This window comes from Aythya marila (assembly GCF_965140915.1).
Source record: "Aythya marila genome assembly, chromosome: 5".
NCBI lineage: Eukaryota > Metazoa > Chordata > Aves > Anseriformes > Anatidae > Aythya > Aythya marila.
The window spans coordinates 61,008,539-61,296,896 of record NC_139046.1 but is presented as its reverse complement, the minus strand read 5'-3'; the positions used below and the strand labels follow the sequence as shown (position 1 = coordinate 61,296,896).

General features: G+C 37.8%; 3 protein-coding genes across 5 annotated transcripts in view; 2 read left to right on the top strand and 1 right to left on the bottom strand.

The window, feature by feature from the left end:
• Nucleotides 1-9,177, bottom strand: part of CYP2R1 (cytochrome P450 family 2 subfamily R member 1) — a 9,734-nt gene extending 557 nt beyond the window's left edge. Inside the window, exons 1-5 of one of the 2 annotated variants that reach the window (XM_082762506.1) lie at nucleotides 8,928-9,177; nucleotides 6,930-7,071; nucleotides 4,733-5,365; nucleotides 1,466-1,795; nucleotides 1-482 (exon numbers count right to left, since the gene is read on the bottom strand). The exon at nucleotides 1-482 is cut by the window's left edge and continues 557 nt beyond it. In XM_082762506.1, the coding sequence (XP_082618632.1) occupies nucleotides 307-482; nucleotides 1,466-1,795; nucleotides 4,733-5,365; nucleotides 6,930-7,071; nucleotides 8,928-9,176 (1,530 nt within the window). In that variant the 5' untranslated portion in view covers nucleotide 9,177 and the 3' untranslated portion in view covers nucleotides 1-306. The remainder of the gene's footprint in view (nucleotides 483-1,465; nucleotides 1,796-4,732; nucleotides 5,366-6,929; nucleotides 7,072-8,927) is intronic. The other variant, XM_082762507.1, reaches the window with a different exon arrangement.
• A 943-nt stretch (nucleotides 9,178-10,120) lies between these two features.
• On the top strand, nucleotides 10,121-23,418 carry LOC309878561 (calcitonin; the record flags this gene model as incomplete). Of its 2 annotated transcripts, none has more annotated exons than XM_082761219.1 (4): nucleotides 10,121-10,163; nucleotides 21,850-21,945; nucleotides 22,253-22,384; nucleotides 23,220-23,418. In XM_082761219.1, the coding sequence occupies exons 2-4, from the start codon at nucleotides 21,860-21,862 to the stop codon at nucleotides 23,416-23,418; spliced, it is 417 nt and encodes a 138-aa protein (XP_082617345.1). In that variant the 5' UTR covers nucleotides 10,121-10,163; nucleotides 21,850-21,859. The 2 variants fall into 2 exon arrangements, with proteins under 2 accessions (XP_082617345.1, XP_082617344.1); XM_082761218.1 differs by lacking the exon at nucleotides 10,121-10,163 and adding an exon at nucleotides 20,849-20,923.
• A 34,777-nt stretch (nucleotides 23,419-58,195) lies between these two features.
• Nucleotides 58,196-178,675, top strand: INSC (INSC spindle orientation adaptor protein; the record flags this gene model as incomplete). The annotated part of the gene is made up of 13 exons (XM_082762505.1): nucleotides 58,196-58,235; nucleotides 84,326-84,416; nucleotides 115,497-115,842; nucleotides 116,322-116,374; nucleotides 117,887-118,010; nucleotides 120,573-120,686; nucleotides 126,698-126,823; nucleotides 158,474-158,645; nucleotides 160,640-160,818; nucleotides 172,608-172,674; nucleotides 175,652-175,807; nucleotides 176,476-176,552; nucleotides 178,547-178,675. 13 exons carry the CDS (start codon nucleotides 58,196-58,198, stop codon nucleotides 178,673-178,675), a joined length of 1,674 nt encoding a protein of 557 aa, XP_082618631.1.
• Between the last annotated feature and the right edge of the window lie 109,683 nt (nucleotides 178,676-288,358).

Below are 288,358 nucleotides of genomic sequence, written 5' to 3'. Positions count from 1 at the left end.
ATGTTTATAAAAATATCCTCTCAAGTAAAATAGCTTGCAAAGAAATATTTTTTAAAAAATATGGAGTGAAAATATCAACTTTAGACACAGGATGTGCTGTATGTTTTTGCTTTTTTACATATATATGAAAACAAAGTAGAAAAAAAAAACAACACATAAACTTGTGTACAAATACATGTAGCCACAGTTTAAGTTCTTAAATTTTTTTGTTCTTCCAACATGAATACATTTAGACATAGAAGGCAAGTGGTTCCTCAGCTGTAACTTGGAGCATTTTATTCCACCTGACAGTCTAGATACTTCTCTTCATCGTCGTTCTGCACAAATGAGGTATGGCTGTGGTTGTAATGTCATGCCTAACCTCGGTTTGAGATCTGGAATCACACCATGAGGAAAACACAGATGAAATCGTTGTAGTAATGAAGTGAAAAACAAAAACATTTCCATTCGAGCTAGCTGTTCTCCAAGACAATGTCTTCTTCCTGGATTGGAAAAAAAGTGTTTGAAAAAAAACACTTTAAACAATTAATTAATTAATGTTTAAACACAAACTGAATAAGAATGGTCATTTCTATTCTAAGGGAAATAGTGGTTTTGTAAGACAGATGAATGGATAACAAAACATAGACGTAATAAGGTAGAATAACCAAAACAAAACAACAAAAAAAATACCACACCATAACCATAATAAAATATGTAATAAAGATAGAATTCATTACATCTAACTTTAGCCATGTAGAAGTTGTGCATCTAGTCCAAGAAAATTGTCTTGGCTCCATTTATTTCTTGGAGAAAGTGTATCTCAGATTGTAAAGTAAGTAATCCTCTACACAGGGTACGTCTTTTTATGGACTGCAGCTAGTCAGTAAGCTTATGCTAAACAAGTAATTTTTAGGTTGCTAATTATATGAGAGGTAAATGGTCCCCCTTTAGAAGCATCATATGATGCCTATAAAGATAACTTAGGACTCCAAGAATATTTCCTTGGGGGCAGAAAGCAGTGTTATAATCTGACCCCCAAGGTAATTTGGAATAATACCTGCAATTTCTGGTGCTGACCGAAGTGCTGAAATTTGAAAACTGGGTGTGCAAATCACCTGTATGTAACGAATTCAACAGCAAGTGACTATCTCCATTAATCATGTAACAACGAGCATTTAGGTACTACAATGATATATATATATATATATATATATAGAGAGAGAGAGAGAGAGAGAGAGAGAGAGAGACTCCCCAGTTAAGGATACTATGCAGTCTCTTTTGTTAGTTTATATAATAATAAGGGTATTATTCAAAAATCTGCTATGTCCAGAATGCATTATATTTAATATAGCTTTAAAATAGCTGTTTCATCAGAACTGTGGACATTTTATATCATGCTGTCCATTCCTGATTAATTGCTATCAATTCCTTGCTGTACATTCCTAGATTTATGAAAAGGAATAGTTGAAGCAATGGCTCATACCTAGTGAAAAAGGAACAAATGCATCTTTTTTGACAAACTGCCCACTGCTGTCCAAAAACCTCTCGGGAGAAAATACTTCTGGGTTGCTCCAGTATTTTTCATCAAAATGTACAGAGTAGAGGTTTGTAATGACTGTAGTGCCTTCAGGAATAGAGTAACCACGCACGACAGTATCTTTAGAAGTTGCGTGAAAAATACCTAGCGGAACTATGTTACAGAATCGCAGAACTTCATGTAGAACAGCCTCAGTGTATGGCATTTTACATTTCTCTTCTAAAGAAGGCATTTTGTTTGGGCCAATGACCAAATCGATTTCTTTTTGAACTTGCCCTGTTAGGAAAAGGAATAAAAGCAAGTTGTTTATTGAATAATATTCTGCGTATTTTCTAGCTTAAAAACATACTTTTAAAAGAATACTGAAATATTAAATACCTTATACAAAATATAGTAGCTTATAAGCATTTAGACTCTTGTTTTCTTCCTCTAGCTAGTAGGAATTCTTAGCATATATACCAGTAATCTTAATTTAAAGAGCAACTATTAAAAAGTGAAAATATGCTTTGACATACTCTTTTTCACTTGGGATACCTTTATTTCTGGAGCTCTTCAAAATGAAGGAAACAAGCATGACACTGCAAAGATAATGTACTTGAGTAATGTACTAGAGTACCTGAGTGGACATAAATAACACTGAAATTACCTACTTAAGATTTCATTTGTATAATTCTGCTGATTCTTTGAAATTGTCATAGTGTAAAGTCATTTACTCTTGAAATGAAAATAACTCTCATTGTAGCGTATCAGGTAAGAGGGACAGCTATAGCTAGATTCTGAATTTAACTGAAAAGGAACAAATTCAATCAGTCTCTGTTTTTAAGTTATTTGAAAAATTAACTTAACAGGCATAAGGTCATTATTTAAATAATCTCAAAGGCATCCAGACCTCTTTTCTTCCCTCCCCCCCCCCCCAATACACCTTTTTTGTTGAAACTGTCAAAAAGCTCCAAACTAAAACAAAATTGATTTTTTTTTTTTTTTTTTTTTTTACAGTTCATGTGGGATTGATAGTAAAAATCTGGGAAATGACAGAAAAATTCTACCAGAATGACCAGGTTCTTCAACCTGAAGTGACAACATTTCACATAAAAATACAAAGATGAGAAGCAGCTTAGTGAAAATACATTCTGTAATGCCGTGATGTATTGGTGTACATTGTAATAAGGTAATAGCAATCTTTATTTTTATGCAGGTGAACTGAATTTGAATTCTGAATCAGTAACTTTATATCATAAGATCTGCAATCAGAAAATTATTTTAGATAAATGGATCTCTACAAAACTCTAATGTTATATAGAGATAAAACTACGTTTTCCTGATCTCTATTGAATGAGTATCTTGGTCAGCTCTTAACAGAGGAGTAAGGATGTTCTTAGTTAACCTTATCCTATCGATTACTTATGGCACTCGATATACTGTTTTTTCAGCAAAATATAGAGAATTTATATATGCAACCTAAACCTTAAGTATCCTTAATCAGATAATATATTTTTAAATTTTATTGAATGTTTTTTCTTTTTTTTTTTGGTAGACTTTCTAGTTGTACTATGTCGAGCATAAAGATGAATCAGTGGAACTTAGAAGCATATAAGCAATATTTATTTTTTTAGACCCTTCTGTTTTAAAACCTCTGAAGTATGCTTCTTGTTTAAAAATAGCAATCTTAGTTTTAAGCTCCCACAAAATAATATTAGTTGTACTCAGTGAACTGAAAGTAGGTATTTCTCCTTAGAATGTCTATCAAAGTTTTTACAAAAAACATTTCAAGTCCTGCTACAGCTTACTTTTAATCCTAAACTAGAAGATGAAAATTGCCTGATTTTTAATCTTTAACCAGTTACCTCATGTTCAATGAATTAATCAGCTAACTAAAATCATTGAACAAATGAAAATAAGAAAATATGTAAGAAATTATGGCTGTAAGAAGACACTGAGAAAACTTTAGTCCTACTTAGCCAAATATTTTACCCAGCTCAATGAATATGAAACCAAAAACAATTATTGTAACAGCAATAAAAAAAAACTTTGGCATCAATTTTCTATATTTAATCTGAATGCTTTTTACTGTTTATTGAAAGTCAGGTATTGACATGTTTTCATTGTTACATATTTTAATGTTCAGTGTGTTTTTTAAATAGAGCTGTATTTGCCTTAAATATAAAAGTTTATCAAATTTAAAAAGAATAATTATGTTTTGTCCACTTTATTTAAATTTAAAATATATATATATTATATAGCTGAGAAAATGAGAAGGTGCAGTTATATACCCACCACCATGAGAAGAAAACATAATCTTTCATTTACAATGATATCTGGTTCCTATGCAGAACTTAACATCCTTATAGACATGGGTAGTGTTTCATCCCTAATCTAAAATAATGGTGTTCAAATTGATGTTAGAGCAATATTATTTGGTCAAAGCATAAATAGTAACTTTCCAAGTTTGAGTCATCTAGGCTGCTTTTTCTCAAAATACTGAAAGTCCCTAGTTGAACTTAGCACTTCTAAGATTTTGATAGGAAAAGCAAAACTGTAAGCAGTGAAACAAGAAGTGTTACTACTCACTTCTAATATCCAAACTTCTACACAAAGTGGCTGGGCTGATACTCAAACATCTAGTGCTGCCTTACTTCAGAATGTCTGTAACATATCTTATATTTTTGAAATGCTTTTTTTCTTCTAGAAGTATAAATATACACATCTGTGACACCTACATCTATTTTGAGTGGAGGCACTTAAGGATAAATGAAATTGTACCTAAGCAGTTATCCAAAACATTTTTGCTGATGTTTTTACATTTTATTTAGTTTATTATTTTTATACATATTTGCATTTCTTTATTATTTTACTACATAGACCTAGTGCACCTGCCAACCAATATTAAGCACCATAATGCTAAATTTAAATATATTAGAAATAATTTATGGAAAAAAAATCAAAGCTCCATAAAAAGTTTTAAAACAAAATTTAATAATAGAATCTAAGATACTATCATCAATGCTATCAATGCTTCAATTTTGATATCTTCATCTGCAAATAAACTCAGGTTTGCACATCTGTCCATAGTATATTTGGAAAATGATGAAGTACAGTAATATATACAAACCTTCATTTTTAGTTACAAGTATGGATAACTTCACTATTTTGAAAAAGCATTTTAAATCAGCAATTGGAAAGTGTATCAGTTCCTCAAAATATCAGCATTCTTACCTTGAATGTGTGGATAAAGAGCCATAAATAACACTGCCCATCTTAAAACATTTGTTGTGGTTTCTGTCCCAGCTATGATGAGTTCTCCAACAGAGAAAATTAAGTTTTCTCTTGAATATGTAGATTCTGGATCATTTTCATTGCAGTCCATCTCATCTAAATATGCATCTACAAAATGTCGAGGTGACTGAGGCTTCCTATTTTCAGAGACACGTTCAATAAGCTCATGAAGAAAGTCATAGACTTCAGCTGCATTTTTAAACAGCTGCTGGTGTTTCCCAAATGGCAAGATACCAATCCACGGAAAAGCATTATATAAAAATACGGAAGCGCTAGCAGCTAATTCAATATTTTCACTAAAAATCTCAATCATGTGCTGAAATTCAGTATCTTCATATGTAAAACGTTCTCCAAAAATAATCAGATTAGTGATGTTTGAAACGGCATTTGTTATCAAGTGCTTAAGATCAAATGGTCTGCCTTTGTATGTATCAATGGCATCAAGAAAAAACACAGATTCTTCAGAAATTTTGTGTTCAAAAGATCTTTGACCATATCCAAAAATTCGAAAGGTATTTACAGCTAATTTGCGATGCTCTGTCCATCCTCTGCCATATTTACTGTTCAGTAAGCCTGAAAAAATATTTTGACACAGTATTTTATGCAGTGCTTTATTTTTCCCCCATAAGATGATAGAATTATTTAACATATCAATCCACTCTAAGAGTATATTACTATCGATAGAATGAACCATTAAATGATTACTGAAACAATCTCTCTGCCTCAAAGTTGAATTAAAGTTGCCTAAGCTACTCCTGACAAACATTTGCCTAACCTATGCAAGCAGGTTAACAGACATCGTATCCTTATGTAGAGGCATATCTGATCTGTTTGGAAACATTCTGTGTTTGTGAAAATTTGGACTAAGATAGAACAGCTGCTATGGGTACTTTCACACAGCAAAATGCAACGCAACTATAATGACAACAGGTACACCAGGAGTATTTTGATACCCATCAAGACAAAAAACATTTTAGCAATCAAAACACAAGCCCTTCTGGGACATAACACATATACTAACACGTAGTAAAGCCCATATCTTCCTTTCTTCACTGAAATTCTCACTCACTTATTATTAAAGTAGCATATCCTATAAACAAAAGTTAAGAAGTGAAATTGGTAATGAAAAAATCAAAAAGATCCTTCCTATTAAACTTGAATTCAAATACTGAATATTATCAAAGCTATCTTTTATCAGAGTTCTTCTTCTGACAAACATCTTTGAAGACAACACAGCTCCTGAATGTTAATTAAGATACTCAAGTTAAACACAGTAAAGTTAATTAAGCCCTCTAAGCAAAGAAAAAAAAAGAATACTGAACTAAGGAAGGAACAGGGTACAATTTTTAATGATGTGGCTGAAATCTGTGTAAAGCAACGAAAAACAGCTATTACAAAACAGATGTTACTAAGCCAAGCATAAAAGACAGAAAACAAAAACAAACAAACAAACAAAAAACACAAAATTGAATCACCAAGGAGAAATACTGACCTATTTAACCACAGAACGTAAGTTTCTGCTGCAGCTCTTAAACTCCTCAAATTCCTTAAGTTCCTCATACAACTTTATTTGAATGTTAGAGGCCCATCTAATATAGATCTTAATAGGAAGGCCACAGAAATCATATTTGCCTACTTAAAAGGCCCAAGTCTACACAAAAGACAAGATGTAACAAAATACGTTCCTCAAATGTATTTGAAGAGTTCTAATAATGGGTAAAACATGTCCTAAACAATTTGAAGAGTTCTAATAATGGGTACTAAGTATAGCTACTTCAGAAGATTCTTTCACTACTCATAGCCAAATAATAAACTAAGAGATGCTTCAAACTCAGGATCACCGGGAACAGAGAAAATGGCTCAGAAACTGATAGTAACCGAGTGGGGAGGAGAGAGCATGGAGACAAAAAAATGAAACACATTTTGCTATGGAATTTAGTCCAAGAATGACAATCCTTTCCAGATATCTTAAGCATTAAGTGTTTCATGAAAAAAAAAAAAAAAGCGTTTCATGAGATTTAAAAAAACAAACAAAAAAGTAGAGAAAACAGCTAATGCACATGTTTATGTGATCATAAACACAAATGAAGTCTAACGGACAAAAACTGCATTTCTGTTTGAAGACACTAGCACTTACCTCCCATGTTTGTCAACTTCTTAAACAAGGGAAGAGATGGTCTATCTGCAAAAATTTCACTTTGATGAACAAGGCATTCTTTTACTGCATCATAGCCATTCAGCACAATAGCAGATATACCACCCAGATCAAGGCTGAAAATCTGTGGAGAAAAAAATAATAAATGCTATTACAAGCAAATCTTAAGAAAAATAACAAAAGCAAGCAAAACAACTAATGAAAAAGTGAAACAATGTTAAACTTCAATGGAAAATACAATCTTCATAAATATAATAATAACTTCAGTAGGGCATATAGGTAACCAGAGAGTTCTACTAGTGATACAATAGTGGCATCATAGAGTTTGTTGTGAGCTGGTTTACTCTGTCAAATGATACAGTAAATTAGCCCATGCTACACTCTGCTTTGCAATGCACCTAACGCGACGAGACCTCCACAGTAAGGGATGCTTTTATATAGTCATTACGAAAATGTGAGTCAGGTACCACAATGTATGTAATTCAGAAAAAAAAAATCTTTTCCTCTAACATTAGTAGGCATAAGGTATATCTTCTATAAAAGACCTAGAAATAAAATATTTGTATTGGCTACTTCCTTAATTTGGTGAGACTATTTCCACAGAAGGCAGGGAAGTCTCACTGTTGTTAGCTGTTTCTCCTCCCTTCCTTAGTAAAGGTAAATTCCAGTAGCTTAATTTGGTTATGGACGTTGCGACAGAAGCTACAAGTTATCGCAAAGACTTCCATCGCTCAGCAGTAGCAGATGTAGAAGTGGTGTCAGTTGTGAAAACAACCAAGCTGCACCTAGTCCTTTCTGTCTCTGAAACTGGACACCAGCTTACTTTGCACAGGCTCCCCAAGACCCATCAGATGACAGATGTGAGAGCCATGATGACAGCCAACAAATGATAGCATAGCCCAGCTAGTCCCATCACCTGTTTCCAGAAGTGGTCAGCACTAGATGCTTTGGAGAAAGGTGCAATACATCCTGCAGAAGGCACATACAGGATAAACAAAATGAAAAATTTATCCTACGGTTCAAAAAATTTAAAATGAGGCTAAACTCTGAAGACTAAAATTCTATATCCCTTTCCATACTTTTCTGAGCATTATAAATCACGTATTTTTTACTTTCACAAATCCTTATTTTTTCTTTATCTCAGCATGGTTGGACACCATTATATGAAGAATTAAGGAGCACTAGTCTAGTAATGCATTCTGTGAAGACTATTTCCTTTTAGCAAACTTGAATTTTTCACTGCTACAAATGCTCTTTTTATGTGACGAGAAGAAACTCGTTGTATACTTCTTGAGAGCATCTGTCATTTTTGCATACTGTAGTCATAGCTTATTTATTATGCTTCCTTGAATACAAAATGTCATTTTAAAAAAGATCATTTCTTTTTTTATAAAAGATCATTTTGTCGATCTTTTTCAGAGCTCCCCATATCCTGATCTGCCTCCCTCAAGCGCCCCCAGATTCTGCAGGATCTTTGGCAACAGCAGGGGCACAGAACTGCAGGCAGCATTACAGGCAAGTGGAAACCTGAGCTTATTTAATGATGTATTTTCCTTCCTATTTCTAATCCGTTCAGGTGAATGCTTTCCTTGAAACACTTTTACTTTTTCCTTTTGCCAAAACGAAAGAAAGAAACGAGGAGATGCCCCTATCCTTTTGTTTCTCCCATTGATGTCCCGCTAGGAGATCAATTTTTTTTTTTTTTTTTTTTTTTTTCCATGAAGCGTGTAAGAACAGACTGGTAGGAAACAGCTGAGAAACAACAAAGCACCCCCCTGCCTATGCACATAAACTGCAAGCAGATACCCGACTATCCCCCTAGAGGCCCTTCCCAGCAGCGCCCCCCCAGCCCGTGCCCCGCCGGGGATGCTCCCGGGGCCGCTGCCCGCCAGGGGGAGCCGCGCTCCCATCCCGCAGCGCGGCCCCGCTCCCTGCCCCCGGCCCTAACCCCGGTCCCGGTCCCGGTCCCGGTCCCGGTACCTGCCCGTGGATGTGGCTCTGCCGCCTCATGTAGACGTGCGGCTGCTCCGCGCCCAGGGCGTGGATGTTGCCGATGAGGGGCAGCCCCGCGGGGCCGGGGGGGAAGCCGGGCGGCCGCCGCTGCTTCAGCAGCTGCCGCACCACCAGCGCGGCCAGCAGCGCCAGCGGCAGCAGCAGCAGCAGCAGCGGCGGTGGCAGCAGCCGCCCTCCGCCCTCTCCCGGCCCCGCGTCCCCCGCCGCCGCCCGCATCTCGCCGCTTCCTCCTGCCGCCGCCCGGCCCCGTCCCGTCGCGTCCCGTCCCGTCGCGTCCCGTCCCGTCCCATCCCGCCGCCCCATTGGGCTGATTGGCCCTCGGCGGCGCCGCCCCACGCGTCAGCCGGCCCCGGAGCCGCGGAGCGCAACCGAGCGGAGCGGGGGCACCCGGCGGACCCGGGGGCGCGGGGGGCGGCTCGGAGGGAGGCTGCGGTCCCGCCGCGGTGCGCACCCGAGTGGGATGAAAGTGCCCTCGCTGCTCGAGGGTGCCTCCGTGCGCACACCTGCGACAGCAACAGCCGCTTATGTGGCGCCGGGGAAGCAAAATCCCACGGCTGGGGGTGTTTTCCCCCATCCCGGGGTAGCTGCGCGCTGGGGGAAGGCCCCCGGTAGCTAACGAGCCAGCGCGGTTGCTGCTCAGCGGGACCATACCTCGGGAAAGGGGGCTGGAAGAGCACGGGATCGCTTAATGCAGAGCTAAGAAAGCAAACCCGACGTGCGACGTAACAGCCTGCCCAGAGAGTTCATAGAAAACTCCCCTTTGTTTCCACTCACGCTGATTTTCCTATTCCATCAGTGCAACTTTACACTGGCAGTAAACCTTAGGCACAACAGGAGGATTACTGCCAGGTTATAATTTCTATACCGTGTGTTCCCAGCTCAATCTTTCTTCCTTTCTTTCTAATTTAGTTTCTTTTTGTAGATTTGTAAGAATTCTGCCATCTCAAATGATAAAGAATTTATACCCATGTACTTAATTACAATTCATAACATTACAGATCAAATACGTACTTGATAATCTAACTATTCAATGCTTAATTCTCAGTACGCTTCTGTGATGGGACATTCTGTTTCAAATGTGGCATTTGTGACCTGAGAGTACATGGCACGAAAGCTGAGGAGGGCCCCATATGTTGCTCAGAAGGCAGGTGGTGAAGAAATCAAACATAGCAAAGGCCACTGCTCTGCGGACACAGAGAGGAGGTAAGAACTGTGGCTGGAATGGGGAACAAGGAGGGGAGCTGGGAAGTGACCAAGTACAGTGTTTTGGCTGCAAGAAAGCAGCGAGGCTTTATGGCAGTCAGACAGGCTACCTAGGTGCTTGCTGAATAGGGCACAACACTATAAAGTCTAATAGGAGAACAAGATTTAGAGACGGTCCTTGCTCATAATTGCCTGGGATGGGCAGACTGAGAAGGAAAGATAAATGTCACTTAGGTACTACAGAACAATATGCCAGTAACTTTTATTGAAGGTAAGTGCAGCAATGCTGATCCAGTTTTCTCAGCCAGACTTGCTGATGCCTGTGTGTTGTCATGTGCTGAAGGCTGGTTGGGGGGGTTTGACCAAAGTCTGTGCTGGTTTCCATGGGTCAGTGCAGTGAAAGACTCTGATTTTTGGGTAAATCTTCATGCAATGAGAAGTCAGTTCCACAGGCCTCAGCACCTTTCTCAGCCCTAGCTGTAAAATGCCTGTAAAATGTGTATTAATTACAGCCTTCCATACCAAAATTTCATCCAGTTTCTCAGGATACAAAGAAGTGGTTTGAGCACTGTTGGAAATTTATTTTTTCATTCCACTTATTTATTTGTCCTTCCTTTCAATATGATACTGCCTGGTGTCTTGAATTATTTTGGCCATATCTGCAAAAATGTCAGCATTTCAAGGTCAGAGGCCTAAGATTTCTCACAAGAGGGCAAGAAATTCAGCCTCAGCTTGGCTCCAGCCAGAGGCAGAATGAGGAGAAATGGCCAAGGATTAAAATTCACTGTGCTTGAGCAGCTGTTCTGAAGCACGTGAACTCAAATGGATAGATTCAAACATACTTAAGTGCATACATTTAAAAAAAAAATAATAAAAATGGAGGTCTCCAAACGCTTTTGCTCGGCAAATTCAGGTGAACAGAGCTACACAGACTGGTTGATCGGAAAAACAAACTTCAAAATTGTGGGAGAAATGCTTATTCACTGCCTACAGACAATTACACAGGGCTAACTTGGAAAATGAAAATGATATTGATTTTCATGGGAGTAAAAACATTAATATGCCAAACACACCATGCAATTATACAGTGTATAATTATATGGTGTCATCACAATCTCAGTTACAAGGAGGATCATGATTTCCACAGCATCTGTGTCAGAAAAGAAAAGACAGGTGATTGATAATTTTGGCAGCAAGCATTCTGAAGAGGAAACAAAACCAACAAAACCTTAGGAAAGACCTAAGAAGAGAAGAAAAAAAAAAAAACATACTGAAGAAAAGGCTAAATGTTTGGCTGTAAATCAAGAAATAGACTTTAATTAGACTTTCCACCTGGGGGAGGGTGATGAACAAGTGGAGAGCTTGCAGATGAGGATTAAGGGGCAGGCTGGTATAGGTGACACTGTTGTGGGGGTGTAATACAGGTCACCAGATCAGGACGATGAGGTCGATGAGGCCTTCTACAAGCAGCTGGAAGTAGCCTCGCGATCCCAGGTGCTGGTTCTCATGGGGACTTCAATTATCCAGATATCTGTTGGGAAAGGCCCCGCACATGCAGTCCAAATGGTTCCTTCAATGTGTTGAAGATAATTTTGTGATGCAGGTGGTGGAGGAACCGACAAGGCAGGGGGTGCTTCTGGACCTTGTTCTTACCAACAGGGATGGGCTTATTAGGGATGTGAAGTTTGGGATGCAATGACCATGAGATAGTGGAGTTCAAGATCAAATTTGGTGGAAGAAGTAAGGCAAAAAGTAGGATTGCTACCCTGGATTTTCAGAGAGCCAGCCTTGACCTACTTGGGGGTATCTTATGGCTAGATTGCTAGAAGGCAAGGGTGCTTGTGATTGCTGGGCAACATTTAAACAGCACTTCTTCCAAGCTCAGGATCGGTGCATCCCAAAGAGTAGGAAATCTGGGGGGTGGGTCAGGAGACCTATGTGGCTGAGCAAAAGGAAGAGGAAGGTCAATGAAATGTGGAAAAAGGGCCTGTCCTCTTGAGAGGAGTATAGGAGTGTTTTCAGGGCCTGCAGGGATGCGACAAGGAAGGCTAAAGCCCACCTAGAGATGAGGCTTGCAAAAGAGATAAAAGATAATAAGAAGTTTTTTTGTTGTTGTTGTTGTTGTTGTTTTTTTTTTTTAAAGTATGTAAACTGTAAAAGTAAGACTAGGGATAATGTGGGTCCCCTGCTGAACGAGGGGGGTGTCCTGGTAGCTGGGGACGCTGAGAAGGCGGAGATACTGAATGCTTTCTTTGCTTTGGTCTTTATTTCAAAGATTTCCCCCTGGGACTCCTTGACCCTGGAGGGGGGAGAAAGAGTCTGAAAAGTGGAGATCTCCCCCTTGGTTGACAAGGGAGTGGTTCGGGAGCGTCTGAGTGGGCTCAATGCACACAAATCCATGGGCCCCGATGAGATGCATCCATGTGTGCTGAGGGAGTTAGCGGAGGTGATCACCAAACCATTCTCTATCATCTTTGAAAGATCTTGGAGAACAGGAGAGGTGCCTGAAGACTGGAGGACAGCCAATGTCACTCTGGTCTTCAAGAAGGGCAAGAAGGAGGATCCAGGAAACTACAGGAGGCCAGTTGGTCTCACCTCTGTCCCTGGAAAGGTGTTGGAGCAGCTTGTTCTGGATGCCATCTCCAAGTAATTGGAAGAGAATAAGGTTATGAGGAGTAATCAGCATGGATTCATAAAGGGGAAATCGTGCTCAACCAACCTCGTTGCCTTCTATGATGGCATCACCAGCTGGGTAGATGGGGGGAGAGCAGTGGATGTCATCTACCTTGACTTTAGCAAGGCTTTTGATACTGTCTCCCATGACATGCTGCTAGCAAAGATGAGAAAGTGTGGGATAGAGGAGTGGACAGTAAGGTGGGTTGAGAACTGGCTGACTGGCCAAGCTCAGAGGGTGGTGATCAGCGGCACAGAGTCCGGCTGGAGACCTGTGACTAGCGGTGTTCCCCAGGGATTGGTGCTGGTCTGGTCTTGTTCGACATCTTCATTGATGACCTTAATGAGGGACTAGTGTCTGCCGTCACCAACTACGCCGATGATAAGAAGCTGGGAGGAGTAGCTGACACGCCAGAAGGCTGTGTTGCTGTTCAGCGAGACCTGGACAGGCTGGAGAGATGGGCAGGAAAAAACCAAATGAGGTTTAACAAGAGCACGTGTAGAGTCCTGCACCTGGGAAGGAACAGCCGCATGGATCAGTACAGGCTGGGGGATGACCTGCTGGAGAGGAGCTCTGAGGAGAAGGACCTGGGGGTCCTGGTGGACGACAGGTTGGCCTAAGAGGGCCAATGGGATCCTGGGGTGCATTAAAAGGAGCGTGGCCAGCAGGTCAAGGGAGGTGATCCTCCTCCTCTACTCTGCCCTGGCCAGGCCTCACCTGGAGTACTGTGTCCAATTCTGGGCTCCCTGGTACAAAAAAGACAGGGATCTCCTGGAAAGACAGGGATCTCCAGGGATCTCCGGAGGGCCACAAAGTTGATATGGGGCCTGGAGCATCTTCCCTATGAGGAAAGGCTGAGAGACCTGGGGCTGTTCAGCGTGGAGAAGAGTAGACTAAGAAGGGATCTTATCAATGTTTACAAGTATCTTAAGTGTGGGAGACAGAGGGGTTTGGCCAACCTCTTTTCAAGTGACTTGTGGGGACAGGACAAGGGGCAATGGCCACAAAATGGAGCACAGGAAGTTCTGCACCAACATGCGAAAGAACTTCTTCCTGGTGAGGGTGACGGAGCACTGGGACAGGCTGCCCAGGGACATTCTCTGGAGATATTTAAGGCCTGTATGGACACCCACCTGGGTGACCTACTCTAGGGAACCTGCTTTGGCAGGGGGGTTGGACCCAGTTATCTCTGGAGGTCCCTTCCAACCCCTACAATTCTGTGATTCTGTAATTGTGTGATTTAATGTGGAGGAAAAACAAACAAACAAAAAACAGACAAGATTTGAGAGTTATCTTCAAGCAGGGGAGAGAACAATCAAAATTGACCTTACCGTAGCATTTAGCCCTGGTGATGGAGTAAACAAGGTGGTGCTATCCACTGTAAGAGAAGAGATTTGAAACCGAAGAACATCGTTGCAGAGCTGTAAAATCAGATTTGGTCAAGCCAAATGTAAAAGGTGGTCAATCAGCCAATATTAAAGACCTGAGAACCTCTAAAGGATGCGTGATTAAATGGAGGAAAAAGGAACAGCATGGATAAGTATGACTGAAAGTTGTCAGAAGTAAGTGATAAACCATTGTGGACAGATGAAATCACTTAAGAACAGAGGTTTAGGGATGTAAGACTCCACTGGGCTGTCCAAGGGCAGATTCCTTGCCAGTTCCTGACTGATTCTTTTTTCATTCTTTCATTCTTTCGAGAGCATGGGGGTAGCGTGTGCTGAATTGCTACTTTGGGAAGGTTTTACTCATCTTAATCACTGATGATCAAATGAGCAAACTCATAGGATGAGTAAAGGTTTTTTTATTTCAATTATAAAAAATGATGGCTGAGTAAAGAAACCCATTAAAGCATGTATCTTTATTAAATTCTAAAACATTCTGGTCATCAAGATTTACAATTACTTCACATCATAAATTCTGTAAGGAGACAGTAGAGTAACAGCAGATGATTACGTTTCTGTCTTCTCAAGAAAAGCAGAAAGCAATTCTTTGACAGGGAATGACTATGCATTTACATAGCTTTGACTTTTGAAGGAATTTGAAGAAACATGCCCATAGATGTGACTGTTCTTTCATTAACAATATGAAGATCCTGATTGAAACTCTGTTACACCCTTGAGAGAAAAATGAAGTCATTCCCAAGTTCCATCAAAAATTTTACAAACCTGTACTCAGCTGCAGTTTAAAGCAGACTTTGGAAAACGAAAGAAATCTATATCAGCATGTGTGAAACGTGCATGCGTCTTGGTGACAAAAATAATTTCATGAGCCCACTGACAAGTTTAGAGTCATGTGCAGACATTACCTATTACAATTACATAACTCTTTGTAGCATATCTCTATGCTATAGTTATATATACCTGTTCATCTCAGTGAATGCTGAATTACAGTACCTTCTTAGCTAAACCTGTAATAATGATGGCACTTTATGATTTGCTAAAACAGAACAACCCATCTAAAGTTTTCTCCTGTGAATTTGATGTTTGGTGGCTGAAAACCAACATCTCCTTAATCACAGTTCTACTGTGCCGAAGCATTTTATGTTGTCGGTCAGATGCAGAAAACTATGATAGTGGTGTAAAGATTGTGCCTTTAAAAATAATTTTGGCATATTTTATTTGCTGGCTCTTATGTTTTAATCTTTCAGAATATACTTAGGTCAATTTAATGCAAACAGTTAGAAGCATGTCTTTTTAATTGATGTTCTCATATGATTACTGGTTCCCAGAAACTCCGATATAAGTAGATTAGCAACTATTATGATAATAATAGCTTTTTCCTTTATGTACTATTTACCAGCACTGTAAGTAGAGAGATTTATTTTGGTACCTAGTACCTAAAGGTACAGGTAAATCTTTGCCCAAGTGGCTTTTGTTAAGAGTCAAACAATTAAACAACCAGCTCAGGGACAATTGCATTTGGTCCTCCTGATTCTGGTGCCATTACTGGTATCAACAAGGATGTATAGCTGTAGCAGCTGATATTGTTGGGGCAACTGAATGGTCCCTGAATGGGTTTATAAAACCATTAAGTTATACTGTGGCTTAATCTGACCTCAGTATTATCAGAACAAAGAATGTAATAATGAGATGAGATCTTCCAGGCTCCTTATGTCTTGTAAAGAACAAACATGGGATTAACTTGAGGATCTACAGTATAGTTTCTCACCAGATTTTTGCTGACGTACTCCGATGACATATAAGATAGTAGCGTAGCACTTTTGTAAGCAATTCAAACAAAGTTTTATGACAATGCTATTGCTTAACGAGGTTAGTTTTCAGCTCTGAGGTTGCTTTCCAGATAAGGAGTTTGTTCAACTCTTATCTCAGCAGCAGAACGTATGAAGTGGGAACAGGTGCCAATTCTGAAATAGTTTCAGAGTGAGACTCTCCGCTGCAGTCTGTCCCCCTTTTGTTGCTCTGGTCATGCTGCAGGTCTGCCCTGGCTGCATTTGGAGAGCTGAGAATTCCCCTTGAGGGATTTCCATTGTCAGAGCTTTGGAGCTGCAACCAGGGACAGAACTGGCTCTGGCTGGAGTGCAGCTGAGTTTTGCCAATTCTCGAGGATGGAGGTCTTGCCAGGTGGAATGAGCTAGGGCTGCAGCCTCTGCAAGCCTGCACAGAGGCTGAGCTGTGGTTATGCAGGACAGAAGATGGCGAAGCCATAGCCAGCTTCCTTGAAGTCTCCCACTTCTCCCTGTGCAAGGGAACTGCAGTGCAGGATGGTGTGACTCGCTTTGTTTTAAAAGATTATTCTGCACTGAATTTTGAATATATACAGGGAAACTGCTTCAAAGCCAAAGCTCATTAGGAAGGTTTCAGTGAGATTAAAACAATCCAGCATTGATCTTCTGTTTAAAATGTCTTTCATATTTCAGTCTGGGAGCTTTTCGAAGGCATTTTGAAAGAACTGAATTTGCTTCCAGACTGATTCATAGATTTCTCAGTAATTAGCTGAATAGCAGTTCCATTTTTGAGAAAGTACTTCCTGAAGCACCCTGAATTTTGATGTCTGTTAAAAAGAAAACCATTTAGTGTTGGGATATATGTCAGTGTTCTGTTTCTCACTAAAGCACTGCATTTTTCTAAAAAGAGGCTCTCATTGTTTTGGCCAAATTTAAACCAAACTGCAAGATTTGTAGGACGGTCAAATATTTTTGCGGACAAGCTTTATGTGAGCTCACACTAAACCTGAATATGGCTTTCTGGAGGCCGTTGGAGCAGAATTAAGCAAAGGATCAGATCAAAGGGAAGTAACATCTCCAAGAGCAAGCGCTAACAAAAGTTTGGATGATAGAGGTGTTACGTTTCAGAGTTTACACAAGTCTCTATCTATTAAACTTACAGAATCACAGAAACTGGAGATGGAAGAGTTGAAGAGAGCAGTTTAGTTGATCTTGTTCCATCCCCAGAGCTTATCAACTATGTATGTCACTCCTGACAGACGTTAGACTACCATGCCATACAACCTTGCAGTGAGAGAGATGCCGTAACTGCAATCCAACCTGTTATTACATGTCATTAATCTCAATGTGTCAGTCTTTCCAACGTGTGGCATCTCCCTCCCCTGTTTACTTTTAAGCACATATATTTTTGCTGTTTTGAATATAGTACCAGTGTGTAGACTCATGGCAAGTATTTATGGTTTTGGTATCACACTTTTCTGTAGTCTTTCCTTTTTTTAACTGTTTCTCCAGTCTTCGTGTCTTTTTTTTTTTTTTTTCTTTTTTCTTTTTCCTTTTTTCTTTTTTTCTTCCTCCTAAGTCATGTTATGGGCTTTCTAATGACTTATTTTATTATTTTATTATTATTTTTTTTTTTCTGGACTTCTCCACTTTACTTGAGTCTTTTTGAGCTATCTTGTGCTATCCTGAACAGAGTACATTAGCTGAGACCTTATCAGCAACAAGCAGAGTGTAAGGATTAGCTTTCAGGTCTTAAATATGATACTCTTGTTATTGTACAGCTTTCTTTTACAACAGCATGACGTGGTTAACTGTGGCTCAGCTTAGGTATTTTTTCTGCAGAATGGATTGCAATCAAACATTAGAAAGACACTTTTGTGGGAGACACTTTCCCCTGCATGGTTTGTAGTCTGCTTAAGTGGAAATGCTTTCTGGACATTCACAGAGACAGGATGCTGAATTAGACTAGGCACCCACATGAAACACAGACAAGCAGAGACACAGATAAAGACTATGTGATTTTTATAGCTGGTTTTATCATGAAATGTCCTGATCTGCAAAAGGTTTGGCTGGGTGCTATGAAAACCATGCTTAGAGAGAGCAGAGAGATGTGAATGATGCTCTCCTGCCTCAGGAATAACTTACTGCATCTGTGGGTTGTGGCATCATCCCTGGCTTCCCTTCCTTTTTGAAGAGTCCTCTCTTGTCAGGTGTGAACCATACTTGGGGATGGAAATTCTAGCTATGCAGCTCACAGCCTTGTCTATCTCGAAGAATTACTTTTTATAATTGAACAAAAATTGCAGTGTAATATATAAATGTGATATTTTTGTTTAATGGCGTGTCACCTGGCAACATTTAAGAACCTCACTGCAGTGTCTATGGTTCGTTGGTATAATGGGAACGTGTATAGTAGAAAAAAATGGTTGCACTTTAAAATGTATTGGTAAAAAACATAAAATAGTAGAATATTGTAAGAAGTTCTATCAAGTGAGAAAGTCACTTTAAAATAGGGCAGATTTTTCTTATTTCCTGAAAACTTAAATAAATTAGGAGAAGAGATTCCTTTTAGTCAGATCTGTAGGATGTACTAGATAATCTGATTTCTTAAAAAATGTATATTTTATAGCTCTTTAGTTTATTTCTTTTGAAACTGATTATTTTACCTGCTATATTATCAGGCAATGAAAAAAAGCGGAACAAGTTCCTTGTTTCCCTAATCATTTGCTTTCCTAGTGCAGTGCTCATAGGCACCCCTTTGTGCTAGTTTTTCCACGAAAACTTAACCTCTGGTTTTGGATTCATTTAGCAACAGGAGAGCTTTATCCTGTGGGAACTCTGCATCTTTTTGACAGCTCTCTAAAATAGACCAACTGATCTTTGGAGTTCTTTTTATTTTGTAAATTTTCTTCTCTGTCTTACGTATGAGAGAAGATAGGTTTGCAAGAAGAAAATAGATCTGATGAGACCAGCTGACGTATAATTGAGGAAAAAAAAAATAGAACAAGCCGGGAGTCCCTCCATTAGCTCTGGCAAGGAGCAGCCTAAGCGCTTGCCAACATCCAAGTACTATTTCATCTTTACGTGCACAAAACTATATCTATTGGCATTAATACCTGTTGCTGTAAATTTATGTTTCTTCCTGTGAAAGCCTGAAGTAGAAATGCTGGCAGCTGAAATCCTGCAGTCAGTGCATCCTGCAGGCTCCAGCCCGCGGCTGAGTTGCATTGGCAAGAGAAGCGCTTGGAGTGACTGAATCAACTGAAAGATGAAATGCAACTTGTTTTCCCCCTGAAGAACTGAAATACATTATTCCAGCAGGGTCGCCTGGATTTTTTGTAAGGTTAAAAGAGGAATGTTCTGTGCAAAGTTAATAAATCCCCAAAGCAAGTATCTGAACGATTAACTGTTAACAGAGGAAGGGGAAAGCAAGAGTGCAGTTTGAGAGGTGTCTGACTGCAAGTTCACTCATTTAAGTTCCCACACTTTACAGCTGCTGGTGGAGCTGTCCAAGTCACGCTGAAACAGCAAAGCCGACCGTTCCTTTAGGTGCTACCCGCTGTTTGCAAACGCAGCCTCGGAAAGGCTAGCTAGAAGGGATGCTCGTTGCGAGCCACAGACGTGCCATTTACAACGAAATTTCCAGCTGGGCGGGCGGGGGGCAGGAGGAGGCTTCGCCGGGGGGGCGTGCGAGGGGTGCCCGGCGAGCGAGCGCGGGGAAGCCGCAGGGGCGAAGCCCCGGGAGCGGGCTGGGCACGGGGCTCTGCGGGCCGGGGCGCCGAGAGGATGCTGCGACCGCGGGCGGCGAGGGAAAGGAGAAAGCCCCCAGCGGGTGCCCGGCGCAGCGACTCCGCGCTACTCCTTAAACTTCGAAGCCAAAAAAACCTTACAGCGCGACGGCACCTGCTCCGCGGCTCGCCAGGCGCTACCCGCGCCCCCGGCTCCTCTAACACCCCCCCGGGGGCCCGCACTCGGCTGCCAAAGCCGAGGCACGGTGCGCGGGGGCCCGGGCGGCGAGGGGCCGCGGTACGAGCCGCGAGAGGCACGGCTACCGGCCCCCCTGCTCCTCCCGGCCCCCTCGGCAAACATCCTGCCGGCAGGTGCAGCCCCGCCGCGCCCTGACAAAGGGCCCTCGGCGGGTGATGCATGGGGCGGCGGGCAGCTGCCCGGTAATCCGCTACCGCCGGCCCCCGCCCCGAGTGCCTTCCGTGCACCTGCCCGGGAGAGGCGCCCTTACTGCGGTGGCCGTGGTGATGAGGATGATGATGGTGGTGCTGAGGATGATAGTGGTGCTGAGGATGATGGTGGTGGTGAGGATGATGGTGAGGATGCTGATGGTGGTGAGGATGCTGAGGATGATGGTGGTGGTGAGGATGATGGTGAGGATGCTGATGGTGGTGAGGATGATGCTGATGGTGGTGCTGAGGATGACGGTGGTGCTGAGGATTTCCTCGAGGGGCGGCTGCCCAGGGCCCCTCGCTCCGCGGAGCAGCTCCGGGCTGCGCCCCCTCCCCGCCGGGGACCGTAGGGCTGCCGAGGGGCGCCCCTCCCGTCCTTGCCCTGCGCCCCTGCCCCGGCTTCGCGCCCCGGCCGCCCCCTCCCGCCCGAACGCAGCCGTCGGGGCGCCGGGGGAGCGGCGGGGATCGGCCCGTGAATGACCCCCCCACACACACACTCCGGCCCCGCCGCCGGCGGATTTTTGTGAATGGGACGGTCACGGAGCGGGGCATGACGTCAGCGCCGGGCCGGGCGGCGGGGGCGGCGATTGGTTGGCGGGGCCCCGCGGGCGCCCACGCAGGCTGCCGCGGCGGCGGGGATAAAGGGCGGCGGGCGGGCGGCGGGCGGCACCGCGGCTCGGCGGCGCCACCGGCCTCTGCTCCGCATCGCCCCGCACCGCCGGTAAGCACCGCGCCCTGCCCTGCCCGCTGCGCTGCAGCAGCAGCAGCATCTCCCGCAGCATCTCCCGCAGCGCCGTCCTCCGGGGGCTCCCCCGCGTCCCGTCTCCGTCTCCGCGCCGGGGTGCGGAGCTTTGCGCGGGGCCGCGACGCGCTGCTCTTCGCGGAGGTGCGGGTCCTGAGGGGTGTGTGTGTGTGTATGCAGGGGGGAGAACTTGGCCCTCGGGCTCCCTGTCGCGGGGCAGCAACCGGGAGCTAAGAGAAGCGAAGCTCCTGGGGGAGTCGCAGGGGTGCTCATCTGAGCCGAAGAAGCCGGTGCTTCGAGGAGCAGAGGTGTACCTCAGAGCAAATCGATGAAAATGTCTTCTGCGGGCTTTGTTCTTGTGACTGCTTTTCTTACAGAACTTACTCTTTTTCTGATTTCAGAATAGGAATGCTTATTGAAAGTAGCTTAGCCTGAGCTGGGATATTAGTGTGTTAACTGCCAAGTAGCAAGCAGTTTTGGAGAAACTGCTAACAGTAGTAATGCTATACGCTAAACATTTTTCTCTCTCTTTCTCTCTCTCTCTTCCCCCAACTCTTTTCCCGTGACTGCCCGTTTGTGATGGACACACTGAATGACATTGTATGCAGTAGTTAGTTAGAGGACTGTGTGTTCAGCCAGTTTAAGAGAGAGTCTGCATTAAGTTGAATGCTGCTGTACAGAACTTCAACTCCAAAAAGCTGCATTTCTATCCCCCATAATAGCGCTAAGTTATTTTAAAATTCTGAGAAAACCAAAGCAAAATGGGAATGATCAACAGCAGTGAAAAGGTAATACTGAAAAGAAATGCTGTTAGCATTTGTGCTACTTGCAGCTAGGAAATGGTGACCTTATAGGATTGAGGGGATTGGAAAACAGCCATTGCTTGATGTACCTCTTTGTTGTAGAGAGGAAATCATGGTTATGCTGAAGATTTCATCTTTCCTTGCTGTTTATGCCTTGGTCGTGTGCCAGATGGATAGCTTCCAAGCAGCTCCAGTCAGGTAAGAAGCTGGTCCTGTTGCTGAGTGCTTGATCTGAATGGTATGGAAATATTTAATCTCCTTTAGAGACCTAGGAGGAGAAAGGGCTACCAAAAGCTAGCTTCTTCTAATGCTCTTTATGATACTGTCTTTTCTTAACTATGTATATAAACCACCTAATGCTGTGCATGAGCACAATTTACGTATTCGCACCGGTGAAAGACACTGTCAATGACACAGAGCAAGGCGTGACAAACTCTGCTCCCTGTGCATGGCTCTCTGTAGCAGACTGGGCTGTATTCATCCTGTTTTGCTTGCCTCTGCGTAGACCTGGCTTGGAGTCCATAACAGACAGAGTGACGCTCAGTGACTATGAAGCCCGGAGACTATTAAATGCACTGGTGAAAGAGTTCATACAGATGACAGCAGAAGAACTGGAGCAAGCCTCTGAGGGGAACAGGTAAGGACCGTGGTCCTGGGGCAGAAGAAGGGCACTTGAGCAGTGTTAGTGTTTGATACCCAGCAAGAGCCATCTGAGCAGACCCTCCACAAGCCAAGTAACTTATTTTTTGGGGGGAGGATGGGGGGTGGGGTTATGGCTAGCTGTAGTCACCTAATTGGTAAAGGATAATGCAGAAACATCCTAACAATGGCATCAGGAGAATGGCTTCCACCTAGTTAACCTGCTTCTATCTGTCTCTTACGACTGAAAGTGGAGGGCGATTTGAGCTTGAATGAGGGGGTTATAATAAAATATGACAGCAAAAGGTACGTTTTCCTAGTGGGAATGTTAGAGGATATTCAATCACTCTTGGATTCTCTGTCGTGAAAGTGCATGCTGTTGTAAGGCATGGAAAGTCCCTGGCAGAGGGGAGGTGTTCCTCCTAATGCACGCAGCGCCACTCTCCTCCCCTAGAGCAAAGGCATGCAAGAACATTTGCGTTATCCTAACAGGATTTGTATTGCAAGCATGGTGATGTATGAGAGACTAAACAGCATGCTGAATACATGGAAACTAAAATCTTTTTGTCCCCTGACTGTGAGCATCTGAAAGGCTAATTAACTTGCTTTATCAACAAAATGAATTCATTGGAAAAAAATAGTGTTTTCTTTCTAACTGCATTTGTATGAACCTTCCTTGCATGGAATGTGATGTGGAGAGATTATTTTTTATATCTTTTTTTTTTTTTCTTTTGAGTTTCCTAACTATATATATTTATCTAGGGAAGAAATGCATGACCATGCATGTTTGAGATTATTCTTCTTTTGGGCATGTTTTTTTTTTCCCCCTGCAGCCTGGATAGACCTATTTCCAAACGCTGTGCCAGTCTGAGTACTTGTGTGCTGGGCAAACTGTCTCAAGAATTGCACAAATTGCAAACTTACCCTCGTACTGACGTCGGGGCTGGAACTCCTGGCAAGAAAAGAAATGTGCTGAGTGACCTGGAACATGAACGCTATGCAAACTATGGGGAACCCCTAGGAAACAACTAGACATGCTTATTTCTGCCCTTCTCCCTTTTTTTTTAACCTGATGCATGTGGATCTAACTCTGATTGCTAACTTTGCTATGTTCTTTTGATTCTGTTTTTGACAGAGAATGTTTGAGATGGACCTTAATGTTAGGAAGACAGAACATAACACACATAACAAGCTAGGGGAAAAATAAATAAAAATGAACAGCACTGCATTGAGATTTCAAATGATTTTCTTAGACATTGATTTAAAAAAAAAAGTCTAGACAGGGTTCTTCATTTCTGGCTACTAAATGTACGAGTAGACTCTTTCATGCCTGCCCATGCACTTGTTCAATAAACCTATTTTTCTATAAGGATTAGATCTGTTTGGTTTACTTGTTTTAGAATGTGAGACTTCTAGATAAGGCTAGAAATATTTTTACAAGTTCTATTCACATTCAAGAGAGGCAATGCAAGTAATTCTGGAATAACTTAGGAAGGTGATGAAGTGCAATGAGATAGAAGTAGAAATCATACTCCTAAAATATTGCACCTGTGTAACCAAATTATGCATACAATCCTATTGGTAAAGATCCTGAGAAACAAAGGAATCAGGAAAGGCTCATACAGAGCTGTTCAAACTAGAATTGTAATCCTGTTTTAAACTGAATACTGAACACTTCCAGGTAAGAATTTAATGTTCTTTTCTTTTTTCCATTTAACTTTATAATAGGTCTTCACACCAGTATACTTGAAACCCAAGTGTATTAAAAATATTTATATTACTTTAAGACAATATAGCGTGTATGGAATGTAAATTAAGAGACAAAGTTCTTTTTGCTTAATGTTTAGATATTGTAGCCTCTTCTAAAAAATGACTTTCTTTAGCTATTTTCTCACAGATGTCACATATCCTTCTTTCCAGTTTTCCTGTGCAGCACCACAGCTATCCTGTAATCAGAAACCTGTTCCAAAACATGGCACTGATGTTATAAAGAATATTAGTAGTTAGTGAACAATTCTGTAATGATTAAATGAGCAAAATCCCTCCTTCTCCAAGAAAAAGTCCTTGCTTTAGTAGAAGACTATTCCAAGTAAGGACCATATGAAGGGCCATGAAGTCCTTTGTTGCAAAATTTTTATTAGAAGAAATCCTGATGTCACTGTACTATTTGCATGGCAATGTGCTGTAACAGGCTGGAGTCTGATGGCAAGAAAGGTGTTTCCATATTCCAATTAGCTATGTGGAAGTAGTATGCTCGTGTGTGGTTCAGCTCTGAAAGAAGGGGTAGGAGCAAATGGTTGGCTGCTGTGCAGGTGCAGCCCTAGCAGCATCACTGGAAGGAGAAAAAAAATATCAAAAAAAACAACTCCTGTTAGCCAGTGATGCTAGAATTTCATATCTTTTCTGGGTGTTATGGTGCTGACCTGAGAAGTTAGTGATCAACTTCTGCTACCATCCTTCAGCAGCACTGTAAACAAAACACAGACTTAAATTTTTGGAGGAAAGGGGAGATTGGTTAAATGCCACAGATCTGCACCTTATCAGCAGCTTTCTGCTAGCTGTGGTGACTTGCCAGAGGTAGGAAACAGCTCAGGCTTCCCTAAAAGTCTGGAGTGGTCCAATTGCCTGAGAACGTGGCTCAGCTACCTTTTGTAAACTGAGAAAAACATAAAGGTGCATCTTTTAGAGCTTGTTAGCAAAGCTCACTGAAGCTGTAAGTGCTTGCTGCTCAGCAAGCCTGCTTGCTTTTATAGAAAAATCTTTCCTAGGCATATGGCCTGTTACTGACATTCTGTTGCATGCAGAGTAGATATGTTGGGAACTAACATTTGTTTTCCTTTCAAAAAGCAGTGTAACAGCACAGAAGAGGGCATGCAACACAGCAACCTGCGTGACCCATCGTCTGGCAGACTTCCTGAGCAGGTCAGGAGGAGTGGGCAAGAACAACTTTGTCCCAACTAACGTGGGGTCTAAGGCTTTCGGCAGGCGAAGAAGAAGCATTCAGATATGAAGAGCTGAATGGTAATGTGAATATGGTAACTACATTGCACTAAATGGTCTTCAGTGCAGGCAACCCTCAGATAACTTGAGTTATCAGAACTCTAGGGTTCCTGGGGGAGTAACAGGTTTACAGGGAAAACCTCTGGGGAAAATAGGACAAGTAACTGTATAAAAAGACATTACAAATATCAGTGTACCTTGTTTAAACTGTGAAGAAGAGCTTTTGTAAATGCTTTGCTTAGTTAATGTGTCGTGAAGCTAGTTATCTAAACACCACAGTTAGGTAGAAATGACTTATTGCCCCATTTTACCAGTAACATTTCATTATTGGCGTATCAGTAATTCTGCGTTTGTTTCTTTCAGATTGACATGAAACTGAAAATCCAACTTTAATTTCTAATGAAAGGAGCTCTTCTCCATAATTCAAGACAGCCAAAAAGAAGATTAATTTTGCATCCTAATATTGAAAATGTTTTATTTAATACAAATGAGAACACTTCTGTTATGTATAGTACAAGAGAATCTAGTTATTCAAGTTAAATTATTGTATATTCTTTTTATATGCAACTCTATTTCAAATAAAATGTGACAGCATCTATTATTTATTTATCTTCTAGTATATATGTGATTCTTGTTATTTATCCTGGCACTACTGCCGAAACTCGGGGATTATACCAAACTGCTGCCTGGCAAGGCATGTGTATAATATAGTGTGCTGTGCCTTGATGTAAAACACTGAAGTAACCTGACTGTACAGTATGTTTAAAAAACAAACAAACAAACAATCAACACTTAAATATTGTATAATTTGTGAATTTGCGCAAAATTAAAAAAAGTATTTTAGATACACTTGGATTGAGAAACTGATTTTTCATTTAAACACACTTACAGAAACATTTGGCACTAGCCCAACGTCATTGGAAATCATCTGGCCCAGTAGTTTGCTACAGACTTGTTAGCTATAAATGCTAGGTTTTGAGTCAAATGTTCAGAACAGAAAGATTAGCTGCTGTTTTATATGTATTCATAACACAGGAACTCAGGAAGCCACCACTTAATGAGACTTGTACTTTTAAAAAAAATAAATAATGAAAAGAGGCCACAGTTCCACTTAATAAAACAATAGAGACAGAACTCACCATGTGTGGGTTAAGGCAAATTTTTATTTTTTATACAGGATGTAGTTTGGCTGAAATGGCATAACATGCTTTGTAGATTTTTGTCTAAGGTTGAAAAAGTGAATTAGAAAGAAAGAGGAAAAGGTGCTATGTAAATGTACATTTCTTTTAAGCAATCCTGAGACAGAGTCTATTTAGAGATCAGGGACTAATAATTAGAGTAAGTGGAGAAGAGGGTAGCTGGAAGCAATCCATGGATTTTTATGTGGTGCTGCCAACTTCCTCCTCAAAGCTGCTGCTTTTTCAGTTTATTAGCTGAGTCAGATATTTGTTTAGATTTGTTTTGCACTTCACAGTCTGACTCTAAAACCTGCTTCATCAGTTCAGATGAAGATCACTTCACAGCGTAAAGTAGAGGTTAGGGCACTCATGATATCTCTGTCTGTCTTTGCTGCAGGTGTAATAGCAAAAAGAAGCATGACCAACCAGTTGTAGACAGAGCCAGTAAGGCTGTCCAGTGGTGGCACTTCTGTAGCATGCTCTTTAATGGCTATGCTTTTGCTCCTTGAGGGACATTTCAGCCCTGGTAAGTCAGCGTACAAAGCAGACCTTGTAGATGATATAAGCTAGTTGAAAGGGAAAAGTTTCAGTGCTTAGATGGTCAAGGAAGAAATGCAGTCTGTGGTCTCTTGGCTTGGAAATCTGTTGCCTTGAGATAGTGGTTTTTTTTTTTTTTTTTTTTTTTTTTTTTTTTTTTTTTTCCATTTTCTCCTAAAATATCTGAGATTTGCCTCGTGTGAGTGTACTACACCTGCAAGGTGAACCACTGGCCTGTGTGACCCTGCTTGGGTCACATGTGAAAGACCCAACTCTCAATTTTACAGCCCAAAACCATTTTTTAGTTAGATTTTTCCCAATTTTCTGTTGCACAAAGCATGGATCACGTGCCAAGATGACCTGGCCACATCAATATAACCTTTCCCTTTCATTGCAGAGCCACTAGACACAGGTGGCAGGTGGTCTCTTGTTTCCTGCTACAGCACACAACAGCTTAATCTGCTTCAAAATAAAATGCCTAAGAACTGTTATTGGGATGAATATATATAATTTGATAATTCACATTAAAGAAGAAGCCAGGTAATGCTCATGGTTTCCTTCTTGTCTTGAAATCTAGACACTCAAGCAGTTTGTTGTTTCTGTTCACAGCCATCCTCTGCTGAGATGTGTCTGAGTCTCCCTTATGTCAACAGCCAAAGTTTCCATCCCTTCTAAAAACTCGCAGTCCTTGCTTTCAGTTTGACAAAGTTTTATTTATTTATTTATTTATTTATTTATTTATTTATTTATTTAATATTTCCTCAGACTAATATTCTACATCAAATCACAAATCTAACATGGACAACAGATTCTAATAATGTTGGTGCTGGTTCTTACATTGTCCTGGCTGGAGAAAGATTGGATCAAACTTTTGATGCACTTGTTTTCTTTAGGAAGAAATAGTTTCGTATCTCAATGTATATTCCTGTTGTATTTTCTGTTTTCTCATTAAGATCTCTGCAAGGAGATATTTTCATATATATGAATATATATATATATTGCATTGATGAGATATCTCATCAATGCAATATTTTCAAAAAATATGTCTGTAATGGACAGAAAGTGCAAGGCAAATGGGAAAGGTGGTGAGGATCCTTATATCTTTTTTTGTGATGGGAAAAGATAGAAACCCTTCATCCCAAAACTCAGTTGCCCAGAACTTTGGGGAAAACAGATTATTACTGAAACAAGACAAAGCTAGAGGTGTAAAAACTATTTTTAATATTTATTTATTTATTTATTTATTTTACGGTAATGAGTGTGTTAGAAGGAATTGCAGAATCATTGGAAGCTTGTCATTTGCTTTGATTAACTCTGTTAACAACTGGAAGAATTTTCTTCCAGTTTTTTAGAAGTGCTGTTCTTGATAGTATTACCCAAACTTGTCAGTTTTTGTTGTTGTTGTTGTTTTAAACAAATAAACACACACAAACTTTTACCCAAATAGAAAAACTATTTTGCAAATAGCATTTAGTAAGGGAAAGTGTGCTTTCTGTTGTACTTGCCTTTCCATTTTAATTACATTGCCATTCTAGGCACAGTGAGAGCTGGTAGAAAATATAATGTTGGTGCAGTATGTACAAGTGGCATCAAATGTAACTTGCTTAGTGTTCAGTCAGCCAAACAACACAAATTAGTCACGCTCAAGTGTGTATGTTCTTGTTTATGAGGCAGTAACTTCATGGCTAGGATTTGGTTCAGATGTTCTTGGATTTTTTTCAGTGTGTCTTTTCTTTGACAAATTGGTAGGTTCTTTAGCTATGTGCAAGCAAATTCTTTGGGAAGTGTACTTTGCAAGTAAAGGCAAAAGGGGAAGACATTTCTGAAAAAGAAATATCTGAAGATAATTTCTTGTAGATGGTCTTCCTGTTGCTATAGAGTTTTAGGGCTTTTATTTTGCAGATTTTATAGCGGTTTTGTCTTCTAGTACAAATGTAGACACAAGTATCATGTGGGCCCAAGGAAGATTATGAATTTTGCCCAGTTCTTTGCTCTAAACTGATGGGAGGTAAAAAAGCACCATCTTGTGGCCAGTGAATAAAAGTGAGGGCATACAGGGAGCCCTCTTATCTGAAGTATTTATTCACTCACTTGCTCCTGCTTTTGTCTTGCTGGCAGGTGCAGCTTCCAGCTGGACATGGGGCTGGTGAGCAGAGGTGGTCACTTGGGCTGGTGCCATGAGGCAAACTACTCTGCTCACCTCCTGGTGGAAGGTGGGGGAAAGGGGATAACACCGGAGGGAGCTATGGACTCTCCATGGTGTCATGGGTCCACAGGGCCACTGTGCTGGGCCATGGCACCTCACAGGGTGTCAGGCACGTGTGAGCAAGCTTCTGCAGAGACCAGGTGATGGATGCGTGAGACACGAGCGATAACAGAGGTGCTAACACCAATATGTGTCCCTGTGGATCTTTGCAGTTCCCAAAACAGAGGCAGGAGCAATTCAGCCATGCTCTCCTTGCCAAGGGGCATGTGCTCCTGGATCCACTGAGTTATTGGTTCAGGATCATGCACCAGGACATCTTTGCATGTACTGATATAGCATCACTTTGAAATAACCCGGGTGGAATTTCACTGTGGCTCTCTCCAAATGTTTAGACCCCTTTTTTCTTCTGTTAGTAGAATTTAATTCATCTTCCTGAAAGCTTCCATCATCTGCAGTGTGAGAAAGCAGAAGAGCTAATGCTATTGCTTTTGACACAGAACACTGCCAAAAGCAACTTTTAGTAGGTAGCAGTAAATTTTGGTATCGGATAGCTAATCCAACATTGTCATGTATAATTAGCAGATTGAACTTCTCTCCAAGGTGAATAGTTTAAACTGTGCTGGAGAATTTGGGCATGTGCATTTTTCTAGATTGAACTATTTCAGAGCTATCTCAGAATACCTGTTATAGATTAATCTGGCATTTCAAGCTTCTTTTCACCCGTGCTGAGCACCGTCAACTTTAGTCCAAGCTCATTGTGCTCACTGCTTCTGACAATTGGGTGAGCCCTGCCTTTGCTGCCAAATGGGGGTCTACGTGGTACATACGTTTTCTGCCTCTTTAGTTTTTTAAAAGGCACCTCGTCCTCCCCCCATTCTGCACAGAATTGTCCTTTACTTTGGATGTTCCTTATCAAGTTCTCCTCTTTTGCAGAAAATGCCCATGGAGTGCCCTTTTTCAGAAACTAATAATTTCAATTTCTTAATTATGCCAAAGTTCACAATAGATTCTCTAGGAGCTTTCAAATACATCCTTAGAGTAATAAAAAATATTATTCTTTCATTTCTTGGCTTTATCACAATTTGTGCTTTGCACCAGTTGCTCCTTTGTCTGGGGCTGTGCTGTGATTCTAGATAACTTATTCATCTCCAGAAAAGCAAAACTTACCTTTACAAATCTGAGTGTGTACCTCTGGGCAGTTTTTTTTTCCCTCCATAACATGTGAGAAAATACTCTGAGATCCTACTCAGTACTTCATTACACATGTATTGGTTGTCTGCAAAAGAAGATCACACTCCTGTTAGTTTGGCTTTTCTATTTACTTCTGTTGTTGTGTCACAGTTCTTCTTTTAAATGGCTTTTTCTAATAGTATCTTGTCACATTAGCATATGAGGCGATTTGGCATTGCATTCATCTGTTTGGTCTTCTCTGAGATCACATGGTAAGTGCGATTTTCTGGAGGTGATGATCAAGTACGGTAGAGCCATCAGTACAACAATCTTGAGTAACCACTCCCAAAGTTGTCTTGAGTACCTGCTCCCAAGATTGCAACCATAAGTGCTTGAGAAGCCAGCAGCTATACTACAGAGCGTTGCCAAGGGATGAAGCAAATGAGAGGAAGCAATGAAGGCTTTAAACATGAAATAATTAATGTAATTGCAAAGTGTTGGCTGCAGTAAGCAGTGGTGTTTGCTGAGCTGCCTACCAGACACCCCAGGCATTTTCCTAAGTAGCCACAGAGCATGGGAAGGTGGAGAGGACAGTCAGATTAGTGTTTTCAGTGTATTACCTTGTATTTCCTGATGTGGAGTTAAGAATGTAGCTCCATTCTGCTTAGCTGCCTCTCTGTCCTCCCTGCAGCAGCTGTGGCCCAGAGTGCAAGGCATGCCAGAGGGTGCCTCCTCCTCTCCCGGGGCTGATGGAAACAGCCCCTGGTCCTGATTGTCTCCATCCCAGTCAGTCCCACTGAACTCTATTTGCTGCACAATTAACTGCCCTCCACTATAGCTGTGCTGTGGTCATAAATCATGATCATAAGCAGCCTGTTCTGGTGGCTTAGAAAACCAGATCTTTTGCTTCTTGTTTGTAATCTCAGGCTACTTCTGCTCCATAAGAGAACATTGATCCTACGGCTGTTTGGATTCTCCATAGCTTCTTCATAGCTTTGCAAACACTTTGTAAGTCTAAATGAACTATATGAGCCACTTTAATTTGCTCATTATTCTGCTGACATGCTTGAAAGGCTGTTATAGGCCTTCACTGTCTCCTGCCATGGAGGAAGCCAATTATTTTGATTAGTATGTTCCTAAAATAGTTACATAGATAGTTTGTAATTCCATTTTTAGCTCATGATATAACCATGTTTTTATACTGAACTAGCATCATGGTTATTATTATTAGTGGGTAGGAATAGCTTGCTATAATTAATTAATCCTGAAGTGAGCACATCATGGGGAAGGATGACAATGCCAGTGTAGTGACTTTCATGTGGAAATGCAAATTGTATCTATGGAAATGTCCCAGCAGCTCAGAAGTGCTTTTTAGTAAATTCTCAGCCCTCTAAGAGAGGCACAGGAAGACAGGGTTGCCTCTGACAATTTTGAGTGAGCGTACATTTTCTTAGCAATGCTTTCACTCAGATTTCACAGATCCTTTATTTTAAGGCTAGAAAATATTTCTTTATCATTCTATAATTAGAGTTACTAAGTGTAGTGTACAATTAGGTTACTAAGTGTTAAAGTAGCTATAAAATGCATATTGATCTGTGTTCTTAATGGGATGGAAGCAGAGAATCAAATGGAAAGCAAACAGATCAGAGTTCCAAATGCTGGAATTACAAAGTTTAAATGAAAACTGTCCAGTTATTCCAGTGACTTCCTGAAAGACAATGGGATACCACCTTATAAAAACAGCACCGCTACCTGCAGCACTGATAGTGAAAAGCATTAGCATTGTGCCCTGTTTCTCGGTAGCACAGGTAGCTGACGTGGCCCACTCACAAAAAGAACAGCCCAGGTAGCCTCAGGGGCCCTGAGACCTTTCTCTCACCAGCATTCCCCTTCTCCAAGAGTTTTATTGTTTGTGTTCCCTGCAACGGCCGCAGAAGCTATGTTTTACATGATGCAATTGATGTAAAGCTAATGCATGCCTCTAAGGCCCATTTACGCTGCCAGAGAAGTGTGAGGTGCCTTTAACGCAGAGGAAAATCTACACTAATATTTTCATGTCTTCTTTTCAGTCTCAGATAAAAGTTATATCTGGGAAGAAGAGATGGGAAGGCTTTTCACTTTCTGTTTTAGTAATTTTTCAGTAAGTTTTTAATAGCTGAATAGAAATTAAAACTAAATAATCTCGAGAAAGGGAGCGGTTGGTAAATTCATCTTCTAGAAGCTAGAGGGCATAGGAGACATAGAAAGTCTCCGGGTATAACAATCACCAAGTGAGCAATTTAGAGCAACTTTCTGTTATTTTCATGTAAAACAATGTTTGCTGCTGAAGTTCAAAGTGGCTTTGTTCTTTTTCTGAAGAGAATTAACTGAAAAACAGAAATACTTTTTTGTATTTTTATTAGTTTTGCAGATATTCTAAATAAAAATCAATTATTTGTTGAGATATTGGTCTAAATGAAGCTGTTAATATATGTGTCCGATTTTTAATCCAGAACAGTTTAGTAATAAGTGTATGTTCTGCAGGAGCTCCTGTCATTAATCATTAAAATAGAGAACTACTAATAATTGTTTTAATGAAGAAGGTGAAAGGTAAATTCCTCGTCATAAGAGCATTTTTATTGAGCTGAATAACCATAGACTTCAGATTTTTACTTGTCTGTCTGGTCTGGTCGAAATATTTGCTAACTTTTCTTCATCTCCACGGTGTTTCCATGCTAGTGAAAATCCTAATGTTGTTTTTGTTACCATCTGCAGGTCTACTGGTATAACACCTGTGTGAGGGACGTACTGGCAGACTGTGCAGCATGGACCAAGCCTTATTCTGTTTACATTTTGAGAATAAAGCTCATAGGGCTTACCCTAAATGTGTAAGAGGAAGAGAGCAGCTTGAATTGCTCTTTGGAATACCTCCCCAAATTTTGGGGTGTTTTGTTTTTAGTTCAAAGTAATCCAGCAAGAGAACTGAGCTTTCCAAGGTTTGCAAAGGAGATGAGATGTACGTATTTATTATTTTATGTTGGGTTTAAAATGCTGTCAGTTCATAGGACTCCAGCATCAAAGAGAAGGATTCCCCTCAGCCATTGTGAACTGCTGCATTTTCCACAGGTTTTATGCTTGAAGACAGAGAGATGCTGAACCATGGAAAGATATTGCAGTAAACAAAACAGGACAGGTGGAGTAATGAAACTCTGTTGAATTATTCATTGAGTCCTGAATGATGCAGAGAGAATTATTACAGTGAACACCTCTGAAGGCAGGAGCAGTACAAGGGACAGCCCTGCCTGTGCAGTACACCTGACATGTTTTCCCAGGTAGGCATCTGCAAAAACAAATAACTTGTATAAATGAACTGAAACAGCTGTGTTTGGTAGCTGTCCATTACTCATCTAGAAATAGTCAGTCTATTCCAGGACCAGTTTAGTTCATGCTCTGGTGCCATGGACATCAAATTAAAAGCACATTCAAGTACTTTGCCGAAAATCAATGGACTTCTACACATCTTTAATGAGAAGCACACCTTCAGGCTTGCTGGCTTAAACTTGATGATGCCTCCGAATAAATGTCATAGGTAAAGAGGAACATACATCAACACTGAGCTGACTCCAAGAACCAGTGTATACCAATACATACTTTTAACCCCTAAAGCATTTTCCCAGCTTGCCTTTGGGGGTCAAGAAACTGTATGACCTCATCACAATGGTAGGTATCTCAAGGTATTGTATTCCTAATGCTATTAAGTGTTTTTTTAATGATCAGTGGTGTGCTCTCATTTCAGATTTGTACTGGACTTGAATGTGGTGGTGAAGAATGTTGTAAGAAAATTCAAGAGCAAAATAGTGAGAGAGAGTATAGGGTTTGAGAAATACACAGTGCAGGAAGGGCTGAGGAGTTATAAAATATTGTTCATTGAGTGCCACCTCTACTGTGTACTCAATATAGCAGAGAATAGAAGTGTGTTAAGTCAGAGCAGCATTTTTAATTGTGCAATAATGAGTCAGGGAAAAGCTGGAGTATTCCAGCCTCACACTGTATTAATATAAAATGCTAGTATACAGTAGCATCCAGATTAATTTAACTAATCTGAAATTCCATTTTAGATGCCTTGTTTCCTTCTGGTGGTGGTTACTCCTGAGAGCTGTACTACTTGAAATTCCTCAAGAACAAGGTACAGATGTCACTTCACCATCAGATGCCAAGGAATATTTGATTTTTTAATCTTCTAAATCTTTTAAAAATATAATTTATAATTTATAATTTATTCCAATGTTTTCCCCGTTCTTAAAATGGGAAGTAAAACTTATTAGGATGCCCGGTAACCTTAGAGTAAAATTTAGCAAAATAATCTGATACTTTGGCGTAAGAAGCTAAAAGGTTATTTGGTTTGCAACTGGATACTAAGTATACAGCTATCGGAGAAGGTGACTCTTCACTTAAATGCATTTTTCCTCCTGATAGTCATTTCTAGAAGTCTGGTAGGTGGTTAGTCCTAAAAACGTAGGTTTTAACTTAATACTGTATTATTAACTTAATGCGGCAGAAGACTGTCATCTTTGCACTTTCTGCAGCAGATCCATACGCCACCTTTGCTAGCTCCTTTTCGTGAGACAGTGTTGCTAGGCAGAGGCATAGAAAAGGTATAATGTTGGTTCCTTGTAATGATATGTATTTATGTCTTCTGCTGCCACAGACTTCCTCCTTCCTGACTGGAGATATCTACAGGACCTAGGTTTGGTACTTTATACTCTGAGCTTGACTTCTAAGACATCATAATTTCTAGGAAGCTTTGCTGAGGGATAGCAATGGCAAACCTTTTATTCTAAGAAGTTACATACTCATGACTTCTCCTGTACAACAGGGTTGCCATTTTTGACTTGATTTTCTGTGTTATTTTTATCTATAGGGCTGAAATAGGATGATTAGTTACTGCTTCTCTGAACTTTTGACACTTGCTGGCTGTTTTCTGTGTGTATTCCCTACCCAGGCCAGATGTTTCTGCACAAGAGCAGCCCAGCCATTTAGCTTATTTTCTTTTGGATGGCAAAGCCTTAATTTTGTCTTGTGGTGGAGGACATTTGAGCATGGAGACTACCCATTTTTTTTGGAAGGACTCCAGCGACTCTGGCATTCTTGTGTGACTGGATATGGTTCCCGAGATGCATGATATTCAACTGCGGCATTAACTCTGACCTCGGCAGAGGTTATGTGATTTCTGTAGCATTTCTCCACTCTGCTTTGGGGGCACTGTTGTGTGTTCTTGGGAGACTGAGACTAAAGCTCATAGAAATCTCCCCAGAACATCTCTTGAAATTACTAGCACTCCTTAGCCTGGGCTTGACAGCCACTGCCTGCAGCCTGAGCTCTGAGCTCTGAAGGGACCTTGATGTTTTAGGCCCAAATTGAGATCTTTTCCTTTCTTTGAGACATATGTTGAGAAGGTTATACTCTGCTTAAGCCAGGCAGGTGGTATTTCCAGAGAGAAATGTTTTCAGAATGAAAAACTGTTCAGATTGAACACTTCTCAGGCCAGATTTCCAAACAAGCTCTCCACCCAGGAGGTCTCACTAGGAAGAAGGAGCCAGTCTGAACACTGCAACCATAAACAGATGACAAAATGGGAAGATTCTTCAGAAAAGCTGAATTTGGGCTGTCATGGCAAAACCCTCTTTAAAGTCCCTGTTTTGGGCCACAATGCTTGAACAGGTGGGAATAGCATGAAGAAACCTGGCCTTGTCCTCAGTGTTGATGGTAGGTGATGCTGCCTTAGGAAAGAAGTGAAGAGCTGGGTTTCCTCTAACAGCAGGGATTTTCTCCATTGCTTGTACAATAAACTTGATGTTACTAAGTTGTTGGAATAAGTACATACAGAAGGCAGAAAAGTAGAAATGAGGTTTTCTTTCTGTTTTCTTGTCAGAAGATGAGCAAACTAAAGCTGCAGTCCTGCAGGGACTCCCCTCTGTGCTTTATCTTAGGCACTACCGATAGTCCCATTGCTGCAGGAACAAAAAAGAGCAAGGCTAAACGAGGACTGGGAATATATATATATATATATATAATGAGAATGTATCAAAAGTAAAATAGGAAAAAACAAATCAGAAAGAACTAAAATCCAAACCTTAAATTAAAAGGGGGAAGATTATCCTGCTTCTTACTCCTTTCTGTTTTTTGGGAGGCCAGTTCTGACTATAAGCAGAATGAAGCAAGAAATGTGCCCTGCTTTGAGCAGAATTTGGGATGCTATTTAATTTGCGGACTTAAGGTAAGCACTGGATGAAATGAGAGAAAGAAAAAAAGGAACTCTTAAGTGCAACAGAAAGGAAAATTTTTGCTGTGAGAATGCAGTTGTGGGATGCAGCCACGTCCGGCAGACAGGAAGGAAAGCATGTTGATGGTACCATTAGGAGTGCAAAGGAGCACCAGTGCACATGCCAGTGCATACTGACCAGTCTGAGTGCTCACAATGAGAACAATTAATACTAAATTCCTGAGAAGGTGGTGGAATTTGCCAGGCATCCAAAAAACAACCAGACCATTTTCAGGTCCTGATTATTTCCTAATGAACTGCTTGACCCCAAGGGCCCCTAGCAGCCATGAAATTCTGCCTTTTGAAAGCCTCTTAGAATAGTTCCATTCAAATACAGACATAATTACACCTCTCCTCACAATATTACATTTCAAATATCCTCCCAGTAATCAGAATTACTGCAGTGTGTGAGGAGTGAAGAGCTCCTTTATCCTTAGAGGAGAAAGCATCTGAGCTGTTATGAGCTAAAGGAGGTTTATAATGGGAAAGGCTAATAGAAAAGGCTTTGAGGCATCATCACAGTCATAGAAAAGGCTTGAGCAAATTTGTGTCTGACAGAGAGTTACAATGCTGTGCCTTTACTAGGAAAAGCTCAGATGGAGAGCACGAGAGAGAGAACTAGAATCCCCTTCCTGCCCCACAGAAAATCACAGCTACAGAAGAGTTTGTGTATATTTCAGTTTGTTTCCATGGTTTTAATCTTCTAACTTGCTTTAATTATTCCTATTCAAGGCTGATTTATGTTTGGCAACTTTACATCAAAAAAAGTTCCCACTAGTAAAATTGCAAACACGTAGAAGATAGAACAACTCTCATACTTGCAGGCAGGATGGGGGAATACGATGTGTTCAGATGCAGTGTGAACCAGTCAGCTGGTGAAATTGTCCATGAAAATATCTCTGATACTGGCTGTGACTACTAATTTTTCCTTATTTGCAGTAGCCCCTCAGTTTTCTGTCTCCTCTTACTGAAGAGCAGAAATATTGACCTCATAGGGGATTTCTTGCAGTTGGTTTCCCAGTTATTTTTTTGGTGCTAATACATAGTTTGTTTACCAACTGCATGTTTTGAACTTTGGGGCAGTATGTAACACTGTGCGCCTGTAGGAAGTTTCAGTCAGCTGTATTGTTTTATGCCATGACATTCAGAGCTCTGCTCTCCAGAATGGAGTGTGAATTTTTGTCAACCATACTCTATAGCCTGTTACTAGGATGCTTACTCCACAGTTAGGAGTAAGACACATCCAACAAGCTATCTAACTAGGAAAGACTGCAAAATCACTGTATTTCATAGATGCTAAGTTCCTACAAGTTTTAACAGAATCAGGATCCAGTGTGGTGAGACGTCCTTATCTACAGGAAAATGAGCTTTCTTAGTTCTGCTGCCTGTACAATTTGCAGTTTGTAGTTTCGCTTCAGTGGGAGTGGGTGTGCATTCATGGAACAGAGGTGGGTCTTTGGGAGGTGACCATTTTTATTTATTTATTTATTTATTTATTTATTTATTTATTTATTTATTTATTTATTTTAAAAGCCGCTGGTAGTGGAGATTTGATTGTGGAACAGAAAGTGAGAGCACAGAAAAACCAAGCAGCCGAGCTACAAGAGGAGCCTGAAGTTACAGCAAACTGGCACTGCATTGTTTTGCATTAATCCTTGAACAGTCCAACCTAGTTGGAGGAAAGGTGACTGAGGTGCCTGTTGTCACCGACTCATAAGGAAAAGATACATCAGCAACGACTAAATAACATTCAAAATGGAGGAAGAATTAATGAATAGTAATGACTGAGCTATAGACTCTGAAAGTGTTACTGCAAGAAACTTCACTGAAACAGACTGCAAAGTTTGAGGTCTGTAACCATACACAGAAACAAACTGAGCTGGCTTGACAGAAATCCTGTAATTTCCTAGATTAACAGTTTGCAGAGATATGGTTTAGTACTAAGTGAGGGTTTGTGACTGAAAAAAGAAAAATGTTGTTCAATAGATATTGATTTGTCTAATTATATGCAGGATTTATTTAAAGCGGAGACTAGTCTGCTTTTAAAGAAATGGTAGTGGGTGTGTCTGTCTGAGTGCATTTGCTGTTGGAAGCACTGGATTCCCACATGTGGTATCATTTAGTTGGGTTTAAAATGAATAAGAAGGAATGTGCTTTTTGGTACTAAATCTTCTTACCTTTCATAAAGTGCAGGTGATCCCATGTTATGTCTATGGTGATATCAAAGAAGCGTTTGACATAATGAGGGACATTTTTTATACCACGAGTATCATTAGTATTTCCAGGTGAGTAATGAGAGTGGTCTGAATACCAAGGACTCTGGCTGGTGGCTGCTCTGTGGCAAGGGCTCTGGACCTGCAGGGCAAAGTGACTGAGCTGGAGCTGTCATTCCATGGAAGCCAGCCAGGGGCATTTTCCCCATCCTACTTGGTCTTTGCTGGCTGTGGGGGCTGTGGAAATTGGGATTCTTATGAACCCGCTAACAGGGAATGGCAGATAGCATGCTCCTGATGCAGTTTTTCCCCAGGTTTCATTAACCTCTGTATAGATATTATTTTAATTAAAATAATCTTGACAGCACCTATGAAAAAGCTGTGGGGGTTGCAACGGCAATTAAATGTGTTGTCAAAAGTGATAAGCAGCCTGGTATCACAGGAAGGAAATTAATACTCCAACCAATAATGGAACAGTAATCTTAATCCAGAGCTTTTTGCTGCTCAGGAACTGCTTAAAATGGATGGATTTTGGAGACCAGGCAATTTTAGAACAAGACAGTTAAGCAATATGTACCATAAAGCATCTCTGTTTTAAAAGTCAATGTCATACTGTTGTAATAGTGGCTGATAGTCAGCCAGCATGAAATGTGATACTAATTAGACATTAATTAGTATGTATGTGCAAAACCTTGACTATTCTCCTTAAATTTTGGATATCAGAAACATTGGGAGTTACATTCAATATTAGATCCTGGAAGTGGAGTTTAACAACAATCTTCATCAGTGCCTGTTGCCTCTTTTGCATTGTCCACTACAGAGAGAAGGCCTGGAAATTCACTTGAGTGGAATTAGTTTGGTCCACTCTCAGTGAATTTAATTCTGTGAGAATTAAAGCATGGAATGATAGCATGCCATGTACCTGGTTAGGGAAACCTGCACTGTAATGTGCCTGAGGCACTTCAAAGAGACAGGCCTGTCAGTGTCCAACCTCTCCTTGCCCCACTGAAGGTTTAATAGCCAGTTATCTTTTCTGGTGATACATGTAGGATTACATCGTGCACCATTATACCTGGTGATACGTGTAGGATTACATCGTGCACCAGTCTACACAAAGTTTCTTTGTCTCATTATTCCATCCCTAAAATTAAAATGAATCTCTTCATTTAGTTGCAGCTACATCTCGCAAGAGCTGTGATTTGAAGGCAAGATCTTCAAGAAATAGCTTCTTTCTTGCTTGTTTTGCAGTAATGCCCAGCAGAGTAAAAAAACCCTGTTGTATGAGGGACTACTTCAAAATGTTGTGAGAGATATTTTGTCACAAGAACATTCACACTGTAAGAAAATTTAAAATATCAGAGCAAAAAAGCAACATGTAAGTAAGGAGAACCAAGAAACGGGGACAGGGAGTGCTTCTTCTCTGTTAAAAAGGCACTCTTTGTTCCTCACAAGTCTGATTTACTGTTACAGTTGACTGATGTCATCCAGTGGATGAAGACTTTGACCTGAAGAATGATAGCAGCTAGGGCCAGCTTACTTTATGGATTAACTCAGAAAGAGCTTTCTACAAAGCAGCACTGAAGGTAGCCCAGCAGGCAGCAGTGGCTGGAGGAGCCCTAAGGCTGACAAGAGGGACAGAACACTGACTTGGTAAGCAGGAGCAGGAGACAGGGATATAGAGCTATGAAGAGGACTGAAGAGTGTTATGAGTGTATAATAGAGAAGGGCTGCAACTGAGGACATCAGAGGTTTTTTTTTTTTTTTTTTTTGGTGGGGCGGGGGGAACAGAAAAACAAGCAAAGGTGAAAGGGGTGGGGATGGGGAAGCTGAAGTTCAGAGAGGAGAAGGCAGCCAGGACAAACATCCTGGGGAATCAAACTGGATACAGCTGCTTCTCCTGTGAGAAGTCTCATATTTAAAGATCTCAAGGGGTCATTAAAGTTTTACGCTGAGTTCTGGTGTCAGCTTTCAGATTAAATGTACACAGGAAACAAACATACTTTCTTACTGATATAACAGAGAGAAAAAATCAAATGCAACAGTAGAATGGAGACATATTTCCAAGGTCTTTCCATACTTTAGAAACCAGCGGTTTATAAGGTTTGTTTTATAAGTCATCAGTAGGCAAAAAGGGAAGTACTTTTAAGGAAACACCTGTGTTGAATAAAAACAGTAACATACCAGGCATAACATGGGTGGTAAAACAAATGTTTAGCTTTCTACATAGAATCATTAATATTTAATAATAAAATTATTTAATTAAAAAAGATACACTTACATTTTTTGAAAATGTGTTGTTGTCCCATTATTTCTGACAGCAATTCTATTTAAAACAAAGTTTTTTACAACTCTCTTCCAGTAAACCACATCTGGATTTTTAACCTCACTGGAAGTTTTTATTGTGCTTCTGTATCGGACTGTAATGTAATGTAATTGTTATTTACCTCCAAATTTATCCAGTTCCTCTTTTGTGGATAGTCGTACTTTTAACAGGGTCTTTAATTACATTCCTCTACTAGCTGACCACTACAAAAATTGAAATCCTCACCACAGATCTGTAAAAATGTTTCCACTTGCAGTGGGAGACAAAAATAGAATAATTCCATGTCTTTTTGGACGGATGCCTAGCTGAAACTATGCAGGGTTTGACTGACAAGAGGATGTAGTCTTTGCTGAGAGCACTTTCTTTAAGGTCCTTTTAGTCTTCAGGAATATTTAAGTAGATGAATGAAGAGAGGATTTATGCTAGTTTCCCTTCATTTTTTGTTAACTTTGCCTGCTTTTTTGTAACTTTTGTCTTCTGCAACAAAATCTTTTCAGCTCATCGGGTTTACTGAATATATAATCACAAGCTGGTAAGTAGTAACTTCAGGAGTTTTGATTTCAAATGGCACTCTATTCTTTTGTGTACAGCTGTGCTAGAAGAATAAACCCCTTTGTGTGGCTGAGTAGAATTATTTAAATGCACAGTATTTGCCAGGGTTATGACTGTAAAATATAGTCTTTCAGTGGTGAATAAATATGGTTAACACATAGCTCAGCCTGCGAATGCAGCGGAGAGACTTTACTAGAGTTAGTTCAGAATTATTTTGCATCTGAGTGTGCTCTCCCCACAGTGCAGCACAGCACATTATCCATTTCCTGGGGAGTGTGGATGGGAGCTTACAAAGCACAGCAGGTAATTGGCTGCTTCAGCTGAAAAAGCAGAGAAAACATATTTGTCGGTGTATACAGAAGGAAAATGAGAACAAATGGTAATTATTGTTGGGTGATAGTATTTGTCCATAGTCTTCTGATTTGTCTGTGAGATTAGATCCACACTGACACTCTGCAAGAGCAGGGAGTGTGTAAATGTGGTGTTTAGGCAGCTGAGCAACTTTTTCTGTCAATGCATTTTGAAAGGGAATTTTTGTATGCTTTGAATGTGAACAAGGAGGTGAATGTGTAGTGATAACATACTTTTTCAGAATGCTTCCTTCTGCTGTTCAGGACTTGTGTTTCAGTATCTTTGCATAAATTTCTATCCCACTACTTTATTTTGAACCCTATCTTCATCTTAGCTAAGCAGTCCTATCTCTAAAGTCAGTGGAAAGTGACCATAGCTCAACCCTTCGGCACTTAGTTCTGTATTTCTAAAACTTGCTTATACTGATGCAAATATTTCCTCTTGGAAAGGGAAAGCTATTACTGAGGTAGATACTTTTTCTCAGTTGCACATGTGGCAATTTATAGAGACAGACTGAAAAAAGCTGTGAAGTTATATCTGTGCTTCTTGTTTAAAGTGGTTTACCGGCAGATGGGGTATGGAAGTATGCTGGCACTGTAAAGACAGTTGTACCAGGTTCCTCCTAAAATAGGGCCATTTTCATGAAAATATTTTGTATTTCCTGCTTTTTATTTCCCTCAGCTATTTAACTAAGTGAAGCATGTGGTTTAAAGTCAAGGCTGATAGATGCTAGAATAAGATAAAACCTATTTTAATTTTCAGAATATAAATACACTGGCTAGCAACAGCCGTATCTGGGGTTTTATAATCTGAAGATGTATGCATATGGGTGAATATGTATTATGGGTATCACTGGAATTGGCTGACACAGAAGTATAAGATTCACTCAAAAAAATCTTTGCAGTTTTATGTTGCATTACTTTAGTCCTTTGACAGTTTAGTTTTAATTTTGTTGTTGAAAATCTGACCAAAAATCCTGCACACTGTGTTGGAGCTTGAAATTATGCTGCACCTCTAGGAGGCGACAAAAATGAAGTATTTTATGAATTTGGTAGGTCTCTGTGACTGTATATAGGGAGGATACTTGGAAGGCTGAAAAACTGATCACACATTTTGAACACTTTACTATCCTCAGAAGTTTGTTTCCTCCTCTTCAGTAAAGATGAAATCAAAAGTTTTTCTTTTTTCCTTTTACACACTCTTAGAGTCTTTGGGGTGGCTTTGATTCTCCAGTGGTGTCATACAAGGTAAACTGTGTAATAAAGCATTGAAGGAAATGGAGTTAAGACATGCAATATCTAATGAAGAACTTTTATTATTAATATTTATTGGCAGTCACCTTTTGGCCAACATAAATTTTTTTTCTTTTTCCAAAGGTCACAGGCCACAGACATTGCTCTTGTTCTCTTTACAGCCATCACTCCATTGTGTGCTATTGTGTTTTTTCACTTTTCACCTTTTTGTTTAGGCTTTTGAATTCCAAATACTTCACGTGTCATTTCTGGCAGAAAGTTACAGTGATGAAAGAGGAAATACCACAGGCCTGAATAAAGTTGCTGGAGAGGCACATACAGGATGGTGCAGCCACAGAAAGATTTTTTTTTTCTTTCTTCCCCATGCGTTGCGTACCAGTCTTCGTACTGACTGAATGAACACAGAAAAAAGCATGTATTTTTCTTGGGCCCAGAAAGCAAATGTGGTCTAGGAGTGCAAGGTTCACTACCAGTACAATCAGCTAGAGTAGTGGGAGCAACCTCGTGCCAACTTTCTTTCTCCTCCTGTGTACCTGGCCCAATTAACTGAATTCTTCATTCTCCAGTCATCTCCCCACATGGCAATCTGGTCTTAATGGCCTATAAAATGGGTGGCACCGGTCCATATGGAAATACTCTGTGCTGTAGGGGGTCTTCTGTAGCCCTACACAAGGGTCCCTAACAGTGTCATAGGTGGTGGTGCTATCTAAAAAGAAACTCAGCATGTTTCTTTTGAACACAGGAAGACCTGTGCTGTCTTCCTGATTGCTGGATGAGTCTCTTTGAACTACGTAGGTCATCTAGTGAATGCTAGATTGCTTTGGGCCAGATGCACAGAGCACCCAACTGAGTGAACTTCTGATAGGTACAAAGGAAAAACTACGAAAGGAAAAACCTCAGTTGGGCTTAGATACTGCTGTCTTCATCCCTTAAGAATGTTTCTTTTCTTCTCCCTTCCTCCTTCCCACCCAAGTAGCAATTAGCCATTAACTTTTCCAGCAAGGTCCATGGGGTAGAGGGAGCAGGATGCAGGTGGTCTGGTGAAAGATGCCCACACTGCAGAAGTGAGAGCCAAAAAAAAAAAAAAAAAGAAAGGCCTGGGAAGGCCTGATCTCCTGCAGGGAGGGGAAAGCACCTCACGCAGGGTCCCAGGCATAGGGACAAGGAGATCTGCAGATTTGGGGTAGGCTAATACCTGAAACTATATTGAAAACACTTTAGTCAGCTTGTGACCTTTAAAAGGGATTAGAGCTAGAGCTAGTTATTAGTTCATTTCTATCTCAGCCTGTTTATTTGAATAGGTCCTCTGTGTTACGTGTGAATAGTATGCAAGCAGCTTTCCTCTCCAGTATTTCATAGAAATTTAGAGCCAATTCAAGTTTGATCACATATACCTGTTCCTCAGGATCTTTGATGGAGATGTGGTCAAGCTTAGGATATTATCCAGAGTGTCAGGATTGAAACTGGAATAGAAAAGATGAAAAGATCTGGGACTCTGCAAAACTTCACAACTATGCCAAGTTTCTCAGATCTCATCTTTCTGATGTGCATATTTCTGAGTGTACCTTAGACACCCAGGCAATCCAGTATTGATCTTATTAGCATAATAAAGCGATGTTGCCAAACAAAAAAGTGATAGTCTGGCAGATCACCTCAAATCTGCTAGGAATGGTTTGAAAGCTGGATTTCTGATTCTTATTTTGCTGGGGCAGTTGTGACACATGTAATATACCTGCCCTGTGTCACTCTTTGTTAACTTACCAAATTTAGAACATTTTGTTATAGCCAAAGAGCAAACATTAAAGGGAACAAAGATCGGACTGTCTCCATCTCCCCACTGGGGTTCACCACACCAAAACACTGCACCTTGCCCAAGGCAGGACCTCCTGTGCTGCCAGGGTTCAAATCCCCATTTCTTTGCAGAGCCAAACACCGGGCCTACGCCCTCTGTCTCCAACTCTGCATCTAAGTTCATGGGGATGCACACCTCCTTCCCCACCCTCTCCAGCGTTTACTGCAGGGCAGGGGGCCATGGCCTAGCCTGGGGAGACAAACACAGGAGTGCTAAGTAAACCTGGGTGAAAACTAATCGTCTCTTGGCTAAACTTTTAATTCCTCTGGGGCAGCGAAGGTCTGCCAAGTACAGCCAGAGCACACGTTCAGCTCTCTCCAGCCAGCCGTGCATGCCTTGTGGGGGAGTTAAAACTCTCTGAGAGCAAGGCTACATTTGTCTTATTATTTACTTAAAGAAATGTTAATTATCCTTCTCATATATGTAAACAGCGATGCATGATGCCTAAGCACAAATATTATAGGTGTTGCCTTTGATGCTGTGTAAGTCAGGCAGACACACGGCACCAAACCATCCACTCACGGTGTCCTTCTTGCAGGTGAGTGCTGGTGGCTGGAAAAGAGACAGGTCTAAAAAAAATAAATTCAGAAATTGGCTTGGAGGCATTTCAAGAGAAAAGAGCATTTTGCAGCTGCTGTATTTCCAACCAGGGCCCTGTAAGTAACAGCTTTTTTGTTAGCTAATTTCTGTCCTTAAGAGGAAGCCGCTTCCTTCCTCTCTTCATTTAATTCCTTTGCTGCTTTGACCTTCACCTGTGTGACTTGCTTACTGAAATCCTCTCGGGAGGATCAGTGTCAGCTCTAATAAGCTGGCTGTCACTTTACACCAAACAGAAAGTAAATGTTTCATTTGTTAAATGGGCCAGTGGAAAACATTGCCTTTTTCTACCATCTTCAGTTTCCTTCTGGGGGAAAGGGTTTTACTTTTATGTGACTGAAAGTGCATAAAATGGATTTGACACTGCAGATTTCAGTGTCTCGAATGAAGACTGTTATGTAAGGCTTTTCTCTTTTTTATTTATTGTTGTACTGAAATATGATGGGAGTTACAGCACAGGGCCTGGTCGCAATGAATTTTCTTGCATTTCTGTTAAGATATGGGATAGTCTATATAAGGAACATGTTGGAAATTTCTCTTTTTTTAGGAAGCTGTACAGAAAAGCATGGGGAATGTCAGATCATTGCACTGAGCTCTTTGGTGTTGACACAGGATATAGTACTGCTTCTTGGGAGTTTTGCCACTGACTTGATTGCAAGCAGGATAGCTTTTCTCTGCCATAGTTTCTGTTGTGTTTATTTATTGCTCCCCTTCCACTGCTGTTTGTGCTTATGAGCACAACCTGTGTTTCTCTACCACCTTGTACAGGTGGGTTAGTTTTACACTAATCTGCCTGGAACGTATTTGAAAGTGGGTTTAGAGGAAAGTGCCCTTTTTTGTGCCTTTTATGCAGAAGTTGGTACTTGGGGTTTGAATTGAACAGCTTATGGAATGGTGTTGGCTTTGGTGTATGGGAGGAAGGGTACGTCTTTTTCCTGTGAAGCTGGAGGATGTGTAAGTACAGATGCTTCTGTTGATGTGACTTTTTTTTTTTTTTTTTTTTTTTAAGCTGAAACCAACCCCATATGTGGAGTTAGAAAAGATACCAAATGTGTCTGCAAGGGCTGTGTGCTCCATCACCCTCTACCCTCTGGCTTTGCAGGGAGGCTGTGATGCCAGCCCTCTCGCACAGTAAGGCCTCTTGGGGATGTTCTTGCAGGCACTTGGTGCTTGGCTCTTGGGTCAGCTGATGCTTCTTGTTTGCTGTGGCTTGGGGGTGTCTCTGCAGCAGTACTTCTTTTTCTCCTCCCCACGCAAAATCCCCTGTGAAATCTTCAAACCTGAGTCACCGCTGTACTGTAGGAGCCTTTGCTTGCAGAGGCCCAGGGTAGGCAAGCCGCTTAGTGCACTCACAGGAGGCTGCTCTAGCTTTATGCTGGGGATCAGTCTTTCATCTTGCTGGCTGCAGCAGCGGGGCAGGCAGCTCTTTTCTTTGTTCTTCTGGGCGTTTAGTTTGTCCTTGTCTTGTAGTCTGCACGGGCTGGAGACTTAGGGCTGAAGTCCCTTTTTATTAGCTTCATAGTTTATGCGCTAAGATAGGTATTTGCAGTAACAGAAATCTCTACAATATTGATTCAAGATACTTATTTTTAAATCTAGTTAAATCTCCAGTAAACTGTCCATCAGTTTGAGCTTTGAAACCATGTGTCTATGATGGGATATGTCTCTCTTCTATGTGACTGTCTCTCAGTGGGTCAGGAAAGACCTTAAAAACCTAAAGCACAGAATCTTTCTGCATTCAGGCCTGCTCAGCACAGAAATTTACCATAATGACCAAGAAATGCTTTGTTTTTTGTTGCTTTGATATTTGCAGAACCACAAAATGGTTTGGGTTGGAAGGGACCTTAAAGCCCACCCAGTTCCATCCCCCTGCCACAGGCAGGGACACCTCCCACCAGGCCAGGCTGCCACCAGCCCCATCCAGCCTGGCCTTGAACACCTCAAGGGATGGGGCATCCACAGCTTCTCTAGCCAACCTGTTCCAGGGTCTCACAACCCTCAGAGTAAAAAAAATTTCCAGGCTTTGTGTTGGATTTTTTCTTGGCTGTATACGATGGATATCTTTCCAAGCCTCTGACTCGTGTTGATTGGTGAATCTGATACTTAGTAGTGTTTTTATTTTTTTATTTTTTTTCCAAACTTAAAATAAAAATAAATAAATAAAAATCCAGAGTTAGTGAGTAATTTAAAAACAAGCAAACACCAAATCTGGCCATGACTGAACTATACCCTACACAAAGTACTCTGTGGCCCCTAAGCTGCACAGCTTTGAATAGGTGACTTTTTCAACAACAGCTCAAGTCCATGGCTTGTCAAGAAAACAGCCCTGTAGTGCCCAGAGTAATCGTCCATTTAACCCAATGCTCAAGTGAGAGAAGTACAGCCATGGTAATGAGCCAAAACTCTACGTAACAACAGAAAAATTAATAGTTAATTTTTCAAGAAATCTAGAACTGAATTTATTTAGATAAGCATGAATATTTAAGAATCCACAAACATACAGAAAACAAAAAACAGTTAACCAGCCTGTAAAATATGTAAGCAATAACTATCTTTTAGTTTATATTACTTGCAAGTTAACCTAGGGGAAACCTAGGAGATTCTCTTATGGTTAGACCACATCATGTGAAAGCTAGTTGGTAGGCCTGGTATTATATTTGCCGTTATGTTTGCAAATAAGTAACTTGAAATTCAGAAGACAGTTTAAACTTTCATCTTTGATAAAATTCAATCTTTGTCATTTCCCATGGATGTTAACATAGGTACTATTGAGGAAAATGCAGTGTTCCCTCCTGTTGGTGCAAGGCACCTGTATGAGACATTGAAGACAGTTTATTCTCTGTGTTCCAAGAATACAAAAACTGAATGCTTGTTATCATTTCAACCAATTATGATTTACAAACTTAAACTCCTCTTTAACTTTATATTTACTTGGTGCCTTCTGTGACAGTCTGTGCTAGGGCAGGAAGCCAAAGCATCATATGGCACATATTTACCTATAGTGAGTCCATTGCAGAAGTTTGTCCTAGATATAAGGATTTAATGTCTTATAGTCTCCATATATGAAATATATATTTTTAAGCTATCATCTTTAGCACTCTGTGATCTAGATCTGGGTTTACGGCCCTATTTTGGACACGACCAATATACCTCAGAGGAGCAGATGTAAAACATCAGCAACCCCAATCTGTCTGTATCTTATTTAAAATGTTTGTAACTTTCTTGACAGAATACTACCTTATTCTCATCATTCAAACTAGGCTTTTTACGATCAGTTGTGAGAAAGCTTTCCTGGCTGGAGAAGTGCTTTTCTCTTCTCCATGTGTTGAGGATTAAGTTGTTTAGAAACTTTGACTGCATTTCCTTCCCACTGCTTTGTTCATTGGAAACAAGATGTCAGTAGGCACTCAGAGCACTCGCTGGATGTGATGCTACAAATTGCACTGTTGCATCAGTACCACCTGCACAAAGAGCTAAGACTGCTGAAGAATTAGTTGACACAAAATAAAATAAAATAAACTCTATCTGGACAGTCAACATCTGCTGATTTGGCAAAGAAATCACTGTTTACTTAATCCAAAGAATCATTTTTCTGAAACTGGAATAAATCTTAAATACATTTCTTGTTAAAATGTCCATTAAGTTTTTCTTTTTTTTGCTGTTGTTGTCTGCAAATGTAGAAGTAAAACTATGTCTGAAATGTAGATTTTGGAGAGAATTGTGCATGCCTTGAATCTGTTTAACTTTGAAAGTTAAACTGTTGATGTGTGGTTTTGCTTTGTGTGTGAATCTACATTTGCACTTGCAAGCTGCAACTGAAGCTTCATAGCAAAGATCTGGGTATGTGAATGTGTGTTAATTCATGTTTTTCTGTGCTTTGGAAGATGGAGTTAACTTTTAAGTGTTTGTTCTGCTCAACTAGGTATAGATGTATATGCTTGTTTTTTCCTTCCTCAAAAAAAAAAAAAGACATAAATGGATTCTTTAAAAAATAAATTAAAAAAGTTTGGCTCATAATTGCTATGAAAGTAGAAAACCTGTTCCCAAGTGTTTGTTGGGATTTATACAGCCAGTAGAGGTGAAAGCTTGCACTGTTTTCAGTCAAACAGCAGATCCTGTAAATTCCCCAATAAGTACTTTGGGGTTGGTACTCTTGGTATATAAATCTGTTTCCTCCCACTAAGCCTGCAAATCTGCTTTCCCTTTCTGTCCCTGCCTCTAAAATGTCCCCAAGTTCCCCCTTCCTCCTAAGAAGTGTGCAATGTTCTATTGAGATGTTTGGAATAGCTGTACACAGGGAAAATCTCTGCTTATTTAATCCAAAAACCCATCTCACATTGCATCTGTTCAACTCTAGCAAAAGTAAGGATTTGCACAATTATTGTCATAATCATAGAATAGCATCATAGAATCATCTAGGTTGGAAAATACTTTCAAGACCACCAAGTCCAACCATCAACCTGACCTACTGAATCCTGTCACTAAACAGTGTCCCTTGGTGCCACCTCCACACGTCTCTTAAACACCTCCAGGGATGGGGACTTCACCACTTCCCTTGGCAGGCAGCCTGTTCCAATTCTTGACCACCGTCTCAGTGAAGAAATTCTTCCTGGTATTCAATCTAAACCTACCCTGGTACAATTTGAGACTGTTAATAATCTGTGGGACCCAATGCACCTTGCAGGAAGGTTGACAGTGAAAAATGCCATCTGAGGCCTACGAACAGGCCTCAAATGATGTAACAGTAAATTGTAGTGCCGGTAAGTGCCTTGCTGGCACTGAGTGGTGGCGATGTGACAAAAATAGAGTCTTTGTTTTGGTTTGAAAGTTATGGTGATTGTTTTGTATGGGTGTGAAAGCAATGAGGGGATATGCTTTAAATAGTCCAGACTACTATCAGTCTCTTTGCCAGTGTATTAAGGTTGCTTGCTCATAATAAAGTGCAAAATTGGCAAAGCAGGGCTATTCAGTTGTACTTGTGAACGTGCCATTGCTACATTTATTTTTTAAACAAAAATAAGAGAAATGCAAAATAGGGAGGATGTACACGTCATTCCTCTTTGAAATTGATCCTTTAAATTTCTGGTGCTTCTGGGATTATCTGTATTACTCCATAATGATGGGTGGAAATCTTACCACCATCTTAATTTTCATACTGAACTGAACAGGATAAGGATTGGGTTCTGTGAAGTAGGACAGAAAGAAATGCTGGTTATTGCATTGGAGACAACAATTACAGCAAAATTCCTTGTCCAAACTAAGGCCAAAGATGTGAGGATGCTCTTTCTGTGCTACAGATTGTGTACTTTCATACAGTACTACTGGAGAGAAGAGAGGAGCTTGCTTTCTTTGTAAAAATGTAGCTGAATTAATTACCTTTAGGAAATTGTTTTTTAAAAACAAACAAGCAAGCTCTATTTTAACGATGGAAAAAAAATCATATCTCTTTCTAGAAATGATTTTACTTAACTTAATAAATATTAAGTATAACTTAATATATATATATATATATATATATACATTTTTTTTCAATTGTTGCTTTTATGGGAACAGCAAACACCCACCATCTAGTGATGAAGAGCAGCACCAGAGCTGAAGGCCCGGTGTTTCTTCTCTGGTTGCAAGAATGTGCAGAGAAATGACCTTGTGACAGGACGTGATCTGGATAATACTGTTCAATTTAAGAATATTTTTCTCCTCTTAGTTTCTTGGGGGTTTCCATGGATAAACACGCTGTCTAGACAAAGCGCTTATAAAACGTGTATTTTTTTAGACTGAAGTTATTTCATGAACACCTGGTGATTTTTTTGGGAGCTATTTCAATGAAGGGGCTGGCAATTCTGCCTAAAGGATGGACAGGATAATAGTTTGGGATTAATGAGGCTCTCTGTACCTTGAGCTCTCCTTCATGGTTTTTGCCTTTATGCTCCTGGTTGACAGCTTTTGTACCTACTGGTACATCATATGAGATAATTTCAGCTTTTCTCTTGAATCTTACATTTTTTGGTCACAGTTAGGGAGGTGAAATTATTCATGTCAAACTTGTTGTTTGTTTCTATTTTTAGTGGAATTTTATTTGCTATTATCAAAACCTTAACGCAAAAGCTACATCACAAAATAATAGTAAATAAAACTTACAATAAAGAAAACAAAAACTTGTTTAGCACCATGAATCCGCGTACTGTTTGCCAAAGGCAGACTGCAGTTTAATGGGCTTTGAAAATAGAAACATTAAATTAATCAGATCTATTTCTATGGAAAATAAATGAGGCAATTCTTATCGCATGAATAAATTGTTCTGTTTTGCACTATGATTGCTTCAAGTACCATTTATGTAATCTCCTAATGAAAGACCTCTGTAACAGCCTGCACACCAGGTATGGAAACCCTCAAAATTCCCAATTCCTTTCAAAAGCAAATACAGTGTGTCAGAAAGGAGAGGTGAAAGAGGGGAAACAGTAAGGAGCTAGAACTCGTTTCTTTGAGTAATAAGAACAGTGCGCTACCCAGGGAAGAAAAGTCTTATGAAAAGATAATATGTAAAGAGTTTTTCACACTGCCTCAAGTTTTCTTTATTGAGAGTATATTCAAGTAGTTAGAGGATTTATTTTTTTTTTCCAATTTTAAAACACTTCCTGTTGTTCTCTCCCTTCTCCCAGCCCCGGCACCTCCAAACTGAAATTTCAGGAATGGGCACGGAGTTAATTGACTTCAAGAAAATGAGATATGGATACTAAAGAGGGAACATTGCAGCTCATAGAAAGGAACTGACCTGTCACAGTGCTGTAAAAGTATTCTTGTAGCTTTCAGATTATATTAACTCATATGCTTTATTAGTTATTAAATATACTAAATAATAGCAACTATAACTCTAGAGATTGGAGAAATAATGAATAAAAATTTAATGTGCCAGATCAATCTGTTCATTGCTCATTACGGATTTGGTTCCTTAAACAAAGTGCCCATCAGTGCAGATGAGATCATATCTTAAATGCCAAACAAACTGTAACAGATCCAAGCCTGCAAAGCAATGCTTGCCTCCCTTTGACCAGGCTGTAGGCTCCTGCAGCTTTTGGAAATAAAATTTCAAGTTGATGCCCTTTCCCTTCTCAGAAAGTGCCAGCTATCCAGAGAAAGTACAAAGGATACAGACTGGAGTCTTGGCAGAAGGGAGACCTGTATTTTAGCTTAATCTCCGGTTCACTAGGGCTGAGCTGTTTCACAGTTTCCATTAAAAACATCAACAACAAAAAAGTACACTTGTGACCAAGATTTTTTTTTTAATTGGTTGCTGTGGAGTTTAACTGCCTCAAACTGGAGCTGGTCTTTGTTCTGTCTTGCAGTTGTTTAACCAGTGCGTATGATAGTTTGCAATCACTGTGCAAACTATCATTTTTCCAAGTATAAAGTCACTGTTTCCCAGTGCTCACTGTGTTATCTGAGATACCACAACTATGTCCACACTCAGAAAGAGGAAATAGCTGTGGTGCATCTCATACTGTGGTGTGGGGAGTGTCGGGAAATATGTTTTGGGGGTTGTGTGATATCTGCTTTTGTGGAGCCAAATAATCATAAGCATCTAAAGGAGATAACTTGGTTCATTGCACATACTGTAACGACTTTCCTAGGAGGACTTTGGATCAGCTGTTCATTTTTAAGTGACATATACATGCATGTGGGAATGTAAATATTGGGTAAATTGTTAGCAAAAATAATATTTGGGTCACATTTAGTCATAGGCATGCATGAAAACAGGATCCAGGAGTCAAGAAGGATGGATATCTTATTCTTAGTAGGCAGTATCCACAAACACTGAAGTTAAAGCAGCTGTGCAGTGAGATGTCTTCCTACGGGAAGTGCTAAACCAGCAGATTGGCGGTACCAGACCAGGAGAAACTGTGCTGTGTTGGTATTTGTTCCGGCTTGCTCTTTGGCTTTCTGGAATTTGTAGAGTAGAAACTCAAATATGTGGTACCTAAAAGCAAAGCAAGAATAAATCCCTACCTTCCCTTTTTGTCAGGGACTTGCTATTTATTCTTTCAGGCAATACGCAATCTGCATATGACACATTGCAAGTGGGAAGACAGAGGTTTCGTCATTGCCTGATCTCTGATACGCTGGGTTCCTGATGGCTTCAGTGTTGTGGAAACTGAGGGATATTTACTGATGGATTTAGATATGTAAGATCTGCAGTAAATATAGATGCAATTTTAACATAGCCTTACGCAAGAGGTTTATAAATTCTTCTGCCTTTTGACAGTGAATTACTAGGGATGTTGAAAAGTTACGGTCAATCTCTTTTGCCAAAAACTGTGGGGAAAAAACTACAATGCAACCTTTTAAGTTTGACAGCTTTCTACTCTTGCAGAGATAATCTGGTGATCTTTTTTTTTTTTTTTTTTTTTTTAATAAGAGATGAACTTTGCATAGGGATGTTGTTTAAGAGGTTGTTATGCAAATGTAGTACAAGATTACTATTCATTGCTCTATTTTTTAATGTTAACAGATGCATGAAGACATGACAATTATATGCCTACTCTGTGATAGCTTGATACACTGGGATGGCCAAAGACTTCTGCTTCCCTTTTTTTCTATCATGACAGAGCCTTTCACAGCTTTGGGACAGCTAGTAAACAATTGCTCCATTTCACATAAAGGGTGGGATCAGCTGCATTTGTTGTTAAATAAGAGTGTTGATTTGGAAAAGAAGCAACTAAAAGCAACAAGGAAATCAAGTCCTGAAGCCTGGTCATGACCACTGCATGGCAGTCAGTCTAACTCAGGTAGTCTTGTCTCCTGCTCAAAGTCCTTTGCAGTTAAGGGCATGCCTGTCTTGGGTTTAGTCTGCTTGTCCACGTCCTTGATGTTTTCATGATCTGTTTATATTTCTCCTGGTCTTCTCTGGGGCTTTGCTCATGCTTGCATCTCTCATGGTGGCGTGCAAGCTGTCGTCCCTTCCTGCAGCAGATCTGCTGCTCAGGACTTCCTCTCCCAAGGACCACACATGGTGTCTTACGTGGCTTCTGCTGTCAAACGAGGCAGCCACCCGTGCTGAACTCGTATGGGCTGATGAGGTACTTTGGCTCGGTGGCAGTGTTAATAGCGCATTAGTGCTACGTGCTCGCCTAATATTAATGAGAGAAAAACAGGGCTGTATTTAAAACTTATATTTTATAACAGCTTTTGTGCTGCTTTGAAAGATCAGGGAGATTCAAATGAATTGCTCTGCAAATTCATTTATACAGTTAATCATGTTTATATGAAAAATAGTTAAACTGGAGTGGTTTCTCAATACGTTTATAAAAAATATGGTGGATGGGCTGTTAATAGACAAGTTATTGAAAGAATAATGAAGAGGTTGCATGGTAGGAATCTGTTTACTCAAAGTGAAGGAAGATTTAGCTCTGTAGAAATGTCTGTAATCTCTTTAATTCTCTTGGATACCTAAAGCCTCTGTTAGAACTCTCTGAAAGGTTTTATGCTCCGTAAATTTATTGAGGGGTGAAAGTGCCTGGTGTATCAGTTTCACTGTAAGTTCACTCCTCTCAGAAGAGGGTTGCAGTATCAGGGAGGCCAGAAACCTCCAAGGTGTTCTTAATAAAGTTGGTTACTGCCTCCCAGTACGAGTACACTGTGCAAGGAATAAGCAAAGCCTCGCTCTGCATCTTGCTCTCTTTAATGGAGTCTGCAGAGCAAGAGGGGGAATTCCCTCTAGCCAAAGAGGTAGCTTTGCCCATTCTCATAGCCCTTTGAAAGAAGAGGCAGCTAGACAGTGAGTTGTGGCTCTATTTCAGCAGTGGCTGTGTGCCTCCCTTAGGCTCTGAGTGCTGTTTTGTAGTGTTGCCCTCAAATAATGTGCAAATGGATCAAAACCACCATATGAATAAAGTAAAATACAAGCAAACACTGAGAGAACTTTTGAGATATTTATTTTTTTTCCACACAATAAAATATTCTTCTGAAATAATAGAAGTGATGGAAAGGGCTTCAGAGAGGTTGTTCGAAGGCTGAGCAGTGCACCAAACTTAAATGCAAGTCAGCTCTGTTGACAGGAACCCTTTGTGAGAGACTTAGTGTTTTTCTTCAATTAGTCCTGATCAAAATTTGTATTGATATACTGCAGTCTGTGCTTACAGCATGGGGAAAAAAGAAGTATTGTCAAAAGAAAGATAAAGATAGTACTACAAAAACTGCTAGTCCTTTCTGTATGTACCTGAAGCTTATTATAGCTCTACTGCGGAAGAGAAAAATCTAGAGTTTAAAGTGCTGCTAGAAATCGTAAGCAATAATAAAATTAGATCAAGTGTGAAGTACGATTTTCTTATGTTGCAGTATCAAAATAATATTCTCTGGTCCTATGAACCTTTGGTGACAAAAAGAAGTGCTTGTGCTGACAAGTCAGCAGGTCACTTGATAAATAAGGCCCACAAGAGTGGACTGTTGTATCTATTCTGGAGAGTCCTTATCACTCCTTTGGGATGTGAGCGTGGGTTGAAGTTCTCTTTGAGCATTGTTATGCTGGCTGCTGCCTTCCAGTGGTATGAAAGATGTTTCTTGTTCAGTGGATAAATGAATCATAGAACATCCCAAGTTAGAAGTGACCCACAAAGATCACAGAGTCCAACTCCAAATGAGATTAGTATATGCCAGGCTGGGATCTCATGGCCATCTGCATGTACTCGTGCTGTTCCATACACGTGTAGGAAGATTTAAGCTCCTGGAGAGTACTAGGCTGCAGCATTTAAGTACTATGATCATGTCTCTGCAGTAGATGCACCTCACTTACAAAGTGCTAGCACAATTTTATGTATGGTAGAGCTAAATGTAGGATTTCAGCATTACAGCTATGTAGCACATGAGCAAAAACATTGGGATGTTTTGTGTATTAATGGGTTCACTGTGTGTTGGGAGATACCTGATCAATGGAAGGACTCCTCAAAAGTTCTGTGCATGAGATTTCAAAGTGACAGAAGAAGCATATATTCCTGCTTTACACATGGGGAATTGCCTGTGTAGGGTTTTGTATTTTTCTTGCTGGGTGAAGAGGAACAGGCATGGTAGGTTAGTACTAGAACCAGGAATTTTTGAGGTTCTCTCTCAGTATACAGTGGCAGAGTTATACTTGTGTTTTCAGGCAAGGCTGATGCAAACTGTTTTTTTAAAATTACTTAAAGGGAGGAAGACACTTAAATACTTCATATGCTTTTTCTTTGTAACATAGCTTCCTACTGATAGTGTGAGTTGTCATTTTTGATGTTCAAAATACATGTTTGTGCAAATAATTCCCGTATAGGACAATATTTCAAGGGATCAGAAGGCTGAATAATGAAATGGCAGGTGCTTGTCGGCCACTGTGCTGTCACCCTTGTGTGCTGACACCTGGTTCGTGTGTTAGAACATTATACTCCTGACAGCCGCATAGCCATTGTCACTCCTTGCTACCAGAAGGGACAGTATCTGGACAGATTCATTAGGGTATTGGTAAAGAAAAAGACAAAGTTTCATATAACCGAAACAGCTTAAATTTGCCATCCCTTGTTTTTCTTTTTACTAAATGGTAAACTAATTATCATCTGAATTTGGGTTGTAATATTATTGTCCTGTACTCAACGTCTTATTCACAAGATTGCCACTTATGCTCTTTTTTTACTGTGTGAATCTATATTGCAATTTTCAAGACCACTGTTTGCCTGTCAGCTATGTTTTTTTTGTACCATTTCTTCATTGCAACACATGTCTGAAGACTTTCTAGTATGAAAGCAGTGGAAATCTGTACAGCATATTGCAGTGTCTCATTTTATCATTTGAAATAGATTGCCAACTACAATCTGTGTGTATTTAATTAGTCTAAAAAAAGTGATTTGGCCAAATTTTCCTGTCTTAGAGTTATTCAATTTAGTCTAATAGTCTTTAACTGAGAGTTATGTTCACACAATGGAGGATAAAATAGACTGGAAGTTTTTTCACTTCTGTATAGTTTACTGATTAAATGGCAAATGAAAAGGAAGAATAGTCTTTTGCTATTTAATATTTCTTGTTTTGTAGAAGGTAACACACAAGCCTACAGTTCAACAAAGCAGAAATTTTATTTGTTTGACAAAGAACACACTCAAATCTCAATGAAATAAATAAAATGCCTTTAGCATATGCTCTATATCTTCCTGGCTTCCTGTTTTACTTAAGTTACTTACGGGGCTGTGTGGGAACCAGGGGTAGAATCAGACTGGTGCTCTAAGCAGAAGACCACATCTGTCCAGAAAAGTGCCTCACTTCCAAATGAGCCAGCAGGAGCTGCTGCTTCCCAATGGCCCTTCAGGTAGGTGTGCTGTGCAGCCATTCCTAGCAGGCATTAAGAAAAGTTTCAAGTCTAAGCAGTCACAAGAAGGGACATGTTCTTTTCAGTATTTTCTTACTGGAACTTTCTGTATGAGGTTTCTCTTTAATTTCTTCAGGAGCTATGTTGAAAGCTTAGTAACTTTTAGCTTAGTAACCCACTTTTACTCAGTGCATTTTAATAGAAAAAGAGCAGCTGTGCCAGTCAAGTCTCAGGTGGCCCATGCTCCTTACCACAGGGTGGTTGAAGAGGTTGAAGGCAAGCAGTGAAGGACAATGCAACTAATTTTAGTGAAGATTCACAAGCAGCTTAGCTGAGAAGTGCTGAGGTTGCTGGCCCTAATGTAGCAAAGCACTTAAGCAGGTGTCAGATTTTAAACATGTGAGGTTTTTCATTTTGGTTCCTATGAACATCCTTAAGTACTTAGCTGGACTGCGATCCTGGCAGGACTGAAGCCCTGGATATTTTTGCACATTAAGCAGTGTAAGTTTAAAGCAAGAATTTCTTTGGATTTACAGCCTTTTTTTCTTAGATTATATGACACAGATATGTTATTTTTGTTTGGTTGTTCTTTTCCCCTTGTTTACTGCTTATGATAGTATGTAAGATTCTACATTATATTGCTATTAGATATGCAAGCATGTTTAAAGGGTTTTGTAAAAACAACAACAACAACAAAAAAACAGAAAATAATCTCCTTCCAGAGCTTTGAGGCTTTTGAAAGAGAATTGCAATCTTGTTAAATAAGTCAGAATAGAGAAGGAATTATTTTTATTCTAGCCTGAAAAAAGAGGTGAGCTTGAGGGCTGCTCTATTTCTATATTGTCACTTAGCATGAAACCAAAGATAAAGCACATCTAGCAACAGCTGATCATCTTGCCTTTCCTTTGAAACAAAATGTGTTCAGGTAAAAACTTGCAGCTAACAGCAAACCATCATAAATGATGTATTAGTTACACTAGAAAGCGAGGGCTGTTGAGCTTGATTCTGCTTATGTTTCATGATTGTATTACATGCCCCTCTATTTTTGGTGATGATACCTTTCCATTTTGTAAAGTTTCTTCATGCATTCTTCAGGAATTGGGAGGCTGGATGGCAAATCCTGCATGCAATGAATTTTTCAAAAGGCGTATATAACAAACTAGCTGGATTAAATGTGAATGACTTTTTAGCATAGAACAGCATATGGTCCTGGCTGATGCGAAGAAAGCTGAACCAAGGCTGGGAGCTGTAATGATTCAGGCAGCAGTAGCTGGACTGTGCTTGCACACTTAGCACTGTTACAGCTTGCAGACTTCCTGTTGTGGTTCTTCTAAAGAAGATTTTTACAAGTTGATTGAGGGTCTCTTTTGGCCTCAGGAAGGGAGAATGCAGCAGTTCTTCACTGGAGAAGGTTATTTTTCAGGCAGAGGGGTTTTGTTCCAGCTTTAGGTACACTCTCTTCCCAGCTTATGAGTCTGTCTGAGATACATAGACTTCAGCAGTTTCCAGTACCAAAAACTGGGCTAAGGAAGAAACTAAGCAGGATATGATTACTGGAAGAATTTTACTTATATTTAAGAGAAAACAAAACAAAAACAAAACAAAAAAAGCAACTTAGAATGATTTTTTAGAAACTAAATGCTGATCTTTTTGCAAATGAGCACAAGTATTGCTGTTTCTCCAGCCAGACATATATAAACTTGTAATTCCAAACGCATGCCTGATAAGTCAACCCCCAGAATGTGATACTACTTGTGTTAATTGCATCATGGACCTGCCTATGATTTTGAGGTTATGCAGATTTTCAAAAGGGCTGAATTGGCCTTTTCACTTCTATTCTAAAGATTCTGTTTTGGTAACAAAACATGAGCTCAGTTTTCATTCCTTGCTTCAGCAGAAGTAAAGGGAGTTGAGTCTCCTTTCAGCATTACGTCAACTGCTGACCAAGGCTTTGGTTTAGTAGTATCTGATATTCCAGTGGTATCCAAACTAATGGGTAGGACACTGTTCACAAGAATGGCAAAATTAGTAGAGCCTTATACACTGTATGAGAGAAAACTATTTGCTTGACTGATCTGAAGTCAGTTTCTGAGTACGTAATTATTGGAGAGATGGATAGATGGCTGAGGCTGTACAGGTCCTGCAAATAGTATCCTAAAAGCAAAACTTTAGAGGACACTTACAAGCCAGCATGAAGCCTACACAGCAGCTGTTCCTTGCCTCTGGTGATGGGAAGAAACAAGAGGCAGAGAAGCTGAAGGGAAGCATGTTGCCAAAAGTGCTGCATTATTTCTCATTCTCCAAATCACTGTCTCCACACGTGCTATAAGAAAAGTGGAAGGAAGTTTGAACAGATGTGGTTATACCCTGTCAGCACTGGGGGCTAGATACACTAGCTTGAAATCATTTGCAAGGACATAGCTGATGAATATGAGGAATAATATGTGGATATGAGGCAAATGCTTTTTTACTTCTGTCCAGAAAAAGAGCCTTGTTAGTTGTCTGTTAGGATCATCAACTTTTAAATCTTGGGTAGAAATATAAAGTTACTAAACAACAACAAAACCAAAAAACTCCACCTCTCATTCTCCTCTATATCTAAATTAATTATTTGTGACTGAGTAATGGTGAATTGACACAAAATCAACTGAATTGTCACCTCACTTGGTCTGTGACAGTACATGTCTGCACTGTGTGCATGGAACTTGTGCCTAATGCATTTTCTCTGGATTAAAAAGGAGAGGGAAAAATTGGATATCATTGTTTTTTATTTATTTATTAACAAGGTGTAACAGCATTCACCCCCTTCCTGGTAAGCCTATTAATTCAATGATGCTAAATGTATCTTGGAGCAATTCTCTGACCTTACCTCTGCCAGCTTCTTTGTAGTGGTTACTGAAGAGGGAGTGTGTAGAAATGTGGCAGTTTCTCGGGTAATAGGTATAGGATTTAGTTTTTCCTTCAGAAGTATGACAGTGCTCAGTGCGGTGTACAGCTGCAATAAACCCATGCAAGGCTAGAGCATTTATTGCTCCTCTCCTGTCTACAGGCCCACAGCAGGCAGAAATGCACACAGAAGACCTTTAGTGTGAGAAAGCGGCTCATAGGGTATCTGTCTGCTTGTCTGTTAGGACAACAGACATGGATTAAAAGATATAAAAGTAAATGTCATGCCTAAGTACTAAACTGGGTTTCGATGTTGTGAAAAACAAATAGAGCATCTATATTGCATTAGTACGTTGGTTTGTCTGTTGTTTTTGATTCATAGCTTTGAAAACTACTTCTAAACACAAATGCGAGCCTTTTTATGCCATCTGATCCAACAGATCAGTTTGCTTTTAGAATGATTTCTTATTGACTTCTTGGTTGATCTGATTGCTTTTAAATTTTGCAGCTGTAAACATGGTTGTAGTTGCTGCAAAACGAGGTGAACACCAGGGCCAAGATCTCAGTCTTTGACTGGAAGTAAACATTGTCTTTCTTCATAGTGATACAGATATCTGTATTTCATTTTCTTCAAGGCAGATTATTTTAATTAGGTCAGAAATTAATGTGATGTTTTACTAATTAATTTATTTGTTGAACATTTTGTGTGATCAAAATCCTTCGTAGCACACAGCTTATAGTAACTAGTACCTAAGAATTGTCGATGAAGTAGCAAATCTTTAGGAAGGGCAACTAAATGTTTCTGCTTTTTGTGATGTGTCTCCAAAGTCTTTTGCTCTTAAAATGATTCTTCATATGCTCTAGTTAATAGTTACAACAGAAGTGAGTGTTTTCTTTACTGTCTGGTTGCTGATCATATCTGTTTAGTTGTAAATATTAAAATAAGAACTATATAATATATATATATAGAATTTGAGAATTGAAAGCTTTGGCCTGTGCTCTGATCCTGCAGAAAAGCAGCTCTCCATTTCTAATTACTAGCCCCGTGCTGCAAGATAACAGACCAGTGTATAGGGGGAACAAAAAGCACCGCATTTATGACTTGGATCAAGTTCTCTGTGTAGGGAAGTGATATCCAGAGATGGCTCTGCATCACATATACCTGTATCACATGTACCTCATATACATCACATATGGTCACTACCTAGGTCACTACCTACGTCAGGACAGGATATGAAACTTTCAGAGGAAGTACATATTAATAAACCTGGGTCATTACACAGTATTTTTGGATTGTAGCTCTCTATGGCAAGGGGAGTGAGCCGTATTTTCATCTGGTATAAACTGGCTCTGCTCCACGATTGTCATCTCTTGCTGGCATCTTTGCTGTCCTCCAGTAAAACAGAAACTGTTGCTTCACTCTAGGTTATGTTCCTAATAGATCTGTATTAAAACATTATATTTAGTTTCAGAAAAGTCATTTTCCAATTCAGATGTCAGAGATGTTCTTTGTTAGCCTGGAAGCTATATAAAATTAAGAATTAAAACTAGGTCAACTCAAAGATCAGGATCTGAGTAACTTGCAAATGTTGGCAGTATATCTCCTTTTTGTGAACAAAGTCAAGCATACACTGCTTATGGGATTTAAGCATGTCTTTCCCAAATGCAAGGGAGTTTGAATGCATTGATTGTGCCAATAGTAGATCTTTGGATTTTTTTTTTCCCTGACTCCTGTTTGTTACAGGCCAGGTGCAATGTTTCAGGATGGGTGGCTGGCTGCTTTTTGTAGGCAGTATTTATTATGTGTCAAAAAAATCATTCTGTTACAGTGTGATGGAGCAAGCAGCTGCAATGCTTGACGTCAATCCATGCAACACATCGATGGCAGACTGAAACGTGCTGTTGTTTTCTAGACTTGTCTTTACCAGTTTAATGCATTGATCTGTACACTGTTAAGGTAGGCAAAGGCCTAACTTAACTAACTGTATCTCAGTCCAGGGCAAGGCAAGGACTGGGATTGTGTCTTCTTTAAAAGCCCCACAGTATTTAATGCCAGTCTTTGTCTTGGAGCCTGAGAAGTGTACATATTTTGTAATTGCTGTTTGTAAACTTAGTACTGAGATTGCAAAAGAAAACACAAGCCTGTCCCATGCCTGTTGGAGCAGGCTTTATTTTTGCTCAGCTATTTAGAACAGAAAGAAACTGGAGGCAGAAAAATGCCCAGTCTGTGCTGCAGACTGGGTTGCCTTTGCTGCTGTTAGCTAGCCACCATGATGTAATTGTGCTAGAGACTGCACTTATGTAAATGCTTGGTGTTTTCTACTGACACAGTGATGGCTTTGTCTTATCCAAGCCAGTACAGGTGAGCAAAGCTGCTGCCATCCCCATGGCACTGTGCTCCCTGGGAAGTAGACCTAGCAGCACTCAGGCAAATGATAGTAGTGTAGTGAAGATGGTGATCTGGCTGCTTTAGTCCTTATGTGGATAAATTTTCACTGTTTACATGAAGTGTCCCCCACCCAAAAAAAAAAAAAATCTGAATAGCTTAAATGCTCATACTGAAAAAAGAAAGACAGAAGGCAAACTTGAAAAAATAATTTCCCAGTGCCTTTTTAATATTCGATTTCCTGCCTCTTAAGAAACATACTTACCTTTAATTTCTTTTGGTCCTATTTCTATCCGTTGTGGTCTCTCCTCTCCCCTCTCTGCCACTCTTATAGATACTCTGCCAAATCCAGAGTAACATTAAAAACAACAAAAAAAGAAAATATACTGTCTCTGTACTGAGGAAGTGGTTTCCTTAGAAATAGCAACCATATGAAAGCTATAAATGCTGATACCAAAACTATAGTTGAATATACTGATGTGGGCCCTGGAAAAAAGGGAAATGGGATCTGTTTGCTAGCTAAAAGGAAAATCATGTTGCTGCCTAGGATTTTTGCCAAATCACAGCTGAACTAAGATTACTTTAGGTGTGTTGTGTGGCTGTTTTTTTTTTTTCTTTTTGTCTCCTTCTTACTTTCTACTTAAGGTGCTCACAGAAACCTGGATATGGAAGAAAGTCTGATTTGATTTCCTATTTTCAAGGAGTCATTACTGGAAGGTTGGGTGTATGCCTGGTGACGGGGTTTGACAGATAGGAGAGGTCACGGGAGCAATTGCAGGCAGCAGAGAGGGGGCGAGAAGCCAGGAGATCGAGGAGTGTTGGTACACCCATCACTCCATCCAACACTCCATCCCCCTGCCTTCTGCAAGTGCCCATGCTAACCAGCAAAGCTTCCTGCTAGCCCTGGGTTACATGGCCAATTTAATAAAAATTCAGCATTGAGTCTCACCCTGACAAAATGTTCATTAGTGATCGTGAGGTCAGCACATACTTGGAACTGGATTTCTCCAAAATGTTACAGCATGGCCATACTACACAGAACTGTTGAATACTGATTTATAGCAAGTGAGATGTAGAGATTTCTGCATCTTTCAAGCAGCAGAGCCCCCCTAGTTTGTCTAAAGCACCACATTAATCAGTCTTGCATCTCAGCTTCAGAACAGCATCTGCAAAGCCATGATGACTGATATTTGGAAGATAGATTTGTTGGTGCCAGTTTGGAGCTCTCACATGCATAGCATTGTATGGCATCGTCCTGCTGCTAGATAGCTTTTGGGGTAAATATCTCTAGGTTGATTTTGAACTAGAAATAGATTTGCCTTAGTAGTGCTGATGTCTTTCTACCTTATAAAATATAAAGGTCCCAGTATTCATATGCACTTTATTTTTTCTGTTGGGACCTGCACTTGGATGCGAGTTACAAAATCAGTTAATCAATAGACTTCCTTTAAAGAAAAAAAAAAAAAGGAATGAATATGCAACAGTCATAAAAATGCTCTGGAGATTGCCCTCTAATGGGGATGAAATAGAAAGCAGAAATGATTAGAATTCCAGAAAACAGGGTATTCATTTATTTATAGGCATTTGAGTCTTTGTATGCAAGATTTTGTAACTTACTTCTCAAAATACTCTTGACTTTAAGCACTTCTGGAAAAATCATTAAATGAAGCAAAGTTAGGAGGACAAAAAGCCAAATTATCATGTTGATTTTCAAGAGAAAAATGTAGCCAACATGGATTGTCTGATTGCAGGATATATGAATAACATGTAACAGCACTGTGCCTGAAATGTGTTCTCAACATTGCTAAAGCTCCAGGGATTTACTGTCTGTGACAGACTGACATGCAAAGCTAGAAGCTTTTGCTTGTTCTTCAGACCAAATCACGGTCCCTTTCAATGCACATGCCTCTCTAGAGTAAATGCTTCTTTCATGTCTTTTTCATATCCTTTGAGACTGCTCTTGCTTTTCTCCTCCCATTTCTAGTTCCAAAGTATAAGACTGCAGAGAGCATTCATAAGACTTGTGAGGAGAAAGTGATTTCTGGTTGTTGAGGGGAAAAAAAAAAAATAAATAAATGCTAGCTTTCCACTTCTACAGATGTATTAAAAGGCTGCTGCAATTGTGGGAGACCTGGAAAGCCTCAGGGAGTGGTTCTACTTTGTGGTTGGTGCTGTAAAAAATGTTCTGTGTATAATTTATTTAAACATGTATGCATTATGAAATTAGGGAGAAGGGCCATTACAAGATAGCATACTCAATACATCATATGGAAATGTTATCTGTTCCTTTTTTTTTTTTTTTTAATCTAAGTATTACCATAGCTAGCAAAAGATGTCAAAGGTTTTCAGAAAACACCCTCAAAACAAACCAAATCTGATGTTATGGGAGCAGGGTTGGGGGCACTAATCATTCTGTCATATTCTAGATGATGAGTTCTCCTGGACCCTGATGTCTGTTAATTGCAATATGAATGCGAGTGCAGTGCACCCTCATAAGGTGGAGGAGGGAAGCTGTGCTGTGTTTTGATATAACTGCACTGTGTCCTGCCTCTCAGCAAGGCATGTCTGAGTGTTCTGGAAATACTGGCTGTGAATCAAGTCTGTCTGAAGCAGTTAATGTACTTGTTCTGGAGAAATTTCTGAATGACAGGGACAGCAGAGACTGGTTTTAAGTGAGGATGAGGGCATGGAAGCTGTAAGTCCCTGTGCCTAAACGTTCCTCCCTGTGCCATCTAAAAGGAGGTGATGTCAAGTGACTCATCCTAGGCCAAGTTCTTCCTTCCAACTGATGCTCTTATTTTCTTGGCAGCCATACTAGCTGTGTTCTCTAGCCAGCCTGGCCACACTGGTGCTGCTGGTGTGAGTGGCCTGCTGAGCTGTGCCACCAACACCTACACAGGCACCTAGCACAGCCCATCACAGCTTGGTCCCAGGGAGGAACCTCTGTGAAGAGCCAGAGAGAAAGAGGTGCAGCATTGGCTCCTCCAGCCTCCTCCACTTCAATGTCTTCTAGCTTTGGTTACTCTAAGCAGCTTGTGCTGAACAACTGTTCAGAAATATGTGTACTATTTTGTACGCACCATATTTCATTTTAAATACTGCTCAGAGAAGCTATGACAGGTAGCAGCTTTATTGGCAAGGTACCTTGAATGTCTCAGTTGCTCTGGACTTTCCTGTTTGGCTATCTGGGGGATTTCAGAACTACAGAAATACAAATGTTAATTATTTAGTGAAGAGAAGTCCACTGTAGTGAATTAAACTATTAAAAATGTGGATTCAAATTCACACTATTCTTTTTTTTTCCCATCTGAAATTATTATTATTATTATTTATTTTGGCTTGCTGGGTGATTTCAGGGGCAATGCTAAGTGTTTTCACTATCCTGAACTTCTTACTAGATAAAGACCTTAGCTTGCAATCTGGTTTAACTCAGTGCCTTTCAGGCAGGTAATTTTTCAGCCGAAAGTAACTGTGGAACTTCTCAGAGGATCATCGCATAGTTAAAGAATGCAAGTCTGAGCCACTTGCTTGTGCATCAGGGGAATGTTAGCAGATATCAGTATGTTTAGTCTGAGAGCAGGAGGGAGAACAAGGAAGACATTGTGTGAAGAGGTCGAGGTAAAGCAGAGAGCCACTACAGAGACTGAAACACTGCAGTACTCCTTGCTAAGGTCTAGCATTGTTATTAATGCAAGTAGTACTATAATATCCTCTAAAAAGGATTTCAAATAGATGGGACTTTTGAGTTTCTGCAAGTGATAATGGAGTAGCCTGTCTGGTAAGAATTGTCATGGCATCTGTCATTGAGAGCTACTGAAGATCTGGACCAATATTTGATAGATATTTGATAGGTTCTTGTGAAATGCAGACCTTCTTTAGGAATTTAGGAGCTGTGTGTTGGAGGTCTGTACAAATTGGCCAACGCTTTTGCATATGTGGGCACCAAATGTCGGTTAAGCCCACAGGGAGTCTAGTGGCAGTAAGCTGGTCTTCTCACTAAGCCCATTGCTACAAACAGCTGGCCTGGAATCCCTGCTTATGGAAGTGCATGAATACATGTGAAGAGTAGGAAAGGTTTCATTGTGCCAGCAGCTTTAGAGGAGGTGAAACAGAGGAAAGCTAATTAGTCCATTCTGTAGCCTTTCAAGTATACCCTCTGCATACAGAAGCTGGCTAGAGTTGTATTTTGTTTTGTGATGCTTGTAGTCCCTGAGGCAAAATTCACTTGCTGGCGTAGGCAAGAGCAACTTCCATTAAACTTAGCAGAAGCTGTGCCTGCTGGGCTTGGCCCTCTGCCTGTAGAAAATTAAATGCATTGGCAAGACAACCAGAGGAAAGTGTTCTTCTATAGGAGGTGCCTGGTACTTGTTCTGCAGTGCTCCAGGTTTGCAGAAGTGTCTCCAAAATCAGGGCAAGCTAAGAGGGCTCAGACATGATACTGTTCCTTCTTTCCATCTGTTAAATGCTAGGAGACCTGGAAACTGTGCAAAGCATGGTCACTGACGGGCTCAAGATGCATAGCACCTTTACCTGTGCCTTGGAATTTGTAATATTATACCCATAATAAAGAGAAATTCTCCTTTAGCTAGCTTGTCCTTTATTTGATTATTTTTCTGAATTGCCTTCCTTAATTTGTAAGGGCAGCTGAATTATCCTTTCCTTGGATTACATGAAATAAAAATATCCCTCTGCCCAAATGTCATGGGAGACTGTCCTCTCTCTGAGCTTGAGGTAGGCAATTAGTAGTATAAATCCCATTATAAATAAATGGGATTTGGGATTGCTCACTTCTAAATTTTTATTCTTTTTAAAGGGGAATTTTGTTTCCTAGATACTTTTTAGCATATATTTAAAGAAAGAAAAATTCCCTCATCTGTAAATTGAAATTATGTTTACAGCAAAGCAGTTCTATATGATGCTGGCAAGTAGCATTCCTTGCATTGTATGATGACTGACTTCTGAACTGGGTAGAATTATACTATCTGGAGCTGCAACGCTTCAGTATCTCTTAGAATGTTTACAATAAAATTCTGATGGTGATGAGTATTGTGGAGCATATTTTCTTGCTGTGGATTAAACAATTGATTCTGAAAGATTAAAATGCCCCACCTGCCTTCTTGCACACTTCTGTTTTGCCATGTCAAACAATATAAAATGAATACTGCACTTCCCTCTATCTAATTGAATAATTTACTGTAAATAGCTGTCATTTACTTTAGAGCAGTAGGGGATCATTAGCCAAATGGATGTGAGTAAGTCATGCCTTTAATGCGTTAGAGGGGCCTAAAATGGAATCATCTAAATGGGACCATCAATACAGCATGCTGAATTAAGTCAGAGGCACTTAAAGCTTTAAGTCCTCTTTCTTGTAAATTACATGCTCCCTCGGCAGAAAGGTAATCAAGAACTTGCATAAAATATGGCATCTTTGTTTCAAAGCTTTATTTTTAATGAATAAAATAGTACAATTTAGATGACATGATTGGTAGGTATAACTGTGTTTTGGATTTCCCTCATTTTAATTACCTTCCTTCCTTACCAATTGAAGCCTTCTTGCTTGCAAAGAGCTACTTGTGCTGACTAATATTGGCTCTATTCCGTAAATAAGTAAGATGAGCAGGTAATAAAATATCTTCTCTTGACTTTTATGGGTATATGACCTGATAATTATTTGCAGGAGTTTGTGTTTTGTACTTGTAATTTTAGAAAGGACCCAGTCAATTTTAACTCCTAAATGTAGCATACAGTTTGGATTTATTTCACTGCTGAAATCAGAGTTAGGCCTGTTGGGTGCTTTAATGTGTCTATGTCCTTCCCAGTGAGTCCTCCTGGCCCCAGGCTTGCCTCTAGTTCTTCTGTTCAGCCCCACGTTATCCTGGAGAAGGTTGGTGTTCAGCTAGAATCAGAAGCCAAACTTTCATTGACGTGTGAAGAAGAGTAAGCAATACAGGTAGCAACTGTCCTGAAGTGCAAGAGTTGATTATAAAAAAGAAAATAAATAAAAAAATTGATAACTTCTATTACCCATAAATGCACTCTTCTGTGAGGTTTACTGAGGTGCTTTCCAACCTCAGCCATTCTGTGATACTGCCTTCTGAGTTGTAGTGACTTCATTAGTGGCAAAATTTAATGAAAAAATATTTCCTATCTGAGTTTTGAATTTGCTCTGCTTTATTCTTCCAATCTTTTAGAGATTCTAGGAAGTTAAAATTCCCGTCCTTTTCCCCATGTTTTTAACTACTGAACTCGCCTTCAGTTATCTCTTGTCAGTGGTCAATCATCCCCCATTCTTTTATTTATTTATTTTTGTGTGTGTGAGCATGTGTACTAGGCGTGTGTTCCAGTTTCACAAGTAAAAACTCTTCAATTCTCAGAACTAGACTTGGTCAGAAAGTTCAAAATCAACTTTGAGGTTCAAGGGCTTTAAAAAAAAAAAATAATACAGAAAAACCCACTCCAAAAACATTGTACGTTTAATCAGTCATTTGGGCACTGACAAGAATAGAAGCATTGGATATGCCGTCACTTCAGGATGTGGAAAAGTTAAATAACTTGCTCTGCAGCCTGGAAGTTGGTAACAAACCTTGTTGTAGAAAGCAGGATGACTTTCTTATTTTCATTCACTAGCTGTAACCACTGTTGTATGTTTCCTGTAACTGATTTTTTTTTCCTTTTTACTGAAATGGTTTATTTAAAGGTAAATTTATCTTGTGCTTTGAAACTTTTCAGAATGTGCTTATGAACTGCTTTCACTTATATTGGATGAGTCATGAGTCGAAAGCTCCATCCTGTAGTTCCACCATGAGTAATGCTTAGCGTTTTCTTAGGTTCCCTTTTAGAAGACTATTAAATTAAAAGAAGAATCTGTTTTTTGATATCCTAATGGACAATTAGGTGGCTGGGTCTCAGAACTGATTTACATTTACCACTGCAGTAATTTAAATTTTTCCTCCAGTTCAAGAATGTCATTTCTCTCACTGCATGTACATGTTGTTGGTCACAGCTCCCCATCCTTAAATAAATAAACATTTTAGTGCTAGGGACTTGTCTATGAGCACTGATTCAGATTTTGGGAAGGGTTTTTCATGGAGGTCTGTACTGACATAAGCTATCAAAGCTGGCCAACCTATACAAGTTCCTAATTACTACCGGACATACAAGTCGTGGTAATGAATGTAAAGAGTACACAGTTTCAGGAAACATCTTTCACCTGGGTGCTGAGTAAGGCAGGTGATGGGCAGTGCCCCTGCAGCTTCTGTTTTGAGTATTGTCCAAGCAATGTGTACTTTAATGTAAACTGATATGTGCTATATCTACTGCTGGTGGGGACTGGGCTGTCTGTCTGAGTACTCAGATGACAGATCCTTCCTCCTCTTGGATGCCAAGGTGTTAGCACATGAGGAGATGCCTACTGGCAATATCCAGCAAGCTATTTTACATTATACTGGTATAATGTAAGTGTTGTAAATGTAAAGTACATTTACAGGTGATGTAAATGTTGGATTGCTGATAGCATCTCTCAGCTTAGACACCCCTAGGGGCAGGGGGCAGCCATGGTTGCAGGTGGAATATATACTCTGTCCCCATGAGGGGTCTATTTTTTTTGCTGAGACCAATTATTGGCTTTTCTATTGCTGATATTGGGAGATGACAGGTGTTTGGAAGTGAGTAGAGTTGTCTGAGGCTGATCATGAAAAATGGAGATGTAAAACAAACTCCCTGTAGAAGTGCTAAGTGCTCTCTGTAGAGGTGGTAGATAGAGTAATGTTGGTATTAGTGAAATGAGCTCTCTGTTGAGATTTTGGAGTTTGCTTGGCAACTCTTATCTGTTCTTGCAAATAGGAGATGGTCTGCATGTCCCATGTATCACAGGTAACAAATAAAATGAGACTTAAGATTGAAGATTTTAGGGCAATGGATCAGCCTCAGTTGCATCTGCACTGGAAATTGTCAACACCCCATTTCTGGGAATGGGAACTCAGGAAGAATTTTCATGCAAAGATTTTCTGGTCTTTACAAGTCTTATGTGCATGGAGGATTACTAGAGAACAGGTTTGCATTGGAAGGGGGTGAACAGGTCGTTTTGAAGATGTGATTCTAATGTGTATCTGTGTTTAATTATCAGTGTGGCATAGCAATAAATAACTATAAAACTCAAGCTAAAATTGTAGATAAAAATTCAAGCTCACAGAGATGCTTTTATTTGAGGGGGAAACATGAAGTCTGGGATTTGAACACTTTTAAGCTTAATGACTAGGAATTCATTGAATTTGGCTGCTAATAGCAAAAGCTTGGCTCTGGGACTTTAGCTAATTCTGGTCTATGTTGCTCTACCTGTGCCATCACAAACTGTTAAAACTCATGATAATAATTAGAAATTTATCAAAATATTAGTTGCCTTCTCTAGTGAGACTTGTACTATTTAAACATTAACTTGTTTTCTTTCAGTATCAGTTTTTAGAAAAATCACAAGAACAAATAATACAAATTCTTCGAACAGACTGTGGAGCATTTCATTCTGTACTCAAAACTTGGATGCCAATTTCTTTGTGTGATAGGTTACTGAATGTATCAGCTATATATATCTGAATATATCAGCTATATACCTAGATTACTGATAGGTTACTGAATATATCAGCTGAGCAATGCTGTCCATTACTGTAGTTCAGCTGATGCATGGTAAGTTGTATGACTCCAGTGACTAGCTTTGTGTTTGGGAGCTACAAATGACAAAAGATATAATTTGTACACCATCCCAGTTTGGAGCTTTGCTTCTACATAGTCACTTTTTAAATAAAAATACACCAATCCCTACTGAGCTATAATACTTATAGCACATATTACAGCCGTTACAGAGTAATGATGTATTTTACACAATATTACCATAAGCTGATGGAGGATGTTGTGTTGACTGTTCAGCATAGCTGGGCTTTAATCAGAGACAAAAACCTGAGGCCTACCACAAAATCTTCTTTTCTCTACACAAATGTTTTTATTTACTAAGAGTCTGCAGCAAACCCTGAAGTTCATTCTTCCACATTTTCACTTAATCCTTAGGGGCTCAATTTTTATTTTATTTATTAAAGATGCATTTTTGGATGAGGGCACACCCAGTTTTGTTCTATCAGGATTAGTAACATTGCAAGCTTTTAGGTGCATCAGAGTTCTTCATATGTACATCATTCAAGATCCAAACTTTACTTGATAATGAGCAATGTTTCTCTCCTTGTGTCCTTCTATTGGCTTGTTGCCTGTGCTCTGCTCTTTGGCCCCTCCATAGTAAAACTTCAGCCAGTAGACTGGAAGGGACAAGAAAAGGGTTGGGGTGGGGTGAAGTAGAACAAACAAACAAAAAACAACAGAAAAGTGCCATTACCTCAGACAATACCATCTGAGCTTTCTTTGGTTTCCTGGAGCTCAGCAGCCAGAGGCACAGGAGTGCTTTTGACACTGACTGAGTGCAGTACATTGACTTTAAGTAAGCTTTGCAGTTTCCTCTCCAAGCTGTTCCCAAGACACCACTTGATCTCTAGAGTATACCTAATCTAATGTGTACAGGCTGCAAAGTCCCCCTGAGCCTTTAGATTTGCTAGGGCTTTCCTGATGTGCTCTGGTCACACTACTCATGCTCTGGAGACGCTGAATATGGGAATGATCCTACAGAGCAGTTTGTTCTGCCTCTAGAGCTGCTGGGGATTCCCTATCTGCATTATTATTACAGCTTTCTGGTCTCTTCATATCACTTTGTGTGAAGGACAGAGGGAGAAAATGTCTTATGACTGGATACTCTTTGGCAATTATTCAAAAATATAAATGCAGAATTTTCTACTTTGATAAAAGAGGAAGGAACAAGAAAAATCCCATTGCCATTTTATCACTTTTATACAGAATTAGAAAGACTATGTAACAGAGCTCTGTTGACAGGCTGTCTGGAGGAGTTAATTGGAGTCATTAAAGGAAAAATGCAACAAGAAACAGAATACTCAAATCTTGCTCTGTACTAAAACACTTTTTTTTTTTTTTTTTTTTTTTTTTTTTTTTTATATGGATATGGACTTACTCTGATTCTTTTTCAGCTTGTAGAAAGAAAATTGTGTTATTCTACTAGATTTCTTGTCTCCTCCTAGGAAAGACATGATTTATGGCAGACACAGCAATTAGGGTGGAAGTAACATAGTGTAGAATCACTGCTAAGAGACCTTGGCTACTCAAATACATAGCTCAACCACATCTGTTTCACATGTTCCTTGGTGTGTGTTGGCTCACATGCTTGTTACTAAATTGAGTTCCCTATTCCTGTGTTGTGTTGAAATACCTTGTTAGCAGGCAATAGATCTGGCATCTATTGTTTCTGCTGTATTACCTTCTCTATAGGTTCTCCAATGTACTTTTATTTCTTTTCCCCAGTGAGGGAGGGGGAGGGACAGGGACAGACGATGACTTTATTGACAGAAATAAAGAAATAACAAGTTTATTGGTAATTCAAATAGAAGCTGTTCAATGACTAGAGAGAGGTGTTCTTAACCTTGTGTGCTTAACTTTTAGGTAAATGTGCATTTATTGGTCTGAAGATGGTTTTAAGGTTTTCAGAGTTATAACAAAGAAGAGCAATTGGATATTAACTCTGTAAAATGAAAAAAACTTAATGGCTGCTGGCAAATATTGTGAAAATACCACCACTGTTTACCATGTAATGCCTTGCAATACTTCCAATAAAGACTCTGGTAGGGTAGGCTGTGACTTGAATTAATAATATTGTTTTGCTCATCTCAGTTAAAATGTCAGATTTTTTTTTTTGTTCTTTGGAGGAATATCAATATAAGAAAAGATGGCTTTCAGGCTGCCTATCTGACTAGCTGAAATGGATGTTAAGTAAGAAGAAATCCTTTCATTACAGAAAATGGATTGTGTACAGAGATGTGCAAAGATATTGTCCTTCCTTGTAGTGAGTAACTTGCATAGGTCCTTATTCTTTTCCCTTTAATGAAGCTGTTCAATACAAGGTTATCATCTTCTCTAGGTGCTAACTTAGAGTATTGGACTGGGTGAAACTTGGTTTCAGTTTGTACTTGTCTCATGTTTAACTTTGGCTAAGTCACTTAACTTTGGATATGTCATTTAATTTGTTTCTCTATTTTCTGCCTGGAAATGGAGATGGCTTTCTTTTTGTCCCTTTTTATTTTAAGTATCGTTTTTTTTTTAATTATTTCTTATTATTTTTTTTAATTATTATTTTTTATTTTTTTATTTTTGTGTGTGTGTTTGTAGGGGAAATAGCGACCTGTAGCTGTAACTTTTCTGTATGTAGGAGCCCATGTTGAAGAAGTGAAACAGTAAAGCTGCTGTGCTCTGCAGGCATTTCTTGTGAGTAGCATAGTCCTTACAATTTTAAAGCAACTTGACAGGCATAAGGAGGGAGGGGTGAATAAATGCCTCTAACGACTTCCTTGCTTTTGAAGATCTATTGAAAAATCATGGAGATGAACAAAGCAATCCCCCATGATGCTTTTTAGAAGTTAGTGCTTGTGCAGCTCACATCTCTTCTTGGACATGGCAGCGTTACAAACTTGCCTTGGCCTGCGTCTTAGTTCTCTGCTCCCCTTGCCTTCAGCTGTTCTACAAAATGGTGCCTGTCCAGATGCTTGCCACTTGCTCAGCATGGTCTTTAGGTACAGACCCCCCATTTTGGGATCTGTTTTGGGATTTGTTGCACTGGTGACATACTGTTCTCCTTTAGCTGTTGGCTGGGCTGTAATTAAAAAAATAAAATTAAAAAATAAAATTAAAAATTTGGGGTTGGTGGGGAGGAGAAGAAGCTTTTAAGAGTAAGGTGCAAAAATTGTCCTTTCTATTTTAATTTGTGCCCTACACAATGGCTACTTGAAGTAACAGCACTTATATTTCTGACCTCTCCATGAGGAGACTAGGGAGGAGACAAGGTCCCACTTCCCATGGAGGAGAACAGATGAAATATTTTAGACCCTTATGCTGTAAGGTGTTTGCACATGTCTATTGCCAAGGGTGTCAGACCAAAACAGGGGAATTTAACTTGAATTTATCACCAACTGGCACAAACATCTGACCTCTAACACAGGTGTTGAGGAATCATAGAATGGCTTGGGCTGGAAGAGACCTTAAAGATGATCTAACTCCAGACCCCCTGCCATAGGCAGGGATGCCATCCACTAGGTCAGGTTGGCCAAGGCCCCATCCAGACTGGCCTCAAACACCTCCAGGATGGGACACCCTGCCTTGGCTGCTCTTATTTTCATCATGAGGTGGGTGTTCAAGGAGGAAGAGGCAGTGCTGGCACCCATTTCCTCACAGTCCCCCATCAGGGTGGCTGCAGGCCCCTCTACACCTCACCCCAAGGCTGCTGTCCTGGTGGCTGGGGCTGGCTTTGGTGGGCTCAGGTGTTGCCTCAGGATCGGCTGGAACCGCTTCAGAGCAGGGGGCAGCGCCTGGGGCTCTGGCGGCAGCACAGAAGCCCTTGGCACGTACCTGTGAGGTACTAAATTTACAGCTGGTGTTTCCCTGCTAATGTCTTTTTTTTTTTTTTTTTTGGGGGGGGGGGATGTGAATAGAAAAGGGAAAACTAAAGGGTTCTTGTCTGTTCCGATGGCAGCTGGACAACTCCTCAAAGAAAGCCCTCACACCTCGCAGGGGCCGTTGGTGTGGGTGCCATGGCTGAGGGCAATCCACAGTGAAGAGAGGCGGTCAACAAACCATGTGGTTAAAACCAGTCTCTACCCGTTTATTTCAGAAGAACCTTCAAAACCAAGAGGCCGTTGTCAGGAACAGGGATGTCTTTATTGTGAGGAGTTGAATTAAGGATTGTGTGATGTTAGACTAGTTGTTTTTTTTCCTTGATGAAGGCAGGATGGGGAACTTGTTTTGCTTTCTGTCAGCAAACAAGGGAACTGTAAATGCAGAGGAGTTGTACCTCTCAGCATTTTGTGGTAGCAGGCTGCATTAATACTGCTCTGAGAACCAATAAACATTTTTATATGGTGATTATTCTGCATCACATAAAAGATAAAATATAGCTTCAAATTTGCCAGCTATTATTCAGTTCCTGAACCTCAAAAGCAAATTCTTTTTGAGCCAACTGCCTCTAAAATGCTAATTGCTAGGAATGTGACCACTAATCAGTTTGCTTCCATAATACTGCTATCCATTTAAATTGGTGTGCCCCTTCCAGAAAGGGAGACTTTAAAGACTTTCACAGATAAGGTTGAAGAAAAAGAAAAGAAAAAAAAAATTAAAAAAGCCATCTAAGTGATTAGTCCAGTGTCTTTTTGCCCAATATATATATATTATATATGTTTTTGGTTTTTTTTTGGGGGGGAGGGTGGGAGTGGAATCTAGAATCAGCTATAGCTTTCTCTATCTCCTTCTTTCAAGTATTTTAGAATGCAGTTAATCCATGGTGATGTAAACTCTGTCTTTCTAGAGATTTTATATCTAAATGGGAAAACTAATGAAAGATGCATTGTAAGAAAAATCATGCCTTTGCGTAAGGACTGACTAGAGTGCTTCAGATCTCCTATTTCTGATCTCTGTAGTTATATGTATACTTTGTCATGGAGAAAGCTGGATTACCTGGGCAACGCGAGTCTCTGCTTCCCCTCCCAGTGCAATCAGCTCTTCTGGCTGTATTGCAAATATCCTTGTCAGTGATTTTTTGAATTTCCATATCATTTCACTTGCTAAAATACAGAAGTGGAATGAACAAGCCCACATTCCTTGCTTGGAAAACAGATTTTTGCCTTGTGGTGATCACAGAAGAAGAAATTAGATGTGCAAGAACATTTCATTTTGAAGGCTCTAAAACCCAAAGGTGAATGAAGAAATCAAACTCTGTGTGAAGATGAATGAGACCCAGTCTTAGGAGACTAGCTTGAGATATATTTCCTTTCCCATTGGCAGTTGGCCATGTTATACTTCTCACGCTAAGTTAAGATCTCCAAGTAATGTTTCCTATCTGTAATTTTCAGGATGCTCTTCTTGAACAGAGGTAGATTTTTATCTACCTCTCTTTGTTTTTCTTGTTCTGAATTTCTAGCTGTGTACTGTAAGGCTAAGATGAGGAAAAATCCAAAGCAGAAAAGAAGCTGCACAGACTTCAGTTTGAATTAATATCCACATATATATACATAATGAGTGTTGTCAAAGAGAAACACAGAACTGTTTAAAATGAAATCCTGTCTCTTCTGAAGATAGAGAGGAAAAGAAGGGAAGAAATATGCATTAAAAATAAAACCCTTTGTGAGTGAAAATGGATTTGTGCTTCAGTTTATACTTGAAGTATAAAGCATGGGCTACTCAGCAGTGCTTCCTGTTTGATTATCAGTTCTATAAGAGCTGCTATCACAAATGAGTGCTGCAGGTAGTGCCTGTTCCCTCCCCCCCCCCCCCCCCCCCCCCCCCCCAACACACACACACTTCTAGCTTGAATTTTGCATTCCAGGAGTATGGTACATATATCTGTGTATATGGTCCCACGCTAATACAACCCGTTTGAATGCATCGTTTGAAGGACTCTTCATTACTTCTTGCTTTTGGTTTTATGGCTTCTTGGATTTGTGACACCTAGCTTAATACTCAGTTGACTTTTACTATTGCAATTAATTCAGGCCTGTATAAATCTGTTATAATCCAAAATAACCATAGGATCCTGAGTCCTCAAATGGTTAGTACAAATAACTTCAGATGGACCAGACATGTTGCTGAAGGACATGGTGTATGTGTTTACTTTCTGACCTCTCACATAAATGCTGTCAGAATTTTGCTCTTAATTTGATTTGTGGCATTCCATTAACAGTTACTCTATCTACCAGAAGAATAATAACTAATGATTCCCAGACTCCCAGCATTGTAAAATGAGGACAGGCACTGTTTGGCAGAACAGATATTGTACTTTACTATGAACAGGAACTGTTAATATTAATCAAAGGATATCTAGTCTAAAATGACTGAAGCTAATGACTTTTTGTTCTCAGGCTAACCATGCTACTTACAGGTAACATGCTCTTCTGATTCTGATTACTAATAATCACATGCTAGATATGTGATTTTCTGTCTTTCAGAAAGAAAAATGATGCTCTTGATTGACCTTATTTTCATGTATTCTTAGTGCTGAAATTATAATGTTAGGGGTTAGAAATAGGATGGAAAAAGTTCATGGATTTGCCTTTTGATTTAAGCCTTTACAAGGCTGGACATGCAAGCAGTGAATGTGTTCAAAATGCGAATTTAATTGTGTGACTTTCAGGGCTTAATTATTCAGGGTGTCACTTTGTGATGGAGAACTTCCTTAAGACCATCAGTAATAGGAGTAAATGAGTCACACTTATTTCACCTTGAATACGTGATGTTACTGTGATGGTTTTGGACAGTGATATGTTTAACAGAAATACAGACTGCTAAAATTCTCCTAATTTTTAGCTTGATAAACATGCTGTTGTGTTGAATGATGGAGAAATAACTTAAACTGGAAGGTTTAACAAGATGCAATATCATTTTCTAGCAGAAATAACATCTTTCTTAGGATGCTAAATGTCGTGTTGTGCTTCAGAAGATTCTCTCTAATGCTACAACAGACTTGAGCAAGAAGAGGCTCCCAGCAGGGAGCTCTTTTAATGCAGGAGGAATCTGCTCTTCTGGAACCAGCAACTTGACAGCTCCCAGCTGCACTGTGCTGATGAGGCCTGGTGTAAGTTAGGATGAGACTTTTTCTTTAACTTACAGGTGGGCTAGTTTGTGAGCTCTCAAAGCTGTTTTTCATGTTCTGTATCAGTTTCTAGCACCAGTACATGGTATTTGTGTATGAGCAAGTTACTTCTTACAGGTATTTTTTTGGCCCTTTAGGTCATTACCTCCACTGTCACTGCTTTTTCTGTGAGCAGTGCTTATACACTATTACACATGTGATGTTTTGTTTTCTTATTGTGAAGTAATTCTCTGAAAGAAGATTTGGCTGTTTTTGGTGGGAATAAAATGTGATTTATGGTGTGCTTATCTTACATGTATATAGCTAAACATGAGGAAATAACAACTTAAAATCTAGTTCAGTGTTGACAGGACAAAGAGAAAGATGAAGAACACAAAGAGAGACTGCTGTCTTGAATACATCTAATTCCACATACGCTATCTACCAGAAGAATTAAATATGATCATAAGTTATTCAAAGTGATGATGCAAGTGTGTATGCAAACATTTATGTGAAATAATATATAATTTATTAAAAAAATGGATTTATAGAAGTCCAAGAATAAAGCTTGTATTATTTCAGCACAAATGTTTTACTCAGGCCTGTACAAAAATAACCAGAATTAGAGTTTACAAGGAGTGTTAATTTTTTGGTATATTTGCCTAGGCAGCATCTCTGGCCAGATCTGGGCCTGATCCAGTGTATACTGAGAGCTGGTGGGGAGACCGGCCTGGCTCAACAGAGAATTGTGGCTTGATCTTAGGAGGAAAAAGAGGGTTTATAAGCTTTGGAAAAGTGGGCAGGCCACTAAGGAGGACTTTAAAGAAGTAGCGAGGCTGTGCAGGGACAAAATTAGGAAGGCCAAAGCTCATCTGGAGCTCAATCTGGCTACTGCCGTTAAAGATAACAAAAAACGTTTCTATAAATACATCAACACAAAAAGGAGGACTAAGGAGAATCTCCATCCTTTACTGGATGCGGGGGGAAACTTAGTTACAAGAGATGAGGAAAAGGCGGAGGTGCTCAATGCCTTCTTTGCCTCAGTCTTTAGCGGCAATACCGGATGTTCTCTGGATACCCAGTACCCTGAGCTGGTGGAAGGGGATGGGGAGCAGGATGTGGCCCTCATTATCCATGAAGAACTGGTTGGTGACCTACTACGGCACTTAGATGTGCACAAGTCGATGGGGCCGGATGGGATCCACCCAAGGGTACTGAGGGAACTGGCAGAGGAGCTGGCCAAGCCACTGTCCATCATTTATCAAAGAGTCCTGGCTATCGGGGGAGGTCCCAATCGACTGGCGGCTAGCAAACGTGACGCCCATCTACAAGAAGGGCCGGAGGGCTGACCCGGGAAACTACAGGCCTGTCAGTTTGACCTCAGTGCCAGGAAAGCTCATGGAGCAGATCCTCCTGAGAGTCATCATGCAGCACTTGAAGGGGAAGCAGGCGATCAGGCCCAGTCAGCATGGCTTTATGAAAGGCAGGTCATGCCTGACGAACCTGATCTCCTTCTATGACAGAGTGACGCGCTGGGTGGATGAGGGAAAGGCTGTGGATGTGGTCTACCTTGACTTCAGCAAGGCTTTTGACACCGTCTCCCACAGCATTCTCCTCAAGAAACTGGCTGCTCTTGGCTTGGACTGGCGTACGCTTCGTTGGGTTAGAAACTGGCTGGATAGCCGGGCCCAAAGAGTCGTGGTGAATGGAGCCAAGTCCAGTTGGAGGCCAGTCACTAGTGGCGTCCCCCAGGGCTCGGTGCTGGGGCCGGTCCTCTTTAATATCTTCATCGATGATCTGGACGAGGGCATCGAGTGCACCCTCAGTAAGTTCGCAGATGACACCAAGTTAGGTGCGTGTGTCGATCTGCTCGAGGGTAGGAAAGCTCTGCAGGAGGATCTGGATAGGCTGCACCGATGGGCTGAGGTCAACTGCATGAAGTTTAACAAGGCCAAGTGCCGGGTCCTGCACCTGGGGCGCAATAACCCCAAGCAGAGCTACAGGCTGGGAGAGGAATGGTTGGAAAGCTGCCAGGCAGAGAAGGACCTGGGAGTGATGGTGGACAGTCGGCTGAATATGAGCCAGCAGTGTGCTCAGGTGGCCAAGAAGGCCAACGGCATCCTGGCTTGTATTAGGAACAGTGTGGCCAGCAGGGCTAGGGAGGTGATCGTCCCCCTGTACTCAGCTCTGGTGAGGCCACACCTCGAGTACTGTGTTCAGTTTTGGGCCCCTCGCTACAAGAAGGACATCGAGGTGCTTGAGCGGGTGCAGAGAAGGGCGACGAAGCTGGTGAGGGGCCTGGAGAACAAGTCCTACGAGGAGCGGCTGAGGGAGCTGGGCTTGTTCAGCCTGGAGAAGAGGAGGCTCAGGGGCGACCTTATCGCTCTTTTTAGGTACCTCAAGGGAGGCTGTAGCGAGGTGGGGGTTGGCCTGTTCTCCCACGTGCCTGGTGACAGGACGAGGGGGAATGGGTTTAAGTTGAGCCAGGGGAGTTTTAGGCTGGATGTTAGGAAGAACTTCTTCACTGAAAGGGTTGTGAGGCATTGGAACAGGCTGCCCAGGGAAGTGGTGGAGTCACCATCCTTGGAAGTCTTCAAAAGACGTTTAGATGTAGAGCTTAGGGATATGGTTTAGTGGAGGGCTGTTAGAGTTAGGTCAGAGGTTGGACTCGATGACCTTGAGGTCTCTTCCAACCTAGAAAATTCTGTGATTCTGTGATCTATAAAGTTGATACATTTGTGTTTTGTGTATGTGTATAATGTATGCACATATACATTTTCTTAACATGCATTTGCGTATGCTCACATCAACTTGGGCTTAAAGAAACATTCTGTTTGGTGAAAATATTGGCAACGTATTTTGTTGTTGTTCCTGGAAGATAAGTGACCTCTAAGTAGGAGTTGATCATGTTTTTAAAGGCTCTCAACCATAATGTAAATGTGTGTTTTATGGGAAGACAGCCTTTAAAAAAAAGCTGCATTTTTGTCATGTTTCTAATTTATAGAGCACAATGAGATGCAGCAACCTAATTTATGTCTGTGTACATTATGTCACTGATCACAAGTAATGGAATACATCAAATGCTCTGATTTGTATGTATAGAAATTCTGTTAGTGGGCTGAACTAATGGTGAAGCAGCTTTAGTTTGCCAAAGGGAAGCTGTTCGTTTTTGCATTGGTAGCATAGAAGATAAAACCTGTGCCTTATGCTGCACAGGAGGAGATAGACAGGGTCTGCAGAGTCTGGACTTCTGTATGCTGAGAGAAAGTTTGCCTTTCACATGACAGGAAACCTTATGCTGGGGATGAAGATTTTATGCAGACGTTCATCTTTTGATTAAAGGTTTTTCCCCAAATGAAGATAGTCAAGATCAGCCAATTACAGTAAATTGGATTCTGTGATTATTTATATTTGGTAATCTCAAATGTATTTTGAAAAGGCAGAAAATAAACAACCTGCTATTAAAAGAAAAAAAAAAAAAAAAGATTGTTTCTTCCAGTTAGTGCTGTCTATACAGCATATACTATATGATTTAAAACAAACAAACAAAAAAAAAACAACCAAAAACAAAACAAAGCAAAAAAACAATAAACAAACAAGCAAGCCTGTTGCTCAAATCAGAGTATCATGGGAGCAAAAGGATGCATGCTAATATTTTTTTTTACTTGGACAAGTGAGAATTCAGTTAGAGTCTATCAAGTATTGGATGCTGGTGATCTTCTAAAACCAAGGTTTAGCGATATTTAAATTGCCCCCCAAAAAGCAAATCAGATTCTTCTCACATGCATGTAATGAAGTATATTTCAATATTCATTAAAATTAACTTTGTTACTTTCAGGAAAACTTGAGGGGGTAGGATGGGGATAACATTGCCCAAGTTACGTGGTGCAGCAATGGGCAGAGCATGTTGAGTGTGTTAATCTGTAATATTTTTGTGTTTAGGACAAAGTTTGTGGGACTTGGGGGGCAAAAAAAAAAAAAAAAAAAGGCAAGGACATGCATTAGCAACGAGATTGGTTTGCTATGAAAGATGCTGAGGACTACTCTGTGTCAATTAAGAGCAATTTGGAGTGGCAAATTTCTTAAATGCTGGCTGACTCAGCTTGAAGAAAGTAGCCAGTAACAAAATGGCAGTTTCACAAGTGGTTGCATCAAAAGTCTTTTCCCACTGTTGGTGACAGCATTAATTTCCTGTGTATGTTCTCTGAGTAAGATTCATTGATTTTTTTATTTTTATTTTTTTTTCCACATCCAGGAAAGCATCATTTCCCCACTGTTCTTTGCCTCCTCCAGATTTGTTCATCTCCTTGTCATTCTTGAGTCATGGCTTAAACTTCTCCTTCAAACATTTTGTATTAGTTCTTCCTGTAGCCATGTGGATGAGTGGGGATTGCTTCACCATTTCTGTAGACTAACTCAGCTCTGGTTTCTGCTCAGAATATGCATTGATCTATAGTGGGTAATGCCCTAATGGAAGATGGGGCTAACTAAATGAAGAGGGCACCCTCTTACTTCTTTCTAGTACAGGGGTTTTGGATGCTTATCCTGGCCATGTTATAAGGGGGAAACATGGAGGAAAATGTATAAAGTGTTTTGAACTAATAAAAAATGAAATTGTGTATCATGGAGGAATCTAATATTTCGATAACTTAGACTTCAAGGGTCTTTCTGTAGATGTAGTGTTATATGATCCTGAAATCATACAACCATGCACTTGCTTTCTGTTGTAATCTTTTATTTACATGATAACCTGAACAATTAGTTTTACTAAACCAATTTTTCTCTGTAGTGCTAGTTAATGCAACATGACTTAGAAACGATACTAAATAATAACTGTTTACCCAATAATGCGTTCAACCCAGATGGCTCTGACCTGTGCAGTAATCCAGGAAGTTCACGAATATGCAAAACCCTATGTTTCTTATGCCATGAAATGTACTTATTGGCCTTGGTTATCTGATGGAGTTGTGTAATAACCTAAGGTAAAGAAGCTTTTTGAATTGTTTCTGATGAGAACTCCACAAATCAGCAGGAGAATGCCATGCTACCCTGGACTGAAGAGGCTTGAATTTCCCTGGGTTTACTAAATGACTGTTTTCTTTCTAGATTCCAGCCTATGGAAAAGCATACATAAGAGGATAAATATGGCTTTTAAGGGTGAGGACCACTTAGATTCCCTTCCGTTACCTGTTCAGCGGTAAGTGGTATACTCTTTCATGCTGACTTGAATGATAAAATGCCTCCAGGGCTGCATCTGCACTTTTTTTTTTTTTTTTTTGAGGATCCAAAACAGATTAAAAAGTCATCTTAAACTCAGTTTTAAATAATGTCCATACAAAATCTTGAGAATGAATGTGAAGTCCAGGCTGCGTTTATCAAGGGATTTTCAAATTTGTATACCTGCAGTGTGGTAAGTCATGACAGTGAATATGCGGTCAGCAGTTTAAATGGATGAGCACGTTTATGGTAGAGATACGACTGTAGGTACTGGCTTGGCTCTTTGTAATGATGGAACTCACTGGCACCCACTATACTCTGCAGGCTGCTGAAAACTGGAAATACCTGTATATATTTCTTGAATGTGGCTTGCTTTCTCTATTTGTAACTGTGGTAATGATATTGAAGTTATAGTATAATCTCTTCAGACCCTGAGGGTGACTGGAAACACTGGTGACTATACTGTAATAAATTGTTTTTTACAATCTGACTGCTGGCTAAGAGCTAGTATCTGTAGTATAGTTTCATGTTTAACTTAATGGAGGCTGCGTGAGACGGGAAACATGGATAATGAGTATAGTAAATTTGTGTTCTCTTTGAACTACAGTCTTGACAGGTGGCACAACTGATTTTTGTGGCTGCTGAACACAAGGATAAAATCAGAAACAAGAATGATTTTCCTTTTTTTTTTTTTTTTTTTTTTTTTTTTTTTTTTTTTTTTTGTTGTCTTTCTTCAGGCCAGGTTGTAAGTCTTTCCTGTAGTCTACTGGCTGCTGCTACGTGCTCTCGGAAGGCAGTGCTTTTCTTCATGAGGAATTTGTTATTCCTCTATTTTTCCCAATCTGAATCTTCCAGTAGATATTTTCATAATGCCATCAAGTTTATAGTCACTGAAGGACTACTTCTTCTGGAATGTCTTCTGGAAGACATTTTATGTGCAGGAATGTAGTTTGGGGACCCCATATACCAAGGAAATCAGTATTGGATTCTAGCCAAAAATTGCTTTAGAAATCAGTGAGCCCTAGGAGTCCTGGGTAGCCAGGTGTGGCATGGACTGATATAAACAGCAATGAGGTGTCCTGTCATTCATTAGTTTAATTTTTTCCATCGGATGTAAATGTGGAGTATTGTTTCAGAGGCACACAGCAGAGGAATCAGATTAATGACTTTCACTTGGAAGAGCTCAGGCTAACCTAATGATCATATAAGGTACCAGATAATCTGGAGTAATTTCCTAGTGGTAACTACTGGTTTCTGTAACCTGAATAGGAGATTAATAGCAGACCAATTGCTATGCAAGAACTCCTGTTGCAAACTGAGCTGGTGAAGTCTCATTGGAGTGGAAAACTAGCTGCAAACAGGACCAAAGGCAGTAGGTCCTGTGGGTGGCTGGTCCAGCTTGATGCTGGGAAGTTTTTGCTTGCATGTACTTAACTGAGGGTATTAGCTGCAGACTGCCTATGCTAGCAACTGGAAATGTGGAGTGGAAACAATATACATGGTGCTCAGATATAGCATCATCGCAGAACTGGAAAAATGAATTTGTAGTTTAGAATCCTCTGGAAAGGTAACCTGCCTGCAGGTCAGTTCCCCTGTGTGCAGGGAAGCAGCAGGACACCACAGTACTACACGAACAAAAATGTGCTGCTTTACATTGACTCTTCACTAAGATGTGTCTTATCACAAGAAGTTATCTGAAGAAGTCCTGTGTAGTAAGCACTACGTTTTGACAAACTGCTTAGTTCAGCAGGGCAATTTTACATAGACACATTATAAAATAAGTAAATACTCTTTTGCCCCGGGTGAATAAAAACCTATTCTTTTTCATGTTTATTCTGAAAGATAATATATTTTCTACTTGAGCAATGCATCAGAGAAAGTCCATGTAACAAGAATGATGGGTAGAGGGAAATTGTCAGTGGTCAACAAACGAAGATGTAGGGAAGGCTAGAATTGAAAATGAGAAAATGGATATTTACTGTAAGATTTTTGCGGAAAGAACACAGACTGGAGCAATAAAGTCCAGGAACTGTACAAAATGTTTTTCATTTTGAAAACCCTTAACATAATAGCTCTTCTGAAGAAATTGACTTTGTGATTAAGTTATTTATCTGGGTTAGACAAAGGAGTGGGCAGATCCTATAGGAATTTTTAAAGGATTCAACCAAGTTTCAAAATGACCAGTGAGATTCAAGGATCTGCTGTTGTTCCTGTAACCATGCCTAGGATGTATGCCTGCCTTGGCATTCCGGTTCATGCTCATGGTTTTTGTGAGAGGGGCTTGAATTAATTTATAAGAAATGTGCTGCTGTGTCCTCTCAAAGGAAAGAGGAAACTCAAATTCAACTAAGGTTAGTTAGTGCTGTGTAGCACCACGGTTGTTCCTGGCTTCATGTTTAGCTTGGAATCTTTGGAGAAGTAAAACCAAACACATCCTCAGGCAGCAGTATCTGTTTTCATAGGAAAAATGTACCATATACGTACAAGCAAATTCCCTGTGTTTCCACAGCAGCAATTAAAGTCAACAATTATCTTGTCTGTATAAGGAGCTTAGAACTGGGACCTGAGCTGATGTGCTTCATGAATTGTTGTTTACATTCCTCTCTTCTGGACTTCGTGGGAAATCACTGCTTGTATTGGAAAATCTCTAGAGTACTGACTCACTATTCTAGTAGCTTTCTAAAGTACTGTCAGACCCACCTAGATGTAATTGACATCTAGACTGTTAAAGATGCAATATTTAAAGATATATCCTGAAGAAAAACAAAATTACTGGTACAAAAACTTTGTTTCACTGAGTCAGGAAATCACAACTTGTGATGATTTTTTTCTTAGAAAACAATTGAAGATAGTTCTATTAATAAAAACAACAACAAAAAACACCTAGTTAGTCTCTAAAAGCTGTCATTAGTCCTACATGAAGCATGACCAAAAAGAATAATCTGTTGCCATTAGTAATGTCCAGCTTAATATGGCATATGAATAGTGTATATTCATTAGAGATGTATATAGCAACATTCTGTAGTGTTTTAGTATAGCTTTTGGAAAATATTCCTATTTACTTGCATCTATTGAAATTGATTTCCCACATTTCTAGTGATTTTTTCTAGATAGGAAAGCCAATGTTAAATAAATCAATTTTTCTTTTCCGTCCCTCTCCTCCCCTCCTTTGTAATGAAAGTTCATCAGCCTTTTCGTTTGCTTAAAATTAAAACTTAATGTACCATTTTTTCATGGTAATCATAGTTTCTTGTACTTTCCATGTTGCATAGTAAACCAAAATTAACCTTTGTAGTACTGAATATAAAGTGATTGAGCTAAACAAAGTACTCATAATGAAAAACAAAATAGGACACTGTTTTTGTTTTCCTGGGTTATGTTTGGTTAGCTATTGCAACTGAGACAAATTCAGTATGATCGGACATATTTGAAAATAATGCTTTTTAAATATAGGAGGATTGTTCATAAAAAATAGGTATTTAAAAACAAAACCAAAAAGAATTTATCTTGCTGAAAAAACTTTAAATTTGTTCTATATGACCATCAGTCACTCTTGAAAATGAAGTGTGGGTGGATTCTTCCTTAGGGTCCAAAATGCTGCTGTACTGCTTAATACATTGTCTAAACACTTTTACTGTTTAAAAATGGAAGATGATACTTTCAACTTACGTAAGAGCAAAGGCAATGTTGAATATTTAAAGGTTTATTTTTTGTTAAAAGTGAATACTTTGAGGACCAGAAAGATGAGCCTATTATGTATTTATATCTAGGATTTTTAAAATTGTTTTAATACTATTATTGTTTTCTTGAGGAAGTTTACATCATTATTGGTATATATGATTTTTTTTTTTTTTTTTTTCTTTTATCACTGTGCTTCAGATGAAGGAGGTGAAGCAGAGAATCTAGACAAGTCTTTCAACTCTGGGTACTTACAACTCTGGGTACTTACAGTTAAGACCTCTGAAAATCACTTCCTTTATTTGATCCCCTGAAGTTGGAAAAGTTTGCCAGAAGGGACTTCTGTGGCAGAGCCAAAAATGGAATCCAGGTTTCCTGTCTCCCAGTTCTTAACCAAAAGGCAGTCTTTCCTGCTTTTGTTACTTTTTTTTTTTTTTTTTTTTTTTTTTTTGTTGAACTAAAGATCTGAGTCCTATGAAAGAACAATATGAATGAGGTCACTCTGTGTATTTATAGCTTCACTCTGCTCTTTAAATTGTGCCATGTATCTGCAGGTGTTCTGATAACTTTCCTAAAGGATCTGCTTAGATGTCCTGTTATATAAATTAGGATTTACATGCCTTCTGCCATTAAGAATCTATTAAAGTGACGATCATCTGTTAAGAAACCTGGATTTATTACAGTAGGACTTTTGGCTTTTTTACCATATATATATACATTTTTACCATATATATATATATATACGTGTGTATATATATATATGTAATTTTTTTCCTTTTAACATTTCAAGGAATTAAAAAATTATTTTTTGTTTCTGCATGGCAGGTAGTGCTGGCTGGAGATCTGCTCACTGTGCATGCATGTTCACTCCTCTCGTGAAAGGAACTGTACAAGCTGTAGTAACTGTATCTAGTCTGTACACTGTATCAGATGTGATGGAAATTACTGAAAGAGGGTAGGTTCATAAAAGGATTTAAGAAAAATTCCTTTATAGGGATAACTTTACAGTGGAAGCAAGAACGTAGTCAATGTAACACAAATATGGCCACAGAACCCAAACCTTTTTCTCAGCAGTAGATATGAACCAGATTACCTTCTCATTACAAACTGCAGGGAATTCTCATCGGATTGTTCACATTAAATTGTGGGTTTTCATTACACAAATAGAAAACAAATGCATCTGAGCTCTAGGACCAATACATTCTACCCATGAATTGATGGGAATGATTTTGTCTTTTGCACCTCTAACTACTTTGCTGATAGCCCAATAGGGAAAGAGCTATTTATTGAATTGATGCTAGGAAAAAAAAAAAAAATCACAAAACTAGAATAAAAATAGCATTTATTTGGGCTGAATTGTTATTTTGATGGAGTGTTTGCCAAAAGTTGAAAACTGAGACTTAAAGCAAGTGAAGTCCAGAATTATGCTGTAGAAACTGCAGTGATTTGACTTGTTTTCCTCCCAGATCAAGATGAGAAACATGCAGACATTTATGGAACATATAGACATATAAAATGAAACTAATAGAAGTTTCTAATGGAGTTTTTTAAAGGAAGCTACATTCTCAACCAAAACAAACAAACAAACATAAAACAACACCAACTTGTAAAAATACTCCTAATAAGAAAGATAATGTAAGGATTTTTGGAAAGCAAGATGCATTTTTCCTGCTTATAAGCTGAATTATTTCAAGGACTACACCTTGGGTTTTACTTCTAGAATGTCACATGGCCTCTGTACAGCTGAGAAGAGGTTTTAAGAACACTGAACTTGAGGTACAAGACACAGTCTTTCAATGTCTAATGTTGCATTCACATGTTCTTTATTAACAAATGCAACACCACATAGGGCTTCGAGGCAAAGAATTTATCATCCTGTTGGTCTTCCTTCAATAGTGTTTCTTTTTATACAGCTAGCCAATGACCACTTGCCACTTGTATTCTGCAGGTGGCAGAATACAAGATCAAGATCTGTAGGTCTTGATGCCATATGATCATGAGGCCTTAAACTGAAGTTCTGGTTTGTAGTGAGTTTGGGGCAGCAACTAAATTTGATTGCATGTTAGTTCATTGAAATACTGTCTGTTTCACGTGCCTACTTTCTTAAACATGTAACCCTCAAGTGAGTGATTCTTAGGGATGTGACTTCTGTGAATTAGTCTGAATAGAAGCTATTCACTTTTATCTCAGTCTGGTCTATTTTTTAACAGTATAAATCCCTGTTAGCTGCTACAAAACACCTTTCTACTTGCTGCAAATCTGCATGGTTTCTTCACTTTATTATCATTTCTGTCAGCCCTCACAAGACTCACCTCACTTTTTCATCTTTTAATAACACCTTGACTCCTCAAGAACCAGCAATCTGTTTATAAGAATGCACAACTTTAAGACTGCTCAAGTTCATAATTATAAAATATTGTTTAAATTGAGATACTCTAAATGTTTTGTCTAATTAGTGTTTGTATATGTCCTTACACTGCTTAAGCATCTTCAGTAAGTTCTGAAATCTTTTTTTTTTCATGGCTTTCTGTAGTGCCTGCTGCTAATAATAAAGGACTTGTTCTGTATTTCTGGCTTTTCCCACCCACGTCTGCAAACTGAACTTCCTGTCAGATAAGCACTTCTTGTGAAGTGGAAAACAACATCTGTATTTCCTATTTGCATTTTTTAGGCTACTTACTGTTCGTAGATCTTGTCCTACTAATCGGAATCCTACATTCCCTATAATTGTTTTTATTTGGATGATGTCATGAACTCGTGTCATGGCTCTTTAAAGCATTTAGACAAACACTGTAAGAAACTCTAGAGAACAAGTACACATTTTTTGTGATACAAGAGCTGAGAGTTGAAGGTTTTCAAAGTTCATTGTGCTTACGTGGCTCTATGAATTGCTACTCCATAAATTAAACAAAAACAAAAAAACAAACAACAGACCAAGAATGTAATGCTTGCTATGGAACAGGAAAATGTTTAAAAAGCTTTTTTCTTAGCAAGCTGTAGGAATAGAATACTACGGAAGAGAGGATGGTGCTCTGCCAGTAATGCTATCAAGTTACCTACTGGTGACAAGGAATAAATTCAGTTAGAACACAGATCAAGGTACTGATGGTACCTCATTTAATAAACCTGTGTTCTTTTCGTTTTACTTGGTCACCCTAGAACAATTCAGTGAAGAATTGTATAGATTCAGAAAGAGAGCTTGCCTCACTATGAAGTAAGTATTTTTGTTGTTAGTGTCTTATTCTACCTGTAACAAAACTGAAAGCCAGGTTGTTCGCAAGGGCTTTGATGGCAGTAGCTAAAACAGGTATGTGTATCCGTATGCTGCTTCTGGGAAGGATTTTCAGGTGTTGGTAGTTGACTGGATTCAAGGGATGGTGTTAGTAAAGTAGTAACTATTGATTTACCATCATTTTGTGGCCCTCAGGAAAAATATGAACTCAACTGTTTTTTTCTTTGAATACATGGGTAAAATATCTCTGTTCCTATATTCAGGATGTTAAAGTGTAGGTCAGCAGTTTAGCTCACAGGCAATAAAAATAATTGGACTTCACTTGTACTTTATGCATTTTTGGGGTGTGCAAGTCTGCCAGAATGCGAGATTTTTTCCTAACCTTTTCATTCTGATGGTTTTATCACTACAGCTTTGTATTAATTGTGTATTATGCTGCAGAAACATATTATATTACTTCCCAGAGCTATGCCGTATAATATTTTATGTTGAACTGTATTAGTCACAAAAGAATTTTGGCTTTTAACCTGAAGGGAATTTGAGTTTGTCCATTATAATAATTGTGAAGTTGGGGTGACTTTAAAATGTGAACAAATTGATGAATTTTAACCATCTATTCAATTTGCCTCACTAGACCTTTTTTCATTAATGTTGGTATTTCGTATTTGTGGCTTGATGTTACTTGGGAGCATTTTTTATTTTAATTGATCAAGCATCATCTTTCATCCTTAATGATAGCTAAGAATTCAGCCTGGATCCCTCTTGTCAGGGTCAAGAGCATGTTTCATAGTATGTGATGCATACTGTGTAGATATCAAACTAGTACTGCTATAGCCTTTATCATAAGTTTGATTATTTTCAGAATGCGTATTTTGAAATGTGGAAGTCTGTAGAAGAGACCGTCTGTTTGTATATTAGAGGAGATAACAGACCCCATCTGCCTGGTGAATATCTTGTGTGTGGGAATTGATATCTTTTTCAGAGAGGACTTCATATTAATGTGTTTAAAATAATGGAAAAAGAACTTGCCTGAATGTTAGGTTATCTGCCAGTCACAGGTGGTACTTTCTAACTGTATTTTACTATATTTCATGAATTTTATTGTGACATCGGATTAGTAATCCTGTCAACTATGGACCCTAAAACTAGTTATTCTAGTCATTGTTTTATGGCTTGGACTCCGCAGTTTGTGCTTTTCAGCACTCTAAATTTTTCCTGGTCCTAACAAGGCCTTCTCAAAGTATTCATATGTTTTTTACTTGTGTTCTAATCTTCGTTATTCTTGCTTTTCTGTAGCATATTTCAGAAAAGCTACTTATCAGGTTTACCTATATACTACCACTATGTTGGATGCCTGTGCTGTTTTCACAAGACGGTCTTGCTAGTTTCTTTTATTCCTTTTTTTTTAGTTTCATTTTGCATGTAGGATTTTCTTTCTTGTTCACAAATCTGACATTGTGAATGATACATTAGTTGATTCAAAATCTTTTGATTTCTTTTACTCTATGAAATGTTTCTACATCATTTTGAGAGTTAAGGTCTTGACAGCTGTCTGCTTTGTGAAGTCTTCCAGTAATGTAGATGGATACTGGAAAGTTTGTAGTACATTACTGGTATGGTGAGAAGCTTGTGATTTTTTTTTTTATTTTTATTTTTTTTTCTTAATCATCAAATATTTTTATTTCTATTGCCGTCTTTGTTCTTTAATTCAAAATTGGATTTCAGCATTTCTTGCCTATTATAATGTTGTTTTACATTTATACCACTGTAGCGTTAACATTCTGCTCATTAGTTCACAGGAAGTGTCCCTTGCACACCCCACATTCTTATCCACCCTCAACCCTCCCCCTCATCTCTGCTCCCCCACAAAAAAAGACAAGGTAAAAATAGACTGGAAAATGTTTGGTTTTGGTACCATCTTAAGGAATACAGGCATCTTACTCATGTCATGTCTTGCCTACTTGCCACAAAGACTTTAAAAAACAAAAACTAACCCTTTCCCACTAAATACCGTAATAGTTAAATAGCTCCTTTGAGATGCTGTTGACAGTAATGTTGTGTTACGTTAGAACGTTACTGCCACAGGAAGCTGGTAAGAGCCCCATTCTTGAGTTTCTATATTGTTTGTGTCAGCTTTTTGGCAGTAAAGAATACTGAGCCTGGATTGCAAGCACGCTCCCTCTGAACCCAGTGCATTAGCTGTGGAGAAGGAACTGCTCCTAGCAATTGTGGCTAAGGAGGAGAAAGGGATGCAGAGTAACAGACACTAGAGCACTGAAGGATCCAGACCATCATGATAACTTGGTATCTTTTGACATGCAAGACAAGGAAGAGTTGGAGGAAGCAAGAGAGAGCTGCATCCCACAGCATGCAAGCCTGATGCTTGCATTTGGCCTCATGCAGTCACTGAGCAATGCTGCTGCCTGCCTGGAAGTGATGCTGTGCTTAAGGACTGAGGCTGATCTCCTGCACTGTCTCCAGGGTGTAGGAAGGAAGGAGCCAGAAGTGGTAATGCTGGCATTGGCAGGTCATACTAAAACTAACTGGATGATTGCCCCACAGCTCCACCAGAGCACAGCATGCCTCACACCCTGTGAACTGCACCAAGAGATTTTCCGCTACACTGACTGCAGTTCTTGGTGTGAATCTTGGAAAGCTTTATTTTTTGTTTGTTAGTATGTTTTATCACATATGGAAGAGTTTGCCATTAATACAAGTCTTCAGGGAGGCAAAATTAAGTAACATTAAACTTAACCCAGCTTACAGGGAAAACAGTGCAGTGTCTACTCTCTGATTTGATTACTCTCCATGTCTTTGTAAACTTTGACAAATCACAGTGAAGACTCTTTTTTCCAATTTACATTATGAGGTTGGAAGTCATCTATTTTGCAAAACTGTTTTGAGACTGACCTTCTATGCAATTTTATGCGTATCATGCATTCTGATGTTACTATTCTGCTGGCAAGAATAAAGATCCATACTATGTCTGTCATTTAAGCAGCTAGGTCATATTGTTGTCATGTATATAATGTATATACATCATAATGTTGCTGGAATTATTCTTGTTAGCTCTGGAAGGTCATTAAGGGTGAAGTCCTGGCTGTTGACTTCATTATATCCAAGACATCTTTCCTTGTAAAATACAAACTTAGGAGGATACCAAGGACATTCACCTTACTTAGCTAACCAAAAAGAGCTCAAAAAGGGTGAAGTAGTCCTCTCTTAAGGGAATTAAGGGGGGGAAAGGGAATAGTCCTCCTTTTCATGCAACTCTGAAAGAGAGATGAAACTAATGAAGGGATTCTAAAGCTCGAGAAATTCACTGAATTTGCTATTGTTTTATTGTGAGAAAAGGCAGTGTTACTATCTGTCTCCAAAAGGGCAGTAAGGTTTGTTGAAGCTTTATTTTTGAGCATTGTATGTCATTCTTCCTGATTCTACCCTGGTTGTACTGCTGATAAATTTCTTGACTTTAGGCTGAGCGTTTTGCCCTCCTGTATCTTCCTCTACTTCAGGTGGTGAAATGCAAAGGAAGCCTTTGTTAACAAATTTCCACAAGTTCACAAGTTGCTGTTCTAACGATAATTCCAAAGCAATTGATATGTTATGACCTCATATGCCTTGTTATTATGCATGCATCATCCTATTGCACTGTTGTCGGTCACTAATGTTGAATGCTATATAGCTGCTGCTTTCTGTGAATGTGCAGAATGTGCTAGTTCACAAAGACTGACTTGTTCCTTCTGTGTGCAATGTTTTGCCTTCATTTTTATAGGGTTGTTGCCTGGCACATAAGTTCACTAAACGCTTTTCAACAGTGGCTATAACAGAGGATGATGATTAATCATGTATACCTCCTCACTTCTGAGGTGTTTTCTTCCAAACTGATTTAAAAAAAAAAAAAAAAAGCTCTATTAAGGATATTTTTAAGATTTTACTATTTTACTTATTAGATTTTACTTGTCTTCTCAGCTATTCAAAATACTAGTACCAGATTGTGTTGAATACGATGTATTTGTCACTTCAGTTCACATTTCCTGGGAATTTCTTCCTTAATTAATTGCCTGGTCTGTTTCAGTCTGGTTCACTGCTGCCTAGGGATGGTGATCTTGTAATCAGTTGTTCAGTAACTTGTAATGAGCAAATTTAAGAAAGCCAGCAGAGCAATGCTACAACTTTGTAAATGGTTTCTTGCCTTTTTTCCCTTTTTGACAAATAGTAGAGCGATCTTAAGAAATATGCTAGTCTGACCCCATTTCTACTCTCATTAAATTTGCTGGTGTCTGTTAGTGGCTGGTTTTCTGAGTTCACATTAACCCTGAGGGACTTGGAGTGATGGAGTAAAATGCATACAAGAGTTTAATATTAAGCTGAAATGTTAGCAGTGCCAGTTGATTCTTTTTGCTCCTTACAGCATTTTGTATGTAATGTATATATATGTTATTTTAAGGCAATAATCCTAAAGGACTATGGATGTGCTTTTCTTTACTTTCTTAGAGGAAAATCCTTTTATGTTGCATGTATAGACTATGCACTATGCTTCAGGTATGAGATTTCTATAGCTTCCCTTTTGTGGATACTTTATTGTTGAAGTCATTCTGCAGTGCAATGGAAATAGAAAGCATTCACATCAAGAGTGTAATATTCTGCCCAATTAAAGCTGATGGAAATGTTTTTCCACTGTCTTAAATGGGAGCAGGATTCTACTCAGAATAAAGAGTAGATAGGGGTAAAACAAGGGGAAGATGAGGAAAAAAAATACTGTAAGAGAAAGAGGTGGACCAGGAAACGGTATCAAGACAGATCGAGGTTATTCAATGGATAGCAAGATGGTTGAAGGCACCATTTTAGGAAGTGCTGCAGGGCAAAACTCTTATTCAGTGATAGCTGTGCATACTCAAGTGTTCCATTTTGGAATTTAACTTAGCATTTTGAAACTAACTTTGTAGATGAAATTTAAAATGCATCATGCAGAAGTTACTTCATTGCTACAGCAATGAAAAAATAATTTTTATATTCCATATTCAAGTAGGATAAGTTCACCTGGCATACCTGTAGTTTATAAATAAGTAAGCTTAAAGGTAGAGGACATTACATGACTATGAATCCATAGTTTCTAACTAGCCAGGAAGCAAATGTTCACAGTGGAATATTACATCAAATTTTTCACTTAAAAAAAAAATAGTCTTCTGAGTTCAGAGCACAAAGCTAATCTGGAGAGCTAAATGCTAACTTGACGTACCTCATGTCTCCTAATGGCCAACCCTGCCAGTAGAGTCAGTACACTGCTGAGGAACAGGGTGGCTGCTGGTCGCTCGTGGTAGTGTACTGCCTGTCTGAGGCAGGAGAGCCTCAGATGTGCTCAACAGACTTCGACCTACTTGCTTATGGTGGCATAGCTGAGAAGCATTGAAAAAGCAGCCAAGATGCTGCACTTTCCAGTGTAACTTTGTGACTATCCTTGGAATTAGATTCGTAGATTGGACTCTATTGTATCATCTGCATTGAGGGGAGAAGTTTATATGTAAATAAGGTCTTTATTCAGTGGGTGAAATCACTGTTTGAATGACTGTTGACTAATCTGTTTTTGATTTTGGATTTGAATAAACCATAGAAGTGAGGAATAATTTAGTTTGGAAGGAATCTCTTGAAATATAGTTCCATCTCCTGCTTGCAGCAGACTTTCTACTTTTTTTTTTTTTTTTTTTTTTTTTTTTTTTTATGCTGATACTTCTCATGTATTTGTAGACTGTTTTTCAAACTTTGATCAATCCTGATTTTGTTGTAGTACGTGTTAGTCAATTCATTTATCGGATAAATATGGAAAGAAAACACAAGTGACAGAAAAATACTGGAATGGGGAAGCAGTAATTTCAATTAATGATTATCTATTCAGATTGTTTTTCCAGTTTTTCAGGACCTGAAGTATGGCAGTGGTAGTTCTCTGCAGGTTTATGCACCAGGCTTGGATTCTGGGCCAGTGGTTTCAGTGAGAGTTGCAAAGATTAGAGATTTTTTTTTTGTGCCATTGATGAAAAATGAAACTTCCACCTTTATTTTTGAGCTTATTTAAAAACAAACAAACAAAAAAAAACACTTTCAAAATTAATTCACCTAGATCCAATTAGTAAGGCTAAATTTTTCAGTCAAGTGTAATGGCCTGTCTTCAGGGCATAAAGGATGACATCGTGGCAGTGAGTTAGTGAATATTACAAATATCCAGCCTGCGGAAGTCAAGAGCTGCCCATTCACAAGTGTGTAAATTGAGTGCCCAATCTTAAGAATAACCTTGAAGTAGTCAGGCTTCCAGATTTCAAATGTCAGTATTTATATGGCACTATTTTTTACCACTTTATTATAATCCAGTGCACCTACCAGAGTGGAGAAATATGATAGAGCAGTATCTCTTCATAAACATTTTTAACATTCTTTTCGTAGAAACTTCCCACATTAGGAGTTGATAAGTACAGCTAATTTCTCCTGTTATCTTTGTGAACATTTGGCTCACTACTTTTTAATTTAATGCAACGTATGGATATGCATTATATTCCTTTGGTATGCACACTTCATTTATAGTGCTATAGCACAGAAAACTTGATTTCGGCATATTCTTCTACCAAATACTTGCAGGATCTTGTTCTAGAAAGCTTCTTAAACCTGCATGTGGAAGAAATAAAATGGCTCCATATGTTCCGACAACTTATTGCAACTCTGTTTATCCTCTGTGCTTTTATCTTTTGTGAGCATTTGAGTGATTAATTGTTTGAGGGTTATCATTTCTTTTCACATTTTCCTATCTCTTCTGGTGTCTCAGGGAAAGGTTTTACCTCACTACTGTTCTCATTTTGCACCTGATGCTTTTGCTGCTGACACTTTAGCTGATAATTTTCTCAAAATTGCTTACAAAGGTTATACAGCCAAACCCAAACTATAAGGGGAGGTTGCCTATCCATTTCTGTTAGCTTTGTATATACTTGGTGTCATGAGAACTCTTTTATTCAGTGTCTCAGCCAGACCCCTCTCAATGTATGTTTGTAGATGGATGTTTGTCTGTGTTATTACACAAACATTTTTACATCTAGGCATATATGAAGAGCACGTGAAGTCATCCTTAACATTTTTCATATACTTTGTGACTGATTACCTGTTTCATACTCCAAAGAAATGCCTTTGGCAAAAATAAATAAATATAAAATAACAAAATCACCTAGACATTAGATAAATCAGGAAAGGTTGAAGTGATAAGCTGGAACATGCATAATATTTCATAAATAAATACAGGAATTATACATACTTTCTACATGTATTAACTAGCTTGGCTTTATTTGAACCTATATATAGTCCCCAATCATTCTTATGTACTGCTTTGAGAAGCAGCACTGTTTCTCAAATTAGGTCCTTAAGTCATTTATAACCAGAAGTGAGTTTAGTTATGTTTTATATCTCTAAGGGCCTTAACAGTGAAAACAGCCCATTATCATCAGAGGCCTGTGTACATCCCTGCAGCTCGTTAGGACAAGCTTTCCTGCTTCAAGCAGATAAATGTAGTACAGATTAGCTAATTTACTGGGGTTATATAAGAGGAGACACGTTAGGATTTCAAGCATTCTTTTATGTCAGAAATAGTTTAACTTTTTGCTAATAGGCAGAAGTGTCCTGCTGATCTTTGCCATCGTGCTGTTCTTTTTTTCTGGGTGCCTGTGAAGCTGAGGTACCCAGAATGCTGCCACTCAGGCACCTGTGTGAGGAGTAGGCAGGCGGTTTGCTGACCTCAGGCAGGTGGTTGAAGAGTATCCTAGCTAATAACAGTGTGATCCAGGGGTTATTTAGCATGGCCTAGAGAACTCCTTCATGAACTTTCTGCAGTGTTTTCAAGAAATGAGAAGGTAGAAAATTGAATTAAATCTGTACACAGGAGTAAGATATCCTGCAACAGCAGGACAAGAGACTTGTACAAACATTTATCCTCAGGTATGTGAATAAAGTAAAATGAAATGAGAAGGTGCTATAAGACCATTTAACAAAGCTAGATTTGTTTTTCTCAAAGCTGAAGGTGCGTACCAAATTAACAGGACTTCTGAGTGCTGGTTGCATGAAAAAAATGCCTTCTATTGCATCTATTGTGTGAGGTTAATTTTAGAATAGTGAAAAGCTAAAGGATGGAATATGCAGTTAAAATATGTTAAAGATTCACTTTGTGATATGATATGGGAGATATTTGGCATATTATTAATGCACAGGTGGTATTCTAACTGGTGGGTTTTTCACTGGCATGGGCTGCATGTATGTATACTCAGTCACTGTGACTGGAAGTTGAGCTTGGTACCTGAAAACTGATCTGACCAAAACCAAAAACCAGCAATGAAGAAAAACCCACACACAACCAAACCACCAAACCACATAAAGACAAAACAAAAACCTGGCAAACAACAAATAAGACCATCAGAAAATGACCAGCAGGTGCTAGGTCTAATACTTCACTTAACATGAAGTATTACAATATCTGCCTTAAACTATGCTTCTGCAAGTGAACATACAATCTGGAAAAAAGTACACAAGTAAGAAGTTAATTTCATTGGTGTATGTTCTGTCATAGTTTAACTCATTTTATAACCAGCCATCTTTCCAGGCAGCTGCGAAGAATAGGAAAGACTAGTTGCAGCAAAGTTATGCTTGATGGAAAACCCAACCACACTTAACAGATCAGGAGTGCAGTGAGACCGAGGTGATATTCCCTGCATATAGGAAAAAGACTTTGTCCCATCCCTCCCCAGTCTCAGGAGAATCACTGACAAGTGTATCAGTGTTGCTCTTCTATCCCCATTCTACCACAGTTTCAATAGTGCAGCCTGGAGTATTTCACATTTTCAAAACTTCTGACTTCAGGTCAGATGCCTGGAGGGTCAGGGTAATGGGAAAAGGTGGGTATGGAAAAGAAAAGGAAATGTAAGCCCGCAACTTTTACTGTCAGTACGCATCTGGCAAAATACAGACAGAAGATACTTATTGCTGTTTTTGCTGACTCAATCATAAGAGTAAGGGGTTGCAGCACGTAACATTGATTTTTCTTTTAACTACTTTTACATAGACAATAGAATGTAATTTAAAGGTTGGGAAGTGACAGCAAGCTATTACTGTTCAGTGTGCAGCTTCTATTACGCTTTTACTAATTCCTGTTTCTTTTGACTGGTCTTAAATAAGTTCATTGACACTTGATTTCTGTTGTCCACTAGAACCAAGTTTTCTGTACATTTTGTACATAGCAATTTTGAGAAGCAGGACAGCAAGGGCCTCTGCTTGTATTGTTTCTTTTCTTTTTTTTTTTTTTTTTCTTAACGCCTGTTTTATTGGTAACAGCACACAGATACCTGTCAGTGGCTTTTGAAGGGCACATCTATTTAAATTATTAATTATTGGAAAACTTCCAAGAGAAATGTCATATCTTTTACAAAATGGGAATTGCATAATTAGTTCTTCTCTTGTGATTAGAGGATGAAGGTTCAGTTTCTTGCTTTTTATGGATAATTTTTCATTATAGCCCAGTGTAATCATGAGTTTAGTTATATGAAACTTTTGTAGGAAGGGGATGCTGGAGAGAGAAACTGCATATCTCCAGGTTAGACATGCGCACTTCTGATCCTGTTTCAGATGGTTTAAAACTTAGGATATGGAACTGAGGGTATTGAGTCCTTCTGGAAACAGGTGACAGAGGGAAAACTGGAATCTGAATTTCATAGACTTTTCCTTGCAGTTAGTGATGTGCAGAGTTAACTCTGAATTTCCATCCTGATTTGTCTCAGTTAGAAAGCACCCCCTACTTGACAGCTTTGAGAAACCACTTAGCAGGTGCTTTGAAATTTTTATGAAGTGATAGTGCTTTAATAAAACTAAATTGATATATTCTTTTTCTCTGGAAATCAGTAAAACATAGGTATTACACAGAAAATTCTAAATGTAAATCTATTTGCATTTGCTTCGTTATACAGTGAAGTCCGTTAGCTTATTTTCTTGTTGTATGCTGGCAGCACTGAAGGATTGTTAATCAGACACTTGACAAATACACAGAACTTTTTTCCCTCCTCTGAAGACTTTACTCTCATAGTAGGAACAGAGAAAGGGAAAGTAAAAGAATTTTCAATGAATAAGACATTTTTTATCAGACACTTATTTCCCATTTGAGGAAATTCTGTTACCACAGTAATTTACATGAAAAAAAATTTAGTCAAGACTGGTGACTACAGGAAACTTTGTATTATGGAGTATTTCCTTGCTTCTGCTTCTGATACATTTCCACATCCAATTTCCTTGCTCCCCTATGAGGTACCATAAAGCATTATAGTAGGACAACAACGTAGTTCCACTTATCCTTTAATTGTTTTTAATGCAGAATGCTGTACTCACATAAAATACTAATTTATTTATATTTGGTGTGAGAGGATAATTTGCTGAATCTGGGATAGATTACTGCAAAACAATAACAGCAATCCCATGTTCAAGTTCACTATTTTTTTTTTTTTTTTCCCCAGTTAGCCCTTTTCCATGTTCCTTTTGTGGCTAATAAGAGTTCATTAATACTAAATAAATAATTAAGAAGGGATAATTGACTTTTATGCAATAATATCAGAACCATGTTTTTTTTTCCCCCTCTGGAAAACATCATTGTTCTGTTTTTAATGCACTCCAGAATGTGGAGCCTCTGCATACCCTTATGAATCACGGAGAGCTCATTTGTGCCTGAGTTTCACTGTCAGTGACCCAAAGCCTGCTCTCTCTAAATGAAGAGGAATAAATAGATATGCTGCTTCATCCTACTCACTAAGAAAGGGAGAAAAATATCTTTTTTCTGTTTTCTTTGTAATCTTTTGTAATATTCTCTCCCTCCCTGTAAAAGCCACCTGTCTCTGTCCTCCATGGTACATAATTCTTTTCACCCGCTCCCTTCTGAAAATGGAGATTGACACCTGTGCAGTGGTGCTCTTGTCAGCGAGATTTGCTCCCTCGCTTACTCCTCTTCTACATCTGAGATTACCAGAGCCGCTGGGAAAAGCAGTAAGGTGAAAAGTCCTCACTAATGATTTACTTTCAAGGAATGAGCAATCTGCAAGACTCCTTACCAGCTCATCTTTACTTTCACCAGGGAACCAGGCTGTGGTTGTTTCCTCACTTCATTCAGCATTTTGAAGAACCCTTTGGAACCCCTGTCTTTTTCAGGTTTTGGAATCTGATTGCTTTGGATTTTAGATTTTAATGAGTCTGTACTAGCTCAGGCATTCTTCACTCTTCAGCTGCTGTCCTTCATTCAAAAGCCACTTTCTGGTGGTAAAAATAACTGTTCGTTTCCTTTTTCCTGTCGCCTTTTAGCCTTCAGAACTCCTCTCAGGTTTGAGAAGAGCTTAGATTTTGCCTGCCTCTCTTATGCATGTTATGGTAGCACCTGGAAGCTCCAGCCAAGATCAGAATCCTGTGCACAGCATTCAGTGCTAAAGCAAGGACATGTTACTTCAGAGGCTAAGCAAAAGAGACAGTCTGGCTGAAAAAAAAAAAAAACATCCTTGGTAGAAAGTGACAGTAGTGGTCAGAATATCATTAGAAGCAGAGTGGAGCCCAGCTTTTGTAATTGCTTTTGCAATTTCTACTCAAACAGTTTATTCACTAGATTGCTCCACTCCTCGAAGTAAATTTATTGTGGTTGGAGGGTGACATAAGCTTTAACTAAATCACAAAATATAACTCTGGCTGTGTACAGCAAATGGAGTACAAATATCTCCTACATTTGCTTGGCTCAAGAGTCTGGCAACAGGGCAGTGAATGTGTAAGCAGAAAAAATGAAGTATTAGTATCAGCAGAATGAGGGAAAGGAAAGAAATCAGAATTTTGAAGCACATTCAAAAGGCAAGAGTAAAATGGGGTCTCTTCAGATTAGATCACAACCTAAAACATAATCCGTAGTTTGGGAGGGAGGTAGCTTGCACAGAAGAGGAGTGTGCCATGCACACGTACAGTTATTGGTGTTTTATTCCAGGCTGGAGCATAAGGCTGGTCCAGGTAGGGACACTAGCACAGAAGGTCTAGCTTTGGTAAACAGTCTTTTAAGAGGTGATTTAGAGGTGATTTAATCCAGTGTATAATGCTAGTTACACTTTTTTTTTTTCAGTAAGACTTTTGTTCAGAAAAGCAATTTAATGTATTTGAATAATACCTAAATTCAATAAGCACAAATTAAAAAAGAAGAAAGTAAGAAATGCTTCCTTCATGTTGTTAATAAGGAGTAGATACTAAATGCAGAATAAAAAAAGTACTCCAGATGAACAAAAACTAAATTTTCAGTGCAGACAGGAACACTAATGATCTAGCTTTGACTGTTAAATGTGTAGGAAGAAAATTGAAATACCTGAGAGAAGCAAAACACAACTCAATCCCCATGAGGCAGGAGATGACTATTTAAGGTGCTGAACTACTAGCTAGCAAAATTTTGTTGTGCCTCCAAGTAGAAATCGGGAAAACAGTCTTGTGTCTAGGGAGCCAGGAAGGGTAGAGCAAGAGGCTGCTGGAATGGAAAAGAGAAGAAATTCAGGGGAAAAAATGCTAGCAGAGATTACCTAAAGATTTGGGATTAATAGGGAAATGGGATGCCAGAACATGAACCTGCCAAAGATAGAATGTACGGAATAACCTTTTATTATCTCATAAGGTAATCTTATTTTCTGTTTTCCCTTTTAACAAAGGCAATTCATTGGAGATTATGTACATGACAATTTACTTGTAAATACAGCAAGCAGTAGCTGTTAGGCAAAAGGTGAAATGGGAAGGAGTAACTGTAAGGTTATTTCTGAGAGGAGAGAAGTAGACTTCAAATATTGGTCTTCATACCTGTTTTTATTTGTTTCATTTCACAAGTGACACAATTTGCTGTAGCTTAAATTTTGGAGTATTGCTAGCACAGATCATCAGCCTTTTGTCTGGAAAAAGATGATCTTGAGGCCAGGGATAATAGAAAAAGGACGTGTAGTTGAGGGACTCAATAAGAAAGTCTGCAACAATTTGTAACTTATTCAATGGAGAGCTTAAAAAACAACAAACAAACAAACAAACAAAAAAACAAACAAAAAACAAACATATGCTAGTTGATAATAAGATGCCTGTGACAGCATTTGCCAGTAAGATGTAGTGAGTAGGGCAGCAAGATCAGTCCTGGGCTGTGTGAAGAGAGATTTGTGTTTGAGATAGGGGTGTATTAATGCCACTGTGCAAGTTACTATGAGACTTCATTTGATGTCAGGAATGATATCAAGCCTTGTAGTAAAAAAATAATTTTGCAGCAGCTATAGACCTACCAGGGAGTCTGGAGAAAGGGGAGCGCAAATAGACAAAAGGAACCTAAGAATCTTGCTTTTCAACTCTTGCAAAACAAGCTGAGAAGGATTTTTTTTTTTCTTTTCTAGAAATGCATTGAGAGATAAATTCTTAAAATGAAAGATGAAACCAAATGGGCATTAAATGACTATTAAGAAATTCAGATCAGAAGCAAGAAATTTCTAACCATTAGAGCAGTGAGATTCTAGTATAACCATTTAATAGAACATTTTTGAGCTCACGATAAACTATTGAGTTGATTTTTTTTTTAAACCATTTAGGGACAAATTACCAGCCAAGTGGCTATGATGACCTAAGATCTAAATTTCAAATCCTCGGTTTCTACAGAAATGTATAAGCATGAATATTAGATTTGATCAGAAAACAAACAAATAAATAAATATTATTAAGCATAAATATTGGATTTGATTAGAAACTGCTTTCTTTGACTGAGACTGCTTAAAGAATTTTTGTCATCTCTGTCCAGTATTTATGAAACTGTTGCTAGTTTTCATCTTTTTAGTTTGTCTGTTGAAGGGTTAATGTTCTAATATGACTCCTGGATACCTGGTGTTGGCTTTGCTTTTTTTCTTACTCCTTTTATTACAGTTTTAGTAGGAGCTGCTGTGCAATAGATGTGACTGAGTGTCCCCAAATTTCTGCAGTCTCCTGAGTGATACTGATCTCATAACTCCCTGTAAAATGGTTGTTGCTTCCTTCATTAAGTAATCCAGGCTTTATTTAATCAGTAGGGTTAGGACCTTAAGTGAGTAAATAGCAAAAGGTGAAAAGCTAATGGTACTGCTCATAATGCATGTCATAACTCCTTTGAAAAAAGCACAGTGAGTGGTACTGTTTGTTATTAAACTACAAATTAAGGCAGACTTGAAAAAAATAAATGTTCAGTTGTTCAGTGAGGCACCGACTCTACTTTCCTGAACTCTCATGTTAGTCTCCAAATTAGTCCTTGCTTGTGATTGAGCATTCCCATGGTCTGTGGCCCTAAATTATTTCCAGTGTTGTTTCTCTCCCCCTCTTTTATTTCTATTTCTCCATCCCTGCTAGGTGTTTACAATGACTCCTCTCTGAGCATATTGTTCTTAAAAAGCTGTGAAGAACACTGACCTCTGTGATTACAAGCGTAGCTTGAGCATCAGGAAGCAGTGAACTAGGATGAACTCACTGAGCATTTCTCTCCTGCTGGTGGCCTCGTTGACATTTCTCTCCTGTCGCACAGTGCAGGAACACCCCCTGAGCTATTTGTGGCAGTTAGAACTTTTTACTCAGACAGCAAGTAGTCTGAGTACAATAACAATGTGAATGCACTTGGAGGACAACATCCCTTTGAGATTACCAACACAGTTCAGTCACACAATCACACTTGGTGGTGTGAACACCTGCAGAAATGTTTTAGGTAGAGCTGCCTTGTGATATTCCATCAGGCTATGCTCTTCGGCATATATTGGGCTAAATACAATACAAAGTCATGGATTTAGGCATTTTATACAAAGTTAAGACCTCTCAGCTCAGGTACTTCCCCCTCCCCCTGAAAAACTATAACTGTTTTTGCAAGACCCAGGCTGTCATTTGAGAACAGAAGTGGTAGGATCTTGCTGCTTCAGCACTGCTTTTGTCTGAACAGTGGAGAATAGTTTCTTGTTTCATGACCTCACCTCAGATGGAGGGAAGGGCTACTTCATCCAGCCCTTCAGAGAACAATTTGCCTGGGCAAGAAAGGGAATCCCCTTTCTCAGGGTAGAACAAATGATCAGGTAGCAAGCTGAACAAAAGAACTAATATCTTGCACAAATCTTGGTTACCTGGTTGTTTTACTAATTTATTTATAAAGCCTGTCTCACACTGATATTCTGTGAATATTAAAAACCATTGGGAGCTGATCCAAGAATAGCATCACAAATGCAATAATTTTCATTTCAAATAGTCATGTTATGCAAATATAAATTGAACAGATGTATCAACTTAGTTGGTGATCGTGACAATATTTGTATAGTGTTTGTCCAGCTTTTGCCTGCAAGCTGTAGCCTTATAGTGTCGTTAAGCTGCTGAAAGCATGTTTTATTTAACATTTCCTTCCATTCTGTCAGGAAATCCTACCCTCATTAATTGCTGTCTTTATATTCTGCAAACTCAGTGGCTTAAGTGCTTGTTGAGACAGCTGCTGTTTTAACAATGCGATGTACCAGTCACAACGTGAAAATCCCTCAAACCAGGCTGAATTTGTCCTTTTGCCTTCTGACTATCCATTCAGTTGATGGAGGCTGGAAAAGACCTGGCCCTACCTAAGCTGTAGGAAGTGAAGAAAAGTGAAGATTTTCTTCTGTGTGAAGAAAATTAACATTTGATAAGTTTAACCTAGATTTTACATAACCTAATTAGCAAGCTGAATTAGTCTGTGATTTTATATCATGTCTTCCATATGTTCTATAGTGTGCCAGTAATTCTGGGATAGTATAAAATTTCCAGACATTTTTAGGGGGACAACTTACAGTGAGGATTTCTCAGAAAGGCATAAAGATCTGAGAGGAACATTCGTGCAGCACTTAACACTGAATGATTTATGTGGCCTTTTAATTAGGTGCGATGAAGCCATACACCATGCCTAATATATTAAAAGTATTTATAGTATTTTCACTTTCCTTATAGACATTTCTTCCATATTTGTGGATGCACAAGATTTCACAGAACGCAGCAGTCTGACCACAGTTGTTTAGTTCTAAGTTTCACAGACTGGTCTGCATTTAATTTCCCTGCAGAAATTGGATGGATGCCTATCAAGGCACAAGCTTTTTGTGGTTTTACCATGTTTTCACTATAGTAGCGCTGACTTCAAGGAGGCTGGTGGTTTCAGTAACTCCATCCCAGAGCACAGATGCTAAACTGAATTTGGTTGCATTGAAGTTTCAGTAAATGACAAGGGGACCATTGCTGGTTTCAGGTCAGGTGAAAAAGATTATGGGCATCAGTTATTAAAACAAACAAACAACAACAACAAAACAGAAGTGTTGTTGTGTCCTTGGTCAACAAAACAGTTAATTTGTTATCATTATTGTGATAAATTTGTATTTTATTTGTGATCTTTGAGTAATTCTGGTTTTGTTAGCAATATAATCCTGCTCATTGGCATCCTGCTTCCTGAACCTCCTAGTGGTAATGCCTCCATTAAATTCTGCTGCACTTCTTTGTGGTTTAAACCTACTTCTAAATTAAACAGAGGTGGAAGGGTGAGCAATGCACGCTGAGTTCTGTTTTCTAGAATACAGTTCAGGGTGTTTGGCTGACTACAACACTTAAACTCTTTTGTTTTGAGTAATGTTTTGAGGGTTATAGTTTGCATTATCAGTTAGAGACTTCATTTGGGGAAATTCTTAGACTTCCATAACTGTAATGGTTGACTAATTGTTGAAGCTAATTAAAATATGACTAATATAACCTATTAACTTTTTTTTTTTTTTTTTTTTTTTTTTTTTTTTTAAGACTAGGGATGACCTTGCTTTTTTTCTGTTTTCTGAGGGTTTAAATAATGCATACTAAAACCAACTTTTGTCCTAGTGAAGTTGGGTTGCTGATGTTTTACTAGAAAAAGTCAAATCAAGGGGAATCATTTGGCTAATTCTTTAGCTTGCCACATCAATTACAATGTCAAATATTCATAGACTTCTTTAGGTATGTTCTGCAAAGCAAGAGTTTTCACTTAAAAATCAGGAACCTGACTATAAGCTGCCCCAAAGCTATTCGATATCACTTAAGTTAGCTCTCTAGCTATATGAAATTTTGCTAAAATCAGTGCAAATATATCATGGGTCTACAAGGCTCTTTTATGCAATTAATAGCATAAAGCAACTTGAGGATAAATAAGAGCCTTCTCTAAGGCTCTTCATTAAATCCTTCCACTGATAGTTGAGTTCTGCTGTCTATTATATTAATGTAGACACTGGCCCTGGGTATATTGGGTACCTATGAATAATTTTGAACAGATGAATTAGAAAAAAATTAGAGGTGAATTATGTTCAAAGAGGGGGCTAAATCCATTCAAGAAGTTGTTTGTTGCCAATTAATTACCTACTGCTAATTAGAATAATAAATTTGAGCACAGTTGTAAGACTAGGCATTGATTCACTGTAGGCTTATCTGGAAGCTGTAGTAAATGCTATCATTAGGATTGGTAATAAATCTGTCATAACAGGTAAAAATGGATAAAAAGACTAAGAAGCCTCAAAAAAACATAATTCCACACAGCAGAAGACTTTCCTCTTTATAAATATAACAGACATGGGAATTATTCACGTGGATTGATCAGTTTAGGCTTCCACATAGTTATAAAACATGAAACTTCAGTACTTACTGAAATTCAGCATTAAAATGGAGGCATAACTCTTTTTCATTATAACATTTGCAATTTAAAAAAGAGTATGTTCTGCCAGTAGAAAGTCCCAAGCTGGAAATTTTACACAAGTGATATAGTTATTATTTCTTCACTCTTGTATTCATGTAGCACCAGCATAACATAGGGAGTATTGCCACCTATAAGGTTGCTTGGCCTATCCTAGAGATCCTGTGATTCATTAGTTAATGAACTACTTGCTAGATAAAAGAAAATGGAAAAAGAAGTGTTGGTAACAAAACTCTGAATATAACACGTCTTAAAAATGTAAGATGAATTTTTTTCAGTAAGCCTTTCTCCAGGATGTCTGCACTGTGTTACATAGTGTAGAAGTGTCTGTATGAAACAAGGTCTGAGTGTCTGTTGAAGCAACATCTTTTAACGTGCTGTTCTAAGATTATTTCAGCCTGTGATGCCAAATGGTTTTGTCAAAATAATACAATTTAAAAAAGACTTTATTTGGCAGGGACACTAGAATTCAGAGTATTCAAATTGGTAGGTACTCAAATTCAGTTGAATGGTCTTGGAAACTTCATCAACTGTTTTACAACCTCAATTAAAATAGAATGACTTTAAGAAATGCTGGAGACTCTTTTGACTTTTTATTTTGCACTGAATTATTTTTACTGCTATTTTTACATGAAATGCTGCTCCTTTAATGTAGACTCTAGATAAATTGCTTTTTTGTCAATATGCCATGGCATACTGAATCCAGAAATTCAAACTGGTGGGGAATCATCCATAAACATGAAGGTCTCTGTCAGGTAACCAGCTACTGGTGCTTAATAAAACAGAATTGGACAAAATCACACCAGTGAGGTCCCTATGCTTGAACCAATATTGTTCAACTTATTTGTTAACTACCTGGAAAACAGTAGTAGTTGTATTTTGCATTGTCGTGGTTCTGCTTGAGTGGGCAGCCGAGCTCCACCACAGCCGCTCTCTCACTCCTCCTCCTCAAAGAGGAATGGGGAGAAAATATGTGAAAAGGGCTCAAGGCTTGAGATAAGGACGAGAAAATCACGCAATAATTATTGTAACGAGCAAAACAGACTCAGCATAAGAAGACAGTAAGATTTATTGCTCATTACTAACAAGCTAGAGAAGTGAGAAACAAAGGAAAGAAACCAAAAGCACCTTCCCCCCCAATCCACCCTCTTCCACCTCCTCCCCCCGAGTGGCGCAGGGGAACGGGAGAATGGGGGTTATGGTCAGTCTACAGTGCTTCTTCTCTGCCGCTCCTTCCCTGTCACTCTCGTCCCCTGTGCTGTGGGGTCCCACCCACAGGATGCAGTCCTTGATGAAATGATCCAGCGTGGGCTTCCCACAGGCAGCAGCTCTTCCAGAACTGCTCCAGATATGGGTCTGTACCACAGGGTCCATCCCTCAGGAGAAAACTGCTCCAACCTGGCTCCCCTACGGGCAGCAGCTCCTGCCAGGTCACCTGCTCCTGCGTGGGCTCCTCTCCACGGGCTACAGGTCCGGCCCGGCATCTACTCCGGCAGGGGTCTTCCACAGGCGGCAGCCTCCATCGGTGTAGGGCCACCTGCTCCACCGTGGTACTCCATGGGCTGCAGGGGGCCATCCTGCTTCACCATGGTCCTCACCACAGGCCGCAGGGGACATCTGCTCTGGCACCTGGAGCACCTCTCCCCCTCCTTCTACACTGACCTTGGCACCTGCAAGGCTGTTCTCTCACTCCCTTCACTCTCCTGGCTGCTGTGTGTGGCACAATGTTTTTTTTTTCCCGTCTTACATATGCTCTCACAGAGGCGTAAAACAACATCGCTTATTGTCTCAGCTCTGGAGAACAATGGGGCCCTTCCCAAACATGGGGCAGCTTCTAGATCTTTCTCACAGAAACCACCCCTATGGCCCCCTGCTACCAAAACCTTGCCACATAAACCCACTACATGCATCAACACCACTTCAGCTGATGCAAAATCATTCAGGTTAATTCAAAATAACTGCAACTACAAAATCACTAAAGTGTCTGTCAATATTGAGTCACTAAAACATAAAATGCCTCACCAAATTAAATGTTAATGAACATAGTGCATGCTAAGAGAAGGGAACTCAAAAACCACCTCTTTCATCATACATACAGAAGAACTAACTTTTCCAATAGTGAGAAAAAAAAAAAAAAAAAAAGAAAAAGAAAGATTCTAAATGAAAAGTAGTAGTTTTTCTGGAAGATAAAAAATGAAACAGCTCTCTTGAAACACGTAAAAGAGAAATGTAATTTTGGGAATTCTTGGAAAACAAGAATTCACAGAAAATGTGATTCATATGTATAAATCTGATGTTCCTGAATTTTGGATATCATGTGCTGTTCTTGCCATCTCATCTTGTAAGGTCATAGGATAGCTAGCAATGCTTTTAGAAAATATGGGAAAGGGTAAACAGCTGATCAGATGTGCGAAGTCATTTCTGTATGGTGACAGACTAGATAAACTGAATTTCTCTAGCTTGAAAATGAGAACTCAGGAGATACGGTAGGGCAAACAAAATAATGAAGTACACAAAGAAAGTGAATGCGGAGCTGTCTTTCAGTATTTCTTTGCTTACAAGAACTAAAGAGCCTGTGTTAATATCCCCAGGCAGTTAGTTTAAAACAATAAGAAACACTTTTTCACACAAAACATAATCAAACACTGTGAGACGCTGCCCCTAGATGCTGTGAAGGCCAAAAGTTTAACTGAGTTCAAAAAGGGATTAATGGCTACTTTTGTTTCATGAATTGTGAAAACATCCTGCTCAGACATGTATTTTGGCTTAGGAAGTTCCTGAACCACTAATTGCCAGAAGATGGGAAGGAGGGGTTGCTCAGCTCCTGCCATGCCTCTTGTAATCTTTCCTTATGCATCTGCTAATGGCTGTGTTGGGAGCAGGATAATGGGCTAGACAGATTTTTGGTCTGACCCATTATGGCTGTTTTTATTTTTTAGGCATAATATTTTTTTCAGTAATGGGAGACGAGATAGAAACTTACTACTTGTTTTCAGCTATCAGTAAATGCAGTTTGGAATATGATTTTTGAAAGGTAATTAGGAATGATCACACATTTTGCTTTCCTTATTTTAATATATAAAAGATAATCTGCAAATTCATGTACTGAATGTTCAGGAAGATTCCTTTTGAATAAGTGGAGATGTGAGTAAAAGTAAATCATTTATATATTTCATTTGAATAAACATAATATAAATATATTTAAAGAATAACATGTCAGAAAAGTTGACATAGTGAGAAAGGGAACTTTTCTGTGGTTGTCTGAAAAAAAAAAAAAAAAGGCAAAAAATATTTTTTTTCCCTACCAGGTTAGTTTAAAGAATACTAAATTTCACGTGATAAAATATCATAAATTTCCCTACTGTATTACTGACAATTACTTTAGTAGGAAAAGAGGCAAGCAACAAGAGTTTTTTTCTAAATCTTTTTTTTTGTACAGTTTATAATCCTTTTTTTTTTTTTTTTTTTTTCTTGTTGGAGTAAAGATTTCCTTTTGAGATTAAAGAAAACATGAGCTATATTTTATGATATTCTAGATTCTATGCTTCTATTTCTTGTTTTATCTGACTAACCTATTTGAGCTTTTTTCGCCATGTAAACATAACGTAGGAGTTTCTGTGCTCGCTAAACAGATTTAATCAATTATCATAATGTACTTTACAAATGAAAAACACATTACTCTGTCAAGTGAGTTTATCCTGTACTGCGTGCAAAGAGTGCATGCCAATATAAATTATGGTTTCAAAGTTCTAAAGTTTTTTTATCTATTAGGAAACCTTACTTCACATTCAAAAAGGCAATAGGGAGACTATGCACAGCAAGAAAAAAGTGAGCCACAATTGAACATAAAATGCAATTACATAATGTTCAAAACTGAGTAAATAAACACCTTAAATAGCAGTAGTTTGGAAAGTTTAAAATTTAAAGTAGATTCATCATGTGTGGTGAAAGGCGGATTGGATCAATGCAACTGATCTCTTGTATCTTGTTTGTTGTTGATTTATTTTAAATTATACTTGAGGTGAGACTCCATATGCATATAATAAATTTTGATAATTTGTGCAGTATTACCTTATTGGTATGGAAGGGGATTTCTTGAATTCATCTGGTGTTCAGCACAGTAGTTGAAAAGGCCTTCTGCATAGTCTTCCTTAGTTTGGCTAGTGCAGTTGTTGATTTTGCCCTAACAGTAGGGCTTTATGTACCTTTGTAACAGCACACAGCATTAGTGCTGTGGGGCTGAGTGCAATAAGTCCCTGTCCAGACTAAAAGAATGGAGGCTATAATACAAACTTTCTTTTTGTTCTTTCTGATGTAGCATCTTGGAAAAACTCCAGCACATGTCAGAAGGTAGACAGTACTCCACCACAATGCCAGATTTAGCTGTATGATATCAACAGAAATTTGGACAAAATAATTGAGCCCAGTCTCTTCTGCTTGCACTTAAGTTCTTCTTCTTTACCGTTCATCTTCACTTCTTTGGAATCCTTTATTAGTAATCCATCTTTCACTTGAGGAAGAGAGAATAAAAATTTCAAGGATTTCATATTGAGAAGGGCCATCAGAAAATTAAAGCTAAATATGCAGCCGATGAAAATTGATATTTTTTTATTTGTTGTAGCTCAGAAGTCTGAAATTCTCCATTAGTAAAGTGCTCCTTTTGTGATTTTTTTTTTTTTTGTATACTAACATTACATCCACTAGTCATGATTGTTTATTAATTCTGTAGATACTATTTTAGATGTACAAAATCAATTTCCTATACCATAGAGACTTGCAGTGATTATCAAACTCTTGGCCTCCTGCTATGCTTTTATGGGTGAGTGATATAGTATTGAGAAGGTATATTTTGGGCCCACTGGGGGACAGATATTGATGAAATCAGTCTTTCCTGTTGCAAGATCAAAAAAGTTAGCATGGCCTGTGATATTGTCATGGTATCATTCATTTATCCTGATTCCAGTGACCAACATATAGAGCATCTTTTAAGCTTTTGGTTGAAGATGAGGAAAATTCAAGAAATTTGAAAATAAATTACATTTTTTTTTTTCTTAAAAACTCATCTTTTTCCCTTAGCTCTATACAATGGTGTATTTATTCAGTTTTTATATATCTACTATTTATATTAGAAATGCATTAAATGTGCATTTTCCATGTTTACACATATATATTAACTACAAGGTTAATATATACTCTCTTTTGAGGATTGGGAAGGGGAAAACAAACTGAAATAATCTGGGCCTACTATTAAACCTGGAAAAAAAAAAAAAAAAAGACTGATTTCTGGACATGGAGAGTGTTCTGTCCTAGGTTTTAAAGCAAGGGTCAGGTGGAATGCCTTGGCAGAGGTGATGCTCTTTCTTTGGGGAGCTTTCTTCCACAAAAGGAAGTGGAGTTCCAGCCTTAGGTGTGGTAGGTGAGAGTCAAAATACACAGCTGCACAAGTGCAGGCTCCCAGGCCTTCTGCAAAAGGCAGTGAGGGACCAGCCAGGCCTTTGACAGAGAAGGCAAATTGCCAGGGAGGCAAAGGGATCAGAGTGCTTGCATTGAGTCTCTGGGGAATTTGGGAACAGTCACAAAGACAAGCTCAGCACTACTGCTGCCTAGGGTACCACACTTTGCTAATTGCATCCCTGCCAGAGGGTGCAAGTGCACAAAATGCAGGCTTGTTGCCTTGCTTCAGGGTATACCTGAGTTCTTTCAGCCTCATTGTTTCCCAGCATGTTTGCTTTAGTGCAAAAATGTGCTTTGGTAGTTAAATGTGCACATTGTACAGACAGCAGTGAGAAGCGCAGGGAAAGATAAAGGACTGGTTGGGAAGTAGAGTTCAGCTGAGGTTTAAGGGATTATGTTATGGCAGAAACCAATATTGCTGACAGCATCATTAGCTCTCTTGGTTTGGCTGTGTCAGAGTGGATGTAAAGGGCTTTGAAAAGATGCTGCAAGGTAAAACTTGCCTGTTCAGTGAGAAAGTAACAGGTGAAATGTCTAGAAAATGTTAACAGTCCCATAAGGAGTAAGCAAACACACTCAGAACATTGCTACTTCATTGTATCAAACTTTGAATTTACAAGAAACTGTAGAACTGTTTTCTCCCCAAACTACAATCTAAACTTCTGCTTAGTCATCTTTATTCTCTGATCATTTTTCTCTAATAATTTTGTGGCATGGTGTGTGATGTAAAGGTGATCAGAAACACAAAGTTTTTCTTTGGAATAGAATGCAAAGCATGGTTCTGTGTTATACTACAAGCAAATTGCTCAATCTGTTGCTTTTTGTCAGTCAAATGCAACCTGATAGTTAGATGTACTAGTATTTTATTGCTGATCATTACTCTAAGGATCACTTTGTTTCACCTTATTCTTCCTTCTTTCTTTACTATCCAGCATGCATTTAATTCAGGTGGACTCCGTTCAGCGATGGATGGAAGATTTGAAGCTGATGACAGATTGTGAATGCATGTGTATTCTCCAGTCCAAACCAATCAGCGTTGAGAAGGATGAACAAAATGAACTCATCCTTTCCTCACAGTATAGCACATGCAATAACTTACAGCTGCTGTTAAAAAGAGCTTGGATCATAAGCACAGAGTTGACCAGGATTGCTCAAAAACTAGAGAAGAACAGATGGCAAAGAGTCCACAGCATGACAGTAAGAGTCAATTGTCATGTACGTTCCATGATAAATGAGTACAACACATTTACGAGAAGTTCTTCAGAAGAAATGCACCAGGTAGTAATGCCTTACTTGTCTTCTGTCTTATTTTTTTTTTAATTGTAATAACTGCAACTTTCTTTAAACAATTGATAAGAAATTCTTACACGCAACACCTCTTGCTGAAGATGTTTAAATTTCTTTTGTCTATGGAAGCATTTTTGACTCATTATGGATCTATTTTGTCATAGGCCTGATTCTGAGTGTTGATAATATTGACAAATTTTGCTGAAGAAAATTTAGTTTTCAGTGACCACCAGACTGAAATAATTAAATGCCCCATCAGTGAGTTCCTTTGCATTTAAGATTTAGAAAATGATACATTTTAACCTTCATTTTTATCTCTACTTGTTTTATTCAGAAAAGTAGGAAAATTGTGTTCATCTGAAATAATACAGTTTCGAAGGGTTTTTACCTAATTATCATGAACAAGCATTATTTATTTTTAAAAAGCAAATATGTATCATTACTTAAAATAACATTTTCTCTCTCTGCAGTTGGAAAAACTTTTAATAGACAAGTGTTCAGAATTTACAGCATTTACAGAAAGGTAATTTATTTATTTTTTTTTGTTTGAAATATTCATTTTGCTTTTTTATTATTACGTAGAATAATAATGGGAAGTACAAATCCAGCAAAATCTTCAAACATTTGAACTGCAATTCTGAAAGAGTTTGAGTGTTAGCCCCCAGTGTGTGAAGTGAACTGCTTTTATCTAAAATGTATCCTAATGAAAGATGGAATCTGCTGTTGTACTAGGAGCATGGCATAAATATAACACTGTGAGAGAGGATTTTTCAGAGCTTTTAGGCATTAAGGGAGAAAGTCTGTTTATATCAATGACAAAACTCCCATTGAGTTCTATGGAACCAAGATTTCAGCTTCCATGAAAAATTTAGTGTGAGATTATCATACAAAATGTACCTCTGTGTGAATACCCACATTAGTAAATCAAACCCACAAAATCACAAAAATATGCATTCCTTTAAGTTGCATTTATTGGTTTACTTAGCTCCATGCATGCTGGAATTCTGACACTAAAAAATGAAAGACACCATCTAATTATAAGCAAGGAATATTTATTTATTTATTTTTCTCAAACTCACACAGCTCAAACTTTGCTCTTATATTCTACACATACATTTAATGAGATCCCCAGTCCTGTAGTGTCTGTCTCCATTAACCCTTTCCCTCCTTTTCTGTTTGAAAATGTTAATATAGGTAGGTGAAAGACAGGCAACCTATAGAAGGGAACATACTGTGTAGATGGAAGCACTGATCAACCAATCCGTATCTTCCATTAGTGGCCTGCCGAGGTGTAATATATTTTGACAATTTAAAGTAATGTATTTGTGTGTGGAAACACTAGTTAATTAATTTGAATTGTGTAATGTTTTCCATCTTTATCGTGTTTCTTCAGTTGGCAAGTATCATAGGTTACAGGATAGTTACACCAACTCTGTAAACTTGCTGTGTGTCATCTTTGTTCATAGAAGGCTTAACTTTTGAATTTGTTCTTTAAATTTAAATTATCTCTAGTCATTATTCTGGACATGCATTCGTTTTGTGCCCTTATCCTGCTTTCATTATACTAGGACAAAAAAAAATAAAATTAAAAAAAAAAAAAAATATATATATAACGCACTTTTATCATCAGGAAATATGGATATGCACAGCTGCAGCTGAAATGAAAGCATTCTAGAGTGACTGTAACAAAAAGCATCAGTGGAAAACAGCAGAGTTACACTAGTATAAACACAGCATCTGCAGCAAAATTTGGCGTGCAGTCTGTGTCAGTCATTACTGTCCAACACTAATCTTTGGTGTTATTCTTACCATGTGCAGACAAAGCTTTGATATTCTGGTGTGATGCTAATGGCAAAAAGATGGTGTACTCATGTGAACAACTGAATCCTTGTTACATCCATGTTTTTAATGTGCTGTTACAACACAGAGAGCTCACCTGTGACAATCAGCTTAAAACAATTGCTTTGTTTGTAATTGTTTGTAAAACAATTGGATCTCATTTTTCTTCATTTCTTCCCTTTCCCATTCTTTTTAGGTGTATACAAACTGAGGATGAACAGATGCTGAGCTCCATGAAATCCTGTGTTAATGAAACGCTCACTACTGTTGCTCAGTATTTTGGCCAGTTGATAGAGCTGGTTTTAACACATGAGGCACAGGTTAGTCTACAGAGTTTAAAAAAAAAAAGAAAAAAAAAAGTATTATCAAATTGTTGAACCTTGAGGGAGAACATTGATAATTACAGCTCTGTTTTCAGCAAACTTCTGATTGGTAATTCAGTTATCTTGTAAAGAGATTTAGGTGCATGTTCACCTGATTTGTATTCCAAACAAAATGATCTTGTGGCTCACTATGTTAATTATCATTCCTGATAGGTGTCTCTCAGTGCAAGGGAGATAACCTCTGGACAATGCATACTTTATTAGACCTTTGGACCCATTTTTCTTTTCCCTCCCTGCAGATACTGCTTTTCTTTAGAAACCACACACACACATGCACGCACACACACAAAGTCTATCCTGCTCTTGACAGTTCTTACTAAAAGCTAAAATGTCTAGAAGATGTTCATATACATATACATATGAACATCTTCAACACCAGACATTTTAACCATATCTTAGACTCTAGGAAGTAGTGATAAGATACAATATATGACTATCAGCTTTCTTGTTGCATCAAAACAGAAAATAAGCTCTTACATGTATGTGGTAGAAAAAAAAAAAAAATCCAATTCATAACCATCCACTAGTTTTTGAATAATTCCTTCATCCATAGTGTGAGGACCAATGAGAGCAAAGTCTGTGTGTGTATGTATGTATAACCTTCCAGAAGCATTGCAGGCATGATGTGTACATTTAGTGGTGATTACATGTAGATAAACACACTGAGTAATTAAGCTGAAGTTACAGATGCTCTAAATTTTTTCCATTAGAGCATTCTTGAGGTAATAACCTGTAAGTCTAACCAATCTGTCTTGACTTAAACTAGTTTCTTGAGATCTTATTAGCTATCCCCTTGTACCAGCTTCCTCAAAACCAACAACAACCAAGAAATCCCAACTAATTATGCTCAAATCATGTGTATATGTCTTAGAGGTGATGTTATGCTGAAACTTTGAGCAGGAAAAAAAAAAAAAAAAAAGCTTGTTAAAAAGGAAATAGTTAAACAGTATTTATTACTGTGCTGAAGCAAAATCACTATATGGTATTGTTTAAATTCTAATGTACCTTGATGCTTTAAGATTGCAGAAAAATGTGTGTCTCTTTCAGAAACATCCCCTATAGTTTTAAAAGATCACTGCTAGGAATTGAAAGTCTCCAGAATATATTTGCAGAATTATAGTCAAGCTAACAAGCTATGTGCTAATGCACTTTGGTTAGGATTTATGAGAACTACATGAAATGCGTCATATGAATTTAAGTGCATAAATAACTGCATATTGCAAATTCGGTTGTTTTGATGCTTATTCCCTTTAATCTGAAGAGGAGTTGTAGACTGTGAATAGTTCTGGTTGAATACTTTGACACTTACTGACACATTAAATCCTGATCCCTAATCCCCATATATTTTAAGAGAGCAGGGTTCTGCACCATCCAATCTATATTCCTATTGTTGATGACTTGGGAGAGAGGTCATCTATAAAAACAAAACAAAACATAATAAGAGCAGTTTTCTGAACCACCTAGTCATACTCACTTCTGCTATACAACCACATTGTCTGTGGATAGTTGACCACACTGGAGCAGACTCTTTAGGTGAGAGACTATGACTATTTACTCAAGAGCTTTATGTTCCAATCAGTGTGTTGGGATTTATTCATGAAAATGATTCATATAATAATGTGAACTGGTAAGTTATGTCTTTTAAAAAAGAATTTTCCTAAAGGGAGATGTGAAGTGTGGAAGAACACAGCGTCTGAAAAGGAAGATTACTGAGCTTTATATCAATAATAGTGTAAAATCTGGGATATTTCTTTGCATTTATTTCAAAGTTGTGTTAAATATGTAAATGATTATCTTCCTCCTTCTAACAATTCTTCTTCTAATGATTATGTGCTTTCAAAGAATAAAATTAAGCTGTGTTCTACCAGCAGCTGTGTTTATCTGTGCAGTTGCAAGGGCACACACACAAAAGCAAGATAACTATTTACAAAGATAAAATATTTAACCTATTTCATATATTTGTGAAATAAACGATTGCTCTCTGAGTATTCCTGTTATTGATCAGTGACACTCTTCCGTTTTAACTAAGACTACTGATGATCATAGAGCCTTAGTAAGTTGTGTTAGAAAGAGTAAGGCAATATTGCTAATAAATAATGTGAAAATCCTCTATCACATTGTGATACATCTTCTGCACTGAGAGAGTTAGTTGCCTTCACAAGTTTTTAGTTCAATTCCAGGCCAAATCTAATAATAATTTACTGAACTGCAGAGTTCTTTATTAAAAGGTTTCAAACAAATACCTGTTTTCTTACTCTGATCATATTTATTTTGAAATATTACTATTCTTGTTTACATCTATTTAAATGTGATAGCAAATATGTTAAAATATGATTGATCTGACTCCTGCCCATGCTTTTCTTTGCTTTTGGTTTATCTGGGTGAGAAGGAAAATGGTATGGATTAAATGGACTAGACTTTCTGGTCCATCTCATCTTAAATATAATACTCACGTTTTTCATTGGAAGTAACTGTGTTTTACTGTCTTATATCACACAGAACCTACTGAGGCAAATAGATTTGTCGGATAGTGTGTACATCACTGAGTCGGCGATTAATAATTTATTCAGCCTTACCCAGGAAGGTGCTCACCTTTGCCGCATCATAGCTAAGGTAAGGGGAATGTATGGATTAATTTGGAGTAAAAAATAGTAATACAAGTGGGTTATTTTACTTAACATACTAGTGGTGGTGAGTTTTGAAATGTACAGGACAAGATGAAATTCTGTATTTCAGGAGACTGATAAAATCTACGTTAAAGAACAACAAAACTTAAATCTGAGAAACTTTATTATTATTATTATTATTATTATTATTGTTTTATAAATAAATTGAACACATAAAAGACAGAAGATAGCAGGCAAGAAGTCTGTCAGTTGATGGTTCTTGATGTAGGTATTTCTCAGCATCTATCTGGATCTTTTCTTGTTTCAATTTATGTCCATACTTGTTTTCCTCCCTCCAGGTACTGCTATAGAAGGCCTGGCTATGCAATCTTGATAATCTCTGAGGCACTGGAAAGCTGCTGTTTTTTGTTTTTTTTTTCTTGCCTCTCTCTCTCCTCTCTTGAGGTGTATGCACTCTTGCAGCTCAGGTGGCATCGTTCACTTAGTCACCAAAAAACAAGCAAAATGGAAGTTTCAAGTGCCCAACTAATGCTGATAATTCTGAATATTACAGAAGAGGGATTTAGACTAAAGTTGTGTGGGCAAGCAAAGGAACAGGAACCTTTTAATTCTTTCTGACATGTCTTTCTTAAGTCTTTTTACACAGGGCTGTCACGGCAGTGTAGGTTACTTCTGGCAGCATGTGCTCTTACTCATTCAATGGTTGATGCTTGCTGTGGGTATAAACCCATCACTCTACCAAGATCAATGATACTGTCGATCCCTGTAGAGTACCTTTGAGGACACTTGGATCTTGAAAAAGTGAGAAAGGCAAGGCATTTTATGAGGTTGAGGATAGGGTTATCCAATTCCTAGTATGTACGTATAGAAGGAAACATTTTCCCCAAGCTTCTGCTTGTGGAGTGTTATGCCAGCCCCTTGGAGATGAGGATTAATAGCACCAGCTAATTCTTTTTTTTTTTTTTTTTTTTCTGCTCTGTCTACAGATGGACATTTGCACCATAAAAACACTACTCTGTTCTTAAGGCTCTGAATGAGGTAGACTCATGTAGTGGATGATGCAAGAGCATGAGAGGTTTATTTTTTTTCTGAATTGGTATTTGAGCTCCACTCAGTGGTACCCAAAAACAATTTTAAAATGTTGAGTATTGAGGAAGTACAGAACTTACAAATTGGAGAAAATTGATTGTCTTCTTTTTGTCATTATGATAATTCTATAGACAGTTCAATTTATCAGAAATGAAGTCTGACCTTCCATAAATCACTAAATTAATTTATTACTATCATTACATGGATATGTCACAGGATGCACTAAATCGTTTCCAAGTGAGGAAATGCATGTCCTTATGCAAAGAACCTTAAGTGGTGTTTGGTTGCCAAACTATAGTGGTGATTGTGTCACCTATCCTGTGCATCTGTTTGCTCTTTGCACTGAAATAAAATTGTCTGGACTCACCATCATCCTTCGCCTTCTGTATGACATTGGTTACCTGCATCTGTGAGCAAGTTGGCAGAAGAACAATAACAGACCAAAATTTTGCATTTGATCACTTGGATTAGGTAGTTATGACAGTGAAAGTGCAGGGTGATGTATAAAATTAAGAAACAAAACAAACAGCCTGATGCTGTGCCTACCTATTAAGAGGATGGGAATGGATTCAATATTTGCAAAGATCTCAAGACCTCCCATACATACAGAAGTTTCCTAAAGAGCTATTGTTGTAAAAAATAACAAAACAAAGCAAAAAACCTAGACAGAAGCTGAATGTTTGTATAGTGAAAGCAAAACTCAACAGAGCTATTCATTCAAACTTGAAATCTTACTCTCCGTGACAATCTGTGATCTTGTTGATTGTTGTATTAGTGTGTTCTTCTGTGCCTTAAGCCATAAATTATGCTTCTATAGTACATCAAAATCTTGGACATGAAACCAAGAACCATGTTAATTTTGAAAAGCTACTTGGAACTGGTTTCTTGCTTTACATCTTGGTAAGGTTTTCAATCGTCTCTCTCCTTCCTTTCCTTCCCCCTGCTAACACTGTTACCAAAATTTAAAATGTCTCTGCTTTTTAAAACATCCTCTGCTGAAAAGCCACCTATAGTTTTACTGTACCTGGAGGCATCCTTTGACTCACTGGAAACTGTTTTGGGCTTTGCAGTCAAAGTTAAAATATAGATGTTAATTATTTTTTTCAGCATGTAACAAATCTACTGTGGAAGAGTCATGTTGTCTCACACTGTCAAGCCAGCTAGTTGTTCTCTGTGTGAAGTTAAAAGGCTAAGATGGTTTCTAACATAAATGAGTAGTAGCAAGGACAACATAAGAAATGAAGGAAGAAAGAAGAAACGTAAATAATAACGTTAATAAAAATCCTTGAATTCTGAGCTAAAAGAAAAATCAATGATGTGATGCGAGTTTTAAACAATGTCATGTGCATCTGTTGTCTATGATGGTGGCAGCATAATGGAAACTCCATCAGTTTAGATATTTTAAATGCAAAAAGAGAAAACGAAGAGAGGAAGAGCCAGTGCAACATTTGTAGCAACTACCAGTCACAAAAAAACTGTTTTAATCAAGCTTCTGCCTGTGGATCAGTTTCCTACATTTGGAAGCAAATGTTCCTAAAAATCCTCTCATGTCTCCTGACATACAAGCATAAAACGATGTGACTAACTTGGATCATTGTCTAGGGCTGCATCCATTGCAGGGGTGTATTCATAAAATCTTTATAGCATTATGTCTGTGAGACTTGATCCCAGAATCTCTCATTTTAAAACTTGCAAATTATTGTTTTGGTTAAAATTCTTACCTTCATGTTACGAGATCATAAGATCTTAAAATAAAATAAAATAAATCACATACTGGCTTGGATTGGAAGGGATCTTAAAGGCCATCCAGTTCCAACCCCCTGCCATGGGCAGGGACACCTCCCACCAGACCAGGTTGCTCAAAGCCCCATCCAGCCTGGCCTTGAGCACTTCCAGGGATGGGGCATGCACAGCTTCCATGGGCAAATTTTGCATGTACTTAAGCACCTGTAGAAAACATTAGCATTGTTTGAAGTAGACTGGTTTTAAATTGATTAATCTTCATGACAGCCAGAAGAATCCTTAAAAATGAGAGTTTCAGAGTTGAAATAAAAGGCGGGGCATAGTAATACAGAAAAAAAAAAAAGTATTCATAAATCTATTTCACTGATCGATTAGTGTAATCCTAATTTTATTGGACTAGATAGTATATTAATAGTCTCTAATGAGAGATAGGCAAAAATGCAGATAGTATTTATTTGCAGTAAAACAAATATACCATAGCTGTTTATCACACCTTTCTTTGGAGTAGCTGAGCCTAAATGTTTGAGGTCTATAGGGGTGTGCAGCAAATCATTTATATATCAGTTCCATTTCTAGCAAGTATATATTAAGAAAATTTCTTTAGAGCTAGTAACAAATGTTGTCCTCCATCCCAAGGAAAGGCTTGATGGGAATTTGCTGTATTTTGAGTCATGTAAGGCTGGACCTGCAAAATACTACTCCTTAGAGCTGGATGCCTTTTTTCTTTATTCACTCAACCCGTGCACAGTGTGACTTTTTATACTCATGACCTCCCTCACATACTTGCAATTGTATTTCAGGTGATTTTGTTATCTACTGCTAGTCCTTCTGAACTGCATCTCAGGAATGTCTCCAGGAAATTGAATTCCTACTAATCCAATATAGGAGAGAAATAGGTCATCAAACATTAAAGCAAGTTGTCCTGTCATTGAAAAAAGTATGCGAAGCCTGTTCTGAATGAAACTTGCATTACCACAAGAGCAACGTTTAATGTGTTACTTTGGCAATTCCAGTTCTTAACCAAAAGTTTGCAAAGGATAAATAAAAGCACACTTAGATATATTGGGAGCTTTTGGAAAGGTGTACTGCAAGTTAAGCTCCAAAGCAAGCAAAACTCAGTGCTGTTAGGTTTCTTTGGATGGAACTGTTTACCCATTTGACCAACTTATATTTATTCCTATCAGATGGAGTAGTTCTGTCATCCTTGCAAAAGGCACAGGTGACAAACTTAGATAAAGGTGAATAATTTCTGGAGGATGCTGAGATTCCAGTAAAGTTTAGGGCAGCTGGGTGCTTTTGACAAGCCACAGAGTCAGGCACAGTATTTCCTGCCTATTTCGCTTACAGCTCTCTAGATTCATTACCTGTGATCAACATTTTACAACTTGGTAATGGCATTCAGCACACAAAATAAGCAGTTTGGATCTCCTCCTGACAAATGCAGTGATAAATCGCTTCCTGTCCATCAGAGGAAAAAGCAAGGCACCCATTTGTCATAAAGAAAGCTTGAAGCTAATGTGCCAATCTTACTTGAGCTTTACTAGTGTCATCCACAAACTTCTGCTTATTATAACCAAACTAGAGAATCAGATCTTCTCTGATCCCACTAAACTGTGAGGACTTTCAGTCTAACAGTAAGACTCAAGAAATCCTAATTACCTCTGTTTTGGGGACAATGCTGTACTTGGTCTTTTCTATATAATTTTTAATAAATAGTTTAATTACTACATGGGTGAAATACCAATATCCTTTTGTGGATGAAAAAATGACAGTTTTTCTTGTTGGTGTACTGCCTTTTATTTGAAAAGAAATGTCTGCATGCAGCAGGTTATATATAGCAATACAAGACATAAAATAACAGATATATGTGCACTTCCTACAATTCCACAAATAATTTTACTCTTAGCAAGCCTTACTAAATTTACTATTTTCACTGATTTCATAGAAATGACACATGTATGCGAAGACATAAAATTCTATCTTGAAAATATAGAAGTGTTAATTTTGTCTAATTCTAATTTTATTTTAAATTGGTATCTATTTTTGTTAAACCGAACAGATTAGCTTAATCTATTATGCTCTACTATATTCCAGCAGAGATAGTACAAAAATATGGAAATAGTTCTGAATTGTATTCCTGAGATTTTGTCAACACAACCTGTTGAGTTTCCAAATAACAAACTGTTAGGAGAAAAATTATTCCAGTAGATCTGAAAGATATTTTTATATAGATGCTACTTAAGCAGTCTTAAACTGAAGAGTGTATATTACGCTTGGTCCATGACTCCATTTAAAATTATTTCAGTCTTGCAATCTGAATATTTTAGACCAAGATCTTTCATCTGTGATTAATATTTTGAATGCTTTCTTTTTCACTGTGTTTGCTTGTATGTAATATATTGTATCTGTAGTCTACTTGATGGCATAACATTTTTAGGTAACACAATCCATCAAAAAAGTGAAGTGCATGTATAGTATATATTTATCTTTTCATTTATTATGTGGCCTTCGTTAATATTTACATGTTTATGTGCTATATTGGAAATTAAGAAGGCTTGCTACTATAGGGATGTATATACACCCCCCCCTTTTTTTTTTTTTTTTTTATATGCCATATCTAAAGAAAAATGTGTAAGAACATAAGTTTTACATGCTAGATGATGAGTATATGGATTACATATCTTCGTATAACTTGACACCTATTTTGACATTTTCAGTAGCTCTTCAGCCACGTGATCACTTTCATATTTTAACAATAGGCAAATACTGCATGGGTATCAGAAATGTAGAGGAATGTGAAATATTTGCTAACAAATCTATTTTAAACTAATAGCATATGGTTGAACTATCAATTAAATATCACTCCAATCTTTGTCATTTTCACATGAATGTCAAGTTTAATTTAAATTGTGCTTGTAATTGGTAAAAGTCAGTCACTTAAGTACACCCCCCACTGAGGCTATATTACTTTTTCATTATTAAGTGTATAAGCATTAATCAGCTTGAGTTCTCTGTGTGAGCTTAACATCCTCTTTGTTGGTGTTTTGATGATAGCTAATTTAGATAAATTACTAAAGGAATCTACCCCTCCCCCTATGACAATCTCATTTAAATACTAGAAAAGCATTCAGTGCTGCTTTTATGACTTTTGCTTTTCCCCCGCAGGAAGGAGGTGTAGTTGCTCTTTTTAAGATCTGTCGCCAAGATTGTTTCAGATGCCTTTATCCCCAGACACTGAGAACATTGGCATCCATTTGTTGTGTAGAGGAAGGGATGCACCAGCTGGAAAAGGTAGGCATTTCAGCATTTTTTACTGACTGCATCAAAAAAAGAAGTCCCACCTTTAATCTCTTCTAGAAATTGATAACTTTGTGGTATTTGATACAGTGCTTCATTCTATGCTCACTTTTTCTGTACTGAACACATCTTCAGTCTTTACAAAATTAGTCCCAGCAATAACATTATCCTATTCAGCTGTTTACACAAAAAGGCTTTCTAAGAGAAGATAATTTCATAAAGCAGTCAAATATGCTAGTGACCACGTCAAAACCAAAGCAAAACTAAACAAACAAACAAACAAAAAAACAACATGCCAAACACTTGTGGAAATAATAATTACTGGACTCTAAGCTTCATACCAATTTTAATCCTTTTTCTGACACTCAGGTAGGTTATCTGCTTGTGGTACTGAGCTAACTTGTGGGAGTTGTGATTTCACAGAAAGAAGCGGGACAGATATAGAAGTCATCCAATAAAAAAAAGTCTGCTAATCAGCAACAAGTCTCATAAAAGCCAATTTTAACCATGAGGGACAACATCAAAACATTATCCATATAAAATTGTATCAACTGCTTATACTTTATTCCTTTCTCACTCTTGTTATATATTGCTGTTTTGGAAAATGAACACTTCTCCTGGTCACTAAATCATGATCTCATCCTTCTGCATTTCATGTAACAGTCATCTTCCACAGCTGAATAATGGCCTCTTCAAGTTAATGATAAATGATTTCACTGCCACTTTACATTGACGTATCTTGTAATTTAGCGCCCAGAATTCAAGCAAACTATGGCAGAACATCTGCAGCAAAAAGCAAGTCTCTGAGCTTACAGTAAATGAAGATGACCTAAATTTTTTTTGACATAATGCTAGTTCAGACTGACACCAGAATCAGTCTAAAAGGATCTTTCATTATGTCCAAAATAATAGTGGAATTAATAGAGTTAGAGATGGAAAAGATTGATTAAACTCACCTGGTCCAATTCCTGGCAGTGTCAACATGCATTTAATGTGACCCATATCAAAGCTGATGAAACGAGTCCTAGAAAAAGTGATAACTCTCAAGCCTGTATGTCTTTTGATATGCTCTAATGTTGGCCACAAGTAAAGTTGCTCAAGGTAAACTTTGTCACAATCAGGAATGAAGTAGTGTGTAAAGGATTTTTTAATGGAAATCCTTAATACTGATTTCAGTAGTTCACTTTCACCTGGGCATTCAGTCCTTAGAACATCTTTGTGAATATGAGGGGCTGGACATTAACCCTACTCATCTGACTGAACAGGTAAAGATTCATAGCAGGACTATTTGGATATCACTTTGTCAACTTTTTTGCCTAAAATTGTGTTCCTTAGGATACATATGTTTAGTTGGTCCAGTACATGTCTGGGTTTCTTGCAGGGAGAATAGGATATTTCACACATCAAAAGAAACAAAGAACTTTTCTCTAAATGAAGCTAATGTCCCTCCAAGTGCTACTAGAATTGGAACAACACAGGCCAGTACAATGCTACGTCATCTGTAAATATCTTTCAGCTGATGAGGGCCCAGGTTTTCCAGTTTATTGAGATGAGGGAGGATAGCATGCAGGAAATATTTTTTTGTTATTTTGCACCATTCTTGTACGTGTATTTAGAATAAACATCATGTTTTGATCATAGTGAATTAATGGAAAGCGTACTAAATGAGAGGACCAGTATTTTGACATGAACACCACACTGGGTTTTAATATTGTCTTTAAATAAGAATGATTTTATTCTTTTAAAAATGTGAAGTACTCTTGCAAAAAAACAAAAAGGAGGATTATCAATATTAGCATTTCTGTTGTTACAAAAATTACCATTTCTTATCTGACAAAAAGGGCTACCTCTATTATTCAGCTATGTATGCGGATAGTAGTGAAGCATTTAATTTGCTCTAATGTGAATATCATTATGCCACCTAGTGCATTAAAACATCAGTGCAATTTGAACTGGATTTTTAATGATAAACTTCATTCAAACAAATAAAGCTTGCCGTTCAAGCAATTCAGATTAGGTAATACAAGATTTTAAAAAACACTCCCCGCCCACTTCCAAACAACTTAAAAACAAACACCACCACCACCAATAAGAAAACACCTCACTCCCTTCTGTATTTTTAATTAGATTTCACAGCCTTTAAAGTGTTTAGAAGGCTACTTAAAAGAAAACAGCAAGAGCTATCATTTCTAATGGAACGTTTATCTAGGAGGTGGGCTAAAAGGAGGTGGTGTCCTTTCTGAAGTAATTGCAGTGCTTAATTACTATAGACATTAGGAATATTGTTTATTTATCCACTGCTCTTTCATCTTGCCAGTTTTCTAGCAAGGCAGGGTAACAAGAACATCTGTGTTAAAGTAGACAGTTATTGAGAAAATTAAGTCAGTAAGATGTTTACTAGGCAATGGAAGCAGAGAGTTTTAACATTTTTCCTGGATTTAAAGATAACTGAATATTAAGCTTTCTCTATAATTAGTGTAGATGTAATGTGAGTAACTTCTATACAGGGTTTAAACCATTTGTCCTGAGTGAATTTTTGGCTTTCCTGTGGAAATACTGTCTTGGTTAACTAGTGAAGGGAAAGTATGAACTGACTGTTCATTTCTAAAGATGTAGAAAACTGCCCATTTTAAGAAGGCATATTTTTCTCAAAAATTTTCAAGAATAATTATTGTTCTTTCCAGTCACACATCTTTAAAGATATATATCTGCACTATTCTCTTACAGCACCCTTGAAAAAAACATTACTTCATTGTGATAAACAAGCTTATCTTTGCTCTAATTACAATTACTGCATAGTTGTTGCGATGACTAGCTTTTTCAGATGAATCTACTTGGCTATATTTACAGTAATGTAAAATCAGTTGGTTAAAATACCAGTTTATAATAGTTATTATTCCACTTACAAGTACTTTTTTGACTTCTGTAAATGTACAGAATGTACTTTGTTGTACATTGAGGTACAGAGCTCCAGGAACAAAACAGTAACAAAATAGGCTTTTAATGTAGACAGATAACAAAGAAGTCCCTTTACTTTGAGCACTGTGTGTAAATAAATTGAGATCTATGTAACCTGTGTTCCACACGTAGTAGTTGCTGCTTCAAACTGCTTTAGAACGTCTACTTGTTCAGTACATGTTAACTTACTAATCCACTGCTACACCAGTAGTGATCATTCTCGGGTCTCAGCTGCCTGAGCAGTCCCATTCAGAGAGGAGCAGACAGGTAAGAAGTGATCAGAATTTTTATCCTTCTCATTATTCCTCAGCTACCTGTCCTTGTACCCAAGAGAGCTTTGTTATTTCTCATGTGGCCTTTGAACACACAGTTTTTAGGAGAAAGCTCACCGTATTGGAAAGGATGGTTACTCTTGGTTCACACATGCTAGAATTTAAGCAAAAAGATGATGCATAGTACAGATAATGGATGCTACAGAAAATCATACATATTACAGATAACACTGACCTAATAGTTAATACAAAAAATCTCTAAAAAACAGAGAGGTGAGCATGAGTGGAAACTGAAGAACAGTGTTAGTACTATACATGCAGACCTATTTGTGTGTCCAGCCCTGGTGATGTTTAGGACAGAAGTAGAATGATTTAGTAGGAGATTGGTTCTCAACAAGTGCACTTGAGGTTTCTAGAGGGAAGAATATCTGGACTACGCACAACGTGCTTTGAAAGCTCAGCTTGATTTACGTCAACTTGGTTTCCATGTAGGAAGGATTCTCACGCAGGAAGGACTGTTGCAGGCATGGAGTTTGGCTAGATTAACATGTGTATTTAATGAAACTTAAGGTAAATAAAATCGTTATCTTGGTATGTCTGATAATCTTATCTTGCAGTTTACATTATGAATAACTCTACTTTAAAATTCACATTCAGTATCAAGACAAAAATTTGAAGATGCCTTTAACATGTAGTAGCCTTTCTTGGAAAAGGGGTATCTGAATAACAACCATACATCTTAGCACATCATTTGCCTAAAGGATTTCTTCAACCCTTTCACTTCCTGAGGTTGCATTAGGTCCTTGTTTTGTAGGGTTGTTGGAACAATGAGTCTCCTGTATATATGCTGATACGAAGCCTCACTAAAGGCTGAAGACTCTGGCAGTTTCTGTGCTTTGCATCTATCTATACAATGCTTCTTGACTGGTGTTAGAAGCTACAGCTTTTGAATTTATGTTCTTTGCTGGAGATCAGTTACATCATCTTTACAAAGGTAAACTTCCTGCTGCAATAAAAGAATGCAGTTAGCTCAGAAAACGGTACAATGTGCTGCAATTTTTATTATGCCTGTGAAACATTATTACATTAAAAAGCTGAAACTCAGCTGGGGCCTAGATCAAGGTGTAACTACCACAAAAATAATGATTTACAGAAATATTAATTTAAGCAGCTGCTTAAATGAATTAATACTGCAGTGTAAATTTGCTTGCACTATTTAAATTAGTTTAGAAAGCAAGGCACCTGGAATCCATTCATTAAGAGAAGATATTCCAGAGAGACTGGTGGCAACAGTTGTTACTTTAATAAAGTTTTTTTTTTTTTTTTTTTTTTTTTTAAATCTTTAACAAGTAACAAACCTTTATTTCTGTGCTTTAAGTAAAATTGCCTAGACATAGTTTATAAATTGCTTTGAATCCTTTATTCAAAGCACATTAAATCAAATGACTTACTTCCAGAAAAAGAATCTAAAGAAGGGGGAAAGTGTAAAATTTTTTGAGATTGGGAAAATAAAAATTTCTTGAAGACTTCTTAAATATGAGTGACCAAAAATCTATTGTTCACAAAGAAACCAGTCTGATTTTTAAGAACAACAATGCTCTAATAATTTCTGTTACAGGCATGCAGTCTGTCAATCATGAGAAAGGGACTTTTGTCAGTGAGCTCTTACTGGGAAATAAGTAAAATATTTATTACAGAACTGAAAAATACAACTTGTTTATAGGTTTTGGGTGAATATGAGCTGATATATGTTGAGTCTGAAATGAAGTTACTGTGGTTTTGACTGACGCTATTATCTGAAACTGAAAGCTCAAGGTGATTAGAGCTGAATGAAGTAATCTGTTGCATTAATTCTTAGCTGCTAAAACAACTGAGGTTTGTGTAGCTGAAGGATGAGACAAGTGAAAATCACTGAGAGTGATTTGATTATGAGGGCTTTGGTCACCCTTTAACCACTTTTAAAGTTAGCTGGTGGCCTACATGTCATAGATTTTTGGATTTCATTGTCAGAGCATGTGAATGCTCCACAACCTTGCATGTTTTTATTTTTCCAGTAACTGGTATGGTATAGACATAACTTCATACCACACAAGAAATCAGAAATCTGCCTAATTGGAATAAGCTATATAACCGCCTTCCTATTTGAGTATTCCAAATGCAAAATACCAGGTGAAACCAAACATTAGTAATGGGCTCTTAGGAAAGGTGGGTAAGATGTTCCCAGTGATTAGACAGACCCACAGATGGCTAGATTTAAAAGTGTATCTTGCAGGTTTTCTCTTTTAGAAAGTGCAGGGTAGTGTGCAGTTTTCTCTGAAGTAGTGAAACCTTACTTTTTTTTTTTTTTTTTTTTTTTTTTTTTAATGGCATATAGTGGCATATTACAGGACCTATTACAGGCATATTACAAGACATGTGGTAGGGGGTGGTTGGACCAGATGATCTTGGAGGTCTTTTCCAACCTTTATGATTCTGTGATCTCCAGCAATGAGAATATCTCTGGTAGTTCAGAGGTTTGCCTCAACATGTTTGTCTCCCTCACTCCCCAGAAAGGAACTTTGTTAAAATGTCTTTTTTTTCAGATTAACATGTAAAAACTTCTTATGGATATTTCAGATTTTTTGCAGACAGTTAGTTTCAGGACAAGGGATTAGATGGGCCATTAAAATGATTAAAATTATGAAATTATGAAAATTATGAAAAATGAAATTACATATATGTTTTATTCTCAAGTGAGCTAAATTCAAAAGATTAGAAAATCAGGACTTTTTATTTATTTATTTTTATTTATTTATTTATTTATTTATTTATTTATTTTAAATCAGAGCTTATAATTGAGCTTTAGTCCATAGAAATTTTCATTTCATGCTATCTTGTTTCCTGAGTGAGACAGGGCAAGGCAGGACATTAGGGGAAAAATTAAGGATTTCTAGAAGTCATTCGAAAGTAGGTAAGTTGTTAAAGGGCCCTTTTCTTGTCTCTTCCCCCCCAAAAAAAAAGCATAGTAACATGGAAAGTTATAATCCTTTTCTAGTTTTTCGTGGGTCATGTTCTCAAGCATGTTCTTAACACTGTTTTATGAAGGGAATATTACTTTTTCTTTGTTCTCCAGGACAGGACTTGTTTACAAGAAAAACGTGAATCTTCATGGATGGGAAGAGGCTTTCTGAATGCTTAAAATCACATAACACTGTCTCATGTGCTAAGAGCATGTGAGGTGATTTAGATGGAAAGAGTACAAGCAATGCATTCCTCTTACAGTCCTGTAGCTGAAAAGTCATGTCTTCTGTTATACATATTGCACTTCTTGTGTGCGACAATGTTGTTTTGGCTCACCTTCCTTGGTCATTTGAAGCCAGACTTTGAAGTCGTGCTTGTGAAATTGCAAATAATAAGGAGGAATGGATAAAGAGATTTCTGCTCTTATCCTCTTCTGTCAAGATTCAGAGCCTTTTGAAGACTAATTCAAGCAACTTTTGACACACAGTGCAGAGCATACTGACACTTGATGTTATTGATAGCTGGAGCTGGGAACTGTGTCTTGCTGTTGTCACTGAGTAATTGTGCAGGTCATAGGAGGAGAATTAGGAGCTACAATGAGACAGAAATATGTCAGCCCTAAGGAAGAGTATGGAAAACAAGTTTCAAAATCTCATTTTCACATAGATTTTCATGATTATCAAAAAGGCATATTGAAAGGGCATAGAAAGGCTACTGAAATATCAGTAGCTGAGTTTGTGGTAAAATTAGATAACGTAAAGTTCTGGGCTTGCAGCTCTTTAATTTACTGGACACTTCTTAGTAAAGCTGTTTAATTAATTGGCAGTGAAAAATGTGCTGGGTTTGGCAAATTACATTTCTGCCAAAGCCCCTGCAAGATTAATTAAATCATATCTGAGAGTGCAGGAACTGCCCTTTCTCAACTGCTGGCTTTGTATATATTAGGTGGTGTTTTAGTTTTTACCTCCTGATTACACAGCTATATATACATAATTAGTAAATGTAGATTCTTTCAGCACAATACCAGGGAAGTGCAGTAAGACTTCTTAGGTCATTGCAGAATCTGACAATTCCCAAAAAACTCTCGGGGGGGAAATAATACACAATGATACCCAGATACACAATGCTGCAGTTCTAGGGTAAAATGTTTTGGAATTCATGGAAGGGACATGTTTCTGAATGTTGAAAAACAGCATGAAAAGATCATCTTGAAAGAAAGACTCTCAGATAATCTCTGCAGTATTTTTTATTCTGTTGAAAACTTGCCAGTTATGTGGCAGGTTAATTTTTTTTTTTTTTTTTTTTTTTTTTAAGTTAGTACCTATTTTATCATGCAGAGAGATGAACAAGCTTTTTTTCCTTTGACAGACTTCTGTGAGAGTCATGGAATTGAATAAAGACAGACGTGTTAGTGCAGGATTATGGGACATTGCCTGATCTCTGTAGGAGAAAAGTATGCACAAATGCTTTGGCTGAGGTCACTACAATTTTTCCAATTGTGTTAAAATGACTAATTAAATTATAGTGGTTGTGTGGTTGTAGCCCTGATGGTCTAGTGAGATATGTATCAGTTGTTCTAATAAAAGGTATTGCCTCTTGTTACAAACCTTGCTTCATTTTAATCGTATTATAGATTTCAGGAGAGGGAGAAAGGAGTCAGAAAGCATACCACTAAAGAAGATAAACATTTTGATAATACTGGTAAAGTAGGACAATCTGAGACTTGGCTAAGAAGTTGGTGAATAGCTGTTGTTTAGTTGGTAGATTTTGTTATTCAGTAGATCATTTAGATATCATGCATGGTCCAGACTGCAAACATATACATGTGCACTTAGCCTTTAGCATGTAATTTCATTGACAGCAAGAGAACAACTACATGTTTAAAATGTCAAGAGATGCATGTCTACTAGTCTGTTCAGGCTGCAATAAATTTCACAGAATAAACATTCTTTTGAAAATCATTGAACACGTAGAGTTGAGGAGCAAAGCAAAACTTTGAGTCAGGTCAAAAAGAGCTTTTTTTTTTTTTTGACAAACTTTCTCTGCTTTTTCAATAGAGGTGCAGCAGGCAGACTATGAATTTATATATAAAGCAACCTGTAAATTGATAATAAAAAGGAAAGCTTTTTTTTCAACAATGAACATTTTAAGGCTTTTGCCTCTAGTGCGGATCTTTCCATGTCACCTATGGAATTAGGTTTTCTTCCCTTTGCTTCTAGTGATGTATTCCGTAAGTATAGGTCTGTGGTAATAAGTCCACATGCAAATAAATAAATAAATAAATCATAGCAGCCAAGCAGCCCTGCCTGATTTGGGTTTTATCATCTTTTTGGTAAGAGCTGATCAGGATGAGGCATCGCAGTTTTACTTGGATATCAATAATGTGCTCAGAACAAATCTTGCCACTGCTGTGCTGTATCTTGTCCAGTTCCAGAATACTGTTCACATAAAATGTGAGATAATGAAATTAGGTGTACTCAGGCCTTTGGTTTCTCCATAAGATTCAGTCACTGTAGGGGAACAACCTCTTCTCATCTATGCCTCAGTTCTGTCTGTTTATACATCTATATTGTTTTAGCTGAGGTGCAGAAGAGTAAGACAGTTTTTTTTTTTTCTTTGTGTTTTAAAAAATGTTTAGTTGAAATACATTTTGAAAACTGAAAAGGAAAATCCCCAGACTATGCCAACTCACTGAGGTGAACACTTCACCGTGCAAGATCAAATTGGAGCAATGCCTGTAGGTTGCTATTCCCTCCAACTTCATTTTGAAGATTTGAGCTGGTGCCAGGTTCCCACTCTGCACTTGTTTGGTTCCCATATAATTTACACATCGTTTTTTGTAGTCAGTTATGTTAGTATTTTATGCTATCTATTGATTTTATATTTCACTAAGTATTTTATTTAAAGCACTCCAAATAGCCATAGATTTATGTTTCAAAAGTCACAATGTTAAGAGAATTTTATAAATGAAACATAATTTGGAAATCATTAGATGATGATTTTTCTGTAAGGATTCAAAATAATCCTTAAAGCAGTGACAATGACCGGGGCAGCAAATGATCCACGAATGACGTCTGAAGAAATATAAGCCAATGCATCTAATGACAGGTGGGTTTTCCCTACCTAATAATAATAATAATAATCTATCAAGCAAATTTAATTTTAAGATGAAAGAAGCAGCTTACTCAGCTCCTAAACTGAAGGCAGAGATTAATGAGAATCAATTGAAGCATTTAAGAAGAGTGCAAAGAGAGAGCTATTTTGGACCTCAAACATTCCTCTCCTCCCTGATAGAGGCAGAAAAGAAACTGGAAAAACATAGCTTTGCAGAAAGATGTAGATGAGTAGCTTTCATAATTTTTTTTCTATCAGCAGGAAGTTGTTGCATTGCATTCTTACATTTGTGATAATGCACACGTAAACATGTACTGAATGTGTTTATGTTGTACACATTAAATAGCTTAGATGTAGCCACAATGAAGTGTGAGGAGAGATCGGGGTGAAAATACTTATTCAAGGAGATAGATGCATTAGATAGCTTCTCTCACAAAATCTCTGCTGAAATTAGATACACTAGTCTAACTGACCCATTCTGCTACAGGCTTCATGACTCAGTTTTACTCATGATTTTTGTGACTCATTAGAAAAGGCCAGAGAGGTCACTGCTCAGGGCCTCTGTTTCTTTTTTTGGCTGACTTTCGAACTTGCCTAAAACTTCACTGATTTCAGAGGACACTGCATTGAAAAAAAAAAAAAAAAAGTGTATTTACATAGATTTGCTTACAGAACAAAGATTTGAGTGTCTTTGAAGGCTGCAAATTCAATACTAGCCTTATATTGCATTCCAAGCCTTCTGGTACACTTATGGTCCTTCTTGAGCTTAACTTATGATTCTTGGAGCTTTCTAGTGCTTTATGTAGCTTCTTGGACATCTATTCTTGCATACATAATATTGACTTCAGATTTTTTTACACATTTAATTTTGAAGAATGGAGCTTTCACAGATGCACATTACTAGAAAGTAAAAGGAGAAAAACACTTCCTCTTTCATCTAACTATAACCTTCACCAAACACTGGAATTCCTCACCAGTATAAAAACTGTACTTACAGAAATAATCAACCCCCATCAAAAAAAAAAAATAATCTCCTGGTTCCAGCTGACTTACGTTTCTTTTATTCACGGGACGTAAAATGCCAGCTGGGACATAAAAGCTGTCTGTTATCATCTGATGAAGTTTTTAACTCATCTGGTCGCAGTCATACCTGATGATAACATGATGGAGGCTGCCAGACAAAGTGACTGGTTTACATTGATTTGGTAATGAATATTTGATCATCTATTGGGGTGAGAGGACATGAGAACACTGAAGAATGTTGTTGAACCTCACAGGAGCATCCAGGTTCCGAGTTAGCTTCTCAGCTTGATTGCTTCCTTGGGCTTGTTTTTTAGTAGTAGCTCAAACTAGCAAAATACATAAACCTCAGCTTGCACTTGGCTTAGACCTTGGCTCTTCTCCAAAACCACTTTCATAATTCTCGTTCTCTTATTAGCTTTCCTCCCTTTCCTTTGGTTCAAAATGGAGTTAACAAGCCTCCTGCATCACAGCACACCTCAGTAAGAGCCCTGCTGTGACATGGGGTTTGGTGCAGGTGTAAACTAGGGAGCTTTTCTAGTCCCTGAATTGCAGCTGGATGGACTGAAGAACCTTTGCAAATCAGGTCCCAGAGAAGTGTCCCCACAAATTTTCCTTTTGTGAAATCTCATTTTATACATATACAGTTGCTCGTGATTTGTCTTTGTTTTCAACTAGTGCTTGCCAAAATTACTTTCAAAATGTGACTAAAAACCGCTTTTGTTTTTTTTTTTTTTTTCCTCTCCAATGCCTATCATAGCAAGCACTTTTCAAAACAGGGAAAGAGTACATACAGGAAACTTTTATAACAGCTTCAGCCAATTCTGGCCACTATTACTGTCTACCAGAATATTTGCTCCATTTAAATAATGAGTGCATAGCAGTTTCACTTTCTCACCCAAATGGCATTATCAAAATACAAATTGATCTTTTTTTTTTTTTTTTTTTTTTGTATATTCTTACTCTATCTTTCTAACTCTTACTGAGAGCTGATTTTTTTTTTTTTTTTTTTTTTTTTTTTTTTTTTTTTTCCCAGAGATAGTTGTAAGAGTGCCAGAGGCAATCAAGGCCAGTCTCAGATAATTGGCTAATTAGCTGAAACTCGGTATGCATTCTTTCTGACATGTATTTTAAGTCAGGGCTGGAAGTACTGAATTGCTTCAGTAAAGCATCCTGTGTGTGCATCCTGTGTGTGCTCCCAACAAAGACGGAAGGAGATTAATTGTATCAGTTGTTTCTTACCTTGCGTTTGCAGTGAGCTAAGAGCTACCATGTGACTTAGCTGAAGCTCACCCATGATATCTATGAGTCTCTTCATATTTCTTAAAACAGTGAAGGTTAAATAATAATTAATGGCAGGTGATGTAGGGGCCTGTTTGTGCGTCAGTACATTGGTTTTTTTTTGTTTTGTTTTTGTTTTTTTGGCTGAGGCTTGTTTGCAGGAAACCACTTAGATCTGGCACTCTGCCTGATTTATACTAAAACTTTCATGTTTCATAAAGCATCTTTGAAAACATTTAATGAGCTGTTGGGAAAACAATCTCATCCCTTTAAGATAATCATGTTTTTGAAAAGCTAAGCATCTAACAGTATTGCTCATATATTGACTGTCTTTCTTCTGTCATTCAAGTCACAGATAACAGCTCTTTCACTGACTATTCCTTCCCTTGCCACTACCTTCTAAAGCTCTTCCTTTACAGAGGGCTGTAGAGTGTGCTCATTTGCCACTCCTGGTAATGGATGAGCAAACTTTGTATGGATCAGGGCATCCGATGTGCAAAATCAGTCTTGATTTTCATAGAAACTTTACTGCATGTCATATGATGGCAGGTTTCTTCATTCAGTTTGTGTTTTGGTATGCAAAGAAAGTCCAGAGATAATCAGGACTGACTTAAGCCTGAGTTGCTATCTTGCACAAGGTGTTTAGTGTCGTTCATTAATTTGGAAGTAATCTGGAGTGTTAAAGCTTGTCTCTTAGGCCTTGTTGTGGATTGCTGGTTCTGTTTAACTGCACCAGCTTTGAGATTTTGACCTGACAAGATCTTCAGCTGAGAGTAAGTCTTAGGAGGAAGGAATCCTCATCAGGACCCAGCAGGTGGAAATAGGAAGGCAGAAGTTCTCCCAGTTACTAAAAGCTCATCTTGTCACTTTGTTTTTGCACAAAAGCCATAAGAAAAGGTTTCCCCACAACTCTTTCTGTATTCTTGCTGAAGAAAGAAGCAACTTCCTGAAGCAGCTGAGCTCCCAAAAGGCAAGATATGTACTTCTAACGGGCAGAGATGAGAACATAGCTGATGCGTTAACTTCAAGAGCTGTAAACAGTGATATTTGTAGAACAGATGCTGTCTTACTTTTACTGTTTTTTTCCCTGATGTCCTTAGTGGGTGAGATACTGGGTTTAAGTGCTGCCTCTGCCCTTCAGGACTTTACTCTCTCCTTCCATCTATTTATATGTCCATTTGTTAAATAAGAAAGTATGCATTTTCTATTCATAACTTACACTCTTAAAGGAGCCCCTCTCTGAGGGGTAAGTGGCAGCCTTAATCTGACTTAGTTTGTGGAGTTGGATCCTCATGAGATTGAAGCTGATGTCCTGTGCCATTAGAAACCTTGCCACATGAAGAAGTGCAACTTAGAGCCATGAAAGATCAGCATGTGATGGGTATTTTTGGTGAGATCATCTTCTGGCCAGTCTATAGTTTACAAATCTTCATCTGTACTGGGTAATGCTGTAGTCTGCCATGTTTACCTGCAATAAAGTGTCCTTTTATTTCTCACCAGAGTCCATGATTGCTTAATGGAATGAAAACCTAAATAATTAAATAAATAAAGAATGAGTAAAACAGGAGACAACAATGCTGAGGTTGAAGTCTGATAGCCTGAGCACTGCTCTGAAGAACTTTGAAAGCAGAACAAGACCTCTTTGGAAAGTACTTCAGTTTGCTGGGAACAGGCAGTTTCTCAAGCTCTTGGGAGACAGAAAAGAACATAAATGTTCTAGTTTCCTGGAGACAGGACCATATCCTTCTCCTGTTGCGTTAAAGGAGGCCACTTCAGATCAACTGTTAATGGAAAGACAGGGATTTTCCAGCTTTGTTATAGCACAAATTGATTTATTAACATGATCTTCCCATCTGTGACGTTTCCTTTATGTCCACAGGAATATGTATAATAGCCACATATCTATTTTAAGAGCAGGTAGATAGTTGCTGTTTTTAGTGGGATTTAATATGTAGGCATAATGGGAGCAACTACATGGGTGATAGCTATTCCTGTAGAGTTTGCTGTCTGCATGCTGAGAAGAGAGCTCTAGCAGGGTTATTGTAGTAGAGGAAAATGTTGTCTCTATTTTGATCGTCTTTTGTAGCTACTTTTCTTTCCTACCCTTGTGAATCTTCTGAACTGAGCAGTTTGCCTTTCTCTTTTCTGCTATTTCTCCTTAACGAAAACCAGACACTTGTGAGTTTTTTTTTTTAGTGCAGGAACATCCAGGCTTCAGGGCACTGGGCTTGTATATTGCCTCCAGACCTGCAACACAGATCTGTACCAGTGATTTAGTTGGTTGTGGGAAGAACTGAAGGTCAGGTAAATTTTCAGTCTTGCTGTTTCTCTGTTGATTTCCCTGGTTTGTATAGTCTCTTTCTTTCTACATGTTATATCTTCTTTGTCCTAGAGGAGCCTGAACTTCAACACCACTTATATGTTCTCCATTTTTACCCACCATAATACAACCAATAACACAACCAATGTTGGCAGTCACATATGCCTCTGTTTACAGGAGAATGTCTCAGAATACGGCAGAACTCCAGAAGTATTTTAGATTTATTTTAGAAAGCTGAGATCCTTTCAAAGACTTGATGTCCATAGAAACTTCTGTATTTACCAACACCACTGTCTGACTACCAGATAAGAGCACAGAGGAGTGAGAGGAAAGACTATAGAAAGTTTATAAAGTAGGCTTTGTAAACACTGAAACTTTGCTTCCTCTGTCTTCAGCAACTTGAAACAATTGTGGATATATCAGTTCAATCTAATGATTAGTATGGGAAAGGATTCCAGTATGCAAAGATAGCATAAAATTTCCTCATAACTGTCTTTTGACTGTCAGAATTTTTCATGTTTAACGTAAGCTTTCAAAATCTTCCATTAAGACAGAAATCTTTCTTACTTTCTTACTCTGTTTATCAGAGGCCTGAGAATCACAGAATCACAGAATCACAGAATTTTCTAGGTTGGAAGAGACCTCAAGATCATCGAGTCCAACCTCTGACCTAACGCTAACAGTCCCCACTAAACCATTTCCCTAAGCTCTACATCTAAACGTCTTTTGAAGACTTCCAGGGATGGTGACTCCATCACTTCCCTGGGCAGCCTGTTCCAGTGCCTCACAACCCTTTCAGTGAAGAAGTTCTTCCTAACATCTAGCCTAAAACTCCCCTGGCTCAACTTAAGCCCATTCCCCCTCGTCCTGTCACCAGGCACGTGGAAGAACAGGCCAACCCCCACCTCGCTACAGCCTCCCTTGAGGTACCCATAGAGAGCGATAAGGTCGCCCCTGAGCCTCCTCTTCTCCAGGCTGAACAAGCCCAGCTCCCTCAGCCGCTCCTCGTAAAAGGACAAGCAGCAAAATCTGAGAGCAGGAATGCTGTGAAACAGACAAACTAAAGGTGACTACAATGCCCATCTAGGATTTTCAAAAGTGATTCATAACATTAAACTTTTCGGTACTTTGATTCCAGCATAACTCACCTGAATGAAATCTGGCATCTAGGAAATTGTTGGTATCCACTACCATAGAATGGAAATTACATCCATTCCATTAAACTAAAACTTAATTGTTATTAAAATCAAAGGTAGGCTGATTCTGTATTTTCAACATTACTGCCATCCTTCAGATGTGCACACAATTTGAGAAGACTCTTTAAAAGTGTTGTTAAGGTCACCTATGGATTTTGGTAAGGTTTTACTCTTGTGGTAGTTATGCTGTGTTAGCAAAGCTCTTTAGAAGGAGATAGGTGTTGCTGTCCCTTCAGAGGTTTAAAAAAAAAAAGTTCAAAATAGGGTACTAAGTTGATTATCAGTCAGCATGGAGGAGAAGTTCCAATCAGAGGGCTAGGAATCTTATTTAAGTAGAAGATCAGGGAAAGAGTCTAAGCACCTAAGCACTTGTGCATTTGAACCCTTTACCTGCAGTGTTCTAGGATAAATTAAATCATCCTTGAATTTGTCTCTAAGAGACAGTGAGTGATAACTCTCTGAATAAGTCTTGACAACATCACAAATATGAACTATGACTGACTCATGCAGTGTAATCTACGTATTGCATTATACAACAGTGGCACCCAGTGGAGGCTGGAATTAGAGCAGGTTTTCCATTGCTGCCTGCTTGGTAAGGCCTTCCCAAATCTACCTCATGTTTAGTGCTGAAAGCATTGATTTGTAAGGTAGGTCTATCAGGTACCAAAGCTATGCATAACTTAAGTGTTCTCCTAAATCAAATACTCTTATCTGTCAACTGGGATTTACATTTGATATGTTTAGGCTATTTAAGCATTTATAGATCTATACAGAACAAACTCTTAATAGCCTCACTGAATGCAAGCTCTTGTTAACAAATCCTCTTGTCTCCCAGAAGTGAAGCATTAATCTACTCAAAGTATTGCAGGTAAAATCAGTTTTTAAAGGAGAAGATTCTAATTTCTTTTGGTCTGTACCTCAGTCAAAACTTTGTCTCTTGAAGATAAGTCTTGAAGACTTTTGTATCTTGAAGATAACTGCTAAAGTAGTTTGGCTTATTGCCCCCAGTAGTTCAATCTTGTAGAAAATACAGCCTGGCGAAACTCTATGGTCCAGTTTACACCAGTGAGCACTCTCTGTTTCTGTTACACCTCTAGAGTAGCTGTAGAATGAGAAGAGGTGAGTAGTAAGAAAGGGACCCTTTTTCCTGCTGGATAGACTCTCTGCTTTAGCCACATGAGTTAAAAACCTTTTGAGCAACCCCTTGAGCAACACCTTGTTCAAAAACATCCTGGAAAATGGAGCAAAAATGCCTTCTACTCCTACTGCTCTGAAAGTACTGCTTGAAAATCATCAGTAGAAGCTGCAAAATCTTGGAGAGAAAGTGAAGAGCAGCATGTGTACATGGAGGTGAGGGAGAATAGAAGGAAAGCATGGCTCCTGATTCACTCTGTCTGCGTGTTGATGCAATAGTCCAAATAATAGTAAGGTGTGTGAGAGAGGCGGGAGAAGAGGAAGGCCAGATGTGGGTCGTGTAGGTGGGACAGGGACCATATTTTAACACTTTAGATTGAAGCAGTGCTGAATGTGGCACCACCAAGAACATTAATCTTATGATGTACATTAATCTGCTGTCAGCAGATTAAATCCCAGTAATATGAAGTCCCTGATATGCAACAACGTGCATGGAATGTCAGATTTCCCTAAAGAATGTATAATATACTGTGAGGCTGGTCCACATGCTGCTCTATGGGGAATGAGGCTATCTGTCTCATCTCCTGCCTGTTGCCTTCTTGGAATGATGTAGTTTGAATAGTTGTGGTGAAAAGGTGTCTGGAAGTAAGTGATTTGTATTGCCAAAGAGAAGTTTATGAATTGGTATAATGTTCCCGTGTACTTAGCGCTGTTGAGCTCAGATTTCAGTCCTGCATGCCTACACAGTGGCTGATATTATCAGGAAGATGATTAATGAGGAGGATGATCTGAGTTCCTCAATCTTTCTTTTTTTTTTTTTAATTTTTAATTTTTTTTTTTTTTTTTACTGGCTTAGTAGAGGCCATTAAAGCCTCTTCCTTTTTTTTTTTTTTTTTTTTTTTTTTCTTCTTCTTTTTTTTTTCTTTTTTTTCCCTCACCTTCCTTGATTTATTTTTAACATTTCATTGTAAACACTGAGTGCTTTGGCATTTTGAGTTTGTGGGAATTATTTTAAATTTCCAGGGAAAGGTTGGATGCAGGGAAGCGCATTCAAGTAAGTGTTGTTTTGCAGTCAAAAATAAGTTTATGAAAAGAGAATGATAAGTTGTCCTAGTTTATTTACACACTTTGGAATTGTTTTCATAGGGGTGAAAGGCATTAGGCAGAAGCAGCAGCTTAGTAAGTGCATGCTCTGTTAAAGTACTCTATTTTGCAAGCAAGGACCAAGACAACTTGCAAGTAAGTCATCAGGACTTACTGCTGGTTAGATTTCTATTCAGTGTAAGATACACTCTCCTAATTTCTGGAAGAATGACTACTTTTTTTTTTTAATGGTAATAGGTAGCATCATTACAATGGCATTTATCCAAGCATTATGTGGAAGTAGGTAAGTAGATCTTTACTTTATAGCACAGGGTGTGAGACTAAAATTAAATCACTCAGGAATAAAAAGCTACCTCAAATTTGTGCCTTGAACTTCATGGCTGAGAGATCCATTATGTTGTACTACCATCTAGATTGAGGAAAGAATTATAATGAAAGAGAAAGCAAATCTCAGCAGTTTAAATATGCTTAAATTTATTTTTGGAACTAGAGGCTTGATTTGATCTGAGCAAAATTAATATAAGATGTAAAGCATAAGATGTCTTTCTCAGTGACTCACTAAAGATTGATCGATTTGGAAGGAGAGCCAGATTGCTTGATTGCATGATCCCACTTAGGATCCATTTGCATGGATAAAACCATGTTTTTCCTAACCTCCTGCTCCTATGAGAGGAATATGTTATATGTGTTTAAGGCTGTGACAAACTGCTTTTCCCCATATTCAGAAGGGGATTTTCAAGGAATTGTGCCCAGGGAACTGGCATTGATTGAATTCCCCAGGCCCTGGCACCTCTGCGCTGCTGCTTCAGGTTAAGTACACTCTACACGTTCTGGCTTTGCCATCTAAATTGTATTGCAAATGATGTTGATGTTACTCTGAGTAAGACATCTTTGTGCTGTTCCTCTTCAGTTTATCTTCCCTCACAGCAGTGAAGACTCAAGCTCCTTTAAACATGGAATAATACACTTCCATGTCATTTCTGGCAGTTTTACCACTTCTTTGCTAGAAGGATTTCTCGCTTGTATGAACTAGTTAAAAGACTTGCCATAAAATGTTATATGGAGAAGATAAAGCACTTAGAACCTAGAGCACTGAAGAGAGCACTAGGACAAAGTCCAATTAATCAGATGAAGACTTTCATCCCCAAAAAAGGACAGGTTATTGGGACATACTTATATAATTACAATTGATTTTTCTTGCAGAGAAAGAAGAAAAAATAAAAAACAAAGACACAAAGTATGGCAGTTGCTGAAAGTGGAAAGGGAAGTTATTTTAAGTAGAGATGACAGTGCCTTTTTTCTTTCATTTTCCCTCTTGTTTTTTAAAGAAACCTATGAGTGCTGATTTCTAATCTTAAAAATAAGCTAGACAGAGTAAGTCTATAATAATAAAAGGTACTTTGGTGAGACGTGAGACAGAAAAACCATGGAAAGATAGGAAAGGATGTAACAATCCTTTTACTTTTTCAGTAAAATGGATTAAGATTTTAATGGCTTAAAATTGAATTAAGAAAGATCAGTTGCTCGAGCTCATTGAAAGGTGACTGATTAGATTTTTATTTTTATTTTTATTTTTTATTTTTTTAAGCAGAATGCTTTGTGGTCAACTGTTCTGAACAAAAGCATGATTGTGTTTTCTTTTAAAATTCCTCGGGCTTGGCACAGGTACTGTCTTGCTTTTGCCTCAGCTATTCACCTTGTTTTGTAGTGGCTTCTGTATTTTAGCTGTGGTTAATGGTGCTCTTCACTAAGACAAACAAGGATCTAAGCCATAGATTTTGATAAAAAGGAATGGAAATCAGCAGTTAATCAGAAGCAAATAAGTTGTTTCTGAAATTCCCTGAAAGTGTTAGAAAAGACGTTTTACAAAGCAACTTTAAAAGCACTTTAGAAAGTGTTTTGACACTCTACTCCCCGATATGTTGCTCTGCCAACGTCTGAGTGCTGTAATAAAAATATGTTTTCTTTAGGGTCTAAATGTTAAATGTAGAAGTTGTACTCTAAAATTGTTAATCAGTCATTATAACATCCAAGAATTATGTAGCAGTGCCTGGAAAGATGAGCAAGGTGTGTGCACATATGTGTGGGACACGGCTGTATTGGGACTGTGACATATCCAGTACACATTTAGTAAATTTTCTGATACTTAATAGATTTTGCAATCAGTGAAATTTCATTTTGTTGTGACAAATTTCTGCTCCTGGTTTTTCAGGAAGAACTGGTGATGAGTGAAAGCATTTAATTAAAGTACTTCAACCCTTATTGTTGCTGCTATCTTTGCTATAGGCGTTATGGAAATTTTTTTGGATGTCAAACAATATGGCAATTAATGCTGTTGGTATTTGATTTTGTTATTAGGAAAAAGCATAGTCATGGACCTATGATGCTAGGCACTGTATATACACACACATGCACACAGTCTGTCACAAAAACTAACAATTCTATAAATATTTTGAAAATAACCCCCCAACTGTTTAATGCAACAGTTGTTGACTAGGTTGTTTAACAGAGGTTTATAGCAGACACTGTGAACAGAACATTTCCAGGTGTCCAGACAGTCTGAGGTTACTCATAAATGTTAAGAGCTATAATGAAATTTTGGACAGCATAGCGTGTTGAACAAATTTTAGCTTGACGATGTTTTGATTCTGTGGAGTTCTACCATTGACTCTGAACTTCACTAGGGAACAATCAGACTTGTTTGTCATAAGATTAACATGCCTGAAATGCAAGGCACTACTATTCTGTGTGAAACTAAACTTGTTGCATGCTCTTTGTGCATAAAGTGAGAGAGATGGCGGTTTTTAGCACACCAGACTCGGGCCAAGACAAATTTTTGAATGATTTTTAGTAGATCATCCCTTCTTCTGAAGTAAGCTGTATGTAGAGGTAAAGAGAGAATGTATGAGACAGTGGCCTGGAATATTTGTTTGGAGGCTACTAATATAGTGGTAAACAGTAACAAGATGTACAAGATTTATTTTTGTGGCTTTTTTTCAGAAAATACTCTGATATCTTCCCCTCTAGATCCTTGCTGACTTTGGCATTTCGTGTATTTTGAGTCTTGCTTTGTATAGCCTATTTTCTTCATCAGACATAGTCAAAGATTGAATATTCAAAATATACTGAATTAATCTCTGGTAAAACCAGTGTAATTTACATAACACAAACTTTGTGTTGGCATTTCCCTGGCAGTTGCTCTCATTGTTTGTAATGCTAGCTCAGTCTCATTGTAATGCTTTTCTCAGGAGAGGGAACGATGTGGCAAGGGCTCTGCTTGCTGCCCAGTGAAGAAAACCATGTACCTTATCTAGACGCAGCTGAACGGCTGAACTGTCAGGGGTGGCTGAAAGCACTGCCAATTCTTCCTTTTGTTCTTTGCCATGTCTACAATTGACTTGTGAAAATATTTGTTTGAATATTTAATTTGCAATCTGAATTATTCTAAAATAAACTCCGAAGAAAATGACATTTACTATGTAAACCCTATTGGAAAGGGAGACTATAGTGCAAGAGTATATCAGAAGAGAGTTGTGTGAGCCACATTTTTTTGCTGTATAGCAAGGCATATCCCCTCAAAACAACATTTCCCCTGTACTCAGCTCTGGTGAGGCTGCACCTTGAGTACTGAGTTCACTTTTGGGCCCCTCGCTACAAGAAGGACATCGAGGTGCTCAACTGTGTCCAGAGAAGGGCAACAAAGCTGGTGAGTGGTCTGGAGAACAAGTCTTACGAGGAGCGGCTGAGGGAGCTGGGCTTGTTCAGCCTGAAGAAGAGGCTCAGGGGCGACCTTATTGCTCTCTACAGGTACCTTAAAGGAGGCTGTAGCAAGTTCTATTCTCCCATGTACCTGGTGACAGGATGAGGGGGAATGGGCTAAAGTTGTGCCAGGAGAGGTTTAGGTTGGATATTAGGAAGAGTGTCTTTACCAAAAGGGTTGTTAGGTATTGGAATGGGCTGCCCAGGGAAGTGGTTGAGTCACCATCCCTGGAGGTCTTTAAAAGATGTTTAGATTTAGAGCTTAGTGATATGGTTTAGTGAAGGACTTAGGTCCGAGGTTGGACTAAGTGATTTTGGAGGTCTCTTCCAACCTAAATGATTCTGTGATTTTCTTCCTCCCAGACTCTTCAATCTTTAGCAGATTTTGCTACTACTAGGAGTTTGGTATACTCCTAGTTAGCTTGAGCTTGGGTTATGCTCTTCGGACACAAGGGCCTAATACTTATGATTTAAGAGTGACGTGTTTATCCCACTGTTTTCCAGTAGTCATGCCTTTCTAATATCTCCTCTAGATCTTAGAGGATGTTATCTGTGCTGTTCTTGCATAACTTGTGGACTGGCAGGTGGCAGGATGAAGCCTGATCATATGCAATTTTTAGCCCCAATTTGGGCTTTACCTATCTGAAGGATTAGGTTGGAATGCAGAATCTGTTTTTATTGTTTATGTGAAGTGAGCCTTGAGTGTTATCAGGGAATTGTAATATTTAGTTGCTATAATTACTAGGTTCCTTTAATTGTAACATCTCTTGTGAGTATTATTCTAAAACTAAGCAAAATGGATCATAGATTAGGGATGCTATTAAAAAACAACAAACAAACAAAAAAACAGACATTGATTGATGGTGACAGAATCAGTGCAGTATTTGGGACTTTCCTCAACAGCCTGCTTATTTTTCTAGATCTAGATTCTTTGTTAAAATATCATAAATTGACATTTTATTTTTGCCATAACATAATGCTTACACTTTTTTTCCATCTAAAATAACTGAAGAGGATCCTCGGTTAATGAACCTGGAATCTTCTCAGTAAGTAGATTTCAGTGAGTTGTGTCATGGTTTTCTGATGGAATAGAATAGTTCAGTTAGAAGGGACTTACTGAGGTCATCAAATCCAACTGCTTGATCACTTCAGGGCTAATCAAAAGTTAAAGCTTGTTGAGGGCGTTATCCAAATACCTCTGGAGAGGCGTGGGGCACCAACCACCTTGCTAGGAAGCCTGATTGACTTGTGTTTGACTGATATTATGGTATAGACATTTTTCCTTATACTTAGTCTGAACTTCCCCAGTGCAGCTTCGTGCTGTTCCCATGCATCCTATCATTGCTTAACAGGGAGAGGAGATTGGCACCTTCCGTTCCATTTCCCCTTCTCAGGGAAGGATGCAAGATAAATTTATGATAAGAATCCCAATTTGCAAATATGATTTTGAATGCAGATCGGGACTGCCCCTGTATCAAACTGCTATGTTGTAGGTACCTTTTTTATTTTTTACTGAAATAACCTCTGTTGGAAGTGTAACCAAATTTCTGGGTTTGTTCCTTTTCCAATGTGACATTCAAATACTAGCTTAGCTTTAAGTATGTATTTTAGCCCCAATAAGGATGCTCATTTGTGTTGAGACCTAGTAAGGCAGCAAACAATATTAAGTAGAAGAAAAATCAACTTTCAACTGGTAAAAAGATTCCATTTTGTCAGCATTTCAACATTGTCCCTATTTCTTTTGGTACAGAGTCAATATATCAACTGTATTTGACCAAAGAGCAGTACTGGGAGATGTTAATGGAGAGAAAAAACCCAGATAATTTTCTCTGATGGTTTGTAGTAGACCTCTGACTGCTCATAAAGAGTCCATGCAAACAGCTGATCCTAAACTTGAATTTCTTATGCTTAAAGCAATTCTGAAATTATTTTATTGCCACCATAGTCACAGAAATAAATCGGTGTTTGTAAGAGACCCAAGGAGATTTTTCTCAGGAGAGAAATCTTAGGATGAAATTGCTTGAGTCTGTTGCAGCTAGTAAAGTTCCTTCAATTTTCAACAGATGAAAACTGCTATTTATTTATTTATTTATTTATTTTAAATTCTTGTTCAAATAAGTGTAGCAATTTCCTCTGTTGTTATTACAACACAAATGGACTCTTACTGAGTGTCCTGGTTTCAGTTAGCACAGAATTAATTTTCTTCCTAGTAGCTGGTGGAATGCAACAATTAAAGCATCGGGGTGTTATCAGCACTCTTCTCATTCTAAGCCAAAACACAGCATTCCACCAGCTACTAGGAAGAAAATTAATTCTGTGCTAACTGAAACCAGGACACTGAGTTGCTCCCTGGAAGTTTTATAGCTAAAGTGCTGTGAGTGTTTTCATTATAAATGGCTATCATAAAGCTCTACAACTTGCTTGTAAAAATTCTCTGCCAATGAAAATCTTGCACATATAAGGTCATTTCTGGAGCTAATTTATTTAAATTAATTTATTAAAGTAATTGAACAGCAATTGTGCAGTAACAAATGTAGCAAATGATTTTTTTTTAATGCTTGGTGCCTCATAGTGCTTTTCTTAAAAACAACAATTTGAGAGAACAACACAGGTGAAGCACTAAGACCTTTTTGGCAGTTATGTGTGTTTAGACATAAAACCTTTTAATTTTGAACAAGCTGCTGTATATGTTTAATACATTCTATTAAGTGTCCTGTAGTTAAGGTGTGTTTAATTAGTGTACATGTGATTCAAAAACCATAGAAACCTTGTCTTTTGTGGAGTATGGATATTTTTAAGCTAAATTGAGACCCTTGAAATGAGAAATATTTGCAGAAAAATTGTTTGCATAAGGATATGTTTCTGAATGCATTTGCAGAATCTCATATTTAAAGTAACAGTAAAAAGCAAACCATCATCCTGTGCTATTTTCATTGCTTATTCACTCTTTCTAACTCCTCTAAAGTAACTGTTTTCTGCTGTGGTGGTTTCACTGCCACCCCCTGAGCACAGGATAGGTTTGTTTGTTTCTACCTTCATGGTACAGTGTTCTACTGACCCATTCGAGAATCGTAATCTGATGAGAGAAGTTGTATGTGAAGTTACAGTAATAATAATTAATATATAATTAATTATAATTATTAATTATAAGCTCTTTTATCAACTTGATAGCCTATCATGTTAAGGTTTGAAAGTTTTGACTTAAACACCTCCACGTTTCTAGCAGGAAGATTGTCAGGAACTTTTTGCTAAGGTAATAAAGATGCGGTGAAGAGTGGGACTAGCTGATAATGACTGATTTGCTGGCTGTGACCCCCATGCTGCGCTTTTGGATAGAGGCACTTTCTCATTATTGTAATAGATGAAGAGGATGCTCTAAAAATGCGATATGCATGTGTTATTTTTTTTTTCTCATGAAGAGGTGTAGTAACACTTCTTAAAAATAAAATTCATGATATCACACCAAAAACTCAGTGATACAATATAATCAAACATGTTGAAAGTGTATTCTTTTTTGTAAATGCCAGACACCAGGTGTTTGAGAATATGCCCTCATGCCATGAAGTGTCTGTGACATTATTTATTTAAAACTAGATCATTGGAGCATGTTTTTTTCAGTGAGCACATCTCATTTTCTGGAGTGCCCTGCTATGCATAACCCTGGAGCCCTGTTTGTTTATAGGAATAGTTTATTTTTTTATTTTTTTATTTTTTTTCCCCCCTCAGACTATGATCCCCCAGGGTAAATAAAAATGAGGGCTATGTGAAAACTACTTATATGTGGTCCTGCCCTAATTCAGGCTTCAGGTTCAAGAATTTTGTTCAGCATTATTATCTAACTCATGACAGTTCCTCTCATCTTGTTGCTGAGTCCTTTTTTGTGTCTGTGTGGCTTCATTTTAATGAAATTCAGCCCCCAAAGTATAATATATAAAGCCTTATTCATTATTTAAAAGAAACAAAAAAAAACATATACTTTCTGGAATTTGTGATGCAGATATCAAGAGATTCCTACGAATAGGAAAAGGTTCTTGCAACTTAAAAGAAAAGCCAGTATATGCAGCCCTTCAAAATACAAGGCAAGAAAACTGAGACCTTTGACTTCTGTCATCTGTCACATAACTTGAATTGCATTTCTAACTCTGTTGTATGTGAACACAAATAGTCCTCTTGTAATCTTGTATGCTCCTGAGATTACACATAAATCGTTATTGTGATGTGACAGAATAGGAGAAAGCATTTAAAAAATGCTGAGTTCTAAGACCATTAAAAATATATTTGCTTTTTAAAACCACTGTAGTCATTTATGGTCAGTAGTTATCCATCTGTTTTGTCAGTGCATCCCGGTTCTATAAACACCAACAGTGGTTTAGTAGAAGGATTGGGACTACAGGTGACTTCTATATAACTGTGAGTGAATTCCTTCTCAGTCTCTTCTCCTTCTGTCCATTTTAGCCACTCAGCACCTGTCCTACAGAACTGAAAGCCTGTGAGGAGTATATCTAGAAAGTTGGGTGTATCCTTGGCGGATTCACATACGTGTATGTTTGTAGAGGGTAGTTTGGAACAGTGTAAGCTGTGCTTATAAGGGTGGATGGATGTGAGCTGGTAGGCTCACAGCAGCACAGCTCCTGGTTTCTTTTATCAACAGCTTTAAAAGACTGCCTTTCCCTTCATCTAAGTCCTCAGTATTGAGGTAGTTCAAAGCCAGCTATTCCCTTATCCTTGAAACAGAGATGAGAAAGAAGTCTGGATGTCAATCTTACTGATTTTGTCCATCCTTTCTATGGAAAGGACTTATTCTTTATAACCTCTGTGACAAATCTTATCTGCAACAAGCTTAGACCCTCTCTGAGTGCCAAAGAATGTCCACTGTAAGGTGACCATCTTTCCTAGGTTTAGAAGGGAGAAAATGTTTATATAACATTTATCCTTTTCAGTCCTATTCAACCTAGAATTCACTCATGTCGTCTTGCTCTGCAGTTCATTTCTTCCTACGACGTGGCTGCAGGATTCCTGCTTAGGCATCGACACCTTTAATAGTGTCAATCTTCATGCTGAGAAGTTTAACAGTCTTTTTTGAGGTTGAGATTTCTTTTACTTAATGCACATAATGATACTCCCCATTCAGATTAGATAATCTTTATGTTGACCTTTGGTGGCTAAACACAGGGAAGAATAAGTATGTCATCCATAGCATGATCACATTCTGAAGGATAGAAGTTTAAATGGGAAATGAGTTGAAGGTGCCATGATCCAAAGAACCTACTCATAGCAAACTTCAATACAAAGCTAAGGTAATTGCCAGCTGTTTTAAAACTACTGAGTTGGGAACCAGTCAGCCTTTATTCAGCTCTGCACTATTGTGTAGAGTATAAAAGAATAGCTCATGTTTATAAGGTGCCATGGCTCCTGTACAGCAGTTGTTCCAAAAATCATTAGAGTGTTTTTTGCTGGTCAGTGCTGCTTCCATGGAATTGCTGCAGCAGCCTTGATTACTTGAAATAGTATTTGTGGACACTTTAATGGCGTCACTTTACTAGTATATCATCTCACTTTAAAAGTAGCTGACCAGCTCTTTAGCTGGTATAAATCAACATATTTCTCAGCTATAGTGGAGCTAAGGCAGTTTTATCTGCAGAGTATTTCACAGGGCAGGTGACCATATATGAAGGGTAAGGTGTAATACTTTGTCCCTTTTCCTTGGTTTCTTTCAACATCGCTTCTCGGCCTTTTGGCTAAGATCAAGTGTAGTATCTGTTCTTACCAGTTTAATATCTGATACATCCTCAATGCGAGGACTTTATATTAAATGGACTTCTGGGCTCAGTCTATTTATTTATTTATTTATTTATTGCCAATATAAACCTTGATCGGATATTAGGAAAAACTTTACCAAAAGGGTTGCTAGGCATTGGAATGGGCTGCCCAGGGAAGTGGTTGAGTCACCATACCTGAAGTTCTTTAAAAGACATGGAGATGTAGAGCTTAGTGATGTGGTTTAGTGGAGGACTTGTTAATGTTAGGTCTGAGGTTGGACTAGATGATCTTGGAGGTTTCTTCCAACCTAGATGATTCTGTGGTAAAAGTTAAATAAGAATTGTATGCCTTCTTCAGCTGCAAAATAAATTAAAAAAAAAGTCTTATGTAGAATACACATCAGCCTTGATGATCAGGAGTTCATTTCATGAGTAATAAGTCATCAAAATAAAGGTATATGGATTCTGTTGAATGCCATTTTCAATAGAATTGTGGAAGAGCGGAGCAACTTCATGATTCATGCAGCAGTCTGGGAAGTGAAGTATATTGTGTTCACAGAATGCTAAGCCAGGGATTCAAATAGTTTTTGAATATGATCGTTTTTCCTTCCTTTCTTTTTCTCTCTCTCACTTTCCATCCCATACATTCTAGTGTTTCCATTCAGACTGCTAATGTTCATCTCTCCTTTTAGTTATTATCTTCCAGATTCAAACTGGGAGGCACTACTATACAGCATGTGTGAAAGGATAAAACTAATATAATAAACATAACTTTGATCTGTTGGTGCTTGACTGTTTGGTGCAGCCTCTACTTTCAAAATACTCCTCTTACCTTCTGAGAAGGCTGAGACAATGTTTGAGAAGTGATCCCCCCAAAATTCATCTTCTGCTGTTGGGATTTTATTTTCATGCTTGCTGTCTCGTAGCTGGATCTCAACATTTCCCCTTCATTCTGTCATATATATATATATATATATATATATATATATATATATATATATATATATATATATATTTTTTTTTACTATTTTCCTGTAAAATCTGTTTTGTAACCTGCTGGTGCTGCTTACCAGAGGCACCCAGCAGCAGGCTGGATAGAGTTACCCACACATTTGATGATGGGAAAAAAGCTGATAGCCTGTGAGGCTCTCTGATCTCAACAGGATGACTTGGGACATCAATTCAGAGAACTTTAAAAAGCCTTGAGAAAATTTACCAATATGTAGAGCTCATCTGAGCATTGAGAGGACAAACAAGAATGTGGGAGAAAGTCATTGTATGAGAAAAGATCTTCACCAGCATTTTATACAGCTGAAGACAGGCATTATTAGAAAGAAGGGAAGAGGTCTTGGTTCTCAGAGTCAGCTGGAACACCTGTCTTAAACCTCATTTCAGAAAACAGAGTTAAGATGTGCACTGTGTGTAATATAGTCAGTAAAGTCAGGAAGTCAATAATGCAATTCATTGCAAGTTCTGTACTGCTATCTTTATTAACTGCTAGGATTTAATTCAAGCTAGTTCAACCATGTTAGCAGATCGCTAGTTTTATGTAATATTTTTAAGAGACAGAACAGGTATACTGAAGAAAGAGGGCTGCCCTAGAACTCGTTCATTTCTGTTGCTGAGGAAATAAATGATTTCCCTTCAGAAGACTTGATCTATGCAGTTAAGTGGTCACGTACTTATTTTGCCACTTAGATGAAGTTTACATAACAGAGCTATGCTTATAAGAATGTAAGTTCCTGGCATTTTTCCAGTTATCAATATTGAAACATTAGTGATCAAGCATTTACTGAACACCATTCCTCAAATGCAGGGTCTCCACAGCATCTTGTTGCATTCATGGAATTCATTTATTTGCTTTATCTGGCTAACTGGTTCTTTTGTATTGCCAAGGTGATGAACAGATTTGACATTTAGCTGATTACTTCACCAAAATTAAACAGAAAACAGGGCAGTCATCCAAAGTTCCTTTCAGTGTGAAAGCTAATTATAAAAATGCTTTGAGCAGCAATTTCTTTTTGGATGTTAAAGTGCTTTTATTAGATTGTTCCCCTGTCATTTTAAAATTTATTGCTGGACACTTATAAATGGGGTTGCCTGATGGAGCAGAATTATTTTATCTTCTATATTTAAGATAGGAGCCAAAAGAGTATACAGCAAATTTTAGGCAGAATTTGTTACTATTTTACAGGATTCTGAACAGAAAGGAGGAAAACTAAATAGTGCTGGCCTTTATGGATAAAAATAAAATTTATATTTTATAAAAATAAAATTTATAAAAAAATATAAAATTTATATTTTATTTTTATGCTGAAGAACAACATATATCCACTTCTATTTACAATTCAGCAGCTGTCTATTTCCAAAAACAATTACTTAAAAAAATCAAATAAGTAATTTAGAAGTTGAGTACAGACTCTGTATTTTTAGCAGCTTGTGTTTCACAGTGTAGATATAAACAATCAGTGCTGATGGAAAAATCTAACCTTGTACTTGTACCTCTTTCATAAGCCATTACTGGTTCTGAAATAGCACAAAACCACTCCAAAATCATTTTGCTGAGGTCATTGAATAAGAGTTGGCCAAGTGAATTTCAATTTTAAATTTAGGGCTGAAGAGTACCAAGATCTGTTACCAGCTCTTAGAAGAAGCTTCTTCTGAAGTGTGTGTGTGTATGTATATATTTAATGCCTTGGAGTATATTTAAAATTTTATTCTGACTTATTAGCATCCTTCAGACTCCAGACAAGGTGTGATATAAGGAGGTTTCAGGGTGACAAAATTGAGGAGTTTTGCATATGATATTGTCTAGCACACATTGGCTACTAAATCATCTTGTGAGGACATGTATTAATTCTTGACACTGAGATCTATTAATATACCTTGAAGCCAAAAGAATTATGTGAATCTGCTGTTTCAAACTGTAGAATTCTGCCATAACTAGGAGGAAATATTTTGCTATAGGTAGATTAATGTTGAAAGGTTGTCAAGAATAAGTTTGGTGTTGAAAATTTATTCTTCCTGTTCTTGCCAGTCCTTTCAGTTTCTGTACTAAATCCCATTTGTAATCTGCACGAAAAATAGAGATATAATTTCTTTTGCATTTCTTTATGTTCTTAGGGTTTCAATTATATAGTCTATTGCCTATTAAAAAGTGCATCCTAATGAATAATCTTCCAGGGGGTGATTTTTGCTTCCATCAATCTGAAAGCTTTTCTTATAAAACATAGTAACTGTTGGTGCTTATCAATAATTTAATTAATGCTCATTGCAAGATAGCTAATACAAGGTAACTCCACTTTCTCTATTAATAAGTTACAAAAATGTGAATACAAATTTTGCTAAATATGCTTTGTGGAAAAAAAAAATAGATAGGACTTAAGAAGCATGTGCCGAGGAAGCTTTGAATAGACAGAGAATGCAATCTGAACAACAGGCCTATGAAAGACTCTTGGTGAGTGTATAACTTGTTTGGTTTTACTTGAAAAATAAATTTGAAAAACTTTATTAAAGTATATTTCAGTGCTAAGCCTTTGTAATTTCTCTTTGTATTTATAAAATGTCTATGTAACTTGTAAGACAATTACAGTAATTTTTCAGAGCTTCAAATAGATAAAGATTGGTCTTTAAAACTGTTGCTCAGTGAAGCTTGTAGAAGCTCTGATCATTTGTAAACTGATTTAAAACTGTAACTATAAACCTATAGTACATTAACTATATTAGCTATTAGCTATGTATTTATATTAGCTATATAAAGATTTTGATTAGTGAATTTATGTGGATTTGACATTACATGCATCTTCATGCTCTCTGTCCCCTCTTAGCACATCTACCTACCTGCTTTACAATATGATGAATTATTCAGCAATATGTTAAACCTGGGGAGAAACATAGTGCTGTTAATTTTGAAAGTTCTTAGATTATGTCCTTGTCTACAGAAGACCTTCTTTTCCTGGGTTGGTTATTAAGAGATGATACATATCTACAGTTTAAGCTATCCCATTGTCTATACTCTGTCACAGTCTTTCATTGCATCAGTGGGTCTCCTATAATCCAGAATAAAATGTGCATATATGATATATTTGCCTAAACTGCATAAGGAATTAGTTTAAAATACTATACTCTAAAAATATAAATCTATGTCCATTTTACTCGTGTTTCTATTTCTCTTCTGAATATGCAATCCTAGTTCTAAATTGACACCCATGGAAGCTAGCTCACCAGCTGGAATTTGACAGGTCACGGTACTTTCTGACCCTGTGTTTACTTTGTGATACATTCAGTAAAATGTGGCAAAAAAGTGTGCAGTAAGTTCTTCACACGCAGACTTAAGCTTGAGTCTTACAATGGGACACACTTGAATGAATGTAGATGTGTCTTTGGCAGAGTAGCTGTTAACATTTGCTTATCAGAGTTTATTTTTGGAATAGTGCTTTAGTTGAGACTTCTATCAGAAGAGACTTTTTGTTTGACCAAAATCAGTTCAGTAGAAACATTATGGGAGAAAGAAACACAAGACTTTTTTTGGTCAACAAACTTTTATGTTGAACTTACTTTTATTTGCTAAATTGAAATTTATGTAATAAGTGCAACAAGGTTTAAGTCAATTTTAAAAATGAACTGAGTAGTTTAGCCAAAGCCAAGAAAAGAGGACTTAAACACCTATTTGGTTGCAAAAGTATTTCATGGAGTAATTCCAATCTATACCTCTTGTTTCTCCATAGGTTGATGGGATACTGTGCCTGACTGACATTCTTACTGATAACACCCATTCTGAAGCCACTCATGCAGAAGCAGCAGCAGTAATTGCACAGATCACATCTCCACATCTCACGTTCACTCAGCATCTCAGCAGCTTTCTAGAAAATATGGAAGAAATTGTAACAGCGCTTGTTAGTAAGTTCTTTATGCAATTTTTGAGTCTTTCCAGTTAAAATAACAGATTGAGGGTAGGATTCTTCCATTAGCAAGATTCTGTAAAAAGAATGTTTGCAATTTTTTCCTCAACAGATAGAAGAACTTGGTCATTTTTAACCCTGAAGCAGGACATTCTGCAGTTACTTAACTTTTACTCGAACGTGGGCTGGAGTAAAAAATATTATGTATAGCTGTAAAAAAATAATATTCATGTGAAATTCAACCATTAGAGCCACAGAAGGAACTTAGCCAAATATCCTCCTGTTCCATGTTAGTCTCTAAAATGGAGTTTCTAATAGTTGCCAACCTTTATGGCTGTTGTGTTTTCTAAAGTTACTCATCACTACATCTACGTTTGTACGATACTTCAGAAGAAAAGTATAATGTAGTATAATATATAGATATTGTTACAGGAAAATAGAAGTTCCTGTCTTCCTTGCCTAGGCCTCTCATCTATGGTAAAATAATGTAAAGTTAACAGCAAGCTTTTCCTTAACCTTTTGTCAGTGAGGATACTTCATGAAAATAAGATGAAATTTCTCATGACTTTCTAGAGAGAAGAATCTGTTATTTCTAGCACCGTGCTCTATCCCTTTCAAATACTAGAGGCTTTCAGTCAGGTGTTCTCTCTCTGGCCATTCAGATTTTCTCAGAGCTTCATACTAGAAAGTCCAGTTTGGTCATTTAGTTTGATTTCCCATGATCATTACATTTTACCTGGATATTTCTCTACTGAGACCAATGATTACAGTTAAACTAGAGCACTTCAATTTTCATGATGTTGTTATTATTATTATTATTTAAAGGAATAAGAAAAGAATTTAGAGCTACTGCTTGAGGATTCTGCAGTGGCTAAGAATTATCTGAGATGTGCCCAAACGTTCTTGGGTATTCCTAGAGATAGTGCTGCAAAAGTCAAGGAAACACTTTTATCTCTAATGACCAGTCTGCCCAGCAATAAATACTGAAGGTTCTGCCTTGAACCTTCTCTGAATCCAGTGGGTGGAATTAACTGTGCTGTGCCTGATTCTCCTGTAGCTAGACTACTAGAGGCATCTAAACTGACTTAAGTTGTTTTTAGAGGTTATCACAACATACCACAGTCAAAGGAGAACCTGAATAGCCCACTGTAAGGGATTAGCAGGTGGAGAATTTCCCTGATTCTCAGTGCTCAAGTTCCACATGAATTTAGTAACACATACTCTTCTCAAGATATGTGAGCATTAAAAATAGACCATGTGTAACTTTGGGAGAGCTTTTTCAATAATCACACACCAGTGTCCTTGTAGTATTTATAGCTCAGCAATTGAATTACTGTAATATGTTGAATTTTTAAAACATGCTGAAATCTAATTGCCAGGTGATTCGGATTTTAGTTAAAATACATGTGTGCAAGGAATTAAAAGACAGCTGTGTCTTCAGCACTTCTTACTGAAGCTTGAAAATATGCAGGATGACTACAAAGGAATAAGTTTAGAGACGTGTGTGCCTTGTTCTAAACATCAGGATTTATGGCAGAATTATTCTCTTATGGTTCACCTATTGTCAGATTTCTGCTTCCTCTATTTTATTTTATTTATATGACGTTGCAGGTTGAACAACATTCAGTGGAATGTTCTCTGTAGAATGATAAACTAGGTAGATCATCTCGTTAGTTAGATGAATGCTTAGGAAACACTTGATGCCTAGGGTCATTTTTTCCATCTTTGCCTGCTTTTGGTGTCCAGAAACACAAGCATAAATAAGGTTGCCTAATGTTAATAACTTATAAAGCACCTTAAAATGTGATATACTATATTTATGCTGCAATTAAAATGATTTCTTTTTTTGTCTTGCGTATTATGAACTTGGTCATAATTATTCTTGGTCGGATATTAAGATTACTAATGAAAATTGCAGATGGTTGCTTTGAAACAAACATGTTTTTGCAATGAAGGGATGACTTTTATTCATCTTATTCTCTGCATTCCTAGAACTGTGCCAAGAAGCCTCATCTGGTGAAGTTTTCCTGCTGGCTTCAGCAGCTCTTGCCAATATTACTTTCTTTGATACCATGGCTTGTGAAATGCTGCTCCAGTTAAATGCAATGAAGATTCTTCTAGCAGCATGTTCAGACAAACGCATAGTGGATACTCCATATTCCCGAGATCAGGTGAGCAGTTTCTCAGCAAGATATCATGTCTGAGCACATTTGTGCAAAAGTCAGCTGGTTTCACCTCCGTGTCTGTTTTGACATACTCAAACCTAATTTGCTTTCTTGTCTTCCTTTTTTTTTGGTTCTTTCTGACACATTGCTCTTTCTTATCTGTTTATGTTGCTTATGAGAATTCAAAATGGTGGCAGCTTTAAATGTAATTTTTCAAGAAAAATAATAGCTAATTGATAAGTTTCTAAGATACTAGGATGTATTTTTTTCCACCATGAAGATGGCCAAACGCTGACACAGAAACAGAGATGTTGCAGAATCTCTCTTTTTAGAGGTATTCAATATTTGGCTGGACAAAGCTCTGAAATAATTAAGATATGAATAGAGAATGGGACCTAAATAAACAATTTTCAGTTCTAAGAGGAATTAGCTCCAAGAGCTGAATAAGGATCTGATCCTCAGCCCATTGATGTCAGTAGGCTTTGAATCACATCCTAACTATATGGTAAATGGTTTGCAAGTTCTTTTGGCAAAAGCAGCTGATATAGTTTTGTGTTTCCTTTTCACTTTCACGTTTTTTTTTGTTTTTTTTGTTTTTAAATTTTTATTTTTTATTTTTTAACCTGTAAAGAGACAGATCATTAAAGGTCTGTGCTAATGCACAAGAGGAAATTCTTTTGCTCCTGTCAGGCTATGCCATGTATGTTTTGGAGAAGCACTTCTTATTTGGCATCTCAGTTATGAATTTCACCTCAGTAGAGTATCTGAGAGTTTCAGTGACTACTACTAAGGGGTGGAGAATGCTAGTCAGTTCTGTTAACCTACTTTGGTTTATGAGACATTGTGAATACAACTAAAAGCCCAGAATTCAGTCCTCAGAAGCCCATTCCCTTCCCAATTCTGGAAATGATTAATGGCAGGCTTGGGATCTGCCACAAAAAAAAAAACTCCGTGTACCTCTCTACAGGAGGTCAGGCCATGAAAATCAAGGCACGAGAGACCATGGAAACTCATTATTGGAGAGCTAGAGGGTTATCACAGGTGCTTTAGCTTGTATTAAGAGCAGTTTTCTATCTGAGAAGCATTTATGAAAAAATGAAGTAAGCTGTAATTACCATACTTTGGTACAAACAAGGACCTCAGCCTTAGACTTGGTTGTTTATTATTTCTTATGCATGATTCTTCTTTTTTTTTTTTTTTTGTTATCCCTCCTCTACTCTCATAATTTTGATTTCCTTATTTATTTACATTCTCATCTTAGTTCTGCTGTGAGTTTGCAATTTGCTCTGTGGGTAGCATAACAAGCCTTTTCTTTGCATGAGGAAGGCAGAATTTAAGAGAAACATTTATGACTTTGTTAGGTAACGGACTAGTTAGAGGCCTTCTGCAGCTTTGCAGGTTGCAGGACATCTCATTAGCTAGAATAACAGAAGACTTCAGAATGGCTTCACTCCAAGAATTAACATTTTATCCCCAGTAACACCTTGCATTCCTTCCTAGAATGAAAAGCCAGGTCAGGAAGGTGTGATGGATTCTGTGATATGCCACAGTAAGTTTCTGAGCTGTCTCTTAGCTTTTGAGCTGTTATTTCTGCAGCAATGGGACTGTGAAATGCTACCTGTGTGTCACTCTGTTACTGAGCACCAGTTGCTCAGGTGGAACTTAAGTGCTGCTCGTCTTGACTTTAAGAGCTGTCAGAGTTGCTAGTCAAGCAATTTTGATAAGGCAACAGCCTTAAGAGAATTCTTCCTTTTAAGTCCTGAACAAGTATATATTTGAGTAGATTATTCACCTTTCAAAAGCGTACTTGTTTTAGTGGTATATTAAAGGGCAAGTTCTGCCAATTATCATACTTCTATGGAATATTTTGCATTTTAATTTGCTGCATGCCTAGTTGTTGCAATGGGGATAACATAGCCTTAGCTAGAGGGAAAAACAAAACAAAACAAAACAAAAAACAAACAAAAACAAACAAACAAACAAAAAACAACAACAACACAGCACTACTTTAGTTTTGTTACACATTTTTAATTTAGTAACACATTCTGTAGTGAACCAACCAATGTTTCCAAATACATTACTCCTTTGGCATTCCTGTTGACTTAAGAAAATTTTAATTTGCTAAAATAGAATGAAGCATGCTCATTGTAAGCCAAAAATGGGAGAAAGATGGTTGATATGCAAGAAAGGAAAAGCGAGTCTTGTTTCCATCTGTGCAATTTTATATCATCTTAAAGTTGCAATATGCCCTTCCATACAGCCTTTGTAGGGACAGCTAGCACTGATTAGTTATCACCCTCCATGATGGTATAAATAGATAACATTTTGCTCAGGAGCTGGATGTCAGATCAATTCTTTGTTGACTGTAGAAAGTATTTTCCTGCTTAGGCTCCTCCAACAGTAATTTGTCTTTTGACTTCTGAAAAGCTTTTGTGCACAAATAATGACAAACTTTTCTTATCTTCACTATCTGAAAACTGATTGACTTCCTCTTTCACTTCCCAGACAGTGTTAGATTAAATCAGGTAAGAAAACAAGAACTGAGGGCTGGCCTTGATAAAGAAGATAATCATTGTCAATTTTATAGCAGTTCGTGTTCCTTCTGTAACAGGCAGTGTTGCATCAGGATTGCTTAGTTTTATAACAAAATACTTTGTATGGGAGTTGACAGATAGAGCTCTGATTTCCAGATCAATTTAGCCTCTAGTTTTGGGTCAAAATAGATATGAATTTGCCACTTGTTCTTTGCTTACTGCAGCTACCTTTTTGTTTGCTTTTATTTTTTATTTTTTTTCCTCCTGGATAATGGAAAACTTTTACTTGAAAGGTACATATTCTTTCAGAAGGCTTTATACCTAAATTCATGCAGTATTATACCTGTCTAATATATACAGTCAGATGTCTTAATGGAGATAAAGCATTGTCAGAAGAAGGGTTTTAACCAAAACTCTTGTCATTCTGGGCCTCCTTTATTCTAACAATCATCTTAGACTCTACGTAGAAAAATATGAAATATATATTTGTGCACAGTATATTTATGTATAATAATTTTTTTTTCTCTGCATTCCCACTTGTCTCTTCAGTGTTACTAGCGTTCTCACCTTACCTGTGAAGTTGTGAAGGTAAAGTCTAACAGCTTCTGATCTTCTGTTATTCAGGCAGACAAAGAATTAATGTGGAGTGAACACATCAATTTTAAAGTGGTTATTTCTAGGTCTAAAATAAGTGACTTTTTTTTTTTTTTTCAAAAAAGTTTTAGGTGGAGAAAGGCTTTTAAACTGGAAGGAGAAAATGGAAATAGTTACTTTTTTTTTTTTTTCCCCTGCTGAACACTTTCTGGTTTTCCTGGTGTTTGAGGGATGTTGCAGGCTCTGAAGCTATCTTCTCTCTCAGTTAAGATATGAAGCCCTTAATATTATTCTTCTAGGTTCCAGATACTTTTCTCTGATCCCTGATTTTTTCAGGGCATTTATTTCTTTTTGTTGCCTTTTTCCCCCCTTTTTTCCTCTCACATGGAAGCTTGCAGGGTCAAAAAGAGAGGAGAGAGAGATGTTACTATAAGATCAAGAAGTCCAGATTTTTAAATGTCGCCTAGGTTCCAGTAGAAGAATTTTTTTAACAGAAAAATATTAACAGGACCTTTAGACTTTTGAAAGTCCCTGCCTGAATAACAGTAGCTCACAGCACTACTTCTCAACCAGAGTTTCTTGAATACTGGGGAACTTATTATTCCTTGCCAACTGTTTTTTGTTTCTGCTTGTTAAGACTGGAACTTCTGACTCCATTTTTTTTTTTTTTTTTTTTAATTGCTGTCCAAATTTTCCCATATGTTTGAAAGCCAGCATGGACTAACAAGAACATGGGTTAAGAATGGAGCTTGAACCATGCAGTCCATGTTAGGTGCCCACCTTCCTTACATCTGACAGAAGTAGGAGACAAAATTATTGCTGGTCACAGAGGAAGGCAGTTGATGAAGAGTCCTCCTCACTTACGCTTTTGAAATTGTAGGAGCAAAAAGAGGTTGGAAGGGGAGCTCCCTCTCCTTGTTGGATCAGGAGAGGAATATCCCTTCCACCACTGACCCATCAGCTGGTCTTTCCCAGAGAATAAATGCATGAGATACCCTGGGACTGAGTGACCTAAAGCATGTTACACAAGCAGCCAGTGACAGGGTTAGGAGCAAAGGTTGGTGATCTGCCTTTATCAGTTTTGTCCATGAACTGTGGTTGGCAAACTATATACTAAGATTGTGCAATCCTTTCTAGTATTTACTTGCTAGACCACATTGAGAAAACATGTTTTCAATGAATATAGCTTGAAACATAGGTGATATGTTACAAAATAAATATGTTACATGCCTTTCCCTGAACTTTAACCATGACATTATATCACTGATATCCTGGTTAATTTTCTATGTGAGACTTTAATTGCTTTCCTCTTGTCTGGCCCTCCCCCATCCCCCACCCCCCCCTTTTTAACTGGTTCTGTCTTTGCACATACAGTAATTTTAAGTATATAAAAATAATTGTGTGTATTGACTGTTTTTATGTGGTCAATGTTGTGGATTGTTACACTTCAGGGGTCCAGCACTAAATCTTTTAAATCTTTTTGAGAGAAAATGCCTGATTAGTTATAATTCTGCCTTTTGGATTTAGTCTTGATGCAGTATAAGGCAACATGCATCATTATGGAAAAGAAGGGGAACAGCTGGAAGAGTAAAATCCTAAAATTGTCATGTCAGCTGAAGAACTCTTTGCTATTCTTTCCTCACTTAGTGTGCCTAGGGCTTTATTCCTAGGACCAATTCCTAATATTGTCCCTGCTCAGATTTTGGAGTACTAATTTAACTTCTCAGCATTTCTGTTTAATCATCTGTAAAGTTGGGCAGACAGTACACTTGCTCAGTGTAAAGCCTCTCTGGAGGAAACATGCTATGTCAGCACGATTCATTGCAGTTTTTATTTTCTGTCCTTGCCTGCCAGGTTCACAGTACAATTAGACTGGTGCTATTTACTGCAAAAACTATAAAGAGGACTGCAGCAAGCTGTACTGATCATAGAGCTACGAGTCAGAGATGGTTGTGTGCATTTTGCTGCTTTTGTCTTGTTTTCATCACAAAATGAGACAGTAGACTTCAAACAGCCTCTGACTCCTGCCATATGACCTGGTCTGTGGTACGTGCCCATTCACCATGTGACCAAAACGCAGGATGCATTTCCAGTGTGCTTCTTTAAAACAAAATACGTGAGAATATGTTTATTCTGCCTACTTAGCTTTTTTTAGTCAGCTGTATGAAGTAAAGTAAATAAAAATCTAGTAAAGACATCCTTCATGCCAAAGGGGAAGATTCCTTTAGTTTTAGCCTCTGATGCTCTACCTTAGCGTTCCGAGACTATGGTTCCCTGACACAGTCTCAGAGTAGACCTGAACTTTGCCAGCAGACGCTGTCTCTAACTGTTATTTTTATTTTATGGGGATGTTTGCTTCTTCCAATCAGGTGGCAGAAAGACCCTGTTTGTCTAAGTATTTTGTCCCCTATTTTATCCAGGAAGAAAGACGAATTTTAATCCACAGACAAGGCTATATCTTGGCTATATCATACCTATATTCCCAGAGAAATTTCCTACAGACTATCAAAGTTTTTCCTTCAGTAGTATCCCAAAAGGTTAACTAGGCTTTATGTAATGACTGTAAGTTGTCCCATGCTGCATATACTCTTTTGCTGTCTCTTCATGGGCAAATATTGAATCAGAAATACTGTTTTAATTTACATTCAGAAACAAAGACTGTCTTGCTTCTGATTCGTTGTCAGATGCACCTTTCTTCCTGAAGATAGGTATCTGTAACTTTGCTGACACGATCTGATTTACTCTTGTATCATTAATTCAAATGAATTACCAAGTACACATATAATATGTAGCAAAAATTAATTAGCAACAAATGGATCAGCCTTAAAGGCATAATTAACTAAGAGGATTAGCAATTCTATATTAATCTATTTTGCTACTTTTTTAAAGGATTTGGTAATTCTCATTTTGATCTTGTGTCTTTTGGTTTATGTTGGGATTCTTACTGAACAGTGTGCTTTTAGTATCACTAATGGTGATAATCACACCTTCCACCTTTCCAGATATCCATTCTTGCCCTAAATGAGGTAAGTAAACCTCAAATGTGGAAGATATTGGCCCTTTAACAGCCTGAAATGTGTGCTTTCATCTTCCAAATCCTACTGCATTTTTCTTCCTGAATAGCTGGCTTCACACTAATAAGAAACATTTGAAGATCATCTTAAATCTCCTGTTCATGGTAGGTTATCTCAAGCAGTAAAGAAGCCTTCTGTTTCTTTGTGGTTTTTAGGTTCAAAAATCTTTATTACCTAAAGCATTTGAGATTTATGTTCTCAGTGTATCTGAGTTTATAAAAAAGCATTTTTGAGTTCGTTTTCACCTCTGCAAGAAATGACCAGTACCTTTCTTTACTGGTTAGTGAACAGTAGTCACAATTACTTGTTTAGAAAGACAAGTGTTGTATGATGTTAGTCGTTACATTATTTAAGCAGGAGAATCTCCAAGCTGACTTGAATGGAGGTTTGAGAGGTTTTGAAAAACACTATTTTACAGGTTCTTAACCATAGTTTCTCAAATTTCTCCCACTCTTGATCTGTAAGTCCTAAAGCTCAGTGCAACCTCAATGACAGAAATGAAAAGGGAGGTTCACTGTTCATAAACTCAGTGTGTGGAAGGAAACCATGTGGAACTAAAAACGCTTTTCAAATGATAAAAGTAGATTTTCTTTATTGGAGTAGCCAATGACATTAACACTGCCAATTATAATAATGGATAACATTGTCACTGCAGAGGGGTGTGCCTGCGTTTATTATCTGCTTACTTATTCTGCTTATAGAAATAGTGAATTTTAGTCAGGTTTTTAATTTCCAGGGCAACTGTGAGGCTAACTGACTTTTGAAAGTCTGAAATCTCCATTATTTTTAAATGTATTTATTTATTAAATAGAGAACACTTCCATGGATCTAGATGGGAGCCCCCTTGCTAAATTCAAAAATAACAAAAACGTCTATAATTATTTCACTAGCATATGGTTTAAAGGTGAATTTTCAATGCTCTTAATTTTAGGTATAGTTTTTAAATTCTGAAAGTGATCTCATTATTCTCAGTTTAACCTTGTGAAAAATCATGCTAATCCTAATGGGAGTAGGTGCATTTTAAGATTTTGATAATTTGGTGCCTCTTCTCGATGTGCTAAAATAGAAACATTTCTGACAATTCTCTGCCTAGCATTTTGTGTTTTACTTCTCACTGTGACATGCTTTAGGTGGGCAGTGCATAGCACATATTAACAGCTGGGTGGTGAATACAGGGATAAACCTCAGAGGCCTGTTCTACCGGTTGTTTTTAGTAGTGCATATCATGTAATACTGACTGGAATTATTCAGCTTTCATGTTGTGGTACATGACAATTAGGCAATTTATTACTAAGAAAAATTAAGAACTGAAGAGCTCACACAGTGCAATTTACCATAAAGATTAAGAGGTAACTTGCTAGACACTGAACTCACGTAAATAAGCTAAGCTCTTGATGTGACAAAGAAAGAATGAAAAAGAGCCACGAAACCAAACCAAACCAAAAAAAGAACAAGAAGAAACAAATATTAAAATTAAAACTAAGCAGTTACAACCAATACAGGGAGAAAAATATTAAGGGAAATGGCAGGTTCTGCATTTTCTATATCATCATATCAAGACAAAGTCTTGCTTAAAAATGATACTGAGTTAAATATATCTTACACAGATAAGTAGTCTCATAAATGAAAGAAAGATCTTGTGAACACAGGAAGTCAGCTTGGGTGTTGTAATGCTCCTTTGTAGACAAATTTGCTTTTCTGCTTGTATCCTGAGTATTCCTTTGTAAAAGTTATGTATTTTGCTTTACAGAGAAGCAAGCTCTCCAGTGGAAATCAATTAGAGTTTTAAAAACTTCCGGAAGTTTAGATGAACATAAATCTGGATGTAGACTACTACTTATTTTGCTCTGCATGGGATCTGTGTATCTGAATTCACTCTCTCAACATGCAACAATATATTTTTACTTTTCAGCTCCTCCAAAACTGTCCTCAGTGTTTTCTTTACCTTATAATATAGCATAGAGTGAAAGAAAGACAGACCAGTGGTTTCAGGCACAATATAACAGACATAGTTTTAAACTAGTGACAAAGTGGAAAGATCTGAATTGTATGGTCAGTCATTTTACCTTCTCCAAGCAGCATCAGAAAAATGTTTATCTTTCCATATGGGAATATTCTTAAATAGTTTAGCAACAAGTGAATTTTTCGGCTAGAGTTTCTCCTTCTCCTCCTATACTTAATGTTGTCATGTTGATGGCACATCTAACCACAGAACAAGGCTTATGGATTTTTATTTCTTTTATTAACTTATTTTTTACAATTCTTTTCCTATGCACCCCATGAATTGGAAGGCTGAATTCTGCATCATTCCTTAGTGCATCCAATAGAGATCTAGACTCTGAGACCCCTGACTCTGCAACTAGCATCTGCCCATGGTTTTAGGGCTACCAGTTCTGCAGAGAAAGCTGCAGTCACCGGGGTTATCAAAACTCTTCCTGCCATTAGAGAAAAACCTCAAATTTTTGATCAGTCTGGACAACAGAGACCAAAATATGGACTTAGCTTGGGTTAGTCTATTAGAGAGATCTGCAATATTAGTACAGATAACAGAGATGCAAGGATCAGGACCTAGCTCCAGGACATATCATACATATTGACAATAGATTATGAGATCAAGTATTACATTAAAAACAATCCACATATGATGAAGCAATATTGTTTGTTTGTTTTCTGGAAAAAAATAATTTACAGACTTCATATTTCAGTATATTGCTAGGGTTAGTGTAATTTGCAGGCTTCAGAATACAGTTTCTCCCTGGTGTCATCGCAATAACAGATGATCAGAGGTTGTGTGTGCTGTTGTCAAGGACAACCTCTTTTTTGTACTTTAAGCTGCCTAGAAGGTCATTGCGTGGCTTAGGAATCCAGAGAAATTCCAAGAATCCTAAACCAGCACAGGTACCAGTCATTTATAATCTTGGAGAGTAGTCTTGTTCAAGATATTTCTTTAAAAAATAATTAAATTGATATAGAATATTGCAGTGGAATACTAGAGTTCCCATGTTAAATATTTTCATTTTATTTTAATTCTTAAATAATTAAAAATTCTTTCTAAATTCTTTCACTTCTTTCACTATCAACATTTTTTTTTTTTCTAGTAATTTTCGTCCATTTTCCCCATGGCAATAACTTTTATCTTTGTATGCTCCATGTTTTACTATAACATCTGAACTGGTTTAACAGTTCATCAGGGCTTCACAGTTTTGTTTGTTTGTTTGTTTGCTTGAGACACTTGCCTAAGGGTTTTTGGAATTTGGGGACAGATAATGGGAAAAGAAAGGCTTAGATAGAGACTGCAGCATGAGCCTAAGCATCATTAGACAAAAAGAATCTACACTGGGAGAGATGCCGCTGGAAAAGTTCTGTTTATGGTTTGCAATCAGCTCTAAATCCAAAGGAAATCTTGCTTCATTAATACCAGTGCTCAAAGAAGTGTTGCTCTTCAAAGCAAAATGAGTCTACATACAAGTTTGTTTTCCCCTAGAGAGTTCATCAAGGAATTAAACTTCCTTGAACTCTGGTCTCTATTACAGAGGAAATTTTCATGTAAGCTGCATATATAGTGAATTCTAAAATAGGCAAATATAGGAGAAATAAAATTTTAAGTCAGCTCTATTCAGCTTGCCTCTTATGTGTTTATGTTATGCTATTTCATGTTTACCTTGTTTACGTCATAGGAAAATGTGACATTTTGGGAAAAGAAAATCTATCCATATGAAGTATGTTAATCTATAGTTTAACTGCCTTTAGAATCCTAAGGTGTTAAAAAGCAATTTAGGTAAAACCTGGATGTTATTGATAAGAAGGGTCTTACCTTTACCTTTCTGGACAAGGCTACATAAAAAACCTTTAGACTAGTTCATAAATACATTGAAAAATAAAGGGGCCATGTAATCAACACAAAGGAGTCTGAAGTATAAATGTAACCATCACTCAAATAATTTTTGGTGTCAAAAGATATACACAAAATATTTTTACATATGAAAATACTTATTAGACAAAATAACTTGAAGCGGTGGAATAATTGGCACATATTCAAATTGTGGTTAATTGAATTCTTCATCTGTGGCTTAGAGAGCCACATGAGGTACATATTCTGCATAGAGGAAGTAATTTTCATTAACAGGATATAATTTAGAATGAGAAAACATATACACTCTGCCTGAAACAGTGTTAATAATTAATATGGAATAAATACATAGACATAGACTGAGTTACCATATTTCTACCTGTCACTCTTTAGAGTTTCAGCAACTCATTTGCATCCTAAGTACATATATTTATTCAGAGAGATGACACTGTAACACTGACTTCGAAAGTGGAAGACCTTTATGTCACATCATTGAAAATGAGTCATCCTTGTTATTAAAATGGCAAAGTGAGATCAGAACTGTGATTTGATCTACTTACATCTGTCTAAGAAGTTTGCTTGTTTGTGAGCAAGTGCTATACAGTTAAGTCATAACCAGTTCTCAAATTGATCATTATTTTTGAGGCTGATCAGTATTTCTCAACTAGAAAATAGTAATATTTTAAGGAAAAATATTATTTCTGCTTTGTGTTATAATGATATGTCACATTTATTATTTGGTCTCTCACATGTGCTGTTAGTAATGAGATGTATTCGCATGTAGGAAGTGATTTATTTGAAGACTAAAGTATAAAAGACTATTGTGCAGGATTTATGAAAGAAACTATACAATATCAGTGAAGGGAACGACTGCAAGCCAACAGGTCTAAATGATCCAGGCTCTGTCAGTGGCTGCTGTATCACTTAAAGCAAGCTGTATTGCACCTAATCTTGAAAACAGTTAATACTATTTTGGATAAGAAATTCCATAAATTGTGATTTCACAATGTGCTTCTCTTGGTGCAAAACCTAATTTTGATCTTAGCTCAGGAAACATGTAAACAGACTCTGAGGACCAGCTCTGTCTGGGACAGTGCTCTAATGCAAATAATCTCTGTGCATGTTAATAAGATTTTAAGACTGAAAAACATTCCTTAAATAATCATGTGAATTATGGCTGAAATCTTCAGATCTTTTGTGAGTGTTCCTCAAAGTTTAAGCCAAACCCTGAAGTAGATAGGTAGCAGTAATGTACTGGTACTGAACGTATGGTATGTGCTAGTCCTTAACCTGTCCTGTGAGCATTGTCTGTGCTGGAATGGGACTGCAGGGCTGGCTCCTGAGTACGGGCAGCTCTTGGCTGAATTCTTTGTAGAACTCCTATTTTTATTTTTTTTTATAAATGCTTATCTTCTTCTGATTTGACCACTGAAACAATTTTTCTGCTGCATAGAATGCTCTAACATACTTCTCTGCATCTCTGCATGAGTATAGGAGTGTGAGAAAATGAAACATTATTTTTCTTGTTGTCTTGTTGTCAGCCTTACGTAAGAGACCCCTGAGAAACCAGAGGTGGGAATAGCCTGTTCTCCTACAAGAACGCTTTTAATTTTTATTTTTTATTTATTTATTTATTTATTTTCCATATTCCTGCCATACTAATTTTATAAATCACAATGCTATTTAGTTAGTATTTGTGAATGTAACACCATACTTAGTGTTTCCTTCTCTTTTTAAAAACAGGTGGTAACAATAATGGCAAACATGTCTGTCTTGGACCAATGTGCTTCAGAAATCATTCAAGGAAATGGTATGTATTTTGGCTGAATTACATTTTATGTGTGTTTGTGGAGAATGTTTGAAAGGAAAGGATTATTTACAAGGTAAAGGAGAAAGACTTCACTAATAACACTTCACTTTGAATCTTGTCTCTGTTGGATGTTGCATATTGCTGCAGGGTGCAGAATGAGTCCTTGGGAGAGTTCTGTGTAACTGAAATAATTTACCACTGGTTTAGAAGACTTTGCATGTAAGGCCACATTGCTGATTCTGCATGTATGTGCATGCTGTTTATTTGTAGATGCACAACGCAAGGTAGTATGGAAGTGTTTCAACATTTTTATTCTTATAATTACACTGTGTAAGGTATCAATTCTTACACATTGGAAGATATCATCTGATACAGAGCCATGTATAGTTTCTGTTCCTTTGTTCACAGGCATTCAGAGGTACAAATGTATTGGTTTTATTACTGAACAGCAGTTGCCCCCCACCCCCCAGTCCTTTAAATATCATACTAGGAGAGATTCATGATATTGAAAAGAACTAGGTGTTATGGACCCACCAGAAGTCTGACCAGTTAGGTTAATAATTCTGTGGAAGACATATCTGCCTTATTAATACACTTACCAACAAATTCATGGCCAAGCAATATTGTAAGCTTTTTTCTTCACCCCTGTCAGTGGGAGACATTCAATTATTGTGAAGCTTCACATATATTACCTTTTCTATTCTAGGCATATCCCTTCCGTAGTCTTTTAATTAATGTTTGTGTAGGAGTGGTTTTGAGTTTGGATCTATTTGAATCTTGTGAAGATGGGTTTCAGCATCCATATAGAAGTGGGTCTTGAAATAGTCAATGTTATGTAATATTGGATTTAGTTCTTTATTATTTCCATATTTCAATGGAAAATTTGAGTTCTGCGCATACAAGTACAACTGGTAAGGATTATTTGATAGATGGAATCCATGTGTGCACAGAGGTAGTGTGCATCTGATGTCCTTGCTAAGGTGTATTTACGTGTGAAAATGTATTGCTGTTTGAGACTAAATGAAAATGTGGAGGTTGAATATATTTTGTTACCAAAGCACTTCCATCACAGATGTGTGCAATTGTACAAATTACATGACCTCCCTGTCCCATGTAGAAAATAATGCAGTAAGGGGGAGAAGACAGGCAAGTTAGCATGTAGGTTTCTTACACAATGTCTTTGTTCCATGGGAGTGGAGGGCCAGTCCTGGAGAGGGGTCATTTGGGTCCATATGCTGTTTTCTGTCATGCTCTCCGTGTTCCTAGAGGTTGGGTGGGTGCTCCTGGACTTCTTGGTGCAGGTGCATGAGGTTTCCCTCCCTGGAGTCTTTCCCAGAAACTCTTGATAAGACCCTGACTTCCTCAGGTCTGTAGGTATTTGTAATTATCAGATTGGGTAGAAAACACCCTGTTGGTGATTTCTGTTCAAGTTATATTTTTTTCTGACTTTCTGTTGTTAGCACCCAGAATCCAGATAATGTCCTGGAAAATTTTGCACTCCTTTTTAATTAACAAGTTGATCATGTAGTTTGAGGATCTATTTCCTTGAGCACAACATTAACTGCTTTGATGACAGCTGTTTGATCATGTTCCCACAAGTGCAGAAAGATCATAAAAAGACAGCCAAGCATGCTGTGCTTTGTAGGACCAGGACATTGCTGTTAACGTGTGCAAATAACTGTGGAACTATTTGGGCAAGTTGTTGAATATTCATCACAGATTGCATTGGATCTGTGTGCACTCACACCACTGGTGAGCTGTAAGCATGACTTGGACCAAAATAAAAAAGAAGTATACAGTGCCAAAGAACCTGTTCTTCCCAAAAGAAAACAGAGGTGTTCTGTTCCATCCTCCCTCAGTGAAACATTTAATTAATGGAAGTATGTATGAGATAAAGCAAAGTTTGCGTATACACTTCATGCAAGTCCACACAGAAGCATTTGCCCCCAGGCTTTCTAGAAGGGTTGGCACTCTTCTTGTGTATAAAAGCTTCTGTGTCTGACTAACACTATAATAATTAGATGCTGGTCAGAAGCCAGGTTTACGTATGTGCTACTGAGAGTGGTCTTCAAATCTTAGAGTCTCGATGGGTTTTCTTCCCAATTTTGATTTTTTTTTTTTTTTGGAAGGCAATCGATTATTATCTAGCTGCGTCATTCTGGTGCTAATTCGCTTAATTGTTTATGCAAATGTTCCAACTGTTAAAATCCTCAGATGCTACCTAAAGTAATCTGAATGCCTAATGGCATATGGAGTTTTATAGCACATAATTGTCCTTACATTTAAAATAATTTAGAAAATATAAATCAGTGCAGTCTCATCTGGTCTTGTCCTACTGCAATAAGAATGTCAATTCCTACAGGCAACCATAAATTGATTAAAAAAAATATGATATGGGTGACTGGGTGACATTGTCTCCTCTGAAATGAAGAATAGTCATAGTAAACTTCAAGAAGCAGAACTTCATCGTTTCCCTCATCAGGGGGGTTTTAGAATGCAGATTACTTTAAATAGTTTGAGACAGAAGCTTTTAAAGATTTGCTTAAAAATATGTGAACTGTAAACAAACAAACAAACAAACAAACAACAACAACAACAAAAAAACACAAAACTTTTATTTCCCTTTAATTCAAACATCACATAGAAACCTGAAATATGTTCTTACTGCTTTTTAGGTTAATGATTACCTTTAGGTTAGTTTAGAAGCAAATAAAGAAATCATTTTGTTTCACAAATATTTTTTATAGCCAGTGTAAAATAGTAACTATTCTGTAGCTTCTTAGTGAAAACAAACTTCACACAGATTAGATGTGCCTAAATACTGATGGCAAAGCTGGACCCCACAGTTATGCATTCTTCATGTACTATTCAGGCAGTAATTCTATTTACCTAACTTGCTTTTTCTCTTTACTTTTTTGGATTTATTTTATTTTTTTATATTTGAAAGAGGCTAACAATGGCTCTTATATCCTTCTAGGTATTCAACTTTTAATGGAAATGCTCTTTGAAAAGTCATCTTCAGGAAATACAGCAGAAGTTGCTGCTTGTGAGCGAGTCCAACAGAAATCTGCGGTTACACTGGCACGACTCAGCCGAGATCCTGAAGTGGCAGATGCAGCTGTAAAACTCAGCTGTAAGGATGTCTCACTAGCTTAATGAGACTGAAAATGAGGGAAGAACTGTCAAAGAGGAGCTCTTTTTATTTTTTAGCCTCACTTGGTACAGTTTGTGGAATAGGCTCCCTATAAAATCTGTTCAGAGGGTTAGGAGGTTCTTCTAAATGAACCTCTGGTTCATTTCCTAAAGGAGCCTGAGATGCAGCTTCCACTCAATGCATAGGTGTATCAGACTGTGACAACTAACCATGCTACCTCCCGCATTCCTTTACTTAAACCATTGATGGTTACTTGTGCAGTATCCATCAATGAACAGAAAACTTGCACCCAAGCAGGTTCAGATGTGCTGAATCTACTGGGAGGCAACATGTTCTTTGGGCCAGAGTTTTTTAAAGGCATGTGGGAGGATAGATGGGGAAGGAATGGAATAATGATTTTAATTCTGAAAGAGCAACAGAGGTTAAAAACAATGCATATCTTTGTTTACAATTTACAAGTATTAATTGTGAAGTGCTAGCTTCATGGAAAGTCTCTTAAGTATTTGTACATCATCTTGGCATTAGAGGTAATATTTGGTAAGGAATGTAAATGTTATACTTTTTGTTAAAGTCCTTTTATCCTTTTATCTCAGATAACTAGTTTGTGTTTCTGAATAGTTTATCTCAATATTCTTTTGTGCATGCAGGTATTCCTCGCCTAATTAAACTTTGCCGATCACCAACTGAAAGAAATAATAGTGATTCTGTTTTAGTGGCATGTCTGGTAGGTACCTTTTTATTGTGCTTATCCTGAAAAATGCATAAAATCCAGCGCTTTAGACTTCAAAATGCATAAGTATTGCAAAAATGTTTTAAATTCATGCCAGGGCCTCCTGCTTTTCCCCTTAAGTATAATCCTGTACAGTCTCAGTTATTCTTCCTCTAACTGAAGTTTTAGGCGAACATGTGAAAAACATCTTCAACTTCATATTGTTGAGCACTCAACTTTGTAATTTAAAGCTTCAATAATTGTTAAATTCCATTCTCTGATGATGTTATCTTTGCTGAAATGAGCCTTGAATCACAGAGGTAGTAGCCCTTTCTGTGTGTGCGTGCACACATACAGATGTATATGTATGCAAATAAATAAATAAAATATCCAAAGAGAGTAATGGAGATTTGCTTTCACTACAGTTTATTTTTTTTTTTTTCCTATTTGAGTCTCTAAGACAACATAGAGCTTAGCCAAGGAGTGGCCAATGGAAGGTTAACACTGTCTCTGCTTAGGAGAAGAATCCTAGTTGCTGGCCCTATACTGTGTAGACTACGAGCCCCAGCCCACTGCTGGAGTTGAGTAATTTCATGTAGTATACTGCAAGAGGAAAGTGCTCTGGGGACATGGGTGAAGAATATTGCTTGACAGTGTTTTATTTATTTATTTACTTATTTATTATAATAATGTTATTGTAGTGCCAAAGTAAATATTGGTGTTAATCAAAGCTATAATGACCTACCTTGCTTTGTATGTGTATAGGAGAAGTTTTTGTTCATTTAAGCAGGACTCATTCATGATGAAGAGGGTTTGAAAGTGATCGTAAGAAATACTGTGGTTATTCTGCATGTGTGCTGAAAAGACAGGTTTATCTTGTATGGCTTGAGCAGAGGCCACAGAGTGATGGCAGCAAACAAGACTGACTTTTCTGTTGCCCTGTCTCACTGAGTTAGTGCTGCACATTCCCTGAATTCATATCTATTGATTGAGATGTTACCTGCCTGTCCATCTCAGCATTTCTCTGGATAGTTTAGCAACTGCACAATGGCACTTTTCTGAAAAACATGGCAAAAATGTTGTGCTTGAGACAAATATACTGCCTTAGGCTCATATATATCATCACTGAGGTCCAAATGCTTGTACTTTTTAGTGTTTTTGGCTTAGTTGTTTACTTTTTGTGTACTTTGAAGCAGGTGATTAACTCTTCTGTTAATGTAGCATTGATAAACAGTGAAAGGATTGCTGATCACAACTATCTGACCTTACTAGTTTGAAGACAGTTTTTATTCTTGAAGAAAACTAGCTTGCTTTTCATTTGCATCTGTAGCGTTAGGTATGTATGTAGGTATGTAGCTGTAATTTATTCTGTTGAGAAAAACAAGTAATGTCTTAGAAAGGGAGAGGTTAAACACAACAGTATTATCAAAGTAATTTGTATTATGCAGTTTCATAATCCTAACAACTGGCAGTTTTACTTGTTTCCAAACAGATCCCAAATGCCTTCTTTATACTATACTTCTGTCTAAAAGATCTGTTTATGGGCATTGCATAAAACTCCAATGGCAGACACTTTCTGAGTCAGACAGAAATTAAGACAAAAGCTGAGAATAGAATTGAGATACAGAGGGAGTGACAGACATGCAGCAAATCAGAGATACATTTACAATAGAAGTGCTCTAGCTGTTGCCCATGTATTCTTTCCTTTAATGCCAAGCTGTTCTTGCCGCTCGTGTCTGAGAGTAATGTGCTTAGAAAGAATTGTCATTTAATAGCTGATTTTGAGCGGAGGTTCATCTGACCGATGAAGACACTAGTGAGAGATTTGGTGAAATTGTGAGAGTTTGGCGAAAGCGTCCGTAAACCTGAGTTGTTTAGTTTTTAGTCCTGGCTATTATTTGAAATTTGTTCCAATGAGTTCCTGCAATGCAGACTTTGTCAAAGCTTAACAATATTCCTTTTTTTTTTTTTTTTTTTTTTTTTTTTTTTTTTTTTTTTTTTTTCTGTAGGCAGCCTTACGAAGACTAGCAGTTATGAGTCCTGATGGACTTGAAGATTCAGATTTTCAGCAGCTAGTAAAGCCCAGACTTGTGGATTCCTTCCTGTTATGCACAAATATGGAAGAGAGCTTTGTATAAATGTGAGCCAAAAACCTGAAAGCAAGTTATCCTTTGAAAAACAATAAAAATAACACACATACAATAAGATAATACATATTCAATTGTATTTAGTTTTAGTCCTCTTGTTATTTATGACTTATTTATTTTAAAACCATGAATATGTGGTTCATGCAAATTTATTTCAGTGGCTTGCAGAGGTAATTTTTCTCAAATTTTCTTGATGTACCGAGACATGTCAAGAGAGTATCATTGCAATCTAACAAAATCTTGTTGTCATGTTTAGTAGAATTGAATTGAGATAACAAAGCCAAGGATTTGGTGCTAATTTTTTAAATGTTTCCAATAATGTTTTATTGCTGACATTTTTCTACAGTTAGTAAATTTTGCATTTTTTTGGAGAAATGCGTTACTTTGAGGCATTTGTTTTTAGAAGAAAAATGATCCTGAATGCAGCAAGTATATACTTTGAAATGAATGGGATGTTACAGTCTGAGTCCAGTTCTTAATTTTTGTGATCTTCTAATAGAATTATGAAAATATATAACTGGTTATCTGGGGAGGAAAAAACATTTTTTTTTTTCCAAATATTGATTTGTAATGATGTTAGAGGACATTTTAAAGCTATATAATGATGTGCTGCATTATATAATACATAATTGCAGACAACTTTTATTTTATTTGCACGTACTGACATTTCCTAAAGAAATTGAAAGAATTCTAGAAAAATCTTCAAGAAATTAAATGCACTTCATCAGTAAGAAAGTATCCACATAAGATTTAGGATCATTACACGTTGATCCTAAAATGCTTCTTTTCCAAGCATTCCAAGAACTGGAAGTGAGTATATCCAGATATGTTTTCAATATTCAAGCTATTACTTTAAAAAAAATCTTGCATAAATATGTTAAATAATCAGAATAGAGAATTGTAACTTGAATTTCCACATTGATTTTTTAACTAGTCTTGCAAATCTAAAGATGTGAAACAGGGCTTTCAAGGGCTCTTGGAGGTGACAAAAGGAGATTTTACTAATAGATAACAAGATAAAGAATAAAGTGGATTTTAAAAATAAACCTCTTAAAATTCCTCTTAAAATTTGACTTTTTCTTTTAATCAAGAAACTATATACATTTAAAATTGGTCTACCATCAGTATCTTGAGAGTGTTTTCTGCCTAGCTTCTCACAAAACACTCTGTAGATTATGAAAATATGTGTAACTTTTTCTTGATGTCTCACAATTATTGCTCTGGATCATTTTATGATCAGGCAACTTTAAGGTACTAGGACATCTGCCAAAAAAGTAAGTACACTTCTTTACAGTACTTACTTTGTAGATACATTAAGCAACTTAATTCATTAATGTTTATTTAGTATTACATGGTGTTTAGATGAAAGGCACCAGGAAATTGCTAAACTGTGATTGCTTTCCAGATTTTCTTTGTCTGAGAAATCTGTCCTGCTTCAAGCAGTGATAAATGGTGGCTACTTTTTTTCTCCCCTTGAGTATATGGGTTAAGAAATCTGTCTTAACATTTCTTCCTAGTGATCTTTTCATTTAATGAACTTTAACTTAACTGAAGTTTTAAAAACATTAGAAAACATACAGTGACCTCTGTCATAAGCAACTACTCAAAGATAAGCATTGAATCAGATGTTTCACAGATGTGATTTCCTAGTAAGAGCAGAGATAATTCTGCTTTGTTTGCGTACTTTGAGACAGCTCCTTAAACGTATGAAATTGTAAAGATGTATTACATTGTACAGCTTTCAAAATATTACACAAGCAACCAACATTAACACTTTATTCACTAAGCAGAAATGCATGTATGAACCATGCATGCTTTAAACTGTAAAATCAACATTCTTGATGTAAACAAGTCAAAACTCATAAGAAATGAATTTAGTAAGGTCCTGTTGTTTTCATGCTGATAATCCCTAACAGAATACAACACATCAAATTATGTTGCTGAATATGCTGGGCTGAACCTTATTCTGCTAGCTGCAACAAACACCAGAAACAATCTGTTTGTAGACAGGGTAGAGTTTATCCCATATTATCCCATAAAAGGTGATGTTAAAATCTCATTAAAAAGAAAAAATATATCGTTTGGGGCATGTACATTCAGAAAAAAGAGATGATATCATCAAGACAATGGAATTGCTTTATGAGCACTAAAATATAGTTGTATAGTAAAATTAGGGGATCCAAATAACAATTTACTTGATATTTAGGAAAGTGGCAGTGGACTACAGATGTGTTATGCTGGCACAAATGGAACTGTCTGTCTTGTGGATAGGGAGCAGTGAATCGGTCTGTTGCTCATAGATCAGAAACATATGTAAAAACAGGGAAATTATAGCCCACCCAAGGCAAAAAGACTAATTCCTTGTCCTTTAGAAGTGCAGCTCAACCATGAGATGGTAGCAAGATTAAATATATATATACACACACACACACACACACTTGTATGTATATTTATATAATATATATGTATATTTATCCCCTAGTCCCAATTTTTTTAGTAGGGGGGATTGTTATAAAAGTGTTGTTTATATATTTATTCATACTCATAAAAATAATTTCAGAGTACAATCAAGTGTAGCAGGAAAGTATAATGCAGCTGCCATTGGAAATCATAACACTATTTTTCAGTAAATATTTCTCCTAGTAATTTCAAAGTCTTTAAAAACAGAAAAACAAAATGAATGCACTAGGCATAGGCACAGTACCAATTCTCATGCTAATCTATTCTGCAGTCTGAAAAGAGGGTCTAACAGCTTTGCAGCAACCTGGTTATTGTCCTTGTGACACCTGGCTTTTGCTGATGTTAATAGTGAACATAGTAGCACTGTTCTTGATTGTGTCCTTTCTCCAACAAACACTTGCTCCACTGAAAGTTGAATTAGAAATTAATGAAAAGAAATAGTCATAGATATTTTATAACACCCTATTTTGACTTTTTTTCTAAGATAAAGTGCTACAACAAAAAAGCATGATTTTTTTTTTTCAGCATTAGTGAATACAATGTAGTGTCCACACAAGTAAAGTAAATTAAAGTAGCTGTTAAGAAAATGCCATTATGACCCATAACATTTTAAAGCCATTTTAAAAAGGTTAAATATTCAGTGAACAGGCCAGTAGCAATGAAGGAGTCTAATTTGCTCTCAGACACAGAGATGTGAATCCAGATTAATTGATTTGACTACAGATACTCTTAACCTGTAAGTACGTAGCCCATATTGTGTGTTTATATGTGTTCGTATTATAAATATGGCTGTTTACAGAAGCAATATACATTTAAATGGATCTCACATTTGCAGCAGAAAAATAGGTATTGAAAGACCTGGTTCGGAACTTGTGTCATTGAAACCATTTTTGCTAGGCATGAATATTTCACTTAAAGTTACGCACTTTATTTTATATATGATAAGATTTATGAGAAAATACTCATCCCTCTTCCTTTCCCCTTCATTCATTAGGAATTTAAAAGTAATTAAAAACACTTAAATATTATTTTATTACTGTTGGTTGAATTCTGAATCAACAGTGTTTGCTTTAAAAGTGACCTTTCAATTTTTAAATTGAAAATGGAATAGTTTAAGGCAGAATAATCATGTTTAATATCAGCATAGTATGAAACAAAATATTTCACATCAAGATTTTTGCTAAAGCATGCAGTGTGGATCAAAATTAGGACTAATATACTAATTACTGTGTAGTTTGTAGAGTAAGGTAGAGGGTGTCTGTAACATCTATCTGTATAGGTCAGTATCTGTGGAATCATTTACCTATAGAGAGTGCATGTAAATTAAATATTAGCATAGTCATTCTGGAAACTGAATGTTATGCTTGTCAGAAATATAATTTCATTTAAATTGTTCTGTAAGTTTAACGTTTTGTATTTTTTTTAGAAATGTTAGACAAACATGCAGTCAACTGCAGGAATATTTGTAACTGATTTACATTCCAATGACTTTGGACAATGTGTTCAGATTTTGGCTTTAGTTTGAACTGTTTACAGATGTATGCAGCCCAGGCATTTTATTCATAGAATAAATTTTTTTCTAATTTTTTGTGTGTTTAGTACATGAATCATTTATGTGGGTTGTTATTTGTCTGACCGGTTCTGTTTATAATATTTGTATCTACAAGGGACAAGATAATGTCTTGGTAAATTGGATGAGTTACTTACATGAAGAGTGAATTTGTTCATCTGAGTTAGAAGTACTTGTCTGGCGGTGAAGTGGGTGAATAGTTTCAGTCCTTGACAGATAAAGAAACAGGAACAAAAATTACACATGGTTATGTATTTTAGAAATGCATGCTTTGCAGAAATCCTTCACTCTACTTTCTAGCTTCTTCTTGGGCCCAAGTCTCTCTTTTATTTAGCTGTGACAAACTTCTGCTGTATGGGAGTGTTATTTGTATTAATTGCTAGTTATAATAGAAGAGTTAAATTCCAGTTTCTGGTCCTGTTAATTATTTGTTGATTTTTTTTTTTATTTAATTTATTTTATTTTTAAGAAACTAAGTGATAAAAATAGCTTCTTAAATAAGCATATTATTGATCACTTGCAACCAAAAGGTATGCTTATTTTACGCACAAGGAGAAGAATAGGGATATTCTCCAGAAAACTTGGGAGAAAACATGTAAAATAGCCTACTTCAGGTATTGATACTTTTACAAGCAGACTTTGTAACTAAGAGTTTATGAATTGCTCTGCCCCATACTAAATAATCACTGAATCAAAGTAAAAAGTGGAAACCAACCGAAGAAATACAGACACAAAACACTGGCAAGTTTTTTTTTGTTTTTAATCTTAACAGTCAATGAGTGACTTTTAGTTTTAATATTTCTAGTGAGCTTAGAGCCCAAGGGTACGTACGGAACAGTAGTGCAAAAACAAATGTGATGGACCTAATACCGCTAATTTGCTTTAGAGAGAAATTAAAACGGATCTAAAAGCTTAAAAAGGGTGGTGATGTGTCTAATGCAGTACCTTTTCTATTACCATTGAGAACACCTGAGTCATTAATGTCTAACTGAAAGGTATACTGCTTGTACCCTTCTCTTCAAGCTTTCTAGATATTACCAGTTTTTAACTAGTTTTCATCAATGTCTTCTATAGCCTTTAGAATGTCACCTAACAATGCACATATCTTCAAAGTAACTTATTAATTTCCAGTGTACAGGACAGCTCACTCAATTTTTTAGTCACATCATGTACAAATCTTTTGAGTAGTTTTGGAAGGATATACCTAACAAGATATGTCCATTATGTATGCTCATTAGGTTAGGGAAAGTTTGTAATAAATCAGGAAGAGACTTCTAAAAAGATCCAAGAACTGCCATGTGCATTTTCACCTGCATTGGAAGAATAATAATAGAATGGGTCAAATCAACTAGGGAAGTCTTCTTTGAAGCTATATGTCAGTGTGCCAGAGCTAACCTCCAGGTTTCAATGTTTTTGCTAAAATTAGAACACTAGAGTTGTAGTGCATAAATACACATAAATGCCACCTCACAATAAGAATAAAATTTTTAAAAATCAAAACAAAAATCCTTGGAAGATTATGTGATAAACATGAAAGTTTAAGAAGTATGCTTTTCATGGTAAGCAATGTACTTGTTTACATAGGCTTGCCTCCACTTCCAAAGCAAGATGAAATGCCCTTTGTAATGGCTCTTTACTCTTGTATTGCTTAATAAAGGCCATCTCTCGTATTCGTACTCGTATTCGGAGTAGCAATAATACGAATTAGTGTTTTCAAACATTCACCCTATCTTTAAAAATGTATAAACAGGAAAATTACTAGGTACCCTGAAGCACAGCTGATCATGTCCAGGATTGTCTTGTTCTTGAAAGTACACAAACTTTGTGGAATGACATAGACTAGTTAACGGTTTAGAAAATCTGGAGTAGAAGTAGTGTTCTTTACTCTAGAGGGATTCTTATCTACTTTGAAGTTTAATTTTGTAAGTGTAGTCTAGGCCAGTAATTTAGGTACACTACAGAAGCCAGTAGTGAGTTTTAGGTAGCCAGTAACTTCTGTAGACTACAGAAGCCAGTAGTGAGTTTTAGGTAGTCAGTAATTTCTGTAGACTACAGAAAGAAGTGGGCCATTCTTCTTCTTTGAGGATGAATGCCCAAGACAGAGTATACATAACGCCACTGGAGCTGCTTTTTTTTTTTTTTTTTTTTTTTTCCAATGGTTATGGAAAAAAAAGTCCTGATGATTTTTTTAGAGGAGATGTCTGAACAGCTCAACATCTAACTATTATTAGTTCAGGTCCTGAGAGATGAATTCCAGATTTAGTCTGGTGACAAAACTAAGACACTTTTTCAGCTGATATTCTGTGTGCTGTTTATGTAGCAAATACAATTGCCATCAAAAAAGAAATTTGTGCAACATCAGACTCTCCCTTTGAAATTAGTGAGACTTTATCTTCTTGTTTGATGTGTACCAGATGACTCCTCCTGTTTGCTGGTGTTGTAAAACAAGGAATACCTGGACCAACTCATCAAGCTCAGACCATTATAACATTATAACATGTTATTTATCAGAGAGAGAAAAAAATGCATATAAAGAGAGGGAGAATGGAAGCAGGTGACAGGACGCTAACTCAGAATAGTCTCCAAAGTGAGCTATCCTTGACAATATGTGAAATATTGTTGAGCTAATGCAAAACATTGCGTACACCAGGAAAGCTACTGCTCACCAGGAAAAAATAAAATAAAATAAAATAAGCAAACAGACTCACTCTCAAACCAGCATCCCCTATTTCCTCAAAAGTAATAAGCTGAGCTTCAAGAAGAAAAAATTCCTCTTACATTTCCAACTTTGATTTAGAGTAGTCTTGTACTGCTATTGTGTTATTGTCCTGTCTCCATGTGGAAAATTTGTCTGCTTTGGCTTCAAAGCAGTGTTAAATATCTCATGATAATTACTACTATAGTAATAAATATTTTCCCTGAACTCAGAATGTTTAGCTCTAAAGAGAATATTAGATAAAAAGAGATGGAAAGGAAAAAAAAAAAAAAAAAAAAAAGAAAATAGATGCTAAACAGATACAAAACTGAAGCTCATAAAGACACATTAAAACAAGAGTGTGATTAAACAGCTTCTCAAGGAAGGAAAGAACTGAAAAAATGTGTGAAGATGTTCCTCTTCAAAGTCATAAAAAACTTTGTTATGGTTATAGGCAAATCTGATATTACTAGCTCTTAAAGGTCAAGAGAACTTCAGAAATGGTATGTTCAGGAGTTTTTCACTTAGCTGTTTGAGATGATGAAGTGAGGCTTTTATAAATTAATACCATGAGAGTAATATAGGAACATTTTAAATGCAGTATCCATTAATGTGCCACTTCATAGGTGCTATCACTTCAGGCCAAGTGTAGGCCAGACTGACAGAATCTACTGGATATATCTTTGCTGGACTGCTCTAAGTTTCTATACTGCCTTTTTTTTTTTTTTTTTTTTTTTTTTTTTTTTTTTCGTCCACATGATTAGTGTCATAAGGAAAAAGAGTATGGATAGTCAACAGCATTTCAATAGCTACAAAGAACTTTGTCAACATTTGTGTTCTGAATTTCTGCACTTGACCAGACAGCTACCAGACTTGGATCACAGAATAACAGTAAGGAAGGACCTTCATTACAGGCACAGGCTGGGACCTAGCAGCATCACAGGTAACAGGCTGATTAGTGAAGTCTATTTCTAGGTAGTTCAGGCTGGTATTGGAAGCCACAATGACATGCTATAAGCAACCCTTTCTTGAATTGAGAATATACTTTCCAACAACACTGCAGATGACATATGTGTGGTGCTTCACAACATATAAGAATATACTTCACATAAGACTATGCTTCACAACATATTAAGAATATACTTTCCAACAACACTGCAGATGACGTATATGTGGTGCTTCACAACTGTGTTACTAGTTTTCTCTGTGTCTTGCTACCTAATGTTAACAACTGATTAATGCTTGCCTTTGGAGTGAATCAGAGATGCTGGATTTGCATGGATCAATATCAGGGAAAACAACTGAAATATAAAATCCAACATCTGAACCCTAAGACTGGCATGTTTTACAATGTGTTTGCTGATACTTTCTCATTGCTCTGTTATGTCTGTATCAAGGCATAACACCAAGAAGCTTGGTGTTATGAGATTAACCAAAATGAGATCTTGTTTTCTCATTTGCACAGTTATCACCATCTGTCAAATATTTCTCCTCAAATACTCAAATCCTGTATATTTTTCCGTTTTTGAAACATTTTACTTAGATACCAAAATGCTGGCCACTACACTCAAATTGAATTTCTGGATTGTACTGCCAAAGATCAGATGAATGTGCATAACTGTTTATCTTCTTCTTTTATGTCTCTCTCCTGTGTAATCTAAAAGTTACAGGGGTAGAGTGTTCCTTTCCATCTTTATTGTATGGTACTAGGTTCCCTAACACCTCTCATTTCATTTGAGGCCACTTAAAAATAATATATAGCAAATAAATATTAATAAATAGACAAGCTTTAAGATATATCAATATATTCTTTGTGTACCTGTGATATTTGTCATGTGTTGAAAATGTCTCAGTAGATTGTTATGCAGTTACTAATCTGACATGGTTTTAACTGAGATGGTTTCCTTTCATGTCCAAGCAAATCTTCAGCTGCAGCATTCATGCAAAAAAAAAGAGCCCAGTTCAAACATTTTTTCCATTTTCTATTGGCAAGTTCATTCAAGTGCCCCTTCCAGGTAACCACAGAATGGCCTGGGTTGAAAAGGACCTTAAAGATCATCTAGTTTCAACCCTCCTGCTCTGGGCAGCATTCATTCATTGTTTCTCTTATCCTCTGAAAGTCCTGATTTCTTCATTGATCACCTTGGATAGTTTGCTGACTTTTAACATTGTCAATATCAATAAGAAAACATCCTGAATCAGAGGTAGGTATTTTTATGATTTGTATTCATTGTAAGTATATGTTTAAGGACTGGCTTGTTAAGTGTATAAAAGATCTTTCTTTGGTCAAATCTACCAATTAATTTCAGGTCAGTTTCTACAGAAGTCCCACTAAAGCCTTCAGAGCAAATCTCACATGCTGGCAGTGCAGCTTAGCCTTGTTGTCTGCTGGCATAACTGAAATAATGTAAATTAGAAATTTAGGATTTTCCAGGTAGTGTTCTTTATATGTCTAATGCCTTTCTAATTGGATTAGTTCTCTTTTACTTCATTGCACTATGTAGAGCAGATTTTTTTTTTGTTTGAAGGGTCAAAAATACACTGAACTTTTCCCCCCTTATTAGTTTAGAACTTTATCTCATCTGAGTGTTCTTGCATTTGTCAATGATTAATTTTGACTGACCTGTGAAGCGTTAAATGGACTGTATATTAATGATACATTAACTATGGTTTATCCTATTAAACATGAAAACAGAACATATGCACCACAATCTTGGTGAGCAGAAGGAGGATATTAATGCACCATGAATTTCTTAATAATGGAGAGGACAAAGAAGAGTTACTTTGAAAGGAAGGCAAAATGTTCCTGGTGAAGGAAGCAAAGTCCCTTTCTAGGATATTGGGAGTGTAGCATCAAGAGTGTAGCATACCTGAAATACTGGGTATGGAATTGCCTAAATCAGAAAAACCTCTAATTTTATTTGGAGAATGGCACCTCCATTATTTTATTTTAACTCCATTAATTTTGCTCCCAACTTCCAAAAGAGAGATGGAAAAAAAAAAAAAAAGCTTGTTGCTGTTTTAATTTTGGTTTGAAGGTTGTAAATTGAGGTGATGGAGGTAGGACTAATAATTGAAATGGTTTCTGAAAACTTAATAATTAAAACATGTTTTTGGTGAAGAGCTTTTGTTGACATCAGGATTTCACTTTTTCAGATTTTTTAGGTAGAGCATCTTTCACTTAAGAAATATAGATATACTTTTCATAAAAAAAAATCTTAAACAGGCAATGTTTTTTAATGAAGGGATTTTTTTAAAAAAATTTATCTATCTTATTATAAGAATTCTATTTTTGTTTTAGCCATATATATGTATTGTAATTAAAATAAACACAAATAGACACGAACTGTTATTTTAAAAAGCTATTCAAAATCAAAAATTTCTTTAGTTTGGAGAAAAGTCTTGATAAAAATCAGTTAAAAATTCTTTAACCATTACCTTGTTTTCTAGGGTCTTGCTGAATATGAATAAATACACCAGGTCATTCACTGGTGAGTGTCAATAGACAAACTATATATCTCATTAAGATTCTAAGGCTACTTGCAATAGACCTATTTCTAGATCTCAGCTGTGAACAACAGAATAATATATGGCTGCTGAGAAGTAGAAATTTTAGAAGTATGAAGCATTCCTAGTCAGTTACAAACTGTCCCAAGGTCCTGAAATGCCTCCTCACTGTCCAGTAATTTTTAGCAGTTTCAGTAGTTTGCCTCTGCATAAGATTTTACCAAACAGGGTGTCATTTTTTGTTGTTATAGTTTTGTTTTGTTTTGTTTTCTTCTTTTGCTTTTGTTTACCCCCTTTCTTAGGGCACCAGGACATTTCACAGAGGTGGTGTGTTCCCATTTACTCTGAATCCAGTCTCAGTGGACAAAAGAAATTCTAGTTTTACTCGGAATAATTTTGTTGTCACAGGCAAGCGAGCAGATGTCCCATGGCTATTTGCAGCGGTTTTTCAGTCCTTCCTTTCACACTGAAGGTCTGTTTCATATAGGATGCCAAGAGCCAGGAAGTGCCTGAAGTACATGCAAGAGCAAAGGTCCCACTGAAAGTGCTTTCTCCTGTTGAAGATTGAACCATGTTGTCTTCACTTGGAGATTGCTCCATGGTTTCTATTACATTTGGGTGTCTGTTGCCTATATTCAGTATCCTGTGGACTTATTTTTTCCAAAAACTTCTTGAGAGGTGCCTTCTCTCCATTCTCATCAAGACAGCTGAGAGCTGCAGCCCTGTGGATAATTCTGATTTTGTCTGCATACCTCTTTTTTTCTGCTTTATTTGGGACTCTTGCCTGCTCAAGAGCCATCTTTTTGAACATTTGTTTGCTTATGACAAACTTTTCTGAAAACTAGAAGACAGCAATTAAACTCACCACCTAACTAATACTTCTCTGTGCAGAGACAGCATTATTTTAGTAACACTGAAGCACCTCACTGAATTCCTTAATATTGATAATAAACAGTTTTTCTTCCAGGACAGTTGCTCATATTCTCTTACAGTCATACGCTTTTAGTTAAGTTGATAAACTGCTTTTAATAGTTCAAGTAAAATTCTTTTTCAATTTTAACCTAATTAAAAGAAAAAAAAAAAAAGGCAATTTTAAAAGTTTAACACGAAGGCTTGACAAAAAAAAAAAAAAAAAAGCATTCAGAAGAATTTTGTAAAAGGGATCAATCTTCATACAGCAGCCAAAGGATTTACCAGAGGTTGCAGGCTTTTTTCTTGAGAAGTACAATCTTGCTATTGTTCAGTTTCATGTTAGTTCTGGCTGCTATTCTACAAATCCCATTGACAATACAGTAATCTAGAGGCCCCTTTACAGCTGGGTGGGAGAGGAATTGAAATAATGTTTTAAATATTCTTAAAAAACGCTTGATGGTTTTTAACCCATTCAAGTGGCACAGTCATATAAATAAGGATATTTTAAAAAGCCTTAGTGATGTACTTAAATCTTATTGCACTGCCTAAAAAATTTAAGAGCAAATTTTCCTTACATTTGAAATGTCTTTAGTCAGAGTTTGACTATTTTAATCTAGGCAAAACCTTAATAACATATCTACAGACCTGCAAACGAACCTTCCTGAAGTCTCGGAAATATTGTTGAACAAATCAGAAATACATCATCATGTAGTGTTAGTCATCCAAATTCTCTTTAAAGTCTTAAGGGATGAATGTGGTCAGAAAGCCAACTTCTCTGGGGGGCCATCTGGTCATATGAAAAAATTCACACAAAATATTTTCTGGGAATTTTTGAGGATTAACTTTGTCTTCTCACATTTTCTTAAAAATAAAAGTAAAAACTGTCTCTATAGAAAAAAATGAATGTTCTGAAGTTATCCAGAAAATGGGGTTTAGGCTACAGAATCCTGTATCAGGATAAGCTTTTTCATAGGATGGTTTTACATTTGCTGATATACATGTATGTGTGTGTGTGTACATACGTGCATGTATACACACACAAATAGACATATATATTTACTTTTGCAGTTATGTTCTGCAACTAAACACTATAGACGTGTTTCTTTTAAGAGAGCAAAGTAAGTGACTTTCTGTTTTACTCCATGATGCAGATAAAGTGATGAAAAGTTGTTCATTTTATAGAAAACAATGAAAGATGCTACATCTGTCAGATGCAAGGAGTGAAGGTCAGTATAAACAAATGAATATTTGTTAATGTCGTGTGGCATTAATCAAAGATCCAGATTTTAGCTGCTCTTGAGTTTAATTTGATACTTATTAAATAATTTATGATTCCATGGAGGCTTGGTGTGCGAATGGAAAAGGAAAGTAGAAAGTATCTTGATCTGTCTAGAAGGAGAATGACCTCTTCTGTAAGGTAGGAGCTCTAGGACTGTTCTATGAAGAAGGGCTGAGAGAGCTGGAGATATTCAGACTGAAGAAGAAAAGGCTCTGGGGAAACTTCATTGCAGGTTTTCAACACTTAAAGAGGGCTTATAAAAAAAGATGGAACTCCTTGCTCAGGCATACAGTGAATGCAGGAGGAATGGGTTTAAACTAAAAGAGGGGAGATTAGATTAGAGGTTAGGAGGAAAGTCTTCACTCAGAGGGTGGTGAGGACCAGGTTTCCCAGAGAAGCTGTGGATGCCCCATCCCTGGAGGTGTTCAAGGTCAGGCTGGACAAGGCCTGGGCAACCTGATCTAGTGGGTAGTATCCCTGCCTATGGCAGGGGCGTTGGAACTGGATGGGATTTAAGGTCTCTTCCTACCCAAGCTGTTCTATGTTTCTGTGATTCTATGACTTGTGAGTCACTTGTTCCCAGTGCGTGTGGAGAAAAAATTAATCATGAAAACCAGGGTAACTTAAGCCTGATTGCATTTTCATGAGATAGGTGGATAATGAGTGAAAGTTAAGAAGAACCCAAGTTTTGAGGGAGGAGACACTTTGGGGGTTTATATAATTGGGAAATAAAAGCAAAAGAACATTGCAGGGATTGGATGTGAGCTAGAAAACCCATCTTAGCCACAAGCAGGGCTATAATTATAATTACAGGGCTATAATTGTAATTAATGTATTACTGGAAACTTTGATGTTTATAAAGCATCAGATCACTTGGGAAAAATTAATACAACACTAGACACTTTTGTATTAGTGACATCACTTTCTTTGCAATTGACAGCTAACTTGTATCTAGTTTGGTTTACAATAGTGATATGAGTTCTATAAACTCATTAATTCACTGACACAGATTAGAAAAAGTACACTTTTTTTTTTCTTTTTTCTTTTTTTTTTTTTTTGTCAAAACACATAGATGTAACCCAAAGCAAAACGGGCCTCTCAGCTTTATTATCTTATGATATAGTGCAAACTAAGCTTTTAAAAATGTCTTTTAGATGTACATAAAGACTTGCTGGGGGAGAAGTGGTGACATCTACTGGAATTTTAAAACACTTCATCATGTTTCCAAGGCTGCTAGAAAGATGTATTTGGTTTAGGTCTACAGTTGGATGAATAATGCAGAAACACTTTCTACTGATATTTGTGCAAATGTGGAAGCAAATCTTCAGCCATCTTGGGGTTGCTTTTGGTGTCATTTCCTGCACACACTCATAGAGTTATTAAACTTTAATTGTATGACTGTTGGCAGAAAATAAATGTTAAGCTCACACAGGAATACTATGAAAAGTGAATTTGAAATGTGTTTTCTGTGAGACTATGCATCAAAAAGCTGATTCTGTGAGCCACGTTCATTAGACTGGAGGATGGAAACAATATCAAGTGATTTATGGGACCAACTGCAATTGAACAGGAAGTTTGTGCTTGGAGTAGCGACCCCTTAGTTTAAAAGAAATTAAAAAATTCAATGAGTTATTTTGAAAGAGGAAGGAATGTGTGAAGCAAATTGCAAACTGCTCACCACGTTTCATGGAAAGAAGGAAGGAAACTCATCTATCATTAAATACATTCATTAAAAATTATTCACTCAGATCCATTTAAACCATGTTCTAACTTTAATCTCTTGATTTCTTGGGGCTTGATTGTGATGGGTACTGAATGTCCAATAAGACAGAGAAGGTTTTTCTTGCATCCCAATGTAGGTTACTTGGACCTTGGGACTGGGAGTGTAGGAGCAGCAGGTTTATATATCTGCTTCTTCTCTCCCCTCTCTGCAGAGGGGAGGAAAGGGAGGTGGGATTGCAGAAGATGAAGCAATCCCTCTAGGCACAAAAAATGCTGTCTGACTTACTGGGATGGGCTGTAGAGGCTCAAGCACTTCCCAAAATTTTACTACTCCAAACCAGTAACAAATAATTCCCTCGGTGACAAGGAAGAATTTAGGCAATAAAATGGCCTTTGATATACACCTTGAGGCACGTTTTCTGACATTATATGTGTGCTGTAGTAATTTACCTCTCTCTTATTTTTCAGTCTATGCCTAATGGCACTGTTAAATCCTTAAAATCCACAGACCTTATCAACCTCCAAAGTTTTTGGCCTAACTGTATGATGTGATTGCATCATGCAATAAAAAATCTTAGAAAGTGAGGGGTAGGAGGTTTTCAGCTCTCCTCAAACTAAAAGCAAAAACAAAGTATTTCCATTGGTTCACTCTCTTCTACCTGGTGGGCAACACGCTTTCTGTTTTTAGTCCTTGCATAAAATGCACAGGATTGTGTGATTTCTGGTGAGTAACATGGTTAAAGAATTGTTCTGATTCACAATTATCTACTGGGGTCAAACTCGTCTTCACCTTGGAAAAGATAAACATTGCTAGGCCCTACAACACTTTGATATTTTTCTGCAATATTGAGAGTAACAGGCACAATAGGAAAAGAGAGAATGATGCTCCTTGAAGTCCCATCACCATTTTTCCTTTTTTCTCTGAACCACTTCAAATACCACATATGGCTGGTTCACCTTATGATACCTGTTTTGTTTGTTTGTTTGTTTGTGTTTTGTTTTTGTTTTAACCCATATCTTTTTCAATAAAAATTATCTGATCTGTGGGAAACTTTCTGTAAGGCTTTCCACCAAGCTATCCTTATGGATTTTCTACTGTTCAGGAGATTTATTGTTATGGTATAACAAAAGGAAACCATCTGCTTTCATTCATCAAAATGCAAATCTGCCACCAGTTTTAATTTTGAGTCCAAACACTGCAGATGTGTGAAGGTTTAATTTTGACTTTTGCACCTGTGAACACAGAACCAGTTCTAATATCCTATTCCTGCAGCCTTCAGTTGAGTCCTCTGGAGAAAAGTAGACTGACAACCACAGAAGTTTTTCTAGTAATCAGAGTTGTTTAATTTCAGCACTGTGTTCTTATGATAGTGGCTAAAGGACTGTGATAGTCTACCTTACCTGCTAAACTAGAACTGTTTGGTTGTCAGCATTACAGTGATAAACTTTGACATGACAGTTTTCTGACTTCATTAACAGTTGTAATCCTCCAAACTAATTTTGTTAGTTCATCTTGACTTTGCTGCATTGTCTGATTTGCTAGACTGACAGATTCCTATCAATCCATCAATCTTTTTTAGCTGATCTTCCACTTACAAGCTTCTCTAGATTTATCATGACACAAATCACACATACTTTTAATTTAATGGATGTTTCTTGAGTCTTTATGCATATCCATGTCCATTTCTAATAATTTTCACAGCTAAAAGCTAACCTTACTGCAGACCTTTGAAAACCCCATGAATACCTTTGTAAGAAATGCAAGTTGCATTTCTTACAACAGGAGTTGCCTGTACAAAGAAGCTGACACACCATCTGGCAAAAGTTCACAGCATTCAATGCTGCGTCAATTTACACAAGTTGTAAATCTGCCTCAAGGCATTATAGCTACAATACTGTATGTTAAACTAATAAGACAAGAAATGATAGGGAGTGCAAATACTAAAATCTTCCCCAGACAATAGCTCAAGATAACCAATTAATAGTTAGAGTATATATGTCTGAAATGTATTCCATATCATTTGTGGCAAGACTTGCTTTCAATCAGAGATTACAGAGAACGTTTGAATTAGCAGTGAGAATTAGCCTGAATAACAAGCTAATTATTTATTATATTTGCATTTTTTAAGCTTATTACTATCACAGTCTGGTTAGATCTGGTGGCTCCTTTTCTACTCTTTCTGAATTGAAAGCCCAACTATAGAACACTTCTGAAAGTAACAATTGTGATTTTATAATGAACCACAAGAGGGGGGAGGATGAACATAAATGAAAGACCTTGATTTTAATGAACGATTGTTACATTTAGGAGAATGCAGTGTTAATGTTGAATTCAAAAACGCTGTCCAGGTGTTGTCGGTGAAATGAAGAGTTCAAATTAATGCTGAGATGTTGATCCTAAAATTCATCTTTTCAGGTCTGCCAATTTATTATCGAGTTTCATTTTAAACTGTGCACAAACCACACTTCCAAAGTTGCAAAATACCATGCTGAGCATATTCATCCCTTTCTTTATTGCCTTGATCAAACAAAACCAAATGTTAATGAAATGACAAAAATGACAAAAATAGAGATCTCTGTTGCCTAAATAATCAGTTTTAAAAAATTCTGCCCTGCCCCCCCCCCATTTTTTTTTCTTTTTTTTTTCCCAATTATATAAAGCAGTTCTCTGACTCTGATCAAGGAATATCTCCTTGGTGCATAGCTAAGGGTTTGTCTCTATATGAAAACTAAATTACCTCACTGTTGTGATCTTGGACTGATGCAGGACTGGTGGAATTCCAAGAATGTTTTCAAGCTACTTTTAAAAAAAGCTCATAGTCCCTTGCCACTCATGTGCAGAAGCTATAGTGCTGACAAAGTTGGGGGTTCCCAGGGAATGGTGTTCTGGGGAACTGGGAGCACAGGCCCCTACAGCTGGATCAGCTCCTGGGAGAGCACAGCTAACTTTGGCAAGCAATCAGTTTTCTAACAAAGACTCTGTAGGCTTGGTGGCAGTTCCTATAGCCAGCTGGAGGACAAGGATGGAAAACAGATTTCAAGAAGCTATCCACTCCACTTTCTCCTATTTCAAAGTGGATACAAAGGAGACACAACTTTTCCCATTGTTACTCCTCTGTATCTCGTGTTCCGTGTCCCTCCAGCCCTAGGTTGTCAGTCTCCTGGGAGAGGGAAAGGAGAGAAAAGGAGTCTTGCTTTCCCCCAGACTAAGAAAGAAGCAAAATAATTATAGCAGTAATATGACGATGGTATTGCAGCAGGTGGTTGCAGCATGGAAAAAAAAAAAAAAAAAAAAAAAAAAGTAGCATAGGCAGAAAATCTTCCCAGTTTCTCTTTGCAAGTAATCCAGTAGACTCTAACTCTGACAGAACACCATGTAATGTTATTAGGCAAAATTATAATGCCCTCAATTTTATGCAAAGAAGCTGAATGGTGCTGAAGGAGGCTTGCAAAAAGAAATTAAGATAGTTATACTAGAAGACAGAATGTTGATTACCAGCAGTGAGGTATCCAGATTTGACTAATGGCACAGTTATTGTATGCATAAGCTCTAATGGTGTTTAAGTGGTTGCTAGAATGAATGCAATTAATATAATTTATTTGTCAGCATCCAAACACTATTATACTCAGAATAAGATGGGAGGTCCCTCGCCTAGCATATAGCCCTAGGATTTTTTTCTATGTCTCTTTTCACAAATAATCATTAATCTTCCAGCAGCCAAAACTAGTGACTTTTTTTTTATTCCCCTCATTTTTAAAGGGTGTCATCTACATCAGCTCTGCTAATTTAAACTGTTTTTTTTTTCTTGCATTATGTCATGGTTTTTGGAGGGATGCTTTGGGACGATCTTGTCTGGCTTGCTACTTGAAGGCAGTAAGTGAGCTTGCATCTATCCTATAGCTCCTGAGTGAGTATACAGTTGTAGTGAGAGACCATCCCAGTTGGACTGGAAATCTTGAACTGACATGTAGTTCCAGAGTTAGCCATAAATTGATTGTTTTACCAAATAAATAAACAAATAAATAAAAAAAAATAAATAATTGTATTTCTAATGTGTGTTTCTTTTAACTGAAAGCTGAAGTTAATCTTCAGTTATGGGATCTTCTTGTGCTACATCAAAGAACTTCGTCTCAGCAGAGACTTTTCCTTTCTCTGTGCAAGTGTGACAGGATCAAGACTTGAATTGCTCAGGTAAAGCTTCTAGTATTTCTCATTGTATGACCATTGCTCTTGATTTTTATAACTTCCATTTTTTTTTTTTTTTTTTCTCTTTTAGGATCATCTATTGGTGGTCAAATGAGTTTGGTTTACCAGGTGCTCCAGACCAAACTGTGTAAATAACCTTGCTTGTTATTACTTAGCAACTTAGCACCCACTACTTGAAATGATATGCAAACACTACTAGCTTTGGCATTGCATTCCTAGCCAAATCAGCAGGAAAGTGAATTTGTTGTTCTTTAACACATGAGAACTGATGAATGGTAGGGCTAATAGCAAAACTTTATTAATGTGCATATTCTTTCAAGTACCCTAAACATTAACTGACTAAGTTCCTGCTGCCCTCTGCATTGAGGACTGACATTGCAGGACTGTGCAGAGACACATTTGGCTTTGTCTGGATTCAGATCAATTCTCTTACTGTGAAACCACCACCAAGAAAATTGTGACTGGGTATATCAAAGTGCAATAAAACCAGCAGCTGTTGAAGCCATCAGATTAATTGTTGTTCATTAACATTTTGTTCAAGACAGAGAAATCTTCCAAATTAAAGCACAAAAAAAAACCCTTGGAACTCCTGTTTACAGTAGTAGTAGGTGTAGTTTGTGAGGGGTTATGGATTTTTCAAGTGTTCACTATTTACACGCTAAATCTTTTTTTACTGGAAGTCTCTATCTCCATACCCAACAATACAAGTTTTAAAAATCTCATAAGAGAGAAATCAATGAAGTTCCGATGTAAACTGTGAAGTTATACAAATTTATGTGACTGCTATTTATTCTTCCTGATTTATATGAGTGGCTTGAAGGCAGTGTCATGTTTAGCTTATCTTAAAATAGCATAAAGATATTTCTCTTAAGATATCAACTACAAATGGAAGGTGTTTTTTTTTGTTGTTGTTGGTGGTGGTGGTGTTTTTTTTGTTGTTGTTGTCAAGTTTGGTTAGCAAAATGTAAGGAGCCTAATAAGGAAGTGCCTTGTAATAGAACTAATAAATAGTTAAAAGTAGAAGTCTTGTGAAAAAATGAAAGATTGGAATTTAACTCTGATTCAGAAAGTAGTAAATTTCTAATTGCTTTTATCGATCAGTTGTGTTGCAAAAATGTGTCCTAGTGCCTATGTGCTTCTGAGTCCCTTGCTGCGTCTCAAAATCTTTCAGTTGCTTCCTGTTGCTATCTTCATTTTAGGGAAACTTGTGAGAGGCTCAATACAGTGGTTGAGTTCTACTGTGCGTTATTTCCCATGCATGCAATCTATACAATGACAAACATGGGGTGCTTGGGTTTTTATTAACAATAATCGCAACTAGAAAACCACAAATGGGCTTTTCATTTTTCCCTTGCAAGAGCTATAAAACCTGAGGTAAACTCTCCTGCCAAATTGCTTTTATGGGAACCTTGCTTTCCTGTTCACTAGTTTTACTCCAATTAATTAAAAGCAGTGCTCATGCCCTTAGCTGTGGTTTCCAAAGTATTGACAGAAGGGCTCATGCCCCATCCAAAGTCCTGAGTAAGATCAAAACAGAGGTCCTTGGTGGATTCATACCCCAGGGCTTCTGCACCTGGGGGTTTGAACTATGGCGTTTTATGAAGTTCCCTTCTCCAGAAGATGAAAGCCTTACAATACCAAAGAGAGCAGGCCATATAGAATTTAATACAGGGGTACAAGGACAAAGATGAGCTTACTCATTCCTGATTCATTTCTTTACTTGTTTCAAATAGGAACAATTGTTTTGATGCCTCTATAAAGACAAGGCAAGGTGAATTTTTAAATCTTTTTCTAATATTTTTATTATTTTCATAAATATTCCTGTCTGCAAAAGGTCTTTAAGCATTCTGCAATCTCCTTGCTTTCCAATTAAGTTTTCTGGGCTTTCTAATGTGGTCCTCTGAGTGCTGGAAAGTACCAGAAACAAGAATGCATTTAATACCTGGCCTGGTGTCTTGGCAGCTAAGCTTAGCACTCCAGTGTGGGGAGTAGCAGGTTCAAGACCAACCCCAGGAGTCTTACTACTTGGACTGGCAGAGGGCTAGTGTAATGCACAGACAGTGAGCTCATTCTGCAGGTGGAGTGTTCAGCTGCATTGATCTTATTGCAAACCCAGCCTGCTAGGGTTTTGGAGAAACATTGGCTCTGATCTAAAAGGAAATTGTGCTGCCTTTCCCTGCCTTTCCACTAGTTTAGCTTGCAAGCTCTAATAACATTAAAACATAGTTTAAACAAGAAGGCTGACACAGCTACACAGACACAAAATAATTTCCTAGAAATACTAAATACAATAAGGAAAAATCTCTAATCTCTCATTAGGTAATTGTATTTTCATGGGGTCAGCCAGCCTCCCTGGCTAGGTTGAGGTCAATTCTAAAATATGTGTATTATATACATTAGGCATTTGTTAATGAAGCATAAATTTCATCAGCAGTCTGGGTGCCAAAATCAACTCATTTGGGTACACGGTTTGCATCTACAGTGGTATCTTATTTATCTGCTCTACAGCTGAAAGAGCAAGGTCACAAGATGCAATTAATGGCGTATGATAAGGAAAAAAAGCAACACCAGAAACATCTTCAAGATGCTCTTGAATAAAGCCTCTAAATTTTTGTGAGATGAAATTACAAATTCAGAGGGTTGTAGGGTTATAGTAAATAAAGGATAAGAAAGATCATGTTACCAGAGCCAACAATATCTGGTCAGTGCTAGCAATGAAAATAAGAAGAATTGCCCTATAAGAATTGCCCTGTAAGAAAACATGGCGTAGTAGTAGATAAATATGAAGCACAACCTCCATTTCAGAGCACCTTTTCTTGGCTAAAGGGGATTAAATGGTGCTTTGCTTTAAAAATTCACCACTACTTTGCTCAGATACATCACAGGGGCCCCAGCAGAGCAGTGGCAAGATGCAACCCTGCTAGCAGTTAAGTAACAAACCCTTGAGCTTCTTACTTCTCCTGTCAGTCTAGGGTGTTAAACATTGGATTTTCTTCCCAACAGGTCTAGAAATGAAAACAGGTTCTGTAACCCTAATGATAAACCTTATGATGTCATGGTATGACAACCCTCTTCCTCTCCAAAAACCATAAGCACAAATAGTAGTTATCTTTGGAAGGGAAGCAGGGTTATGTGTTCCTTCTCAACATGTAGGCTGTAATATTGCTTTGTTTTATTTAAGCACCGCAGGGTCTATGGACAGCAATAATTTGGGTCATTTTTTATTGCCTGTATAAGTGGTAGAAGTGTTTCAGAGTAGTGGCCAACGTAAAAGAGAATACAAAATACATTCTTCAGAGTTCAGAACAGCCCCTATTCATTCATTAAGTTTCCATAGCTGAGCACAGGATTGGTGTGTGCTTTGGCAGTGAAAAATAACATTTTGGAAAGAGCAAACTTCATCGGTAGTGCACTTTGGAGCAATACTAGAGGCTCCAAGTTATGTTAAGCCAACTGTAAGTTTGACAGAAGAAATATATCTGTCTCTTTGAACAAATAATTGGAGGACTATATGTAGATCTATGTGAGCTGTTCTCTTAGTTTCAACTTGGTAATTTTCACGTGAAGTAAAGGTGAGATTATAGTAGGCAAAGTCATGAGCCTACTATTGGGGAAAAAGAATATACCATACCAAGATGTTGGTCATCGCTTCTCATTAGGATTCAACAAGTGTGTGAGGGGAAAAGAGGATCTCCTAACTCTTCAACCCTCTTCCTTTGCCAGTTGAGGAGAGGATGGGTAAGTAAAGGCAAGTTAGTCCTTCTTACTCCTGTGTATCCAAACTTCACGGGACAGGGGACCAAATAAGTAGGAATATGGAGAAAGGGATAATATATATATCTGGTTTTGTGCATGAATAAGAGAAGGTAAATACAGATTTCTGTCTAATCCATATCACAATCTGACCCTAGATACTTATATTTTAAACCTCAGTTTTGCATTGCTTAATAAGTAAACCATACAGTTTGGTAAAAAAAAAAAAAAAAAAAAATTAAAAAGAAAAAGAAAAGATGAATAAAGGTGCAGCATATGCTACTTGGTAGCAAGAGGTAAATTTTATGCTCCCTCTTCCTCACAAAATATTTTTTTCTCCTTGCAAATATAGCAAAGTCTGTCTTCTTCAACTATGAATAGAAAATCTGTCTTGAAGAGGTAGATTTCAATGATCCTGTTAATTGAAATAATGAGATATATCTTGAGGTTGACTTTTTATGTGTTATGTAGGCATGCAGTTACAGAACTCTGTGTGGATTTTGTTCCCTACTTGAAAAAGGCAACCTTTCCTTGTTCTCTCAGAAAACATTTAACATTGTGGTGAAATCCACCTCTCCCATCAACAGACAGAACTAAATATCCATTTCCTTCAGACCTCCTTCACTTGTGCCACCTGCTGCCATTAATCATGCCCTTTTGTTCACACAAAATTAGAAGGTACTATGATGAATGTGCCATGCGGTAGGGAAAATGTACATGTATACCAAAGAGAGCTTAGCACACTTTTGATGTCTTATATTCATATATGATGTAGTGCTAAGTATCCAGTGGCTAGCTACTTTATTGTGGTTTGTACATCATGAGCTATTGTCAATTCTGTAAGCATGGAGTTTCTGTGTAATTCAAGTATTCTGAGTGTGAGTCTCTCCTGGACAACCAAAAGGGTTGACTGCAGAACAAAAAAGTTTAATAAGAGATGGTAGTTAATAATGGAGAACAAAGTTTTCATTAAGCATAACTGATAGATGAATAGGTTGCATGGTTCATGTATAAAACAGGACATTTTTGAGATGGAAAGACATGTATCAGAAAAAATATATATATATTATGACTCGACCCTTAAAAGCAGTTTACATTCATATAAACTGATTGTTCTTCATAAGTGGAAAGGAAAAATGCCATGTCTTATATATTTGTGTCCATACCTTGCTGTAAAACATGGTAGTGAGACCCACAGAAGTCTTTCCATTGACTTCAGTGGGCTTTGGGACAGACCAGTAATGGCCCCTTTGCAATGAAGTTACAAGGTACCTTCAGAGCGGCTCATTGTTTCCATTCTGCTTTGGATAACAGTCTACACAGTTAAGAGGCTTTTTATGTGTACTAGTTGAAAAGAAGCAGATCCTGATTGCCTCTGCAAAAGAAAGCAGTGAGTGAGACACCTTAGCATTTTAATACTATTGGCTTCCAGGTTAAACAGGCCTGATTCTCTTTTTTTCTCTGTACTGTTGAAATTATGCAAATGCTATCATGAATTTCTTGGGGGGGGGGGAATCAATGACATATTTCCCTCTTTATCCATCTAGCTCTGGGGAATGTAATGCTTCTGAATATGCTGGCTTTTGTAAGAGATGTAAAACAGTCTGTGATCATTTTGTGGTCATTAAGGATTTTTTTTTATTTTATTTTTTTCATGAATAGAGGTGTTAGTGAAGGTGTTTTGGCCTAATTCCAGCTGTGGTAATTGGATTTTTTTTTCTACCTACACACATTCCTTCAGCAGTTTCATTTGGCTATGTATGTTGGGCTCAATTCAATGTTGCCCCATTGGCCCCCTTTATGCCAGTTAGACTGATGCGAACAGGCACTAACACAACTGTAAACCCTTCTTTCCCACCCATACAGCCCTTTGTTTCAAGCACATCATTAATGCTTGAGACAGCTGCACCAGATGTGCTTTCAGTTGTATATCTGTACCACCTCTCCAGCAGTAGAAGGCAGGGGGACATTTCTAGATGCGAGTATTCAGTAGGTACCCAAAAAGTTGTTTGAATCAGATATTACAGAAAAGCTAGAAGCTCGAGGCTAGATCTTCCTTCTAACAATGATTTTCGGCCCTGTTGTGGCATATGGGAGCACGGTCAAGTCAGCTTGTGGCAGGAGGTGTTACCTGCTATGTGGTGCGCTGTTGAATTTCTAGTGATGGATGGTATCAGCAACAGGTAGGGATAATTCTCTTTGTGTAACCTGGTAAAATGCCTCCAAAATTCCCCAGAAAGAGAGGGGATGAGTATACTGAAGACAGAATTACAATATTGGATGGGAGAAAGGAAAAAACAAGTGAGGCTGGGAAAAGGAGATGAATCAAAATGATACATCCTTTGCTCTGACAGATATGAGGACATAATGGAAAACAAGGTTACCGTCCTTGTGCTGTTTTGTCTAACAGAAACCACAAAGGATGATGAAAGGTCAGATACAGTGCAAAGTCTAAATTTTCATCTAGATTTTGAACAGTTTCCAACATGGTATCTGCCACCAGTTTTAGCTTGTCTACCCTTTGTTATAGAGGCTCTTCAGCCAAGCATGAGATACTCTGGGATGCCTGAACAGCCTGAGAATTTCTGAAGCTTGAGCTACCAGACATTTGCTTTTTTTTTTTTTTTTTTTTTTTTTTTTTTGTCTCCCACAGAGATTAGCAGGAGTTAATACGAGGCCATTCATTGTCTTATGTAACTCCAGACATGACACAGCTTTTAATCCAAGGATAAACCTGTACCTCTACACCAGAATGAAGATAAAACAAGTCCTTTCCCTCATCAAAAAGACATTAGCCAACACTGTATTTAACTGGTCTGGAACTTCCCCCAGTTGTCCCCAGTGGTGTTTTTTTTTTCTTTCCTTTTTTTTTTTTTTTTTTTGGTATGTTTGTTTGTTTTTAATTAAGGGTGACCAAGGTTCCCAAATTAGTGCATGGCCCAAAATCCAGTATTAAAAGTCTGTAAGGAACTGCATAACATCACCTCAGGTGAGAAACAGATTTTCTGTCCCTAGTCTGTGACCAGCAGCAGAAATGGTGATCACTGATATGTGTTTTAGAGAGGACAGGTGTGTGAGATAAACAAAAACACCATATTTAAGAAAATATGGAATCACACAGAATCACGGAATTGTAGGGATTGGAAGGGACCTCAAGAGATCATCGGGTCCAACCCCCCCGCCAAAGCAGGTTCCCTAGAGCAGGTTGCCCAGGTAGGCATCCAGAAGGGTCTTGAATATCTCCAGAGAAGGAGACTCCACAACCTTGCTGGGCAGCCTGTCCCAGTGCTCTGTCACCCTCACCGTGAAGAAGTTCTTTCGCATGTTGATGTGGAACTTCCTGTGATCCATTTTGTGGCTATTGCCCCTTGTCCTCTCCCCACAAACCACTAAACAGAGGTTGTACAAATCCCTTTGTCTCCCACACTTAAGGTATTTATAAACATTAATACGCATGTGTAGTGTTAATGCATATTACTCTTCCAAGGAGTATTAGCATGTTTGATCCTGAAAACTTCACCATATGCTATCAAGGGTTAAAGAGACTTTTCAAAATCAGCTTCTATTGGACTATTTTGTTTGGCCAATATCTGACATGGGCTGTACTGAGCACGTTTTGCCACCTGGCCAATTTTTTTTCCTGCCAAGCTATTCATTCAGGCTTGTGGTGTGAAAAATAGATGTTTAATAGTCAATGAAGTACTATAGTGGGTAATAGTTTATAAATTTCCATGACTTATTATGCTCAGCCTAAGTGACTGTTTATTAAGTGTATTTAAAGCCCCCCATCTCATTAACTTACAGTACTGGTGATTCCCTCCTCCTACCACTGCTGTTTTTAATGGAAAATATTCACCCATGTCTTTTGCCTAGGGCATGTGAAACAATTCTGTGGAAAAGAGGCTGCTTGGATAAGAACAGGACATCATCCTTTGCTAGGTACAATGTGTTTATCATTTTCGGAAGCAGAGTGAATCTGAATTATGAGGTATATATGTTATGGACCAAAAAAAAACTATAAATGGCCTTTGTATAAAGTACAGCTGCCAATAACCGACCCCTTTCTGCTTTAAGTTTACACTGAATGACATGGTCAGTTTTATCAGTAAAATGTGTCTCATGTAAAAAAAATATTAAACCAGCAACTTAATTATGAAATACCACCTTTATTTTCTTAATAAAATTCCACAGTACTTCAGGGAAATATTGCAGACTAAGGTTAAATAAATGTTCTGTTAACAAAAAACAGGCCTGGTCTTAACTTAAGGGGATCTACTATTAACTGTGCAATGGGAAGGTGAGCTTCTATAGCTGGGAAAGGCTGCTAATTATAAAAATATATTTTGTTCCCCTGTATTAACCTCTAGAATGAAAAAGGTCATTGGTTGCTCTTGCTAAGTTCTGTGAAATCCATCAAAAGGATCCCACTGATATCAATGAGATGAGCAGCCTTTTGCCATATATAAAATCTTAGTAATGCTATGTAACTAAAACTCCAGATTAATTCCTGAAGTAATCTTTTCTAAGCTACTAGGATCATAATACAGCTAGGTTTAGTTCTCTAACATTTGGCTTCCTGCTTCACGTTCTTTACATCCCTTTCCCAAAGGTCTCTTGGAAGCTGAAGATAAACATAAGATAACGGGAATATGAAAACAGAAAAAATGGTAAGTACTCTGATAACATGAAGAGACGACTGTAATTAGGTAAAAGGATGTTGTGCATAAAATCCCCTCTGTTAAGGAAAATCTGAAAATGTTTTTTTCTGAACAGATGTTAAAGAACAGCTTGTTCCATATAATACCAGATATCATGTATGGAAACAACCATAGTCATTAACACTCTTTGCTGGGTTAAAAACTGGCTGGATGGCCAGGCCCAGGAAGTAGTATTGAACAGAGTGAAATCCAGCTGACAACTGGTCACCAGCGGTGAACCCTAAGGGTCGTTGTTGGGGCCCACCCTCTTTAATATCTTTATTGATGATTTGAATGAGGGGATTGAGAGCACCCTCAGCAAATTTGCAGATGACACCAAGTTGGGGGGAAGTGTTGATCTGCCAGAGGGTAGGAAGACCATGTAGAGGGATCTGGACAGGATGGGTTGATGGGCAGAGGCCAATGGGATGAGGTTCAACATGGCTAAGTGTTGGATCCTGCACTTCGGCCACGACGACCCCATGAAGTGCTACACGACTCGGGGAGAGCGGCTTGAAAGCTGTGCAGTGGAAAAGGATCTGGGTGTGCTGACTGATGCTTGCCTGAACATGAGCTGGCAGTGTGCCCAGGTGGCCAAGAAGGCCAAGGGCACCCTGGCTTGTATCAGGGATAGTGTAGCCAGCAGGACCAGGGAGGTGATCATTCCCCTGTGCTATGCTCTGGTGAGGCTGCATCTCGAGTACTGTGTTCAGTTTTGGGCCCCTCCTTCTTGTACAGAAGGACATTGAGGCCCTGGAACGTGTCCAGAGAAAGGCTATGAAGCTCATGAAGGGCCTGGAACACAAGTTCTGTGAGGGGCGGCTGAGAGAACTGGGGTTGTTCTCTACGACCACCTGAAAGGAAGTTGTGGGGAGATGGGGGTTGGCCTCTTCTCACAGGTAACTAGTAATAGGACTAGAGGGAATGGCCTCAAGAAGCACCAGAGGAGGTTTAACTTAGAAATGAGGAGACATTTCTTCTCAGAAACAGTAGTCAGGCACTCAGACAGGTTGCCCAGGGAAGTGGTCGCATCACTGTCCCTGGGGGTGTTCAAGGAAAGGCTGGACCTGGTGCCTAGGGGCATGGTTTAGTGGGTGACATTGGTAGTATGGTGATGACCTTGAGGTAGGACCAGATGATCTTGGAGGTTTTTTCCAACCTTAATGATTCTACGATCCCTCAAATTGCACTGGGACAAGCAGAGCAAGAGCAGGGGCTTCTGGGCTGCACAGAGCAAACAGGTCCCTTTTGGCCTGCTCCCAGGTGCTTCTACATAGCAGATAGAAAAACACACACCCTGGTGTTGAGGGGGTTAATGTGACATTGCAAAAGGAGCTTTGCTGTTTGCTGTTTTGTTTGGCCAATAGCTGACACAAGCACATTTTGCCACCTGGCTAATTTTGTGCTGCCAAGTTATTCATTCAGGCCAGTGGTGTGAAAAAGGAGACATTTAATAGTCAACAGAGCACTATATAGGGTAATAGTTTATGATTTTCCATGACTACTTAGATGCTGTTCAAATTATTCTTGATTGAGCAAATTATTCTTTTTAAAAATCATCCCATTCATTTATTTACTAATGATTCTATCCCCTCCCTCCCATGCACCATTTTTTTTTAGTGGGAACTATCAGCCATTTCCCCGTTAGAGGGGATTTAGCCAAATGACAGCTAAGAGTGCATTGCAGCTTACGTTACAACTTCGAAAGACTTTTCATCCAGGCACTAAAAGTGGAGCAGAATTCCTTTCTGAACTTTCCAGGGAACCCTGCGTAGCGCTTAAGATGGGGCAGTGTGAAAACACTAACAGCTTGGTTTAGCAGACGAACAATGTAATGCTCCCTCCTTGAAATGATTTTCTTTTTCATTGAGTTAGCTTCTTTTTGTTATTGTTCTGCTCGTTTGCTCTTTTTGAAGCCGAACGAGCCCCTGAAGGGGGTGCTCTCCGAAGGGTTTGTGCCAGGCAAACCCTGGCACAACCCTTTTGGTGAGGCGGGAGCGTGGCGCTGCCAGGCCAGGAGGGCTCGCTGGCCCAACAGGGAGGGCAGGGCCCAGCACAGCCCAACGGACCAGCCAGGTCTGTAACGATAGGTACGAGGTGTGCCCAGACAAGCACCAGTCAAGGCCTGGCCGAGCTAGGCTGGAGGCAGCCCCAACACCGGGGTGGGCTGGAGTGGCTCCCTGTGGTGAGGGAAGGCAGGGCAGGAGGTGCCCTCTGAGGGCCTGCCCCTTCCTGGCCCTGCCCTGCCCTGCCAGCCCACCCTTTTTTATTTACTTGACCAAAAAGTCCTCAACTCTTTGTTGACAGGAGACTCGTGGCAAGGCCACCCAATATTAATTTTGAAACAGCAAAGCTTTCCTCAAGATCACCCACCTGTTAATAGATGAATTATCTCGCAAGATAGTGGCATGTAGGTGCTTACCTGCATACCAGAAACTGTGTTCTTGGCAGACCTATTTTGTACTCATTTGCTTTTACAGAAACTTCCTCCCATGGCAGAGGCACACAGAGATAGAGGGCAATCCATTGCCTTCCGTAGCAAACATACTGGCACTGTACGTAAATTGGATTTCCAGATTTTTGCTTACCTTTGCTAAGCCAAAGGGAGGAGGGCCCATCAAGCCATCTTGCTCTACAGATGCTAGTTTATTAAGCTATAATGTCAAAAGTTGTCAAAGCAGAATTATGCTCACTTTTATGAGTTTATCTAGTGTCATATAGTTTAGAAAAACACTGGTGTTAATATTCATTGTATGGCTTAATTGGTTTGATAGTGTAGCAACACCAGTATCATGAGATGCTTGTTATGTAGGTCTTCATGTTTTTTCAAAGTCTTTATTATTATGACAGCAAAGTCTTGTTCATTAAAGTTTCACAATCCATTTTCATTAGGATGAAACTGATTCTGTAAATGAACAGTTGCTCTGAAAAATCAAACCCTTGCAGCTATCACAGGGGAGGTACAAAGTCTGTATTAATTATCAGGAATATGGTGTCGATCGAAGATGTTAATTGCCCTGATGGTTAGTTATTTGGGGAATTGCCATGCATTTCATGCAGGGATAATAAAAATGAATTTTTAAACAAAGAGATCTTAAAATAATATATAATCTGTAGAGAATACCAACATCAAAGGCTTATCTCAAAGCTTTGAATTTTATCTTTGTGGTCCAAAATGTTAAAGATGAACTGAGCAATATTTCAGCTGGTTCAAGTTTGTGAGAGGAAAACAAAACAAGAGTTAATTAACTGTTATTACAAACCTTTTCAACTTTAATTTGACTTTCAAATATTAGCATTTATCTATGAACTATGCTGCTGGGTTTGACAAATTAGCTTTCACAGAACAAGTTTAATTAGGCTTCATTGTGCTTTTATGTCACTTTGCACAGTTCCAGACAATGAATGGATTAACTTACTAAAAGTCATATGTTTAAAAGAATTTGTTGAATGTTAAAAAGGTTGACAAAGTTGCAAAGCTTTACCAGCCTAATGTGGAAAAGATGCATCCTGTTTAGCATGATAACACGCATTCTTTGTAGAGAACAGCTGGTGCTGACATGCACATCCCTGCCTGGCTGCTGTCAATACCCACAGGCTATTTCACCCCCATACCACCCTGAGAAAGTGTGGGATGTGTGTTTACTACCAAAGCCTAATATCTGTAAAAGACAGGAAAGAGAGTGAGCTACAGGTGCACGCCACATGACTCGGTGTATTGGTTCTCTAGCTGGAATAAAATTATCTCAGTGTGAACTTGTATTTCTATTTTATTTTTAGATTTTTTTTTTTTTTTTTTTTACCAGTGGCATTAGGAATTAGGAATGCTTCGTGTTTATGCCTGAGAGATCAAAAAAAAAAAAAAAAAAAAAAAAAAAAGAAAAAGTATGAAACTGTGAAGCAAGATAGTAGCAAGCTGATTTGACTCAACATAATCCCAGGTGAGAGTGGTGAATGTTGTAGAAAAGTATAAATAGATCCTGAAAATTCAGAAATTTGTTCTTGTTGCTCTCCCTTACAAAGGGATATGTGGATATGTCACTTTAGGACTCACTAAGTACAATAGATCCTGTCTGTGTATAGGACAGCTTGATTTGTTGCTGGGTATTAGACCTTTTTTGGTTCTCTCTGACTTCAGTTCCTTCACTGGAGCCACATACATGCTGCTTCTCTGCCTTGCTGGGGATATTGTAGACTTGACTTCTATCTAAACAAGAGCTCAGCAGAATCAGGAAACCTTGACCTGATAGGTGATTTCCTGGAAATTGTGCTCAATAACAAAATATCCTGCCAGTTTATGTCATGGACAGAAAGAGGAGCAGAACTTTTTCTAGGGAGCAGAGCCATGTACCTGACCAGTGAATGCCATGGTGCAGGGAGAAAGAAAGAAATGATTTTGGAAACAGAAGATTCTGAAGACAGTATATTTATGCTTGCTTACCCATTCTAAATCCCCTAGCTGTTTCCTGATGGCCAGTGTAATTTAGGTTAACATCAGGAGTGTGCTAACTCATGGCTGGTTTGCTGTCTGCAAGGTTGTTCAGTGCAGCTGATACTGCACTAGGATCATCCAGTGAGGACATTTAGTTTCCAGACATATCCTGTATTCCATGGGCAAGAAAAAACTATGCCATATATGTTGATTTAGTGGCTCAGTGCCAGTTAAGGATTTTCTCCATGCAGAAGGATTGCCTGGGGGCCTGCTGGTTTTCTGTCTAAAAGATGAGGGTGTGTCCTGCTATCTTTTGGGTGAGAATGCTGCTGGAGACTGTGGGTTAGCTGAGGGAAGAACACTATGAGTGAAAGACAAGAAGAAAGGCCATGCGTGAGAAACTCATAAAATTAAATAAACAAAAACAAACAAACAAAAAACAAAGAGGTTAGAAAGATAAGGAAGATAAAATAGGGAAGGAATGTGATGGATGGGACTAGAGGGAACAAGGAAGCCATTATTAAGCAGCACTGAGAAAACAACTAGAAATGTTGCAATGGGGAGAAAACAAAAATTGACCCCAAAAATACATTTTAAGACTGTGATGGCAAACTCAAAAGAAAACAGAAAAACAAGCATCAGGCTTCCACTTAAACCCCAGAAATTCCTGGCTCTCACTAGGTAGCCCAGATCAAGTATCTCTTGAAAGTACTTTTGCACTATTGACCATTTTGTAAATGGTCCTTTATATCCAGGAGAGTAGAGGCAGCTTTAGCCCTATCAATGCACTATAAATTTGCACCTTTACCTCCTTTCTAGCTGGCAAGTGCCATTTACTCTGTTTTTCTGTATACCCATTATTGGAATTTTCCAGTAATTTTGCACAATTTATACAAATATATACAATAGAAGTCTAGATGAAACCAAGTGAGGGAGAAATTGGAAGGAATACACAGTGTGCTTTTATACTTTAAACTCCCATTCCCCTAATCAAGATTTATGAGTGCTCAAGAAGGATGGGCCCACAGTAAACGCCTTTAACATTATCTTGTATTTTCCTAAAATTCTACTCAAAGAATACATAAAACATAAGAGGCTACGTGTATGAGAACTGGCTGGAAAATGGAAAAACAATTTATAGAAAACTTTAAAATATTTGACATAGTTTCTGTTTGATAAAGCTGAAAAAAAAAAAAAAGTTTGCAAAACACATTCACTATTTTAGAAATCTTTTTTTTTTTTTTTTTTTTTTTCTTTCCTCGCCTTTCTTATTTTTCCCTGTTGGTACTGAATCAGTTTAAATCTATAATATCTACATGTGCTTTTTTCCAACCTCCCTCCATTTTTCACTCTCTCTTCTCTGTTTTATCTAAATTGGGAAAGTTACAATTGAGAAAAATAAATAAATAAATAAAAATTAGTCTTTTCTATCCTAAGCCCAAGAAATGAAAAAGTTTTCAGTTCCAGAATACAAATATACATGAAACTAAAAACTTTATTTGGCTAAGGAGTATTTCCCAACAGCCTTGACATGTCAGACTCTCAGATGTATCATTGTGGTCTGAAAACACCTTGTAGTACTATGTTCAGTACTTGTCCTGATTGATTCCAAAGAGAGATTTCTAAAGAAGAATAGTGTAAAATATTAAGTAAGGACATCAGGATTTGGTGTGCTTGCATTAAAGTCCCCAGTGTTGGAAAGGTTTATACACTTGCTTTAAATGTGTGCAGTGTAAGTAGGTCCTTTGAAGTCGGTAGAACAAATCTGTAGTTGATATCAATTGCTATTTTTCCACTGATTCCAGGGAAGTGATAACATTTATGGTAGCTGAAGACCTATTCCAAAGGGACTAAACGCTGTTGTAAAGTTGCATGCTTAGAAGCTTTTTCCGAACTTACACCAAGGCTATTTCCTCTTTGTTCCCAGAATGTTCAAGCAGCCTTTTATAGTATTTCATTTCACTGCAGTGATGACAGCAGTTTCATTTCAATGATGGAAGAGAATCCTATACTTCTGTGAAGCATAGAAAGTTATAAACAAAAGGCAAGTGATAAATCAGACCCACATACTATGTTTTACTTTTATATACATATATATATATAAACACATATATACTTTATATATATATGGTTTGCTGCTTGTACTAGTATGGAATTCTTTCAAGTATGCCTTTGCTCTGTGAAGAGATTGTATTCCCTTGTGCCATTCTTCACTCTACAGAATTGTACATGGATTCTATTAAAATGTGGCTGTTGGGTTGGTGTTTTTTGTTTTGTTTTGTTTGTTTGTTTGTTTGTTTTCCCTCTTGTTGAAATATGAAATCAAGTAGGATTTTTGTTCCATGTTGTCACATCTGACAAAGGGCTTACAGAACTATATAAACTGTCAATTTTTGCCGGTGCAGCCCCTTTTCTTACAAGTGTTAATCTGATTTTAGAGTATGCTGATCAGAAACTGCTCTGTGATAATTCCCTGTGTGTTCTCTTGCAACTCCTTGTATGCTTATGCAATTCTAAATGGAGTTTCACTGTGTTTTGTAGCACAATGCAAAACTGTCAATGTTCTTCATGGCTTATTTTCTAACTTTCTCTACTAATTGTCCTCTGGGCATTCAGGGCCTATGGTAACATCAAGATTAATATTTAGGTTGATTTATATTTAACATCATGGTTGATTGATATGGTAACATCAAGATTAATATTTAAGTTGGATATTTAGGTTGATACGAGCAAACCCAGAAATACTTTGGGGGTGAAACCAAAAGTTATGAAGCTATTTTCCAGATGAGCCCTTCCAGAAAATGTGACAAAGGTAAAAGTTGGTAAAAAAGGTAAAAAAGTGAGGGCTGCTGAGTTTTTTTGGGAAAAAAAAAAAAAAAAAAGGCATCTGCATTAATAAAGATACAAAAATTTGAACTTAGATTCTTCCACACTGGAAATCCTGACAGATGAACTTGGGGGCAACAAACTTCAGCTGTGAACAAGACAGTTGGAAAAGGATCATCAGACACAGCCAAATCATTTTGACATGGCAGTTCTTCCATAAGCAGAACACAAATGTAAGGCTTAGGTTGTCTTTTACTGCTGACTCAGGGAGTATAAGTATTTTCACACTTTTCTGGAAAAAAACAATATGATTTTGGGTAATTAGAAACAGTAGCCTTACTTGTAGACTCAGCAATATATAAACTCTGTAGCTACCTTTTTATCCAAAGCATGGTTCCCAGACCCCAGAAGACATGGCCCAAGGCCAAAATCCCAAACCCACCCTTACTCAGGGGAGAAATTATGGTCTCTTGTTGAAGGAAGAATGTCTGCCTCTAGCTTCTGAGGTAGCAGCAGCTCTGAGTGTACTTAATCCTTTGGGGGAACCCTCTCTTGAGTTGCTTTTCTGGAAATTGCTCCCATCAGCTTCAAATACTAAGTCAAGTCACATTCAGTTACCTTCAGCCAGAAACTGGTTTGTTGTATGAAAACAGGGATGGTAAAAGGAGGTAAATTACAGATCCTTAGTTTTTAGGGGAAGGAGGATGAATTATTCCCTTCCCTTGTGAAAATGTAAAGAATGAAAATGTATATTCTCTGGGGGTGTTAATCCTCAAGAAACACGTCACTGCGGGAACTTCTGCATGTACTTACTCTGTGGAGAAAATCTGTCCCTAGCAAAGTATGTACTTCACTCACCAGTAACCTATTGTTACTGCCGATTTTGCAGGTAAATTGTCAACCATTTGCTGAGTCGTTTTGTGCAATCTCTAAATCATTGCAGGCCATCTATTTGAAAAGCGTTAGTGGAGGAAGCATAATGTGCTTTCATGGTAATGTAAAATGCATTAGAAATGAATTGCATGATGCTTACCTCTCAAATTACAGAAAAGACAATGACGGCCATATGTGCAAATGCAAATTATATATAAAAATATCACAGATGAATCCCTGAGCTGTAACACTTGTTGTTCATTTCTATAAATATTAACATATCAGGATTTATTTTGACATACCACAAGGATAAGTGCTAGAACTGACAATAATAATGTATAATTTATGTCCTTCATATTACCTTAACATCACTGTGCTTACATTATTGCATAAATTAATTTAATGTTTCTGACATGCAGCAGATGATTCAAGCATTTGTTCTTTTGTCTTCTACTGTTTTTTGTTGCTGTTTTCCAAATTATAGAATATTATTATACTCTAATGTTTATTTTATGGTACATACAATTCATAAAGTCACTTTAAAGTTCTGAAAGCTTTTATTTAGCACTCATATAAACATGTGTTGTTATATGATGTGGAAGGAGCATTAAAGCTTTTGTACATTAGATAACTTTATGCTTGTGATGCAAATTGACAATAGCTGAGAAATGCAAAGCTCAGGGTAAGTTGAATCTGCAGCCTGTACTCTTAGGGTATTTAGGAAATGTATGGCTGGTACTAGAGGGAAGGGAGAATCTCTCCCAGATACATATAAAAAGCTCTCAGCTTTATCACAAAATCTGTTGGAAGCTGTCTGTTGGAGCCCCAGTCCAACATTTTTGTTGGACAAAATTACCTGGTCCATTATGAGAAGCAGTGTATCATTGCATGGATTTCATATGGCCACCAAATGCAGTGTTAGTTATTTGTCTTCCAATCATGCTGGGGTTTTGTTTTGCACTTGAGACAGTAATTCAATTTTTTATTTCATACAGAAATCCCCCCCTCCTCCCCCCCCAAAAAAAGCAGAATAACCTCTCTGGGTGTACAGTATCTCTTCTTTAAGTTAGGAATGAATTTCTAAGCACTGGCAATTATATCTCTTAATTTTCTTGCACTGAATAGAATTAAAAAAAAAAAAAAAAAAACACACAAACAAAACAACAAACAAACAAACAAACAAAAAAGCAAAACCAAAAACAAACAAACAAACAAAAAAACCACTAGACTGAATCACATTAACAATTTAAAAACCACACACACCTGCAAAGTATGGAAGTCTTATATGTTTGCCCCAAAATCCAGGCCAGTTTATAAGCCTCTCATGTGTTTAGAAAATTAGTGAGAGTCCTCTATAAGAAATAAAAATGATTCAATACCAATGCTAAATATTTAATCATTAGAAGTATCACAGGCTTGCTTCTATTTGTTTACTGCTTCTGTCTGGATGTTAAATAACTGGAGCTAAGGTCAAGATTATGTGTCAGAAATTTGGGAGAGGCAGCTATGTGAATAATTGTAAACCCAAATCAAATAATACAGACACTGGAAAGATCCACTAAAGACCTAGACACTTGAAATTTCATGGCAGCAACAAATCTACAGGTCCCTGATCTTCGAGGTAGAATCTGTAACCCTAGATCTATGTTTTCTGGATAGTGATTAAGGAAAGTTAGTCACCTCAAAAAATAATCTTCAAAGTAATTGTCATCTGTGCAGGGAGCTACCAGGCAGCAGACAGTAAGGGAATACCAAAGAAGGGTGCTAGTATAAGGTCCCGGGGGTTGGTGGGAGGCCTCCATCTATCAGGATGTGTCTTTTTATGGGATATTCTGGTGTTTAATTTTACCTCCTACGACTACATACGTATTTTACCTTCAGGAGGAAAAGGATTATTTTTTTTTTCTGAATCACCTTTTATGAATTAGTTGATATACTGATATACATAATCTACTTCTGAAAGAAATCTCACTCAAGACTTATTCTTTATTAAGAAACCTGGTAGCAATTTGTTGCATTTGATTGTTTTAAGACGTTAGTAATCATGGCATTAGTTTCCTGTGCTGAAAAACTACTGACAAAGCAGTCCCTTATTTGCTCTATTATAGATTTAAAAATTATAAAAATATATTTAAAATAAATTTGCTTTATTATATAAACTTCAACTTTGCAGAGTATCTTTGCTGAGTATGGGGCTGCTTTGGAGGTGCTGGCTCTGCCACTTCTGATGGTGGCTAACACTGAACAAAGTGGCCTACTAAAATTTAGTTGCCACCTAAGTACTTTGAACCCCAAACCAAGCATCCTCAAAGGATGCTGGGAATTAAAACTTCACAGGACTCTGATGTTAGAAGTTCACCTTAATTGACACTGTTTAGATGGTTCAATTTAAATCCCAAGAAAAAACACAATGCTTTCAAAAGGCAGTGTGCTTTGTGCTTGTTTAAATCAACTGTGTGAAGGAGCATTGAAAAAGTCTTCCAATAAAAAACACTCTTGCATTCAATATTTTACCACCAGGTTGTTGTTCCCCCCTTCTCCCCAATGCCTGAGATACTGAAATTTTGTCTTATCTGTGTATGTTTCCCATTTTCACTTGACACTAGTTTCAGCAGTGATAGAAAATATAAAGTTCCTACTTTTTTTTTTTTTTTTTTTTTTTTTTTATTTAGATGTAAATGAATCCCTGACTTTGATTTGGTCTTTTTCCCTCACTAGCAGGAATAGTACCATGCACTTTTTTGATTATTGTTTTTGATTGTGAATTAAGGACAAAGGAGTTACTAAAGAAACTTAAGAAACTGCTCTGCATAAACTGAATTTGAGTAATATCATCCAAATTTTACTGATGGAGAGGCAATTGTGTTCTGTAGTGTCTAACCACAGAAGCTGCCCTCTGACCAGAGCAGAATAGCTTCTTAAATGTGCAGTGGGAGCAGCCTTGTCTGGTATCTGGTGCAGCAGCAGAAATTGCCTCCCACGCAGAAAGGAGAGATCCCAGTTTGAAAGAGAACTACAGACAGGAGGCAATAATACTTGAGAAAAACAGAAAAATTGATAAGTGGATGTTGTAGGTGGTAGTAGTTCAACACTTTAAAGAGCAACTTCAGCAGTATATCAGAAGTAGCATGCTAAAAAAAAGTCCTTCAGAATGAGCAATGAGCAGCTGGGCAAAGACCATAAAGAGGGGTGGAACTGCAGCTGATAGCAATTATTAGCAGGCGTGTCAGCTGCAAACCTGAGAAGAGACCAGATGCTCAAAAGTTTGGTGGAGAGTATGGAAAGGTAACACACCTGAAATCACTAGAGAAGGGAGGCAGAGTGGTAGTTCAACTTCTTCCTGTTTGGTTTTGTGTCTTGTGATATGCTTTTCAGTAAGCCATCAGAGTGGGGAAGAAAGGTCAGAAAAGATGTGAAGATGTTGAGAGAAGGCTTCTGCAAAAAGGAAAGAAGGTGAGATGGGGGGAGGTAGTAGCAAAAAGAACAAAGCAGAAAGAAAGGAAAGATCTGTAGTATCTTTTAGGGAGAAGCTTTGCAATGATGTGCTAACATACACACCTCCACTTCAACAAACAGAATAACCAGCTGTGGTGGTAAAAGGTGTTGTGTGAGATATGCGAAGGAATGTATTAAGAAGAGTCCTAATACTAACTTCAGGAAGAACTTCAGGAAGCAGAATTGAAGGGACTAGGTAAATTTGTAAATTTCTCTGTTTTTTTTTTTTTTTTTTTTTTTTTCTCTTTTCTTTTCTTTTCTTTTCTCTTCTGTTAGGTGGTTATGGCTATGCTCTCAGACAACAACCCCTTGCTCTCCCCAGATTGGCAAACTGCTGTTATGTTGAGAGCAAAAGCATGCCTACGCTTGAAAGTCAGTGACGGTAGAGCTGTAAAAGTATGTAACACCACTGAAATGTCCCCAGTCTGTACACAGCTGTACTGGCAAAACTAACTCCCAAGAGAGAAATTAGCTATGTTGGCAAAAGTTCCATTTTGCCAGTAAAACCACATCTACGCTAGGGCCTTTTGCCAACACAGCTGTGTGGATTGCAAATCCCATGTCCTCGTGCCCCTGACTTTCTGCTAGCAAAAGTTTAGTGTAAAACTTGCCTCAGAAAGTAAATAATAGGGAGATTCACTTGTATTTATTCAAAGCAACTCGATTTTAATATAGAAAGTAAGGCAAAATCTCCATAATGTTACAGCTTATTCAATCTCTAACTAGAGCTTTTCTTACTTTCAGTTCTTAAACATTGATTTTTATTTTGTGTTGAGCACTTTAATACCAAATTATCAAAAACGCAATCTGGTAACCTGAGCCACATTACAACTTCAATACAGCACTGCCTTATTCTGTGCTAAACCACAGTTCTTTGATAAAAACTGTGATAAAGAGCTACATTGTACAAAACACAGTACAGCCAGCTGCAAATATTCCAGGGCTATCCAGTAGTAAATAGCATAAAGTATAGAATGTGTGGAGGCTAATGCTCTCATTCATTTCTGGATGTATTTTTTTTTTTTTTTTAAAGTAGAAATCAGATAAAGAAAGCTATGTAAAATCTGCCTACCATCAGCTGAAGGCATCAAGAAAACTGAGCGATTTCATCATTTATCTGCCAAACGAGAACACGGCGCAAATATAGATGTGCTTTCAGAGCTCGTGAACTAGATTTAAGAGTGAACTAAAACTACAGATCCTTTCTGTTCCTCTGTCCTCTGAAAAATTGGGGTTGGACCCTGCTTTTTAGGGTCAAGTAAAACTGATTTTAGCACTTCAAATGAGAAAGCCTCACACTGTTAGTGCCACTGAGGTATGTTAGTTAAAAATAAATCTTCAGAAAGTGTTTATGCATAAAGGACGTGAAGGTGTAGGTTATTTGCAAGAGGCCTGTGTAAGGAATGAGGATGGGGTACAGTATATGTCCCCAGCTTGTTTGTTGGTGAATCTGATGCAGGTTCCCTTTCCAAATGGGAATAGAAAATAAGTGAAGTAGCTTTCAAACTGTATAGACATGAACAAGTGCAACCAGAACAGAATATTTGTGATCTTTGAGCTCTAGTGTTCCTGAGCTACATGAATACTAACAGGCAAATGAAAAGTAAAAGCCAGTAGTTCCAGGAGCATGGGAACAATGGCAGACTGCTTTTTGTGGAATTACATATAAAGCTTGATAGTGAAATTGGATGCTTTTCCATAGCTTGGAAGGCTCTCCTGCCTTTACCCTGAAGCAGGCAATTCTTTTGCTCTTTCCAGTGTAAACTTTTCTGGGGCCCACTGAGTGCACAAGCCTTGCAAAATGTAAAAGCTTGCAGCTTTTCCTGCCATTGACAGCCTGTTTTTAGTCAATACTAGTTGGTACTAGTTCCACTTGGAAGTGTGGCTGATATGGGAAGCTTTGGAGAAAAACAGATAAATGTGATTAAATCAGCCTTTTCTAATGAGGAAATCTGTTTGCATATCTATAAAGGAAGAGAGTTTTTGGTGATTCTTTCTTAAAAGAGATCGCTTAGTAGGTAGAATACCTTTTTCCAAAATACTTCTCGTGTCTAATGAGACAGTTATAGGAAAACTGTCTCTTGCCAGGCATATTGTGAAGTAGTGCCAGAGGCTTGCTGGCTTTGAGGCACGTTAGGAGTTATTCATAACTCAGTGTGGGTACCTACTGGTTCTGGAATGTGCAAAACGATTTTTTGAAACCCACACAATCTTCAGAAAGCAGTCATATTTGATGTAGGCTTTTCATGCGATAGAGGCCATGCATAAGAAATCGTAGCATACATAAATAGTGCTAAGGCTTGAAATTCCAGTTATTTCCCAAGGAAACAGTGCCTAGTTTATTTTTTTTATTATTATTTTTAATAAATATATATATTTATTTTGGTCATGCTGCAGTCATGAGATGAGAGTGGGACGTATGATGTTCATTGTATTTTTGACATGGTGAAAACTACACTTATTGCTGTAGCTCTGAGTGAATATCTGTGATATTTAATTATGGCAGTAGCACCAAAGCATTAAAATGAATTTCTGCACAGTCACAACTTGTCAGGAAGAAAGATTAAACTTGGATAGGTTTAAGTAGTTTCTGTTTTCTTTTCCTGAAGTTGTTAACACAAACTAGGCCTGAATCTGGCTCTGTTGAAAAACAGCATCTCTACTGAAGATCCATGAAAGATATTAGTGCTAATGCAAGGAATTTTGACGATCTGTTTTTAGTTAACAATGAGTAGCTTTAGGTGTAGATGGTAAAACTAGAATTTGATCTTTTAAAAACAAATGAACAAACAAACAAAAAATCACCACACCTTCATTGTCATATGTTAAATTTTTTTGAGACCTAAGAAACCTAAAGAAAAATTCAAAGTAATAGGGTGAATGGGATCACTAAAATCTATGCAGGGTATTCAGAAACACTGCCAGAGACTTGATGTGACTCTGGGTGATAACCTACCCATCAGAATACATGGATTTGACACGCTACCCAGCATAGGCTATATCATCATGGTACCTGTCTAAGATCAGGAAATAATTTCCCATGTTTACTGATGATGGATCAGTATCAATTACTGGAAAAGGATGGGTGAAGGTCTCTGAAGTGAATAGGCATGGTGTGAAAAGCTGACAAAGCATGTTGTCAAATGTGCTAGCATTACTGCCATAGAGCCTTGGGCTACTTGTCAGAGAAATATGTATTTCTAACCAAAGTCTGTGTGCTTTTCTACAAATAATAATAAAAATCATCTTGAAATGAATTTTATTCTGAAAAAGTTAAATTTTTGAATCTCTCCTGAAACTGTAGGTACCTTTTGTTTGATTTCTAATGTCCTGGAGATGGTTGCAACATAATACTTTTCATAAGCTTCAGGCCAGCACATCTCTAAATATATTTCTTTCCATGGTGATAAAATAACATTTTCATGAAAGCCCAAGTTTGTAGGGGACCTTCTTAGCCATAAAATGCTTCCGGCCCCCTGATAACATTAAATAAATAATTTGCCTGCTCTTCTCACTACAGAGATGCATCCCATATGTTTGTTGTGCTTATTGTCAGTAAAAGGAGAGGTCAAACAGTTATTCCTTCCTGTACTGTTTTGTGTCACTGCACAGGAGATATTCCAGAGAAGTTCGGGGTCTCACATTCCAGCAGCGAGGAACTTGCCCGCTCCGTGACAGAAAAAGAGTTGCTTCTTTGCTTTTTCTTTTGCTCGGGGAAGGTCCTTTTAACTACCTCTAAGTTAGGAAGTAAATAAATGGTGTTTTGACAGTGTTTTCACATTACGCAGAAAATGTGAAGTTTACAGGGGACCAGTGGGATAAATAACTTCCTTTCTGCAAGTGGTTCAGTGTGTGGCTCTGGACATGATGGAGCAATTTGAGTTGGCGTCGATTAAAGGTCAAACAGATGGTTATCCCTTTGCTTGCCTTGGGGCAGATGTGCTCTTTTGTGTTGTCTTTTTTTTAAATTGCAGTTACCCAGTACACAACAATGGGTGATGTACAGCAAGGTTCTGATGCCTTCCCCGTATTTTTTCTACCTGAGAAAGTATGTTCTTCGGCTCTAGAAACTCCCTGGTTTGCTCTAGTACAGAGTCTCTCTCTTAGTGAGAAGACAAGATATGAGAAGAGGAATTACTGAATGGCAAAATAGTCATGAGCTGCATTTACTGAATGCTTTTTTGGGGCTTCAAACTAGATGACCCAACCCTGAGGACTGTCCTGAATTCAGTGGAAGCAAAGTTTGGGGATTGATGGTTAGGTGACTGTTTTTTCTTCTGCTCTTTCCTTTCTTTGGCTATCCTACTTGTAAAAGTCCTAGCTTTTAAAACAAACAATCCACAACTGCTGAGCAGGGAGGGTTGGGCATCCCCATTACATGGTTAGAGAAGAAAACTGGGGTGTGTTTTTGGCTACCTGTCCAGTAAATCTGTGGTGATTCGAAGCAGCAGTGATGTACTCTGTCTCCTCCTTGGTATGCAGGAACAAAGGGTTTGCTGTTTGCCTTCGTAAATGTGGGACACCCACTGTTGTGATTATTCAGAGCTCTGGTATAGAGAGGAGCAGACTGCAACCTGTAGGGGTGTTTGTCACTGTGTGTGATCCATGTGTGTGATTAAAGGTGGCTATCAGGTTAAAAGTGCTCCAGAAAATAGTAGGAATGATAAGCTCCTCGAGAGACGATTTGGTGATGTGGGAATCACCCTTAAGAGGAAGATGAAGTGCAGAAATTGAGGTGGATCCCTAGTCAGATAGTGCATGGTAAAGAGAAGGGTGGGCAGTACAGAGCGTGAGGAGAAGAGTAGTACATGGGAAGTGAGAAAGGTGAAGAGTGGGGAGGAAAAAAACTAAAACAAACAAACAAAAAAACAACAACAAAGAAAAGCAACTTGCTTGTTTGTAATGGACTTTGAAATGCAGAGGGGAAGAAAAATGAAGCTTCAAAATGCAAATTTGTTGTTTTCTAAATCATGTGGAGCTGCCAGAGGAACCCCTTTCGCCTAAGTAACCAAGATAATTTTATTTTTTATTCTTTGAACTGCAGTTCATCCACTATCGTAGCTGATGTGAGTTACAAGCCTTTACAAAATGGGCATGTATTGCAAGCAAAGTTGACCTGTACAGTAAGAGCATTTTTCAACAGGGTGTGTGGAAATGTCTTTCAGGCTGAGAAAGCTGGGGTTGTTCAGGCTGGAGAAGAGAAGGCTCTGGGGAGACCTTATAACAACCTTCCAATACCTAAAGAAGGCCTAAAGGAAAACTGGGGAGGGATTCTTTATCTGGGAATATAGTGATAGGAGAAGGAGTAATGGCTTTCAACTAAACAAGGGGAGGTTTAGATTAGACATCCGTGACATCAGACATGGATTAGGAAGGAATTCTTCACTCAGAGGCTGGTGAGGCCCTGGAACAGACTGCCCAGAGAAATTGTGAAAGCCCCATCCTTGGAAGTGCTCAAGGCCAGGCTGGATGGAGCCTTTCGGCATTCTGGTCTGGTGGGAGGTGTCCCTGCCCATGGCAGGGGGTTGGGACTGGGTGGGCTGTAAGGTCCCTTCCAACCCAAACCATTCTGTGATTCTATGAAATGATTTGGCTCCACGAGATTACAGTCTCCTTAAAGTAAAGTTTCATGTTAAAAAGAGAGGGAGAGGGAGGCCTGGGAGCAATTGCACCATTTTAAGTAGTAAGGGTGGAAATTTGATAAAGCCTCAAACCACACAGGAGGTTTAATTATTCCTCTTTCACAAGATGGATTATGCATTGACTTATGAAATTCAACTTTTTCTGATGTTCTAAAATCGTGTTTACTTTCTAGTACATCTTTGACTTCCTACCATTCACCTTTCTGCATTATAAGCAAGCAATACAATGGAGAGATGGTAGCACCCTGGTACATATGTTTCTTTGAAGCCTTCCCCCTGCATGGATGTCCTTGTTTCCTTGCAATGATTTTTCAGTGTGTACTTTTACTTGAGAGAGAAGAATGTGTAATCAGTCACTGCTAATTTTAATTGAGGGTATTTCTCAAGATGAAGGATGCTGTGGGACTGACACTTCTGGCAGAAATTTGTTCACAAACCTGAGCGTTAGGCCAGTATTTCTACTCAGCTGTGAGAACTGCTGGCACGCAGTAAACAGAGTAAATGGATAGTGTGTCTAGTCCAGTGTGTTTTCTCTGACAATTGCCAGAAGCAGAGCTATTTTGGAGAAAGTCCTGCTTCTGCAACTCTGTTCTGGTAGGAAATGTCCTGCAGAACTACTCTGAAAACTAACTTTACTATAAACAGAAGTAATAGCCCCAAAATATTTTTCTGCTTTAGAGAATGTAAGTGTTCTTATTGACACAAGTGGTCTCTGTTTTTGCTTATGTTATGTTGAGCTATTAAATAATTGTTAGTAGTAACAATTGTGTGAGTTATATTTACGCACATTCAATGGGATGCTAAAATAAATTACTTGCATAATTGTGCAAAATGGAAATGAACAATTATATATATTTTTTCTCAAGTATGTCATTGCTAACTGTAATTTACCAAGAAACAATTAAGGACAGCATGGGGGACAGGAAGGAAAGGAGGTAGGGAGGGGGACTGAACAGCAGAAGATGACTATATAGAGGAAGGGAAGGAGCAAGTTAACACTGAACACTCAAGAGCAAGTGGTATGAATTGGTCATGAATAGATTTAGGTCAAAAACTGGAAGCAGACTTAACTGTCAGAGCAGTGAGAGACTAGAGCTGCCTTCCATGAGCCCCGTGGACCAAAATTACCATTTCCAAGATAGAAGCCTAACTGTTCATGAAAGGCCTTATATAAAATGTGCAGCTATGAGGCCAGGAGCTGATAGTCCAGGTAGTTCTCAAGTTCTGTTTCTTCAGTAGGCTTGTGTGTCCAGTTATCCTGTGTATGGTTTGGAAATGATCATAAAGTAACTGTAAGATGATATTTATTTTTGCATGTTAAACCCTAACCTTATGTATCGATAGTAGACAGTTAAAAGTTGGACTATGTTGCACAAGAGCAATGTCCCTCCATCCCCCTCCCCTCCCAAATATACAAGAACAAACAAGAACCCCTGACAAATTCTTTTATTTCCCAAAATATACTATTAATAATAAACGTCATGGTAATGACTATGAGGCTAGAGCTCATCTCACATTCAGAAGGTGGGAGTCTTTACTAAGTATTTCTCTTTTTTCCTTATCAGCAGTTATTTTATATGCAGTTGCATTATAACACTAGACAGTAAATGTAGTAGTTAAGCAGATTTAATTTATAAAAAAAAAAAAAAAAAAACACAACAAAACTTTTCATGTGAGACCCAATTCTCCTCTGTACTTAAAATAGTCAGAGAGACGTGGGCAGAATTTGTGTTAAGGTTATTATAGTCCAGTTGGTGAGACATAATTTTTAGTCTTTGTTTAAATCCAGACACAAAAATAATACTTTTTTTTTTTTTTTTTTTTTTTAAATAACAGGAGAGAGTTTGCTCACAAGCCAATTGATTCATGAATCCATCTGTTCAGACCAGTATATTATGCACTGTTAGTCAGGAAACTCATGAAAAATGAAAAGTGGTGTTATCATATTAGAGAAGTTTGCTCTCTTTGGCGATACATGTATAATGCCAGCTCCAATAATCGACTAGACTTCTTCCCAGTACCTTCAGAAGCCTGCAGGCTAAATGGAAGTGAATGCCGTGGGCATTATGGTCTTGATTATATGGTGTATCCATTTTCATATCCTGGATGTCTGACCATAGCCTCTGGGCATCTGTAACAGAGGAGCAGGTCTATGAACTCATGCATTTGTTACTTGTATCTACAGCTGCACATTATAATGGTTTGGAGCACTTCTGCTGTTAAGATTGCTCTAAGAACTATTTTGAGTAAGTCACCCTCAATGGCTAATTTTGTTCTGGCTATTAGGTTACACAGGTACAGCTCCTCATTAGATCCCAGCTATTTTTCCCTGAGATTGCCATGCTTTCCAAGTTCTGTTTTCATCACTTCTTTCACTCCTGTTATTCTAATAATCTGTGTCCCCATGGGCACTAGAAAGCTTACACAAGCTTGAGCCGCTTGGAACAATGTTTTAGTACTAAGTTTGTATGAAGAGTATGTGGGGTGTCATGCAGGAGGCGATAAAAGAGCAAGGGACAAGGAAGAGGCATACAATTTGTATTTCACTTTGATAGTTTTATGCAAAACGATGTCTTGATTTTTCATTCCAAACTCAATGTTTCTATTGTAGGGAGGGGAAGAAAAAAAATAAAACTAAAAATATTTTCCCAGTTTAATGCACTAGTTCCAGTTTCTGGGTTTTTGTTTTTTCAATTTACACATATTTATTTACATACATTTATCAAAGTGCAAGAGGAGACATTTTTGCTTGACTTTTCCATGGAAAATTCTTGATAGAGCTGGTAGGGGCTAACAAGGCAGGTTACAAACTCAGAATAAAGAAACTAAGCAATCTTTGTAATTTTTGTCAGCTGGCTTGCTTTTCCATTGCCCAAGTCCTCTATATTTCCTGTCTTCTCCTGTGTCTTATTTCTGAAACAATTCTGGTTCTTCTCAATATTATATTTCCTCCAAAGCATTGTGTAGCCTAGCTATTGACAGTTTCCCCAGCATATATGTAGCAAACTGCTCATCTGTGTCATGAGTAATCAAAGTTTTCATTGAGGAGCTTTGAGCCTGTGGGTACAAAAATATATTTAAACAATTATTTTTCCCTTTTTTTATGAAATTATGTGTATATATATATATATATATATATATATATAGGAGTACTTTTAAAGAGAGATTAACATTGGTAATAGTTTAAATAAATGTTTCTGTGTGGTGACATAGAATCAGTTAGGTTGGAAAAGACCTTCAAGACCGTTGAGTCCAACTGTCAGCCTAGTCCCATCACTAAGCCATGCCCCTAAGTGCCACCTCCATGTCTCTTAAATACCTCCAGGAGCGGGGAGACTCCACCACTTCCCTGGGCAGCCTGCTTTGATGCTTGACCACCCTCTCTGTAAAGAAATTTTTCCTGATGTCGAATATAAAACTCTCCTGGTGCAACTTGAGACTGTTTCTCACATCCTTTTGCCCATCACCTGAGAAAAGGCTTAGGGCTATTTGACCTGCCTGGCTTTCTTTCTCTAGTTTGCTGTGCTGTTCTGCACAGAAGCAGAATATAGTATCTGCATTTGCAGAAATAGAAGGTGTGTTTTTCTTTCCAACTGTCTGTCTGTGCAGAAGAGCAACTTTGCACACCTGTGCTTTTGCAGTGGTGGTGTTGCTTGGCACATGCATCCCCAGGTCACCTGATTCTTTTTAAAAACAGACAGCCTGAAATCTTGACTCCTGATACTCCTGCTTAGTGTCATCCACTCATCTAGCCGGTTCAAGCAGGGAACCAGACTGCTTCAAAAGATGGGGCATGCTATCTCTAGCCTTGGAGAAAAGGATTCTGTGACTGCCTGACCTATATTCCTGGTTTTGCTACAAAGCTATGAAGATTTGGGAGATTCGTCAAAAGTAAAGAGTGAAAAGATTGAGAATAAGCTGACTGGTTAAGGGTGAGAGAGGTGAGGATGTTTTGGTGAAAGCCCTTCAAGAGTCCTGTGCAATTATCTGAAATTTTGTATGTGGTGTTTGAATGGGAGAGGTTATCCTGGACACAACAGGAAAGAGTATTTCCATTGTAGGGTTCATTGTTTCAAAAGACAGGAAAAAAATCTTTGTACTATTCCCATTTTACAGAAAGTAGTAGGAGAGAGACAAACTATGTAGCTCAACATTGCCCAGGAAGCAAATGATAAAGCAGGGGACAGAGCTCGAAGCTTTCATGTCCCAGTCAGCATCCTAAACAAGGCCCAGCTTTTAAGAGGCACATGTCCTGAATACTGTTATTAGTAATGATTTGCATAATGGCTTGTAGTCCTGTTTCAATATCATAGCACGGGACTCACTCTTCTTATGTGAAAATGACCTGGACTTGTATCAGCTGTAGTAAAATACTGTTGCAGTGAAGGCTGTGAAGAGGGAGGAGGGAGGGAGTATGAGTCTAAAAATAAGAAATATGTACAGTACATAATTCTAACAATGTTATCTGAAAGACAGTAAAAATAGACTCAATTAGATATTGTCAGAGCTTTTTTCTCCATGCAGCTGCCTAACCAAATATGACAATTTTTCAACAATATAAAAGTTCTAACACAATGCATGATACATTGTACTGAATTCATTAACGCTTTGCTACCTTAAACATCATTGTAAAGAAGGAAAATAATGTAAGAGAAGCTTGTCATTTTTTTTTGTTGTTGTTCCTTTTGTTTCTGTGACATGTTTAGAATTGCATGCCTGTGAGAGTTTTGTGATCTAAATTTAATGATCCTAAAAGGGATTTAGTAAGATATTGTTCTCTTCTCCTGCAGACATCCCTAGGCTGAATGCTACATGAAAAGTATGACTCAATTATACACACACACACACAAAAAGTAATTTGTCTTTAAAAATAAAAAGCTTTTTCATGCAGTATTCCCACGGGTATGTAGCCTTAGTGTAGAGCTTTCTTAGCAATGGTATAATTCTCATATAGAATGAGAATTTGTATGCAGTGTGCAAAATATCTGTGCGTGTATGTACCCCCCATTTTCAGGAATGAAGATATCACAGTGATAGCTGATATATTTGGCTTTGATTTAGCATGGAGATCCATAGTTTTCTGCTCACATGCGATACTGTCAAATTTTAGGATTAATATAGGGTACAGTGGGTCACAGTGCAGATACTGAAGCTTTAAAATTCAGACCTTCAGCTGTTAATTTGTATTGTGCTGAAACGTTGCATCCAGTTTTAATCTTTGCTGTGCAGATTAGCTTTTTTGTTATGATTCTTTCCAGAGTACTATTTTCAAGATAGGCATTTGCAATTGTATTGGGGGTTATGTTAGATTTCAAAGTAGGACTAACATGTTCAGTCTTTACGGAATCACAGAACAGCTGAGGTCAGAAGGGACCTCTGGAAGTCCAACACCACTGCCTAAATAGGGCCACCCAGAGCAGGTTGCCCAGGACCATGTCCAGACAGCCTTTGAGTATCTCCAAGAATGGAGACTCCACAGCCTCTCTGGACATCCTGTGCTCAGTAAGGAACAGTAAGGAATTTTCCTGATGTTCAGCTGGACCTGCCTGTGTTCCAGTTTGTGCTGGTTGCTTCTTGTCCTGGCACTGGGCACCACTGAAGTGAGCCTGGCTCCATCCTCTTTGCACCTTCCCTCTGATAAAATTCCCTCTGAGCCTTCTCTTCTCCATACCACACAGTCCCAGCTCTCTCAGCATCTCCTCGCAGAAGAGGTGCTCCACACCCTTTGTCATATTCATGGCTCTTCTTGGACTCTTTCCAGTAGACCCATCTCTCTCTTCTTCTACAAAGCCTACAACTGGCCACATTACTACAGGTGGGACCTTGCCAGTGCTGTGTAGGGAAGAAGGATCACTTCCCTTGACCTGCTGTGTGCCTTACCGCAGCCCAGAATAGGTAGCTGCCTTTGCTGCAAGTGCACATTTCTAGCTTATGTTCAAGTTGGTGTCCACCAGGGCCTTTCTGTAAAGCTGCTTTCCAGATGCACATCATATAAAGTAAAAAACAATACAAACAAAAATACCGCTGCATGTGCACATGCACAGAGAAAACATATTTAAAAAAGCCAGAAAAAAAAGCAAAAGGGCCACTGGGGAAAAAAAACGCAAAAAGAAAAATAAAAAGCACAAAGAAAAGACAAAACAAACAAACACCAACAGAAACAGGCACCAGGATTAAAAAAAAAAAAAAAAAAAAAAAAAAGAACCAGGAAACTTTAAAAAAAAAAAATAAAAGGCACCAAGAGAGGGGAAAAAAAAAGAACAGCTCCTAGAAAAGAAAAAACATAAAAGCACCCAAAAAATAAAAGAAAAAACATAAAAGCACCCAGAAAAGAAAAAGCAAAATGGCACCAAGGAAAAAGAAAAGAAAAAAAAACACTAAGAGAAGAAAAGAAAAAGCAGAAAAGCACCAAGGAGGAGAAAAAGAAACACAGAAATGCACCAACAAAAAGAAAAAGAAAAAACAAAAGCACCAAGGAATAGGAGGGGAAAAAAAAAAAAAACAACAACAAAAAAAAACACATGTAAAGACACCCAGAGAAAAGGGGGAAAAAGAAAAGCACCAAGAAAAACAAAACAAAAAACCAGAAAAGCATCATGAAAAGGAAAAAAGCATGAAAAGGAAGAAAAGGAGAAAAAAAAGACAAAAAAAAGGGGGAAAAGAACCAAAATGAACAAAATGCAAAAGGGAAAAAATAATAAATTAAAAAAAATCAATAGAAGAAGGAAAACCAAAGAGGTAACAATAAAATAAAATAAAAAAGCAGCAAGAAAGGAAAAAAAAAAAAAAAAAAAGCAGTAAGAAACCAAAAATGCATCAAGACAAGAAAAAAAAACAAACAAACAAACAAAAAAAATCAAAACAGAAAAAGCACCAAGAAAAGAAAAAAGAATACAAAAAGGCACAAAGAAAAGGAAAAACAAAAGAAAAAGCCCCCCCCAAAAAAACAAACGCCAAGAAAAGAAAAAAAAATAGAAAAAAGAAAAAAAAAAAAAAAAACACAAAAAAAGGCACCAAGAAAGGAGAGAAAAGGAAAAAACAAAAAAAAGCAGCAAGGGAAAAAAAGAAAGAAAGAAAGAAAAAAAGCAACAAGAAAACAAACAAAAACATCAAGGGGAAAAAAAAAATAAAAGCACCAAGGGAAAGGAAAATGAAAAAAAACAAAGGAGAAAAAAAAAAAGGCATGGAAGGAAAAACAAAAAAAGAAAAAAACAGCAGGGGAAAAAGTGAAAAAGAAAAAATCATCAAGGAATATATGCAAGGAAAAAAAAAAAAGACTAAAAGCCCCAAAGGGGGAAAAAAAGAGAAAAAATAAAAAAGTGCTGGGGGGCGGGGATTAAAAAAGAAAAAACAGTGCCAAGGGGAGGGGAAGAAAAGGAAAAAGAAAATACAGTGCTAAGGGGGGAAAAAAAAAAAAAGGAAAAGAAGTGCCAATGGGGCGGGGGGGGAGAAAAAGAAGAGGAAAAAAAGTGCTGGTGGGGAAGAAGTGCCTCGGGGTGGGAGGGGAGGAAGAGAAAAAGAAAAAAGCACCAAGGGAGAAAAAATTAAAGTGCCAAGGGGGGGGGGGGGGGAAGGAAGGCACCAAGGGGAAAAAAGAAAAGGAATAAAAAGTGCCAAGGGGGATTAAAAAAAAAAAAAAGAGAGAGAGAGAGAGAGAGAGAGGAAAAAAAAAAAAGGAGAAAAAAACATGCCAGGGGCTTTGGTTGGGAGGAAGAAAAAAGAAAAAAGCACTAAAGGAGGTGGGGGGGGTGGGGGGGGAGAGAGAGAGGAAGAAAAAAAAGTACCAAGAAAAGACAAAAAGCAATGAATGTGATGTTGGAGTTTTGACGCACCCTGTGCAAAGGTGATGCTCTTGTGTTCCACTTTATTTTTGACGTGAGCAGTTCACCCGTCCGCGCTGGCAAAAATGTTGGAATGGATGAAGGCAAGAAACCAAGAGCTTCACCTTGGCATCTCCCCTGAGGCCTGGAGGCAGGCTGGATGAACTGGAGATGTGTCAGGCAGCACCCAGGGAGGATACGAGGAACAGGGGTGATTCTAAAGACGTATTAAATAGAAGAATAGAAATTATGGAAATTCTGTTTATTTTGAGTGCTGTAGTAAAAGCGTGCATGCTGAAGTATGCCTCTAGGCATAAGGAAATGAACCCCATCCCCACCAGAGGCAGTGCTGCATGCATCTGCCTTCACAGCAGTTGAGTTTATGCTGTGTCCTGGTGAAAAGTCACACAAAGTTGATGGGCAAACATATTTGTTGAGTGCGGAGGGACTTCTGAAAACATCAAGTTTCTTTCTGCATAAACCTGTTGAGTTCCTTCTTCTTACCGTTCCACTGTGTGCAGTGATCATTCCAGCTGAGCTGAATATACCCTTCTGTCTTCAATGGGAACTTCTGTAACAAAATCTATAATTCAAATTCAATTTAAACCCTGTGGACTTGTACACCTATGCTAATGAAACATTTCTGTTGCACCTATCCAGACTTAAAGCATACAAGACCTATAGAAGAACCTACACAAACAAAAAGTCCCAAAGGGCTTTGTGGATGTTTTGCAGCGTGGTCAGTTGAATTTTTCAACCCACATGGATTTTTCCAGTTGTGTTTATGTCTGAGAGGAACCATCAGGGAATGCGCTGGACCTCTGCATCTGGTCCTATAAGACATCAGCAGAAACCTGGGTGAGCACAGCATACCACTAAAACCTGCTTACGGAGCGTTGTAGTGACAGGACAAGGAGTGATGGCTTTCAACTAAAAGAGGGTAGGTTTAGATTAGATATTAGATATTCTTCACTCTGATGGTGGTGAGGCCCTGGAACAGCCTGCCCAGAGAAGCTGTGGATGCCCCATGAAGTGCTCAAGGGGCTTTGGGCAACTTGGTCTCATGGGAGGCATCCCTGCCTGTTGCGGGGGTTGGGACTGGGTGGGCTGTAAGGTCCCTTTCAACCCAAAGCAGTCTGTGATTCTGTGAGTCCATCTTGTCAGGTATGGCAGTCTGCTTTTGGTCGCACTTTTGGTAATTCTTTGGCAATCCTGAGGCAGCCCGTTAGAAGGCTCCACGACAGCCATCTTCAGAGGGTAAATCGGCAAGATAACAAAGTACATGCTGCTAAGCTCTGTGAGTTACGTGCCGCCACTTCTGCTTTGGGAACGCGCAGTTTACTAATCCTTTATTTGGGGATACAAAATCTGATATGGTAGCACTTGGCCACAGGAATTCACCTTGCCAATCAGCCCTTACAGTTGCTTTATGGATTTCCCCTTACAATCCAATGGGAGCAAGGGTGGGGAGCCACGGTCTGGCCTGCATCCTGCTAAGGTTAGCTGTGGCTCTCTTCTACTTTCCATAGCCCTGCTAGGGCCTTCTGAACAGTTGAAGGATTTCTGTTCCAGGGAGGTTTGGTTTTGAGTGGGGAATCAGTCCCTCATCTTAGTTACAAAAGTGTCCATTTGTTAGAGCTCTCAGAGATCCTTTGAGATGAAAGACGCTAATAGATGTAAGATAATGGGTACATGCAAGATTGTCGTCATTAATAAATATTGAAGGAAAAAAAAAAAAGAAAAAAGCCCTCTGTGAACGATGTAAAATAACACCAATGAGTATTTAATCTGCTTTTTTAATTGAATTTTCAGCTTAAAAAGGGGAACTTTTCTTCTTGTTTGAAAAATTGAAATAGAAAAATGAATATTGAAATGTATTGGCTTGGGATTTTCAATGCAGTTTAAATAACTAATTAAGAAAAAGTTGCAGGGAGGAAAAACATTAAAATATGCAATAATTTATTTTTAATAAGTGTAAAACAGATTATTTTAATTACCACATTTTTAAAAATACAGGGTAAATAAAATGCCTTAAATTGTCATTCATAGAGATTTAGAATTGAAGTGTAGAGATTAAAGCTTTTTATCAGTAGATGTAGACAAAAGACTTAATGAATAACAAACACAGAAATTAGCTGAAACGATGCGCTACATATTTTATCCCCGCATTCCCGTGCTCATTGGCTTTTTTCACTACTTTGGTGTTGCTTGTTAAAATAAGCTGTTGGGCAGGTGAGGTTTCATGGTATCTTCTATATCAGCATTTCCTTTTCATAAAGCTTTACGGCTGATTTTAAATATGCCTCCTAGCCTTTAGAATAACAGCTACCTGGTTGGCCTCTTGTGCACCCCACTGGCTTAAAGGTAGATGCTGGTTCGTATAACTTTTGCACTTGATTTCTAGTCACCCAGGTTTCCAGTGAAATCTTTGTAAGCAACGTTGCCAAAATCACCTAACACCAGCCAGACTTTGGCAAAGGCTGTGCATCCTGGCTGGAGTTAATACTTTATATTACTGCATAAATTTTGGATCCAAGTGCTTCCAATTTATCCTGCAACTTTTCCAGAAGGGTTTTAAGGAGCCATCCCGCTGTCTGTCAGTGTATGAACTCAATTATCTGAAACAGTGTCTCTTGGAGAGTTTGGTGTTGCAGCGAACATTTCTCCCATTTGGTGTAACAAACACAGTGCAGGAGTAGAGCACAACTGAGCAATACTTGCTGTTTTATGTCAAGTCAGGGCTAAGGTTTCCTTTTCTGTGTAAGCATGTGCATTTGTTGATGATCAAAAATGTCTAAATGACATGCACTCCGCGTTATTCACTTCATGTTTATCCAAAAGCAGAATCTGACCCTGAAGTGCTGTATTTGTCCTGGTTGTTACAAGGCTGTATGCTCATTGTGCATAAATGAGTAATTGTCCTTTAGAGACCTGTGCTTTAGTTCAGTCTGTTAGGACCGCTGAGCCAACAAGCACAAAAAGAGCTGTACTTTGGCTCCATCCCAAAAAGTTAGAGGTCGTGAGCCAAAAACCCCAGGAAAGCCTTTCGGCTTTCCCGTCAGCCCAGCGTGCTGGGGTTCAGAGCTGGTGATCTCACCTGGATCTGCGGTGCAAGAGGACACGGAGCTGGCAAAGTGGGGGCAGCTGTTTCCAGAGGAAGATGTTAAAAAGGGCTCCAAGTCTTCCAACCAGCAGGCAAGTTGTCCCACTACCAAGGGGGAAAAGAAGTCATCTTTCGCCTCTAGTCTTCATGAGAAATATTTGTTCTCCTCTTAGCTTGTTTTCTCTGATGCATCTGATTTTCCTGCTTCTCTGAGGGGGAAAGCTTATGCTGAGAAACCTCTCTCTGTGATCCAGAATAGCTCTGTCGGGTCTCCCTCTCTCCCTCTCCTTTTAGTACTCCAGATCATCTTCGACGTAGGGGAAAAAAGATCTGGGAGGTGACTGGCAGTTTTGCTATTTCATAAGGAAACATTAAGAAGGGGAGGATTTGGCCCAGTGGTAGCTGAAAGCATTCAGGCCCTGCCAGGATTTAATTCCTCATGAACTCTGGAATGGATACAACATACATGCTACTGTTCCTCTATAATTTCGCATCCCTTTTTCCTGGTTTTGATTTTTTTTTTCCCCATTCGTTTCTGTTAAACCCAGCTGAATGGTGTATCCTTTATAACTAGGATCCCTGCAAGGGAGAGACTCGCACTGTTTTTACAAGCCTCTTAAGACTCCAGCTAAAAGGTACTGGAGATTTGCCTTCGCTTGCGTTGGTAATGTTGCTGTTTTTGGATCCAAGGGCCTCCAGTTCAAATCCCCCCAGTAGAGTTAGATTCCTCACAAAGTAAAAAGGCACTCCACAGATTAAAGAAGCTGACTGAATACTGCTGTGTAGACCACTAATGTGCTACAAGGGTACTCAGTTCTTTAGCAGGGATTGCGGTGTGCTTCTAGGGGACTTCTCAGGCACTGTTACTTAGAAATTACATGGTGCTACACCAGCTCTGGGACTTGTAGATTTGCATTCACTCTGCAGCTTCATTAACAATTTTAACTGGGACATATTTAGACTACTCAAGCTGTTTCTATAGGGTTGATTATTTTGTCTTGTCCTCAGAAAACAGCTTATCCTTGTGAAAACAACATATAAATTCTACTATTATATTTAGTGCTGCAAGCTTTGCTGTTAGTTTTCCTTGCCGAAGCAACAGAATTTCTGACAAATAATTCCTTCTGAGTTAAAATCTACCATCGCGTGAACATACTCAGCGTCTTCTCCATTCTCTCAGTGAATTCTGTGAACCTCTGCCATTTAGGTTATTTCCTAGAGAATAAAGTAAAGGGAAGAAGGATGTTTTAGTAAGACACCAGATACTTCAGACTTGTCATCTGATCCAGGGAAGATTCTTAAATCCCTGTGTACCTCCATCCTATTTATAAAGTGCACGCAGTGATATCTCCTCAGCTCTGGAGTGTTTTGCATGCCTTAATTTGTTGAAGGATTTTGAAACTCTCCTATGGAAGCTTTTACAGAATTGAAAGTGCTACTCTCATGACTGCAGGTGTCCTGTGCTTCTCTGGTGGAATCTGCTGCAGAATCCTACTCCTTATAAGGAGCTGTGCTCCAGAATCTGTGATTTTGTTTTCAGTGCTGAAAATATTTGTATAAATATTTCCTTTCCTAACACTCATATGTCCAGAACAATCTCCCTGAAAATAAGCTGAGAGTGAAGCCTAAGGATTGCAGGTTTTGTCGTAAATGAAGCAGTTGATAATTATCCCAGGAATATCTGTAACATGCATGTATATTTGCATTCATCTTTTTTTTTTTTTCCCGTACTTAGCAATAGGAATATCCAATATTACAAGCATTCTCCAGAAGTACATGGAGATAATGGAAGTATACACAGTAACAAGAAAACTTCATGTGTTATTCCATTCACTGTATTTTACATTGGAAAGTTGCAGTGTATTCAAAATTAAAGAAAACTGCCACAGAATTTTTATTTGATGATGGCATTCAAGACTTGATTTCTCCTGTGAAAGCACTATTCTTTCGACATTTCTGTGGAATACAGTCGGTGCTATGTGTTTGTACCACTTGCAATCTATAAAGCCTTACATTTTGATATATTCAGTATATTCAGTTCCATGGAAAGCCTATAGTATGCAATCTGTCAATTAAAGAATATGCTTCACAAATTCATCCTTTTCCAAGTTTATCATTTGTGTGCTTGAACAAGAAAAAGGAGACAAGCCTAAATCCTGTGTCCTTTTTTGTGCTGTGTTCTGTGAGTAGCTAGAAATGATTATCACACTTGATAAAGAAATCAGCCCTCATAAGAAAAGTGACGAAGAGGAAGTTGTGTGCCAGTGTAAGACAGCTTAGAGTACAACAGTTATGAAAATATGTTGCAATACTAAGTTGTTTTTCAGCAGCTTTTTTTTTTTTTTTTTTTTTTTTAAAAAAAAAGAAACCAAGTTACTTCCAAGGATTCTTGAATAAGCTTCCTTACATTGGCTGTACATTTTTTATTATTTTTTTTTTTTTGTAATTCTGCTTGCTCTAATTTTAATTTGGAGTCACACACAGGCTCAGATAGGAAAAGGCTCTGATAGAAAAAGGCTCTCGTTGAATAAGCTAGCCTTGTGATCAAGTTGTGTGAACTGCCTGGCTGGAGAAGGTTTAAGAATACTTTTTATCTGGTTATGAGCTTTTAATAACAAATGTGATCATTTGATGCTATTTTGTAAATATATATATAGTATTCACTAACCAACTAAATTGCTTTGCTATGGATTTTGAATGGAGCAAAATGTTTTGCAGGAGTCACTCTTGAGCCAATATTAAACCTGATTGAGAGGAACCATCTAGTTTGTAAGGGAATACCTGTTTACTATTCTTGACAAAACGCCCACTTTTTTTTTTTTTTTTTTTTTTTCACTATGTTTAAGTGTTGGTGACAAATTTCTCTGTGCATCTGGAGAACTACCATCTGCATTTCTGATGGTTGCCATTGGGTGGTGCTAGGCAATCGGTATATACAATATGAGACAATGGTTTCTTTTTGTATATATCAAAAATCAAATGAGCTTTAAAATCTGATCTCAAATAATTTACAGTGCAAATAAACTAAGTGCAAAGAGTTACTCTGATGCTATTTTTTTTTTTTTTTTTAATATATATACTTAACATAAAGGAAGGGTCTGGTATGCATTTTTTTAATGCATTTGTATGCGTTTAGGTGTTTATGCATCCATGGATATGTGCATGTGTGTGTAAAGTTTGACCTGAAATGTGTTTTTGCCCTAAGGATACTGATGCCTTGTTTTTGATCACGTTGTACTAATGTGGCTTAATTAATTGCCCTCTTAACATCTCTGCTAATGCTCAGGCTTTTGTTACTTGTGTGTGTATTTATTACAAACCTGCTAGGTGCTAAAGCTGACTGGAGACAGATGATGGATTTCCAACTTTAGAAAAACAGTATCTACTTAATGCATGTTTAAGGAAGGCTAATTTACCAGCTGAAATCAGTTCACAATTAAGTGCCCAATGAGAGCAATGAAATATTAATATTTTAACATCATGTTTTAAATATTTCTTGTCTACCTGGTTCAAAATGTATATTATGTCAATGATATAGATGTACCAGTTTATTCTTTGAGCTAACTCAGTTTCTAAAATATTTGTTTTATAATAACCAGAAGGGGAAAGAAAAAAAAAAAAAAAAAAAAAAAAAAGAAGATTAGGACTGTGGTTAATGAGAAGGAGATACATACAAATGTTTGTTGTATATTGCATTTGAATAGCTTAATCTTTGTGTAAAATAAAATTATGATTGTTAGGAGTTAAAATAATGAAAAAACATAATTGGTAATTGATTGCATGGGTTAGGACAGGCTAAAAATATTTGCTTTCACATTTCTTTATATATTCATATTTATTAATGTGGTTGGTGATTTCTGTGTAAAACCATAATGTGGAAGGGTGGGGGAAGTTTATATTCAAAACTCATTTGGTCTTGAACACCTTTAGTTAATCTATGAAGCATGTGGCCTTGCAACTTAGTAAGATAAAATTAAAAATGATTTCTTTAACTTTTATGGGTTTGTGTAGCTTGTGAGTTACCTGGAGCAAAACAGTAGTTCTTCTGACAAATTTAGTTTAATATCTTTCATGACACTGTGGTTTGTTGCTGTTGTTGTTTTCCCAGATACTGGTAGCTAAAAAAAAAAAAAAACAAAAAAAAAAACAAAACATACTTTTTAGTTTATAACTAACCTAAAAATAGCTGTGAATGAGTTGAGTAATTTCAAAATCACAAGATTAATTCTGGAGGATTGGTGTAAATAACCAACGACAGCAAGCATGAATCTTTTGCAACTCAAACTTCTTACCATGTTAATTTTCCCCTTAGTGAATGGGAGAAAGACCTATTGTGTCGAAAATGATGCCCTGAGTGACATTTTGAGGCTAAAAGCCTCTAAAATATTTGTAGTAATTTATATAGTGATTACCCTGTCTAGACCTTTTACTTTTTGCTAGACTTTCATTTAAATGCTGGACTTTTTTTTCCAGATCATAAATCAGTGGCAAATGTGCAGATTTGGACTGTCCAAAGTTTTACCTTGAGAATATTTTCCTGAAGCATTCCAAAACACTGAAATCCTGGGATGGCAAGAAAAAAAAATCAAGTAAAAGGTAAAAACAAAAATTATTTATGATGCATTTTGTCTCTAATCCTCAAACTAAGAATACTAATAGCAGCAGTGATGAGCTTAGCTGATTTTTATGGCTAATGCTTTTTGTGAAGTCGAATTTGATTGACATTTCATCTAAATTTCTATTCCTCGTAACAAATATTTCTTTTCCTCTATTTGTAAGTGCCTTTTTAAGATGCTTCCTTTAAAACAATGTAACAGTCATTTGCAGCTTTTATGGCAGCTAAATGTATGCCGTTATGCTGGCTTGGTTCTACTGACATTTTAACATTGTTAATAATCACTGGCCATTTATGTGTGCTGTGTAAAGGCATAATGTGCTTTTATATAAAACACTGTTATGAGGGCTCATTATCTTGTGAGGCAGAAGTTATAATGAAAATTAAACAATTGCAAACTTGCTTTGCCATGTGTTTTTTTAAATAAATTTAACCAGGCTGATTCACAGCTTCTACCTGATTCTGGGGGGTTTTATATCAAAGCTGTTTGAGAGTTGCATGCATAAATTCCTTCGTGCAATCATGAGAGCTGTGTGTAGCACACTTTGCACTGCTCTGCTAAAACTGATCAAGAAATGCTTATTGCACAGACACGATCCTAGCAGGGCATGAAATAAGTGGAAACCTTTGAAACTAAGTCTCAGAGGTATTAGTAGCTAAATGGAGTTTACAAATAACCTTTTACTTACAGGTAGCCACAGCAGTACTGATCTGCAGTGTATAAGCTACTTTTTCTTTTTTTTTTTTTTTTTTTTACTAAACACTCAAAAACACTGGCTGTCTATAATTGCATGGTCAAAATTACGGAAGTATTTGCACTATTTCTCAAACTACGAAAATGTTGAAAATGTAAATATGGGCTATTCAGTTTCTCATTTACGGACTGCAAGGTTTTACCAAACTCTTTAGGTAATAGACATAATCTTTCACTTCTCCCGTGCTTCCATATAAAATGATTTGAACAGTAGCTCCTTTAATAATAAAGTAAATCAATGACCAGAAATGTGCATAGGCTTCTCCATGATGTCTGCATTTTTGCAGGGTTATCCTAGCTGAGGATCTGGCCATTTGAAATTCACTTTGAAAATGACTGTTGCTGAGCACCCTTTTAAAGCTGAGCTAACCATTGTGAGTTTCTGACATCCTTCCCTTCTGCTAGGATGCCAGATTTGTCCTTGTAGCAGTGTATTCCACTACTCCTGTATCGTTATTTTTTTTAACACAGCACTTACATGCAGATTGTTCCAGTACTGCAGTAGTTAGGGAAGCCAAATTTCCTTTTTTGTGCATGTTTAATGTTGAAAGCTACCAAGGCATGAAACAATAATTCAGAGATGCTCAGTTTCAAATTACCTTTCTTCATTAAAAAATAAAATAAAATAACCAGGAGGTCTAGCACATTATGTCACTAAGTCACACAGTAAGAGGGACCATCAAAGAATGGTGGGAATTATCACAGCAGCTTGCTCCTTGTTAGAAGCATTTACCTCATGACCCTTTCATTTGCCTACTGCCACTTTAGTTTAAGAGTGACAACACTGTATAGCACTCTGCACTTTTTTTTTTCTCCCTATCCCTTAGCACCAGATGCCTTTGTAAAGCAGGCTGGTGAAGCAGTGAACAAAACCTTGTGGGATAAGTCTGACACTGGAAGTTAATGATTATCAGTCGAAACAAAACACTTGTTTACATGTTGTAGTCATTAGAGGTTCCAGTCAGTCATACCTCGGCTGGGATTCCTGCCAAATGTTTTGAGGGTTCTTTCACAAGCTGTGCAGTTTTGTAAATACAAAAGCACTCTTATTAAGCCTTTTTAGTATTAGACTGTGCAATTAAGATTACGGGTAATTAGATTCCTTTATTTAGAGTAGAATGGTCCAAGATACACACACAACTTTCTTAGCCACGGGATACCATCAGATCTCTATTTGGGTGTTCCATTACAGATCAATGACTAAGAGAAACTCTTTTGTATTGTGCACATTTTTTCTTTATTAAAAATTGCAGTCAAAACTTGGGGCGGTATGGATTTTTCCTCACCTTACTGTCAGCACCTCTGTTGCAGCCATAAAACTTTCCTTTTTGATTAGCATGTCTCAATTTGCTGGAAACATTTTGCTTACATCTCTTTTAGTATTGCCGCTTTTCATTTCAGCCTTATTACAACTAGGATTAAGGAGGTGATTTGACTATGAAGGAATTTAGGAAAATTTCCAGTCAGCTAAGGATGATTTTAAGTTAACTGCAGGATAACAGAGTTGTAGAAATGAATGTTTCTTTTAACACCTGTGTATTAGCCCATACCTGAATAAATAAATGATTCCTTTGGTATTTCAAGTTGGTATAAAGCAGCTCAAGTCCCACCATTTTCTTGTAAACACTTTAATCGTGTGAAGATGCATCTAATACAAATAATCTCGTGAGCTGGTGAACCTGTTTCACGTACTCTTCTGCTTTGACAGAATTCTCTGCATTGAGCATGATGGTAAATTATTTAAGGTTTGGGAGGCCATTTTTTGTAACTGTGAATTGTAAGACAACTGAATCATCCATACATATTTTATCTCTATTTTTTTCTTTGCCAAAGAAGATATCAGTTTTAGTTGCTCCAATGCAGGACTGCTCGCTTTGACATTTCCCAGTTGTCTGTAGTGCTAGGCAATAATTAAATATCAGGTGCATAAGCTGCTCTTTAATTTGACATGTGTGCTCCAGGCAATAAACACATGCAGTGCAACGTGGGAGTGTAATTGCTAAGGAATAAAATCTTGTACCAAGTGAGATCATTGTATCAGGTACTGTGTGACAGCTCATTTGATCATTATGCCCAGGCTAAAGAGGTTGCCTAATTAGTTTCTATTAAAACTCACCCTTTAATCAGGAATTATTCTTGCATAAAGAATGTCACTTGGTCCAGATGAATGAACAATGGTTCCCCCTTGAGATTCAACTATCTGTTACACTTGGGATGCCATATGTCTTTTCAAACAATTCAGCTACAACAGTACTCCGTGAATCCAGATCTCATAGCACTAAGCAGTATTTGCATTTTCTTGATACCAGCCAGCATTTCACAGAAAAATCACAATAGTTTTCTGTATATACTTCATCAAGCCAGAGAAACCATGTTCAAGCAGCAGGAACTGTGTTGTAAACATACAAATGACTAATGGGCCTCTCTTAACTAATGTGTCTTAGCTGTTGTATATATTTCATAAGTGACACACAGAGCATATATGCTATTACCTGGAGCTAGACTTTGGTCTCTCACCTAGAAACGTCAAGGTTCATCTAAATTTAATATTTTGAAGGGAAATAACTTTCTAGCTTCTTTTTCTCGTGACAATAGCTTTATCAGATGAAGCTGGTGACAGAAATAGCTGTGTTTTTATTTATTTTTTTATTTATTTTTCAAAGGAATGTTGCAACTTCTGCAGCTTCCCAAAGCTTACTGAAGGCATGTATGGCTGGACAGGTTACTGGGTTCATGCACATCACACGTGGAGCTCAGTTGTTGAATATGTTTCATCCTGAGCCATGGCTACATTTCTGCCAGCTCCCAGTTGTCCAGATGAGCTGGCTCATCAGCCATATAGAAGCTGCAGTGGCTCACCTGAGCTGATCAGAAGTGCTCTCAAGGACAGGCTTCTCCCTGAAGCAGTACAGACTACTGCAGTCAACACCAGGTGGAGATGAAGGGACTTTAAAGTCGAAGTCCAGGTCTTGTGGTCAGTGTTCTCAGTCAAGTCCCTTAGTCTGCTTATACAGGTGTGAACTGGTTTTGCAAATTTTGCAAAATGCCATGGGCTGGACTGTCTGTTTGAAATCCAACCTGTAGGAAGTGCTGTACGTCCCCTAACTTTCTCTAGATGCATCCTGATAGCAAGCTGTGAGCCAAGTTTCCCTTTTGTTGTGGAGGGATGATCCTACAGCATGCCAATGTCTGCACTGATTGTATCTTCCAGTGTGGTGTGCATCTCCCTTTTACCTAAATGGCTTATAGACTACTGATAAAGTAGCATCTCTAAAATAAAATAAAATAAATCGACATTTTTTTTTTTTTTACAGCTCAGACTATTGCAGATACCTGTTGTGTTTGGAGGAATGAAAAATAGTTTTGCAAGCTTTGCATACCTGCAGGCAATACCTGCTGCAGAAACAACCACAGTCTTAGGTTGTGTGAAAGGTTACTGCAAACATTAGCCACATGGCATGGGACAAGTATCATATAGGAAGCCTGCTCCAAGATCATTCTTGGTAAATGTGAATACTTTAACCTTCATACTTAAGCTATATGGGCTTTTACACTGTAACACCATTGAAGGCAATGGGAGGACATGCATGCTATGCAACCTAAGTATGCACTAAGTGTCCACATTCTCTATACCCAACAGACAACATGTCATAGCCAATATAAATGAAATGCACTGGAAAAGTGGTTAAGGCATGATTAACATGTAGAATCTGAGAAGAGAAACAGTAATTTACTCATTCTCATACCTAGAGCTATTTATGAAAATATGTATTCCATGTTTTCCGACAGCAGACCACCTTTACCTAATACTTTCTTTCTGGCTGTGGTCTATCTCTCATCAGTCAGAAAATGGAGAATAAGGAATAAATGTTTTAGTAAGTGCAGAAATCATGAATTTGGGTTTCCTCTGGTTATTCCATACTGTTTTGGCATTCTCCTGTGCTCCCATCACATACTTCCAGTAAACATATCTCTAGTTCTCTATGACACTCCTCGTTTCTTTCCATGTCCCCTACTTGAATTTGCCCAGGCTTCTGGCAGAAATGTTATGGCTGATAGTCAGTGGTACAGACATCCTGATTGGTGTCAGTTGCTGTCTCCTTGACTATCAGTCAAATTAGATTTGTTGCACCTTAGCTACTTAGCAAATGCCTAGAGGAGATTCATGGCAATAATTTATACAAATATTTTAGTGAAGCTCCTAAATGGTATCCAGACTGGTCTGGTGGTATGCAGTGATAAAGATTGACTATTGCTAGAATGGTGAATTATCAGGCTTAGTTGTTATATCATCTTTATTTTTGATGAGATTATTGATAGGTCAAAAACAAGGAGGAATGAATGTCTTGTGGCCACGAATGAAGGGCCTTATCCTATTCTGCAAGCTGTTTTCTTAGAAGTCTATACACTAAAGAACACAGAATTGTTGTAGATGGTTGATCTCAGAGAAATCCTTTGTCCATGAAGACTAACAGAGCTCTTAAGTGGAAGAAAAAAAAAGAAAAAAAGGAAATTTAGTAGTAATTAATAGGGGGAAATTATAATGCAGAACTAATAATGTTTTTGTTTTGTTTTGTTTTTAATGGTTAAAAAAATGATTTAAAAAAACTCATCTTATTTGTGTGAAAGACAACGTGCACAAGGGGAGTTTCTTCTTATGAGTCAGATTAACCTCTTTAACTAGTCAGCTTTGGTGCTAAGCATTATGTTTTATAGTTTCAGATCTAGGGATGGTGTTGCTGCATTTTCCCTGCAGTTTTTTGATCATAAGAATGAGTTCTACGGGTTATTTTTTATTTATGCTTAAAACCTAAAGAAACATACAAACAAACAAAAAAGCCACTTCATTATCACTTTAAGAAGAATTTTCGTTTGTTTTGTCTTTTTCTCAATTTCACTGAAAGTTCCCTTATTCTGACATAATAGCAGGGGAAGGAGAAGCATCTAAGTTCCCTTATATTGTGCATTCAGTGTTCCATTCCTCTTTCCTCTGTTTCCTCCACAATAAAAAATTCCAAGTGTGACAAGCTCTCCTTCTATGGATGTATTACTGTGATTATGATCATGAATGTTTGTCTGGTTTTGAATCCTCTCAGCCGTCCACTTCTTTCTTTGTATTCTTTTCAAGGTAGGATAGACATAAGGTAAAAAAAATTATATAATGGGAGTAAATAATATTGATTTATTTTACTGAGGTTATTTTTATTTTTGAACTTTCTGAAGATAATTTTTTAATGCAATTCCATAAATCAATCTGGGTTCATTCTAGACCTGACCCAGCTTTACTGAAACGTTCATGAACTTAAAAATCTTGGCTCAAATTTTGATGAAAAGCTGCCCTAAAATGCATCAAGTTTTGATTAAAATCTAGCTGTAACCCTACCGTAATTATTAGGTATATTTAACTATCTTCAGTAGCAAACTTAAACTAAAAATGACCTAAGAAAAGTACTTCTGCTATAAACAAATATAGGGACTAAAAACAGTTTGGTGTGAGCATTCAGAGCTGTTTTTACTTTCTACGGTCCTGTTTGCCAAGGTCTGAATTTTATATTTTTTCCAGAAAATAGTTTTCCGTTACAAATACATGTTTATCTTTGTATTATAAAGCGGGAACTATTTTTATTACCCTTGTTATTAATCCAAGTAATCTTTTGTGTTTCTGTAAGAAATTCACTAGAGTGGAATCAAAACATTGTTTGGTATAGAATTAACCTTTCCCATATGCAAAAGGCAAATAAAACTGCATTCAACGTAAATAGAGTAAGAACCATCAGCATTGCTCTGCGTAATATCCTGATACTTTACAGTCCTTTTGGACCTGAATGTATCAAACATACTTCAGAAGTCTTCATAAACTTGTATAAATGTTTTCTTTTGCAATGATTTTTCAAAGTTTCCAGTAACAATCATTTATTGGCCTCCTGTGAATTGTACTGCATGGATTGAATATTATCAAGGAAAATCAACTGTTTTTGTTTTATTTCTCTGAAGTGCTTTCTAAAAGAATTCTATTCAAAATGTAAACTTTGGATCAGATTCTGCCCCTAGCTACAGTATCTGATAAAATGCCATTGACTTTATTACAGTCCACTTTGACTCTGGCATATTTCCATGCACTCCTGGCTGCCAGTATAACTGAGGAGGGAAAACTTGACCGAGGGTATGTTTTGCTTCAGAAAGAACCGTGTTATTTATCCTCAGTGAGGAACGTACAGTAATTCACATGATACACCAAGACTGAACTAGTCCTAGAGTCTCGTTGTGAAGGTTCCTCGTCACAAGAGCTGCCCAATAATGCTCTTCCAGGAACTGTAAATGCTTGCACATAGGGAACTGGGCTCAGCTTCAGCTCACGGCTTCTCCAGGGATATGAAGCAAAAATTGAGTTTAGACACTGTGCAGGCCAAGGGCTGGGGGGAGTTCCGCTGACGGAATGGGAAGGACTGCGGAGGGGAACAAGGGCACTACAATGCTGGACTTGCTGCTCCTCGTGAGGACAGGAAGGATGTGGGCAGCAAATGTGCATTGTGTGGTGAGGAGGACTGCTGAGTGCTGACAGTGAGTGCTGAATCCACAGGCTTGACTTGCTGGGCCTCTGGTAGAGCTCAAGGCAGTTTGGGGACAGTGGCCATCTTTGACAAGCAAACTAGGAAACAGACAAAAAGTTTTAGGCCTAGATTTGGCCCTGATGATATATTTCCAAGCAAGCTAGGAAACAGACAAAAAGTTTTAGGCCTAGATATGGCCCTGATGATGATATAGGGGCCCTCCACCCCCTAAGAAGTCATGACATGGTCTTAAGAGCAGTAGACCTGGCAAAAATAATGAAATGCAGGTCTAGACGTATCACTCCTTAATTTTGAGGTGTAGCCCGGAAGGCCTGGGCCTAATCTATGTGAGAATAAGGAACTGAAGACATTTTGGGAAAAGGGCATGTCATTTGCTACAGACTATCCTTCCCTGTGTCTACTCTACCATGAGACAAAAAAACACATAGTTTTGGAATAACTACTGTGGAAAACTCATTTATTTCACCTGGAACATATTCTGGAAATTATTCTGTATATTCAGGTAATGTTTTGCAGCCTTTCCCTCTAACCATGAAGCTAGCAATTTTGTCTTATAACTTCTGCAATTAATGCTGATTTCAAAACATGTAATTCTGGAAAAAAAAATAAAAATCAAACATTTTGAAATTCAAGGTAACATTGTTAGAATTGGGAGCAATGCTTGTTTTTTGAAATACACAAAATTTACAGCAGGAAGGTTCTACACATCATCTGTAAACATCAGATTAGTACAGCTAGACATATAGTGAAAAATCTCATAATTTATCAAGGCAATGAAGTATTCATCTTTGAATTCACTCTTAAATTTAGAAATTTTATATCTGCTACATCTTCATTTTTCAGATGTTGTTCTGTAACTTTTTAAAAGGCCAACTTTCATGGGAGTTTACATCTTAAGTTCAAAAAAACCAGTATGCATTTACAGCTGACTTCATTTTGAAAGCTTTTACTGTTCGTTCTTTCACATAGAACATCGAGCACATAATATTCACAGTCCTCATGATAATAGGTTTGTTGGGACAGGGAAGGCATCTTTCTTTCATGTTCCATTTGAGTTAATATGTCTGGTTAGCCACTGGAGAAATAAAGTTGGCATCTACAACCTCTTGTTTAAAAGAAGTCTAGATCCCATCCTCTGTGGTCTGTCAGGAGTGGTTATGAAAGGATCTCTTTTGAGCTTTGAAGAAAAAGGATTTTTATTCATGTCTAACATTTTCAAACCAAGTATAATTTATTACTCTCAGTTTTTGTGTTTGCTAAGGCTACTAAGCTGCTAAAACAGGATAGATGTACATGTGAAGTTGGATTGATAAGTGAAGCAGAAGCACACAGATTTCACAAAGGGGATGTGGAAGATCTCTAATGCTTTTCCTTACAGGAAAAAAGCCACTCGTGTGTCTTAGAAACTGAAATATAAGCTTTCAATGGCAAATGACTGGAAACATATTTTTCAGTTGGCCCAAAACACTGCAATAACTAATATCTGTAGGGAATAAAGGAAGAATCAATATGTGCAAGTACTTTGGTCATTTAAGAGTCTGCCAAAGTGGTGTGATTCTCCTAAGTCACAAGAAAAAGCTGCCATAACATTACCTGTAAAACCATATATATCTATATATATGTGGATGTTATACGTGTATATATATATATACATGTATGTATTCTTAAAGGGAAACAAAAATGTATACATATCACAATTTTAATGTTTACTTTGGGGGGTAAATTCTAAGAACTTGTTTGACATGCATACAGTTTTCACATTACAGCTACAGCTAGAACGTTAAACCAAGAATAATATTTGGGCTTGTGGCAGGAAGGGTTACAACCTACTCCCGTGTCAGTGAGAGTGCGGCCAGCAAACCAAGAAAGGTGATTGCTGCCTTCTTTTCAGTGCAAGGGAGATGACATCTCAAGTGCTGTCTCCAGTTTGGGGCTTGCCAGTAGAAGGAAAATATTAGAACATCGTTGTTGTCTCTGACCTTGCTTTTATGGGGATGTTTAGAACAAATGATATCCAGGGGTCTCTTATTATTGCATGATTCTACTATCTATCCATTTTTGTGTTATAATAGGACTACTTGCTAATACCAGTCTCTGCAAATAAAGAATGTTACAGTAACTTTTAAGTTTTAAAATGCAGATCTGGTCTGAAAATGTATACATTATTTTATATATTAATGCAAGACACACAGTATAAAAGGCCCCTGCTGGATTAATCTTTGCTATAGACTATTTGTTTTGAGGAGCTTGAACTATTTGTCAGCTACCCTTTTCAGTAAAATTATTTTCTTGTACCATGTTTTTTTCTGTGGTGCAATTAACTGTTTTCTAGATGCTACAGTCACTACAGCATCCTCATTACAGATGCTTGTCAGTAACTTCTGGTTCTTACCTTGATTCTGCTCATTGTCTAAATTCTCTGGTCTTGATTAGTCTTGCCCAAGTGGTCCCTAATCGCCTTCTAAAAAAGGATGTTGGGTAACTTATATTCCATTCTTTCCTATGTGAAACTGATTATCTTTTTTTTTTTTTTTTTCTCATTTTTTGTCATATGAGACTAAAAATCCCATTTTCTCATATGTCTGCTTACCTTGTAGCTGTGTGCTTTGCGTGTTGCTCCAGAGTTTAATGCTTTTAGAAAAAAATGTATGAATGGACTTAACTGAGTCTCAGCTTCCAATTGCTCCTCAACAACCACTTACTTCTGCTTACTAATTAAGGCTTGTCTCTCACCTAATGGGTACATGTGGAGTGAGCAAGTTTTCTCGGCTATCTCAGTTAAAGCATTGAAGTACTTTCTGTTGGATTGCTATAAATACAGAAACGTTCCTGGCCTAGGCTGTTGGTTGATGGTCCAGTATCTGTTATAAACCCATTCTAATGGACATCCACCTAAGTGTCTAGAGAAAAACAAAACAAAACAGAAAGGTGTGAGAATACAGGAGGGCAGCACTTTGTATAGAAAACTAGGAATTGAAGGGAAACACTTCTTGTTGATAACATCCTTGAGTACAGCCAGTGCCTTGAGAACATGATCCTGAGAGAGAAACAGAGAGACCGCTCAAGGAAAAATGTGGCTGAGGTAGGAAGTGGATGTCATACATGTATGAGATGCTTTTATTTAGAGTTGATTAGGAGAGCTCAGAGGATGCATGACAAAACATTAAAAAATCATTGATAGTGTTACAGTGAAATATTTTTCTTCAACTGTAGTGCGTTGTTACAACTTTTACAATTATAATGATATCAATAGCTCTAGCTATTTTCCGTGTATGTGCTCGGACTTTCCCTAAAGTCATGGGAAGGAGGTCATGGCTGTTTGGATGCTCTTGTTCGACCATGGTTGTGCCGTGTTCCTTTGGCTCATGTTAGCAGTGGTCCCAGAAGACAGAGCCTAGGAGGGCAGGGGCCAGGCTCTTCTCCTTTATCAGGAGGTTACAGGGAGCTGTAGTGGCCTGAGGAGACACCGAAATCTGCCTGGGGCCCAGGACAAGCAGGGTTTGCTGCTGTAGAGAAAGCAAGCTGGAAGTGAGGTTGTGCTGACAGGGGAAGAGCAGTTTGTAAGAACCCTTCCTTTTTCTGGCTGTGAACCTTCTTGAGCTTCACCTCTTTTGCGATGAAGAGAAATGTCAGTAACACAGGCAAACCAACCCAGCTTGGAGTAGAGGCAAGGTGTACTTGTGTACTTGTGCCAGGTTGTTCTCAACCCACCCAGCTCATCTGAAGCAGGAATTACAGGAGATGAACTTTTTCAGACAAAAGAACAGCTGGGTGCTCAGAGGAGTGCAGGCTGCTGTCTGAAATGAGAGAGAGCAACCTGGAGCTGGGCACAAAATGCAAAATGGCAAAAACTACCTAGAGACTAACCTGGAACATTACACTCAGTCAGATCCTGCGAGACCACATTCAGGCCAGATTTCATGCCTTGACAATCTGAAGCAGCTTGAAAATCTGGGTAGAACTGCAGAAAAAGGATTTTTGGTTTTCCTTGTTACTACCTTTACCCCTGCAATGTATTTTCTTGTGGTCACAGTATGTATACTTCCTGATAGTGGCACTTCCATCATTCTAAGGCACTCAGCAAGTCTGTGAAACTTCAGCAACACTGGTATGATCATTAGATCACAACTGAGGAATAACACACAATTCTTCTGCTTCTAAATCAAAGAGTACTTTAGTGGTCTCCCATTGACTTTTTGGAGAATGTAATTTTGCAAGGAAAACTCCCTGTGACTTAGGAAAAAGGTGTCAGCCTGGTTCCAACAAGGTATGGCAACACCAGTTTTGAATTTTCAGAAGAAGAAGAAATTGGATTTGCTGGCCAGAGGATACGCTGTACGTGTTATACTTAAACATGTGGGACAAAAACTACTAATATAAAAAATTATATTGCCTGGATGTTAAAAGTATAATAATTTAAATCATATCTGTATGAATTGTAACTCTATTCATTTATCATCTCAAGCCAAGCATGTTTTAAAAGAACTTCTACAGAAGTTATTTAAATTCAAGCTGATGTACTTCAGATTCATTCAAACTGGCTGGCCAGAGACTTATATAACGTATTCCAGCTACAACACAGCTGAAAATAGATTCTTTTACAAAGCTTTAATTTTAGTGGTTAGATTAAGCACTTTCTATTAGGTAATGCATGAAGAAAAGGGAGCAAATCACATAATGAGTGAACCAAAAATGAAGCAATGTATTGTAAATGGCCTAATTGTGGTGGAAGCTGTAGTAAGAAATGTGTTATGGAGGCTTTCAGAAACTCTCGTCCTTGAGAAAGACCATCATTTTTGAGGTGGTGGATATGTCTATATTGGAGCTTTGAGAAGGAAGAAGGCAAGCTGTCATGTCCTCTCTCTTCTTTACATTGTCTGGATGCTAGCAATGGATGGTGACCAAGAAGAACTTTCCAAAACCTTCTCTCAGTAACACATTTTATTTTTTCCCCCCCTGTATATTCTGTCTTCACTTTTTTACCCTCTCTCCCTCCAGAGCTCTGTTGCGTCTTTGCTTTCTGCCTGTGTTTAGAGAAGAGGAAGCAGAGAGGAGTGATAAAGAGAAAGATAATTCTCCCAAGTATCTATTCTGAATCCTGAAGGAGATCTTTGTCTTTGCAGCTGTTAGCTGCAAATTAATGTCATTAATGTCTGAGCATAGTCTGGCTTGGTGAAGTGGGCTAGCCCTGTGCACGTTGTTCTCTCCCCATTTGATAGTGAGGTGGTCAAGTAAAAATGAGGGAATGAAGGGTGAGGGAAGCTAACACATCTTAGCAGCCCTTCACTGCAGAAAGGCAGTATTATAATGAATAAGTAGGATGTATGCAGAGCCCATGTCGCTCCCCAAGGCTGCACAAGTCAAACAGGACAGGTGGAAAGCAAGGTCATCAGAGGAGCTGATTGCTGGAAAGAGCCCCCAGGATCTCCGACTTTCCCTGTTTTCTTTGCTAAGAACTTGTGTAAGGAAGCTTATTAGAGGAAAAAAAAAAATTAAAAAAGAAAAAAAAAATAAAAATATCTCCTCAATGACAATAGCTGGCAGCTAAAGAGAAATTGAAAATTCAATTTTAACATTTCAGGGATCATGCAAATAGGTTTTTAAGTGAGAGAAAAGAATATTGAGGATTTTGCAAAATACCTCTTAAAGTGATCACTAATGAATAATTTGGAATTGTTGTCAGGTCATCAGACAGATAAGAATTTGTTATCAAGCATTCATATTCCAATATGAATTGAATACGAAAAACAAATTTTTATTGCCTCTTAACAAATTCTTGTTGCTTGATAACAAATTCTATTGCTTGTTAGCAGCAATCTCTTTAGTAACAGTGGTTCTAGGCCTTATGCACATCATCAGTCTATCCTAAGAATTTTTCTGGAATTATCATGTGCTTATTCACCATTACCAAACAATTCATGTCTTTGAATCTAGAGCATTTTTCTGAGCCTTTCCAAAAACTGCCTCAAAAGAAGATCTGCATATATTTCTATGTTACAGTTCTGTTAAAATTAAGCAAGAAATTTGTAGTACTTCTTTATTTTGAGCTATGAAGCTACAGGTCAGATTCTTGCTAAATGAAAGAGGGAGCTAAAGTGCAAGGGAATGAGCAAGCTGAGATTATAATAGTTATATACTTGTGGAATTTTAATTATTCTTTACAGAATCACAGAATCACAGAATTTCTAGGTTGGAAGAGACCTCAAGATCATCGAGTCCAACCTCTGACCTAACGCTAGCAGTCCCCACTAAACCATATCCCTAAGCTCTACATCTAAACGTCTTTTAAAGACTTCCAGGGATGGTGACTTCACCACTTCCCTGGGCAGCCTGTTCCAATGCCTCACAACCCTTTCAGTAAAGAAGTTCTTCCTAACATCCAACCTAAAACTCCCCTGGCTCAACTTAAGCCCATTCCCCCTCGTCCTGTCACCAGGCACGTGGGAGAACAGACCAACCCCCACCTCGCTACAGCCTCCCTTGAGGTACCTGTAGAGAGTGATAAGGTCGCCCCTGAGCCTCCTCTTCTCCAGGCTGAACAAGCCCAGCTCCCTCAGCCGCTCCTCGTAGGACTTGTTCTCCAGGCCCCTCACCAGCTTCGTCGCCCTTCTCTGGACCCGCTCAAGCACCTCCATGTCCTTCTTGTAGCGAGGGGCCCAAAACTGAACACAGTACTCGAGGTGTGGCCTCACCAGAGCCGAGTACAGGGGGACGATCACCTCCCTAGCCCTGCTGGTCACACTGTTTCTTATGCAAGCCAGGATGCTGTTGGCCTTCTTGGCCACCTGAGCACACTGCTGGCTCATATTCAGCCGACTATCCACCATCACTTCCAGGTCCTTCTCTGCCTGGCAGCTCTCCAACCACTCATCTCCCAGCCTGTAGCTCTGCTTGGGGTTATTGCGCCCCAGGTGCAGGACCCGGCACTTGGCCTTGTTGAACTTCATGCAGCTGACCTCAGCCTATCGGTGCAGCCTATCCAGATCCTCCTGCAGAGCTTTCCTACCCTCAAGCAGATCGACACACGCACCTAACTTGGTGTCATCTGCGAACTTACTGAGGGTGCACTTGATGCCCTCGTCCAGATCATCGATGAAGATATTAAAGAGGACCGGCCGCAGCACCGAGCCCTGGGGGACGCCACTAGTGACTGGCCTTCAACTGGACTTGGCTCCATTCACCACGACTCTTTGGGCCCGGCTATCCAGCCAGTTTCTAACCCAACGAAGCGTGCGCCAGTCCAAGCCACGAGCAGCCAGTTTCTTGAGGAGAATGCTGTGGGAGACGGTGTCAAAAGCCTTGCTGAAGTCAAGGTAGACCACATCCACAGCCTTTCCCTTGTCCACCCAGCGTGTCACTTTGTCATAGAAGGAGATCAGGTTCGTCAAGCAGGATCTGCCTTTCATAAACCCATGCTGACTGGGCCTGATCGCCTGCTTTCCCTGCAAGTGCTGCATGATGACTCTCAGGAGGATCTGCTCCATGAGCTTCCCTGGCACTGAGGTCAAACTGACAGGCCTGTAGTTTCCCGGGTCTGCCCTCCGGCCCTTCTTGTAGATGGGCGTCACATTTGCTAGCCGCCAGTCAACTGGGACCTCCCCCGATAGCCAGGACTGTTGATAAATGATGGACAGTGGCTTGGCCAGCTTTAAAAAGAGAAAATAAAACCCCTACCATCTACCAACCAAAATATCTTTGTTCCTGACTGCTGCTCTTCTATAATGAAATAGCTGTTTATAAATGATATAAATTGCTTTTCAAATGATGTCCTGGAAGAGTCCAATGAACAATTGGCAGGCTTTTCCGATAGAGTCTAGAGAATCTGCTTGAACAGAGGTCATGATATACAGCTCAGACATGTAGCTGTAGTTCAGCAAACTAATTTTTCTTCATTGAATAACAATCGACCTGTTGGCCAGGAAGGAGTGTTGACTTTCATGAGTGGTGTATACATACTTCTACACACAGAGCCTGGTCTGAGAAGCTGTAGATGGCTAACTTGCCATTTAGAAAGATAAGCAGTCTGTTCAATTTAGTAGTATCTGGTAAAGAATAATAGTAATTTAACGTACTTAAGCCAAAGTAATTACCTTTCACTGTTTCCACAGTGTGAAATTGCAATCTACAATAATTTAGAAATATCAATTCTTTCAGACATCTGATGGTAGAAATGTTTCTTGAATACATTATACATACTGGAAGAAAGGGAAGTTTTTACATGCCTATGTTGAGTAATTTGACTTCCTTTTAAACATGGTATCTACAGTACTGTGTAGTTTGAGACTGTCTAGCAGCTGCAGAGAAGCTGCCACCGAAATTCCTGGTACATGCTCTTCAGGTGCCATCGGTTTTTGTCTGTGTTTTATGAATTTCTAATATGCAAAATATGCCTGTCCCCAGGATAGGCTTTTTTCCTTTTATTTGAGTTTTCTCTTGTTTCTGTATCTTATTGAAAGAAATCAGTTTTGCATGGAGAACACCATTAATAATGAAATGCGGTCTGTGTGCTTTTTAAAAGTCTATTTCTTCCTTATAAATAAATGGTAATTTGTTTTAAAGCGTCATTGCACACAGTGTTCAGCTGGCTCTCATGCATTCGATTATTTTAAATAAATGTACCATAAATGGAACAAGTTCTTTCTAATTTGCAAATGATATGCAACATTTTTCAAAAAAAAAAAAAAAAGGAGAGAAAAAAGAAAAACTGTAAAATTTGTTCTTAACTACATCTCATTAATGTGAAGCTGTTCAATGACCTGTAAAGATTAAAGAATTAGTGAATTGGTAAAATTATCAGAATGAAAAATCTGTATAATTTTGATTTCAATTTAAAAATCTGCTAAACAGTCTAAGGGCTTTAGAAAAGTATATTACTTTTTAATATTGGTTCCACAAATGTCCTAGTATCAGTGTTACAAATGGACTGAAATAAAGGCAACAAATAGTATGTTTAAATGTATAGTGTTACAACATTCTGTTTAAGCTGTTTTTTTTTTTTTTCTTTTCATTAAAACAACTGAAGACATTTAATTAAGTGACCACTCTGCTAAGTGGAGCAAAAATTAATATACATAAATGAATTTATGTGTGGGCAATGATGCATAATTAAAAATATGCTTCAAATAAGGAGTTGAGGAGAAAGAAAACAGTTTAACAAGAATCTTCTTTAAGACTATTGCTGCCTAAATTTTTAAAGTCAGACGTGCATAGGATTTACTTATTGGCAGTGTTGGAACTAAAATTAATGACAAAGTTGTCTTTAAGATGCTGTGACTAGTATTTGGAGCAGTGATTGGTGCAAAGCAAATTTTGACCTGAGAAATCGTCTTATGTTCGTGTATGCTAACTATTGTGTGTTACTCAGCTTGTTGCAAATGCTACCTTTAGGCTTACCTATTCTTTGCCAGACTTTTCTGCAGAACTTGCTAAAGTTCTCCTTTATGGCAAGGTACGTCAAAACTGAAGTGCATGATAAAGATGTGTATGAAAACCATAACAAGATTTGGAATATAAACATAAGTTTAAAAAATATTCCCTTGGCACAAGGTGATTATATGGATCATGTTATCTTAATTGTAGGCTGGGATATCTTAATCTGTCTAGGATAGAATTCCACTTTTTATTGCTAAGTATTTAGAAGAAGCCAGCAAATAGGAGGAGTGAACTTTTTCTTGAGTGAAAAAAAGGAGTCCCTTGCTCTTTAGATCCTTGGATGTTTCATAGCATGTTGTTAGCATTTTGGGGGTGCAAGGTGTCTTTGTTTCTGTGATGCAGTCTTCATTAGATATGCCTCTAATGGCCATCGTTCCATTCCAAGACAGTTTCTCCATATTTTCCCTGTCACGTGAACAAATGTCAGATGAATGAATGTAATGCTTTTAAGCATTGCCAATCTCACACTCCTGCTAAGGAGTACCTAAAGTATATGGCAATGGGAAATTAGGCCTAATTAGTGGTTTTGATTTTGTTATACTGATCATTTCTGTTTCACGTCTGGTTTTGGTAACAAGAAAGAAGCAATATCAGTGGTAAAATTCCAAGTTCACAGAAGCTAATGGCAAAACTCCCCTGACCTTACTGGGAGCCAGCATATTTTCTTTCAGTCATGAAATCTGTAATACCTATATGAGTATTGCCTTAAAAACACTCCATGTTTTTTGCGGTACAGATATCTGACATTTCATTTGAACAGCTACTGCTGACTTCAGCCCTGTTATTATTCTTGCAGAGGAACAACATAGTAGGAAAACTGCAGCATCAGACTCACCCACCCACACACCTCTCATGTCCTGGTGATGCTGCATTGAGAGTGGCGCAGAAAGCCTTCCCTGCATGGCAGCTCCCATTCTAAGAAGTCAGCAGCTGACGTTCTGGTGATGTTCAGGTTCAGCTCAACTCCCATCCCCACTGAAAAACAATATCAACTCCTTTATCCCCTGCGGTATTTTATTGGCACGTTTAGTTCAGTAATGAGAGGGCACTTTGGGGAGTACAAAAGCTAGAGTCCCTAAGGCCACATATAAAGAACAGTTCTTTACTGTTTTTTACAGCAACAGTTCTTTACTATTTTTTACTAATAAACACATGTAACAGTAACTGCCATTACTTAATTACTGCAAAGCAGTTTTAAACAACTGGCTTAACACTGTATTAACACGACATAAAAACAACCGCACCAGGAGTATCGCTCGTCATTATTGGATATGGCCCTATTGAAGCCAATGGCATGAAATTAATAGGTGCGGGGTTGTGCCCCTTAGGCCCCTGTTGGTCTAGGAATTCATTGCCTCATGCTCAGGTTTTCCATTGCCTTACAGGTCCAGCAGTCTTATTTTCATGAGCTTTAACAAGTGTTTCTATTTCTAAATATGTGTGTGTAGGTTTTTTTCATGATACCATAGGAGAGTTTAAATTTTTTAACTAGCACGTTTGTCTAGTTCAGGCTCCAGTGAACCCTGGGAGTGGGTAGCTACAGAACAGCCTCTGCCTTCAACACAAAGCTGTTGCCAGAGGGTGGAGGAGATCTCATAGCTTGGGTTTTCAGGTATGTTTAAGCAGAGCCCTGTAACTCCTGAAAATGACCTTTTCTGTGCAGTTCTGTGTGCTTCCAGACAGTTTTAGTTCCTATGTATCTGTGAGTTTTATTCAGTTGTTTTCTTCATCTACTAGCTCATTTTTGGGAGCACTCCATGCATTCCATGAACATCCTGTCTATTGAGGTACTTGGTTCTTGTGGGAGCAAGGGATACTGACTGAACAGCCCCCTTCCCATTCCATCAGTGGCAAATTTGTGTCCTTGGTGCTGTTAATCACAGTGAACTGGGGAGTTGACAAAGGAAAGAAAATACTTAGAAGGTAGATTATTCTTTTTCAATTGTAGATACTGCTTTCAACTTGCTCTTGGTTTGATCTTGGTTTGTTTGTTTGTTTTTTGTCCTGTAACATTTTGAGATTTCTTCTGCTTTCATTTTCTTTTAGAATATTTTAATACAATGCTTCATGAAAACCTTTCCTATTTACAGGCAAGGTTTGCAAACATCATGAAGGGCAGTGTACTACCTGAACTGGTAGTTTTGAAACATTGTTTTGATAGCAAAGGCAAGGAGGTACATGTGAGTTAAGTCAGTTCAAGGCACAAGGAGAAAAATGAAGTACCACAAGGATCAGCTTCAGCACTAATTTAATTCACTTGATATCATAATGATCAAGAAAAACATATGGCAGAAGGATTTAAGATGCTAAAGGTACAAGCAAAGGGTAGTCAAATTAAAGAAAGAGGGCGTTATAATTAGGAATGATTTGAATAAATTAGCTGTATAAGTAGAAAGTCATTTATATTTCTGGATATTGAGCTGCAAAAAGCTAGAGACAAATAAAAGGAATGCAAGTTGCACCTTGTTTTTGGGCTTCTAAGATACTGTGAAAGACAAGTATTTAGGAACATGGTAAATATTTCCAGCAGGCTAATACTTAGAAATAGGAAAATTGTTCCCTAGTGCTGTTTGTTCTAATTTATTCAGAGATAAAATGGCCCCAACTCAGCTATAAGCATTTACTTTGCTTCTCATCTGTTCAGTAACAGCAGCTAGAACCTGCAGAGCACCATTTTTTCTGAAGCCTGAGCAAAAAGAGAGAGCACAAGGACCAAAAGAACTAAATAATTTGCTTTTGAACTTCTTTAGAATTTTAGAAAATCTTTTTTTCTACCTCTAATATATTTAGAACAAAGACTCAAGCCTCCTGTCTGCCTTCTCTGTACATGCTTGCAAATTTTCTCATGCATACAGAAGGAAGAGAACAACTAAAGCCCCTGTGTGTGGTGTTTCTGTCTACCTAGTTTGGCCTTTCTCACATGGAATTTTGGACATGGTTATTTCTCAGGAATATCAACTTCTGAAATCCAACCAATGGACCTCTTTCTTCATGAGCAAGACTGTCATTAGCATACAGTTTCCTTTGAGTCCCTCTGATGGAGGTACATTTAGGGATCTGACTCTCTTCTAACATAACACTTTAGTCAACCTGAAAATGATTATCCAAGTAGTTCTTTGACAACAGCAGTCTGATCTTTTTGTGCCACATTATATTTTTATATATTTATATATATTTATATATATATACACACTATACATTACATATATATATTTATATTAACAATATATAATATAATAATATATTATATATATATATTTATATATATATTATATTACATCTTAAGGGAAAACTCTTCTGAAAATGTCTATATTGGTATTTAAAAGGCCAATTTTTTTTTTTTTTTTTTAATCAGAATCACTTAGCTGGAGACTTGCCTTCTTTGAGGATAAGGGCACTTTGCCTGGTTTCAGGGTTATCTACCAGCATCCAGTTCTTTTGGTTTGCCTTGCCAGTTGAACAGACGAGATCTGTGCAAACACTGGTCTGTTCTGGCTTTACTGTCCAAAAGGATTTGAGCTTTACATTGTCCTTTTGGACTAGAGATTTTGTCTGCCCTTATTGTATGTAAAGTATTATAATGGAAAAAAAAAAAAAAAAAAAGACTTTTTAATTTTTTTTACAAAAGAAATTTTGTAATTTCTTGCAAGATCACCAGAATATTTTCTGGCCTGATGTCTGAACAAGGGAAAGAAAGCGAATTTCTATTTTCACAGAAAGGTCAACATTTCTCCCTCCTTACCTAATGTAACTCCACCTAAGCTGGCTTCTCAGATGAGGGTTGATGGATAGAGGTGAGCTTTTCATGTCATAAAGATTTGCCATTGCATTACTTCATTGAAAAGTTAACAGCACGTCTCAGTAATGAAAATTTCAAAGGGAATGACAGTTCTATAAGCCAATTTATATTGAAATTTCGGTATAAATCTTCCATATCTGGCAAATAAAAGTTTTCTAAAATTTGAGAAATATTTGTTAATTTGAGATTTAGAAACTACTTTTGCTTGAATTTAGGGATGACTGCTGACATTTTCAATGCTTCCTTTTTACTTTTATTTTGGTTTTAATTTTTTTTGTCTCTCCTTCCATCTCTTTGTGAATGTAACTACCCCCAAAGGAAAAAGAAATGTGTACAAGGAAAGAAGTTAGCTGTTCAGTAGTAGTAATCCAAACAAAATGGGCATAGTATGCAAAGGTTGGATCTTTGCTCTCTCTCTTCTTCAAAGAGAGGAAGTTTCTCTTTCTGCTCGTCTTTCACTTGCATAAAAGACAAGGATGGTCACCTATTCCTAAAGTTAAAATTGTCTGTGCAATTCTACTGCAATTCAAAATTTTGCTATTTAGCCAATATAATCCCCAAATATACTTAGTATCAACATACTAGGTGTGAGGGGAATTACTTATTTTTCTTCTGTACTAGAGTACAGAGAGATTGGTTTGGGGAATTTCAGCAAGGAAAAAACCTCACTTTTACATTTGATTCCACCCCCTGCTTTGCTTCAGCTCTATCTGTTGCTTCGACTGTGTCTGTTCCCCATGTAGCCACTTCCTTTGCAAGGGTGGAAATATGAGTGAGATCACAACCAATGCCAAACACAGATTTTTAATTTGCTAATATTTTCCTGCAACACCTCATCGTTTCTATTTCTTCATAACACCCCTACTGTGGGAAATAAGGTCACACAACACACTAGTACTTATTTCACAATGCCTCCTGATGAGGAACATTTTACTATTCTCACATCTCTACCCCTTTTTCTCCTCCTCTCCGTGCCCTCCTCCCTCCTACTCAGCCCCTGCTAATAGCTGGTCTAAATTTCCCAGATTAATCCAATGTGCAAGAAACCGCGATACAAACTCGAAAATTAAATATACACAAAAGCAGAGAGGCTACAGAATGGAAGATGCGCATCCTACTTGGTTTGCTCTGTGACAGACAGACTTATAAACAGATACACAGCTTTGCCTATAGCCACTGTATTCCACAAACCCTTTGAAATATTTCAGTTTCATGTCTATGATAATTAAAGAGCAATGACCTTCTCATTAGCGCCAAGAGGGCTGATGATGATTGTTCCCCATTTTTCTTAATGGATGCAAGCTACACGCATGATCTTAGAATATCAAAGCAATTCTCCAAGATATTTATTAGAGTCAAAATTATGAAAACACATAGCAAACCTTTAGTTTGAATTACAAGTGTTAATATATGCAGAACCAAATGAATAGCTCATCTTTCTTCCTCTCTTGTATCTTAAATTTTTCATTACAAATTTCCAGGGCTTCAAAGTAGTATCTCACAGTCGGTCCCCTTTTTTCTCTCTTGCATGACAAAGAGCTGTCAAAAATTGTTCCTGTGTTTGTTAGTATTTTTCTCTTTTTTCTCTCATCTAAATGTCAAACAACTTAGCTTAAATAAAGCACAGCATTCTTCATCTGGTGCTTCTCAAAAGAAAAACAACACCACAGAAGGCGTCTAAAAAGGCCCTAATTAATGTTTCTCATTGATTTTGTTTTAGTGTGATGTATTTTATGAAAAAAATATGAATCCAGAAGGCACTCTCATTAAAATCATTAGTGGCTCAATGTTAGCTGAAAACAGCTCATTCTTTGGTGCACTGTAGTGCTTAAAAGCACGTTCACGCACACAGCTTCTTATTTAACATCACAAGCTGGTGTTGGATGAAAACTAGCATTAGTTTTGTCAGGTACTATTGAACTATGATGAGCACAATGTACAAAAGCTGTACCAAGGTGAATAATAAGAACACACTGTTGACGAAGCTTGCATATCTCTCTAGGCCCTCTTTCATTCTTAAAACCCTAAGAATGTAACTTTCTGTAATTGGTTTCTGTGTTATCCTTTTGAGAAACAGTAACAGCCAAAGAAAAAGGAAAGAAGAAGCTGGGGCCTATTAAAGCAGTAAGATTTAGGAACGTTCTAGTTTTTAGGCAAATTCCCGGAAGTTTATTGGCAAAATTTATGGGGACATGTTGCTATTGTAGACCAGTGCTCACAGTTCTGTTTTGGTGCAACCACACTAATTGTCCTATCTCCAGCAGTACTTTAGAGTTAAATCTAGAAGAAAAAAATATCTGTGTTTACCTTCTGGGGTCGGGGGGAGGGAATTGAAATTGATAAGAAGGCTTCTTTTTTATTTTTATTTTTATTTTTTCCAAATCGTTAAAAAAAAAAAAGTTACAGCCTCCCCACCCCACCTCACCCGCCCAATCTGATGCAATCATTGTTATTCATAATGGGCAAAGTGTTCTTTGGGTATGATGGGAACCATTTTCAAAGCAACTCTGCTTTGTACTGAAGTATGACTTTTGCAGACAGGATTATTTTCAGTATAGGAAAGGCTGGTTAATGATTTAAATCTGTGTTCAAGTAAAACTGACTGTCTTCATAAATCAGGTATTGTTTATCTGAGAACATCTGAATGAGTCAGACAAATTCTGTGAAGTTCCACAGAATAATGCAAAGGAAGAGGCTCAAAAGTGAGAACACTTGCTCTCACTCTGAGGGAAGTCATTAGAAATTGCTTTGGCGTTTTTCAGAAATAGGCTACACAGAGCTGCAATTAAGCAGAAACACATTTTAGCATCAAACATGTGCATCTTATTTTAAAAAATAATGAAATAATAAGTAATGTTATTTTTTCTACTGTCTCCTTTGGATTTTTATAAAAATCTTTATGAGCTGCAATAATACAGCTTGTAATAATATCTTTGCTTTATGGAACCATATTGAAAAATAGTGAGGAGAAGTGTATAAGGGGAATAGAAATATCTGGATTAAACAGTATAGCTGTGTCAGCTATTTAAGCATTGTAACACATAGTAAATGACCGAATTTTCATAAATTTGTGCCTTGTCTTTTAATATGTCATTCATTATAAAACTTCACTGAAAACTGAATCGCTGATGGATGCGTACTAATATATGGTACACTCTGCCACAGAAGTCACATTTTTAGTAGAAGAGGTAACATTTATTCTGGTATGATCACCATTAATGGGGCTGTCAACAAAATTTTTGTAGGAAAATAATTACTCTGCAAGTAAGGCCATTTAGATCTAGATATGAGTAGTAAACCTGTATTAATTTAGGATTCAGACTATGTTAATGGTTTAATATTTTTTCTTTATAGAGAACACAATAGTGAGGTCATCTGTAATAAAGATGATAATATTGAACCTCAGTAGTTTTACTTGCTATGTCTATAGGACATTTATGGCTGAAATATGGTTGAGAGAGCCTTAAAACGTTGTTTTATGGCAACCTCTATGCAGTGCTATAAAACACTTTCTGTTAATGATAAATAAACTACAGAAGATCTATGTCTTAGTAAAGGGCTGTGTTCTTCCCCTTATGAGCAACCTGACTTTAGCAATGTTTAACTTATCAGGGTTACACGGGCTCCAGTTTAACCCTTTTGCAAGTGGACACAACTCTGCTAGTGTCAGTGGATATGTACATTGACACACTGCTGCTGAATTCAGCCTAAGAAATACAGTACATGTAAAAGTACTGTGATCCTTTTACTCTTAAATGGACCACTGTCTCAGGAATTTCCTCATTAAAAATTATATAAAATTGTCCAGTATGTCTGCAAATAATTACTTCAGACACTTCTTACTAATGCTGTGTGAGGCTGTCATTGATATAGTACTGAGTTCCTTAGGAGATCATGAATAAGAAGCACAATCGGCTTTCATTCTTTGCTGAAATATTGATTGAATTTATTCCTGCTAATGAAGTTGTAGAATATAATAGACGTGGTACCATATTGAAAAAGATAAGAACAGATTTTGTGTTAAAGTGTCTGCGTATCACACTAATGTATGGGGGTTTCAGGCTGAGAGTAAGCTCAGAAATCTAGTTAGTCTGAAGTGAGCTTCATATCCTACTCTTGATCACACAAATGGGAAACTGAAGTAATTCCATTAAGTTCAGAATGAATTCAGGTCTTATGTAAATGAGATTTTTTTCTAAGTTTACAAAGTCTTTTCTACTTTTTCAAAAAAAAAAAAAAAAGTTTTTTTCAGAACTTTTCTATTCTTTTCCCCCTGGAATATCTCATTTCCCTTATACTTTTCCTAAGTAGACTTTTCCTTGCCTAGACTGTAGAAAAACAAAATGCAAGCAGAAAATGTCTTGAGATCTCTCAGATCTCAGCTGAAACTTGAACTGGGACATCAGGAGCCTCTCCTGTGTTGTCACATTTCTCCTTGCACATGTTCAGACTGACTTTCCCCTTGCCTGGACTCACTTTGTGGTGAAAGGGACATGGTAGTCTTCATGTCAGGGTACCGCGGGATGGCTGGTCCCCAGTTAACGCATTTCTTTTAAGGATGTTTGGCAGTGAAGTCTATGTCCCTGCAATCTCTGTATCCATTCAGTGGAAGCAGTGAGCTTCCTGATATCCTCTTCAGGATGGGGAAATATTCTGTTGATCTTCAGGTTACAGTTTGGAGTCCTGCTCTTCTTTCCCTTCTTGACTGCTCTCAGCAATGTTACTGCTACTTACGTATTTTACAGCTGAGCCTGTGGTCAAGTCCTTGTGCACTTAGGCTATCTTCAAAGTAAAAACCCATCCACCCATCCTCCTTGCCTTTGAAAGTTGCAGTCTACAAATAACTAGGGGAACATAGGAAAAAAAAAAAAAAAAGAGAGAGAGAAAAAGAGAGAGAGAAAAGGTGGTGGAGAATTGATAGAGATCACTAGCCCTTTTGTAAATATTGCTACTTTACAGCACTGCTACATTTTCCCTAGGATGTGAGGAAGTAGTCCTTTTACGACTATGACTAATATTTGCTACAGAAGTAGAATGCTGCTTGGTTGCACAAGCTGCTTCTTGCTATGGAAAAAGCTTCAGGGACATGGATTGTGACAGATAATTGTCTCAAATATTTTGGATGAGCCAAGAATTCATTGCCTCCAGGGAAGTGAAAAATTTTAATGTTAAGAGGTTCCTGGCTCATGTGGGTGTAACCCAGTATATTTCTTTCCTTCTGCACGTATACCTGCATGTTATATGTGGTTACTGTCAAAAAGCTGCGTACTCTGACAGCAGCCAGAATATGTTTTTATCTCTTCCGACTTAAAGAGCTTTACTGTGCTGTGCAATCATTAGCCATTCTTCAATAACTGATAGATAATGCTTTTGCAGCTGTAATTTGCTACAGCTGCATGAGAAAGCTGACTGATGGACAGAGAGGAACCAGAATGATGAAGTTTGGCTCCAGATTTAAACTTAACCAGTGATCGGAGGTTGCTCGTGTGTGAGGTTTCTATGCAGGATTCCCTCTACTGATATTCTTAACTCTGGTTGTGTTAATGATGGTGAACTCCTTTTGACTGTATGAGGAAAATGTTTTGCTGTATAAAAAGCAGTTCCCGATGCAACCAGCCTGTAACTGAAACAGCTGGGTGACAATGGATAGATCTGAGATGGAAGGGAGCACACAGCCATAGAGCTGTTCCTGGGTTATCTCAAACTGTAATTAAATAAAAGATTTGCAAGATTAAGAAGCTGCTATGTGCTTAATAAGTGCTTTGAATTCCTCCTGAAATAGGTTTTACAGTTTAGTTATTAATTCTAAATGTTGTATTTTGTCAATATTCGGACAGTGGAAACAATTTATCATAAGCCATCTCCCTCAGATGATAACCTGCATTTGTCTGATTTATGTATATGAGGAAGCGCTATCCATTTAAAAATATATCTCTTTGAAAACCAAGGGATTTTCTGCATTTTTATAATGTCCCTCTTCCCTTTAATCACAGGAGTACAGCATTACAACATATTTATTTATTTGTTTATTTAGGTACTCCAAGGGTTCTCTCAAATTCACATTCTCCTCTCTTTTTCCATTGTATTTGCAACCTTGAAGATTGTGCAACTTTTTAGTATGTCTGTAAACAGTGAATAGTGTGTAAAGGGAATGTATTAAGCAACATACTTCAAAATCATGGTTTTAATTAGCTAGGGACAGGATTTAGCAAGTCACAGCTTTTATTTAAACAGTCTTGACATAGCTCAAGATGGCAACAACAAATTTAACACTTAAGGCCAAATTAACAAAAACAGATGTTTTCAGATTCTCTCTTTAGAGTGATACTCTTGCTTTAGATGATGCAGAGCAGGAAACTTTTGGAAATAATTGCTGGTAGCAACTTTCAAGATTTAGCTGAGTTATGTCCACAATATTCTATCCATGCAAATGCCCTGACTCATTTTATATATCAGTGTAAGAGACTTGACACATCAATGTTATTTGGTGTTCAAATCTTTTACTGCAGGCCTGATTTGCTTTTATGTAGAAGTTTATACTACCTTTAACAACTGCACTGTAATAGTCTTCTTTTGTGCTCTGTGAAAATATCTGAAATGTGAGCCTTTTTCCCTTTACTTTTTGTTTTCTTTTTTTTTTTAAGTTGTGGGCCAAGAAGCACATTTTTAGCAGCATGTGTAGCTGTATGAACACACAGCTCCCATTAATGCTAAATGGAGTTGCATATTCCACTTTGCCTCTCAAAGGGTTGACTAGTTGTGCCTAGCTGTTTAAAATAGAGCAAGAATGTTGGAAGCTGAAGACTAGAGCCAGAATTTCTGGTGCAGAGAAAAGCCAGGTTGAAGTGGTTTTAAAATAGGCTTACATCTAGCATAACCTTGCAGACTTCTTTTTCTGTTCACATGGTAGTTTACTTGCATTCATTTGTAGTGCTGTTCACTGCTTAAATATATTGCTAGCTTGGATTACCTGCCCATAAAGAGATGTAAGAGATGTTCAGCGATGGGCTTGCTCTTAAGTCTTTAGCTTTGTTGTTATCTGGATCTTAACTATGATTTTACTTAAGCCCAGAAAAAGCGTGGGGGGGGGGGAAAAAAAAAAAAAAAAAAGCTTTTAAATCTGTTGGTCGTTTCTGTGAGATGTTTAAAGGGAAGTAACTATATGCTAACATAAGAATAACACCTTAATTGAGAACGCGTTACTGTCCAGAGCTGTCTTCTATATCCCAGACACTACTATTACTACCACCTTTAAAGCGGTGTATATTAGGTACCATTGTACTCCAAAATGACACTGTATACTCTTTGAAGAAAGAGGAAGAGACAGACTATCATAAACTGTTTCCATTAAATGAGCACTGGAAGTTAAATACTGGACGGAGAGTGGGTATGGAAGTATCCCAAAGGAAACAACAACAACAAAATGACCATGAGTTACCAGGAACTTAGTTTTGAAAGAATGTAATTCGAGTAACAAGTAACTGCATCATATGTTAGGATACAGTTTACCACAGATAGTAAAATTCCGGCAATTCTAGGAGGTCATGGTTGAGAAACCCCAACTCATGTAAGAAGGTCCTTTTGTGAATCCAGGAGCTTATCACCAAAATATCTGCAATCTATCAATTAGTGCCTGAAGAGCTTCTATTCTGGCTCATGAAAAAAATCCAGATGACTTTTTCTGTCTTTAGAATAGTCACAAATTGTCTGCAAGCAGGTTGGCACTGTTGCCCCACTCACCTTCAGCATCCCTTTGTAGGCAGGGCCAGTAAGTCTGTCTGGTTTTCCAAGGCTGTGACATAGGCAAAAAATAATAAAACAAGAGCTGTAGATATTTTCCTAGATAATTTAGAACTTCAATGGTCCATAAGAATCAATATTGGGGAAATGAGAGGCTCTTTTTAACAGTTGCTCTTGTCTGTGAGGTGATTTTTAAATTTGCATGGCTGCTTTTTGTTAAGGTGATATGACAAGTTAAGGTACCTGTTAGCTGAGCAGTGCCCTTTTCACTCCTTAGAACTGAAAGAATTACAAAATACAGTTTTATACTTTGCATTCTCTGGCCTTAGTAACTGTGCTATATATGCGTGTATAAATGTGTACACATACATGCATGCACATATATGTGTAAAATCCCCTAAATACTATTCTTCCTTAAATTTCATTAGAAATTACTTTGAAAATGTGTCTGGATCTGTAGTTGGCTTTATTCGTGCTGAGAGGTATATTCCCGTCTCTGTGCAGATTCTTTTCTCTCCACCGCTCCTTCTTCTTTCACACCAAACCAAATATGTTGAAAAATGCAAATATCCAAAAGCAAAGAACCAATTTGCTGAAGGATCCAGCATGATCTGCAAAGACAAACAGAGGAATTTGTGGGGAATAATGTGCACCCGGGGAGACAGTGTCACTGAGTCTAGGGAGTGAAAAGGATGAGGAAGGAATGAACTATCAACTGGAGCCGATGGTTGCCTAAAAAAATGAATAAAATCAAAAACTCCCACATGAAAAATAGGAGGAAAAGATTCTCCTGTTGGCACTGTGGTGTTCTGTCAAGTGAAAAGTGAGTGAATTGCTTTGTCTTAGATTTTGGACCCAAACTAATGTTTACTCTGCAGCAATCCTGTTCGTCTTCTAAAAATAGTTCATTCCGATTACAAATATGCACAGATTGCACCAGCCCTGAAGAACATACGCCTTCAAGATGCTGAAGAAATGATGAAGTGCCTATGTAATATGAATATATATATATATATTTCATAATTGGCTCTCTGCTAATGTTTTAACTAATGCTTGGTGAGGTTTTTGGGAGCTGACACATGGTTTCAATCTAATTTCTTCCTCCTTTTTGCCCATCTCCCACCTGTATAAGCCACTGTCAGCACTCATTTAGAGTCCTGCAGGAGGGAACTTGCTTATTTTGCCTTTCTTGTGATGTTTCTTCTTTTCCATTTACTGTTTGGAACAGGCTGCCCAGGGAAGTGGTGGAGTCACCATCCTTGGAAGTCTTCAAAAGACGTTTAGATGTAGAGCTTAGGGATATGGTTTAGTGGAGGGCTGTTAGCGTTAGGTTGGAGGTTGGACTCGATGACCTTGAGGTCTCTTCCAACCTAGAAAATTCTGTGATTCTGTGATTCTGTGAAATGTGTACTTTGTTTTCTGGTAGAATTTGGAGGTCTCAGGTCTCTTTGCTGTGCTGGTGTACCTACACGGAAACAAACAGCAGAAAACAAAACAAACAAACAAAACAACAACAACAACAAAACCAGCCTTTGCCTTGAAGATGAAGTGATTCAAGATGCATTTATCATGCACAGAACTGTTGTGTAAAACAGAGGAAGAGATCTGACAGTTTTAGTTGCCTGTTGAAGACCAGGTATAAGCAATGACTTTTTTACTTTGCTATAGCTAAAGACCTATGCTGTTATTATGCATTTTAAGGATTGTGTAAGAGCTGATGCTGAAATACATTTCACCAGGACTATCTCAAGTTTGATGGGCTCTTTAGTGCATGTTAGGCTGTAGGTTTTTTGGCTTCTTGCAGTCTTCTCTCTTGAGGAAACTAAATGTAAAATAAATGTTTGAAATGTTCTAAATTGCCGTTTGGTTTTAGACTTTACTTGAGTTTTTCCCTTTTAATATGAAACATGTTTCTTCCTGTGTACACTTGCTGTGATTGTAATACACATAAAAACCATTGTATTACAAGCTGGGCTGAAGGTACTGCCAATGCAATGCTGATTAGTCTGAGAAACTCTGTAATGAAAGGCACTGAAATCAGTAGTCAGCTAAGGTCAGTAGCTCTGTTGTTGTAGTAGCTTGACCTATTTGTGCCACTTGCAACTACACTTTGGTGTAAAGGGAAGGTTCTGCTAAACAGGAAATGAATTCAGAGACAGTGGCTGTAAGGGACCTAACAGAGGACAACAAAGAAACACAAAGCGTGAAAGTAGCTATGAAGACTAGCTTGCAATATATTATTAAATAAATAAATTTTATCCCTCTGCTGTATCAAATTGCTTTGTCCTTAGTGTAATAAGTGCAGTGAGGCTGCACTTTCTTCCATAGACCTTACATACTGTTGGGTTTTTCTTCATTACCCCCTGCCACTACACTCTTCTACAGAGAGCTGTTCAAGTCAGGTCAGGCACTTATTAGCCCTCATATTTGATTCTGAAATGCTTTTTTCTCTTCCCATGCTTATGCTGCATGTCACTGTGATCACAGCTGCCTTTTGTTATCACAGTTAACCTGCCCTCTGCTGAAAGGGAACTGAATTATAAGGGCTGTCTGTGCACAGCTACAAGACCCAACAGGTAAGGCAGATGTTTCTCAGGCTAATTTAAGCATCTTGTTGTGAAGGATTTGAATAATGATTCTGCACTGGCATTAGCTGTTGGATGGTGGCACTTTGCCGGCTTTGATTAATTAGTGAAGTCAGTTGTGAGGGAAAAGGGTAGATGGTGCTTCAGCTCTGGCTTTAAAATGTGAGTGTTGGCAAAACAGCAATATAAATGCGTATGTGCTGATTGATTTGCTTGATTCCTTTTAAAATCCAGCCCACACATTCCCAGCTGTTTTGAAGTTGTAATGTGAAAGTGACTCTCAGTGGTTCTGAAAGTTTCTCCCAAATTGTGACAAAGTCAGAAGCTGAGGCATTATTCTCTCCTTGGTGTTTCTTTCATGTCAGCAGTAACTATTTCAAAAAGTTAGCTGTGTTCTGCTTTTTATTTTTCATGATGCGCTCTGTCTGCATCTGACTGAGGCTAGCAAAACTTCTTGATACAACTGCCGTAACAAAAGAATGAAAAATCAGACAGACGATATTCTGTTACAATATGATCTCTCCTGTGATTATTCCCTGTACAATGGATTATTCTAAATGGATTATTCGTTGTATCAGGACTAAAGAATCATAATGGTTGGTGATAAAATACAGGATATGTGGTGTCACACATGGGGCACTAGGGAAAAAGGTCTGAATCCACAATCCTATTTTAGCTCCAAAGTCTTCACTACTAATAAGCAGAAGTTAATTCTCTCAGAAATGTTGTGGACTGTGTGGTGAGACCAGCACATTATTTCCCATAAGCAGTGTGACACTACTCAATAACCTTTCACCACTGCTTCTCCCTGAATTTTACAAGGTTGTAATTCATTCAGGATTGGTTCTGAACCAGTTCTTGTACTGCAGAACAAAACCATGGCACAGGCAGGTATTTCACCTGAATCAGGAATGTAGGATTTGGTCCCTTAGAAATACTTGACCTTCCAGAAATGGAAAAAATGTAATAATTACCTTGAGGAAGCATTGGCTAGTACTACTGGAGAACTTCTTGGATGCATACGCTGTTCCTCACTTTTATACTCTCTTGTAAAATATATATATACCTATAGTTACTATAAGAAAAATTGGGAAAACATCAAAACATAATTAGAATGGCAGGAGAGAGTTTATACACATTATTCACAAAAACAAAATAGATAAGTAGTTATTGATTAAAGGGATGCACGCTTAACAGCAATTTATAAATCCAGGACTCAAAATATAATGTTTGTTTTAATGCTTTTAATTATTTAACATGCAGTGACATTTCTGTTTTGCCAACAGCAGCACAATAGGTCCCTAATGAACTGCTGTGAGTTACTAATAATTAAACCATCAGGCAGAAGCAAGGGGTGCAGCTTGTTATTAGATTAGCATTCTCAAATAATCATTCTTTTGTTTTCGGAAAAAAACTCTTTCTGAGAGTCTTCTACTCTGCCCCGACCCAACTAGATGCCAGCCATTTTGAAAGAGCTAAGTTTAGTCATGGCTGATGCTTGCAGAAGCTCCAACATACCTATAAAAAACCTGGACTTATTCATAGGACTATGATGAAAGGTCGGTATCTGTGCTTCAAACTCTAGTCCAAGCTAACACGTGAAAATCAATTGTTTGCAAAAAATGTTGGTGAATCTTTTTTCTTGCTCTAGTTAACTTTTATTTTGTGATCTGTGATCATTAAAACAAAACAACAACAAAAAAGACAAAAAAAAACACAAGCAGGCTTGGAGTGCAATAAAAAGTTGGCTTACACAGTTTCTTGAAGGGCAGTGTCAGAAGGCACTGGGTTGTTGAAGGATGCTCATCAGCAGGCAGCATATCATATTAGATTGTGTAAACAATGGGTTGGAGATAAATAAAAAACCTAGTCTGATACCTTCAAGTAAAATCTGGTTTGTTTGTTTTTTTCTAAAATAAATATTCTGTTCTACTTGCATGGTAGCTTCAAAAGGAAGTAGGAGAAATAAACAGGGTGTCGAAAGGGAAAACAAGAATAATATGAAAAGAGATTGAAAATACCAAGCCTTTTTATTTCAGTTGAGAAGGAATAAGAAGAAATATGATAAAGGGATCAAAAATAATAACTGGTGTAGAGAAGGTAGATCAGGGACTCTATTCATGCTTTCTCTTAACACTAAAACAAGAAATATATAACTGAACGAAAAGGAGCCAAACTCAAGACCGACAGAAATAACTACTTTCACTTGGTTCCCTGGCAGAATTGGTAAAAGGTGCCACTGAATTACAGAATTTAGCAAGTTTTGTGTTTTCTTTTGTTTAAAAAAGATCTCTTGATTTTGAGAAGTATTTAAAACCTGCAGGTTATATCCCCTCCAAAATTTCTGTTTTCACTAGAAGTTCACCTAGCTATTGGAAAAAAACTTCCTTTTGAGTCATATACATCCATAACCAGGCTTCTCTGGAAGCATGTGGGTCTGGCCTGAGTCAGAGGCTAGTTGAGGGAGCAGGTGGGACACTGTACTTCTTGCATCTTTGGTACCTTTTTCCCCATTGTCCAAGTTGGAAAATTCAGATGAGCCTGAACTGAACAGACAGTTCTGTACTGCTCATGCAGAAAAGCTGTGATGTGGACGTGGCAGGTGAGGGTGGGTCTCTGAGAAATGGACCATCCTTGTCCTTGTTGGTAAGCAGAATTTGTGCTGGAGGGAGTTTAGCCTAAAAGCTGCGGCAATAAATTTACCTACTATGTTTTGTAGATGGGCTCCTGTACTGCGAGAAGCTTTCATAGCTGAGCAGAATAAGGTCTCATTTGTATTTAAAATTAATTCAGTGACTGGTGTTGAGAAGCTAATGCAGCAGTAAAAATTGAGTCAAAGGGGAGCCTATATAGAGTTGTGAGGAGAAATCTTGCTTAAACTTGGATGAGGCCTTTTGGACCGTTTTTTTTTTTTTTTTTTTTTTTTTTTTTTCACTGAATTTTGCCCTACTTGTAAGAAATTAATATTGTTTATTTGACTTTTTTTTTTTTTTTGTCAAATGCCCACATAAATACTTATTTTACTTGTTAACCTTATCAAGATCATATTTTATACATGGATCTTTCTTTCATTTTTATTTATTTATTTTTATTTTTTTAAATGAGTGACAAGCACACTGACAGTGCACAAATAGCGCATTCTTGGGAGCATAAGTCCACCCCATATATATTAACATATTAATACATCTCACGCTTAGGTCAGTCAGTCTCTAACACCATACTGGTGCTAAATGTGCATGACTAAAGTAATCCTGGACTGGTTCTAAAAGTATTATTTTATACAGTTGTACACCTGACTGATGCTTCTCTTGTCCTTAGTCTTAAAGTAAATGCATATCTGATAGATTGCAGACCACAGACCTCCCGTGATTAGCACTCACTATAGCCTTGGGTCAGTATACTTGAGCGTACGCAACACTTAAGGGAAAAACAATCTTAAATGTCCCATTGATGGTTAAAAATCTGTAGTGGTTATTTCTGAAATAGGAATTCTTTTCTCCAGGTTGGTACCTTCATTTTAAGGGCTATTAGCTTACTATCAAACACAGAAGCTATCTCTGCCATATTCCCATAACCTATGCATTTTAATGTGCCTAGGTCATGATGTGAAATGTTTCACCACCTTGAGGCTCTTAGAAGTGTATATATTGACAATACTTCTTCTCTGGTGTTTGCCAGGACCCACTTCACATTTTGGAGAGACTTCTGGCAGCTGTGCCTCTGGTGTATAGTGGGCTGTTCAATTCATACATATTCCTTACATTTTTTTTGTTGTATTCCACATGTACATGTAGGGAGATTTTCCTTTTCCCCAGCTGTATTATCTCACTTTCTCATGCTTTTTTCAGAGGGCTCTTATGTGACAGCCTGAGAAGAAACTTGGACCCTTTGATACCATCTTTCTACACAAAGATGCTTGCTATCTCTACAAGCCACCCAAATGGCTCTTGGTTCATATATAGAGAAAGATTTTAAGTGATATGTATTTTGAACTACCTATATTGTATTGATTTACTGTAAAACTTTACTCTTTATATAAGCTAGTAGGCTCATTTTCTCCTGAAGGCAGTATACATGGTGCAGGAAACAAGGTACTTCTTGTTCATGGAGAGTCTTGATAAGTATGCTTGTTTTCCCACCTCTATATCATAGACAGGCTACATGATGGATGTTTTGGATATCCCTGAGAGAAGTATTGGTAGCACCACTATTTCTGTGTTTATGTCAGCAGGCAGAATGAGAACCTGTGTGTCGTGGCCTCGCTACCGTCAACCTCACCACTGTACATGCAGAAGTGTAGTTGTACTGTATGAGAAATGCATTGTATGAAAAATACCTTTTTGTGGTTGGTCTTTGGCTTTGCCAAGAATGGGCAGAATGAGGGATATTGCTTCATATTTGTGCCAGACAAAAACATCAAGAGTATTTCCATGACTGCTACATGCATGAGACTTATGGCAGTTTCCTACCAGCACGTTGGGGATGGACAACTAAGAAAATTCCCAGATCTTATGCTTTATGAACTAACTTACTGAATTGTTGAGGAGGTACTTTTTTAATGTTTGTGTGACTCTTATTTCTCCCTAGTTGTATTTATACTTCTGAGAGTCTGAGGAATCAGAAGAAAAGCAGTGCAGGGAGAACTTCAACCCATTTTCAAAGATTCACAAAACTCAGTTATTATGTGGGTTATTCTAACTGAATAACAACACAGAATCTTTTGAAATTTGCTTATCTGTCAAGAATATGTTATTCCATTTAAACTATGAAAAGACGAAGTAGATTCCATAATTTAGTATTTTGGCTTCTGACAGCTCTTCTTTTTCTTCTACTCTACATTTTGGGCCTTTTCCACCCCCTTGATGCTCTCTTCTGATGACACTTACAGGTGGCAAAAGAAGTAATTTGTGTAGGGAGTTAGGAGAAGAGTTTCTTACAGTAATAACTTTGCAATTCCTTCATGGTTTTTTATGTCACACAGATAATCTTTATCACTTCAGGAAACTAACCTGAATATTAGATATTGGGCCTCTTGGACATGAGCCCCTTCTGAATATGAATACAAACTGTAAAAAGTCATGTTGAATCTTTTTCTATGTGATGCATCAGAAGTTCAGAAAAAGTTCATTTTATTTTTACCTTCAAGAATTGTGATTAGCCAGAAACTATGCTTTCAGAACCTGCAAACAGTCCATTTATTTGCCAGCATCAGAATGAGACTCAGAGTTCCAGTGAAAACATCTTTTTGTCTGCTAATGTAATGGGTGCTTATTTTCTGCATCTTCATGTTACTTGGAAAAGCATCAGGGTTTCATTGTAAATCCATTATGTCTCCCATGGTCAGAAATTATAAATGACAACTAGTCCCAAGGTAAAGAAAAGAAAGTATTATTTTGTAGAGTAAAAAGGGGTTAAATCACTTTTTATCATGACTGTCCTCTTGGTTATGACATATTCAATGTATTATTTAGTTTAAGTGCATGATTAAGATAGAACTGGGGTACTTCTGGGGAGCATTTTCACAGACGTTATACTTACAGTACCTCATTCTGTGGTACAGAAGAAAGAAAAATGACATGTCCCTTTGTGAACCTATCCTTTTAAAATTAGGTTATAGATTATATAGTGGTGTGAGATCCTCTATGAATTTCTGGGTCAGAGGTACTTTGTTTTCTTTCTTTTATACAGCAAAACCCTTGTATCTTTATTAAAAATTTATTTGCTGTCAATAATTAAATGCTTATTATTTGATCTTTAATGGGGTCATGATTCCCATATTCCCATATTAATGAAATAATGCAAAAGTAAAAAATGCCTTTCAGTTGGAAAAATTACTTATTATTCTTTCTTTGTTCTGAGTAAAATAGTTTATCTTAAATTAAAAATTAAAAAATGAATATTCTTTAATCTTGGAATTAAATTAGTGCTAATTAGTTCTATTTTCTCTACAATATTCAAATGCTAAAGTCTTAGTCATTTCTTCAGAGTATTAATAGTGCCCTTTGGCTGTAATCAAGATTATCTTCAATTAAAAGCAATACAGTTAACTCAGTTACATTAACAGTTATTGTTCTCAAATCACAGGGTTAAGAATACAAATCCTGTGTGTTTTCAGCATGGCTACATTGCTAGGGTGTGTGGTGCACGGATGTGTTATTTACACATTGAATCTAAAATGCAGTAACTTACCATGTGCTTCACTGATGAAACCCATTCGTATGTAAAATAATTTGTTAAAGTGGTAACATACACAGAACTGAAAGATGGTGCATTAAGCTAAAACATTTTTTGGATTTGGTCAGTGTTCGAGCAGTGTTCCCCCCTTCCCAGCATACCCTTCATTCTGCACCTTTTACTGCAAACTCTGTGAATTATGGGGCATTTTTGATGAGTGAATTCTGCTTGATATTCACAGCTGTTATTCTCCTTTGTGAAGAATTAAAGAGCACTTGCCAGTCTGCAATAATTCATCTTATTTTATTAATGCTTTTTTTTAGTTCAGAAAATTTGTTACATAGAGTAATAGAGGACTTCAGCTGAAAACAGAAATATTTCATTCAAATTTCTTAGTGTATCCAATATGAATAAATGTTAGTCCCATAGAAACAGAAGAAAAAGGTTTTCATGCATGTTCACAGAACAGCTCTTTATGGCTTCAAAAGCTAAGCACAGAGCTTGGGAAAATTCCTTTCACTTGGCTGTGTTTACAAACAAAAAGTATAAACATCGTAAGCAAACAGAACTGATGAGGGGAACCTTGTTTGCTTGTTAGCAGATTAGCACTCCAATAGCAAAACTAATGTGATTCTGTCTCAGTAAAAATTAATAACAGTTGGTGACTTAAAAAAAAAAAAAAAAAAAAAAAAAGCTTTAGAGTTGCAAAAATATTCTTATATTTCTACAAACACCTGTCAATATCACTTCTATAATGTATTCCTGCTAGAACAGAAAGAACTTCCAGTGGGCTCTAATACTTGATAGTTTCCATCAGTTTTGATGAAATTTTTATACGTCAGAAGCTTTTCTAAATTATAATCTCTTTTTATTTTATATTTTTCTTATATTTAGATTTACCCATTACTGATCTGCAGACGGCAGTGGTGATTTATCTGTGTTGCCACCCTTCAGAAGCTAATGAGGTAAATCTCATATTTAACTGGACATATTTAAATCTCATATAACTGGACAGAGTCTGTTAGAAAAGAAACTGTATTCAAAATCTGTTAGCAAACTTAATTTCGATAGGTTTCTAAGATTTTAAAATCTTTTTTCTCAAAGCATAAATGCAACCAAAGGTTTTCTTTTAAATAATATTTCTATTCTCTCAAGCAAATACCCTTTTTGAGTCTCAGAATGCTGGCACAGCCATCTTAGTTTGACACTGAGGCAATAAATCAAAAGGGTTGGACAAAAATATGAAACCATACCCTTCAGAAAGAGCATTGTGTCTGTACATGCAAAAATAATTGCTTTCTTGGAATGTGACAAAAGAAAATTGAATATAAAATATGGTGTTAACAGACAACAAATCTAATTTTTAGAGGTTTCTTTTTCTACCTCAGTCAAGAGGATTTCCTGAGGAATTGTGTATCTTTGGTACAATATGAGAAGACATAAATATCACATAGGTGATATTTAATAGAAAAAGGATGTATTAGGCTTGAAAGAATTTTACTTTTCTTTCCTTTACCAGGTATGCTCTTTAGTCCCAGGCATGCCCCTTGACAAAGCATACAAAACTTGATTCCACATTGTATCTGTCTGTTCTAGGAAGTTATCTCTTTTCGTAGCTTCATTGCTGCTAGAGGTCTCAGTTTACTGTTAAAGGTTACAGGAGCCTTATACATACTTGCATTTGATTTTTGGACTGGGCTGCCAGTCATCATTTCATCATTCATGTAATTGCAGTTTTATTACTGACTTTAACCCTTGAGTAGAAGTTAGTCCAGAATTTCAGAGTCTCATATTTTCTATCTGGATTTCACCTGTGGGTGATATGAGGTGTTTCCTAGCAGGAGAGTTCTACCTCCAGTTCTGTTGCTGGGTTTAGTCCCCCTGCAGAAAGTATTGGGAAGGATGTGTATGTAAATGAAGGCTGTAAGTAAGGACACATGCAGGCTTGCGGTGTGGAGTGCCTCTTTCAGTATTGTTTGTATTTCACTGTTAGATGGATATGCTGGGCTATATTCTGATCACAGTCGTAGAGAATTTGTCACAGTGCAACTAAAACTGGGATGTGTTTTGTTATGTATTTTGCTAATTACTCCAGGCTTATTCTTTTTTTTTTTTCAGCAAGACCTATGTTTATACATATTTATGTATGAAAGTGTGAAGAACAGATATACAAAATACCTCAGGACTGCAGTGATCTGTCCTCAGGCACACCTGGTGTACAGGTGTACTCCCAGGCATCTCATTAAACCTCAGATAATTCACCTTTGCAATACATAAGTGGGAATACAGTGTCTCTTAGTTCACTCTCTTTTTACGTGTTAGCATATTGTGTAGAAGGAAGAAAAAGTTTATCATCTTTCTTCAATTAACAGTTGGTGAGGAAAAATGGCTTTTACTATTTCATTTGATTTCAATAGGCATTGGGTCTACCTGTTAGAAAAACAAACAAACAAACAAACAAAAAAACTATGATTTTGATTAGAATGAATGTTGATTGGAATGTTTGAAATCTGTTTTTTTTTTTTTTTTTTAAAGAAAACATTTTCTTTTTAATAGCTCTCCATAAAACCAGCTGCTCAGATACACATTTTATTTCTGAGTACTTTATTTTCCAAATCTTTCCTTTATTTGCCAGAGGGAAGCACATTAATATGAACATAACTGTCAGCCTGAAATCTGTGACACTGGAAAAATATTCAGGCTGACTAGCTGATCTGAGTTGCTATAATAAAAAAAAATATATATATTTTTAAAAAAGAATAGAAGAAAAGAAAAAGAAAAAAAGAGAGAGAGGGAGAAAGAGCAACACAACCAAATGAAGTCTTTTTTTCCCCAAACCACATTGTGGCAAGAATGAGGGAAAAAAATGGGAATTTTTATTTTTTTCTCACAAATCTACAAGTGCTGAAAATATAAAATTCAAAGTTCATTCTCTACACTGTAATGAAGAAAAGGATGAAAGAACTCCATCAACCCCAGAGCTCTACTTTCACTTATAGAGCTGTACATAAACTCTTCTGATGTTATTATATTATGAAATTCACAGTGAATTAAGGCAAAACCAACTCATCATTGATTTTTCACTCTAACTTGAAATCAGAAAAGAATTAGAAATATTTATATACATATAGAGAAGGTCAGTCAGTTTGGTACCTCACTAAGAACCATCCTGAAAGCCTGGTCCTGTCACCAAGCATGGATTCTTTTGACTCTGCCCAGCCAATGAGGAGATTCACCTTGAAGTCAGGCTTTGGAAAAGGCAGCATAGAAATCTCAGTGCGATATTGTAGCATTTTCCATTTTTACTGTAAGTGAAGGATCTCACCTTAACAAGTAATATTTTTTGATGTTTCAGGGTGTAGTTTAAGAGAGAGTGAAACAATCATTTCCCAGGTAGAGTTAGTGATGTGCAAGAAATTGTCTCAAAAGGTTTCAGGAATTTGATTGACGAAATGAAACATGGTCCTGACATCAATTTACTGAGATTACTTTTTAATGAATAAGACTTTAAAAGCATATGCAAAATTAAGATCAGTCACCAAAAAATGCATCTGGATATTGCTGTTAAAGAATGATAATACATAATGTATTGGAAATTAACTTTTATAACCTACAGAAAATGATTCTTGTCGCTGGCTCTCCCAATTTGTGACAACTTTGGCAGTAGAAATATTAATTACAAGCAAAGGAAACCTGAATTATTATTTTTTTTCTTAATATCACCTGTGTGCCAGATAATGCCCTCTTAAAATATTAGTGTGCATGATTAGGGACTGCTTCTACAGTCAAATCCTGCTTATCTCCCACATGCAACTTCTCTCTGAAGTTAAAGAGTGTGTGTGTCTTTCGAATAAGGATTTGGCCCGAATTTTTCCCTGTGCTCTTTTTCGTAATTTTCATGCTGGCATTGCAGTCTGTTTCCCTTCTTTAGAAAAACTGTATTCCTAGTGAAGACAATAAAAACGTTCACGGTAACTTTAATGACAAAGTGATAAAGTCCTTTGACAAAAATACATATAACATCATTAAGGATATATTAATTTATACTGTATTTACCTGATTTGAGTGTTTTGATCAAAGATGGTCCATTTTAAGAATTTGAGATTTAAGAAAAAAGCTGAAAGAATTGGATTAATTTCTCCTGGTGAAAAGAAGAGGAATCTTGATTGTGGCCTTTCCATGCCTAACTTAGGCCCATGCCATATGGGGAAAAATAAATATATAAATCTCACTGTGAAGCTAAGTAAACAGGTAAACACCACTCTCTCTAAAGGAAGGACTACAACTTTTTGGACATCAGTTTCCCAGCTTTTATGAAGACTTATCCCAGTCTTTTATGAAGACTTATACTTTAAAGAACTATCACAGAATATATTTGACTTTTTGATACTTGATGACTGACTGTACTCAAGATGTTTCCTTCCTGCAGTATACATGGTTGCACTCTGGTAGATGTCTCAGTCTCATCTAACCGCCTTCAAGTTAATTGTATCTAAAAGGAAGAAATGCGGAAAATGCTTCAAGAGAGAAGGCATACTAGCTGCATATAGCTTAAATCTTGTTGATGGGTAGGAGTAATAGGTAGAGGTATGGTAGCTTCAAGGAAAAGCTGGGTTCTTGCAACCTGTTTTTCTCCACAATGAGAATGAAGTGAAGCTTTCCCTACCCAATTATTAGCTGAAAACTAGAGGCTTTTATTAGCCTAATCATCTTTCCACAAAGAAGGAATAGCAGAATGATGGAAATGTCCTCTGGACCAGATCTTATTCTTCTCCACGGTATGCAAAAGGTTTGGTTCTAAACATACACTGTTTTTCCCCAGAGATCTGATAAGTATCACTTGAAATTTATCATAAGTTACTTTAATAGCATCTTTGATGCGACTAATGATGCTGTAAGAATAATTATATAATTTAATTGTGATTCTCTTTAGATTGTCTCCTTTTTGCAATAAGCTGAAGCATACCCACATGTAAAGAGATGCTGTGTGTAGCTTGATAAAAACAGTTTTACCTAAGCACATTTGAGAGCTCTTCTGTATTTGCTGTAGCCAAGTTGAATAAAAGTGAAAAATCTATTTCTGTATGTAAAAGGAGAGAATATTTTCCAAAGGAAAATAAGGGAGGGGGTGGGTGAGTGAACTACCTTACCATAAAGCTACTCATGCATTATTAATCTAATTTCCTATGAAGTTTGAACAAAAAGCATGTTGAGACATTACTCTCTGTTTCCATGTTAGACTGTGTTCATAATGCTCTCTCCCGTTTTATGTAACATATTCTTCAGCCTAAATAAGATATTGTTGAAGCCCCAGGATTTCTATGCCTTCAAAGTGCTCTGTTTCATTTCTAAATACTATAGATTTTGAAGCACAAGAAGCTTTAAGTTTGGTACTTCAAAGGCCGTTCACCTTTTTAGGCAACCCCTAAGTTGGCTTTAGTATTTGTTTATTACCTGCAATTCTTCACAAGAAGCACCAGCCTGTTTTACAATTAAAGGCTTTGAGCATAGTTACTGTAGCTACATAAAATATTTCTGCCTGTTACATGAGTTCTGTTTCTGTGTTAAGTGTGGAGTTTACCTTATACTTAGTATCTACATGAATCCTTTTCTAAACCTAATTATTACGGTAACTCAGTGTTCAACACTTCCATTCTCCTCACTAACCACAGGCAAGAAGGAGACAGCTCCCGCAAGCTGTCCCAGGGCACTTTCTGAGAACAAGCTATAGTGCTGGAACTCAGGAGTCAAACATTGCAATACTTCCATTCCTGGATAATCAAGGCTCTTTCTGGTCTCAGTTTTTGATTTCAGGTATGACATATGCCTGGGCCTGTTTGGAAGCTTTTTTCAACTGTACATGAGCTTTAAGTTATGGCACCAACTAGCAGAACATACTTATAGACATGCTTAGGAGCAGCTTTAGTTCCCTTGTGTTCGATTTAGCCAAAAAAAAAAAAAAAAAAAAAAGAAGAAGAAAAGAAAAAGAAAAAGGTATGGGAAAGCCTTTTTCATATTAATTAAGAATTACTCTACATTACTCTAATTAGTATGACAGTATCCAATTCCTCTTTTTTCCTCTTTTAGGTAATTTTTCCTTTTTGTCGTTGTTGAATTTGGTTTTCATTGCCTGTTCACAAGAAAGTTATCTGAAAGTTATACTGAAGTATGGTAAGATAACCATGCTTTCACTTCCTTTGCATAAGAAAATTACTGAACACAAAGCATACCAGATAAAATCCAGTTTTGGTATAGGTAACTTTTGAGAGTACTGTGTTCTTTTTTCTAATAGACCTACCTAAGTAATATATGTCTGATTTCTGACCTAAAATTAAATAAGCATCACTTCAAACACAGCTCCTAAGAACCTGAATATCTTCTGTATTGTCACAGTAGTTGTTTTATCATCTTTCTTCATACTATCTTAACTATAAGACAGAAGTTAATTTTTGAAACTGTGTTGACTAGTGAGATGCGTGGGCTAAAATATATGTAGCTAGAAATTTTGGAGATACTTTGTCTGTCTCTTTCATTTGGAAATGTTTTGAATTTTTGGGGCTTCCTCTCCAGTTAGATGTATGAAGACTATCACATGAGATGGGGAGGATATGAAAGCTGTTCTTCATGTTGAGTGAATAATCTTGAACTTCACTAGAGTTTAACCTCAACAAAGTTTGTGACAGATAAAGTAAAAATTCTCTATTTGCTATTGCAGGAGTAGTATTTTTGTGTCATAATTCATGTATATTTTGTGTTTATTGAATATGACCAAAACTATCTTCTCTTAAGTTAGTAAATTTATCTCCTATCATTTCTCTCAGATAGGACTCAGGGTTTCCAGGAAAATTCACTGTTAATGTTTTTATTGTTGTTTGAAATTATGATTCAAGTGCCATTAGCAGCAAAGTCTCAGTTTTGAGTAAACGACAGGTTTTAATAATATTTCAGGTTTGGTGCATGTGCCTAAGAAAACTACTCTTCTTCCCTCCCAGAAAAGCTAAGGAAGTGATTCAGCATTTCCAGATAGGAATATTTTGGCATGCTTTTTTTTTACTACAATAATTTTTATTTTTAAATATAGGAAACTGCAATGCAGTACTTTGATGGTTTTGATACAAGTACAAAATCCTTCATAAAATATTCAAAAAAAAAACACAAACAAACAAACCACAAAACACAACTTATTTGTATGAATTATCCAATTTATTTTTTTATCTTGAGAAAACTAAGAAATTCATAAAACATTTTCAGGAAAACATTCAAGAATTCTTCTTCACTCTGTGTTGTTTTTTGTTTGTTTGTTTGCTTTTAGTGGGATACTGACAACTTCTAACCACTGAGAATTAGTCTGATTCCTTGGATTTAATATTCTGTAGTCTGAGGATTATCCAGCTGTGAATGGGCCTGTTCATTCACAGTGTTCCTCTCTGCATGGAAGATGCAGATGATTTCCTATTACTTTCCCTCAGCTTTACAATTACATTGTACAGAAGCCATGTAGGCAGAAAGTTTCAATATGTCCTTCATCTTTCTAAATATTTCTGGTTGTTCTGATATAGGTGATCCTCTACTCCTCAGGATGTTATTCTCTTGTGAGCACTACTTTCCCTCCTTGTGTTTAATACTTTGCTTTTTGCCAAAGTGTATGACTCTTGTCCTACTACTAGATTTTAATGTGTACCTTTGAATCTCAAAAATGTAATAGGTTTTTAGCACTAACAAATTAGTGATTACAATTCAAAACCCTTTTTTCTTTCTTATTTTCATACGATTTTCTGACATCAGTTTGTTCACTGGATTCATCGGTTTGTTCTTTACGTAATTTTTAACTATGTAGCAAACAAGTCTAGCTTTAAACTTTATCTCATCTTCATTGCTAGGACTGGTATTCTCATATTTGTTTTTGTTTTTCCCCAACTAGTTTTACCAAGTGCATCTTTCTACAGAGCATTCCTCCTCATTTTCTTTGCTCTAACATGCAACAAAACTCAATCTTTCAACTTGGAATTCTTCCAGAAGTAGATGACACTGGTCTTCTGTATCATACGATTCTTGCTCACGTTATTGGTCATATTTCTCCTGTGAAGAGTCTTTTGATTAATTCTTCTCATTAGTCAACTTGGTAAACAAATTACTGCAGGAAGCTTAAAAGCTTGGGTTGAAAGCCAGAACAGAAGCAAAAGATATCTTGTTTGTAAGTCACTATTTTCCCTTGAAAATATCATCTCCTCTTCTATCAGGTTGTCATTTGAGGCTGCTAGAAGTTTTTATTACTCTGGGTTAATTGCCTCTGGCACAATAATCTCGGATTTCTCTTGAGAATCACTGATAACATACTCTTTCCTTCTGAAACAAAATTATTCTCCTTTCATGAGAGGTGTGACAACTTTTTAACATTTCTTTAAAAAATAACATCAATAACATCAGGACCATATTCCATATTCTGCCTTCTAATTCTGTTTTTTCACCTGTCCTTAGGGCATTGTTTTTCTGTTACTAGGTAAGTCTTCTCCGGTTTGACTTGCCAGTTGAAACTGTGCCATACATTAGTATTAGTCTGATAAATATAACTAGTGTGTACGTGAACATTGCAGTGCAAAAACACACTGGACTTTTTTAATTCATCCATTTACACAGTTCAGATTTAGATTATCTTTCTGAATACTGGCATATTCAAGAATACCTTTTTCTTGTATGTCTGTCTTCTAGCATCTTTTTCATGACGGATTAATTCACTAAAATCCTCTAGGAAGTAGGCACTGTTGAAAATCCATTGTCTTCTGTAAATGCTTGGAAGTCTTTCCACATAGTTAATGTATTTCAGACAAATCATGGTAATATGACAGGTAAGAATAAAGTGATATAACAGCGTAACTATTTTTGTTTCTGGAAATACCTTTCCCAAGAGGAACACTCCAGAAAGTGATATTTTTGTCAGTTAGTGATTCTTGCATCAGCTGTGATGTAATCCTGGAACTTCAATTTCTGTGCTTGTCCATTGAGGGGAAGCGTGAGAACCCCGTGGTCCTGGGGCTGGCAGTAATCAGAGTGATAGTGGTAAGCGTGATTGACTGTGGCTTCTGGAAGAGCCCCATGTTCAAAATTCCAAATCATGGGGAGGGCAGAACAGAGTTGTCACTGAAGTTCTCACCACATTTGCAAATAGCAAACATGTTTCATATACATTTCAATGAATTGGGAATGGAAATATGTATTTTGTCTCTGAACAGAAGCCACTGAAGGTTTTCTGAAAAAATGTCTGTTTGGAAATTGACAAATTTAGGACATTTTGAATTTTTCTGAAGAGATTTTCAGATGTTGGGCAGATGTTATTGGTTGCTGACCTAGGACTTTGTAGAATGACATAAAATAATTTGATGTTCTAACAAAACATTGATTACACAAACTAAATAGCCCTGGTAAAGTATTTCCCTCATGGCTTGCATTTCCAGGGTTATAGTTAAACGAGCACCCCATGTCATCAAACATACAGAAGGTGCCTTTGCCACTCTGAGGGGATGATCCCAGCATTTAAATAATGATTTACTGCTGCTTTTATTAGAACAATTATTGGTTATTTCAGACTTGAAATGGGCAGATTAAGCTCTGTGAACCTCACAGCTGAAACCTCACAACACTGGCAATTTTCAGTGATTAAAGTAATTTACTTTATCTATAAAATGTAAAGATATTTCATAATAGCCATACAGCAAGTACAGGGAGGTGTAGTTTTCCTGGAGATAATCAGACCTCTGGGGATAAAGGGTCCTGGCTGCACCTCATGCATTGCAAGACCCAGAGGGCTTTATTATCTGATGATTACCACACCCCCGTTTCCATGTCTTTTTGCTTAATTAATCACAGTAACATTATTGCCCAACTTCAGACAACAAAAATAATGAGAGATGCTTTAAAAGATTCAAAGACTAGAGGAAAAACAAGAGATCCCATAGGAAAGTACCCATAGTGAAACTGAGGTTTACAAATCACCGAGATCTATTAAAAATGATGCTTACATTTTGTAAAGTGCCCTCTTTAATATAAATATAATTATGTTTTAAATATTGTAAATGTGTATATACAATATAAAACATATACTTGTTTTCAGAGAAGATGAGGTTATATTTCTAGGACGAAAAACCTCTAAAATACAGTAGCCATACCATGGAATGGTTATATCCACTTGCTGTTTTATTTGGAAGCCTTGCCATATCCAAATGTCTTGTCACTTATTTAGTCCAAGGACAGTTCCATGCACATTCTGATTTCTTTTTTGTTTTTCTAAATCCCATCCACCAATCCAGTTTATGGGAACAAATCTAGAGTAAAGTCTTCAGGTGCTATATCAGAGAAAGCAGTTCTTCAGAAATCTGCACAAACACATACAATTAAACTTCTCTTATATTCTAATCTCTGTTATTACTGTATTCTCTGCCACTCGACAGTTGGTCTTAACATACCTCAGTATGCTTGCCTGTAAAATAGGTGCCTGATTTTTAGAAAGCTGCCTGAAACATAATTAGTTTTCATGTCGATACACTTCCTTATACTTAACAATGCTAACAGACCATGGATAGAAGTCTTTTATTGTAAATCCAGTCCTATCAGGAAAGTTATTGCCACAAGCTGCATATCATTCATCTCCTCCTGATTTCACTTTTAATGAACTCACTGCTTTTCGTAGAATTCATAAAATATTTGTAATATTTTGGGTGAAACAGGGCCAACCTTTCAAAAACCACAAGGTACTAATTTTGAAGTCATAAAAATGCAAGTCAAGGAGTCAAGGTTTTCCTGAGCTCTGAGATTTGTGGATTCTTTTCCATTAGTCAAAATGTACCAGACCTGCACAGCCCAGCCATGATAACTGTATGCTTTCTGAACTGAAAGCTGATACAGGTGGAATATCCAAGCCTGTTTCAAAGCTTCAGTCCTCAATGTTGAGGCATAGGTAATCTAAACTGGAAGGTGAAATTAAATTTCAAATGGTTTTGTCACATTTTCACTCAAACATAAGTATGTTCTGGTGCATATGTGTCAGTGGTCAACTCAGGGGGATGCCTTTGACTTTGAGTAGAGCATGTGTTTGCCTGCTTCATTTAGACAGGCAGCTAACTGTGTTCAACCAAGATTTAAATTTGAGGTAGTCAGGAGAAGGTGAGATTGTATCTGATAACCATTCTTACACACCACTAATTTTAAGTGGAGGCAGAGCCTTCTGTTTTGTAATTTACCACAATGATATCAACTGCTTTCATCTTTCAGAGCTGCTACAGCTGACCTGTAATCCCATTTCTGGAAGAACACATACAAAGAGATTAGAAAATCTTTGTGTGTACAAAGCAATATCCCTTTCTTTAAAGCACACCTCTCACAGAGTGTACTTAAAACTACTGACAGAAGTGTTTGAATTGTACCCACTAATTTATCATCTTTAAAAGAAATAAAATCCATATTTTGTTAGGGCAGTTGTCAATAGTTGCACATACTGGGGCTAGGCTTCCTCTCTTTGCACATAGTCTCGTAATTTAAAACTCTGTTTTTTGGTGTCAGGGATATAAACAATACAAGTGAATGATAAATAAAATAATAGGTATTTGTTACCCAATTCGAGTGGAGACAATCAGCTTTAGTCTACCCTGCTCATTATTTGATAAACAGGGAGGAGAATATCCATCTACAGGAAAGATTTCAAGTTTTTCTTGGCTCTAAACCTGGTCTATGACATGATAGCCCGGTAACATTTGTCCAGGATAATATATTTGTGAATCTCTTATGTTCTTTAATTAGAAAAGCAAGTTTTTGTTAGTTATATTATCATGCTGGAGAGCAATGTAAAGCAGGTAAACCAAGATAAATACCTTTCCATGAAAAAGCATAGGTGGTCCATCAGATCCTCTAACATCTACTTACCCATAAACGTCTCAAAATAAGATTTTGATGGATACCTAGGATGAATGATCAATGAAAGAATGAACACCTGTTCAAACTAATAACATCTAAGCTTGAAGAAAAAAGGAAAAAAATAATCTAAATTGTGCATAAATAACATTCTCAAAAATTCCGGTGCATATAGTAGAGAATATGAAAAGGTTTGTAAGCTGCTCACAGTAGGCAACTAATAGATTTCAGTAAATAGAAATAGTTTGGTCTGTTGGAATACGACAAAAGAAACAACAAAAAAAGAAGGAAAAAAAATCCTGGTATAAATCCTGTTCCCTTTCTGAAATTTTCAGTGCTAAGTTGTACTGAAGATAGTATCTGAAAAAGATCTGGGGTCTTAGGGGAGTACCTACAGTGTTTTCTGTTTTCAGACAGCAAAATTATTGATCTGGCACTGTCAGCCAATATAATGATCTGATACTGCTCTAATGTATTTGAATAATTCCATATATATGTATTTCCTCTCGAGTGATTGTTGAGATGATGTTGAAAATACTAGCCATTTCTGAAACTCCATCTGTATGTTCTCAAATGCTGTCTTTCTTAGCTCCTAACTGCTGTATATAACATACACACTGAAAACCACAGCTGAATATGTCCCGCAGCTAAATGTCCCACAGTCTCTCCCAGTGCCTAGACATTGCTTTTGGAATTTATTCCTGAAAGGAAGATTCACCCTGACAGTGGCTACATGTGGAAGTAGATGCAGGTTGTTTTTGTGAACCTAGGTTTTGCAGCAAACAAAGCGGTGGGCCAGAAGACAGGAATCTGATAGGCCACTGTGCTGCCTACCGACCTCTGTCTGTAATCCACAGTGTTGTGCCTTAGTCTGAGGGTAATAGACTGAATTAATGTAGGGGGCAGGACATGGGTTCAGAAGTAGAAAATCAGTAGAATTTGGGGGAACAACAGTAAGAAAATATTTTTTCCCCATAAATTTACAGATGTGGAGCCTTTGTGAATGAAACTCTTTTAGAAATAATGTTATCTGGATGTAAACTATACTTAGAACTCAAGAGCCCTTACCCCTCTTCACCACTTTTTTATTTTTATTTTTTTTTTTTTTA